The sequence below is a fragment of the Astatotilapia calliptera genome, chromosome 6 (assembly GCF_900246225.1).
Source record: "Astatotilapia calliptera chromosome 6, fAstCal1.2, whole genome shotgun sequence".
NCBI classification, from domain to species: Eukaryota; Metazoa; Chordata; class Actinopteri; order Cichliformes; family Cichlidae; genus Astatotilapia; species Astatotilapia calliptera.
This window is the reverse complement of record NC_039307.1, coordinates 35,556,055-35,822,485: the sequence shown is the minus strand read 5'-3', so window position 1 is coordinate 35,822,485 and position 266,431 is coordinate 35,556,055. Positions and strand designations below refer to the sequence as shown.

Here is a 266,431-nt window from a genome sequence, read left to right as displayed (position 1 = left end):
TAGCAATACAGCGCTTGGCTTCCAAAAGTCCAATCGTTAACAGAGCTCTATTGTTTGCAGCAGGTACAAAATTATTCGGGTATATATTTAAAATACATATTTTAGGATGAAGTGGAATCACATCACCAATGATTTGACTCAACAGATTTATTACCTTTTCCCAAAAGATTTTCACATGTGGACACTCCCATATACAGTGAAATAAAGTGCCCCTGTCCACTCCACACTTAATACAGGTGTCTGGGATGTTTGAGTTAAAATGATGCATTTTTGACGGAGTAATATGTTGTCTTGTTAACCATTTATATTGAAGTAGCACATTAATTGTTTGACTCTGGGCCAAGGAGCATGATTTATACCACTCATCATCAGATATGTTCATTTGCAAATCATTCCTCCATTCCTCTAAAATAGACTGTGTTGATTCTTTGGAATTTTCCATAAATAATTTGTACAATGCAGAAGCTTGGCCTCTCCCATTTAGATGCTTTATAACTGTGTTCTCTAGAGAGGAGTAGGTGGGGATTTCTAAGCTGTTACCTTGTGTGGTTAAGATAAAATTTCTTAATTGAAGAAATTAAAAAAAATGTTTGACAGGAATAGAAAAAGTACTTCTAAGTTGTTCGAAAGACATAAGAGTATTATTCCTAAATATATCAGACACTTTTCTTATACCTTGATCGAACCAAAATTTAAAACCTGCATCGGCCCTACCAGGAAGAAAGTTGTTATTTCCAAATATCGGAGTAAACCTATCATTACATTTCTGGATCTGTAAGACTTGTAGAAATATGAGCAAGAACAAAATTGCGACTTTGCTTAGACATCACTGTGTATCACACCCTCCCTGTAGCTGCAGGTAAGTCTACTCATAGAACTATAATAAAAATATGTGATTTTACTGAATACTATAAAAGCTAAATGACTGGTAGAAGGCGTCATGTGGATCAAACTATATGAAACATCCAATTTTGACTAAATGAAAACATGTCAGTAAACCATTTGATATGATTCTTATTTCTCAGTGTGACCCTTTGGAAAATGAATTCGGCACCCCTGCACTCAGGAAAGCTGACAACTTGTGCATCTCTTTTGCACCATTTTGATGTGTAAACATGGACAATTTGAACAAAATAAAGTTTATTTAAACTTCATTTACCTTACCTTTACCTTTAAACTAACTTAGCGCATCGTGTAATCTGTTCTAGACAAGACTGACACAACTCTCTAACCCATACGTCTCAGATTTGAATAATAAAGCCATCAACTGGAATATGAAAGAATAGTTTCAAATGCAAGTGAGTCATTTTTCCTCTGTAGGCTCTGTGTTTAAAAAAATGCATACAGCTGTGATAAATTTCCTGACTCATGAAATCTGATTTTCTGATAAACTTTGAGGTTTACGCCCCCCCCCCCCCCCCCCCCCCCCCCACCCCAGTCAATCCTGCTTTGTAACACAAGACTCAATTTGGGCAGAGATCCCTTAATGAAGGATGGGTGCTTGAGTCACTTCTACTGTTGCAGACACAAAGTCTGAGTCATTATTTGAGAGAGCCAGAGAAATCGGGGGGGGGGGGCTCATCTTTGCCCCAGGACTCTGGGGCAGCTGTTATACAAGCTTGAGCAGTAGCGACAATGCAGCAATAGCAGCAGTGGTAATTTTATTCACTGCATCACTACTACACTGTAGTAGGAGTAGCAGGCACAGTAACTGTAATAATATTACTGTACACAGCGAGCTTATAGCTGCACTCCTGAGTACCTGAGTAGACCTATAAGCTTAAATGTTCATGTGGCCTGTCTGGGCCTGTCAGTGCTCGGCGCTGCAGCCTGAGCGGTCTGCTAATGGGAGGAGTGTTGCTCTTTGATGACCAATAGTAAGAGCTGTATGAGTGGAAGCAGCAGCCCAGCATGGACAGCAGCCTCTACAACAACATGTGGGTGTTGTGACAGAAACAGAGAGCACGCCAAGAAGTACTCCCCAAACTGATAATGGCACAGCCATGAATGATCTCATAGAAAATGTTTTCATATATTGTGTGTCGCCTTTAGCAACATGTATTTTTTCTAGAAGGGAGAGCATAAATTTCTCCTTCTCTCTCTCTCTAAACTTTATACAGCAATTAAACAAAAGGGTGAAAGCATTTCCACAATAGGGCACATCTACATCTACTGCACAGCAGTTTATCTACTGGGGTTATAAAAATGTTGGGGGTGGGGGCTCTAATTATCCCATGCTCTTTCATAGATTTCTTTATATCAGCGTGACAGATGAACTCATGTTTTGTTTTATTCCCACAGAGACTAGCTTAGACACGTTTAAGACCAGCTCCCAAAATCTGAAACTTGTATAAAATGAGCAGCTTTAGAGGAAGCCGCAGCTTTGTGTCACACTGTCAGCTTACTTGTAGTGCAAAATCCTGTTAATGTGACACAAACATCACTTTGCACACTCCTGCAATGCACTGCATGCCCACAGGATGGAGAGATATGAAGTAAAGGGACAGGTGAAATAAATGCCTCATATTTGAGCTGCTTTTCTAGAACTCAGTAAAAGACAACAAAACAAAGAGGACAAATGAAGGTATAGTTTTCTTGAGGTTCTAGTGATACTTTAAAAACCCTTTTGTTCATGATGAAGCAGACTTGTTTCTCTTCAGAGTGCAGATTCCAAATGTTGATACTCATAAAGTTGTTGGTAATGATTCACCACTGTCTCGAGTGTGGATTTACTCCCACAGAGTGTCAGCATGTCTGAGTATATCTTTAGGGCACGCAAAAGATGTTTAATCTTCAGTTCGTGTTTGGCCAGTGTCCTTAGTAGAGCTGTAAAACCAATTATACCTTATTGTAACTGCTGTGAGAGGTTAGATTAAAGCATTAAATCAAGTCATGCAGACGTATCGTTGTTATTTAGGTTTGAAAGTTCTCCAAACTCAGACCTTGGCAGAAAAAAAATAACTCAGAGAGACTCTACAAATCAGAGTTGAAAAATCAAACATATTAACACATGCAGGGTGTGTTGCAAACACACTGATGACTGGTGTGTTTGCTCAGCCAGAGTCAGAGCAGCTGCAGCTAACTGTGTGCTGTAAACAAATCAGTAAGCAAATATATGGGCCAAATTAAAAAGAAAACTGTGACACAAGTGTGTGTGTGTGTGTGTGTGTGTGTGTGTGTGTGTGTGTGTGTGTGTGTGTGTGTGTGTGTGTGTGTGTGTGTGTGTGTGTGTGTGTGTGTGTGTGTGTTGAAATGGCTCATTTTACTGTCAGTTACCACCACTGATGCATTAGAAGCTGAAAAAATCGGTTCACATTGGTACAGCTAAAAATAGCTCCTGGATACTGCAGCGTATTATCATTATTAGCGGTAAAATTTGATTAAATTTACAAGCCACTAAAATGTTTTAGTGATAAGTAGTTTTTTATCTGGGAGATTACAATTTTATAAACCATATTTTTATTATGTAAAGCATTTTATATTTTTATACATTAAACTGTCCAGCAGTGTACAGCAGTTCAGCTTAGCTACAACAACACAGCTCCTACAGTTAATTAGTAATCCAACACTGTGTGTAATAACGATGCTAAAACTATTACTTTTATACTTTTATATATTTTTTTAATTTGTAATACAGCCAAAACTTTTCTAAAGAAAAAAATTAATGTGGAAGTTTTATGTTAGTTTATGTTACAGAAAGGTTTTATTTATGTATTTTTTACCGTAATATTACTATATTAATTTGAGGTAAGGCGCCAATATTTAATGGGCACTATGTAGCCAGATTTGTTTTTTGTTTTTTTTATTTAGCAATTACAAATATGTCTACAGATATGTAGACACGGATATGTCTAAGTCATTATTGAAAGCGTAGCGCTTTACTGAAAAAATGTGACAAATAGCTGCTATTGGCAGATACATAACTGTGTTCAATTAAATTCTGCTGAAGTGGAACCAAAACAACAAGAATAAAACAAACCGTTTCGGTACCAATACTTTCAATAATAAAAACATCGAGTCTTAAAATTTGATTTTGTAGTTTGTAACATTAGATCGACTCTTAAGTGAGAAACCAGAATGCGCATTGGTTTGTCAGGCCCAGGGTAAGACCTGGAACACTTAGTTAACGCAGTAGTATGAAATAACCTTAGTTAACCAGTTGTACTACCAGACATACTACTTTCTATTTTCATATAAAAATATTTCTATAATAGACAAATAACGGAAATGTTTTCGTTTTATTTTATTCTATTAATAGTTAAAGCTGAATAAATGAATGTTTTTAAGATTTTTATCATTTGAGTGCTCTTATTTATTCTGTTGTGTTTTCCCCCAAGTTATTATTATTATTATTATTATTATTATTATTATTATTATTATTATTATTACTGTTGTTGTTGTTGTTGTTTATTCACTTCCTCGTGACCTTGCAGATAGTTGTGTTTACCTGCTAGACGCCTCTCTGTCTCCCTTTTATTTGCCTCCATCAGTCTCTGTCCTGCGGGCCGGCAGCACTTCAGGGCGCAGAGCTTATCAGCTTTCTGTGTTTACCTCTCAATTAATCCCCATTAGTATGGGAGAAGGCATTAAGGCCGCTCTGGTGGCCTCTAATGTTGTTTTGTCCCAAACAGGAGATGGGCTGGTTAACAGCTTAGACGGACAGATCTCAATCTGAGCACAAAGCCGGACAGTCTAGCAGGGAAGAAGCGTGAGAGACGCACCGATCACCAACAACGATAATTATACTGATATTGGCTGTGTCTGTTCTTATTAACGCAGCAGTTACTTTAGGACAGTTATACAGATTTTAATTAAATTCAGTGACGCAGTGTGTGTGTGTGTGTGTGTGTGTGTGTGTGTGTGTGTGTGTGTGTGTGTGTGTGTGTGTGTGTGTGTGTGTGTGTGTGTCCGCGCGCGGACATAAAGTACGCTCAACTTATTTCGAAATTTAGATATTACTGACTCACTGAACCCGTGCCCCAGGGCAGCTGTGGCTACAACTGTAGCTTGCCTCCACCAGTGTATGAATGTGAGAGTGAATGAATAGTGGTATTGTAAAGCGCTTTGGGTGCCTTGAAAAGCGCTATATAAATCCAATCCATTATTATTATTATTTCACACAGTAACGCACAAGTGAGGTTTCGATGTGAGACGCTCTAGTAAACGTAGCTCCCGGTGTTTGCTCTCAATGTTGGCTACGGTCTCCCATTAGGACACGAGTGTGTGGGTGTAATTACACAAGAATGGGTTTGGGAAACAATTGTTCTCAGGCCGGAGGAACAATTACTCGCAGGGGAAAAACAGCAATTGATGCTTTCCCTCCCTAATTTTCTCATAACTTCCCTCATCATTTATCTTCTTAAGAATTATTTTAGCAAATAGCTGGACAGATTTTTCGTCCCATAAACGACAAAACACAGGTTTGAGACGAGCTTGGTCCTCAAATTATGCCCAGTGCCTGTTTTTGGTCCTCACTTGTGCGTAACGCTCGATTAAGAGCCAGCGAAAAGGAATTCTTCTCACCAAATCACCAACCAGCCAAACTGTCAATGTTGTTATTTTGGTACACCTCTGAATATCAGCTTATAGTTGTTCTTATAAAATATCAGAAATTGGTGAACTGAAATGAATCTACAAAACTTTTCGGAATCTTAGGGGGCATCTTCGCTATTTGAGTATTTTCCGCTTTATTTGTATTGTGTTTTAGAATTTTTACATTTACTACGTAGGAAGAAACAACTGATTATCAAATATGAGAAATTTGGGTTGGAAAATATTCCCAAACTGCTGTCCATTCATTTTAAGTCAGTAACCTTTTTTGACACTGGACTAAACTCTGACCAATCGAAAATAAAACAATAAAACAATAAAATAAAATAAAAAATACTTTTGTAGCTTTATTTCATAGTTGAATCAACAACGGACCATTCCAGGGAAATATTCTGATTTTGTACCCTTCGAAATAAGAACCTTGGATCCTTGGCCTGCGCGAAAAATATTAAAATATCCATGTGTCAACTTTTCTTTCACTAATGCGCAAAGGTCTTCTGAAATCTATTGAATGTGATTTATTTCTGTGATATTGTATAATTACTTGTGTTAATAGATCCATAAATATATGTATTCAGAAGATTTTTCTTTCTGAGTTTGGACTGTTACCTGTGAGAATGAGCTGAAATAACACCCTCATACTGAAATAATAGGCTGCACTGCAGCCTCACCGGGCTCACCCCCTTAAAATTCTCCAGTCCATTTTCCTCCTCGGGATAAATGGTGAAACTTGTAGCAATAATACCCTCTTCTTTCACACAAACGCCTCCCCGCTGCCATCACCTCGAGCCCGGCTGCCCCCGAAGCCTCACGGCTGGGGATCTCGGAGAGCCTTTCTCCACGAACAAAAAAAGCCTCCTGAAGGGGAACAAAAGTGACCACATTTTTCCTCCATGTCCCCTTCTCCGCGCAGAATAACCCGCTGCCTGTCGCTCAAATGGGAATATTAGGACGTCAATCTCACGGCCCCTGTGCGCTTTTGTCTTTGCTGAGTGCCAAGCTCTGCCTACCACACACCTTTTGTCCGACAATCCAATAAGAGCCATTATTCTCGCTCCCTAGCCCGGCTGCAGCTCGCTCTTCGGGTATTTTAGGTGCTTAATCGCGTCCTTTTAAGGACCTCAAATGGAGAATAACTTCCTCCTTTCACGTCGCCTTGCACCGGGACAAAGAGTTCCTGTGTCCTAGCTTCTACCAGGACCTGTGTTTATGAGCAAAATCTGCCACCACGAATCAGATTCACTAATATTCACCATCTGATTCACTGTTACACCGTATGGAGGCAAATATATACAATCAACAATATTTCTTTGCAAATTTAGGGGAAGATAGGATTTCATTTTCTTCTCTGTGATGTATTTTGGTATTATAATAATCGTTCTTTCTCAAATTTAGCACATACAATAAGATTATTATGCTTCTGTGCGGATACAGAATCAAAACGCACTTTCTTTAATCTCTTGGGTTTATTTGTATAGATGTGAAATAGACTAAAACAATTCTCTGTTGAACAAAAAAAACATTTTAAAGCAGTTCAGTCTCTCCATAACCTAAAAATATAAACGACAAAAACAATCGTTAAAAAACAGTCTTTTTCAGTTCAATTAAGGAGAAATGCGCAAACTTGTGCGTAACTTCCCCTCTGTGCTTCAGTGCCGAACTAGAGCACCAACAAATATTGGACCACAGAAAAAAAATTCACCCAAGCCAGTTCTGTTCAGAAATTCGACAACCAGCAAATTACGGAAACTAATTTTCTCTATAATTCTCCAAATATCCGGAAAAGTGAATCCAAACGCGCATCCGTTATAAGCAATACTGTATTCTGGCTGTATTTTGACCAGGTTAATACACACTTCTAAAGGAAAGAATGTGGGTTGAAAAACTCCGTTTAAAAAAAAAGATACTGGTTCTGTTATGGTGAGGCTACCAGGCCCTGATCCCCTGCAGCGAGCCCTGACAAGATGTGACCGCTGTCCCTTGGTGTGTTTGAGCCTGTGGGGAGCTGCCGAGGCCGCTCACGTTTCCCAAGTTCATGTTCATGAAGGCGTTGGGGGTGCCGGAGGGAGGAAGGGCGGGGATACTGGTGTAGGTGCAGCTGTAGTTGGTGTTATACGCCGGGCTGTTGTACGTGTAGGCCGGGTATCCGTTATAGCCGTACGGATTGGATCCGTACGGAGCAGTAGCCGCGGCGGCATAGCTCTGCGCTCCTCCCAGACATGGCTTCCCATCCCGAACCAGCACCGGCACGGCCACGCGCCTCGGCGGCGGAGGATGATGCTGTCCCGTCGCTTCCAGAGACTTGTCTTGCCGCTGCCGTTTGCACTTGTAGCGGCGGTTCTGAAACCAGATCTTCACCTGGTTAGAAGTGAGTTTGAGGGTGGTCGCCAGGTGCTCTCGCTCCGGGGCGGACAGGTAGCGCTGCTGCTTGAAGCGCCTCTCCAGCTCGAAGACCTGCGCCTGGGAGAAAAGCACTCTGGGTCTCCGCCGGCTCCTCTGTTTCTGCACCGGCCTCTCCGTGTCGCCCTGTCCGCCCTCGGCTGCTTCCTCCCGGGACACCAGCCCGCAGTTTTCTGGGCAGGTTGGGAAATTCACAGAAGTATGAAGTTAATATCTCTTTAAGAAAACACGGTAATCATGTCTCCCAATTGTGGCATTTGTTTTAATCCTCACTCAATAAAGTATTGAACTGAAGCCACAGGCCCGTCAGTACCTGTCAGCTTCACGAGAACCTGTCACCGCAGAGACAACACTCCACTGCAGCTCAAGCTTTTAGCCAGGGCGCACAATTCAAAGATAAAACACGCAACGCCGGAATGGACTAATTATAGTTGGTTTATTTATTCATTTATTTTTAACACTTCTGAACTTAGAAGGATGCAAGTCACCTACCTGCTAATTCTGTCAACAGTTTATGTCTGATGAATAATTGTGTGAACTCTGTAGAGAGGAGCCGAAGTCGCCGTGTCCGCCTGTGTTTATTAGCGCTACTTGTCGGTGTCACTTCTTTTACAAGCCTCTTTAAACTAATTGTCGGTTTATGGTCCAGACAGCATAACAGACTCCAAATAACAGGCAAGCGACTGAACCACTAGAAAGTGTTTGACATCTCCAGACTTTACTGGATTCGTCTCAGGGCTTCTGACTTCCACCATTTGGAAGCTCTTTATTGGAATAATGCCCGGCGTGTGTGCAGACGGAAGAGCCGGGCAGAGACAAGAGGCCCCAGAAAGCCGCGTAACCCAAATTATGTTCCACGTATTTTATTAAGTATTTTTTGCACGTATTATCTTTTGATTTTTCCGCCGGGTGTCATCTTTAAGGTCACGCGTATATTATTTAGAACATTTCACAAACTATGTTATGTTTTCTCACGTGGCTCACATTAAATTTAAAGTCTCTTGGTATTAAATTTGATAATGAGCCATACAACTGTGACCAGATCAGTTACAAAGAAAGTGCTGTGTGAAAGTTGATGTTAACATTAGAGGCATTTTTACTATTTGCTGTTTGGTTGGGTTACAGGTCACTGAGTTTGTGGTAAACATGTAAAGCATTCTGCGGGCACTGAAAATTTGACATATTAAAGGTTTAATCCGCTTTGCTCTTTCGTCCTTTATACTGTGAATATTTCTGTTTTTTTTTAAAAGGCCTGTTGAAATTTTTTAAAATACTTTTACGCGCGTCTTTTGCCTTTTCGTGCAGTTTTTACAACAGCAGCTCGAGTTTGTACTCACTGCTTTCCTGCTCCTCCAGCTCGGCGGCCTCCAACTTGGCTCCCTGCAAGCCGGGATGCACGTACATGTCCGGAGATAGGCTGGTGTCCCCCCGTTCTTCCTCCCGCACTGCAAGCGCGCTGAGGTAAGCCAGGTTGTCTTCTCCGTCCGAGAAGGAAGGGCTGTCCCGGGCTCCGGCAAGCATGCAGGACGGCGCGGTTTGGAAATGCTGCTGCTGCTGGGGAGGAGAGCGGGACAAGTGCTGCTGGGTATGGATTCGGTGCGTGAGCTCCAGGGTTCCGGACTGCTGCTGTTGCTGTTGTTGTTGCTGCTGCTCCAGCTTCAGGATATCCTTGACAGAAAACGGCGTGGAGGTGAGCGGGCTCTGCAGCATCATGTCATCCAGCTCCTGCTCTGCAGCATCGAGGAAATGAAGCCCTCCGAGTAACATGCACTCCCCTTCGCCTTTTCCCACTTTTTTCTCTAGCAAATAATTGAGCGTAAAAGCCCCTTGTTTGGCAATCGGAGGTGCGTTAAGCCTCTGAAATCCCTCATCGCCATAAATCGCACGAAAACACGGGTATTAGTCCGGGGTTTGTCCATGCAAATGTCTTGCCTGACAGATATAATATCGGGCTTTGTGAGTGAAGTTTGGACCGGGGAGGGGAAGGAGCACCTCTGCCTCTTCTGGTATCAGGGGGAGGGGTGTGTGTGAAATGGAAAGTCCGTGAAAGCTGGAAGAGAAACGTTTGGGAATTAGAGAGAGAGGAGGGAGGGGCATAGGTGACGCGTTTGCACGGACCGGTTATGTATTTTGAACGCGGTGAACTAAGAATTGTACTGACAATACTCGTCCACTGCCCGGTTCCTTCATGTTTCTGTACATCTTGGGGACAGTCCCAACAGGACTTAAAATCTGGTACTTTCCACCAATTGCTCTATAGAGCTGAAGAGGCTTCTCGGATGAGAGATGAAACGTAGTCAAGAAACTTAAAGAAGTCCAGACGCTTTGTTTTTCCAAGCTCCTTAGATTGTACTTAAATTAGTTTCCCCACTTTTTACGCACTCATTTAGCTCCAAGAAGCACAGAAACAGCCCTGCAAATAGCTGGCCCTATACGTTTATTATTATATTTGAATCTAATGTACAGAGTTATTTTTAAATTATTATTGTTATTTTACACTGGTTATAACCCCGGGGTCCTTGTAGTTTTGTGTGGCCCTTGGTTTTTGTGCCAATCCGTGTGCTCTTTTCAGAGGCTAACAGTTCGTGTCGGCGGTGATACGTCAAGGTCAGGTTAAGAGTTCCTGCCTTGTAGATGAAGTGTAACTGAGTTGACTAATAGTAGAAGTTTCTCTGAAAATCATTACCCAAAATAATAAACGACAATTTTTAGCGCCAGGAGACATTTTCACAGCCAAAATGTGGAACAAAGGTGGCTTTAAAATTGGCTTTTTTTTTGGCTTAAAAGTGGTCAAAAACAGCAGCCAGAAATAAAATATATATATGATGGAACACATAATGGTCAATATGTACAAACGTGTACTGTTTTTATTCTTTGAGACATTGACTGCGTTCAGTAAAGGCCGCTCGCTTCCGTCTCACAAAGCTCCAGATTTTCAAACCTTTACTCTGTTTTTTTTAGAGAAGCTGGACTGCACATCAGGGACGTGCGTAAAATACTCCAGAAAACTTCCCCGTTTCATGTAACAGCAGAGCAATAAAAGTGTCTGATGGCGCTTTAAACCTGCCACTCACTGCAGCTCCACTGAGGCGCAGATCCCCGCTGTTTACTGCACAACAAGGAGCTGCTATCATTTCTGTTCACTCTCAGAACTCTCAGCAGACTGTTGTGATGCCCGGTCTCTCTGCGCCTCTGCAGCCTCGTCTTCCAGCAGCTCTGCTCGGTGTCCCTCTGTCCTCTTTATCGCTGCTGTTGTATTAATAACCGCTCTGGGCCGATAAGCAGCCTCCCCGGGGCAATTAAAATTCCTCCAAGAAAACTGACTGACGTTTTTAGCCCGGCCTAATCTGCTCCTATCAGCTCCCCTTTCCGTTTTGCAGTGGGACCCCTCGCCTCATTCACCCCTCTCCCTCTGGTCCTCCTGCGAGTTTTTCCTCTCTGGACACATGGCAGGTGGACGGCGCCTGGTAGCTGGACTCTTCACAAACAGCTGCGATATTAGAATTACTAAATCAGTGGCAATGCTTCTTTATTGAACCTGCCAACGTGCAGCATCAAAAATTATAGTTTCAAAGGATTCAAAATATCTACGTGACTCATTTTATTCAAGTAACTTTTTAAGACAGTTTTCAGCTGCATGTGTTGTTTCATGCACACACACAGTGGTATTCACTGTGGTATTCACAGTGAATACCACAGAAAAAGGTTGTTTGTAGTTCATTCTAATGGGAAAGCTTATTCTTCTTTGGAATCAGTAACGTGGAAGTTTGGAGTATGCCTGGGACAATCTGTCGGTCCAAAATGTAATCACACAGTTGAACACTGTGTCCTGGTGAAGTGGAGCTTTCACTGTTGGTTCTTACAATCTGGGAAATAAAATTAATTTGGTGAAGACAATAATATATGTCCTTTTACTGGACTATTACGATACATCATAAGGACAAAGTCTAAACTCAGACATCACAAATTGATGACTAAACACAAAAATAAAAAAAATAAAAAAAAATAATTTCGGGCTCACATATCTGTGTGTTTGTGTTGTGTGGACACTTCTGATCATCCATGTACACAAAAAGTGGGCAATTAATTTTCCCAAAGGGCCACATGAGTGACTGGGACTGCTGCAGAGGGTTGAACTCACTTTTATTTTTGACCTTACCTCTAGTGTGGCCCTCTTGGGGAAAATGAATGGTTCACTCCTGTAGACATACAGTAATTTTTGTCTATGTATTAACTTGCTTTATATGTGAAATGGGATTTAAATTTGGTAAACTATATGAAAAGAAGTTGCACATGCCAACACAACCACTCCGATATTTCCGATAAGTGTTGCAATCAAGAGCAAATTTATTAGAAAAGCTTTTTTCTAAACTCTAACATTTATCTCTCAGTTTTTTATTATCCCGTGTGGGCAAAACACACTGAGAGAAAGGGACATAAACAAATGTCCCAGGAGCAAAGTTTCCCTTCAGTTTCTGTTGTCTTCCTTCTGCAAAGACACTGAATAACACAATCCTGTTTTTCATATGTACTTTACAACAATTCAGAATGCATTTGTAGACTTTTATTAAGCTTTCTATGAGTCTTTACAGAACAAAGTGTAACATATCAAAAACTGCACAATCAAGATCTGAGAGGACTCCATCGATGAGCCTTATGGTCCCCGCAGGGGCCCCAAACATATGTTTTCACTATTTCTCTCTTACAGCAATGTAAGTATTTATTTATTTAAGTATTAGGATCAAAATTTGCAAATTTGTCTGAGATGTAAAAAAAAGAAAAACGTTGCTGTATTGCAGTTTATTTTATTATGTGAAATATACCTGCTGCTGTGCACATTGTCATAATTTCATAAGGTGAATAAGGTAAATGTAACACCAAACTAAACTAAACTAACAATGATCTTGTTTATGGCCACACACAGACCTGTGCTGCCTGTGTGTAACCCAGCAGATAGTAAATATCCTGCGGTGCAGCTCTATCTATGGAGCTAGAAACAGACAGATGTATGTGTGAATGTCCGTGTAGACACATCGGCAACTTTCTCTATTTCACTCTATGTCATCATCGAGCGCGTCCTCATAAAAAAGGGCCAAACAAAGCAGGATGGTGTTTAGACTGGCACGCGGCCGCCTCCATTTACTTTAAATAAGCATTAAATCCAAAGACGCCAGGCTGAGCACTCGGTTTCAGTGTAGCCAGAGCTCTAAAGTAGCTATTGGAAAGAAAATAAAACTTGTTCAAGTTAAGCGACTCGGGACATTTGGTTTTGGTTGGGAGGGCAAGCATTTTGAGAATGTGGTGCTCTTGGTGTTCTCAAAGGGTCTTCAGAGTGAGGAATTCTTTAACCGTGAACTATGCATGATCTCATTTTAGATTTAAAACTTGAAGCTGACTCTGTGGAACCACACTAAAGAAAGAAGAATCTAATGAAGCAAACAGGCTACATATTCAATCGCTCATAATCCAAATATCCATCACATTCAGTGTATAGTGCCACAGTTTCATGGCTGTTACCAGTTCCCACCCAACATAAAATGAATATCCTTTACTTTTTAAAAACAATTTCATGCCCCTGAGCATAAAAACAGTCTGATTGAAATGTTGCTCTTATTCAAATGAATCTACATCTGCACCGTGGAGATCACAGAGAGGCATGAGCTTTTTCGACTCTTTGAGCTTGTTGGTTTTGCCAAGTAGCTGTTTTTAGGATACTAGCTGCTGCACACCATCTGCCCACTTAAACACGTTAAACGTTCTTGTCAGAAGCTGTGCAAGTGTTGGGAATTCTTCACTGTGCGTGTGGGTGTGTGTGAATTTTAGGGATCCTACATGTCCTCTGAGGTTTTGCAGTAAAGCTGGAGGAACGCCGCGAGTTCAGCTCTACAAACAGCAGCAACTCATTTTACTGTATCATGTCCATCTGGAGGGAGGAGGCTGTTGTGTTTGTGGTGCTGACAGACGTGGAAGGGAGACTGTGACCTTTCCGGGAGCTTCTGATTGGACTTTTATCTTTCACACAAACAGAGATAAGTCAGTTAGAATGTGGGTGAGTGAAGCTTATCAGAAGTTTGATGGGTTAAATTACTCGAATGTATCACTTTGCCTCCGTTTACTGAAAAAAACAAAATCATGTTTTCTTTGAAGATACTGATGGACTACTTGGTCATTTTGTTACTAGATCCTTCTCGATCTCTGCTCCAAGAGCTCATGCACTTGGTCACAGTCTTTTACGCTACTTGTACAAATTATACTTATAAGGCAATTTGTGTCTCCTTTCTTTTAAAATACCCTGTCAGCTATCACCACTTACAAAGCTACTAACAACATATTTTGCTTTGCGTTTCCTTGAAAATTGTAACTTGTTACGTCCCTGTTCTCCTGCAATTATGTTCTAAGTATGATTAGATACTAGAAACTAAATACTTAAATTTGAACATTTTCAGGGTGACATTTTGGAAAACAAACAGCAGAATATCCACAAAATCTGATGATGATCATGATTTTTTTAAATTGTTTTTATCATTCTAGCACCAAGGTCAAAGTTTAACTTATATTTTTCAGTTATAAGCCTATATTATTTAATATTGTTACAGAACTCATAGTCACTTCAGGGAATTTGGGTTTGTTTGTTTTTTTTTCTTTCCTTTTTTGTTTGAAGCCATAACTTTACAACTGGGACGTTAGTGAATTTAGTGAAATTTCTTCCCCCCCCCCCCCAACCCCACCCCTCTGTATTATGAATGTAACAATAGGAAATGCTACACCTCTTGTCTTCTGTCTGTTTGCGGCCCTGCAGAGGCGCCAGGCGGCTCTGGATGGTTGGATGGAGAGAGAGAGAAGTGAGGGAGATAATCACCGCTTCAGAGCCATGCATTTGTGTGCTGTGTGTATGTGCGTGATAGAGAGCGAGCGCGTGTGTGCGTGCAATGTGTGTTTGGATGTAAAGGACAGCTCAGATAGTTGTCAGAAGGTTAAATGTGATGAAGGAGGGTCAGTCAGCTCCAGAAACAAACTTTATTAGGCAGTTAAAGGGCAATAACTGACACACACACACACACACACACACACACACACACACACACACACACACACACACACACACACACACACACACACACACACAGCTGTATACTATAAACACGACTCTGAAGTCGTATCATTTCTTCGATTCAGTGTTATGCGGACTAGATCGTGGCTCAAAGAGTTGGCAGCTCGTCTTGTAACCGGAAGGTTGCCGGTTCGGACAGTCTCGGTCGTTGAGTCCTTGGGAAAGACACTTCACCTGCCGCCTACCGGTGTTGGCCAGAGGGGCGCGATATGGCAGCCTCGTTACCTTTGTTTTGGAGGTAACGTGCGCCTCAGACTGAGAGTGCGTAGAAATTTACAGAGATGAAATAGAACTGAATAGAACAGAGTACAAATTTCTACAGTTTTCAAGTGCAAAAAGATTTAAACCGAAAATCACAATTGCACAATCAGTTCAAATAAATAATAACTTGACAAACGAACCGAGTAATAATAAACATGTTCTTAAAAATTTTATTGTTATTTTTTTGTTTACAAGATATTTACCAGCGAATCTTTTGGCTTTGCTGTGTTTTATTCGTTTCCAGTTTCGGAAATGGGTCTTGGTTTAAAACCGTTTTTTCTTTGTTTTCTTTCTTTTCGTGAAATGACGCAGTAAGAATACATTCAGCTAAAAAAATGCATTTCTCGTCCGCATCACATGTTTTGTTCAGTTTGGCAGCGTGAAGAAAAGTCGTCCTTTATTTGGGTGGATCAACAAAATCAGCGAAAATGACGAAACTTAATGAAATATGTGTAAAAACAGAAAAATCATAATTGTGATACTTTTTAATGCTTTATGGTCTTACAGAAATTTGAATATTAGATCTTAATAAATCTCGATTGTCCTCACCTGTTAAAATGTCACCTTTACATTGTTTCTTACATTATAAGATCACTCTGTAAACGTCATTAAACTTTTGGGGATGTCCTATCCAGACAGCTCGATTAGGGGCTAAAACAACAGGAACAGGATCTTCATTTTGTTATAAGCTCGTACAAAAGTAATCAAAAGTAAACAGACAGAAACAAGTGTAAATCTTTGCAGACTGGACGTCGTGCGTAAAAGTTCGCGCGTCTTGGAGCCTGTAGCTTAAAAGCTGAGAGTGCATGCGCGTGCTCGCGTGTGCGTGCGTGTGTTTAGATAACAGAGGCCTGCAGCCAGTAATAGCTCCATTAGGCAGAGTTGGAAGACGCTATCTCAGTGATCCGTAACGTCTACCTCCGCCCTGCAGGACAGGACCAGCGGCCACACACACACACACACACACACACACACACACACACACACACACACACACACACACACACACACACACACACACACACACAATTTGATTTCCAAAACAACGCCGGGATTTAGCAGAAAGACGTAGAAACATGGCGGCTTAAAAGTTCGGGCTTTTCAGGACTTTTTCTCCTGAGGGCTGTCCGACGTTTGCGGGTAACCCATAAAACAAAAACAAATAATAATAATAAACAGAAGTAATGATAAAGAAAAGCGCACACTTTTTTCCTCACATGATTGTATCTTCAGATGTCAGGCCTCCTCTCTGCTGATGTGTTTGGCCCTGATTCGGAGTCGTTAAAAGTGCGGGACAGACCTCTATATCTCTCATACACAACCGCAAACACGCAGCATGACGCAACCGGCTGTGTTTATGAACCCGCCCGGCCTGCTGTATAAATTGCGGCGTTGAATGGTTTACCTAATGGGACTTCTGTTTCTCGTTTTCTGTCACCCAGCACGCCAGACCCGGCTGACAAACGACCGACTTTTACCGGCAGAGGAATTCCTGATTTATGTGGGAAATGAAACAACAGCGAAGCGTTTTTTCTCTCGTCTTTAACCATGCAAATAAAGTAAATTATCTCCACCCTGCAAACATTAATAGCGGGGGATTTGTATATAAACGCGACAGCAGAGAGGAGGCGATGTCTTCCATAGTGATAGATGTATGTTTTGTTATTTTGTTTCTCATATTGTGGCGCGATGGAGGAGGAATAAACTTGAGCTGGATGCAGGGAGGGAGACCCGCCGCCCAGTATATCGACTCCTAAGCCTCCACTTCCATTGTTATTACTGCAGAGGAAACAAGTCGTTACAGCCACGGTGCTCTGATTTATTGCCGTGTTGTTTCGTTGCTTAAGTAGAAATTTCCAGCGGGGCTTGTTGGTCTAATTTAATGAGAAAACCACGCAGAGGTACGCCTGCCGAAGAACGAACGAGCGTTTAGAGCCTCTTTAGTGTTATCACACAGCGGGGATTCATTTTGTCTGAGCTTTCGAGGAGAGAAGCATTTTTATGATGAATAATTTGTCCAGATAAACGCGGGCAATGTGATGAGTCTTCCCGTCTCCCGTGAGAAGTCTGTGTGTCTGTGTATAAACTGGAGGACATTAGTGCCTCCAGGAGAGAGACAGACCACTCCATCACGGCGCAGACAGTCCGGATTCCCCCATTAGAGCCCTTCACCCTTTTTCTCTCGCTGAGCGTCTTCTTTATCTGCTCTCTATCTCCTAAACAGCATCCAACCTGGCTGCTTTACAACCTGCCGAGGGTCTCGGCCATCAATCACCGCCCGGCTGAGCTCTGTCAGGCCGATCCGAGCCCCTGTATCCAAGTGTCAGAGTGATGCTTCTATGGACACCAGAAACCGAAACATTGAGACTTATATGGCTTTTTTCTGGATGTAAAAATCGGTATTTGCATTCTTTTTAGCGAAATAAAACAGAAGTAAATTTCAAATAGGCAAAACATAAAGAAGGAGGCAAAGGATACTTTTAAAATGTCACTTTTTAAGCACAAACAAATTAAGTGTTTCAAGTATTTCCCGATTCACCAAATTGGCCGCATTCAGTGAATTGAAGCTCCTTTGAAACATGATTTTTTTTCTTGTTTTGACCGAGACTTACTATGTTTTCTGAAAATGTTTGAATCAGCATAATTTTATCTGGGAGCATTTTTATGAAACATGAGCTCGTCTCAAGAGAAGAGATTTTGTTTTTAAATGTCCAACGGGGATGTTAGACACTAAAAGGTTCTTTCTTTGTTTCTCCTGTAAAAAAAAAAATCTAAACACGTGCTGCTGAAGCTTAACTGTGACGCACTGGAACGAAACCCTTTAAACTTATCAAAGTGGCATCAGCTGTTCTGCTTTCCCCTTTTCCAGCTTCAAAGACATGGACAGGAGTCTTCTCCCTGCTCAAGCTTTTAATATTATGCCGACGATTTGCCATCCAAAAGAAGTAGAAGGAGTGTTTTCTGTGGTATTGAGAGGGGGCCTGCACCGGTTTCAGGGCCCCTCCAAAACTACTCGGCTGCCCTGCAGGGACTCACTTCTTCCGACCACGCAGAGAAAGTTCCCACTCACACGACCTCTGTCATCCCTGATGAATTAACTCTGAACGAAGACAGAAAGATTCCCTGCAACTTCTCAACTAGGCTGAAGTGAAGCGTCTGTGGAGGACGTTTGATTTGTACATTTAAGATAAACACGAGACCCGGTTCTCAAATGTTGTCTTTGTGACATGAAGTCTAAAGTAAAAGTGTTAAAAAAATCATTGTTCTTTGACCCTTTTTGTTAAATATCTAGAATACAAATAACATCTGTCATGAGTCTGATTTAAAAAAATTATTTCGTTTTTACGCACGGGTTTGGATTACGCGCGCTCAGGGCAGAGCAGAGCGTGCGCATGTCTCGCGCGTCCTCGTTGACCTGCCAGTTACCCCACCTCCGCTGGAAGACGGGGAGCCTCGTTCCCCACAGCGTCCCGTTGATGGTCCCCAAGCGTCCCTCCCTGTTTAGGCGGAGGAAGGGCCTGTTTCCTGGACCAGGCTAAACACGGGCCTCCGGAGCGTTGCACTCCGACAGGACTACCCGCTTCTGGCCGGACGGACACCGGCAATAGATCACTTCGATCACCGTGGGCTCCGGGGCCAGGCGAACAGCTGGGAAGGGTCCGAACCAAATAGGGGGGGTCAAGGGCCTCCTGTACCGCTACTGCTAGGAAGTTTGTCATCCTTACTCCCCCAGCATGACAGCAGGGTGGAGGGGAGGAGGATGTTTACCACTGTTTCCCAGCGAAGCTTCCTGCCTGACTTTCACTTTCACTTCCACAGGACTGCAGAAACATCAGCAGGGTCTTTATTTACATTCATCTACACACATATACAGCAACTCTTCTAGCAAACAAAACTCCTGTAAGTCACAAAAAATAGAAAATAAAGGCCCGCTAAAAATGATGAAACATACCGTCTTAAAAAGGAATTGATTGATCAAGAGTGATGTTTCATATATAAAGCTGAATTTTTAAAATATATTTGAAAATGTGCTGCTGATTAAGCTCAGCGCAAGGTTTAAGGATACTTGTTTAACCTTACTAAACAATGAATTAAGAACAAAGAATTATTAAAAAATAATTCACCAGAAAGTGAGTTAATATTTTGAAGGAGTGCAATATTTGATCCCGATATTCTCATTGGGTTTCTCTGCTGTGGTCAATTTTCCCAGTTTCACTTCCGTTTTTGTTTTTTGATCTGTGGCTTCCTTCATCCTCAGGTTTGCCGCTGCAAATTTTCCCATATTGTCTAAAACAGAAACAGCTGTCGTTCAGCGCAGTTATACTGAGATTATGAGTGCATGTCAGAACCTTTGGAAAATATCCGAACATGTCTAAATAATCAAACAAGAACGAAAATGAGCTCTTTTCCCCTTAAAACACCTGTAACCATGGTGATAGGAAGTGAATGAACAGGTTCAGCCAGAACTCTTCACTCTGCATCTTTCCTGCATCTCTCACGATGAAAGTTATGCGTGTGCGTGTGTGTGTGTGTGTGTGTGTGTGTGTATTATATCTGCATTCAAACTGCATGTGTGTCACTTGTGTGTGTATCAGATGTTGTGGGTTTGTGTTTCGCCTGAAGTGAACTTGATGCTGTAACCCAGTCCAGTGAATCAGCTAATGAGTTTGCTGGACATGTCATTAGCTGTATAGATGTGTAATGATGTCATTCATGTGACACTTCATCAGTGTGTGTGTGTGTGTGTGTGTGTGTGTGTTTCAGGTTGACTGTGAGCGATTAACACTATAGTTTCTTTTAAACAACTGGGTCCAATTATCGGTTACGTGTCACCTAAGTATTCTTAAGCGAGTTAAAGGTTACAGTTCAGCCTCCACTTAAAGACTTTCCATGTAGCTCATTCATGCAATAACTCTTAACAATAACATAATATAAGATAATGGAATAGCATTAACTCCACATACAATCATTAGAATTAAAATTATGATAATATTCCACTTTTGAGCCTCTGAAAATGAGATACTGAGGATACAAATGACTGTAATTCCTAAATGCTTATTGTAATACTTGTTAAACCCCCTGAATCAAAGCTGAAAACTTCAGTCACACCATGATCACATTTAAAATCCAGTGTTGGTGTACAAATTTAAAATGGCAAAAAAGTGTAATTGTCCACATAGTCATGGGCGTATATCATTTACAAAGGAAGTCAGAATAAAGTAATAAATTATAACATTAATAACAATGACATCTTGACCTATTATGGAATTGCTTGTTAAAGATAAGATAACTATGAATTTACAGTTTATTAATATTAATTATTATAAAGGGTTACTCACATATCTTCTTTTATTTATGTGTTAAAGACAGAGGACTCCATTGCACTGCATACAAATACACACATACAGATCACCAAATTGGCACGCATGACATTCTGTGCACATAAAGAGCCGTAATAAATATTTTGAACATTGGTTCAGTATGTAATATAGAAGCTTCGTTACACACTGATTCGTAGCATGGTACTGATAGTGGTATTATTTTTAATATAATAACACTTAGCACGACATAGATCAAGTTTAAATTTGCATATTTATTGACTGTTATTGTTAAGTGATTATATTACACCTGAAAGTACAGTTTGCATATAGATTTAGAGATAATTTTATTAAATAAAATTTCAAATGGTGATGTTTAGCTGTTCAAATATAACTATAATATCTGATCTACCCACATGAATTCCAGTTATGCTACAAACAACTCAAATGTATTTCATGTTTATTTACATTCACAGCCACCAGATCTGAACCAAGTTGAGCTCTTACAGGTGATTTTAGCCCAACAGCAGTCCTCCATCACCACAATCAGACCACCAAATGAGGAAAAAGTGGTGTTCAATCCTGTGTTAGTGCTCAGAGAGTTTTTGCCAAGGAGCACTGGAGCATCCTGGTTGCACATGGCTTCCCCAGCATCTTAATACAACACCTCATCATGTTTTTTACTTCGTCTCACATCTCTATGCTGTGCTTCGTGTGTGCAAGTATTTACACACTGTGTTGTATATGTGTGCACACGCCTTCATCTAGCACCGGGTTGTGTCTGACCTCGTTGACCTGCGCTGGATTAAGCGGCTAATATATCTGTGGAATGATTGTGCAGGTCTAATCATAGCAGAGATAAAGTGTCTGCTACTGTACACACACTTCCCGTGTTTCTGCCTTTGTGAGGCCCTTCAGGTTGTGTTGTGTTGAAGTTGTGTTTTTATCACTTCTGAGGTTATCACACTGATTTACATTAATTTCCTGAAGTTAGCTTCTACTGTGAGACCTTGAGATAACCTCAAGTCAGGTCTTTGTCATATATCTGTACTGAGTGATCTACATGAGGAAAACCTGCTTTTTGCCGCCCAAAAGGAAGGCGGTCCCCATAATGTCACTGTGTGAACACCTACATCGCACAATGTGTGAAATACAAGAACCCATTTTCCAATTCAAGTTCTTTGTCCACACCCTGAAATAGTCCTTGGCCAGACAGAGAAAGAATGACACACTCACACACACCTCAGCAATGCAGCGGTGCTTGCATCATGTACAGACCTGTCCTCTCTGCTCGTGTGTGTTGGACAACAGACGCTAGAAACATGACAGGGTTCTTTCTCGCTGCATCTGAGCTGCGGCAGGAATGTCAGGAAGTGTCGGCCATGTTCAGATGCTCTGATCTGACGGTATGTAGTGCCCGGAGTTACATGTCTTTCTCTCTGCCACTTCACCATGCACAACAGCAGCAGTCCTGGTCTGTGTCATAGACCTGCAGTGTGAAAGCAGTCAAATATGTAACAGACTGATATCCCTGCTTGAGATCGGCTGAAGCACTTTCTGATGTCTTTTTAAACTACACTGCTGGCACAGAGAGGATTCCCTGCTGACCTTGCAGCAATAACAACAAAACTAGTTTAATTACTTAAAATTGCACAAATGTCAAACATTTGTTTATGTGCAGAAAAGCCTTCGGTCAGCATAGCAACTGAATTAGTGAGTACTGAGTCTGTGCACCAAGTCTACTCAAGTAACATTTTGACTGCTCAAAAGAATCAGTCACTTACCCATTAATTATATTTTATTGGCATTTCCAAAAGTAATTATGGACTTGCATGGTCGCCATGACATCAACCATTTGTCATGATTTACTCTTTTTAAGCCTTGTGTTATTTGCTTGTTTTATTTGTATGGGTGTATTACACAGACACACACACCTGGCTGTACTGTAGTTTCCTGAATGGACCGTATTGCATAAAGACACAATGTCAGTGCAGCTTCCTTTTCTTTTGTAATTCGGGAAATTAAACAATCGGGGTTTGATCATCCTTATCACCTTTAAAAAAGAACCCAACACCAATCATTAGGGTGTAAGAGCATTTGTGTGCCTATCCATCCACCCCGACCTCCTCCACAGGATTTACTGCCTTTTAACTTGTTCTGTTGCCTCAGCTGGTCCAAACTGTTTGCAGGTAAACAGCAAATTTAAACGTTTCTGTGAAGACATATAAAACATCAATGTTTTTTTTTAAGGTATATTGTAAGAAATTTTAGAAAAAAACACCTTAAATTCAAATAATTTTAAAGCAAGCCAAGAAATATTTAGTCATTCCTGCAGAAACTTTTAAGAAACAATGGACCCATTGTATCGGGATAATATCTTGCTTCCAGTGAATGAGGATGTTTTTGGTTCTGTGCATCTTTTCAGTGAGGCTGTGTATATTTCCCCCCATGCATTGTTTGTCTGCTTAGACTGCCTGCAATCATGCATTCACGGCAGATGCAGTGCAAAGCACAGCAATTACAGCAAAATTGCTGAAACAACTTTTTTTGTGTGTATTTAATTAATTAATTAGAGGAAAACCATCCACCTATAAGTCAGAATCCCCAGCTTCCTGTCTGACACTGCGCAGCCGGAGACTGTCCTTCAGCTGCTTGAGGCCTCCACCCTGCTGTAGTGTCCTTGACCAAAATACCGAACCCCTCACAGTTCCTACACCCTGCTGCTGCCGACTCTCTGAGCGAGTAGATACCAAACAACATTATATATGAACTCACCTCTATCAGGGAATCCTACAGCGCAAAATGAAATGAGTCAGACACTCTCGGGGATTCCTTCTGATCATTTCTTTACTGAGTCTGCAGAAAAAAAAAAGAAATCACTGAGAAAAACACAGCGACACTTAAGTGCTCTCCTGGACAGAGCTTAAGTACCTGAGAGCTCAGCTGTCGCAGGATGTGGGAAACCGCAAGTCTCCCACAGGACCAACCAGACACCCACAGCCAGCAGGTGTTTTGAAGCAGGAAGGCTGTAGTGTTGATGGTAGTCGCTATGTTTGCTCTGCTGCTCTTGAGATCAAGAACGGAATTTTATTTCTTCCTCCACGTTGAGTTTCACACACTTTATGAGGTGCAAGGTCACGACCATCAAAACTGCAAGCAGCACATGTTTTCTTCATTTTTTTCAATTTGCTTTTGTTCAATTTTCATTGAGAAATTTTACAAAGGCATCAAAGTATTAATAGCTTTAATAAATGTTTTATTTTTATTCAACGTTCATGCTGCAGTGTGAGTTTCGTTATTATTAAGACGTGTATAAATAATATGATCATTCATAATTCTGATATGTTTAAGCTGCATTTGGAATTTTTGCCAGTTTGTTGTATCTTAATGTGGCCTTGCACCAGTTTCTGTACCTTTGTTGTGGGTAACAGTGATGGAAATAGGTAACTTTTCTTTTTTTCCCCAGAAATTTTAATTAAAAAAGGTTATTGTCTTTGTACAGAATTATACATAAAGCATATTGCATTTTGGTTAAAAAAAAAAATCGGTCTGTCATGTGAAGCTGTTTTAACTCCTTTGACAAGACTGTAGCCTTGGAGCCAGCATTTAAAAGAATCATGTTTGCTATGTTTTAGGGTTTTGACTACCATTTAGTATATGAATGGTAATGATTAATATCATAAAGAACAGGGGCTTACCTCTTAAAATAATTTTACAAAAGTGCTCATTTTTCCTCTTCCTCTGATCCTTTTCCAAAGCTTCTGAAAAATTAAGACCTGTCATTGGCTCTCTTCCTCACGATTACACTCACTGTGAATGAAATCTGACTAACAATGATTTAATTAAACAACAATAATGCCTTCTAATATGAGGCATCACAGCTAAAGAGTACACTAGGCAAATATGCAATAAATGCATGAATTATTCAGACTTCACGTTGGCTCTCCGACAAATACAACCTAATTAAGGGATTGATGTTATTTGAATACTCCCCATGAGCATCATTATTTGTTGAGTAAACATGCGGCTAATTAACCTGTTTGAAAAGGCTCAAAATATAACAGCATATATGATTATAGCCTTTTGCTATGAGATGCACAAATGGTTTAATTTCATAGTGATAGTGGCAAATTAGGGTTAATTACAGTATGTATCATAGAAAGGTGACTCAGAGTGTATTTTGTGCACATTATGAATTTGAAATGATGAATTTGTTTATGCACACACAAGTCATGCGAGCCGTACTGAAGCAGGGGAAGAAGAGGAGAACCCTGGATGAAGGAGATTCACTGATATAATTAAAGTGCAGACGGGGTGATTTCCACTTGTGGTTTCAGATTAGGCTGTTTGTGGTGAATCCAGCTTCCCTTCCCAAGTTGTACCAAGCTTTGGATATACTAATTATTCCACACAGGCATTTATCTGTGTTACTTTAGTCTTTAATCCCGGATTCACCCTCTTCTGTCAGAGGAGATTTGAATGGAGAATCCACATTAGATATACAGAAACAAACCGAGCTCCACATTCTACTTACCGACTTATTCTCATAAGCAGCAAAGCAGCTACAAAATCTGGGCCTTCTCTCGGCTGTTTTGGGACATGAAACCATAAACACCAGTGATTTGTGGCATGCTCCAGAATGTCTGTTATTATTTGGTGTCCTGGAGCCATTTAGCTTGACACTCATGTATGATTTCATAATTGAGCTATGTGCGTGCTTCCTTTTCTCATCGTGATGAATGTAAGCCTACAATGTGCTGACAGTATGAAAGTATTTAGACATTCATTTGATTATGAGGTAACACTATCTAAAGCTAACACAGCCTAACACAGCATTCATGCAACGATCCCAGCCATCACAAAGGTCAAACTGTCTGATTTTTGGAGGATGTAGTTTGCGGTAACTTGGACTTTATTGCATTCACCCATTAATATGAATTGGGCGCATGAAATAATATGCCTCTGAGCATATATGGAGCGTGTTTATTTAACACAAGAAATGGCTTTGAGCTAAATTTGGTACAACTTATCAGTGGCAACAACCTTTTAATACTTTTAACAATAAAAACACACAAATCAGAAAGCAAGGAATGGCTTATGGTGGCACCAAATGATTTGCATAGTACTCTTTTTTAAGCTGTGCTGCCAGTGTTACTGGTGTGGAGCCAGTTCTGCTTTAGTGTCTTCATTAGAGAGACTAGAGTTTTCAGGCCCCTCTTCGGTGGAACCAGTTTCCAGTTTGGATTTGGGAGACAGACATTATCTCTACTTTTAAGATTAGTCTTAAAACTTTCCTTTTTGCTAAAGCATATAGTTAGGGCTGGACCAGGTGACCCTGAATCCTCCCTTAGTTATGCTTCAATAGGCATAGGCTGCTGGGGGATTCCCAGGAAAGGGAAAAGACTCCCAGTTTTTCCTTTTCAATCACCTTTCTCACTCACTGTGTATTAACAGACCTCTCTGCATTGAATCATACCTGTTATTAATCTCTGTCTCTCTTCCACAGCATGTCTTTATCCTGTCTTCCTTCTCTCACTCCAACTGGTCACAGCAGATGGCCCCGCCCCTCCCTGAGCCTGGTTGTTCCTGTTAAAAGGGAGTTTTTCCTTCCCACTGTCACCAAGTGCTTGCTCATAGGGGGTCATCTGATTGTTGGGCTTTTCTCTGTATGTATTGTTGTAGGGTCTACCTTACAATAGAGAGCGCCTTGAGGCGACTGTTGTTGTGATTTGGCGCTGTATAAATAAAACTGAATTGAATTGAATCACATCGCTGCAAACGAGGCATGAGTGGACCATTTTAGAACAAAATAATTCTTCTGGTGTTGATTTACAGAGCCGTAAGCTCCTTCTGTGACCAGTATCTTCAGAGTATAAAACCAGTTATTGGTGTTAATAATAATGTGTTAAACACGTGTTTCCCTCCCGTGTCGGACTCTGTCTACGTGGAAACTTTTTTGCGCACATTGAAAAAACAAAAAAGAGAAAAGAATTATATCATGTCAGTATAAGGCCGTACTTGTATATCCATTGCACCAGCATCTTTCCAGTGTTAACATGTTTCTCCGGATTGGTCAGACATAAATCACTCTCTCTCCTCAGCTTCTCAAACAGGTGGCGCCCTGCAACATCAGCCCTGGACAAACACCGTCTGCTCCGGTTTTAAACCTTCTTAGAGCTGTCTATTCACTGCCTCAATGGTATGAATGAAACCAGAAGTTTGTGGTGCATCCCCCCGCCGCCGCCCCCCAACCAGAACTGAAAGGTCAGTGAGGGGTCACCGTTGTCACCAGTGCAGAGATGGGAAACTATTATTGGAGCTATTGTGGAGTGACTATAATTCATGTGAGAGGAAGTTGTCTTGTTGTGTATAAGTGTACATCTGCATGTTCTAATGACTGCACGTTTACACAAATCTATCTTTAGACCCCACGAGGTTTATGATTCATCATCCTGCAGTGGCACTTTAAAAAGTTCCATGTATCCTCACTGCTGAACGCTGAAATACACAGAATAATGAGCTGAGACACCCAGTGATGATAGATAACTGACATTTCCTTTTCAGGCTATTTTACAAACCTGCTTAATAACATTAGGAGCTTTGGCTCTTTATTATTTAAAGAGATAAATGAGCATTTGACTCAAACACTGTGATGAATATTCATATAGAAAATGTAAAGATTTCCCATGACCGTCTTCATAAGTGTGCACATGTCCTAGCGCTCTGATGTGGCCTTGTGACCTTCCAGGAAGTAAACAGTATTTCAGTGGGATGAATTCAGGCTGTTGCGTTCTGTCCGTGTGGCGTCGCCATCAAAATGACAATCTGTTATTGGGATAGACGGCGTGGCTCCTCCATCACACGCCAACGCTGTAAATAAAATGTTTCCAGAGTCAAGCTTTTGGACCTGAGCGCCGGGGTTTTGGTAAAGAAATGCTTTTCCCAATATTGTTTAGGAACACTGAGCTACGCATTAAAATGCGTAAAGGAATTCTGGGCCATAAACACAAAAACACAAACATAGCGGACATATCAGCGAGCGCTGCACAGAGGATATTCACGATTCCTGTGGTAAGCTGACACCAGCAGGGCATTTTCAAGAAAATACTAGATATCAGATAAAGTCTTCCTCTTTCATCCTCACAACTTGTTTTTCAAGTTTGAAGATTTCCGTTGATCTCACCAAGTCTAACAGCATCACAGATCATACACGGTTCTTCAGTTTCTTACAGCACGTCATTCATATTCACATTCACGGTGTTCATACACTTTTATATTCTCAAATATTTAATCACATTTGATCCTTTTAAAATGAAAAAAAAAAGCAAAAAGAACTGGACAAGTTATGTTAAAGTAGACTAAAAATACAACCAATCCAAAAACTTGCCACTAAATTTTAAAACCAGAAAAACACAGAAACAAAAAAGCTTGCACTGTGACAAATTCACATTCAAAATGACCAAAATGTGATATGTCATCCAAAGAATCAGCTCATGCAAAAAAGGAGACTGAAGATCTTGAAACAAGACCTGAAAGAAAAGACACAAAACTCGATTTGACACATTTGCATTTTGTTTTTTAATCTTGGTGCTTTTTGTAATTTATTTAGTGGCTAAATTTCATCACATTTTATTTTTGTTGTTTCTTTCTTTTCCCATTAGAAAGTATAATAATATATTTTTATTTCTAAAGACTTGTTGAATTGTATTTTTGAAGTGTTGGAGTGGAGGAGAAGAGGACCTATAACACTAACATGAGAAGTAAGATGGTTTTCCTAAGCTGTGCTAATAAAGATAACGACTAGTGGAAATAATGTAATAGTTCATGTCTATAAACATCCTCATTTTCATACTTTTTTTGCTGCAGAATCCTGCTGCACTACAAAGAGGTGGAGATGACTGGTGCTTTTACTGAAGTTTAAAAGCACACACACACACACACACACACACACACACACACACACACACACACACACACACACACACACACACACACTTTATCCATTTCCCACACACACACACACACACACACACACTTTATCCATTTCCCATCAGCTGCTATGCAAGGCCTTGCCTCTAAGAAAGTGGCCCTGAAGACCCCAAAATAGGAGCTGACTGTTCCCAGACTTCAGCCATCTTGCAGCTCAGTAACCTTGACAGCAGCCGGCCGGCAAAGCAACAATGAGGCCGTCAGTCAGCCGAGGCCCGACACCGACCGCCGGACAGTTCAGGGATACGCGCCTGCATCTGCATACCAGGACTTTATGTTCAGCGAACAACTGGCATTTTGTTTGGTCGCACACACACAGATAAGATGACTGAACCGTCAGCACTTTGCTGTTGATGTAAAGCTAAAACCACTGAAACCTGCTGCCAGAAAAAGTCTGAGTAAGAGGAGTCTTAACCATGAAGCCAAATGAGGAACTGATGTGGTGAAGCTGTTAAACTCGCAATGTCTTTTTCCTCATTTGTTCCATTCGGTGATGTTTGAGTCTGTAAACATGATAGCTGGATTTTTTTTTTCCTGATAAAACTTTGTAGGGGTGTAGAGTGCAGTCATTGGAGTAATTATCCATTAAAATCTGGCTGACATCCAAGGTCAGCTTCATGATTTATTGGTCAGAAACGGACAAAAAGTTTTATAACTTAAAAACTGCGGTACTTACAAGTGTGGTGTGTATATTATCAACATATAAAAGTACTGTATAAAAATGCAGAATATAAATGTTAAATTATGTCAGAGGTCACATCTGACCTCTGACCTCTCCTTCAACATCAACAGACTGATCTAAAGGTCAAAGTGATAATAATGGTATACAGAGATATTGAAACTGTGTTTCTTATTGCTATTCTTTGTACTGACATTATATAGGGATAAAGGCAATGATTCTAAATATCACATAATTGTAGTATGACTTTGTTACATGCATTACAGAAACAGGTTCTAAATGTTTAAATACAAAACAATTTGAACAAATGATCCAAAAACCTTCATATTTCTTACAAAACATTTAAACAGATTGTTTTTTTAATGGATACTACACATGTGGCCTTTGCACTTAGTTTAACTGCACTACAAATTGATTAAAGTATGTTTAAAAATAAGAAAACAAAATGACTACAGAGGAAAAAATACAACGCTATTGCGTTAAAATTAATAAAGTGGGAGTGCACTGCCTTGACAGAGGTTTGGAGCACTTCTTGTTAAATTACTGTATTTTTCCATTTGTTTGTAACTTTAAAGTTGCAGTGCTAGAAAAATGGAGACGTAGAGAGAGACTCAGGGAAAAAGCAGCAGGTCATCATTTTAGGAAATGAGAATAGGAGAAGGTTCCTCTCTGATAAAAACTAAAAAGAAAGGAAAAACCTACAAAGAAGACATTTCTCTGACCAAAGTGTCCTTGCCTGACTGAAGTTTCAAGCTGTCAGCCAATCACTGAACAAGACCCCCCACCCCCTTTAAAAAAAAACTTAAGCAGGATCACCCCCTCCTCCATCCACCCAAAAACCCATCTCTGTCTTGTCTCCTCTTCACTATCAGCCTGAAGCCTGATGACAGGACCGGCCTCTAGTCAAACAAACAGCAGACATGCTCCAAGTAAAGGCCGTCAGTCAACAGTCTCCTCCCACTTTGACCCCTGACTTTGTCCACCACCTCCAACACCACCTTCTCCTCCTTCTTCTCCTTGCAGACCCAGGTCCTGTTTGTTGATGTGTACACAGACACGGATCACTTCCTGTCAGAGATCAGCCAGACTCAACACAGACACGAAAGCAGGGAGTGAGTACTGGCCTTGGTGTTCTTGTACTCAGACATACAGTACACACACACACACACACACACACACACACACACACACACACACACACACACACACACACACACACACAGTGTAAATTACTGTGTTGACAAGTTGTTGTGCGCACAAGTTTGACAGAGGAGGAAATGAGACCTATAGTTCACCGACAAACCACACTCCATTAACAGTCAATGGCAAACCACAGACACACAGAAACAGTACAGGAGGTGACGACCAAAGACGCTTCCAGCAACACACGAGGCCCCCGGAGAGGCTGACAGGGTATCCTCAGAAACAGGAGCGGCAATGTTTCCTACACGTGTCAGAAAGGTGCTGTTTGTTGTGCACCTTCAGCAGGACTTGTTGTAGAATTTTCGACACGTTGCTGATGCTTCTGGTTTGTGCTCTTAGTGCAGTGAAGAAATGAAAAAGCTTGCATGAAATTAAGACTGAGAGAAAAGGGATGTGTAATAAAGAGTCTCAGCTGGACAAAGTGAAACTTCTGATTATAACTTGAGTTAAACTGAGGTAAAAGTGAGCTCACATGGGTTTATTTCTGTTTACTGAACTGAACTAAAGTAAACTTAACTGCAAATATGAAGTCGAGTGAATCATTACCTTTTAATTTAATGCAATGCACTCGATTGCAAACATTTGTTTTTGTCTCATAAAGAAATATTATAACAACATTAAATTAGCTTTATATATTATTTTTATATATTTTACATATTATTAGGTTTATTATGGCAACTTTTTTGAAACTCTGTTAACATAAGTCACAGAAAAGTGCTGCGCAGTACTCATGAGCTTGAACTTTGATTGATGTTTTTTCTGCAAAGCAGACAAAGTGGACCGAGGGTTCTTATAGCTCTTGCACTAAAGCAATAAACAAAAACAAAAAAATGCCAGTTGCAGATTCACTTGTTACAGTTTTTTACAGACGCTAGGACACATTTCTCAATACTTAGGTCACGTTTGCAAAACTCCTCACACAGTGAGCACAACAGAAGTCTATGTGGGCTAAACTGAGGACCAGTTATCATTGTTTTGGCACAAAATGCATTCAATGACTACATCTCTCAAATTTCATGAATTATCTTCTCACTCAGACACAACAACTGCCAAAAATCTTTGTACGGACAGGACATTTTGCATGTGCTTACATACTGTTTTCAAAACTGTTAAACTTATGGCCAAAACAACAACACAATGCAAAACTTGAAAAGACAGCAAAATCCAACAGCAATATTTTATTGAAACATATTTTAAATCTAAAAATGCAGTTTAACCAGCCACAGCTTATTCTCATTGTAGATGAACATCTACACAGGTGTTACTCCTTCAATTTTTCAACTCCTTCAATTCTGGCAGCCAGAAGATTCTTTCCTAGGTGTGTTGCCCTAGATGACATAAGATGTGATGTGGATGAGAACCTGTGGCCAAATGGAGAAGACCGAGTAGATTAGCATTACTATTGTATGTGTATCAGTGGATGGTGTGTATACAAATTCTTGTATTTTGGGATTACTTAGTGCAAAAAAATAAAAATACATAAACAAATATTAACGAATTCTGCATGATGTCTGATTCATTCCAGTAACATATATTGAAATTATAAACAGAGATGTGTCCTTGTTTTACACAAGAAAACACTGCGTAATGCTACATGTTGTTAGTGTTTTTTAGGTCATTGTTTTGTGGGTGACAAAGTGTGTTTGTCGGCTGTCAACCTTTGCTAGTGTTCTGGAAGAATGAGTTTATTTGAGACCTGAATGAAGTGTTTTGGTAGTTGTAGTGCATTTTGAATGTGAAATGAACTGCTTTGCCAAGCTGACGGTCAGTTAGGAGGATTGTGTGAAGAGTTTTGCAAAAGTGACCTAAGTATTGAGAAATGTGTCCTAGCGTCTGTAAAAAACTGTAAATATCAGTAGGCTCATCTTCAGAGTGATTTCTTTAACAATGCATGGAAAGTCCTGGAAACTCCAGGCAAGGGCTATAGCAAAGGGTGGATTTTGTCTTTAAAACCAGGCCAGCTATTTGCTTTGCTCCCTGTTGCTTCTGATGGCCTTCAAGTACCCGCGGCACAATCTGGCAAACGACATGAGGGAAAGACGACAGAGTGCTAGCAAACACAGTGTGCTCTGAATCCTTTGTGCATCGTTACCTATGGATTCTGCTCACGTAAAGTTCATTAGTTAATCATATACCCACATGTGTAAATGCTTTCCTGTGCATTGTGTGTGTGTGTGTGTGTGTGTGTGTGTGTGTGTGTGTGTGTGTGTGTGTGTGTGTGTGTGTGTGTGTGTGTGCGTCTTTGTGTCAGAGTTGGGTTGAGTGTGTGTTTCCGAACATGAGCAGGCAGAACTTAACACTAAGCAGCTGTCAGAGAAGCGCTGGCTATCGTCTTCCCCGGGGGGTCGACCTATCAGCTTCTCCCACTGATGGCTCTCCTCTCTCAGCCTCGCCTGGGCTGGCCCGGGGGTGGTGTAGGTGTGTGTGTGTGCAAGTCCTGCTTCTGCTGGGGCCTCAGCAAATCTGATAATTACTAACCTGACAATGATCTACCTCCCACCCACTGTCTCCCTTCTCCCAGACCTCCCTGATGAACAACTCTAAAAAAGTTGTACAGTGGTTGAACACATGAAAGGTTACATTAGAAATCTCTTTAACATTATCACACACACACACACACACACACACACACACACACACACACACACACACACACACAGAGAGAGAGAGAGAGAGAAAGAGAGTGGAGGGATTTTCCCCATTCCCCACATGAAACACACATGAATGAGAACATCTGAGGCTGATGGTGTGTGTTGGAGAGCTACAGCCTGACAGTGACTGTACAGGTGCTTTGCCCAGGCTGTTAAATACACACACAGCACAGTCCAGTGCTGTTATGTTGGCCTTGATACGATTTACAGCTTTTTACAGCCGCTAGGACACATTTCCCAATACTTAGGTCACTTTTGCAAAACTCTTCACACAATCCTCCTAACTGACCGTCAGCTTGGCAAAGCAGTTCATTTCACATTCAAAATGCACTACAACTACCAAAACACTTCATTCAGGTCTCAAATAAACTCATTCTTCCAGAACACTAGCAAAGGTTGACAGCCGACAAACACACTTTGTCACCCACAAAACAATGACCTAAAAAACACTAACAACATGTAGCATTACACAGTGTTTTCTTGTGTAAAACAAGGACACATCTCTGTTTATAATTTCAATATATGTTACTGGAATGAATCAGACATCATGCAGAATTCGTTAATATTTGTTTATGTATTTTTATTTTTTTGCACTAAGTAATCCCAAAATACAAGAATTTGTATACACACCATCCACTGATACACATACAATAGTAATGCTAATCTACTCGGTCTTCTCCATTTGGCCACAGGTTCTCATCCACATCACATCTTATGTCATCTAGGGCAACACACCTAGGAAAGAATCTTCTGGCTGCCAGAATTGAAGGAGTTGAAAAATTGAAGGAGTAACACCTGTGTAGATGTTCATCTACAATGAGAATAAGCTGTGGCTGGTTAAACTGCATTTTTAGATTTAAAATATGTTTCAATAAAATATTGTTGTTGAATTTTGCTGTCTTTTCAAGTTTTGCATTGTGTTATTGTTTTGGCCATAAGTTTAACAGTTTTGAAAACAGTATGTAAGCACATGCAAAATGTCCTGTACGTACAAAGATTTTTGGCAGTTGTTGTGTCTGAGTGAGAAGATAATTCATGAAATTTGAGAGATGTAGTCATTGAATGCATTTTGTGCCAAAACAATGATAACTGGTCCTCAGTTTAGCCCACATAGACTTCTGTTGTGCTCACTGTGTGAGGAGTTTTGCAAACGTGACCTAAGTATTGAGAAATGTGTCCTAGCGTCTGTAAAAAACTGTAACAGGTACTGAGTGAGAAAATCCAAATGTAGCAGCTGGGAAAATCACATAATCTAACAGGTCTCGTTTGGCTGAATTTTATTATTACCTTTTCCTGGTTAGTATGGATCTAGGTTTTAAGCTGTTTGCAGTTTTAGAATGTAGTTTTAAAACATGATTTATCATCATCACATATCCACTGTAACAAATATCCGAGCTCCCACCAAAGTAGCTATAAAAACTGCTATTCACACATACACAGTATTTCCAAAAGTATTCAGTCAGCATCCCAAATCATTCAGGTGTTCCAATCACTTCCATGGCGACAGGTGTATAAAATAAAGCGCCAAGGTCAGCAAGCATTTATGAAAGAATTAGTTGAACTCAGGAGATCAGAGAATTCCGGCGTCTTACTGTGATGCCAGCTGTGCAACCATTCCAAACATGAAATTTCCCCGCTACTAAATATTCCACAGTCAGCTGTTAGTGGTATTATAATAAAGTGGAAGCAATTGGGAATGACAGAAACTCAACCGTGAAGTGGTAGGCCACAGAAAATCACAGTGTAGGGTCAGCGGATGCAGAGCAGTGTGCAGAGCCAATAGCTACAGAGCTCCAAACTTCATGTAGCCTTCAGATAATCTTACATGTGTACAATGAGAATTCACAGGATGAGTTTCGATGGCCAAGCAGTATCCACGCCTTATATCACCAAGCACGATACATAGTGTCGGATGCAGTGATGTAAAGCATGCTGTAACTGGACTCCAGAACACACTGGACACAGGAAGCCTGCTCTCTGACAAATATCTGGCAATCTGATGGATGAGTCTGGGTTTGGTGGTTGCCAGGAGAATGGTACTGGTCTGACTGCACTGTGCCAAGTGTAAAGTTTGGTGCAGCAGCAATTATGGTGTGAGGTTGTTACTCAGGAGTTGGGCTCCAGATCCACTGGAAGGAACGTTTAAGGCTTCAACATACCAAAACCATTTTGGATGATTTCAGGCTCTCAGCTTTTTGGGAACAGTTTGGAGAGGGCCCCTTTTTGTTCCAACATGGTGGGGAACCGGTGCACCAAGCAAGGTCCATAAAGACATGGATGAACGAGTTTGGTGTGGAAGAATTTGATTAGCCTACACAGAGTCCAGACCTCAACCTGACAGAATTCAGACTGTGAGCCAGGTCTTCCTGTCCATCAGCGTCTGACCTCACATATGTGATCCAAAATTCCCATAAACGCACCAACACTAACCCTAAACCTCGTGCAAAGCTTTCCCAGAAAAGCTGAAGCTGTGGGCTCATCATATTAATGTGTGTGTGTGTGTGTGTGTGTGTGTGTGTGTGTGTGTGTGTGTGTGTGTGTGTCCAAGCTACCTTGATAAGTGAGTTCTTGTGAGTTTTTCTTTTGTCTTTCCCAGGATGTCCTTGTAAATATAATGATAATGTTCAGTGCAGCTGCCATGTTGTTCTCCTAATGCATGTTTATGGATGCGAGTGCTCTGCCCACAATTAAAATCAGTTCAATGTTTAATCAATAATTTAAAATGATTTAAAAGTGATTTTTCTTGTCATTTCTGAGACACCAGGCCTCCACCCTCTAACTGTTTCTTTCCTCTCATGTAAAAGTAGTACTTGATAGTTAGAGAAATTTGTATTCATTGTTTAATTGATGATAGATAGAAGGATCGCGCAGTTTGACTTAGTTCCAGTAAAGGCGATCAAGCTGATCTTACAGAGGGTTTTTTTGCCATTTCAACCCTTATTCAGAGTTGATTGTTTATTTTCATGACATATCTGAAATATATAGTTTTCATTTTCATGACCACAATTCACTAAGCATAAAAAAACTACTCTAGTACTGCTTGGCATTCCCCTTCCCATCAGATTCAATAGTAATTACTTGACGCTCAACTTTCCACACAGGGTCCTCATCGGGTGAAAATGACTAATAAATAAAAATTGCAAGCAAACAACAAAGACCAAATGCTGAGTTGTGAGGGTGTTAGCATGCTGCTAATGTTTCTGTAGCCTGTTTGATTTCAGTGGAATTTAAAATGCTAAACTTTTGCACTTTTTCTTTTACTGAAATAGCATTTTTTTATTTTATTTTGCTGACCAGTTGTTGAAGATTGAAAGGGAAAGATACATCAAAGTTGTAAATTATAAATAGCTATGGGTTGTTAATCAATGTGCAAAATGGCTTTAGATTGACTCTAACAACCAAGTGTGTGTGTACATTTAGCTATTGTGAACCTGCTTCACATTCTGACTTGTCAAATTAAGGTTTCATCCAGTGGGTTGTCCCCTCTGCCTCTCAGTAAGACATCTTACTCTTTCTTTTTTTCCTTCCTTTTTAAACCTACCTAAAAAGCCTCTGTGGGCCCTGCAGCCAAGCAGGAAAGCAGGAGCTGAGGCCACAAAACGTCCATCATGTCGACAAATTGACTCAGTCAGCTTCATCCAGGAGCATTAGCCCCTCGGCCCTTTGAAATTTTACCCCGTTGATGGTTCGGTGGAGTGCTTTATGGAGAAGCAGAGAGAAAAAGAAAAAAATGGAGGAGAGGAGGAGGCCTCATCATGTCTGGTAATGACAGGACGAGAGAGGAGCAGCAGTGTCTGTGTGTGTGTGCATGTGTGTGCAAACATGTGATGTGACCCGATGTCCATCTAAAAGAAAAAGAAAAAAAAAAAGAAAAATCGATTTTAAGTTTTTGACCTGCAAGTGGAGGCTATACAGGAGTGAAACCGAGGCTATTCATCAGACACTTCAGACCTAACAGGAGAGACTGAGAGAAGAAACACGAGAGAGTGAAGGGAAGAGGTAGGAAGAAGAGAAAAGAAAAACACACCTGGATGTTTACAAAAAGTTTATGAGGAGAGGCCGTGTCTCTGTGTGTAATGATCTATGCTTTAAGTGTGTTGTGATGGACACTTACTACGCAAGTCGGAAGTAAAAATTTTGAAGTGAGACTTGAACATTTTCAATGCATGATTTTTTTTTAACCTAATACTTTTTATTATAATTTACAAGCAGATGTTACACTTTTTAATGACAGCTAAAGTAACTTGAGACTTCCTATACCTGAAGACACATCAGTGTATGATATTTGAAACAGTGATATAGATTAAACTACACAACAGTATATAAAGGTGGTAAAAGTTGCTCCCACTAGACCATCTCTATCACTCTATAAGAGACTAACAATTATGTTATCAGTTAATTAAAAAGGATATGAATTCATCATTCTAATTATTTATCTAAACAAATTTAAAGAGTGAAAAATAAATTCAAACACTTATCAGTTAAGTTATTCTATATTGATAAGAGTGTAACAAAAACTTAAAAATATTCTGTATATTTTTGCAGGACTACTTGTACTGCTAAATAGTCCAGTACAAACTCCATAAAAGTGAGATGGACAAATTATTTATTTACTTTAAGAAAACTGCCAAAAAGATACTTAATGCTCTATGACGTAAGACAAGTAAAGTGGAAAAATAAATGCAATAAAGGATTTTATTTGCTACCATTAATTAAAATCCTAACTGTTGTAATTTGACAGATTTTACATTTTAATTTGTACTCATTTACTCTTGACAAATGACTGGAGGTTCCCTTAATAATCAAAAAAAGCTACAGACTCAAAAAAGGGGTAAAAAAAGAAGAAGAAGGAAACATGCTTTGGCCAAACCATTCCAGTGTTGTGTGTTGGTATAGTTTTTACTGCTGTGAAATCACAGGTCCAAACTGATGTTTTAGCCCAAGTTTAACTTAAACTACAACAACAATGAGACGCCGCTAACTCTGCCTATTTCTCTGCAGAGCAACACTGACCCCTTGTGGTAGATTGCAGATCCTACATCAACGCACTATCAGACTTCAATTTCGAAGATGGTTTGATAAGAAAGTCTGATTATCTGAAGCACTTACTCTTATCACGAATTGTTTATGAAAAACATACATGAGTTTATATAGGTTGGATGTAACTACGGAAGAAGAATAGTTATAATATTCTCAATAATGTCATTCACGACAGCTAAAAATGTGCATATAAGGCACACAGCATTGACCCTAAAGATAAGCTAAGTTCATTCTGGTGGTCTGAATTAATGCAGCAAGACTGCACAGCGTCCAGTTGTCGGCAACTATGCGTATGAATTATGTCACATCATTTATCTATTTATAGATTACTTTTAAAATGGGACAAATCCCTGTGGCACGAATATGTCCAGTGAGATGGTCTTATTTAGACTACAAAGACTATAGACTTATTATCACTCGTCACAGGTTTATTATCTTCTTTCTTATGGTATAATTGTAGTTTTTTCTACAAGATATTTCTCCGCTCTCATTGGCTACTTGACAGGCTGCGTCAGTTTTCTGCCCCTTCCTATTGGTAGCTGATCTGATGCCTATTTCTTGCGTCCTGGTCCAGTTTGAGTGAAGGTGAACCTGTGAACCCGGTTAGTCTCTAGAAACACCCATTCCTCATTTGCTCCTCTTGCACAACACCGGGATCATCGTCTATTTCATCCCGAGCCATGTCCCTGTTTAGCGACGTCCCCCAGGCTCCCCCGGTAGCCGTGTTCAAACTGACCGCTGACTTCAGAGAGGACACCCATCCACAGAAGGTGAATCTGGGCGTCGGAGGTAAGAGATGCTAGATGTCAGCTAATGCTAAAGCTAGGTTGGCTTGCTCTCTCTTGTAGTGGCACTGTAAAGCATAAACACATCGCATCAGCTGTGTTTCCTGTCTTTTTGTAGCTTACATTGTTTGGTACATTCGGGCTATGGCGGTGATATCATGTTCGCACGCGTAAGCAGCGTTTGATATATGACCTTCGCTGCAAGCTGCTAGCGGCAAAGCTAGCATTAGCTTCTTCTCATGTTGACAAGTAAATTGCTCGGATTTTTTCATTGTTAGTGCAAATGTTACACCTCTCACTGAAAGAATTGACAATTCCAGGAAGTAGGGCTTCATGTCGTACCACAAAACACTTCTCATTTAAAGACTTTAAAATCATGATGTTAAAACGCATAGCATGGCTGGGACTTGTTTTACTTGTCCATCTGTCCTTGAACTCATCAATCTCCACTTACACACTGACATCCTGTCAAAGCAGGAACTTACAGGCTGAAGTTTTCTTACGTAGTACCATCAAAGTAGTTTACTGTTTTTTAATAGGTAATCTTACGAGTCGTGTTTGTTGCGACGTTGTCAATCATTATGTGATACATAATTGGTAAGTCCTTGAAACTGTCATTAGTTTGCTTGGTTGGTTAGGAAAGTTTTGTAAGAAAATGTTTTCAGTTTTTAGAATGAATGCTAAAGCCGTGTGTCATTTGGAAGGTTTTGTGCTAGTTTGGTTTGTGTCCCTTACTTAACGTGCACTGTAGAATATCTCTTTAATGTTATTTTATCCTCATTTTGACTATTTATGCTAAACTGTAATAAACTAGCAGGAAATCTTTAGTCATCTGTAATAGGTTAACAGGTTGACACTTGTATCCCAACAGTTTCAACATTAACCCCAATGTGCCAGATGTGTCATCTCGTATGAGCCTAGTCTATCCTCCTCCTAGCCCAATGCTTCTGGCTAAAGTGAACTAATACTTAGTTACTTCAGGTCAGCCAGAATAAGGCAAACCTCTGATGTAGCTGCTGTTAAATCTATTAACATATTCTGCCTTTAGGATGTAATGTAGAGCTAGCAGTTTGTCACCTTTTCATGTGCACAACCTGCATGTACACTTTATGGCAAGAGTCAGAATGCAAAATATGAATAAAAGCTAATGGGCAGAATATGCTTTAACGATCAAAGTGGTCCCTACAGGATTATTAAGATTCACTTTCTCTGATGATTCATCGTGGACTGAGACAGTAGTTGCACTTTTTCCGGTCGTTGCCAAAACAAACCTGAGCGCATAAAACCAGTTTGGCCTGGAGAAACCATTCCAGTAGTTTTATATTAACTCTATAATTTAGTGTCTCTCTCTGTGTGAAAATGGATCAGTTAATAATAATGGATTGGATTTATATAGCGCTTTTCAAGGCACCCAAAGCGCTTTACAATGCCACTATTCATTCACTCTCACATTCACACACTGGTGGAGGCAAGCTACGGTTGTAGCTACAGCTGCCCTGGGGCAGACTGACAGAAGCGAGGCTGCCATATCGCGCCATCGGCCCCTCTGGCCAACACCAGAAGGCGGTAGGGTACAGTGTCTTGCCCAAGGACACAACGACCAGGATCGAACCCTAATATGTTAAATTATGTTGAAAGCGAGTCCACAAAAGCAACAGGAAGAGTTTTCTGGGTTCCAGATTTCTCCAGGCCTGTTTGCCACTTGATCTGCGTCTCAGGTAAAGTGATGTCAGATTGGGCTCTATTCAGATTTTGTACTGGCCACACACAGAATTATTTTGCATACCCCAAAGCCACCATAAGCATGTTTGACCTTTTAAGTGTGCTCGCCTTTGGACCCTGAGTGACTGTGTACCGCCGCTGCCAAACCCTGATATGTGATCCTGCTCTGCTCATGCTCCAGACCAGTATGAGGGAGCACAAGTTCCTAAGGAGTCAGATATGTGCTACACACGTTTGCCGGTGACCTTCAAAGTTTATATGGCATCATATGAAGTTAAATGGCAGTTTATTCTTTCCTGTGCGCATTTTCTTCTATTCACTTTACTATTTGCAGACTGCAGTGCTGTGTTATTACCATTTTTATCTTTGAAGTATTATCTAGAATTTTGTAATACTCGGTGATATGGCGCTATACACAGTGACACAAGCAGCAGAAACAAAGTGTTTGTATTTAGTTATGTAGTATATCAGCTGTAAATATCTATCAACGTCATACTAAGCATAAAAAAGCTTTTTTGTGAAGTGCAGGCACGAGTAATAGTCTACACAACCTGTCCCTAAGAAGCAATACCTGTGCCTTCTGGATTAACATTTGCTTTGCTTTGTGTCCCCTCCAGCTTACCGTACTGATGACTGCCAGCCCTGGGTGCTGCCGGTGGTGAAAAAGGTGGAGCGGCTCATCGTGGAGGACGAGAGCCTGAACCACGAGTACCTGCCCATCCTCGGTCTGCCAGAGTTCCGCTCCGCTGCCTCAAAGGTCGCCCTGGGAGACGATAGCCCTGCCATCAAGGAGAACAGGGTGGGACATGCACATTGACACATGGAGGTTTTTGATCAGTTGGAGCAAATGTAATAAATGTTGTTTATTTTTGCAGTGAAATAAAAAGGAAATAAAAGCACATTTTACATTGATTAAAAGTTCTTTCAATTTTAATCTGTACCTCAGCTTTCCATTGATTAATGGACATAACTGGATGAGTATCAGCTGATCAGGTTTGCCTGCGTCTTTAATCTCTTTTAAACATCCTTAGAAACCCTAATTTAAAGCTCCATGTTTTTATTTCTCAGACTCCAGTAGTGGTGGTGTATTAGTTCTGAATACACTGAACCCCTCAGTTTATCGTCTTTCACACCCAAGCACCTTTATTTCCCCTCCTTTTAAGGCAGATTTCTTCTGATTGGCTGCCCCTTGCAAAGTTTGAACAGTAGGTGGGTGGAGCTGTTGTGCTTACGACCATAGCTGTGTGAAGGAGATGGCCTCTCATCTACATGAGGTCAAGGAAGAGTTGAACAAGCAATCTGAAGCCTGAGATTTTGACTCACAGGGAATTCTTGTGCGCACACGTCCCTGCAACCTCATTATTTAAAACTTAATTTATATTAAATATGAGCATTTACCACTGCAACAGTTTAGGTAGAACAGGGAAAAAAGTGAAAAACAAGACAATAAGGGCAGGAAAACCTGTGAAGGCAAGGTCTGAAAGACCAACAAGTCTTGGTGTATTAAGTTGGTGCATATTAACAGCAGTGTTCAGAAGCAGGCGTGACCCGCAGCCTTATCACAAAATTCTCTGGCCGAACTGTGAAAAGCAACATGTATTTAATATCATACGTATATTTCTCTGATTGCGTTTCCCACTGCCCGCTTCCTGTCACAGGTTGGAGGAGTCCAGGCTCTGGGTGGGACAGGTGCACTGAGGATTGGGGCAGAGTTCCTGCGGCGGTGGTACAACGGCGTCAACAACGCAGCCACGCCCGTCTACGTCTCGGCACCCACCTGGGGTTAGTGAAAAGTTTTAGGATGCAGGAAATTGTAGTTGAGAAAGTTTGACTGTTTTTCGATAATGAAGTGAACGTCTCAGTGGGTATCAGAGCAGATTTAAGTGGTAAATACCTGCTGAACGTTTCTTCTTCCAGAGAACCACAACGGTGTATTTGCTGATGCTGGCTTCAAAGATATCCGCCCCTACCACTACTGGGATGCTGCCCAGAGGGGCCTGGACCTCACTGGGTTCCTGGATGATTTAGAGGTGAGATTGGAACGATGACTCCTGTTTAGTTACAAGAACCCAACAGACAGTGATATGAAAACAAGAAGACTCTTTGGGAGCATTTTTATTCATTTATTTTGAATATTTTTACTCATTATTTGTCTTCTCTGAGCAGAAAGCTCCAGAGTACTCCATCTTTGTCCTCCATGCCTGCGCACACAACCCCACTGGCACCGACCCGACCCAGGAGGAATGGAAGCAGATTGCAGAAGTGATGAAGGTACAAAGACATTATTTTACCATCATCTGATGGCCTTGGTGGTGTCTAACTCACCATGAATATCTTCTTCTTTTGTAAAATTGCTTTAATGTGTAATTAAAAAAAGAAATGAACTGAATTTTAATGTATGTATTTCGTCTTTTCCTTCTCCAGAGGAGGAAACTGTATGTGTTCTTTGACTCCGCCTACCAGGGCTTCGCCTCAGGCTCTCTGGAAAAAGACGCCTGGGCCATCCGCTTCTTTGTCTCCGAGGGCTTTGAGCTTTTTATAGCTCAGTCCTTCTCCAAAAACTTTGGCCTGTACAGTGAGTACTCATGGTCCACGTACATTCATGCATACAGTCTTGTGTGTTTTAGCCAAAAATAAGTTTATACTGTTTATACCTCTACTTACCCTCGATTAGTTTTATGTGAAGCCATATTTTGTCTGTCTCTACTTACAGATGAGAGAGTGGGGAACCTGACTGTGGTTTCCAAGGACAACGAGAACCTAACCCGCGTTCTGTCCCAGATGGAGAAGATTGTCAGGACGACCTGGTCCAACCCACCTTCTCAGGGAGCACGCATTGTCAGCAAGACCCTCAACAGCCCTGAGCTGTTTGAAGAATGGTACGCTCCATCAGTCAGCGCTTTAATATTAGCATACTAGCTCCTGCTAACCCTTCATCTTTTACCTGATTATTCAATTAATATTAATAACTTACCTTCCTCGTCGGTGCATGCACATGGATGCTTGTTACCAAATGTGCATGCTAGCATGGTTTTGAAATTTTGGAAACACTTGGCCTTTCTCTCATGTGCTATTACTTTTAGAGGTTCATAGTCTTTGTCAGCTGACTTTTACTCTCATTTCCTGTCTTATGTCCTTTTTTAAATATCCCCACTTGTCTCCATCCCGCCTCCCCACTTTAGGAAGGGTAATGTGAAGACCATGGCAGACAGAGTTCTGTTGATGAGGGATCAGCTGAAGGCCAAGCTGCAAGCTCTGGGCACCCCGGGGACCTGGGACCACATCACTCAGCAGATTGGCATGTTCAGCTTCACCGGCCTAACTCGTGAGTGAAAACACACATACACGCACTAATGTAGAAGCACATCCTGCTTTTAACATACTGGGATTATCAGAGATAAGTGTCACAGTGGTGGAGGGACCTGCAAGATACCCAACACATGCTTAAAGGAGACGTATTAAACTTGATATTTCTGTTCTTGGACTCTGCTCTTCACAGTTAAAGTATCTTTATATGTCTTATACTTGGCTTCTGTGCAGCCCCTCAGTTCATATTCTGTTTGAAACAAGCGGTCTTGGCTCACTTTATCTTCACATCATTTATGAAGTTCACTCACTCTGTTGCAATTTGTGCTACAGCCAAACAGGTGGAGTACATGATCAAAGAGAAGCACGTGTACCTGATGGCTAGCGGCCGCATCAACATGTGCGGCCTGACCAGCAAGAATATCGACTACGTCGCTCAGTCCATCCACGAGGCCGTCACCAAAGTCCAGTAAAGGCCATTTGTGCTCGTCCACTTCCTGCCTCCTGTACGCCACAGGACGTTTCATCGAGTCTGTGCCCCTCTCTTTGCTTATCCTCTCCTCCTATTGGTCAAACTGCGTCCTCACAATTTGCAGTTGAACCAACGGGAGGAAGGATGTGTTTTTGTTCTCACATGACGGCGTCATTTTATGGGAGGTACAGTGGTTTTTGGAAGAGCCAGGTATGATCGAACACGCAGACGTGACAACCCCATCATATGTTTGAATTGTTGCCGCAAGCTTCTGTGCAGTCCAAATCATTCCACTCAAACTGGACACCAGAATGTGGACTGGGAAGATTTGCGATGAAATTATGCTTCCTACACAACAGTAGTACTGAACAAACTGCAGCACAGGAAAAGTCGTGTAAATAGATGTAATTACTGTTAGTCCTGCCATTTCATTTATAAGCACTGAGACCACAACAAATCACTTTCCTGTTTTTAGCCATTAGAATATAAAAGCTGGTACTGTAATCTTGATTTTATTTTGTTGTGTTAAAGTTCAACGGTCATCATCATCTCAAAGGTAAAGCACATGCCTGATGCTGTGTTGCCTTGCTTTAGACATACGGCAGAAGATAATTTGTTTAGCCACTAAGTCAACAAAATCGCCTTCTGTGCCATCATTGAACAAAAGTCACCTTTTTCCTCTCTCTGTTACTTTGTTTCCACCCTGCAGTGCCCTTATGTTGTTACACAAAGCCGCTGTAAGAAGCCACTGATCACACCTCAGAACCTGTTCTATGCCGCAATCACATGTTAACTGGTGTTTGTAATGGCGTTCACACTAAATTAAATTATGAACTCTGTGTATGTGTTTTGTTTTTTCCCATATCTATCATCTTGTGAGACAGTGGATTTAAAATATCTTCATATTTAAAGGCAAAAACAGACATCCAAATATGATATAATCAGCAGTTTAACACCGTACATTGTGTAGAAAGTGTGGAGATGTTGGCGGTAGTGATGTGGGATACCAAGGGTGGTGTCAACGATATTGATCTGATACCGATACAAAAACTTAATGTTTCATTGTATTTCATAATACAATATATAATTGCATTATGTAATTGTAACTGTAATAATAATATAGCTTCATCATAATAATAATAATAATAATAATAATAATAATAATAATAATAATGCACCAACGACACTTGTCAATAAGATCATGTTGGTTGGTTTGGTCTTGTGGGAAATGTTTAAAGCAAGAAAAATAAACCATAATATATCATCACCAGATTTGTCTTTAATATAAAATAAACACATCAGACTGTTAAAATTCAGTATTTTGTGGAACTCTGTATTTTTGTATATTCTGATACAAAAAACATCACATAGTTGCTTTTCTATTTTACAAGTACTAAACTCTCATATTTCCAAGGAAATGCTGTCTGTACATGTCTGCAGCTCGGCTCCTTCTGTTAGAAAGTACAGTGAAAACAGCTGAAAACAAGTTTGCACTCATCAGCTGACATTACCTTGTCTCATAGCAGAAATAGTGAATATACAGAACTGATCTCAGACATGTTATGAGCGCATCCTGATCTCCGAAGCTCAAATAGATGTACAGCAGGAAGCATGAACCGACCTAACAAATCAACAACGTCCTGCAGCAGAATCTGTTATTGTCTGGATTTGACCTCAAAGGATGCTGCTGATTGGCTGAGGCTGGTGCCCCAATGCAGCAAAATGATTCAGCAGGTTTCATGTATTGTACTCAGGAGGGATGTTTCTCTCTGCCTGGCCTCCTGTTACATTAACCAATGAGCAGAGTTAAAAAGCACCCCTCCCACTAGTTCCTAAATATGTGTTTGTACTGCTGGGCGAGGCTGTTTGATGCTAATGCTTCTCACTAATTTGTTGACTGTCTTTCAAAATTCACTTTAAACAAATCAAGGTCTTTAATCCTCCCCTCCAACCAATTATGCAAGTAGAGTTTTTAAGTGCAGATGACGCAGCACGATAACATTTTACAAAGTAATGCAGCAAAGTGGCTTCAGTCAGGAAACAAAACTGTATCGGCGAGTCAAATTTTAGGCCTTTAAGTGCATTTTCCTTCTTTTCACATTTCTTCCTCCTCCTTCTGCTCCTCCTCCTCCTGCTCCAGGTCTATGCTGCAGTGGCACAAATCTGATCCTGAACCTCAGTGACAGTGCCACACCCTCCCATCCCATCCCTGCTGTACCATGCAGACAAACAGAAAGCGCAGGTTCAGAGGCAGCTCTTCACAGATCACCAAAAACCTGAATGATTTGGGCCTTCAGACATTATTACTGAATCTTTTTCCTACACAATAAGAGTGGCAGGATATTATACTTCACAAAAGTGATCAAAAAAGCGACATGTCTCAACAATCAAAACCGAGAAGGAGCATGATTTCAAGCGATGATGTCATCCACAAACTGGCACTGGGAGTTTTCAGCACTGCTGTCGTATGAACTGTAGGTGGATACATGAAGGAAAAAGAAAAACAAACAGAGCCTTTTAAAGACCGCACCACCACCTCCGCTAACAACGTTTAAGGAGAGTTATATAATCATTACATCCTCTTTGGCTCTGTGGCTCAGCAGCCACAGTTTCTCATACACTCAGCACTGCCTGCAGCACATGTAGCAAATATCAGAGCAGAACAATATTTCAATGCTGGATTATTTCCAAAATAACACTTTCCTGATGTTCTGAGCCATGAGTTTAAAACATGGCATCCATGAAACCCGCATAACCCCCAACAATGAGACTTCTCTAACAAATAGATGACATCATGGTGGCCATTTTTTGGCCGTAGTGTCTACCAACTAAATGCTCACTAGCCCTTTGCTAACACCTCTGCATGGGATGTTTTATTGTTACCACAACAAAACGCTGATTTTAGCCGCTTAAAGCAAATTGCGCCAGACTCCAGGATTTAGGCCAAGCTAAGCTAATCGCTTTCAGCAAGACAGGGAATGACTTTGTGTTCGACATTCAACAGGAGATTTGTCTCCAGCCCACGTTTTACTGACACTTAAATGATTCTCAGACTCAGTGATGAATAAAATGAACAGGAGGTTTAGAGCTCCAATCGTAATACCCACATGCAGTTGAAAAATATATTATCATAACCATATATTTGTCTTCATCTACTGAATCGATTCACCGCATGGGTAGAAACACGTGGGCACATCGAAAGGTTTACATTATATTCGTACATGGCATTCATCCCTATGGATGTGAATTCACTGCTGTAATAGCCTACACCACACAAGCATCAGCAATGCTGGGCACTGATGTTTTCATTTCTTTCTTTCTTTCTTTCTGTTGGCACTTCTAGGCCTCCATACCATCAGGAATCGCTGTATGCTATTTCACTATTTCTCAGTGTGACCACATTTTGTGAGCAACTGGTGGAAAATGCGTGCATATTTCATATGCAGTATATAAAATGCAGGTGTTAACAAATAGAATGCAAATAGATAGTATTTCTGCACTGTAGGCTGAAACTCTAATTATTATTTAAAGGGTGCTAATCAGGCTGCCTCTAAAAGAACCTTTACTATAATTTCACTTGTGCATTTGGAGCAGTACGTACAAAACAGCAACATCTTTGGTGTCTTCCCTCTGTTTCCCGAGCAACATCAGTGTCTTTAGCTCCATTGAAGAAGTGGTCTTACGTGAGTAAAAAAAAACCCTATTTTTCTATAAATCTTTTACATTCACAGTCTTTTCTTTACACATGTGCATCCACACAAGAACCTGGAGATGAGAAGCCATGGCATAGAGCTGAAGCTTGTGTTCTTTGATACAGTGAATCAAAGAGCGAAGGGTTTGGTGCATGTTGCTAAAGCTGCACCCCCGCTTTTTGTTAGGATGGTGTCTTCCACCCACAGGTTCTGTGCATTCTTGGAAACTGGCCCACTTTACGGTCTCCAACAGTGCGGGCTTTTGGAGTGTGTTTTCAGATAAAACTCTGAGAGCTGTAATTCAGCAGCCACATTTGTCTTTACAAACAGCTTAAAGAACCATCACATGATGGAGTGTATTCTGGGCTGTTTCACACACACTCTGCTAGGTTTTCACCAGCGGCTGCTCTGAAATGTCCTCTGGTGTTTTTTCCCCTTCACGAGATTTTTTCCTCTTCTTGTGGCCTGAGGAAACAAAACACATTAACAGTTAAATGCAGAAGGACCGGTGTACCTGTCATACACCTACTAGAAACTACCATACTGTTGTTAGATTTAAATTTATAGACAGCATTTATTTTGGCTTCTAACTAAGGTCACATATTATTGCCAGTTACTAGCATTGTAAGGCTTTGGATCTTAATTTAATGTGTAATTTTTACTAGAAACACATTGAAATGTTTCTGTTTATCAATCGCCTGTCTATGTCCAGACTTTCTGATAAATCAACATGGCTGAGGCTTTTGTTGTTGTTGTTTAAAATAAAATTCTTTTCTTTTCTTTTGGGTTTTTAAAATTGTTTTTAGTTTCTCGTAAAAAGATAAAAACACATCATTGCGCTTGAGGATGAAGTATCATAAAGTAACAGGTTTCTATGAACCAAAAAGTAATTTTCTCAACAAAAAGAAGGAAACACTTTGATCTAAACAATCAGTGGAAACCAAAAGCATCAATTCTTTGCAAACTGGAATAAAAATCAGTCAAATTTGTTTTATACACCAGATGGAGATTGTAGTTTTCACTCATATTAAGCATACATATGTGGAGCATTACATTTAGTTCTATTTTACTCAATCAATCAATCTTTCAGTTTCACTCAGTTTCACTTTAAACGTCCTTTACAGGCTTCTGTAAGCATTTGTTAAGCTGTATCCACACAGGCAGCAATCTGCTCATGGTGTATTGCTTTGAATGGTGAGTTCCAGGCTCCAGTTACTTAGGTAACAATCTAATGTATTTACTGCCCTGTGTCATGTCAATTACCCGTATCCTGTGATCTCATTGGAAATCGCCTCAATCGGTTGCCTTGAAGTTGAGAAAGGTTTATCTCAGGACTGATTCACTTCTCATTAACAGTGATTTTTCACCTGTATTCACTTTAAATATTCACCTAAAGTTGTTGATTATCTTTGACTTTCTATTGTCTCTAATTTCTGCAACGCTTTTAATCCTGCGTGCACAAAGCTTTATTTCTTTGAGGTTTTCATTTCAGTTTGAAATGAAGAGAAGTAAACGATTTGCATAGAAATACCCAAATCAACAAAACTCAAATGTCATATGTCGTTGTTTGTGTATAGTTTTACTTTCATGAAGATTTGTTTTTCAAATTCAGCAGCAGCAGCAGCAGCCTCCTACACATCGATCTGACACAAAGCGCTGGAATCATCGTCCAGAAACAGCACAAGAATACAGAGCAGGCAAGTCCAAAACACTAATGTATGTTTAAGTGTGTGTGTGTGTGTGTGTGTGTGTGTGTGTGTGTGTGTGTGAGCGCGCGCGTGTGTGTGTGTGTGTGTGTGTGTGTGTGTGTTTGAGTTTGCATGTGAATCAAATCCAAGTAGGAAGTGAGTGAAATGAATAGAAAGGGTTGGTGAATAGGTGGCTTGTGTGTGACTGACTTAGTTTGAGCAGCAGTTTCTTGCCCAGTGTGTCCTCTGAACCACTCAGCGACAGGCTGCTGATGAAAGGGGATGTGTCCGTTTCTATGGGAACAGAGGCCATGTCTGAGAGGGAGAGACAGAGAGAAAGAGAGAGAGAGATTATGACCTGTCAGTGATAAATAGCTTTGGTCTCTGCTAGAGGACAGACTAAAGTCCTGTGTGACTCTGTGCTAAGTTTGAGAGCCATGTGCTAAAACTATCTGTTATATTATGTTTGTGTTTGGAGATTTCAAGCTTTTTTCAAGGATTCAAGCTGGTGGTAAACCTGCCTTACATGCATTAATGCAGAAAAAGATTTTCCGTGATGATGTGTAGTGTGACGAGTGTGTTCTTTTGGAATATTTTAGTGTTGTATAGGTTTCATGTCTGCTGTCACCGTTAAAGACATGGACGTGACTTCCTCTCTGTACCCGTGTCTATATTTTGTGTGGAAGCGTTTATTTTTTAACATAAACCGTTAGACTAACCAGGCTCACATCTGTCCTCTCTGATGTAGGGGATCTCATCCATCCTCAGAAACACCGAATCACTCGGACTCTTCTGGCCATCAGACTTGCTACCTGCAGCAGACACATCCACAGAAACATGTACATCAAAAAACACATGATGTAGTTTGTTTTACTGGATTTTTTTACTGGATTTACTGGACATTTAAAAGATGTGAAATCTTTTACTGATTAGTGAATAAAACTGTTTTTAGCAGAAATAGCATGTTTTTCTTGGTTTTGGGTTTTGAAATGTTTGAATCCCATGTTAGACTCTGAGGAAATCGCATTTTTAAAAAAACTGGATAACTTTACAGAGTAGATAATTTAATATACCAAATGTTGAACAATAAACTATACAACATAATTGTTTAGTATAATAATTATGAATGAAAATAAAATAGCAACCACTCACTGAAACTCTAGATTAGATAGTAGGTGACAATGGCTCTAACCTTTCAGTTTCCTGGTACAAAGTCTCTCCAATTTCCTGTTTGCTATATGCTAGTAGAGTTGATAAAGGTCACCAGTTAGCAAGTGAGTGAATCCTACAGACTTTAGGATTCACTGATCCTAAAGCTTTTTGAAGTATTTGAAGTAGTTTCCAGGGAAATACTTCAGCCAAACTGAATATTTCCAGCAATGACAGCAGGTCTGCAGTGGGTTAACTTTGTCCTACATGTGGAACAATGTCCTGACCCTCCAATGGACTCCATTGACTAGAGTCCATTGGCGGCTCTATCACTACAGGTAGGTACCATCTACTCCTTGGGCAAGATACTAACACCATGTCTCTGATGCATCCATCGGACTATGAGTGTATGTGAAAGCACTTATGTAGAAAAGGCAGAGAAAAAGCACGTGTATGAATGGGTGAACGAGCCAAGATGTATAAAGTGCTTTGAGTGCTCAGGTAAAGTAGAAAAGCACTATATATTACCAATTCTAAAAAAAGCTTATGTTAACTATCCTAATATTGGTTTTAACATGACTTCTTAATGGCTCAGTCACACTAGAGGAAAAAAATCAGTGGCTGATGTTTGCATTGAATGTTTTCACATTTGGAGCAAATTTAAAGTAGATGCAGTCACAACTTCAGTGCCCAGAAGTTCAGCGTGCAACGCCACAAACTGCTGTGGTCTGAGCTGCACTGACAGCAATCGGCCTCAGGCAATTTGGCAAAGGTAGGCTAATTTATAAATGCAGACAGATTTCCAACAGGCTTCAATCTGTCTAAGTCAGCATGCACCAAGGCATCTGTTTGCAGTAGGACACTCAACTCAGTTGGTTGTGATGTGGTTATATTCCTGTAAACCACTGCAGAGCACCTGTGTCATTTTGCAGTTAAATTGTTGTCTTGCAGCAACAGAATTTCTGTTGCTGACCTACCAGGTGGGTAGCCTCTGAACGTAAGTACGGTAGTTAGTTTAATGTTCAAGTCGTTTAATATGAATTTCTGTGATTGAAGAATGCAGCACATCGGTACTTTTCACCAATTTATCTCAGTTATACTATCACTATACTAGCTTACATGTAACTGTCAACCCATTCAATCTCAAACTGATAGCAGACTGATGACGTCCTATTGTTGTTTTATTGCTGTCTCGATGCACTAAAATCACTTTGAAGATGGCAACTGACTGTGAGTGACTGCAGATCTGGTCCCAGCCTTCAAACTGACCATTTCAAAGGCAGAAAGTTCATTTTGGTCGAGCTGCAGTCTTCTGTGTCAAAAGCATTTGTCGCGACATGTCAACATACATTAAATAATAAGTCAAAAGAAGCGTTTACTTGAATAATAATGACATTAAAAATTAGAAATGGAATAGTAAATGTTGTCAGTACATGTTTACCTTAATGTTTTACCTCATCTAACCAGAAATCCTTTAAACTTTGATTTGCCATCTAATGTTTAATTTTAATCCAAAAACCAGAAATTAATTACTTAAGGAAATTAATACTTACACAGCTCTCAGGGCCGACCCTACACTTAAACTTTTTCTCAAGTAGAAAAAACGAAGAAACCCACACAGCTCATGTCATTAATATTGTCTCTATCATTTCACTCTGTGGTTTTATCTCTCACTCACTCGTTTTTAAACATGCTGTTTTAGGGAGCTCAGGGTATTCAATTCCAGTCATACTGAATATTACACCCTTATCGATTTAGGAAAAAACTCATTTGCAGGAGTGGCATGGCTTTCTACCTCTGATGGCTCAAATAATCTCTTACTGACATCACTGTGACATGAAACCTGCTTCAAGTCATCCCTGTTGTCACGGTATGACTCCATGTCTCTGGAGTCGAGGATACTTACGGACAATGCGGTTCTTCTCATTCAGCAGGGAGGTGCTGTGCGGCACACTGGACTGCTGTCCCCGGGTTCGGGCTGAACTGGGCCGACTTGGCTCCCTGGGTGGGGGCATAAGGGTGGCAGTAGTGTGGTCTGGGGGCATCAGTGTGGTGGTGGTGGGCTCTGGTGCTGGAGGCCCGGGGGTCGGGGAGTTGCTTTCTGTCAGACGGGTGTCAGCATCAGGGGTCTGAGGGGAGCTGTCCATCCGGGTAGCTGTTACTGCATTCTGGTAGTGACTCCGGGTGATCTGATACATAGAAGCAGAGGATTATGGGTATTATTAAGAGTTGAACGTGAACCTATTCTTTTCTAAAAGTTTTTGTGTAATTCGATTTTATTACACCCTGTTATATCTAATAATTAATAGTGTAAAAATCTCTTATTTTTGTCCATTTTTGACTAAATGTTTTTTCCTTATTCAGTGTGATGTAACGCCCATCATATCAGACTTGTCTTTACTTGTCATGGTCAACTTTCTTTTTGTCTTTTGCTACAAGTGAGATGAAATCAAGGACAATGTTAATGAGGACGGTAACGTGTGCTGCTTAGTTTGAGAGATCTCATTAAATATTCATTGTCTCAAGATCATTTGTGTCATCGTTAATGATCCTCAGGCCTTTTGTGTTGCACCATTGTCACAGTATAGCTTTCTTTCAACACTGCGAGAAGTCGTCTGAGAAAACTGAATTTCATCACTAGTACCTCGTCCACTCAGACACCGATGCCCTCTAACCACTGCCAGGAAAGGCAATCATTAAGTTACTGTTTAAAAAAACTGAAGCTTTAAGGACAAGCTCGCTTTAGCACTCAGTGGTGATGTTAAATTTAGGAGTAAGTGATTTGGTTATACAATAATGTCAGTGAATGTTCTGCATCTGATATTTGATATCCAAACAAATATGGCTGTGAGTGTGTGTGTACACTGTAATAGCACTGTACTGCCAAGGTTGAAGGCGACTGGATGATTGTGATGATTGAGATATGTAAAGAACAAAAAGATGGAAATGAAGAGAATTCTCCCGTCATTAGTTACACTGTGACTGTGCATGGTCCTCTGAAGGACTGATCCTAATATTTTTCCTGAAACTTAGTTTCTTCATATTGATCAGAACTGAGTTTGTAGTTTACCATAACAGGGATTTTAATATATCTGAGTCTATCCCAGTAACATTTGTTGTATACTGTGGGGGTGGATTTAATTTTGGGTTTTTTTTCAATTCAATTCAATTTTATTTATAAAGCGCCAAATCACAAAAACAGACGCCTCAAGGCGCTTTATATTGTAAGGTAGACCCTACAATAATAACACAAGATTGTGGGCAATCTTGTGTTACACTTTCCCCCGTCTGTCTTTTATCTGATTTCATTTTGTTCTGATAGCTGACGCCTAAGTGACCAGAGGTTTTTCAGTCCGAATTTCAGTCAGGGAAATATTTCTTCCAAGGAGCTATGAGCAAAAGATTTTGGGAATGTCAGACTTCCTCCAAACATGCTCTTCATTAATACAGTTCTTCAGCAAACTCAGAGCAGTCACATAAGCCTAAGAACAAACCAGAAAACTAAATATTTGTTCCTTGACCAATGTGATGTAAGAGCCCATCATACCAGAATGTATTAATCTAATGTTATATTATGAATGAGATGGAACACAGATGCTGGCAGCACAGTTTTTATTTACTTATGTATTATGGTAGATCTACAATAAGCATTCAGACATTTCAGTAATTCTGTAATTTTATAAAATAATCCCGTTATGAAGTTCAGTCTCTGGTTTGGTGCCGATAATGGTCCTTCAACAAAATCCCCAAATTAAATGAAGTAAGAAAATTCCAACATGTAGTCTCATATTTAGTCTCAGCAAAAAGTTAATAAATGTAATAAACTTTTTTCAGTCATGGTTATACCGTCTCCCTCTCCATTCAAGTCAGAGTACATGTGCATTGTAAAGCATGTCGTCTTTCCAAATGAAAAGAACGCTTTCAGACACCATGTGAGTTTCAGGTTTTACCTTGATGAGCTGAAGGTGAGTGAGCTGCCTTACAGAGTAGTCTGGCAGGTAGACATTCCCCCCTCCATTCAGCTGGCTCATACTTCCCCCATAGAGCATCGACTCAGAGCGGTCCAAACCGCTGCTACGAGAGGGCGATCTGTGGACTGCAAAGGAGGATATGATATCAAACATGTATCTTTTAACAAGGACAGAAAAATGGTAGAGGAGTGTCAGTCAAATCACGAAAGATCTCAGGGATGTCGCTGCAGCTGCATGGCAGTTAAAAGACTCAGAAGTGTTCACATTACGCCCTGTTATATCTAATATTTAATACTGTTAGACTCCTTACCACACAAATCTTACAATAATATTTAAATATTTAAATGCTGCCACTCAGAGCATTTAAATGCTACAACTGAAGATTTTTGAAGAGTTTCAGAGCATTTTCACAAATACACTATGTGTTTGCACAATTTCACTCAAGCAGTATATTATGCATGTTTAGGGAACTAGTGTTCATTCACTACACAGTGTTTGCTTCATGGTGGAGTCACTAAGGGACACATGCAAATGGCAGATCTCACATTTTACATTTAACCTAATATTTAAATACATCGCGTTCCAAATTATTATGCAAATTATATCTTTCTCTAATTTTTCTAAATAGTTGGTCAAGTGACAGTCAGCATAATTTTCGAGTCATCAACCATTAGAGTATAATTCAAATGTTACTCAACAAAACTGCCAATAAAAACAGTATGTTTTTCAAAAATAAAAAAGTTAAAATGCACTGTTCCAAATTATTACGCACACAGAGTTTCAAAACATTTTATAGGTTGTAGAGAAGTGAAAATGGTCATTTGTTGAATTTGCAGCATTAGTAGATCAATTTTACTGAAATCAAAAGCTATTTCAATCAAAAACATCAGGTCAAGTTACATATTAACATTGGAGCCCTTATTTGATAGCAGTTTTACAATTCTTGCATCCATGGAACTTGTGAATTTTCAGAAAGTTTCTACTTTGTCTTTGCAGGATGTCAAAATAGCCTCGCAGAGCTGCTGTTTGGATCTGAACTGCCTTCCACCCTCATATTTTTTTTTGCTTGAGGATGCTTCAAAGGTTCTCAATAGGATTGAGGTCAGGGGAGGGTGGAGGTCACACCATGAGTTTCTCTCCTTTTATGCCGATAGCAGCCAATGATGCCGAGGTATTCCTTGCAGGAGATGGTTCATTGTCTTGCATGAAAATGGTTTTGTTGCAGAAGGCACAGTTCTTCTCTTTTTACCATGGAAGGAAGTGGTCAGTCAGAAACTCCACATACTTTGCAGGGATCATTTTCACACCTTCAAGGACTCTAAAGAGGCCAACCAGCTCTCTCCCCGTGATTCCGGCTCAAAACATGACTCCACCACCTTCTTGCTGACGTTGCAGCCTTGTTGAGACATGGTGGCTGTCCACCAACCATCCACCACTGCATCCATCTGGACCATCCAGGGTTGCAATGCACTCATCAGGGAACATGACTATTTGAAAATTAGTCTTCTTGTAGTTCTGGGCCCACTGCAGGCATTTCTGCTTGTCAGAATTGGTTAGGGGTGGCCGAATAGAAAGTTTATGCACAACTGCGAGTCTCTGGAGGATCCTACACCTTGATGTTCGCAGGGCTCCAGAGGCACCAGCACCGTTTGCTGCTTTGCTTTGGCCTTTTAGCAGCTGCTCACTTAATCTCATGTATTTGTCTGGCAGAAACCTTCATCATTGTGCCTTTATCTGCACGAACCTGTGTGTGCTGTGAGTCAGCCATACATCTCTTAAAATTATGGTGATCACACTTAAGTTTTCGTGAAATATCAAAGGTTTTCATTACGTGTCCAAGGCATTCAACTATTGCACACGTTTCAGCAGCAGAGAGATCATTTTTCCTTCCTATATTGCTTGAAAATGATGGTCTGCTTAATAATGTGGAACATCCTTCTTTAGTAGTTTTTCCTTTAATTGGGCTCACCTGGCAAACTAATGATCACAGGTGTCCGAGACTGATTTCAGTCATCCAAAGAGCCCTGAGACACAATTCCATCCATGGGTTTAATTGAAAAACAACTTATTTAATCTTTATGACACAATTTGCATAATAATTTGGAACACGGTGTATGTTTTTATTCAATTACAATGAAACAAAAATCTGTGCCTTTAACTTTATGTGCCTAACAAGCATATATAACTGCACAACTGAAAGCATTCTATCATAATCTTTAATGAATAAACTGTGAATTATCACTATACTCTTCAAAGCAGACAAATACAATAAAATACAAATTTTCTTATTATCAGTCTTCTTGTTGCTTTAAAAAAACATTCATCAGCAAACTACTTAAAAACATGCCGAGATTTTTAGAGTTTCAACTAGAACTAAATCTTTCAAATTTGCTTTGATTTTAAAATCCTCTCACTGATCAAGGAAAGGTTTGATATCTGGCAACTCATTTGTTTATATCTGATAGAAAGTGCGTTACAGTCTAGGGTGGAGGTTTTACATCTTCTGTATACTCTTTTTTGGTGTGTCATGATGAATTTGCAGTATTTATATTTATAAATGGTGAAGCTGTTTCAGAGTATGTGGAGTTCTGGCTTCATGCTCGTTGGTTTATAAACTCATTTTTAGTTTTTCTGTGAATTTGTGTTGATTTTTGCTTCTATCATTTTGACAGCAGATACTAAAGGTTAATAATCAGGCCACACACAGTGCTTAACAAGTTTATTAAATCACCTGTGATACAAAAAACAAACCAAACAAGACAAATGTTTTAGAAACTTAAAAATGAAAAATGATTAAATTGATTTGACTGAATTCATATTTTATACCCACGATTTTATGTTATTATGAGGGTAAGTAAGTCCAATTTGGCATGATAATAAAAAAGTGCTTTACTATTTTATTTCTGCTTTTTCTAAAATAGTAAGTTTAATAGACAATAACTATGTTTTAGCATTAAAGAGCGTGGGCATACTAGCGTATTAACCATTATAGAAACATAAAAAAACGATGTTGCAAATTAACAATAATGTTAATCTAAGACTGCTGTGGTATAAACCTTACATTCGGTGGTGGTCTAATATATTTGTAAGTTCAATGATGTTTGGGAAAGTCTTTTGTACCTGCTGGCATGATGGCCGGGACCCCGAAATAAGAGAACGCTCCATTCTCGAACTTCAGTGCCTCCTTACCAAACTCTACTTCAACTCGACCCTGCAAAATAATATTGGAGAAATATAACGTGATCTGACTGACTGGCACACAGGATATCATAGCCATAGCTAATTACTGCCATGGCGGAAGGTCAAATTCTTACAGGTACCTGTAGCACTAGGATGAAATAGTCCACTGGTTTGTTGCGCTGGAACAGGAAATGCTGAGAGGCTCGTTTGTTCTTCTCATCAAACTTGAGTTCTTGAACCACACTGGGGTGTTTGATGAGCCTCAATAAGATCTTCTCTGAGATGTGTGTTGGTTTGAAGGGCTCCACTTCTGAAAAAAAGCAAAAAGATACAGGATTGGGTGAAGACAAACGCTGCAAATATTCTTGTTACAGTTGCTAAAACACTGATGTTCTTGTTGCATATTATGCAGAAATGTAAGCGCTCTGACAGACAGAGAGGCGATTTGATTGGCTGCTACCTGTGGAGAGGAAACGATGTGTTGCCAGGAGAAGCTGGGGGGAAATCTTCACTTTCATCTCATTTTCTGACAGTTTGAAGATGGAGAAGTCCTGCTGCTTTCGCTCATGATGAGAAACACGACGCTTTGTGCGATTATCAGCTTAGACACATAAAAACAGCCTGATTAACTCTTACATTTCCATGTATTTTGACCACGTACGTACATTTGAGCTTATGCACGTGTGTTTGCACACATACTGTAGAGATCTGTCTCATCCAAGATCTCTGACTTGATGATTTCCTCAATGACATCCTCCAGGGTCACGATGCCCATCACCTCGTAGAAAGGGTCACCCTCACCCTCGTTGTTAACACGCTGCACGATGGCGAGGTGGGACTTCCCTGCATGCACAGTGAGTCTCGAATCAGTGTCACTTTTCACTCAAAGCCATTTGCAGTATGTATAAATACAAGGAAATCCATTCAGATTACCCAGCTGTAAATATAACCTTTTTTAATATTTAAAACAATATGCAATATGGTCCTGTTTAACTTTTACACAGCTTCACAAATATCACTAATGGAAAAGAAATTTCAACAGCAGCGTGCAAAGTCATTACCTTTGACTGAACTATTATTTAACAACCTTGTATGAAGATGAGTATCAAAGTGATAGTAGCTTCTATCCCCAGTGTTTCATTTTTTATATGGATGTTCTCCAGTAAGATCCATGACTGGTTGTCACAGTAAACTGTGTGGAGTGTGATGATTGTTAGTGGACCCACATGCAGAACACAGGTGGAATTTAACATATGCATTTAATGCTGGAGCAGTCAAAAAAAGCACAGTCTAAAAACAAAAAATAAAATCCAAGAGTTATGAGGAATTACTACACTGGGGTACACACAGCAATGTGGGACAACTCGACAAAGGCAAGGGGAGACTGAGACAATAAATACCAAAGGTACTGAGGCTTGAAAAAGCAGGTGGGAAACACAGCAGAAACAAATCATGAACAACAAGACAAGGGAAGTAGAACTCAATGTAAAGCACCGGTGACAAAAGACTACCAAAGTAAAAGAGGAAATACACAATCAGTTGACAACAGACTCAAACATATAAACTTTACACAGCAGGGCACAAGGGAAAGAAAATAACAATAGAATATAACAAAATAAACCTAAGGCAGAAAGTTCATGAAAATAACTAGAAAAAAAGGGAAACACAGAACTAGAAGTCAGTGAAGTCAAATGTGACAAACAAGAATACACAATAATGAACAAACAGAGAACCAACAGAACATTAAAGAGCACTTCCCCCTCAAGGGCAACAACTTACAACTTTGCTTTGTTTTTATTACATTTTCTTTTTATTGCAACATGCTGACGTCAGTCTTTTTAAAAAATTACGATACGATGATGTCACAAACAAACAAACACAACTTCGTAATATGGTCATCTCATTCACACTTCTCTGGCTCTAAGCACAGAAGCCTCGCCCACCTGCCAATTAACTCTGTAATGTTTACGAGGAACAGGCAATCAGAACAAAGTAAAGTCAGAAGGAGAGGGGAAGCTCCTAAAAACCCACCTCTTAAGGGAATTATGGGCTGCACAAAGACTCAGTATAAGATAAACAAGGATTATTTTGAAGTATAAGTCATGCAAAGCTACCCTAGTACAGACCCTTAAAATTGAGGCAATCGATTGCTGGAAACAATTTTATAAAATGATGATTGAATTTGTTTAACTTGACTTACTAACAGTAGACCTTTTGATTCTTGAGATGTGAGACTTGGAATACAGTTATCCTGTAAAGTGTTGGTGTGTCAAATAAGATGATTAGATTTCATATTTAGCCTCTGGATTAGATTTAAGTAATGCTCCTTCCCTTTCCACTGCACAGTATGAGGCATAATGACTGAGTGGAGCTGTGCTGTCTGATGTTCAGTAAGTGGAGCGCCAGCGGGAGCTGAATGGAGTGGGTGTAACAGCAGATGGGATTTAATACAAAGGGCGCTCTGGATGCAAAAACACAATCCATCATATGAAAGTCTGCATGCTCCTGCTGTGTTTACTTCCAGGTTGATGAGTGTGCGCTTTTGGAGGTAGCATCTTGTGGCGTTCCCAAAGATAAATGGCATAATTAATAATCCATGCACTGCTGGATGAAAATCTTGTTTGGGAGCATATTTTACAAAGGAGAAAAACAAAACAAAATGATGAAGTGCTTAGTCAGGCTGACAGGATTGTCTTTTGATCTTATTTTGTTTGAGATGTGTAGGAAACATAATGGAAGAGCGAGTTCACCGAGTAAAGAGTGAGCCCTTGTTTGTAGCCCCTCCTATTCTCAGCAGCCTGGCTTCAAATGAACTTCCTCGCTCTCTGTTCTTACACTCTTTGCCTGCCAAATACTACCTCGCACACACTGATGCACAAACACAGACTAACACAAATGCACACGATTCTGGATTCTGGCAGTGTTTCTTGTAGATAAATAGGTCAGGCGTACATCCAAAGTGGACTGAGAGAGGCTCATGTGCAGTGCGTTCTCTCACAGTATTCTGTTTTTTAAAGACGGCAACTATGTCTCAGTGTCTTTCCTTGCACAATTACATCTTTCATTTATTCAAAGCAAGTGTTTTGGAATTTAACATTTTTATTCTTGACTTTTAACAGCTATATTGTAAAGGCATCAATCATATCATTAAAAACGAGCAAAGTGTTATTTCAGGCCAGCCTCAAAACAAAGCTCAACTGCCATCCTGGTGAATAAAAAAAAGAACGAAAGAAAATGGCTGCCTTCATTTCACTTGGGGAGATGGCGTTGGGTTAGCTTCCTCCGTAAGGTCTCAGGGCAAACTAAAGTAGCTTTAACTGGTCTACATAAGTCAAAATATAGACATATAAAGCATCTTTATACCATATAAAGCATCATAAAAGATAAAACAATAATTTATTGACAATAGAACAGAAACACAGTTGACCTGCGATTATTGTGTTCTTCTTTTGTCTTTCCTTTTCTTCCTCCTATTATTATTGTTATTGTTATTATTATTATTAGTTGTTGGGTTTTAGTTGTAATAGTAGTGGTAGAAGTGTATGTGATAATTAAGTACATTTTAAACAAAACATTTTTTAAACATACTTTACTAATTTATTTATTATTTATTTATTTATTTATTGTCTATAGCCTTGCAACTTTTTTTAGACAAACTAATCTTATCAAAAGTTTAGGATTCCTTTAAACCTTCAACTCCTGGAAACAATGTCTCCTTGCACCAGCTGTTTTAAACTATGTCTTCTTATGGCAGCTGACATGTCTGAACTGAGCTCATCCTACAGGTTTCATTCCTGTAAAGAGGGACTGACTACAGCAAAACCAAGACACAAGAAACGATGCATAGCATTCATAAGGTTCAATTCTTCAGATCTGAAGAAGCCTCATGGATGACAGGTGAAATGTCCTCATGTAACTTGCCTTTCTTCCCAAGCCACTTATGGGGAAGTTCAACATAAGGTCAAAATTACAAGTTTTACATCTGGCTCCTAGTGTTATTTATGTTAGATTTCCCCCGTTTGGAGATATTGGCTGTAGAGATGTCTGCCTAACAAAAAGGCACTCCCCTTGAGAGGATCAAATTGCCAAAAATATGCATTTATTAAACATCTAAGGCTCTTTCCTGAAACCATTACTCTGTTATTTTTTTTAAATCCACAAATGTGGCTGAACAGATTTATGTAGGCACTATTTTCTTTCTGTTTAACTACATTTTCAATCCGAAAAAACAAAACAGAAACCCTGTGCTGCTAGCTAATGTTACAGTTCAGCCATATCAATAACATGAGCCTCTCTTCACAGAAAGATGTGCTCGTCTCTCTGCACAGTTTATGGTTGGAGCATTACAGCGCTGTGAATAAATATTTATCCTCTTCCTGATTTTGTAGCTGTTTTTGGATCTTTGTCACCATCAAATCTTTCAAATCACCAAAGAAATGTCCAGTTTTATTATGCTGTTTTTAAATATAGCTTACTTTAAAAAAAACATAGCAAAAAGCAGAGAAAGGAAAGAATTATATAGCTGGACCTTGCTATTGTGTTTCACATGATCGTCCTGCCACATAACTCAAGACCTCTTGAGCTTCAACTCACTAACTGATGTCCGGACATTTTCCATTAGGACAGCAGAATTCATGATTCCATCAATTACAGCAAGTCATCCAGCAACAAAGTCCCAGGCTACCTACCACCGCCATGCTTGACCTTTGGTATGAAGTTCTTTTTATGAAGCACTGAACTAGTTTTATAATCGATGTAACAGGATGTAAGCCTTTCACCAAGTTCTGCTTTTGTCTCGTCAGTCCATAAAATATTCTCCCAAAAGACTTAGAGGGCGTCAAGATGTTTTTTTAGCCAATCTAAGATGAGCCTCTGTTTTCTTTTGGTCGACAGTGGTTTTCTCTCCCACGGATGCCATTTTTGTTCACTCACGTTCTCACCTATTTAATCGTAAGCACTGATCTTAACTGAGGCGAGTGTTCTTTTGAGTTCTCTGAGTTCTCGATGTGCTCTTAGAGTAGTGTTGGTAGGCCAGCCACTGTTCCAGATTTTCTCCATTTATGCATAGTTCACTGTAGTCCCACAGCTTTAGAAACTTCTCTGTAACCCTTTCCAGATACAGTTGGCAATTACTTTTCACATAGGGCCAGGTAGCTTTGAATAACTTCTTCCCTTGATATATGAAATGATAATTTAAAAATGACATTTTGTATTTACTAAAATATTACAATTTGTTTGATGATCTGAAAACAGGCAAGTATGACAAATATGCAAAACTAAGAAATCATATAAAGAAAATAGTTCCTATTTGAAAATGCGTCATTCTAAAATGTCTCTTAAACAGATTATGGACTGAAATGTAAGAAGTGGACATGAGAAAGAACAGATGGCGGAGAGACAAACTAGAAATACAGCACACTGAATATTTTATACTCTCCCTCCTTGGAGACTGCATACTGAGGGGAACTGAGAGAAGGGAGAGGATTCAGAAAAAGAAAAAATAGTGTAAAGGGATGAAGAATTTACACTAGAAGGACAGCATAACTTGATGCCTGTCATTAGATAAAGCTGACCTAAACTAACATTCACTTCTTCTTTTTTTTCACTGCATGTCCATCAGTGAAAACTCATACTGTAGTGTTTTTGGTGGTAGTAATGAAATCTGACTTTCACTGACAAAACCCCTTTCCTAGTTTCAGTTCTCTGTTAAACCCACTTTGATCAAGCTTTCTGTGCAGGGCTCTTATTCAGCTTCCCACCTGTTTAAAGAACCCTATGCCTGGCAAACTAAAGGTCCCCTGTACTGGTGCTGCCGTTGTACACAACAGGAAATGTGTTACTTGGCTGCTTTCATTTGTGCCAGACACACTGCTTAGCATTCCGGCCAAAGAATCCCTGTGCAGTCTCACCAGACCAGCAGACTCTCTGCTGCAGCTCTGACCTGCCTTCAGATGCAGTCACATCAATGTTTTACTTACTTTCAATCAATTATCACCTCTGCTAACCAGCCCTCCTGTTCTGCACTGCAGCTAATGTGCTGCAGTTCTGCACTGCAGCTAATGCGCTCTCTCTCATTAAACACTGGTTAACTATTTTCCCTGTTATAGCCAGAATTTAGGTCTGAAGTGTAATTTTAGCAATAATTACAATGTTTTAAATGCACTCGAAAGAAAAGGTTGGATGTAAACTGACCTTTCAGCCAGAGCTGAGGTTTAATGTCAACATCTTTTGCGACCAGGCTCTAGCTCCGCTCATATTCATCTTTGGTAACTTCAGTACTTCTACTACTCCTCACAACTGAAAACACAAAAGTAACCGTGAGTGTGTATCTAGAGCTTTACGAGGGATGGCATCTCCTGCTAAAACATTAGAATTACCCAATGATATAATGTATATACCTCTGAAAATGGTCACTGCAAGCATATTAGATACTTTAAGTATATTTTGGTACTAAAACTACTAAAACTGTGCCTTTTACTTCTTTTTTAAAAGAATACATAATACTCAAAAAAGCCAACATAAATCTGGCTCTTATGAAATCCTGCTCTACATATGATACCATCTGCATGACGACAAGGCGGCACATAAGCAAGAAAATTGTACAAAAGGTTTTCTACACCAGATTTCAACACTGTCCTTATTGCTTTGTGCTTATTGCTGAACAAATATGCCTGTGGCCTGCAGACTGCTCTGTTTAATCATCTAAATGCTATGCAAATAAATATGGTATGATCATGCTTTAAGGCTAAAGTGCAAAACTGTGTTTGCATAAAAGATAATCAGCCCTTTATTTGTAGTTATTCCTTAGAATTTCATTTCTTTAGTTTTATGTTCCTTTTTCTTGATGATTGAAAGAGCTCTGGCTCAAATCAGCCCACAAAGCCAGCAGGCATATGTCGAGCAACCACTGATGCATTATACAGTACTGTGCAAAAAGACTTGAGGCACTGCTTATTTCTTAGTATTTTGCTTCCAAGCAGTCAGACTTTCTTGTCATTTTTAAAGCGATAATTCTTCAGGCTTTCTAAAAGATCTTTTAAAGTTTTTATTTGGGATTTTTTCCACTCATTTCCAGTTCAGTCTTTGTACCTAACCGTTTTCAGAGGGATGTTTTTGTTTTTTCCAAGGATGAACCAGGGTGGTGTCTATACAGAACAAATCAATTAATAAAGAACCAGTTTTGAGTTGTACCTTTAGACACTTTGTTACTACCAACCTGCCACAAAAACACATCATTTTCATGTTTTAATGGGATCAATAAAAATGCCAAAAATAGCACAGTTTAACAGGCATAAAATAGTATATTTAAATCAACAAGTTGATTCCCAAAGAGTTATTAGCCAAACACGTCATATCTCATCTCCTCACATATTGTGCAGTGTGTCCTTAAAGAATCCGAGGAAACCTACAAAAGAAGAAGAAGGCCTAGAAATCTATCGACAGTTGATGAACAGTATATGAGAGTCATGTCTATAAGAATTTTTTTTGGAAAGATTTAACAGGAGAGATCTAACAAATCACACGAGAACTGAAAATGAGCAGAAATCTGGTCTTCTGGAGTGATGAATCCAAATGTGAACCATCATCAATATGCAAGAAGGAAGACAGGAGAGAGGTGCAACAATGCGTGTCTACAGCCATCGGTAAAACATGTTTTGCAGTTGCTTTTCAGCCAATGGTGTTTGCAATTCACAACTGATGGAATTATGAATAAAGACAAAGCACATGATGATTTTTACCCGCTGTGAAATACCATCTGGAAAGTGTCTGAATCCCAACAGCTTCGTATTTCAGCACAAAAATGATCCCAAACACACCGCCAATGCAGTATAAGCATGCCTGGATAGTAAAACCTCAATATTATTGAAGCAGTTTGGGATCATTTTAACAGAGGACAGAGCAAAAGGCAGACCCTGAAGACTACTTAAAGAAATGAGAAGAACATCTGCCTAAGAGAGTTCAGGCTGTGTTAAAGAATAAAGGTGATCATTGACTATTGCTTTTATTACTATTATTTGTTCCCATTTCCTAGAAAGTTTTAAAGAAATGAAGGGTGCCTTAAGACTTTTACACGGTGCCATAGATCACCCTGCAGCTGTGTGTTTCCTGCAGCTCTCTTTGTGAGCACCAGCTACTGCAGGAGTCTCACTGAAATGAATAAAAGGGCCTGAGTTTTTCTGCTGCAGTGCCTACACAGAGACAAGGAGGCACAGGGAGACACACACACACACACACACACCAAGGACAGACCTTGTTTATAATCCTCTGACTGTGTAGATTATCTCATCCAGATCCCTTTGTTGCAGAGCGACACAAGAACTATATTTGTGTTCATCCTGCAGCTCTGATGGCATCTGGCTTCATACAGTACAAGCTACTACATAATCCAAATATATGCAGCTCATTTTAAATCCACACACAGGTCTTCCTTGTCTGTTACAGGATGTGTAAGACAAGACAAACTTTTTGTGCTTAAAGCTAAAGAGTCAAACAGCTTACATTTCTGGAAAATTCTACCATTACCAAGTTTATAAAATGTTTCCAAAAGCATTTCACTACAACACGCTTAAAAAGATGTTCAGAATAAATAGAAACCCCTCTGTGACATTTGGCAGTGAAAGCTTTTCGCTGTTTTGTGCCAAAACAGACAGAAATACAAACGTCTCCGCAAACAGAGTCTGCCTGGGCCAAGGTGTCCTCTATTTATCTTCCTCTCCTCACCACAAACACAGCAGAAAAAAGTGCTGACTTTGCAGGGTCCCTGAGAATGCAGGAAGGCGGTGATAAGCAGCAAGGTCTGTGATTGGCCAATTCGAACCCCACCCATTTAAAACTAGAGTAAGATGGAACAGCCTGCTGCCTGCATGCAGGGTGGAAGACTGCTTCGAATCTGCAGGGGAAGCTGTGCACACTGCAAAAACACAAAAAGGGGGAAAAGAACAGCTCCTTTTCAGCTTCAGATTGCAACAGTGCATATTTGCATTCCATCTGGAGATGAAAGAGGTTTAAGCACTGCTGCTAAAAGATAGGTCAGCTGTCTCAGCTGCAACTTCCAGGGCCCATATCATTCTCGAATTTAAAGGTGGCAGAAAACAAATTATGTGTCAGTACACAAGTTGCCGTCTCAAGTTCATACATTAAATACTAGTTTATTAGAGGGTTTGATTTCCCTGTGTGAATGCCACAAGTGAGACATTGAGTCCTTCCTGCTCCCTTTCTCAACTGTAGCACTTCAAAGCGCCGGAAAACATCTGCAAAGCATCACAAGTATGATGAACTGCAGAAAAAACTTTCTTGTTAAAAACAGGACTCATGAGTGCAAAGATAAATCAAGTTCAAGTACACAACAGGAATGTTTCGGGGTTGTTGGGTTTTTTTTTGTTGTTTGTTTGTTTGTTTGTTTGTTTGTTTGTTTGTTTTTGCCACCTCTCACCTGCTTTTCTCACCCAGGTTACTTACAGAGTCTGTTACAGCTTAAGTTATAAACTTGAAGCACCAGCAACCTGCTAACATGCCACACCCACTCCCTTCTAACACCCTTCTCACCTTTCTTGAACTCCTCCAGCATGGCGTCCAGTTTAGTGTCGTTAAAGACGCAGTGCAACGGGTGTTTGTAGAACTGGGTGATGGTCTTCAGGGGGGTGCAGTCGTCCGGGTCCACAAACGCCAGGTCCTTCACAAACAGAATGTCCACGATATTGGATCTCTCGTTCTCAAATACCGGAATCCTCGTGTATCCGCTCTGCATGATCTCGGACATGGTGTTGAAGTCAAGCACCGCGTCCGAGGCCAGCATGTAGCAGTCGGTCAGCGGAGTCAGGACGTCCTCAACAGTTTTGGTGCGCAGTTCTAGTGCTCCCTGTATGATGTTGAGCTCTTCTTTTACCAAGTCGTGGTACGGGTCGGTGACTCGCAACATTTCCAAGAGTTTCTCTCTGGTGTAGAAGTTGGAGATCTCCTGGTTTAAGATGAGGTCCAGCAGCTTGCTGATGGGGTATGAGATGGGGAAGGAGAGAACCATGAGCAGCCGTGTCACCCAGATGGTTTTGGATGCGATGGCCAGGCCGTGGCGCGATGCGACCGAGTGTGGAAGAATCTCCCCGATGAAGAAGATCCCGAAGGCGCAAATGACCGTGGAGAGCCAGGTCATGCCCAGGATCTGGCACATCCACACGGCGAGCGAGGCGTTGATGATCGCGTTCCCCAGCAGTAGAGTGCACAGGACATAGTTACCATGCCGACGCACAGACTCGATTTTCCGCGCGTAGTTCTGTTCGGTGTCGGTGCCGCTGTTCTGGAGGACCTGTAGCTCCACTGGATCGAGCGCCAGCAGGCTCAAGTTCAGCCCGCTGAACAGAGCTGACAGCCCGAGCAGGAGGACGGAGACCAGCACTTGCAGCCAGAGCTCCGGCACTGCTGAGCGCTCCTTCACGGCCACCCAAAAATCTTTAGTCCGGTAGTGTTCCCATTTGGATCCGTCAAAGGCGCACATGGAATAATATTTAATCTTCTCCCCTCTCCGCAGGTCTTTGGCCAGCAGCTCCACCAGCACCGAGTTCTGACTGGAAGCAGACTTGAAAGAGCCCAAAACCTCGATGTCGGAGGTGCTGGCGTTCTTGTCCATGCACATGTTTCGCTTCGGGTGAACTTGCCCCTCTCTACCGGGAGTTGGCTCTTCGATGAAGGCGATCCAGGGCGCGGCATTGTTGGCACGAGCACGATTGAGCTTCTGCGAGGAGGTGGAATAGTAGACCCGAAGTATGAAGCGAGTCCCCTCGGTGGCTTTCAGCACCCCGTCCTCCACGGACAGCTCCGTCCCGGTCTCCTCTGGTCGAAAGCCGAGCAACCCGAGCGCCGGGGCTGGCAGCAGCGAGCAGGCGCAGAGGAGCAGAAGCAGCCGGCTCAGGGAGAGCGGAGCCCCGTAGCAGAGCAGGGAGACGGCTCGGTATCGCGCGGCCGCATTGGATGCAGCCATGATGCGGTGTGAGAAGCTCTCTCAGTCCACGGTCTCCGGGTCACGTGCCGCGCGGTTCCGGTCCATGTGGAAGAAGGAGGGACCACCAGCGCTCCGCTGACTGCGGTGCTGACAATGATGTTCGCCAGCACACACACACATACAGAGGGGCGGGGGGGGGGGGGGGGGGGGGGGGGAGGGCTCGCCACCTTGCCCTGACGCAACTTTCTAATAATAGCCTCGTGGATTTCACTGTGGAGTTTACATTACATATGTTGCGCTCAGCAAGTCCAAGCATCCTTTTCAACCTTCATCGAGGTTTAAATAATGACTTTATCCTCAGCAACATCACTGGGTATAAAACGAGCATCTCAGACAGGAAGAGTTTCTCAGAAGTCAAAATGGGTCGAGATTCACCAATAAGTAAAAGAACAACAAAAAAGAAGAAGGAAAAAACACATTAACAAATCGTGGAACAATTCAAAAACAATATTCATGTAAAAATGTGTAAAACTGCAAACACTTTGAATATCTCATATTACCAGAAGATTCAGAGAAATCTCAAGAGATCTCTGTGCAAAGGAAAAGACTGAAAATCAGTATTAATTGGCTGTGATCTCCAGGTCATAAGACAGCACTGCTTTAAAAATGGACATGGTTCTGTCATGGAAGTCACCGCATCAGGAAAATATCCAGAAATGACTCTCTGTGGACACAGTTCGTTGTGCTATTCACAAATGCCACCCAAAGCTCCAAGAAGCCAGAAACCCAGTGATTCCAAAAAGACTGAGCTAAATTGTAAAACTGTTCTGTGGTCTGACACATTGAAATTTAAAATTCCTTTTGTTTGGAAAACATGGATACTCTGCAAGCAGAGAGGGACCATCTCTGATACTATGGGAATGCATTCATGTCTGGAAATGACTGGAATTCACAGCATACACACCTGGAGATGAATGCTAAAAGACTTAAACAAGTTGTAGAGCAAGATTTTCTCCAATCCGGATGATGTCATTTGCAGGTGAGGCCTTACATATTTCAGCAAGACAATATTGAACCTTCTGTAATGAAATGAAAAATATAAAGAATACTCAGGACTGTTGAGCAAGCAGAAGCCCATATCATGCACCTCGACTCTGTGTTAGCTAGTTCCCTGATTCCTGAAATAATAACGATTACTCCCTAAACTGCTGCCTTAAAACAAGCCCATTGTCTGCACTATCACTATGTGCTTTTCAGTGAAAATAATGGGATCAAACAGCAAAACAGAACATCACAGCAAAAGAACAACAACACACCCAAGTTTCAGTGTTTAGTCTATTACAAAACAAACAACCTTTTTAGTTTGTTTGTTTTGGGTGAGCGTTAGAGTAATGATCAGCAGTGATGATGACAGACCTCACGGGCTAAAAGGTGCTAACAAAAGTTGGTTCAATAGCTTTCAGCGTGGGCCGATTTTGAAACACTGCTATTATTGCTTATTATTTTATTAATTGTAGTTTCTACATGGAAATAAAAACAACAATGGATGACAAAAAATACCAAAAGTAATCAGACTTTATCAGTCTGTCACATTACTGTGGGGGAATTAAGGCCCCTCGAGGTTTGGACTTTGACTCGTCCATTGCAACAGCTTTATTCGTTCCTTTTTTTGCCTGTTCTGTTGATTTGCTGCTGTGCTTGAGATCATTGTCCTGTTGTAGACCAGGCCTTAGCTTTTGGTGTCATGTTGAGCTGTGTGGCAGGCAGGGGTTGGATCCAAACACAGGACTCCAAGACAAAAACTTGACTGAAAGCAGCAGCTTTTTTTTGAAAAACAAACTAACAACGAAGTACACAAACATAAGAAGAAACAAACAAAAGAACAAACAGACGAAGACTGAAGACTTAAATACACAAGCAGGACAAGCAGGGGATGGGAAACAGGCGGGGACTAATTAGACATAACAAGACAGTGAGGATGCAAAACTGAATACCCTGAATACAGGACAAATGACTATCAAAATAAAACAGGAAACAAGAGACATGACAGGGAAACAGATGAAAGGACACGTGAGGTTGAAGGCAAACAGAAACACACTAAACATGATGAAAGAATGACTAAGAAGCTAACAGAAAACTAAATGATCAAACGAGAACACAAAAGTACAAGAAAATCAAACATAAACCACTCAGAGAGTATAACCCAACTTAGAATATAATCCCACCTGATAAAAACAGTCCATAACATAAACCCTGAGTCAGTTGGACAGATGGCCTCACATATGACTCTAGAATACTTTGACACAAGTTCATAGTCAACTCAGTGACTGCAAGGTCCCCACGTCCTGTGGCTTCAAAACAAGCCAAATCATCAACCTTCCTCCATTGTGCTTGACTGTAGATGTGTTGTGTGTTTGTGCCTTACAATGAAAAATCTCTATTTTAGTCTCAGTGGTCCGAAAGGACATTGTTCCACTAGTCTAGTGGTTTGTTCAAACCTAAACTGAGTGATTTTCTATTTAGAGAGACGAGACCTCTCTTTCAAACAAGCCAAACTAATTCAGTCTCTTTACCTGTAATGTCATGAACTTTAATATTAAACATGATAACTGAGAAATACAGAGTAAATAATGCAGCTATTTTGTTGTTGTTGTAATTTCTCTGACCACTGCATGGTCTGACACTGGGGCCAGTTTGCAGGCACATCCCATCCTGTTTTTAGTGTTTGAATAACCTCTCTCACTAGAATGATGGACTTCAAATTGGTTGGATGACCTTCTGAGATTGAATGGCGGCAACAACTGGTTGTCTAATCATTGCTAATGTCTTTCCTCCCAGACATCATGTTAACACATAGCTGAATGAACCTTCTGCACCTGGCTGATACTTATTGTCCTTCTTTCCATGGAAGCAGTAAGGGCAGACACAGATTTTCTCACACTGTGTCTGCATTTTGGCTTCATTTTTTTTCTTTTTCATTTTAAAGGGGGTCTTTTTTGTCCACTCCAAGATTCACTCTGTAGTTTCAGTTAACTGGGAGCATCTAGACAGCATGTTTATACCATCTGGTATAAATCAAAGGTAATTAATGGAAAGAACCGCAGAGAATGTTATGATTTGGTCAATTTTGTAAATTGAACGTAATAAGTTGTTTTTTCCACAAGGTGGCAGAAGTGTAAAGGCTATCAGAATCTGGGGGTATTCGTCACATCCACCAGCACAGACAGTAACGTGTCGGATCTGCGTCGCTCAAAGCTGAATCAGATCACTTTGAGTGGCATCTCATATAAGCTTTGCTATAGCGATTAATATACAGTCCATAAAAATGCCCCAATGGTTCCTCTTGTTACTTTTTATTTGTCTGTTGTGTGACGTTTGCTGACTGGAAATGTTCAACAATAGAAGAGCGAATGTCAGGATCAGTCTTATTACAGTTTTGTATTTTCCGCTTCTCTTTATTATTTCATTTCGACTTTTTGTTTTTAATTCTGTTTAGTTTCAGTTGGTTTCCAGAGTGGATTTTCCTTTATGTTTTCACGTGTTTCATTTTCATTTTAGTTCGTTTTTTTTTATTACATACATCGGTGGCAATAATTGTGAAAATCAGTACAGGTATTACAATAAAAACAAATAACTTTCTGAAGGCAGCTGACTCACAGAGTCTCGTAGAAACTCAATAAGCACGTCCACCAAAGCGTATTGAGGCAAGTTCTAATTAAAATAAACCAAATATAACTGTATTTTGATTTTATTTTAGTTAGTTTTCCTTTCAATTGTTTTTAGGAGTTTTTTAAATGATTTTTTTAATTGTAATTAACTAACGTGTTTTTTTCCACTTCCAGTTTTAGTTTTGAATTTAGTTTTAGTGAACTATAATGACCTCTGTTGAGATGTGCTTATTTTTATGATTGCTTAATTAATACATCAAGCAGTGATTTTGGAGAGAGGAGAAACTGGATTTGAGTCTATTGTGCTTTTTTTTGTTCATTTATGGTTATTAACCCTTGTATGGTGTTCGGGTCCGTGAGACCCGTTTTCAGTTTTTCTCAAGAGAAAAATTAAACAATGAATTATTTTTTCAACCTGAAATTCATTGGCTTTGGCTTATTTTCGGTGAAGAACATAAATCCGAACTAATTTTCAATGACCTCATACTGTACCTCCCCCCACGCATTTACATTACATACAAGGTGTTCGGGTCCACTGGACCCAGGTCTAGTAAAAGTGTTGAAAGTGTAGGTCCTGTGTTCCCACACTCTGTCTTCCTCCTTTCTGGTGCTGCTGATAGTGTTTTCTTCCCCTCCTGCTCCCGCACAAAGTTGCAACATTGTTGAAAATTCAACTATCGACACGTCTGCTCTTACATTCCTGCACATTTTACCCTCTTTCTTGAGGGATCCAAATTTTATTTTCTCATACCCTGTCCCACCTGCAAATTAGGGGCATAATACTATAAATAAGACTTTGCCAATGTGGTTCTTTATGACAACTGATCAAGATGGCAAAAGATTATCTGCTGCGAGGGCCATGCAATGGATTTTGGAAGAGAGAGGGGCTTCGGATGATGATGTTGACAAAGAGGTTTCAGAATATTTCACATTTCTGAAAATTCAGAGTCTGACCGTGACTTTGAAGAAGAGGATGAGGTTGAGCACCATTTAGTAACAAAACGAAGACGAATACCCCATCTGCAGCCAGCTCCAGGACCAGAACAAGCCCACCAGACAGCAAGTGAAGAAATATGGATGTCAGTAACTGGTGACATTGAATGGTCTTCTTGCCCAATGAGCCACCCTGCAGAGCTGTTACTGTGATCAGCCAGGGCCAACACGGCTGACAGTTACTCATGTGCAGGACATCAAGTCTTCATTTGAGCTTTTCATCCCAGATTCCATCCAGAAATTTTTTCTGCATTGCAGTAATCTAGAAGGAAGGTGTGTTTTTGGAGAGAGGTGGAAGGAGATGGACCAAATTCATCTAAGAACCCCAAAGGCCTACTTTGGGGTTCTTATCCTTGCAGGAGTTTTCAGGTCCGAAGGGGAATCCACAGAATCCCTGTGGGATGCAGAAACCGGCAAGAACCTTTCCGTGCATCAATGTCTCTGGAAAACTTCCACAAAATTTCCAGGATTATTCCTTTTTGATAACCGAGACGACAGACCAGCTCGACGGCAGAGAGACGAGCTAGCTGCCATCAGGACAGTGTGGGATAAGTGGGTGCACCACCTCTCCCTGTTTTACAACCCTGGGCCTAATGTCACCATTGATGAGCAGCTGATCCCATTTAGTTGTGAAACATATTGCTTCACGTGTAAATGTGTTGTGTCTTTCCACTCACTCCACTTGATTATAACTGATTAATTTTTTTATAACATTTTATAAAAAAAAAAAAAAAACGAGAAGTCAAGTCAAGTTTATTTATAGAGCACATTTAAAAACAACCAAGGCTGACCAAAGTGCTGTACAGTAAATACAGATAAAAATACAATAGAACACAATTTCGTAATAACACCTCGCTGATAAAAATAAAATAAAAATATATAAAACAAATAAATTAAACCTTTCTAAAAGCCAATGAAAAGAGGTGAGTTTTAAGAGCGGTTTTAAAAGTTTCTAGGCTTTTGGAGAGTCTGACGTGAGGAGGTAAACTGTTCCACAGTCTGGGTGCAGCCACAGCAAACGCCCTCTCTCCCTTTGTCTTTAATTTATACCTGGGAACATCTAAAAGCATCAGGTCGGCTGACCTCAAAGATCTCCTGGGGCGATAAGTTCTAAGGAGTTCTGACAGGTAAGAAGGTGCAGTGCCATTTAAAACCTTAAAAGCCAGCAATAAGATTTTAAAATCAATCCTAAAGGCAACTGGGAGCCAGTGGAGAGAGCAGAGAACCGGAGTGATGTGGTCTCTTTTTTTTGAACCGGTCAACAGGCGAGCGGCAGCGTTCTGCACCAGTTGAAGGCGATGTAGACAGGAACGATCTAGGCCAGCATAGAGGGAATTGCAGTAGTCTAGCCGTGAAGTAATAAAAGCATGGACCACTCTTTCTAGATCGTTCCTGCAAAGGTAAGACTTGACTTTGGCTAAAATCCGCAAATGATAAAAAGATCCCTTAACTACAGAGCTGATTTGTTTATCAAGTTTAAAAGCATTGTCAAAAATAACACCAAGACTCTTAATGGAAGAAGTGCAATCGGAGGTTAGGGGTCCCAAAAAGTCAAGAGAGAAGTTGGGATCTTTAGGAAGCCCAAACACAATGACTTCAGTTTTGCTTTCATTAAGGTGTAAGAAGTTAAGAGTCATCCAAGTCTTAATGTCAGACAAGCAGGAGAGTAGCGGCTGCAAAGAAACATTGCAGTTCAACCTCAGAGGGAGGTAGATCTGAATATCATCGGCAAAGATGTGGAAGGACACATTATGTTTACGGAGCACATTGCCCAGAGGGAGCAAGTACAGAATAAACAACAGGGGGCCTAGTATGGACCCCTGAGGTACGCCACAGGTTAAAGGAGCTCTGGGAGATGACAGTTCACCAAGGTGAACAGAAAAACTCCTATTATTCAAATAGGACTGGAAAAACTTTAAGACAGTGCCCTTTAAACCGACACAATGTTGAAGGCGGCATAGCAGTATGTTGTGATCAACAGTGTCGAAGGCTGCTGTCAGGTCCAGGGTTACTAAGACAGCAACACAACCAGAGTCAACAGTTAAAAGCAAATCATTAAAAACTCTCAGAAGGGCGGTTTCTGTGCTATGCCGAGCTCTAAAACCAGACTGGAACTTCTCATAGAGATTGTTATTGTCAAGAAATAGCTGGAGCTGCGTGAGGGCGGCTCGTTCCAGTACTTTAGACAGAAAAGGGAGGTTGGAAATGGGCCTATAGTTAGAGAGTAGGGATGGATCTAGATTAGGCTTTTTAAGGAGAGGTTGAACAACAGCGTGCTTGAAGGGTGTTGGAAAACAACCAGAACTGAGGCAGGCATTGATCAGGACCAGAAGGAAAGGTCCGACTGAGTCCAGAACCTGCTTCAGAAGCCGAGAGGGGATAGCATCGGTGGAACAGTTGGTAGTCTTAACCTTGCAGACTATTTCATGCAGCTGAGAGAGAGAGATTGGTTCGAACTGATTAAAGGCAGAATGGCACAAAGACAAAACACAGGGATTGGAAGGTGAAGATGGAATGACAGACTGCAGGGAGGAAATCTTGTTTACAAAGAACTTTAGAAAGTCATTACAGAGGGTGGCAGAAGGTGTGAGGCTGGTGGATGTGTAAGGATTTACAATGGAATTTAAAACACGAAACAGAGTCTGAGGTTTATGGACACTACTGCTAACCAGGTTTGATATGTAGGAGGACTTGGCCTCTTTAACGGCTTTCTGATAGGTTGAAAGAGAGTCTCTGAGGATATTAAAAGAAATGTGCAGCTTGTCCTTTTTCCATTTTCTCTCAGCACACCTACAGGTGCGCCTGAGAGCACGAACAGAGTCTGTAATCCAGGGTTCAGCGTGAGCTTTGGGACAGAGTGTTTTTAGGGGAGCGATGAGGTCCAAAATAGAAGTACATGTTGAGTTGAAAAGAGCAGTTAAATCTTCTGCACACAAGGAATCAATCCAGTCCACCGTGGAGAGCTCAGAGTTGCTAAAAGCAGCAGAAAACTGAGATGGTACATGGGTATTGATGATCCGGTGACGGCGTGAAGGAGGTTTAACTGCAGCATCAGAACAATGTGCAGTGGCAGAAAATAGAACAGGAAAATGATCGGAGATACACGCACTCTCACAAATTTCAGAGATGTGGATACCCAAGCCGTGAGACATGACAAGGTCCAAAGTGTGACCCTTCTCATGTGTGGAGCCAGACACACACTGAGTAAGGTTGAAGGAATCCAACAGTGAAACAAAGTCTCTAACCAGGGGTTTAGATGGACAGCACACATGAATATTCAGGTCACCAACAATAAGAAAATGATCGAAATCTACTGAAAGCCCTGAAAGGAATTCCCCAAACTCACTGATAAAGTCCTTGTTAAATTTGGGAGGACGATATACCACTGCAATCAGTAACGGAGTGGATGAGTTTAGTTTAAAAAGCTGTAGTTCAAAGCTGGAAAAAGAGGAAAAAGAAATCTGATGGCAGTCATAAACAGATTTAAAAACACAGGCGAGGCCTCCGCCTTTGCCAGAGGACCTGGGAGTGTTTAAAAAACAACAGCCTGGAGGAAGAAGCTCAGAGAAAGCCACAGTCTCACCAGCGCGTAACCAGGTCTCCGTCAGGAACATAAAATCCAAGTCGTAAGAAGAGAAAAAATCCTTGAGCAGAAACGTCTTATTGGAGAGGGATCGAGTGTTGATCAAAGCCATAGATAAGGTGAGATCAGTAGCTGTCATCGGGGTTGATATGCGGGTGAGTGGGCGTAGGTTAGAGTTTATAGCACCAAATCTGCGGATCCGTGGCTGTAGGAGAGCCGATGACCGAGGACCCGGAACGGAAACAGCGAGCGACGGACCCGGAGAGTCACGCAGGAAGGGAGCAAACACCAGGCGTGGGCCGGAGATGGCAGAGAGTCGCCTACCAGAGGAGAACGCCGCCGCCGGCATGGCGAGGAGTGAGCCAGATGACCGAGGGAGGCGCGGGCCAAGAAGCGGGCCTACCGGTAAAGCCGGAGCAACAGCAGGCGGAGTTTGAGAGACGGTTTTCACCCAGGGTCCTCTGGGCTGGAGTGAGCCCCTCACCGTAGCAGAAACCCATCTGAGCGAGGGGAGGATCAGCCAGGCAGGAGAGTGATAGAAATGCCTTTGTGCGAGCCAGGAGACCACTTCGCTTCCCTCGTCTTCTCCAACGTTTTTTCCGGTGTAGCTTGGGAGGGAGGAACCAGGTGCGACGTAGGTAAGGTGGAATACCATCGAACAGTGGAGGCACACCGCTTGTTTGTCCATCAAAGACAGAGGACAAAGGTGCTGACACTGCTGAGTCTCGAATAATAAAGAGAGTTTGCCGGTCATAAGTCCGGAGCGAGTTGATTTCCACAGTTAAGGCAAAGAACAGCAAACAAAAAACAGGAGGAGGAGTGACGGCGAGCCGAACATACTGGCGCCATCTTGGGGGTGATTCTGACTCTGCAAAATCTGCCGGTCTCGACCAATGAGACCGGCACATTCATTCATAAATGTGATCTAACAAAGGTAAAGGGAAAAAAATTAATCATGTTTGCTGTTCATATGGCTTGTAATTGGGATGAAGTAAACATCTGTTGAGTAATTTAACATAAAATTGTTTGATAGTGTTAATTTGGAAAGCCAAAACTCTAGCGGGTCCACCAGACCCATGAACACTGGCTGAGTAACAAAAATACGACCACCACACAAGGGTTAAACGATTGTCAGTTTTAACCAGTTAATGTTTGACAAAAACATCTAAATCCCAGTTTCGGTAAAAGTATCAAATAAGCATCTTTCTGTAAGCATGTTTATGTTTCCCCTCTTATGCATCATACTAAAGGGATTACACAGGCCACAACTGTCAGCCTTCCACAAGAAATATTGAAATAAAAGTTTAAAAGACTATTATTTTTTTCTTTTCTTTTTTTAATTTACTTTAATTTATTTGTTTATTTATTTTCTTGGCCACAACATGATCGGTCGTAATTACCCTTTTGCGTTTATTTCAAAACTTGCTTGTGGTTGATGATCCCTTATTGATCCTGGGCTGAGCTGTGGATCAGTGGCTGTGTATTGAACTTCCGCGAGAGTCCATGTAAATCGTGTTACCGTTCTTTTAAAACTGATTCTAAAGTAGTTAATGGTTTCAGTCATGTGGACGTTGTTGTAAAATTATCACAAAACCGTTTTACGCAATTTAGGTGTCCCACTGTTGTGAGATAGAGGTGTTTAGGGTTGAGATTGGGGATTTAGAAATTACTTATTTGTGGTCAATATTTGAAGAAGCAGGTTAGTGATTAACTGTTCTCGGTTGCAGCAGCTGCACAGAGTCCCAGCACACCGCCAGCGAGCACCCCAGTCACTCTGTGTCCGAATTACAAATGCAGTGCGTCCGGGCTTGGAGAAGTCTGAACTACCTGTGCAGGGTAGCTCACCACAGAGCATGGAAACGAACCCAGAGCCACACAACAGCTGCCAGGCTGGACCTCAGCGGGATTTATCCGCCTATTGCCACCCCGTTCACCGCCAAGGAGGATGTAGACTATCAGAAACTGGAGGAAAACCTGCAGAAATACGCCAAGATCCCATTTAAAGGTCAGGCCCGAGGCACGCAAAAGTCAAAGTTATCAAAAACAGTTGTGTGAATAACAAAGAGGTCATTGATGCGCATAAGGTCGATTTTATTTACACAGCTCAGAACATTATGAAGCCATAGTTGAGCTTGGAGCGTAAAACACCAGCTGCATACTGTTTGCACTGCTGCATGCGCCGCAGTCTGACATCCATGGATAATGTCTGTATTTGCTTAGGGACGAGACACACAGGACAAAGTTCAGCACTGAGGCAAAAACGTAAAGGGCCTGATTTGGATTTGTCGCCCCCTGGTGCTCGTTACCTGCTCCTGAGTTTTACTTTCCGTCCACAGCAGGAAATATTTGCACTTCTGCTTCCACAACATGTTACTGTTGTTCACTAAATGATCGTTCTACATGATTATTCTTCATTGACCAGAACATTTATTTTATCAATAATTAAATGATAATTAATTATAATGAAATTGGCAAATAGCAAACCTACACATAATACTGATATTGTTTTTTATATAATATTATATATATAATACTGATATTATGTTTTTTATATAATATTATATATTATAATATATAATATATAATATAATACTGATATTATGTCTGACAGACAGAAGCCGAGAGCTTCTCTATCTGCCCTACATGTCAGTTATTACTTGGGCAATAAGACAAGAGGCTGCTCGCTCTAATGTTGGCACAGAGGAAAGAGAGGATACAACCCCAATTCCAGAAAAAAGTTGGATTAGTTTGTAAAATGTAAATAATAGCTGGATGATTTTCTTAATAAAATAAATAAACGTATATTTTATTCACATACAACACAGAAAACAAAGTGTTTAAACTGAGAAAATATACCAGTTTAAGAAAAATATGAACTCATCTTGAATTTGATGGCTGCAACACATCTAAAAAAAAGTGGGCACGTGGCCCTGTTTACCGCTGCGTAGCATCCACTCTGCTTTTAACTACCGTCTGTAGATGTCGGCCAGCTGAGGAGAGCAGCTGCTCAAATTTTGCAGGTGAATGTTGTCACATTCTTGGCTGATAGAAGATTCTGGCAGAACCACAATCTGGGGTCTTCTTTGTCATATTTTTCATTTCATGCCAAATGTTTTCAATCGGTGGAAAGTGTGGACTGCAGGCAGGGCACGTCAGCACCCAGCCGTGCTGTGGTGCTGCAGTATGCTGTTTAGCATTGTATTGCTGAAATATGCAAGGCCTTCTTCATGTGGATGGGAGCATGTGTTGCTCTAAAACCTGTACATGCCTTTCAGCAGGGATGGCGTCTTTTCAGAAGTGCAAGCTGTGAATTCCATAAGCGCTGATGCATTCCCAAACCTTCAGAGATTCAGGCTTTTGAACTGAGCACAGATAATAAGCCTCATGGTCCCGCTCTTCTTTAGTGCAGAGGATGTGGCATCCGTGTTTTCCAAAAAGAATTTTGATTCGTGTGACCACCGAATACTTTGTTGTTTTAACCTTGCCTCAGTCCTTTTTAAATTAGCTCTGACTCAGAGAGAATACGGCTGTGTTTCTGGATCATGCTCACATGTGGGTTCTTCTTTGCATGATTGAGCTTTAATCTCCATTTGTGGATGGAACAGCAAACTGTGCACGCGTGATTTCTGGAAGTGTTCCTGGGCCCGTGCAGTGACTTCCATGACAGAATGTTTTTAATGAGGCCCCAGAGATCACGGGGTCGAGTATTCATTTTCAGTGTTGTCCCAGACATTTCTCAACATTCCCGAAGTGTTTTTATAATAATATGTTTGGAGATGACGAGGTACTCAAAATTGTCCCAGTTTTACATCAGGGAACATAATTCTGAAACTGTTTTATAGACACAGTTCTGTGTGGATTAGTGAACTTAGGAGAAAAGAGGAACTTTTCTGTTATTTAAAGGAATATTAACAACAGTTTATTTTTTTACTTTGTTGAAGTATGCAGGATTTCAAATGTCTTTGTAAATGAGAAGGGTGTAAAGTCTGACAAACACAGTTAAAAGTCTGACATTTTTAGGGTTTTTTAGGGAGCTGTGGGTCATCTAGAAATGGCTGATACATTTTGAGATCATATAAGCTTCTTTACAGAGCTAACCCCTTCCCCCAAAAAACACCTCAAGTATAAAAAACCATGTGTTTTCTTGTTACAGGCCTGGTGGTTCAGGGCTCCAATGGTGAGTATCCTTATCTGACGGTGGAGGAGCGGGTGGAGGTGGTGAGGACGGTCAAACAATCACTGCCGGCGGGAAGGCTGCTGATAGCCGGATCAGGCTGTGAATGTAAGTCTCTCAGCTTCTTTGAGCTCAGGCTTTAACTTTACAGTGGAGGGTTCAGTGATAAACAATATTAAGTAAACACAATAATTAGCCAGCTTCATGTTTTGTTAAAATAATTCACAATTCAGTTAAAAGAAGTTTCATTTTTAGAAAACAATTAGTGACACTGAACTGAAGCTCATTACAGAGAATGATCGCACTGTGTGGTTATCTTCTCCAAACTTTGCTTATACAGTGAACAAAGCCCCTCAAATGCATCGCGACCACTGAAATGGAAAATTGTAGCATTTATAATGGAAAACATTAAAAAAATTGTTAAACTAGTTAAACTCTGACCTCTTCTAAGTGAATAGAGTTAATTATTTTTGCAGAAAACGCTCTTTGTGAAAGGCACAAAATGATAAAAAAAAACATGTAGAAATTTTTTTTTGTTAATCGAGTGTAATTTCATTCTGATCTGCGCACGTTCAGGGAGAAGAAACGGTACAAGTGAAATATTTTGTGAATAATACAGAGTTTTGTACGACGAGTGCTAAAAGTTTAAATTGACTCATTATGTTTTCCATTCTGGATTTTAATGACTGCGATTCGAAGCTTATTATAGAGGCAGCAGTGTCACCGGTCTTGATGGACTGATAATTGGAGTCAAATGGAGTCTGTAAGAGTTTGATAGGCTGTTCATTCTGTAACGTATAATAAACACTCAGAGAGACGAGAGTCTGCATTAACTTCTACTTCCATAGCCTTCCTACGTTCCTTGTGTAAAAACTTCCTGGTTTCTTTTTTCCATCACTTACTTCACATATGATCAGCCACAACATTAAACAATGTAACATACAAACATAACAACATTAAAGCTGGGGTTACTGTACGATGGGCTGGGACAGTTTGCTCAGGAGTGACTCAAGGAACCCTGCAACCCACAGGACCCAAAGCATGCGCAGGATCCAAGTGCCTCAGGACATCCTCAGAGATCTCACGTTCATACCTTCACTGGTTTGGTGCCAAGAGGGGTAAACTAAACGATATTTGGCAGGTGGTTTGTCAGCTGTGGCTAATCAGTGTTTACATCAGATGTTACAGTTACACTCTGCAGGCACATTTACTACGTGAACTGTCCCAGTCAAGCTTCTATAAAATACTGCAAGCAAAGACAAAACGGGTTATTCCAGTGCTCCCCGAGCTTTTTGTGTCATGGACCAGTTTCGTGCCAGACAATTATTCTGTGGACTGAGGGGTGGGGTAATATAATGTAAATGTAACTATTGCAGAGCACAGTTCATGAATCTAGCGATTCTGCTTGATTAAATTAGTCAAAAGTGAAAGTCTGTGTTGAAGTTGTTTCCTTTCCTCCTTTTCCTGTTCAGCCACCAGAGCCACGATCCAGCTCACGCAGAAGATGGCAGCAGCCGGAGCCGACGCTGTGCTTGTGGTAACACCCTGCTTCTACAAGGGGAAGATGGACAGCCGGGCACTGATCCATCACTTCACAAAGGTCAGCGCAAACACACGAAAACAGAGTGCCACGCAAATTTGGGGTTAGGCCTTGATTTGGTGTTTTTAAAAAAAAAAGGCTGAACAATCAGTGCTTCCCAAAGCGAGGTGCCGCAGCACTCTCAGAGGAGGGTAAAAGATGCAACAGAGATGAATACAAAAACAAAAATTCATTATATTTCCATGTGATCATGTGTGTCAAAACAACTATATAAATGTGTGTGCTTATTAATTCTGAAAATTATGCAGATTTCAGAGTTACTCTAAGAATTCTCTATGAGGAGCTTCTGTGTTTAAAAAAATCTATTAGAATAATATTTCTCCACTTCTCAAGTAAAGCATGTCTGTTTATTACAACAAAGCAGTACGGCCCTTTGGGTTTAAATATTGCATTATATATATATATTATCTACGCTTTGCTGAGCTCGACGTCAGTTAGATTTACGAGTACAAAAAGGGTTTTTAGAAGATAATGAAAGAAGAAGATTAAATGAGCACCACGTGGGAGGAAGTTTTAGTGTGAGTGTTCTTTCATTTTGCTGCTAGTCCAACCGGAGTTTGATAACAAGGAATAAAGTGTCTTTGTTTTTCACCCTCAGACTTGTGATCGGACCTGTGCTGATTATCACAGAATAATTAGAGCCAGCTGTTTTCATTTTCAGGAATCTTTCCATGCATGCAAACATGGCAGAAGCTGTATCAACACTGCACTCTAGACAATGTTTAATTGATTATGTGTGGTGGTCTGCAGTTCTGACTGCAGTACCTGCTCACTGTTGCTTCCACGATTCGCGATCATTATTTGCCCATCGCAGTTTTAATAGTTGCACATAGTTGAATGTCAGCCAGCCAGGCCACCAGGATTTGTCTTCTTATAGTCTGAGCCTGATCCGAGTCACTGTAAATGAAGAAAAGACAGGGAAAGTTTGGGAACCTTCAACAGGTGTTTTATTTGAGGTCTCACCTCTGTTTTTTCTCTATTGCAGCTGGCGGACAGCAGCCCGGTGCCGGTGGTTCTCTACAGCGTGCCGGCAAACACGGGGCTGGAGCTGCCACTGGACGCTGTGGTGGAGCTTTCTCAGCACCCAAACATCCTAGGTGTTAAAGACAGTGGGGGAGATGTAAGAAACACTTAAACTTAAGCTTTTCTTCTTTTTTTCTCTCAGTGTAGTCTGTGAGTCATGAAGAAATCGATCAGCGCAATGCAAGTGAAACAGTATCTCTGCGTATGTCAAGCAGCCACTCCAACGCTGCTTGATCTAGCAGAGCCACAGATCTCCATGTAATTTGATTTGAATTCCTTTTACAAGATTATACTTGATAATAAACTGACGGAACCAGACAACATCTCATGAGATGAGACTCTGAAAAGTCGGGAATAAAATTGATTTAGCCAGGCCACATTTTACCTGGCCAGGAAAGTGAGTGAAACTGGCGAGGAGAAAAGCTTCTTTCAAGAACTAGTGTCGTGATTTCCAGTCGAAAAGGATGTAAGCCACACCACCTAAACCCCAGTGACCTCACCAGCACTAATCTGACTTTTGTTTTTCTTTTCCATCCTCTGCATTTTATCTGGACAGAAAAATCAAACAAAGTGGAAAAAAGTTTGCATTTTGTGCAACTATGCAATCAGACAGCGCACGGTGTTCCTGTTGTTTTTCAGTAATCTAACTGCTGCAAAGAGAAGAGAAAAGAGTGGAGACTCCTGAAGAACCTAAAACTAAAGCGTGTGTAGTTTTATCCCGCAGGGTTGATTGCAGGGTTACGCGTCTGGGAAAAAAAAGGACAGTTTGCTCTTGTCGAGCTCTTAATACCGTTTTGTCTGTGTGGGAAGTGTTTGCAAGAAGTTGCAAATGGATTTCTGATTTGGGAAATAACATGTTTGTCCACTCGCTGGGAGACTGGAGTGTGGGTGTAGTTCAAGTACAGAGCAGCCCTGCTCAGTTGTAGGCGTGATGAGGACAAACACAGAAAACAAGGGGTGATGGGTCAGATTCAGGGAAGCAGACAAGTTGGAGAAAGATTTTTTAGAACTTGAGAGACAAACACATTTGCTGAGCATGCATGAGCCAGCTCTTGTTATTTGGCACAGATTGTTTCAGCTCATTAAACCTCTGTATTTTGTGTTCAAAGAGAATTTGACCAGGGTTTACAGGGAGGGGACAGTTTCTCCCAACCCCCCCCCCCCCCCCCCCCCCCCCCCCCCAAAGGTGTGTCCACTTGACTGATGTGGAGGGATTTATAATGGAAATTTGAGTCACTGCACAATCATCTCTGATGGGTCTAAAATTGCCCGTATATAATTCTGTCATTACCTACCTTAAAACGTATGCAGGACAATGTCTGGCTGAAACATTTTTACCCACCTAAACGTTAAGTTGTGTGCAATCTAACTTTATCATTGCATAAGACGCCTGCAAGTAAATTGCAACATTTACGGCGTAGCTGCACTGAAAAAGGTCAAGTCAACATCCAAGATGAGATGCTGCTATAAATAAATTATTAAATTTTTATTTAATAATTTATAATGTGTTTATAATGTGGCTTTTTAGACATATATACTAAAAAGTATATATGTCTAAAAAGCCACAGTAAGTGTCATAAGTCAGTTTTCAGAAGCTACATCTGACAAATTTGTTTGATATAAAGTGAAATACACAGAGGTCTCTTGGTTGTTCCTTGAAAATGAACAATGGCTGAAACTGCATAAACTAACAGGTGTGAAGTGTGTATATCACAAATCTGTGAATGAAAACCAGGCTGAGCCTGACTGATAAAGCATTTCTAACATCACTGCCTGACATTTGCCTATTTAAAAATCTCATATTCTGATATAATGTCCAGTACTCCTTTTTCTTTCAGACACATAAAAGTTAAACAAATGTATAAGAAATTTTAGGTTTAGTTATTTAATGCTTTGGTTGATTCTGCTAACCTCAGCTGACTGTTATGTTTGTTATGTTTTCAAACACGTGTCTAGCTAACAAGAATGTTGCAGAGTGCCCTCTTGTGGGCAAAATATGCAGTATCGGCATCTCTGAAAGTGTGTTTCTCATGTCTGTTCTTTAGTTTTTCAATTTAAATGCATGAGGCATTTAAAAGATTTATACTGATATTAGCTGATACTAGCTTGGCAGATGGCTAATATGAGCCATGCCAATGCATCATACTGACTTTATGGTATGTTTCACATCAACAATTTTAACCTGCAAACTAAATGGTAACTAAAGCGACCAGCTTAAAGGAACCTCATTGCATTTTTTTTATAGAAAATCAAAATTATGCTATTTCTATTCTCAGCCAAGAGAAGAAGAAGTATCCAAACCCCTTTTTACCACTCCATCTTTTTATTACAGCTTTATTTCCCTGCAGTCTTCTCTTCCCACATTGCTGTGTATCATTTGATGTAGTGACCACCTGCAGATTAGAAGATGACTGTGAAACCGTTGGCAAGAATGTTTATTGTGTGTGTGTGTGTGTGTGTGTGTGTGTGTGTGTGTGTGTGTGTGTGTGTGTGTGTGTGTGTGTGTGTGTGTGTGTGTGTGTGTGTGTGTGTGTGTGTGTGTGTGTGTGTGTGTGTGAGTGAGTGACAGACAAACACTGTCCTCCTGGGTATAAACAAGATTAACAGGAATGCACTCATCACAGCAAAACACATACATCATGTAGCTGAGTGAAATATACAATATTTTGCTTTGAAATATAACAGAACTTGTTCAGTTAGATCCCTTTTATTTCTATAGCACCACTTCACAAAAACAATTAACTCTGCAAATGGTGCAAACTAGAGGAGAAAGTACACATAAGTTGATGGCATGCAGTAGTGGTACATTTACACATGGGGAGTAAATAGAGGAGAGGGGAGGAGAGGTGCTCAGGGCATAATCCCAGCAGTCTGAGCCTATAGCAGGATAACTACAGAGTGGTTCAGGGTACAGTTCAGTACCATACCATAGCACTTTATTTATAAGGCACTTTTAAAACAATAACAGGGCTGACCAATGTGCTGTACAATAACACAAAATATAAAAGACAAACACATGACAGAAGGTAAAAGATGTAGAAAAACAAAAGAGCTGTTGAAGTTAAACAAGAAACGAGTACATAAATGTAACATAGACATCTCACACTGGGTCGAAGGCCAGGGAGTAAAAGTGTGTATTTAAATGAGATTTCAAAAACGGTGAGCGAAGGAGCATGCTTCACATGCAGTGGAAAATCATTCCACAATTTTGGAGCCACAACTGCAAAAACCCTGTCATCTCTGAGTTTACGTTCCGTCTTTGGAATAAGCAAAAGCATCTGGTCTGCTGACCTGAGAGAACGAGGCGGGACGTAAAGGTGCTCCAGCTCGGACTGATCTAATGGGGCACAACCATTAAGAGACTTAAAGACAAATAAAAGGATTTTAAACTGAATTCATAAACAAATTGGAATCTAGTGAAGGGACGCTAAAATTGGAGTGATGTGCTCTCACTTGCTTGTGCCAGATAAAAAAATTAGCAGTGATGTTTTTTGCACTAGCTGATTACGATGAAAGGTGCATGATAGTAATCGAGACGAGAAGCTATAAACTCATGTATTAATGTTTCAAGGTTGAGTTTGGCTAGAAGAGACTTGACCTTTGACAGTTGCCTCAGTTGGAAAAAGCAGGATTTTAACACTGCATTCACATGAGGATTGAGAAGTAATAAATGCATGAACTAGTTTTTCAGTGTCACTCTGAGACAGGATAGACAGAATTTCAGAGATATTGCACAAATGGAAGAAAGCAGTCCTGTATATTTGTTATAACAATAGTGTATGCTAGTGTAAGTAGCAGAAACTCGAAACTATGTAAACTAATAAATAAAGCACAAGTATCCAAGATTTCTACATAAACATACTGGCAGTAAGTGTTTCGTAACACAAACAAACCTTTAGAGTGAAGTATTACTTCAAAGGCGCTCTTAGACTTGGCCTGGAGATGTCATTAGTGAATAAAATCATTGCTCTTTAATTACTTTCTTTCAGTTCTATTTTAGAAGCAGCTTGATTGCAGCAATTGCATTTTCAAGCAGATGTAGTGATGCTGATGACTGACAGCAGATCTGAGAAGGATGGAAGAAAATAAATACAATATGTTGAAGGTAAAACCCGAGGTTTCAGTACATCTAGTAGTTTAGTAGCTTGTTTGTTCAGTCACAGATGCCCAATTCAATCCTGCTTAAGACATTTCACAGTCTTTCCTGATTGCCAATCTGAAATCTGATTTAAATGTTTGAAAAGGCACTCGACTCTTTCGAAGAGTTTCTGTTATTCTTGTCATGTACTTAAGTTATTTACTGCTTTCACATATCCCCTCACTGGCATTATTAAGGTTTCATTTCATCTTACTTCATCTTCTTTAATCTGATTCCTTCTGCCTACACAGTGGGTGTTTTACTAAGAGTCTGTGTGTCTCCTGTGCACGCAAAATGTGTGAATCTACTGAGCAGTATGATGTCATTGCTATCTTGGCACGACAAACCTGTCTGCGCAGTCCAAACAATTATCTCCTCTAAGTGGAGTAATTAAAACAACAATATTATTATTTATCCCAGTAAGAGAGAGTTGGAGGCAATTAAAGTCACGTCTTAAGAAGCCATGGACACTCAAATAAGACATAATGAGACGTAACAAATCTTTTCATCTGTAGTTATAAAAACGTTTAATGGATTGAAATGGAATCTTGCCATGCTGTCACTGAAATTCAAACTATGTACTGTCAGAAAAGTAACAACTGGATGTGATGAGGGTTTAATGGTTTTTTTTAATACATTTAAGATAGAACCGTCAACAGCTTTAACTTTAAAGCTGATGATAGTCACAAAGTTTCTACATTAAAATTCAATCAAAGTTGCTTGAGTCCTTGTGACCATGTGATTGCTGATAAATCAAAGGGGGTGCACTTCGGGATAGGAAGTAGCTTCTTAGCTTGAGATGAATCTGATACCGTTAAAGAAAGAAAAAAAGAGTAAAAATTTAAATTTTAAAAAAAGCTCTTCTTTGTTTAAATGTATATAACTGACGCAGATAAGCGATAACTTCAACTTTATGTTACGCCCCAGTCTAGGGGTACAGGAACGCAACACAAGTTTGAAAGAATTGCCCCGCCCTGGTCCCCAAAACCATACACAAAGGGAAACCAATTTCTTAGTGAATCGTGATTTATTTTTCTGCACTGCAAAAATGAAGCTCCGGGGTGAACAAAGGCCAAAATAACAAACAAAACAAGCTAAGTCAGGAGGAGGTGTTATCTACAACCCTATGTGAAATCAAATATCAAACAAAAGACAAGCGCTACACCTAACTCCCTAACTGAAATAAACAGGAGAAAACAGTGCAAGGAAAAACAATAAGGCAGCTCACCCCTTCTGTTGCAGTGCTATTTACAAGGCTATTTACAATGAAAACTAATGTACACACTATATACAAAACTCCAAAAAAGTCGCACAAAAGTCTCAGGTTTTGGAGGCCAGGGTCAGGTCTGCTGCTGCTGTCAGTGGCTGCCCCGGGACAACTGCTGGTGAGGGATTTGAATGAAGAGCACATGGCCAGGGGACCAATCAGCAGCCGTCAGCTCATCCACTCCGGGACCTGCAAAGACTTAAAGGCACAGACAACAACAGCCACCAAAACAGATTATGGACAGGGCCATAACACCCCCCTTCCCAAGACCAAACATCTCCCCTAAAGATGTTTGGCGCTTAGGGGTTCCGAAAACCACGAGACAGCGCATCTGCCAGTACATTCTCTGTCCCTTTTTTGTGATGGATCTCCAGATTGAAATCTTGTACTAAGAGGGACCATCTCATGAGCCTTTGGTTAGAATTTTGCATTCGGGTCAAAAACACGAGGGGGTTGTGGTCTGTGTAAACAATGACAGGTGCTGAACTGGAACCGACATAGACCTCGAAATGCTGTAGAGCAAGCAATAGAGAGAGAGAGGGCTTCTTTTTCAATTGGTCTAGGCGTATGATTCTCGCTTGGGGTGCGAGAGGTCCCGGGATTGCCTTCGCTGGGGGGTCCGGGGACTGCCCCAGCCTTTGTCGTCTGCTGGAGGGTCCGAAGAAGGGACAGCTTCGGCCTTCTGTCTTCGCTGGAGGGCCCGGGGACCGCTCCAGCCTTCATCCGCCTTCGTTGGAGGGTCCGTGGGACCACTCCAGCCTTCGTGGTCTGCTGGAGGGTCAGGGGGACCGCTCCAGCCTCCATCAGTTTCATCTGCCTCCGCTGGAGGGTCCGTGGGACCGCTTCAGTCTTCATTTGCCTTCGCTGGGGGGTCCGAGGGACCGCCTCAGCCTTCGTCGTCTGCTTGAGGGTCCGTGGGACCGCTCCAGCCTTCATCCGCCTTCGCTGGAGGGTCCGTGGGACCGCTCCAGCCTTCGTCGTCTGCTGGAGGGTCAGTGGGACCGCTCCAGCCTTCATCAGCTTCGTCTGCCTTCGCTTCAGCCTTCGTTTGTCTGAATCAAACTTTTCACTTGGGGTTACATGTTTGATTTTTGGGTGGGGGGGAAATGTTACGTTTCGGTGTTGTCAGTTTTTTGTTTTTTTGCGTGACTGTCATGTATTTCCTGCTTTACTTTGAAAGTCTGTGTTATCTTAGTGTGTTCAGTTTACGTTTCCTTGTCTCGTCAGGTCTAATTTGCCCCAGCTGTGTTTCCCTCCTGTGGTCCATTCCCTGATTGCTCCTTCTATGTATTTAAGCCTTGTGTTTCAGTATGTCATGGTCGCGATCTCCCCCGTGTTGTAAATAGTTTGGTGTTTTTGTTGTAAATAAATAGTCTGTTGTAAATAGTTGTGAATGGGTTTGTTAATACTTTCGTTTGAGACACCTTCGTTTTGGGATTTTGGTGGAGAGCCTTCGTGGTTTTATTTTCCTTATCTTTGTTTTTCTACGTTGCACCCCGGTTGCCTAGGCCGGGGTGTAACAATATAACTGACGCAGATAAGTGATAACTTCAACTTGACATGAATTGTGCTTTAGTGGCAAATCTACGTTGTAACGATGGACACAGAACACACAGCTATGTTTACCACCTATAGGTATTATTAAAATTCAATCTTTCGATGCCTTAATCTTTCTGTACATATTACGTTCTTACAGTCCTTATTTTACAAAGATGGGGTTTGAAAGAAGTACAGTGGAACCCCATTTAACGAAAAGTTCAAGTTACGAAGGGACTTAACGGCAATATTTCTGCCCGTGTTACGGCAAAATGCCCGTGTAACAAAATCCTCTGGCTCTGATTGGCTGAGCCCAGAATGCCTACAATGCCCAGAATGCCTTCCGAATCATGTGACAACCCCCTTGGCTTTCGTACTTGCGCTTCGCTGTTCCACTTGAACGACGTATTGTTGTTGCAGTTAGAAATTAGCCTATAGCCTATCGTTCACTCAAAAGGCACGATGGATGCTTCAGCTTACGAAAATTTTCAATTTACGAATTAATTTCGTATGTCGGGGTTCTACTGTATCCATGATTGTGTTCTCCGTTTACATGAGTATTTTCAGTATTTTCTATTCGTTCTACATCCCTCTTGCTGCACATGGGCGCATCCACTTGGTGTGCTTAACTTTTATACTCTTCTTTTTCTTTTGGAAACAAAATTTAGACATCAGTATTTGATTGTGGCTGTTTCTTCTTTAGTTTGTTAGACCACAAATTATTTTCAGGCTTTGACAAGTACCTATCAATAGTTAGCAACATGGCTAATGCTAGCAGTATTTTCTCTCACCCCAACTGGTCCCAGCAGATGGCCCCGCCCCTCCCTGAGCCTGGTTCTGCCTGAGGTTTCTTCCTGTTAAAAGGGAGTTTTTCCTTCCCACTGTCGCCAAAGTGCTTGCTCATAGGGGGTCATTTGATTGTTGGGTTTCTCCCTGTATGTATTATTGTAGGGTCTACCTTACGATATAAAGTGCCTTGAGGTGACTGTTGTTGTGATTTGGTGCTGTATAAAAAAAAAAAAGAAGATAGAATTGAATTGAATTTCTATTTTATAAGCCAATGCAAAATTGAAAGAACCTCAGAGATGTATTCCTGTGGTATGCTGTGGCTGTATGATGATGCTAAGTTGGTTAACAAGCAGATAAGTCTTACTGATGGAGTAAACATAAAGCTAGCTTTCTGTTATGAAGCCCCTTTAAGCCTAAAGATCTCTTCACTGAGTATTTCATAGGTGTCAAACTCTGGCCCGCAGCCTAATTACATTTGGTCCGCGAAGCCATACCAAATTACTATTAGAGCTGGCCTACTGGTATTATACAGCTAATATATATATATTTTTAGTATTAAGCTTTGCTTGTTCCATATTCAGTTTTTCAGCAAAACATGTTTAAGTCCATAAGAAAAGATTCATTCTGATATCTAGAGAAATAAATATATTTCAATAAATATTAACGTTAGCCCGCGACTTTGTTCCAGTTTTGAATTTTGGCCCACTGTGTATTTGAGTTTGACACCCCTGGAGTATGTACTTGTACCAGATTAACCCTTGATCTGTCCTAACTCCTATTACTCTCTTTTCTTTCTTTTTCTCTTTCCTCTGATAAAGCGGCTTTTTGCATCTGCCATGCCAGGTAATCAAAGATATCAATCAGGGTCTCTGACATTAAAACTACACATATATATAGGCTATATCTATACATAGTTTTTTTACACCCATTATAAAGAAGAAACATAATTAATTTCATAATAAAAGGTTAAATCAAAAAATGCTATAAAATGAGCTGTAAAGTAGTCCAATGTTTGCAATATATATATATCAAAATAAATTGAAAACATTTTTATACATAAAGTACATAAGTACATCCTAGTACATTAGTTTATTTGATTTTTTTACATAACTGACCAAGAACATATTTGATTGTGTTTAAAAAAAAAAATGTCTTCATATAAAGCTGATATACAATATATGACCTCATATTTCATAGTCATTTCCATGTTGATAAAAAAACAGAAAAAGGGCGCTTTTATAACACCTGTAAATCCATTCAGTGAGAATCACAGGTACGAGATTAAGAGCCAAGTGTTAATCGGCACAGGGTATGGGGTGAGCTGCTTCATTCAAAGATCTGACATGTATGATCTTGACTTTGTTATTGAAAGCTGTTCTGTCATCATGTTCAGATCTTATGAGAGCTCGAAGGCCTTCAGAATAAAAGGCTATGGATATTTTTTAGTCTGATCCAGGTTTAAAAGATTTCTGAATGATCTGAAATAAAGCATAAAATTATCTACAATTGACATAATTTTCAGATGAAATTAGCGGCAAAGTCAGCCCAAGAGTAGAGTGTTTGATGCAAAAAAAAAAAAAATCTCCAGAAACCTTCAAATTGTGTTAAGGCGTCTGCAGGCAACGACTGGAAGAGATGTCAAAGTTCATATATCTGCAATCAGAAAGAGACTGCACAAGTTTGACCTGCGTGTGAAGCATACCAGAAAAAGTCTTTGCTATCCAAAAAGAACATCAGAGCAAAGCTCTGCTAGTCTGAGGCTTTTTCAAGCAATATGCTTTGAATGGACTGTTAAAGATAGAACTGTTTAATCGACAGGAACAGATTTTATGAGGATGAGAAGAAACTCATGCCAGCTTGTAGCCACTGATTTAAGCATATATTATGCATTCTGTCAAAGACGCTTACTAAAATGTGAAGTTATCTGTGTGAAAGTTGAAGTCGAACCAGAAGTCACTCTTTCAACCACATAACGATCCTGAGCACAATAGAAACACCACCAAGGAATGGCTCAAAGCAAGTAAATTGAGGGTTATGGAATGGCTGATTCGAAGCCCAGATTCAAAGCAGATTGAAACATTGAAGAAAGCAGTGTGTGCATGAAAACTCTCAAACATTTTGCAAGTGAAAGTATTTGCCCTTTTGAACAGCTAAAAGAAGCCATCTATGCTGTCGGCATGACTAATAGCTTGTGAACACAGTTTTTTTTTTCTTTTTCCTCAGAAGAACGTCTGAAAATCTCTACATGTTGATATTTCTATCAAATAAAATATAGAAAAAGCATGACTATTTTGACTATATTAAAGAGACTTTTTTCTGTTATTTTCAATCAGATTCATGGATATGAACCCAAACAACATTGAGCTCTGCACCACATTTAATAAGTTCCCCAGCAAAATGAGCTGAATAAACAATGAGCAGTTGTTAAGCTAGGGGAAAACAAACAAAGTGACAGGCATAGAGATTTCTGACATTAATAAGGTAAGACCTGAACCTTTAACAAAAGCTCCAGCAGATCAGCCACCTGTACAGCTCATACTGCAGAGGGTTAAATCTCCCCATGCCCTCGTGTTAGATCATAGGCTAATGACAATAATAAGAAGGGTTAAAAGAAAAGAAAAGAAAATGACTGTGTTTTAGGGCAGACTGCAGCCTTGCAGCAATTTTGCTTTTCCATTGAGGACCTGCCTCTAAATAGCCAGAGTGCCCGAGCCTTCAGGAGGCCAGCAGGGGCTCCTGCAGCCTGCCTGACTGACTGATCAACTGCAGTCCTCTTGTTTGAAATTAATAATATGGAGAAACTGATTGGCAGTCTCTGGTTAAAAATAGAAGCTCCTTGGTAACACGGATGGAGGGTGTGGGTTTTCCCTGTGGAGCGTTCAGCTTCATGCACAGAGCAACCACAGAGTTGTCTAATGCTCCCTTTGAACACTTCAGGTTATTTGGATTCTGCACTTCATATCTGGATTGACAAAAGAGAATTAAAAGAGGCGAAACAAAATGGGGAGCTCAGCAGTTATTCATGAGCTTCTCCCATCCTCCGCCTCCTTCTGCTTCCCATCTTTTGAAGTTCATTCCTCTTTTTTAATTCTCACTTGGAACTTGTCTGTTTCCCTCTCTCTCCTTCTCCTCCCCCTTCTGTTTTGGATCTTCAGCGATCCCCTCCTCTAAAAACCTCGACCATGTGTAGAGACTGTGCTTCTCTCAATTCAAGCGATTTGTTTACCCCTGTGAGATGTTGGGTTTGTCGTCTCTTGTGACAGCCTCCCCTGGGATTAAGAAACTATAACCGATATTAGTCCTGCTGCAAAAAGAGGAGTGATAACAATGAAACCATTCTGATTTTTACTTCCTCTTCCCCTTCTGTTTATTTTTTTTTTAACTTGTTCTGCAGATCACACGGATCGGCCTGATTGTCCATAAAACCAAGGCGCAGGATTTCCAGGTTTTAGCGGGCTCGGCTGGGTTTTTAATGGCAGCCTATTGTGTGGGTAAGAAATCTAATACAAGGACTGCTGTTCCTCACAGAGATGCACTGGCACCATTTACTTGTTAAAGTGAAAATATAGGAAAAAAGTGGATTTTAGGTTCCTTTTTCCACAAGAACAAGTGTAAAAACACTAATAATAATAATCATTTATGAATATTTGTTTCTGATAAAAGATCATCTCTGCTTTCTGGCAGGATTTGACTACATCTCAGGCCACTTAGACTTACTCTATATGTGTTTTTTTTCTTTTTAGGACTGTTGCTATATCAGATTATTGGTATGTCGGTAAAAGTATCCATTTCTGAGATTTTGTTACAGCATATGAAATAATATTGTGTTACATAGGATGGTAGCATGTGTTAAGAAAGTGGTAGGAAAGATTTTTAGAAAATGAATTAAAAATGATTGAAGAGATGTGCGAAAAAGAACATTTCTCATCGTTTTCTGTGTTTTTAACACATTTCATGTTTTTTTTTAAACCAGAATTATCTTCTCTACGACATCGTGACTCTTCTGTGGATGAAATTTGCCCATTGTGTTTTTCAGGGAAGAAAGTAATTTATATTTGTGAGAGACATATAAACCTGTCTCAGTCAGTTTTCTAGGTTTGTAGAGGCGTAACCTCAAAAACACCGATAGATAGAACTTTATTAATCCCACAAGGGAAATTGTGCAGCAATTAGACCACACGCTAATACAACAGGAGACAAATACAAAACAGTTAACCTATCCTTTTTAATAAGAATGAGCCAACACAAACAGACACTGAAAATACACAGAAGCTGCAACAATACAAAATCACTTGTGCATATTTTAGCTAGTACTTCAGTATTTAGCAGTAGCTCTGTTTCCTTTTGTCTCTCGCATCCATCTTCCCTTTGACCGTGCATTACTCCAGGGACTTGTCTAACATATTGTGCAGAGAGGCAGGTAAGTACTGGATGCCTTGCAGAGTGAGCGGGAGAGAGGGCTATCAGCAGCATGCTGTGCAAGTGTCTTTGAGGTGCACACTCACCCGCTACAGATGAGAGCATGAAGTCTACTGCATCATCAGATTAATGACTGATGTGTGGATCCTCAGAGGTCCTTCCACTCATTCCTGCTTTTTAGAAATATGCTGCTCAAATTCAAGACAGATCAAAGGGAGCTCGCCCTGTCTCCCTGATTGTCCTGGAATTACAGTGCTGACGCCATACGTCCTAAACATGCTCATACAATAAATTCCTAAATCACACAGTAATGGCTTAAAATGGGATGTCCTTGTTATTTGTCCTTATTTAACACTTGTTATTGATTTCTAATTGATTTATTCTACTTTCCAGCTAGTACAGCTGCACTTTTCTGCCCTCCCTCAGCATACAGCTGCACAGCCACATAGAATTTGAATAGTTTGTGTCGATTACAACACAGGAAGACGTTTAAAACTGTTGTAAAGGACCATAAATAAGTAGTCAATAATGATTACGGAAAATCACAAAAATAAGATGAGATGCCATATGTGGAGCAACTTCCTGATAAGCAGGTCTGAGGCACACAAGCTCCTTACTACCACAGACCTGGAAAGAGGACGGGCAAACACAAATACACAACCATTCAAGCCCACAGAGAAAAGGAGGCTATCGCACAAAGGAAAGGGAGAGGAATGAGAGGCGAAGCTAGGTCTCTTAGAGCATCTGGATGCAACACATCTGACAGGCAGGGGAGAAAGGCTGCATGATTCATTATACGTGGCTTGCAAAAGTATTCGCCCCCCTTGAATTTTCCCACATTTTGTCACATTACAGCCACAAACATGAATCAATTTTATTGGAATTCCACGTGAAAGACCAACACAAAGTGGTGCACATGTGAGAAGTGGAACGAACATCAAACATGATTCCAAACATTTTTTACAAATAAATAACTGCAAAGTGGGGTGTGCGTAATTATTCAGCCCCCCGAGTCAATACTGTAGAACCACCTTTTGCTGCAATTACAGCTGCCAGTCTTTTAGGGTCTGTCTCTACCAGCTTTGCACACCTAGAGACTAAAATCTTTGCCCATTCTTCTTTGCAAAACAGCTCCAGCTCAGTCAGATTAGATGGACAGCGTTTGTGAACAGCAGTTTTCAGATCTTGCCACAGATTCTCGATTGGATTTAGATCTGGACTTTGACTGGGCCATTCTAACACATGGATATGTTTTGTTTTAAACCACTCCATTGTTGCCCTGGCTTTATGTTCAGGGTCGTTGTCCTGCTGGAGAGAAGCACCTCCAGAGCACGATGCTGCCACCACCACTTTTTCAAATCACTTTCAAATCACTTTTTTTTTTTTATTGTCACATCACATGTGCAGGCACACTGGCACAGCACATGCGAGTGAAATTCTTGTGTGCGAGCCCCACAAGCAACAGAGATGTGCAAACACAACAACACAAACGAGCAAAATACAAGAATGGCCAACCTGAAACTAATAAATATATGTACAATATATAATAGTGTATGCATTTCTGGATGTGTATACTAAATATTTTCCTACGTGTGTGTGTGTGTGTGTGTGTGTGTGTGTGTGTGTGTGTATACACATTTTTACAAATTAAATAGTAAAAAAAAAAAAAATAAATAATAATAATAATAAAATATATAAAATATACAGATATACAGAATACACCATATTTGACAGTGGGGATGGTGTGTTCAGAGTGATGTGCAGTGTTAGTTTTCCGCCACATATAGACAAAAAGTTCCATGTTGGTCTCATCTGACCAGAGCACCTTCTTCCACATGTTTGCTGTGTCCCCCACATGGCTTGTGGCAAACTGCAAACGGGACTTCTTATGGTTTTCTGTTAACAATGGCTTTCTTCTTGCCAGTCTTCCATAAAGGCCAACTTTGTGCAGTGCACGACTAATAGTTGTCCTATGGACAGATTCCCCCACCTGAGCTGTAGATCTCTGCAGCTCGTCCAGAGTCACCATGGGCCTCTTGGCTGCATTTCTGATCAGCGCTCTCCTTGTTCGGCCTGTGAGTTTAGGTGGACGGCCTTGTCTTGGTAGGTTTACAGTTGTGCCATACTCCTTCCATTTCTGAATGATCGCTTGAACAGTGCTCCGTGGGATGTTCAAGGCTTGGGAAATCTTTGTGTAGCCTAAGCCTACTTTAAATGTCTCAATAACTTTATCCCTTCATGGTGTTGTTGCTCCCAATATTCTCTTAGACAACCTTTGAGGCTGTCACAGAGCAGCTGTATTTGTACTGACATTAGATTACACACAAGTGCACTCTATTTAGTCATTAGCACTCATCAGGCAATGTCTATGGGCAACTGACTGCACTCAGACCAAAGGGGGCTGAATAATTATGCACACCCCACTTTGCAGTTATTTATTTGTAAAAAAATGTTTGGAATCATGTAGGATTTTTGTTCCACTTCTCACGTGTACACCACTTTGTATTAAGATAAGATAAGATAACTCTTTATTGTCATTGCACAGTCATACATAGTACAATAGTACAATGAGATTGAAAAACTGCCCTACGTCGGCACTACATATAACACAACACGACACGATATGACACATCACAACGCAACACAAACAACAGTATATTAACTTAGTAATAAAAAAAGAAGAAGTGTATGTGTATTGCACACTGTTATTATTGCACATTATTGGTCTTTAATGTGGAATTCCAATAAAATTGATTAATGTTTATGGCTGTAATGTGACAAAATGTGGGAAAGTTCAAGGGGGCTGAATACTTTTGCAAGCCACTGTATATGTAACAGTTAACCCAGCTGCAAATTACAGATAGTTAATATAATCAATAATATTGTATTGTAACACTTTGGCTTAAAGCAGATGGTAGCAATGAAGTAAAACACTGAATTCATACAGAAACACAAAACAACTGTGAGAAATGTTGCTTGTCAGTGTTGCTTTTCTAACCGATCTCACCAAATGATGGATGTAACAGCTGCTTTGTGTGTAGTACGTACACAGTAAAATGCCCACCATTTTATTGTGTGTCCAGATTCTAAGTGTTCCAAATCTACTTTCACAAACATTCGACAATGTGCCCCAGAGGCATTCGCTACCTTCTGCTTAATAGCCCACAGTATGCTTTAGAGCTGTGAAAATTACAGTTGTTTCACTAATAACACAAAATGACAAATTGCCCCTAGAAAACAGTAAAAGGCACAGGCTTGTGTATTTGACTCGTAAGCTGCGTTTCACATGAACCAACCAATCAGGACTCGAGTAACTGTGCCATTGTTAGCAAGAGTAGGAACAAATCAGCTGGAATCTGATTGGATCATCAGAGGCAGAAGGCAGAAAAGATTTCAGATATTTAAAAACTGAAATAATTGAAATTGAAAATGTCCTATTGTTACACTGTCCAGTAGGGGACACAGTGTTTCTATGTAAAGCCACATTGAGATGAGTTTTTATTTTATGCTTCAGCTTTCACGTTAAACTTTATATCTGACTTTCATGACTCTCACCTTTCCCTCCGTGTAAGGTTGCTCAAAGCCAGTTTCTGAAAAATAACCCTGGACAGCACAGCAAGCAAACACAGGAAACTCAAGGAACCATGCAATCATGTCTATATTTTTCACAAGTTGTTGAGCCTAAATCCATATTTCTTCAGGATCAAAGAGCCTGGAAGTACAGAAGGGTTATCTGCATCCAACATTCAAGACACCAGCCCTGTGGTATCTTCTTATTTATATCTTAGCTGTGTGCAAAACACCTACAAACAACAACAACGTTACTAGTTACTCTCTGCCCCATCAGTTTTTTCACACAACTATTTAAAATAAATCAATTTGGTGTTTTCTCACCCAGTGGAGAGGCACATAAGCTTCACTAAATTGTAAAGCAGCAGCAATATCAAGTAAAGTACCTTCTACCTTTTTCATATGCTGGCCACGTACAGTGTACTGTAAACTCGGATTAGATGACACACCTGGGAATGGACATCAGTATGATGCTCAAGAACCTAATGAGTCATGTTCTCCCACCACCAGCCCCGTCAAACACACTAATACACAGACACACACACTCCCTCTCTCCGACGGTTCTCTGATCTTTGGTCCTTGACATGTTGTCATATATACAGAATTTGTCTTGTGAGTAAACGTGTGCGTGAAAGTGATGAAGGCAACACAGAACGAGTTATATGAGAAAGTCTCCGCACAATTTATTTTTTTTGTCCAAATGAATTCTGTCAGTAACCCTAACAAAGAAGCATGTCGGTCCGTTTTAAACTTTAAAGAGACAGGACTGCTCACATCTAAATCCTCCATGCATGGGTTGCATGCAAACATATTATATGCTCTGCTGGCCATAGTTTCTAATTCTGCTGACTTTTAGCTATAGAGACATAAAGTGAAACCATTACATTGTTCAACTGAGTTTGAATCCTCATTAAAAATATTACCTTAGCACAAGTAATAAAAAAAAAGGATCCAGCTCCAATTGTGAAGATTTAACCTTCTTTTTTAGCTTCAGCAAACACTTTTCCCACCATCTAGCCTTGATTGCTGAACCCTCTCTAGCTTGATAGAGCGCCGCGCTAAAGAATGGAGAGCACTAAGGTGGAAGAGTTTAGATTTACAGGTCAAAAATCATTAAAGGATAATCTGCATGAATAAGAAAAACACTACTTACAATTTTTAATTGAACATTAATAAAGTCACCATTAATTGAAATGGTGACTTTATTATAGTAAATTTTAATTAGTGTGAAACACACATTTCATTGTGGATCGTTTTCACTGTGACTTAGTCTGCATCAGTTTAGCCTTCAGTCCTTCGGTGGAGAAGCTTCCCCTCGCAGGCCTGCTTGTCTGTCTGTCAGCAGCCAACAGCAACACTAGACACACAGTTGTTGCCTGGGTTATCTATGTGGAAAAAAAAAAACAACTAATGAAAACAGAAAAGTCAGACAACCATCTCTAAAGTGATCATTGCCTTGTACTGACATACAATTGGAATGGAAAATCAGGACAGCTATACAATCAGGACAGTGATATATTAAAGTTGATATACTGAATGTTGGGTTTGTTCATTTCCATTTCTTTGAACACTAAATTCTACCCACAGATGCTATATTTAATATTTAAAACCCTCTGAAGGGGAAACAGAAAGAGACACGCGGCGATGTGGTGATGGAGAACACTGGCTCACAACTGATTGGGTGCTAAATATTTATTAGAGCTTTACCTTCACAGTCAGAGCCCAGACTGTCCACTAGCCATCAATCTTCAACCGTCAGCAACACGGAGACGAGCAAATTGCTTTATATGCGGACTAAACGCTGCACCGAGTGACTCCACACACAAAACGTGTCAAACCTCTGCCTTAAACATAGTTTAACAACAAGCTGTCAGCATACCATCTCACTCCTACATCAGGTTAGTTTGCAGAAATCTGAAGTGCCTATTGTTGACAACCTTTAAGGATTATGCTTGCAGCTAAAGACATCATTATGGCCTTAGTGTTTTCTGAGGTCTGAACTAGCGCCCCCCAAAAAGAAGGTTGCTTCTAGACTATTCTAGACTAAATGGTTGCAGTGAAAGTATCAAGTAGTCAAAGAGAAAAAGAGAGAAATATCTAAAAAATATCAATTTCGTGTTGGAGATTATTTTTTCTCCCTTCTAATAATCCTGTCACACTTCAGACTTTACTCTGTAACTACTGCAAAAAAAAAAGGGTCTGATATGATAAAACTTGTGGAAGTTGGCAGATCTGCTTTTCTTTGATTTTTGTCATAATTGCAAACAGGAAGTTATATCTGGCAAAAACTATTCTGGTTTCTTCCCTCTTTATAGATGAGGATTTTACAAACTAAGAGTATTTAAACTCAGAGGGTTAAAAAGATATCTCCTTGCATAACAGTTCCTAAAAAAAGAGATGAATGGAAAAGGGAAGAAGAAAAACTAATATATATATATATATATATATATATATATATATATATATATATATATATATATATATATATATATATATATATATATTAGGGGTGCAACGATACACAAAATTCACGGTTCGGTTCGGTTCGATACTTTGGTGTCACGGTTCGATATTTTTTCGATACAAAAAAATGTTCATGCATTTTTAATTTGTCATTTATTAAAATTATAAATATATATTTTAACTCAAAAGTACAGTTTTTAAATTTAACCCTAACCCTTGTGCATGTTTTTTATTTTGACTGCGGACCACTTATGTGCAGCCCTGGTTATTTAGCTCGTCATATTGCAGCCACAGAAATTCTTTTGTCCATGAAACCATAAAGCTGCTCTTTCGTTTTGCCTTATAGTCTGATTTGTCATAACTTCTCCGTTTTGTGGTAAGCTTTTCTTTGGCTGTCACTTCTTCACCCTGACCTGTCTTATTTGGCTCAGCAGAACTGAAATGCTTTTACACACGCACTCACATAAGCTCAGCGATTCTCTACGCGATCAACCTCTCACATGTTTAAGCTGCGGGAGATTTCACTTGTCATGTTTGCATAGTAAGCTAACGATTAATAAGACGATGTCAGAGGAATTGGTGCACAAATTTTCATCACTCACAGATCAGTGCTGTCGCTCTCTATACACAGTTCGCACGATTGCAAAGTGAAAGCAAAAAAACAAGCGCAAATTCAAACGCGACTTCAATATGTCACATATTGACAGTGGCTCACCGATGCCAATGACATAATTACCCAGCTACATTTCTGAAAGAATGCAAAAGCATTGACATATATTTTTCCTACAATAGCCCGACGGGCAGGGAAGAGATAGATTTTGGTAGCCCGACTGAAAAAATCGCTAGCTCCGGGACGTCGGGCTAGCGATATTGCAAGCCCTGTATCTGATTGAGGAATCACTCATCTTTGGAAAAGAGAGTTTATTACAGAGAAATGGCTCTTTCCAAAATAAAAGCTATACTATCCGCTTCTTCTGGGCTATATTCTCAGCAGCATAAGGAGAATCATGTGCTAACAGCTGTCTAAATGACTCGGCTATGACCCTGAAGGTAAGCGAGTCATGGACTAAAGTAAAACAGTATGTTGGATGTGCCATGCAATGCTCAATTACATGGGTGGGAGCTAGTGTGTTAGCGCAGTTAGCTCGTTAACGTGTTGGCCGTCTAGCCCCATGCACGGAGCGATCGGCGGTAGCTCGTTAAGGAGATTTGCCGTGTTGTGGCGTTAAGGTCATTTCAACGAGATTAACCTGAAAGCACTAGTGGGAACACAACGAATATGACTGCACATTTACGCCGACATCATCCTAGTGCAAAGACAAAAACAACAAGCATGCTACTAACTTTAGCCGAGTCATTTAGACAGCTGTTAGCACATGATTCTCCTTATGCTGCTGAGAATATAGCCCAGAAGAAGCGGATAGTATAGCTTTTATTTTGGAAAGAGCCATTTCTCTGTAATAAACTCTCTTTTCCAAAGATGAGTGATTCCTCAATCAGATACAGGGCTTGCAATATCGCTAGCCCGACGTCCCGGAGCTAGCGATTTTTTCAGTCGGGCTACCAAAATCTATCTCTTCCCTGCCCGTCGGGCTATTGTAGGAAAAATATATGTCAATGCTTTTGCATTCTTTCGGAAATGTAGCTGGGTAATTATGTCATTGGCATCGGTGAGCCACTGTCAATATGTGACATATTGAAATCGCGTTTGAATTTGCGCTTTGCAATCACGCGAACTGTGTATAGAGAGCGACAGCACTGATCTGTGAGTGATGATAATTTGTGCACCAATTCCTCTGACATCGTCTTATTAATCGTTAGCTTACTATGCAAACATGACAAGTGAAATCTCCCGCAGCTTAAACATGTGAGAGGTTGATCGCGCAGAGAATCGCTGAGCTTATGTGAGTGAGCGTGTAAAAGCATTTCAGTTCTGCTGAGCCAAATAAGACAGGTCAGGGTGAAGAAGTGACAGCCAAAGAAAAGCTTACCACAAAACGGAGAAGTTATGACAAATCAGACTATAAGGCAAAAAGAAAGTGCAGCTTTATGGTTTCATGGACAAAAGAATTTCTGTGGCTGCAATATGACGAGCTAAATAACCAGGGCTGCACATAAGTGGTCCGCAGGTGCGCATTCGCTGTCAAAATAAAAAACACGCACAAGGGTGAGGGTTACATTTAAAAACTGTACTTTTGAGTTAAAATATATATTTATAATTTTAATAAATGACAAATTAAAAAGGCATGAACATTTTTAAAAAAAATGTGACACCAAAGTATCGAACCGAACCGAACCGTGAATTTTGTGTATCGTTGCACCCCTAATATATATATATATATATATATATATATATATATGTATCGTTGCACCCCTAATATATATATTAGGGGTGCAACGATACACAAAATTCACGGTTCGGTTCGGTTCGATACTTTGGTGTCACGGTTCGATATTTTTTCGATACAAAAAAAATGTTCATGCCTTTTTAATTTGTCATTTATTAAAATTATAAATATATATTTTAACACAAAAGTACAGTTTTTAAATTTAACCCTAACCCTTGTGCGTGTTGTTTTTTAGCTCGTCATATTGCAGCCACAGAAATTATTTTGTCCATGAAACCATAAAGCTGCACTTTCTTTTTGCCTTATAGTCTGATTTGTCATAACTTCTCCGTTTTGTGGTAAGCTTTTCTTTGGCTGTCACTTCTTCACCCTGACCTGTCTTATTTGGCTCAGCAGAACTAAAATATATATCTGTCTGTGAAGGTTCTCAGTCATCCAGGTCATCGTAGTGAAATATATATCCTGCCGCACTCACATAAGCTCAGCGATTCTCTGCGCGATCAACCTCTCACATGTTTAAGCTGCGGGAGATTTCACTTGTCATGTTTGCATAGTAAGCTAACAATTAATAAGACGATGTCAGAGGAATTGGTGCGCAAATTATCATCACTCACAGATCAGTGCTGTCGCTCTCTATACACAGTTCGCGCGATTGCAAAGTGAAAGCAAAAAAACAAGCGCAAATTCAAACACGATTTCAATATGTCACATATTGACAGTGGCTCACCCAATGACATAATTACCCAGCTACATTTCTGAAAGAATGCAAAAGCATTGACATATATTTTTCCTTCCTACAATAGCCCGACAGGCAGGGCAGAGATAGCCCCGGGACATCGGGCTAGCGATATTGCGAGCCCTGTATCTGATTGAGGAATTACTCATCTTTGGAAAAGAGAGTTTATTACAGAGAAATGTCTCTTTCCAAAATAAAAGCTATACTATCCGCTTCTTCTGGGCTATATTCTCAGCAGCATATTAAACATATCAGGTCTCCATAAGGAGAATCCTGTGCTAACAGCTGTCTAAATGACTCGGCTAAAGTTTGTAGCATGCATGCTTGTTGTTTTTGTCTTTGCACTAGGATGATGTCGGCGTAAATGTGCAGTCATATTCGTTGTGTTCCCACTAGTGCTTTCAGGTTAATCTCGTTGAAATAACCTTAACGCCACAACACGGCAAATCTCCGTTAACGAGCTACCCTATACAGAGGGGCTAGACGGCCAACACGTTAACGAGCTAACTGCGCTAACACACTAGCTCCCACCCATGTAATTGAGCATTGCATGGCACATCCAACATACTGTTTTACTTTAGTCCATGACTCGCTTACCTTCAGGGTCATACGTCACATGAAAACCAAAATAATTCCAAACGCCAGATCTGAATGAGGGTGGGGAGGTCCACTTCTGTCTCGCTAGCTTGCCCTGCGCTCTTCCTTCTGACCATCCTGTCTGTGTTGAGTGCTCAGTGAATCTGCGTTCGACTACTCCGCCTAGGCTGCACTCTCGAGCCTAGGCGGAGTAGTCAAATGCAGATTCACTGAGCGCTCAACACAGACAGCATCGTCAGAAGGAAAGTTGATAAAATAAATTACAAATTTTGTATTGTTCTTTTTTTTTTCTCCCCTTTGGTTTTCTTTCTTTCTCTCCCCCTCTTTCTTTCATTCTTTCCCCCTGTCCTATCCCACAGTCATGTCTGTCCCGTTTGCAACTGAAAATAAAATAAATTCATAATTATAATAAAGGTCAATCAAATGGACCAATATGATGATCCACTTAAAATAAATCCTCTTGGCATCTTTCTTGGCCTCAAGACAACAATTCTGATGGCTATAGATCCAAACGGGACACAAAAAAAAAAAAAAAAAAATTAAAAAAAAAACATTGTATTGTTCGATACATATGCGTACCGAACCGAAAGCACTGTATTGAACGGTTAAATATATATATATATATATATATATATATATATATATATATATATATATATATATATATATATATATATATATATATATATATGTATTATGCCTTTACCAGTGAAACTTGAACTCTCATCGGTCTTTGATTTGTGTCTCTAGGTGCTATCGGTGGAGTGTGTGCGCTGGCTAATGTGCTGGGCCAGGAGCTATGTGAGTTGGAGCGTCTGTGTGTGTCCGGGCGTTGGGAGGAAGCCAGAGTCCTGCAGCAGCGCCTTATCGAGCCCAATGCCGCTGTGAGTACCATCTGCTGCTCATTGCACGCTTTTATCCACCACAGACATGAACTCCCACAAATGGTGCCAGACTGGAGGTTTAGTCACATTTCTTAAAGGTAAAACTGTTCTGCCTGAAATACTCTTACTGATTGCACTCTGGGCCAAGAAGACAAACCTGATTTTTTTTTCTCTGCTGTATTTATAGATAATCTGATGTTAAACTCAAAACAAATGTTACTTCCTCTATGAACTATTCATGCAAAGTCCAGTGCACTCAGAAAAAAGCCCGCTCATTCTCAGACACAAATGATTCTTTTGTTTTTTTTAGGTTTTTTTTATAAACAACAGACACTGACGGCATAAGCTGCTTAAAGTTAACCTTAGCCTTACCTTTGGTTCGTCTTACGCCTGTTAGCACACAGGGCAGCTTATGATCGCCAACAAATACGGTCATTCAAAGCCAGCTGATGCCAACAATGTTCAGATCGTCAGTGAACATCCACCTCAAATGAGCTTTTGGTTGGCCTTTCTTATGTCTACCCATTTATGGAGTCCAGGTCATGGTGGTCTTTGCAAATTGTTCAGGAGATGCAGTGGCTTGGAAAAGTATTCGGCCCCCTTGAACTTTCCCACATTTTGTCACATTACAGACACTTCACCCGTTGCCTACTGGTGGTGGTCAGAGGGCCTGGTGGCGCCAGTGTTCGGCAGCCTCGCCTCTGTCAGTGCGCCCCAGGGCAGGTGTGGCTACAATGTAGCTTGCCATCACCAGTGTGTGAATGTGTGTGTGTGAATGGGTGGAAGACTGGATGTGTAAAGCGCTATACAAATACAGGCCATTTACCATTTTACCATTACAAACATGAATCAATGTTATTGGAATTCCACGTGAAAGACCAACACAACGTGGTGTACACGTGAGAAGTGGAACGAAAATCATACATGATTCCAAACATTTTTTACAAATAAATAACTGCAAAGTGGGGTGTGCGTAATTATTCAGCCCCCTGAGTCAATACTTTGTAGAACCACCTTTTGCTGCAATTACAGCTGCCAGTCTTTTAGGGTTTGTCTCTACCAGCTTTGCACATCTAGAGACTAAAATCTTTGCCCATTCTTCTTTGCAAAACAGCTCCAGCTCAGTCAGATTAGATGGACAGTGTTTGTGAACAGTAGTTTTCAGGTCTTGCCACAGATTCTCCATTGGATTTAGATCTGGACTTTGGACCATTCTAACACATGGATATGTTTTGTTTTAAACCACTCCATTGTTGCCCTGGCTTTATGTTCAGGGTCGTTGTCCTGCTGGAAGGTGAACCTCTGCTCCAGTCTCAAGTCTTTTGCAGACTCCAAGAGGTTTTCTTCCAAGATTGTCGTGTATTTGGCTCCATCCATCTTCCCATCAACTCTGACCAGCTTCCCTGTCCCTGCTGAAGAGGAGCACCCCCAGAGCATGATGCTGCCACCACCATATTTGACAGTGGGGATGGTGTGTTCAGAGTGATGTGCAGTGTTAGTTTTCCGCCACACATAGCGTTTTGCATTTTGGCCAAAAAGTTCCATTTTGGTCTCATCTGACCAGAGCACCTTTTTCCACATGTTTGCTGTGTCCCCCACATGGCTTGTGGCAAACTGCAAACGGCACTTCTTATGGTTTTCTGTTAACAATGGCTTTCTTCTTGCCACTCTTCCATAAAGGCCAACTTTGTGCAGTGCACGACTAATAGTTGTCCTATGGACAGATTCCCCCACCTGAGCTGTAGATCTCTGCAGCTCGTCCAGAGTCACCATGGGCTTCTTGGCTGCATTTCTGATCAGCGCTGTCCTTGTTCGGCCTGTGAGTTTAGGTGGACGGCCTTGTCTTGGTAGGTTTACAGTTGTGCCATACTCCTTCCATTTCTGAATGATCGCTTGAACAGTGCTCCGTGGGATGTTCAAGGCTTGGGAAATCTTTGTGTAGCCTAAGCCTACTTTAAATTTCTCAGTAACTTTATCCCTGACCTGTCTGGTTTGTTCTTTGGACTTCATGGTGTTGTTGCTCCCAATATTCTCTTAGACAACCTCTGAGGCTGTCACAGAGTAGCTGTATTTGTACTGACATTAGATTACACACAAGTGCACTCTATTTAGTCATTAGCACTCATCAGGCAATGTCTATGGGCAACTGACTGCACTCAGACCAAAGGGGGCTGAATAATTATGCACACCCCACTTTGTAGTTATTTATTTGTAAAAAAATATTTGGAATCATGTAGGATTTTTGTTCCACTTCTCACGTGTACACCACTTTGTGTTGGTCTTTCACGTGGAATTCCAATAAAATTGATTCATGTTTGTGGCTGTAATGTGACAAAATATGGGAAGATTCAAGGGGGGCGAATACTTTTGCAAGCCACTGTAGGTGAAGGATGTGTCCTTCTAATTGAAATCACTAAGTAATGGTGTCAGTGTGGTAACTCAGTCCGAGTAAGAGATCTTAAAAATCCTTTGCAGGCTGTGTTGTTGCAGTTTGTTGAGGTTTTGGGAAATGTTTTCCATTGCTCTCCATGTTTCTCATGCATACAGGACAGTGGGCACAGCTACTGAATTGATAAGACATATTTTTGTAGCTGAGTTTAGAGAGGCAGATGCACAGATCAGTTCCAGTCATTATAGTATACTTAAGGCTTTGTCCACTTAGCCGATGACAGTCCAGTCAACCATACTATCAGCAGTGAATAGATTCCAGAGTACTAGAACTTGTTCACCTCTTCTACCTGCCTTTGGTTGATATGAATGAGAATCTGTATATGCACTACCCAGTCTGTAGTCCTCTGATCTGGTTGAGGTCTACAACATGTTTAGCTTCTCTACAAAGCAATCCAACAGTTGACTCACCTCCTTATAACAAAATCAGTAGTGAAGAGGAATAGAAAAGGTGAGAAACACAACCCTGTGGTATTCCAGTTTCAATCTTGTGGAAATCTGTTGTGGCATTTTCCGTGCAGATGCAGCAGCAAGAGCAATGGTAAAGACAGCCTTGTGCTCTTGTAATTCAAGGTTTTATTTGATGATCATTCGCAGGGTAAAGATCTGTTTAGTGCATTAACTGCTTCTGAGAAAGCCAGCTTGTACCTCTTGTAATCGCTGTTATAAATGGACATGATGGAGTAAAAAAATGCTGAGGATTTTTCCAGGGACACAAATGGTACAGCTAACTTAACTAGCTGGCTAACCTTAGCTTGCTACTCTTCTTGCCAGAAAAATGATATCTGAACAAAAACACTGGCTGGCTTACATAAGTCATGAAAGTATCTCAGTCAGTAAAGTAGCAAATGATTTTGTGCAAGAATAAGTGATGTAATTGCCACAAAACACAGGAATGATTAACCATCGTGTTTTGTAATAATCTGCTAGCTGTGACTCCAGGCAGGTACGTTTAGCTTTAACTTGGCTTTGCGCCATGTATATTTATATACATATACAGTGGGGCAAAAAAGTATTTAGTCAGCCACCGATTGTGCAAGTTCCCCCACCTAAAATGATGACAGAGGTCAGTAATTTGCACCAGAGGTACACTTCAACTGTGAGAGACAGAATGTGAAAAAAAAATCCATGAATCCACATGGTAGGATTTGTAAAGAATTTATTCGTAAATCAGGGTGGAAAATAAGTATTTGGTCAATAACAAAAATACAACTCAATACTTTGTAACATAACCTTTGTTGGCAATAACAGAGGTCAAACGTTTACTATAGGTCTTTACCAGGTTTGCACACACAGTAGCTGGTATTTTGGCCCATTCCTCCATGCAGATCTTCTCGAGAGCAGTGATGTTTTGGAGCTGTCGCCGAGCAACATGGACTTTCAACTCCCGCCACAGATTTTCTATGGGGTTGAGGTCTGGAGACTGGCTAGGCCTCTCCAGGACTTTCAAATGCTTCTTACGGAGCCACTCCTTTGTTGCCCGGGCAGTGTGTTTTGGATCATTGTCATGTTGGAAGACCCAGCCTCGTCTCATCTTCAAAGTTCTCACTGATGGAAGGAGGTTTTGGCTCAAAATCTCACGATACATGGCTCCATTCATTCTGTCCTTAACACGGATCAGTCGTCCTGTCCCCTTGGCAGAAAAACAGCCCCATAGCATGAGGCTCTCTTCCCAGTCTGGTGCAGGTCTACAATACTTTTCCTGGTGTCCTTCGAAAGCTCTTTGGTCTTGGCCATGGCGGAGTTTGGAGTCTGACTGTTTGAGGCTGTGGACAGGTGCCTTTTACAGAGGTGTGGACTCGAGTCACATGACTTGGACTCGAGTCAGACTCGAGTCATTAATTTTATGACTTTAGACTTGACTTGAAAAAATGTTCTAAGACTTGTGACTTGACTTGGACTTTTACACCAATGACTTGGGACTTGAATTGGACTTGAACCGGTTTACTTGAAAAGACTTGATATTTTACCCCAAATATAAAATTTAACATGCATATTATATAGAGATTGAAAATGTGACGTCATTCACGGGTAGAACCGCAAAGGATTCTGGGAACTCGTGGCAAGCGGTACTAGCGCACGCAGGCTTTCAATTAAAATCAGTTATACAGCGATAAAAAGAAACACAAAAATGTCAAGAAGCCGTTGTATTATTAACTGCAATAGCCGGTCGCATGACAGCCACGGGAAGCCGACGGGTAAAGAGATCGGTTGTTATCGGATTACGTCGTTGAAGAGAAATTGTTCGAGCCATGTTTCCGAAGTAACAAAGATGCGACGGATGGCCTGGATTGCAGCCATTCAAAGATCAAATATAACGTCCCAGAACCCTCCAGCTCACAGGTTAGTCTGCTCCAAGCATTTACACGAAGGTCAGTGTTTTTTAGTAGTTAATACGTCATTTTCATAACATAATTAGTGACATAGGTTACAAGCAAGTCTGGCGCTGAACAGAAATTGTCGCGCTATGCTCCTTTATTTATTGTGCATAAATAGTGAATTGTCCTGACACAATATTGCGTTTCGCTTCTGTTATTATGGTACATTGACAAAAACATATACTTTTATTCACAGGATAAAACAGGTTTTTTGTATCACTAATTGCCCAGTACGATTACAGCATACAGTATTATTGTCACTGCTACATTTCTGTGATGCTACCAGAAATTATTTCCACTACTAATTAATTACCGTTGAGCTCAAAGGTCCTATTAATAAACGGTTAAGGAATGTGTATTTATGACGACGATTTGTGAGACTGGTAAACTTATGATATGTACGATGGTCTTTCGTTCTACACGGTGCATTTCAAGGTCCTGTACCCATCCGTCGGTAAACTGTACCTGGGCTTGTTGCAGTGACCTGAAGTTACTAAACTTCATGAGTGTATGCACTCACTCCAAGAACCGTATGATTATAAATATGCATATAAATATGCTAAGATGAGATAGCTGACTTCATCTAACTAGCAAATGTTGTCCAGGCTACGTTGGTGATACAGTTTTTTTTAATGTGTATGATATTTTTGTCATGCGATTTTAAAGCCGGTCCTACAACCGCATCCAAGAATAACATGCAGCTTATCTCAGAACCGTTGGTGAAAATTATTCTTGGAGCTAGGTTTAATTGAGCTGCATTTTAAAGAGGTGCAATTTCACAATTTGTGTATATTTTCCAAGTTCACTATTTTGTCATGTGTTGAGAAAAACACAGATTTTAAAATTACATGGTCTAATATTTACATTTAGCATATAACTGCAACATTATTTTTTCGTTGTTTTTTTTTAAAGACTCGAAAGGACTTGAAATTCAAAGTTTCAGACTTGTGACTTGACTCGGACTTTTACACCAGTGACTTGAGACTCGACTCTGACTTGCCTGACATTACTTGAGACTTGACTTGAGACTTGAGGATAAAGACTTGAGACTTACTTGAGACTTGCAAAACAATGACTTGGTCCCACCTCTGGTCTTTTATACAGATGATGAGTTCAAACAGGTGCCATTCATACAGGTAACGAGTGGGGGACAGAAAAGCTTCTTACAGAAGACGTTACAGGTCTGTGAGAGCCAGAGATTTTCCTTGTTTGAGGTGACCAAATACTTATTTTCCACCCTAATTTACGAATAAATTCTTTACAAATCCTACCATGTGAATTCATGGATTTTTTTTTCACATTCTGTCTCTCACAGTTGAAGTGTACCTCTGGTGCAAGTTACTGACCTCTGTCATCATTTTAAGTGGGGGAACTTGCACAATCGGTGGCTGACTAAATACTTTTTTGCCCCACTGTATATCTTTGTAGCATCAGGTTAAATGTCAGTTTTGCACTGTATGTCACTCTGATTTGTTCTGAATTGAAGGCAGGTGCTGTTGAGCATGTCTCAGGCTCTGTAAGTGTGCATTAAGGTAAATGTGGTGGTAAATGTCACTGCTCTACAGTCTAAATCATAAAATCATCTTCACTACAGTATGAAGTGGCATGTGGTACAGGTGGATTTCAGCCGTCAAATATAAATCACGAATAGGGAAAATGTCTAAGTTTAAAGCTTTGCAAAGCACAACATCATCCATATGGGATATGCAGTCAGGTCCATACATATTGGGACATCAACACAATTCTAACATTTTTGGCTCCATACACCACCACAATGGATTCCAAATGAAACGAACGAGATGTGCTTTAACTGCAGACTGTCATCTTTTATTTGAGGGTATTTACATCCAAATCAGGTGAACGGTGTAGGAGTTACAACAGTTTGCATATGTGCCTCCCATTTCTTAAGGGACCAAAAGTAATGGGACAGAATAAGAACCATAAATCAAACTTTCATTTTTTAATACTTGGTTGCAAATCCTTTGCAGTCAATCACAGCCTGAAGTCTGGAACACATAGACATCACCAGATGCTGGGTTTCATCCCTGGTGATACTCTGCCAGACCTCTACTGCAACTGTCTCCAGTTCCTTCTTATTCTTGGGGCATTTTCCCTTCAGTTTTGTCTTCAGCAAGTGAAATGCTTGCTCAATCGGATTCAGATCAGGTGATTGACTTGGCCATTGCAAAACAGTCCACTTCTTTCCCTTCAAAAACTCTTTGGTTGCTTTTGCAGTATGCTTTGGGTAGTTGTCCATCTGCACTGTGAAGCGGCGTCCAATGAGTTTTGAAGCATTTGGCTGAATATGAGCAGATAATATTGCCCGAAACACTTCAGAATTCGTCGTACTGCTTTTGTCAGCAGTCACATCATCAGTAAATACAAGAGAACCAGTTCCACTGGCAGCCATACGTGCCCAGGCCATGACACTTCCAGCATGGCGCTGGAAGTGTCATGGCGGTTCACTGATGAGGTGGTATGCTTAGGATCATGAGCACTTCCTTTCCTTCTCCATACTCTTCTCTTCCCATCACTCTGGTACGTTGATCTTGGTCTCGTCTGTCCATAGGATGTTGTTCCAGAACTGTGACGGCTTTTTTAGATGTCGTTTGGCAAACTCTAATCTGGCCTTCCTTGTGGTGAACCCTCTGTATTCACACTGGTGGAGTCTTCTCTTGATTGTTGACTTTGACACACATACACCAACCTCCTGGAGAGTGTTCTTGATCTGGCCAACTATTGTGAAGGGTGTTTTCTTCACCAGGGAACGGATTCTTCGTTCATCCACCACAGTTGTTTTCCATGGTCTTCTGGGTCTTTTGGTGTTGCTGAGCTCACCGGTACGTTCCTTCTTTTTGAAAATGTTCCAAACAGTTGTTTTGGCCACGCCTAATGTTTTTGCTATCTCTCTGATGGGTTTGTTTTGTTTTCTCAGCCTAATGATGGCTTGCTTCACTGATACTGACAGCTCTTTGGATTTCATCTTAGCAGTAGACGGCAACAGGTTCCAAATGCAAACAGCACACTTGAAATTAACTCTGGACCTTTTTTCTGCTCATTGTAATTGGGGTAATGAGGGAATAACACACACCTGGCCATGGAACAGCTGAGAAGCCAATTGTCCCATTACTTTTGGTCCCTTAAGAAGTGGGAGGCGCATTTGCAAACTGTTGTAATTGTCACTGTCCACCGTTCACCTGATTTGGATGTAAATACCCTCAAATAAAAGCTGACAGTCTACAGTTAAAGCAAATCTCGTTCGTTTCATTTGGAATCCATTGTGGTGGTGTATAGAGCCAAAAATGTTAGAATTGTGTCAATGTCCCAATATTTAGGGACCTGACTGTATATGAAGACTGATTAAAGCTCTGTGTTGCTAGGTGACTAGGAAGCTGGGAGTTCCCGCTCTGAAGCAGGCGATGGAGTGGTTTGGTTTCCACGGTGGCTCCTGTCGATCACCTCTTCAGCCGCTCACAGAGGCCGAGAGTCAGCAACTGAGGCGGGACTTCTCCTCCAATGGGTGGCTGTAAAGGGACCTAGGCAGAGCGAGAGTGCATGTGTGAGCGAGGTCACTATGTGTGGACCTATTAGCTGTTGGTGTAATTATATCATAAAGGGAAAACACAGCTGCCCATGAAAATAAATAAATAAATAAATAAATATTCAGTTCTGTCCACTGTTGATATTTATTGAGCCAAATCCAAAAACCTGCAAAAAACTCCCTTTTCACATTCTGTCTCTCACAGTTGAAGTGTACCTCTGGTGCAAGTTACTGACCTCTGTCATCATTTTAAGTGGGGGAACTTGCACAATCGGTGGCTGACTAAATACTTTTTTGCCCCACTGTATATCTTTGTAGCATCAGGTTAAATGTCAGTTTTGCACTGTATGTCACTCTGATTTGTTCTGAATTGAAGGCAGGTGCTGTTGAGCATGTCTCAGGCTCTGTAAGTGTGCATTAAGGTAAATGTGGTGGTAAATGTCACTGCTCTACAGTCTAAATCATAAAATCATCTTCACTACAGTATGAAGTGGCATGTGGTACAGGTGGATTTCAGCCGTCAAATATAAATCACGAATAGGGAAAATGTCTAAGTTTAAAGCTTTGCAAAGCACAACATCATCCATATGGGATATGCAGTCAGGTCCATACATATTGGGACATCAACACAATTCTAACATTTTTGGCTCCATACACCACCACAATGGATTCCAAATGAAACGAACGAGATGTGCTTTAACTGCAGACTGTCATCTTTTATTTGAGGGTATTTACATCCAAATCAGGTGAACGGTGTAGGAGTTACAACAGTTTGCATATGTGCCTCCCATTTCTTAAGGGACCAAAAGTAATGGGACAGAATAAGAACCATAAATCAAACTTTCATTTTTTAATACTTGGTTGCAAATCCTTTGCAGTCAATCACAGCCTGAAGTCTGGAACACATAGACATCACCAGATGCTGGGTTTCATCCCTGGTGATACTCTGCCAGACCTCTACTGCAACTGTCTCCAGTTCCTTCTTATTCTTGGGGCATTTTCCCTTCAGTTTTGTCTTCAGCAAGTGAAATGCTTGCTCAATCGGATTCAGATCAGGTGATTGACTTGGCCATTGCAAAACAGTCCACTTCTTTCCCTTCAAAAACTCTTTGGTTGCTTTTGCAGTATGCTTTGGGTAGTTGTCCATCTGCACTGTGAAGCGGCGTCCAATGAGTTTTGAAGCATTTGGCTGAATATGAGCAGATAATATTGCCCGAAACACTTCAGAATTCGTCGTACTGCTTTTGTCAGCAGTCACATCATCAGTAAATACAAGAGAACCAGTTCCACTGGCAGCCATACGTGCCCAGGCCATGACACTTCCAGCATGGCGCTGGAAGTGTCATGGCGGTTCACTGATGAGGTGGTATGCTTAGGATCATGAGCACTTCCTTTCCTTCTCCATACTCTTCTCTTCCCATCACTCTGGTACGTTGATCTTGGTCTCGTCTGTCCATAGGATGTTGTTCCAGAACTGTGACGGCTTTTTTAGATGTCGTTTGGCAAACTCTAATCTGGCCTTCCTTGTGGTGAACCCTCTGTATTCACACTGGTGGAGTCTTCTCTTGATTGTTGACTTTGACACACATACACCAACCTCCTGGAGAGTGTTCTTGATCTGGCCAACTATTGTGAAGGGTGTTTTCTTCACCAGGGAACGGATTCTTCGTTCATCCACCACAGTTGTTTTCCATGGTCTTCTGGGTCTTTTGGTGTTGCTGAGCTCACCGGTACGTTCCTTCTTTTTGAAAATGTTCCAAACAGTTGTTTTGGCCACGCCTAATGTTTTTGCTATCTCTCTGATGGGTTTGTTTTGTTTTCTCAGCCTAATGATGGCTTGCTTCACTGATACTGACAGCTCTTTGGATTTCATCTTAGCAGTAGACGGCAACAGGTTCCAAATGCAAACAGCACACTTGAAATTAACTCTGGACCTTTTTTCTGCTCATTGTAATTGGGGTAATGAGGGAATAACACACACCTGGCCATGGAACAGCTGAGAAGCCAATTGTCCCATTACTTTTGGTCCCTTAAGAAGTGGGAGGCGCATTTGCAAACTGTTGTAATTGTCACTGTCCACCGTTCACCTGATTTGGATGTAAATACCCTCAAATAAAAGCTGACAGTCTACAGTTAAAGCAAATCTCGTTCGTTTCATTTGGAATCCATTGTGGTGGTGTATAGAGCCAAAAATGTTAGAATTGTGTCAATGTCCCAATATTTAGGGACCTGACTGTATATGAAGACTGATTAAAGCTCTGTGTTGCTAGGTGACTAGGAAGCTGGGAGTTCCCGCTCTGAAGCAGGCGATGGAGTGGTTTGGTTTCCACGGTGGCTCCTGTCGATCACCTCTTCAGCCGCTCACAGAGGCCGAGAGTCAGCAACTGAGGCGGGACTTCTCCTCCAATGGGTGGCTGTAAAGGGACCTAGGCAGAGCGAGAGTGCATGTGTGAGCGAGGTCACTATGTGTGGACCTATTAGCTGTTGGTGTAATTATATCATAAAGGGAAAACACAGCTGCCCATGAAAATAAATAAATAAATAAATAAATATTCAGTTCTGTCCACTGTTGATATTTATTGAGCCAAATCCAAAAACCTGCAAAAAACTCCCTTACATTAAAATAAATGTATAAATCAATTAATCCAACTTCAAAGTTCTATTTGGTTTTTGTTCTTCTTTTTCTTTGACCTGGACTGACAGAAATTTTCTTGGCCAATTCCAATTTTTCTCCAAGTGCTCTGCGACCAGTACTGCGACTGATTAACTGAAAACGAGTTGCTGTACACCCGCGTGTCCCTGATATATTTTAACTTTCCACGTAATAGCAGGTGCAGAATATATTGTATAACAAAACAATTTTTCAATTATTTTGACTATTTTGAGCCATTACTAATACCGAGGCTGCTAGCTTCTGGCTGATACTGAGCTTTGTTAGCTTCTGTAAAAAGTTCAACTGGCTGAGGTTGATTTAAGTGTCTGCTTAGGTTTGTTGTAACAAACATTGTCGTGGTGGTCCCCCCGTGGTTTACTTTACCAGACTTTGTGTACATATATATGTACACAATGTTATATAGTCTATAAAATCTACACCATAAAACATGTAGCAGCTGACATTACAGGTAATGGATCAAGCCAGCAGAAGCCAAGCAGACTCAGGAAGAAAAGTGCCTCTGGCAGTGCAAGCCACCACTTTAAGGTGTTTATACATTAAAACACTACAAGTATGACAATGTACACAAACCAGAATAAGAAGCCAGTGACAGGCAATTAGCTGCTGATCTTTCCTGTTGTTTTTATCATGTGATCAGTTATTTATTTTCATATTTTGCTCCACTAAAGCAAGAGGACAAGTGGACGTAATAAGAGATTCCAAACTAAACCTCAGCCTTACACAGGGAAAAATAATACCCTCATATTTTAGCCTGTAACTGTTATTTTTCTTCTTTCAAGGAGGTTTTGTGATTACTCTGTCTGATTTGTTTTTTTGTCCATTTGTTAGAGTTGTTGCACAAAAATTATTTCCATGAAAATCCTGCCAGGGGTCGCTCGATGCAACTTATGGATCCCTTCAAATCTTTACGTATTAAATTGAAATAGGAAATATGTCAGCCATTGTCTTAATGTTCCCAAGATACCAATAACTAACCTGGATTGGTTCATAGCGAGGAGTGGCTTTTCAGCCTAGTGTAAAAAGTAGATGTATAATTGTGTATAATTGGCGTGTAATGCATTTGGCAGATCATGACCTGTTTGACTTAAGCTTTGAAATGTGGGACTTGGACCTGGAACTCTTTAGTCAAGACTCATGTGTAACTTAGGAAACAATTACTTTGTCTAATCGTTAGTGGATGCGTAAAAATACAGAATTTGTGGTCTCACAGCAGTAGACAGTAAATGGAAATCACCTGACAGTGGAGTAAATATGAGTTATTTAATCACAGTATTGTCTGTTTTGTCATTAGAAATACGGTGGTCTCACAGGGCATGCATTTTATACTTTGGACATTTGCACCTACTGCAATGGCAGAAAGTCATTTGTATGCATCAGCCTCATTAGTTTAAGATGCCCTGTAACCTAAAGGTAATTGTCATGTAATTACAGCACAGCTTTGGCATGCTTTGACCTCAGGAGATGTCTTATTATTCAGAATACCTCTGTAGAGCTATTGTATGGAAACTAAAAGTACAGCCAGGCCACTTGTAACCTCAGGCTGAATAACACTGAAGCCTCCCAAGGTCTTTGAAAAATAAAAAATTTGGAAGAAAAATACTATCACATCATTTGCTCTTATTTAAATCAGTCATGTATGTTCAGTGTGTTTGTGTGTGTGTGTATAAAATATCTCACTGGGGAATGATGCCCATACTGTTTTTTCACTCATTTCCTGTGCTGATATTTATCTAATATTAGAAAAACAAACAGGCGTTCTAGAGCAAATGTGCCCCGTGCCCTTCCTTGGCCAGACAGCACTGAATGATGTGTTCATGCATGTCTGAGATTAGGTCTGGCCACCAAAAAGCCAAAGAAAAGTTCCTCATCTCAAATATAGATTTGATAAATGTTTTCAGAAAGACCTGAGATCAGCTAGAGTTCAGTGGGAGGCAGAGCTGCAGGTCATGGTCACAGTTTGCTGCAGAATACCAGAGCGCTCTTTGATGTGAAAAAGTTAAAAACCATAATTACTGTAATTAAAGCCGTGTAGCAGGTAGCCATGGCAATGAGAGCCTTTGGCTTTGTCACATAGCACTTTTTTGCTTTTATCATACCATGAGTCCAATTAGCACCTTTCTTAGCAGGAGATATTTTCAGAAATACTTACAGGACCATAAAAAAAGGAGGAGATGTTGTGTTTTCTTCTGTTCCTGTGCGACAAGGACACAGTACAGATGGAAAGCTCTGAGTATAAACAGTTTTGATTAAATCACCTGCCACTCAGTTTTAAGGACATCTGTCTTACAAGCACAGTTGTAGTTTATAAGTAATGTTTAACCCTTGGTCTGAAATTTTTCACTGTTTGAGAAACTTTGAAAAAGAAATTTGAAAATACACTGCTTCACTGTGACAGACCTTTGTTACTGTGATTATTTGGCTTTGTCAAATATTGGAAGCATTCAGAGCTATTGAAGACACCGTGTCCTTTATTTGGGAGAATGTCTCCGCATAATGACATGTGACATTTTTTTGTGTAATACGAGAATGTTCAGTGACTACGTGTGCCTTGTCTGTAAGACTGCAGAAAGTAATTTCCTTTAGAGTACATGGCCTTATAACAAATTCTTTCTTCGTGGCAGGAGTGAAAGATAACAATCCAGATTTTGTGAATAAAAGTGTACTTTAGTGTCACCTTGGTTTTCAGGGGCCTGCTTTCTTTGCTGCAATACACACTTTTTTGTGTCAATTTTACATTCAATTATAAGACCTTTAGTCACTGTTAAACAAAGTATTCAAGGACTGGTGTAAAAAGTGAGTTACTGAGCACCGCGTCTCTAAAAAGTCACTGTGACTTGAAGCTGTGAGGGATAGTTGGCCTCTGCCTAAACTTTTCCTCACCTGCTTGTTTGATCCGGAGGATGAAGGAGAAATATAATATAAGCCAGTGCAACTACATACTTTTGGAGACAAAGCTTCTGCAATCTGATACCCAGACATGCATCCCCCACCCTTGATATTGCTCTGCTAGGTACCAAGATAAGTGCAGTTTTATATGAGGTCACATTTCCTTGAAAAACAAGTTTATAAGTTTATCTTCGGTACCGAAGACAGAAGAGGAGTTTGATATATAATACAAAGAACCCCAAGTTTCTCCCAATGACAAGCCAGCACCTTGCCATACATATGAGGGTGTATGAGTTTTTGTGAGTCAGTGGGTGAATAACAAATACATTATAAAACTCTTTAAGAACTGCCAAAGTTTAAAGAAATGATTTCCTCTGTAAGTGCACATCATTTCCCCTTCACCAGAGACAGCGCTGCAATCAAAGCCCAGCATTATCACAGTAGCAGGAAATAAGTTATCCTTTTAAAAGTGTCATGATGATAACGATAACTGATATTTTGAAATGAATAAAGATGAAGCAAAGCTACAGCGTCAGCAGCGATAATATTATGCAACCGTTCTTTTTTGTGTGCTTCTTTTTGCAGCCATGGTTACCTCCAGGTTCTTGTATTTTGACTCTAATTACCCAAAACCAAGACACACACACAATTATGAATTTGACTGATACTGTCATTGCTTTTATTTTTCTCTCATTTTCTTTTTGCGAAGTAAAAATCAGATGTTATATCACGTGAATACTAATTAATTAGCACTCATATCCAGAAACTGCTTAAATGATTAATAACCATAATAGATGGTATTAGAGAAAATAACATGGGAATACACTGTTAGTGCAAGTTTTACAAATGTGCTGTCAACATGTTGCGCTGTGCCAATTACTAAGTGTTTCCTTATTAGTTTATCGCAGCTTTTAAGCTGAACTCTGCTGCCCAGTGCTGCAGTCAAAGTTGACGAGAGCACAGCGAAGCCTGAACCGCGCTCCACAGAAACAACAGTGTGAGCTAAAAGAGGCAAAAACGTCAGCAGAGCTACAGAGTTGATAATAATCTTTTGTTTTTGCTACTATGAGTGACCTCTTTTCATCCAGCTAATGGAACCAGCCTGAAACACAAAAATTGCAGTAATAATAATAATAATAATAATAATACAGTAGTTAGTGGGGCTTTTACATGGTAAGTTAATAGTGGCCTTCTATAAAATAAGGTCTATTCAAAACACAAGTCAACAGTTTTTTTGTGTGTATTTTTAAGTTCATGAAAGCGATTTAAGGCTCTGATCCTGCAGAGTTTGAAAAACATTCAACTAATGAGTTCATATTAATAAACCTGCTCAAGGATTTCTGATAATATGAGGTTTCTTCTTTTTATTTCATCTGTGTTTAACCTCTTTCCAAGGGCGGTCTTGTTACTAAAGATTTTTGCCAAAGAACTAAATAACGGAAAATCTTCAATAGGATCCTTAAATACTTATTCCTGTATGTCTCTTGTTGCTGTGGTACCTTTCAGTCCTTTCAGACACCAGAGGAAAAGTGTCCTAATGTTTGATCAGCTGTGTTCTTAACTGTTGACCCCTGAGGTCTGAAGCCTCGGTATAATTTAAGCATTCACGCTAAGTGTCATCATAACATTTTGAAGTGTTGTCTTCACTTATTTCAAAAACCTTTTGGTAATTGGTTTCCTTTATCATTCTGTGAGGTGCAGTGGCTCTAAGTGACCACATGGAGGCGACACGCCCCACCGCTGCTTCTGCACTGTCAAGGGCATCCCTTTGATATGGTTTGGTTGATGTCTGTGCTCCCAGTGGGCAAACAGTAGGAGGGGGGACTGGCCTGTATCTCACTCCTGCTCCTGGGGTGAGCAAGTGGCGAGTCAGCAAAAGAGGCACAGCATCACCCGGAGGAGCGTGACGATGACACGGCGAGGTCATTGCAATGAAATCTCCCAACAAATACGCTCTCTCTCCCCCCGCTGCCTTCTCTGCACATCATCATCCCTCCACACCTGACGATCTGTCATCTGTCTCCCCCTCCTTTCCTCTCTCGACCCTGCCCTCACTTTTCTTTCTCTTCCCTCTCTCCTCTCTGCATCCCAGTCCCCCCCCAGGCAGTGTGGTGACCTCTCTGCGTAGTGTTGCATGTACAGCCCAATCCCTCTCTCCTTCTGTGCTCCTTTCCTTCTCCATTATCCCCCATCCTGGTCATGCCACAGATTAAAACCAAACTTAAAAGATTCCCCGATCCCTCCCATCCCCTTTTTTTTCCTTTCCCATCTTTCTCTCCTCCCCCATCCTCTCTTCTTCCTTCCCCTGTGATTAGCTACTGCCTGACTCACGCAGCTCTCCCTCCTTCTCCCTCTTCCCGAGAGCGTGGCACAGTTAAGATGGCTAAATATGAAATATCTTTTGCTCTTAATTTTGGCCTTCCACACCGTTTTGTGAGCTTCGTTGTGTAAGAGGAAAGACTCAGTTACAGCCTACCACCATGGTTAATTACAGTGGCTTGCAAAAGTATTCAACCCCCTTGAACTTTTCCACATTTTGTCACATTACAGCCACAAACATGAATCAATTTTATTGGAATTCCACGTGAAAGACCAAAACAAAGTGGTGTACACGTGAGAAGTGGAACGAAAATCATACATGATTCCAAACATTTTTTACAAATAAATAACTGCAAAGTGGGGTGTGCGTAATTATTCAGCCCCCTTTGGTCTGAGTGCAGTCAGTTGCCCATAGACATTGCCTGATGAGTGCCAATGACTAAATAGAGAGCACCTGTGTGTAATCTAATGTCAGTACAAATACAGCTGCTCTGTGACGGCCTCAGAGGTTGTCTAAGAGAATATTGGGAGCAACAACACCATGAAGTCGAACGACACACCAGAGAGGTCAGGGATAATATGGCTGGGTATCGTCACTGATTTCTAGAATCGATTCGATTCCGATTCACAAGGTCCCGAATCGATTTGATCCACGATTTGATTCAATTCGATTCAATTCGATTTGAATCTGGGAAATTTTGCCTCAGACAGTCAGAAATATTATAATTCAGATAATTTACATATTTTTGTATCTATAAAAAGTAAGCTGACACTCGCAAGTCTTTATCAAAGGTGTGAGCATCACAGCAGATGCCTTTGTGTCAAAGTAGCTGAAGATAAAACACAGAAAAACATGATGGTGATTTTCCTGGCCTGGGATTTTATAAAAATATTCTGCAGTACATCAAAAACGAAAGAAAACCATTAATCAACTTTAGCACATTACCTCTGAAGTTACAACGGTTTTATTAGAGACACGGCTGCATTTTGCACAATTTTAAAAAGTTTAAATTTGTTCAGTAGCCTATTGAACAGCAGAAATTAGGTTTTCTTTTCGGAAGTAAGTAAAAGGAAAAAAAAACAGCGGCCAACGGCGCTGTAAACAACGGTAGACTTGTGCATAACAAGCAAGCGAATAATGTAGAAAACAGATTTTTAGATGGGAAAACTGGTGTTGAAGTACAGAGAGAGAGAGAGAGAAAGAGAGCTGTGCATGAAGTGTGATTTCATCGTGTTGGAAGCAAAACAGAGTGAATTCATGACGATGTTTCTGTGAAGCTTAGTTTGGATCTTCTTTTGCTGCTGGTTCGGTCAATATTGTTTGGAGAGAGATAAAACTAACAGCTTTAGAATCAGCGCAAAAAGGGCGTAAACACAAAGCGCGGACCCACCGAAACATCGGAATCAGGAGCCCCGACCGTGTAGGGTGAGAAAGGCGACATCTCACTCATTCTGATCCGTCGGCAGGTCCGAGCTTTGTTTTTACGTCTTTGTGCAGAATCCGTGTTACTGCTCTCATTTACTGTTTTAGCTGTTTGGTGGTTGTTGAAATTTTGTGAGGTTTAACCAGAGATTCTGGCGTTTTGGGCAAAATACATTTATATTAAAAAATCGATTCATGATTTTAATGAATCCATATCACGTTATACAAGCCAGAATCGATTTTAATCGATAAATCGCTTATCAAAACCCACCCCTAAGGGAAAAGGTTATTGAGAAATTTAAAGCAGGTTTAGGCTACAAAAAGATTTCCCAAGCCTTGAACATCCCACGGAGCACTGTTCAAGCGATCATTCAGAAATGGTGAATGAAGCTGGTCAGAGTTGATGGGACGATGGATGGAGCCAAATACAGGGCAATCTTGGAAGAAAACCTCTTGGAGTCTGCAAAAGACTTGAGACTGGGGCGGAGGTTCACCTTCCAGCAGGACAACGACCCTGAACATAAAGCCAGGGCAACAATGGAGTGGTTTAAAACAAAACATATCCACGTGTTAGAATGGCCCAGTCAAAGTCCAGATCTAAATCCAATGGAGAATCTGTGGCAAGATCTGAAAACTGCTGTTCACAAACGCTGTCCATCTAATCTGACTGAGCTGGAGCTGTTTTGTAAAGAAGAATGGGCAAAGATTTCAGTCTCTAGATGTGCAAAGCTGGTAGAGACAAACCCTAAAAGACTGGCAGCTGTAATTGCAGCAAAAGGTGGTTATTTATTTATAAAATATGTTTGGAATCCTGTATGGTTTTCATTCCACTTCTCACGTGTGCACCACTTTGTGTTGGTCTTTCACGTGGAATTCCAATAAAATTGATTCACATTTTGTCACATTACAGCCACAAACGGCTGTAATGTGACAAAATGTGGGACAGTTCAAGGGGGCCGAATATTTGTGCAAGCCACTGTATATCAGCGCACAATATGTAGGCAAAGCAGCTCAACATGTATTTGTCTGGTTAACAAGTAGCGTTTATGTAGTCACAGTTTTTCTGCCCCATGAAATTTCTGATCTTACTATTGTTCATACTCTCTGGATAACCACAGAGCTTCATTCATGTACAGAGGCTTTTAAAAAAACACCAGTGAGCCGGTTTCTTCACTGTAGTAGTTGATTTTCATTCATGCAGCATTCTGCAACTGTAATATTCTTGACAGGGCCCAGTGCTGATTGATCCTGCCACTAAATCCCATCCCCAACAATTGCTTTATTTGATCCTGTTTGAATCATTTTTGTCAGCTCATCGAGGAATATAAAGAACTTTTGTATTTTATCTTCATTTTGAAGAGTCTCACAGAGCAGGTAGCATTAAAAGAATAATGAATTTTTACTTTTGAAGAGAGCTTTTTGACAAATAAAGAACGGCTGTTTAAACCAGCAGAGACTCTGCAGGGTGGCATTACAGTGTGCCTCGCTTCTAACCAGAATAAAAATAAAACGCTGGTCTGTCGTGAACTTTGCAGGAATTATCAATTAAATGTGTGAGACATTAATTGCTACATGCAATGTTCTAAAATTTGTGTCTAAATTGGACAAAAGTAAACGTGGCTCTTCTTGTGTTACTTAAGATTAAGAAGTGACTTTGTATTAATTGTAGTCTACCTTACTAATTATAAGGTGTCTGACATCAATGTGAGAGTTTTAGATCAAACCAAAGTTACAAATGGGGCCCCTAGAGCTCATTTAAGGGTTTTTTTATGCTCAGTATCTTTTAGAATTGGAACATGAAGCACACAGTCAGGAATTATCTAAAGACTAAGTTGAAGTATAAATCTCTGAACATTTTTATAATGAGGTCCCAGCTCACCACTCTTTGACTCCCTGTTTCTGAGCCACATCACTACTACACAAAAAAAGGACGAAAGGAAGGGCAACATGAGGGGGAAGATGAGAGAAAGAGACAGAGAAGTGGGGGGGAATTTGTGAACCAGATGGATGGAGCTCAAAGATTACGAGCATGTGAAAGTCCAGACAAAAGGTACAGAGTGGAATAAATGGAAAGGTAATGGTTGACATGCCTGGTAATAAGTAGAAATAGTATTTAAAGTCACAAAGATTTAAAAACAAAAAAATAAGTTTGATTAGTCTGACAAAGATATACATAGCTGGTTTCACAGTGAGATTTCAGTCCTAATTGGGATTGGCAGCTGGAGGTTGGTACAATAAGGGAGCTTCAGAGAGTGACAAAGGTAGCGACAACCTGATTAATAACTAGTTAAACTGGGCGTTGTAGATCTAAAATTAAGCATAATTGAGCAGCTGCATGACCTATTTCTTTGCCTCAAATGGAGACCGTCCTCAGCAGAGGAACAAAAAAGCAGCACTGATTGCTCGAAAGCTTTGAACAGCCAGCATTTTTGTGGCAAGATTATGAATTAACCTCATTAAAAAGCAAAACTGGAACTTTTTTTTGATGTGCTATAAAAAAAATAAAATAAAAGTTAAAACTTCTGCTTACCTGTAAACTTAACTAATGAAGTTTTATTTTATGGACAATGTTGTACAGCTTTGATTCACACATACATTCATGCATACATTTTGGAACAAAATGTGATGAACACTGTTATCTGTACAGTGGGCTCTAGAAGCCTGATCTATGCTGCCTGCTCTCCAGCAGGCTTTGTAAACACGGTGGAAGTAACTGTTTGGCAAGTACAGGGGCAATATTCCTTCAGGAGTTAGTACAGACCATAAACTCTATATAAAAGTAAGACTGTCCTTAGTTTCTAGGCTATCGTACTACCATTTGGTTTTGGGGGCTTTCTGGATTACCGGGCACGAGCTATCGGCTAACGCTTGCCTGGCTTGCTAGCTTCATTACCAACTAACATCCGCAATTCACTGCTATATAAAATGGGATGCTAACATTTCCAGTGAAAATCAGGCTTCAAAGAAAATGTACTCACTGGAACAGTCTCTTTAAGCCCCCCAGTCACAAAACCATAGAGATGGTTGGCAACCATGTTGTAACCACCAGTCACTATGGCTATGTTCACACTGCAGGTCTTAATGCTCAATTCGGATTTTTTGATCAAATCCAATTTTTTTGTCTGTTCGCTCACACTACAAATAAAATGCAACAGCAAACGCGCTCTAGTGTGAACCCTCAAAGTGGCCTGTATGCGCAAAAGAAGACGTCACACACAACGTGCTTTGTTTAGACACAGACCGAACAGTATTGTTCGACTGAACAGTATTGTTTCCCAATTTTTGCTTTAAGTTATTTTGATATCTACATAATAATGTAGATAACCTAATAATGATCCTTATTGCTGTTTTAGAGGAGCGGTGCTTCAAAGGATAGTTGCAGATTTCTGTCAGAATCTGCAGATTATGCAGTACAAATAAAATGTTAACGTTTCTCCAACGTTGTCTTCCCAGCAGTTTCACCGGATGGCCAGGAAGCGTTTGCGATGTCTTATCGGGTGCTTCTCCAGTGCTGAAATTGGCGACTGTCTTGTGTCAGTGACATAAAAGACGGATTTAATGCGACTTGACCATTCACACAGCAGTCGCTTTCTGAAACATCGGATATGTATCGGATTCAGTACCACATACGAAAGTGACCTAGATCGGATTTGAAAATATCGGATTTGTGCCGTTCACACTGTCATACCATGATCGGATATGGGTCGCATAGGGTCAAAAAAATCGGATTTGATGCGCTTTCGCCTGCAGTGTGAACGTAGCCTTTGTCAAAATGAATATTCCCCAACCAGCTGGCGAGGTTGGTTGCTGGAGGTTGCTGGCAGAGACTGTGGAATAAATTGCTAATGACCCATTCACTTAGGCTTAAAGACTGGTCAGTGACCTCCTGGCAACCATCGGTCGCTGACAGTCGGTCCTGGCTTTAGTCACTATCAGGATTCTGTGAGCAGTAGTTTGCATGGAACCTGTTGATTTGTTTGCAAACAAACTACTCTCTAAGCAATAGTGTGAAAAACTGCGAAAAGGGTACCACATCTGCCTTCGAACTAAAAGTGATGCCTTTTGAAGCATGTTGGTTTCACAGGTAATGGTACAACTTCGACTTAGATGAGCATTCTCTGTTTCCTGCTTCTATCGCACTTTTTCGAGCTTCACAAACCCCTGGGTGGTTGGTCAGTGTTTCCAGACAAGTTGGTGTCTTTCATGCAGATTACTAGAGACTGTAGCAATCTGCTCATAACCAAAGCAATCACAAGGAGGTTTCTGGTGCAGCCAGCAATATCCATCAATCACATGCCAGCCAGTCAGTGAATGCACATTTTTCCAAACTCATTTGAACTTGCCAGGAGATTGCCAGCAGGTCTGTAATGATGTGTAACTGGGTTCTTAGTCCAATCAAAAAGGGAAAAGGATAAATCAGCACCTTCTTGTCTATTTGACCATGTCCTTAACATTGCTTTAAGCTTTGAAACAGTATAAACCAGTAGGTTAATTGATTTAAATGAGCACTGACCAAATCACAATTCTGTTTGTCCCCAGCTAAGAGGATGCCACTTGGTAGAGATGGAAAACAAGCAAGTGGACAGTATATTTGCTGGGCTGACATTTACCAGGTAGTCTTAAATCCAACTTTTTAAATATACATAAATTAATAATCCATCCGTCCTCCTCATCCGCTTTATCCGAGGCCGGGTCGCGGGGGCAGCAGCCTAAGCAAAGAGGCCCAGACCTCCCTCTCCCCAGCCACCTCCTCCAGCTTATCCGGGGGAACACCAAGGCGTTCCCAGGCCAGCCGAGAGATATAATCTCTCCAGGAGGCCCTCACCCGATGAAGCCAACAGAACCACATCATCTGCAAAAATCAGAGATGAGATTCTGAGGCCACCAAAGCGAAAGCCCTTCGCCACTTGGCCTGAAATCCTGTCCATAAAAATTATGAACAGAACCGGAGACAAAGGGCAGCCCTGGCGGAACCCATCATCCACCGGTAACGAGTCCGACTTATTGCCGGCAATGCGAACCAAGCTCTTGCAACGGTTGTATAGGGATCGAATGGCCCGTAGCAACGGGCCAGACACCCCATACTCCCGCAACACCTCCCACAGGACACCCCAAGGGACACGGTCGAATGCCTTCTCCAAGTCCACAAAACACATGTAGACTGGTTGGGCAAACTCCCATGCACCCTCAAGTATCCTTGAGAGGATAAAGAGCTGGTTCAGTGTTCCACGACCAGGACAAAAGCCGCATTGTTCCTCCTGTATCCGAGGTTCGACTAGCGGACGAACTCTCCTTTCCAGCACCCTGGCATAGACTTTCCCAGGGAAGCTGAGGAGTGTGATCCCTCTGTAGTTGGAACACACCCTCCGGTCCCCCTTCTTAAAGATGGGAACCACCACCCCGTTCTGCAGTCCATGGGTACTGCCCCTGATCTCCACGCAGCATTGCAGAGGCGTGTCAACCAGGACAGCCCTACAACGTCCAGAGCCTTCAGGAACTCGGGGCGGACCTCATCAACATCAGGGGCTCTGCCACCAAGGAGTTGTTTAACTGCCTCAGTGACCTCGCCCCCGGAAATTGGCGGGTCATTCCCCTCATCCCCAGACTCTGCTTCCTCCTCGGAAGACGTGTCAATGGGATTAAGGAGGTCCTCGAAGTATTCCTTCCACCGCCTGACAATTTTCTCAGTCGACGTCAGCAGCGCTCCGCCAGCACTATACACAGTGCAGGTAGAGCACCGCTTTCCCCTCCTGAGACGCCTGACGGTTTGCCAGAATCTCTTTGAGGCAGTCCGAAAGTCTTTTTCCATGGCCTCTCCGAACTCCTCCCACACCCGAGTTTTTGCTTCAGCCACTGCCCGAGCCGCATTCCGCTTGGCCTGTCGATACCTGTCGGCTGCCTCTGGAGTCCCACAGGCTAACCAAGCCCAATAGGACTCCTTCTTCAGCCTGGTGGCTCCCTTCACCTCTGGTGTCCACCATTTGGTTCGGGGATTACCACCACGGCAGGCACCAACCACCTTGCGGCTGCAGCTCAATGCAGCAGCTTCGGCAATGGATAATGGATAAATTGAATAATCAATTTATATTATGTAAAAAAAGATTGTTTGATCATAAGAGCTCTGGCCCTCCCTATTATTGAATTTGATACATATTGTAGGCTACCGGAACTATATGAACAGTTGGTTCATATTAGCAATTAACATTGTGTTGCAATTGTTTGATTAGAAAGCAACTTCTTTAAGTGAATATGCAACCTGATCATTACCAGAATTAATGTGCATTGATGTGATTTCAGCCTGACTCGGTAACTTTTACTAGGCAACAGTGGTGATAACAACATGATCCTAGTTTTATCTTAAAGTATGCTTTTACTGTTGGTTTGAATGAGGAACCTCTAGCAGCAGAAATCTTATTCTGCACAGTTCGTTTTTAAGTGCGGAGTCAAAAATGACTTCACCAGGACATTCTACTATTGAACCATGTTTTTATATTGATTTATGCTGCTTTAAGACTTAACCTACTTCAGTGATTATATTCATGTGAAATGCATATTTCAGCATTTGTGGAGTTTAAAACAAGCTTTAAGTTAACCATTGGCGGCTAAAAATAGCATGTAATCTGTAGAAAGTAGATTGGAGTGGGACCAGTGGCATACAGGATAGCATCATGAGCGTAAAAAAAGAAATTCCAGAAATCAGAATTCAAAGCAGCAATAGTGTGTGTTGGAATTTTAATTCATTGGAACAGCACTCACCTTCTGGAGAGGATAGGCTCTGCTGTCTCTCCCTATCAATCTCCACCTACACTGTGCATTTAGTCTGAATGTCCAAGTTCAAGCACCTTCTTCAGGACTGAAAAAAACAAAAACAAAAAGGCTATTTGTCGCAGATTACTGCTAGAACCTACTAGAGATGGATTACATCTATCTGACCATCAGTGTATGGATTTTTTTCCTTGATGGATGTTGAATATGTATATCATGTCTTCATTTCCCTTGGTACTCCCACCCCCTACATCCTCTCCTCTCCTCTGGTGTTTTAGCTAAGCCCAAGTGTTATTCCTCCTCTCCAGCATTTACACATGCAACTCCATACCTCTCACCCTACTGCAATCTGCTCCACTCCGGTTTTTCTTGTTTCTTGTGCCTGAAGCACCTGCAGGGAGAAGGCGGCGGCATGTTGAATGTGAAAATATCACCATAAAATTAATGTGTCCTGGTCTTAAAATCAAGACGTGCTGTGATGACTAGCCTGAGGAGGAACTGTAATAAAGACTTGATTTCATCATGTAGAGAATGAAATGAATATGAGGCTCAGACTCTTTGAATTTGGGGGAATTTTAATGTATAGTACTTGTAGAATACTTCTGCACAAAAGCCCAGTATGTGTGTTTCTTTGCACATTTTGTAATGTTAATGTCAAAAATCTTACATCTTGTTGCCCTTTGCATAAAGTATGCTCATCATCAGCGTTAAGGCACGTACTACTTTTTACACCATACTGGAAAATAAAAATACAGAAGGTCCATTTGTTGTCAGTAGACATCTATGCAACACTCACAGACTGTATATAAAACATCAGCATAGCTTCTGGATGTGAAAAAGGAAGCCAAGGCTTATACTACAGTCAGACCAGGGAAAGCAGTTGGTAGAAACTGCAGAACGAATAAAAGTCTTGCAACCACCTGCAATGAAGTTGTGATCTTGTTGCCTTTCAAATGGTTATTTCAAAGACCCGTACCAGGTTTGCAAACACTTTTCCATCTTCAAAGTGACCTTGTTGTGTCAACACAGTGATAAAACTGAATGACGAAGACATTTTGCCATTAGTTTGTGATTGAATGGGTCCAACTGGGTTTCTAGTTACAAGTTGTCTTATTTTTCCTTCTGTGTCATTGACCCACAAAATCATGCATTTTTTCTACTGCACAGTAGAGCAGGGGTCTCAAACTCAAATGAGCTGCAGGCCACTTCTGGCACCGTCATCTCATTGGAGGCCACTTTAGTGTCCAAGTAGTACAAAAAAACAAACACGAAAACACCCACTAATATTTCCTAAAATGTAGTGTTTTGTTTGTTTTATTTAATTCCAAATATTGTGTAACAAGACAAAATTGCAAACATGAACGGAATTTTTTTCTCACTCTCAGCTATCTGAAGCCTTTCAGTTTCAGTTTCATTTGTCAACATTACAATGAAATGTATTTGATGAGCAGAAAAAAACAGTATAGTACAGTAGTTTCATTCAACTACCAAATAAACAGCTCTTTCTGGCCAGACACGTGGCAGCACTTTTGCTACAATTTTGTTTGTATTTAACAAAATAAAAATGCAGGCATAAGCGTACACTTTAGCTTTTGACTGTACGTGAAAACTGTTTTCTTTCCAAATAAATCTCTCACTGAACTAACACAGCCAATCCCTCAACATGTTTGCATTCTCTTGTTACCTCGGGCAGGTCCGCGGCTCCGAACCGTGGTAAGGAGACCTCTGGCTAATACTTTGGGTTCCATGTCGGGCTCGTAGCCGGGAACTAGCTTTACTGTCTGGGTCAACTTTGCTAGCGACAGACAGAAAGAGGCATTGAAAGGCTGCTCCAGCAGATCTTTGTTTCGGAGGAAAAAACACAGTGTACAGTCGAATCTTAATTTCTTTTTAATTTCTACTCAGTAGCACCTCGTACTTTTCTCCTTTTTCTCCCTCCCTCACGCTCACACACACACAGCGGGAGGGTTGGTCCCACATGTTCTCCCTGCAGCAAGGACTACACCGCCCATGAGGCTACAGTCTTAAAGGGCCATGCCTGTAACACTCTGCCGTCGTATTAAATCATTTTTCATATAATAATAATTAAAAAAATATTTCTTCACATCAATATGCGGGCCGCAAGTAGAGGTGACATGGGCCGCAAATGGCCCGCGGGCCGTGAGTTTGAGACCCCTGCAGTAGAGGGTGACTCTTGCATCTAATTGTATAGTTTGATAAAAATGACTTGTTGGTTCACCTGATCTGTGACCTCACAACCCTTTTCTGAAGAGTTCATGATCTGTGTCCCTAGTTTGAAATCTTACTGAGTAAAACACGACGCTGGTTTTGTAGGTTATGGTTGCTGTTAAGGTGAAAAAGGAGGCTAAACCAGGAGATGCTACCATGCGGCTGACAAGTCATTAGCCTGTGAGCATACAGCATTACCACTCACAACAGGACAGTAATAGCAAAGATGATAAGCCCGAGGCTTCACAGTGGGTTTTCCGGTGGCTTGGTCCATCGTTTATATACAGGCTATAGCAACACTATGAACGTTAATAGACTCAAACTGATTCTCACAGACTCTAAGTGTATTTGAAAAGCATGGGCATGCAGGTTGATGCGGTGACTTTTAATAAAAGCTCCTGGAACCAACATTCTCGCAGTCAGTGACTTAATTTACCATGTGTGGTAAAGCAAAGTATCCAGAGAATAAAGTGATATTTTGAATATTATTCAACTTTTTTTTTGTTTTTTGGGATTAAACATAGTCGAGTTGAATGATTACGGGGTTTTGTGTTTTTCGCAAGGAAGTTTTATTTTGACATCAAATGCTGTTCGTGAACGTGATGACAAATGGGAAACAGCCCCAGAGGCCCCCCTGATAAATATATACCCTCAGTGTATTTAAGAGTTTCCTGCCCTATCTATTTCATTTGAATACCCTGCGGTTGCTTTTGCAATGACAAGATCACACTGGACTCTCTCCTGGTAAAGCTCTAATGTAAGCCTTCCCCCAACAATACATTTAGTATCTTCAGGTTTCATCATTTAATTCCAAAAATGGACAAATGTCTGTGTGAATTCGGTTCCTCTCAGACTCGTGTTTTCTCTCCTGGCTGGCAGGTCTTAGAATCAGCTGATTTGAATAAGAAGCAGCCAGTATCGGGGTGATGTTTATGTCTAACCTTTCTGCCTATATCGTCTCATCCTTGAGCTGCAGCTTATAGCGGAAGAGTGATGGCTGCTGAAATTTTTATTTAGCAGATGAATATACCTATTATATAACTCCCCCAGCGCACTCAGGCATCCATGCATTGACTCAAACACACATACACAAACTCCCAAAAGTGCCATTGTAGAGCAATTAAAACAGGCAAAATCCACGCTTTGTGTATCTGTGCCCCCCTCTTTCTTCATACACCATTTTTTTTTTAATTTCTCACAGCTATACGTGCAGTGACAGGCCTCTCTTATCAGTATGCTGCGTGCACTTCCTCTCTAAACATGGCCAAAGCTTTTGGGAGCCGTGAAGCTTCACTGATAAGATAAGAGACAAAGCCCCCTCTCTTTAAGGAAAGCATGAAATAGAAAACAGGAGATCCCTCCCTGTGGAATTAGAGGGATAGAATGGAAGAAGAGAAGCGATGATGTTTGGAAAATGAAATTTAAAAACCACGTCAGATGTGATCCACGAGGTTGGGGGGGGGGTCACTTTTAGGAACAAAAGAAATGCACACAAACACGCATGTACATCTTCCACTGGTGGTGTGTTACATGAATATGATCTGCAGAGCATATTTAAATACTTTGCCATGGAAACAGGCTCCATGATTAGGGGCAAATAGGCAAAACTGCTGCAGCACTTGGGATTGAGATGATACAAATTAAGGGAACTCTGGACGGTTGCCAAGGAGACGAAACAGGCGGAGGGGTTAAAGTCCAACCTAAACACACCTTAAAGCTATTTTAGTGACAGCAGAGCAGAGAGTGGGTGGGGGGAGGGGAGGATGAAGCAGGGGGAGGGGTGGTGGAGGTGGGCTTCTGACAGCCGAGCTCCACGAATAATCGTTAAACCTGCTGAGATGTGTGATCAGAGTTCAGAATCCTTCCATATGTCTCCGCATGTGTATGCGTGTTGACTTGTGGTTGTGTGCACCTTTCGTTGTGCCGTTCCAGTGTTTCATGTCTCCCGGGGGCCATCGCACCACAAACACAAAAGGCTCACAATCTGGTTCGGTTTCATGCATTTTCTTTATTGTTTTGTCTGTGGATTCACTTCCATCTAAAATACCAAACACTATTCATCTTTTGTTTCCATGACATCATCATCTTAACAACAAATTCATCAGAAACAACAACACAATGTGACTTTATGGCTTCGTGACATCAGCGAGTCTCAGTTTCCAAATGTTTTTGCAGTGTTTAAAGGTGCTAAAACGGGGACGTGGCCCCACGTGAGACGACATAAAACATGCATCTGTGAAACTTCTGAAAAAGAAAAAAAAGCCCAGTTACTGAGTTTTTATTTACAGAGATAAGTTTTGGTTATCAGTTGTTAAATTTGTCTGCAAGTTTATTTTTAGTCAACAATAGCTCTTGTTTATTTTTCATCAAAATTAATATTTGAGCTCACGACTGAACTTGGACAAATGATTAAATGCCTAAAACGTTAAATTTTTCTCCTTCAGTTTTCATAAAAGACTGAAATGCTGCTCATGTGTAGCATGTGTAAATGTGTAAAGTATGGCACCTGAAAAGAGACATGATTAAAGCCTCTGAGAAGCCACAAGTTGACCTTTGATCTGTTTTGAAAACGTAGTTTCACAACAAAAAACGCTCTGTAATAGGAAAACTAAATTCAGTTATGATACAAGAAAAATAAATGCATTATGCAGACTTGTATCTCCTGATAAAGATCACGGGGAGTGTTTACAATTAGAAAAACCATTGAATGGACCTAAAAGGGGACCAATTTTAACCTCTGCATTGTGATTGGACTCTGGATTATTAGCCTGAGCTTTTGGCTCACAAGAATTTTGTGCACAGACTTAATAAAGTGAAACTTTAAACAGCATAATAGTTGACGGGGATACATGGGGAACAACATGCTAGGTCACCTTAGAGATTGTATTTTTGCTTAGAAAGGAAAGGAACCCTGACTATGAAAACATGTATAGATTAAACACTGCAGATTAGTCTGACTTTCAGTTTTACTTCCAGAAAATACTTCAATTAGTCATATTGGTCAGAGACCAATGTGCAAGGTTTACTGGCGCCTTCAGTCATCCTTTAATAACCAGTAATATTTCTGAACACTTTTTGCTTCAAGTGCAAAAAGAGATGGGTTCCTATAACCTAATTGCAGGTCTTTTGCAGAGTGTCTTTTTCCTACCACCTTCCTCCTCTCCAACAGGAAAGCTGTTTTTTTTTTAACTGGAAATTGCAAACAAAAGCAGCACACTGTGACAATTTTTAAACCTCTGGTTTGTTAGAAATTTGGACCGACTCAGTTTTTAAATCAATAAAAGCAAACTATGTGTTTTGACAGCGTGCTTTAGAAACAGCAGCCACAAGCTGAACTAGTCAGGGTTCTTTTTAACAAGGCTGGTAATCATATTTTAGTGCAACTATTTTCAGTTGACAAATAACTTTTTTTTTTTTACCTTAAACAGTAAATGTCATTTACTTTGTGTTGATTGGCTTCTTTGACCAAACAGTCCTGAAAAAATTCTAATCTGCCTCTAATCTGTGGAGCTTTCCTTTGGCTGAATTAGCAGAAGTGCTCTCATCAGGCTGTCAGCACACAGAACTGAGAGACGTTCAGTCTTTTTAATGGCTCAACAATTATTCCCTCTAAAGGGGTACTGCAGCAATTTCATATTCCACTTAAATGGGTGAAATTCAGTCAGCAGAGGCTGACATATCCTAACTTTAAACTATGTCAACACAGGAGGCATAACATAAGCAGCACAATAGCTGCTCTAGGATTCTCTGTTTCTACACAGTATGGAGGTGCTGGCTTCACCTCATTCACAATGATTTTATTTATGTGCGTGAAATGGAAGAAAATACACTCAAAGTACAAACACACCTTTCTGGCCACCAAATGTGCAATACAAATGAAACACAAACTGCCTTCTAAGCAGAAAGCTGAACTGATTAAAACAGAAGCATATCTGTTCCATCGGAGATCAGATAGACGACTGAAAACCATGCATGAAATATTTCTCTGCAGAACAGCCATGCATCCCTAGTCTGGATCATGCCCCAGTGCCGAATCCTAAATTTCCCATTATGCAGCTTGATAGGCTTTTCTATAACGTAAAGCAAGTTCTGCTTATTTCAAACAAAGTTGCCAGAGAGCCCCTTAAAGACACCAGTTTTACTCCAACAAAAGCTATTGTTGTATATTTTCATGGCGTATTTCAGGATAAAATCTCGACAGCAAGATAATGTAAAACCTGAGCCATTTTTTCCCTTTGTTGCTGAAAACTTTAAAAAAAAGTCCAAAAAATCTCTAAAATCCAGATATTTGGAAAAACCTTGTGTAATGTTTCAGTTTCCATCTCTCAGGTATTTAAAATACCCAAAACAAATATGAAGGCATACTGTGAGTGAAGGCAGTGAGTTGGTTGTTACTCATCAGGCAATCATCTCACCAGTGTGATAAACTGGTAAACTGCTGCCCTTCAACCCCACACTCATGTTTTCCCTTTATTAAGCACAAACACAAAAACACACAAAAAGACAAAAAGATTTAAGACAAAGTAATAAGAGTAAGTAAAACAGTCAGCCGGTACTCAAAGCACAGTAGAAGAAGGTTTTTGTTCAGGCACTCGATTAAGTAACTGTGTCTCATTTTTCATAAGCAGTGTTGATTCTCTCACTTGTTGAACAACTGTTAAAGAGCCCTGGATTGCTCTCGCCCTATTTTCTCATTACAGTGGTGATTATGGTAATGGGCTTGTTTTTGTTTGTGCCGTACATAAGGACAGTCTAAGCACAAGTGTGTGCGTGTTTGTGTGAAAGAGTGTGAGAAGTAAATACTGTGGAACTAATGAAATTATAGACACTGATTATGTCTCCATTCCTCACACATGTGTGTGAATTAAGTGTCCGTTTCTCTCTATACAGACTCAGGCAATGCCTCTTGAAAGAGAGAGAAAATATTAAAATGTACATGCAGCTCAAGACACCAAGAATAACAACAACAATGGATTCCTGGTGTAAATGAAACAGTCAGAGAGCCTCAGTAAAAAAGAAAGAAAGAAAACTGTCCTCAAAAATGGCATTTCACTGTTAAAATAACCCATTTAAAAGGCATCGAGTCCTCAGACTGTTAGAAATCCCACCTAAAACGGTATTCACTTTATTTCATTCCATCCTTTTGCATAAAAAATTAACTGTTCTTTGTCTTTATGTTTACATTTTGATGAATGATCCTTTTAAGAATATAATAAACCACAGCACTCCCAATTTATAGCTACCACTTGAAGTGAGACTCATGGTGGATTGATGTATGTGACGTAACTACTAATAGATTATAATTAAAGGTTAATCATAGGCTATTAATTTTAATATTCAGTAATTATTTTATTTAATTGATCATAATTTGGGGTTTAATAAGAGAAAGTGCTGCTGAAGCTGTGGAAGGAAAAGAATTAACCATTAAAGACACAATAGTCTCTGACAAAAATAACTGAAGAAAATGAATAAATGTGACTTTGGACATTTTGATATGGATCCTGCTGCTCTTTGATGCTGCTGTGTTTGCAAACAAGCCTAAAGGAAAGACTTCTTAAACAGCTGGAAGCAACTTATATATCAGCTGCAGTTCAAGGTGACTCTTGTTCATTTAACCTGTTACAGTGTTTTTTAAATGCAGTCAGTTTTCAGTTTCTACCTAATAATTTTAAGATTAATCAATGCGGAAAAGCCTAACATGCAAGAAAAAAAAGGAGAACCTTGTTTGAAATGATGCTGAAATGTGCAGAAAGTCATATTTCTAGCCTCTCTCCTGTGTACAGAATGTGTGCACAAAATATTTATTTTTAGGGTTTGAATTATTTCAATCACTATTTTAAACTGAAGAAGAGTCAAATTTGATTAGTAAGACTAATTTCCTAGTGTTAGCGTATCTTTGCACAAAGTTGGGGAATAACATGAAAGAGCAGAATAGCTTTGTCTATAAAATATCACACTTTCAGTTAAATAAAATTTATACGGTAATCATAAAGAATTATATGAGAACTTAAGAATCACTCACTGCCCACTGCCTAGGAGAAGACTGAACAATGTTAAGTCAATTAAGCTACTTAGCTTAATCTGGCTTTAGCATCATACTTGGCACAGATGTGGACATGGCACCAAAACGTAAAACTATTTCTTAGCGTATTATTATTTATTTTAGTGATCTTAGATAATCTAGTGAGAATTAAGAGTTGAAATGCTTTGTTTTTAAATCAAACAAATAAAAAAAAACCCAAAGAAAACAGTTCAATGTTCCTGTGACTATCAATTTTAATTCAAGACCTCACATTCTCCTTTTATAATGTTCCAACCAGCTCTAAAAGCTATGGCAGATAGCATGTAACCTAATTCTCTCTTTAAGTCCATAAACTGTCTCAAAGCTACATTCTTAGAGATCGTTTGACTTTTTCTGAAATATGTGAATTCTGTTTTAGGGTGGATTTAGATGGCACCCTCATTAATAATTAATACTCATCACAGTGAACCAATGATTTCAGTCATACCCACATTAGAAAGCGTAACTTTGCTAATGCTGAGAGACAGTCATCCGTGTTAATATCACATGGCAACTTTTAAAGTTGAGGTTTTAAGGTGCATTTTAAAGGGTTTCATTATCCTCTTTGTTTTCTAAGACTGTGAAGGAACATGGGATCATTCAGTTAAATACAATACAGGACAAAGTTAAAAGATTCTCTATGAACATAGTCACAACATTTTTGTCTGAAATAATACAGTGAATAAGACTAAAGATTATTCCAGTGGAAACCCAGCCCACGTCATCCCCTAATAACCGCATATGTTTGACAGTTTCTGTTTGGATCCCAAAGCCAATTAAAAGGTGTAAGATGCCTCCATCACTTCAGCTCTTTTAGATGTCGCTGTCAAACTGGTCAGCAGGGAAGACATCGGCCCCCAAACCACATCCCAAATTAATTGCACACTGGAACATTCACGTAACTGACACTTAACTCCATTACACGTTGAATACCCCAACCCCCACCCACAACAGTACGACTACATTCACACACACATATATATATAGCACATCTACACCACCAGTCTCATTACATAGATGGCCACTGATTCCCAGCAGGTATGATACACATAAAGTATGTGCTACTTACTTTTTTCGTTTGTTTGGGGGGGGGTAGGATACACAAACTGTAAACATCAGATGAGACTCCAAAGTGACATAATTAAGGGTTGTGAAGAGTAAAAAAGAAAAGTGCATAGAGCACATTACAATATGTTTTACCTTGCTGGAAAACCTTGGCCTATGTGAAGATTTGCACTGCAAAAATACACAATGTTTTTGGTTCATGGATTTTGACATAAATTGAGGTTACATTTTGACATTTAAAAAAAGAGGCATAATCTTAATGCTGTTTCTTAGAAAATGGCTCAAATTTCACGCAGAAAAAGGTGCACATAGTTCTCCCACGAAACCCTTCAAGTCATTTGAGCCTGTCCTTCATCAGATGGCCCTCCCTTTCACCTACAAAGCCTTTCTTTCCTGACAGAGCAGGAAGCTCCTCAACTGCCGGTGGAAGGAAAATCTTGCTTTCAAACATAAATTGCATGCTATTATCAAATTGCACCTCCAAAACAGAAATTGTACTCATTATTGCAGCCTGTGACAATGCAGGCACTCCCATTCTCCTCACTATTAATCCCCATCCTCCCCCCTCCCAGCTTCCTCTCTGATAATAAGCCACTGATTCGGGATCAGCTGCAGCCGCTTGGCACTGTGTGTTTGGCACTGAGGAAGATGTTCCTGCTGTTCTGTAATCAGACTGAGCTGTAACGGCACTGAGTGAAAAGGACCACCAAACGCTGCTCACATCGTCTCTAACCAAGGCCCTCCTGACATCTCTCTGACTCAAACTGAACAATCTGTATTCTCCTTAGAGCACCAATAAGAGGTCAGAAAAAAAACACGCATTTTAAAGGGAAGGTAGGAAACCCAGAAAGTACTGATCTGGTGAGCTGATGTTCAAAACAAGTGCTGATATGAAAATAAACATTCCTTTCATTGATTTATTTCAGATTTAGTGGTAAGTAAGAATGAAGCCTGTTGACACCTTTTTGAATAGTTTTCCCTTATATTTAATTTGACTAAAAACAGGCAATCCATTGTTGTGTAAGTTTCCTTAGAGCTGACCTATGTGGACAGTTCTCAAGCAGTAACTCATTTCTCTTTGTAATTGTAAATTTCATTTATACAAACAGTACCTGAAACTGTAAGCTTTGTTTATATATTTGCAGTGTCAGCTGACTTCTGCTACACTGTCTCAAGCAATGAAGTAAATAACAGCGTTCCACTTATTCATGGTCTGTATTTTGACTCTAATTAGAATCACATGGCAGAATTCTTTGAAATCGCTCATTAAAATCTGAGACCTATAAAATAAAGTTTTTAGACATTTTGTTCTAAACGTATATGAATGACTTCATTTCCATGTGAAAGCATGTCAGTGCTGCTGAAACACTAATTCAAGTGACTAGAATTGAGTACTGAATCTACTGTTGCTTTTGTTCCTAAATGAATAATCTCTTATTAAATCAAATACGTTTGTATTTTTTATGTTAGTAATGAAAATGTGCCTGTCCCCTGTTTGTTGGTTGTCTGCTGTGTAATGCAATAAAGTTACTTTTTACCACATTTACGTCCTTTGTTATAGCCATGGTCTGTAGCGCTCTGCTGAATATTTGAAGACAAAACAGCTCTAACACAAGTTTTACATCAATAAATTTGAATAAAACTGTGATTAAAAATTAAAAATGTAATCTTTGGTTTTAAACCAGTTATGACTTTTATATTTGTTAGGCTTGAGAATTCACCAGTAAAAATAAACATTAAATCAAATCAGAATAATTTGTTTTACTTTTGTTTATCTACCATTTGTTAATAGTTAATTTATTCAGAAATATAAAGTCTCACTATTTTTTTGTGCACTTTCACTTTGAAACATAAATATTGTCTTCTTTTTTAAAATAAATTTAGGTCACTTTAAACTCACATGTCAGATATTCTTTTGACATGAAACTCACCAAATCAGTGTTTACTGGAAAACGTCCACATGCACTTCTGTGTTTTGTCAGATTACCTGACCCTGAAACAGATTTAGCACCAGTGTGTGAACTGAACATTAAATCTGCGTTTGGCTCAGCAGATCCTGATTCAGTGGCTGTGTTGACAAAACTTAAGGGAGCCATTCATTTCTTCTCTGCGCATACTGCATGTTACATGAATGAGAGATAGAACAGACGTATAAGAATAAAATCCTAAAAACTAACTTACCAGTCCAACAAAAAGTGGATGAGAAGGAACCAAAGAGTAATAAAATTAAAGGAAAAATTAAACACCTCAAACCAAGGGGGTAGTGTTGGGAGGATGATTCTGGTACTGGGGCACTGTGGGTGATGTAGTCCACGTCACATGGCCAGAGCTCGGGCCTTGGCAGCTGCCGCCTGCGCCCGCTGCACAGCTCCCTGGCTGTTCTCTCTCTTCATCAGCTGGCTGGTCTCAAACAGACCCTCGTGGGTGCCTCCTCCGGGGCCTCCGTCCACAAACGCCAGCACTCCTGCACCACACAAAATTCTCATCATGCATTTTATCAAAGCAAACAGGTACGGAGGAAACTGACTAACAGCCATACTCGAGACACAACTCACTTCATCAAACAAGTGACACATGGCCAGAAGTGTCAGATCTGGCTGCCTTTATGGACTGTTTTGAATTTTCTGTCTCTGAAAATAACTGTCTGCTTTAGCAGGAAATGTAATTGCTGCCTGGATTAATGTTCACTGGCAGTGTGTCATGTTCTTATGCTTCACAGAAGTCAGAAGGAGGGGGTTCAAAGGGTGGATGGTCCATGTACACAGCACAGACTTTGACTCTGAAGGCTGCTTTCGCATCTTTGGGACAAGTTGCCTGGCAACTACTGGGGAGTCCAGCAGGTTATTTGTAGCCTGTCACATAACAGCCCCTAAAATGACAGACTGTCATCTTTACTCTTGAGCTTTGTACAGATGTAACAAACAAGAAACAAAGTGTTAGCTTTGGCTTGAAATAATGTGGTAGAAAGTTGTTTTTTGCTACCTTTGCACGAGGCCAGGAGAGCAGTGTTTATGCTAAGCTAAGCTAACCAACTACTGGCTTCATCCAACAAGCAAGAGATTAAATCAGTTTAGTTCCCAACATGTTAAAATATTGCCTCAGTGTTTAGGAGATCACATGACAAAAACAACGAAAGTGGATACAATACCAAAAAATTGCTAACAAAATTTAAAGCAGCAAAGAAAACGTATTAAAAGCCTTCATCAAATGAATTTATACAAGAAATGTCCGCTTTCCCTCCTTCTTCATATTTTAAATGTTCTTCCCTACATTACTTGTGCCTGACTAAAATAAAACAATCACACCGACACAATAATTCTGAACAAAAAAATGAAAACTTGTATATCATTTGTATTGTAGTTCATTCATTCAAAAGTCTTTAAATTTGCTTAGTAAGCATGTTCCTTTAACTGTTATACAACCTTACGTCTGTTCAGCTTCTCGTTAACGCAAACATCTAATCAGCCTATCACTGAGCATCAGACACCGAGCGACAGAATGGGGAAGAAATGTGATTAAAGTGACTTTGAATGTGGCACAGTTGTTGATGACACAAAGAATTAAAGGAGTTCTGAAGGCAAAAAGGGTTCCAATTGGCAAGGTGTACCTAATAACATATCCATTGAATGTATATCATGTAGTCAAAATATCTCAACTTTATTCTCAACCCCTTTTTTTGCCAGTGTTGGGGGGGTGGGGGGTGTTCAGGGTAGCTGAACACCTTTTGTATTGTGGCAGAGCACCCCACCCAAGTATCTGATGTATCATGTTAAGCTGTTAGAACTCAGCAGTGTAGCCAGGAGTTTGAGCAGTCACATGACCTTTGCTCTTTGAATTGGTTCAAGGCTGGTTAGGAACAGGAAAATATGTGACACTGATGTTTGGTGTGCTACTTACACCAAACACAGTATAGAACTGCTACTCAGACTCACAACAACTAAATTCTGGTCCTAAATGTGGCTATAAGAAACCATGGCAATAACTTCAAGTTAATTTTACATTAACTTTTAAATTTTAAGTTAATTTCTTCATTTGAAATACATCATCGCCTCAGCTGAGAGTTGGGAACTTGGGATAATAACAATCAACAAAAAATTACATTTAAACCACCGCTCGAACCAGCTCTGATTTCTGGTCTTCAACTGTCAGGAAACTGGAGGAATCTTTATGTTCCATCTCTTTTTTTTACAAGCACAAACAAATCAACACTTGTCACACTGACACACTGATCCGCCCTCTCCACACAACAGCCTTCAAATAAAAAATGTGTTGATTACCTACAGAGACTCTGTGCCCAGACACACGGTAGCTTCAGACCAGACAATTAGCACCTTTCACTGTTTAATATAATTAAAAACACTTAAAGTAGTTGGAACCACAGACAGATAAACCACTGAGACTGGAGGGTTAGTTGAAAACATACATCTGAATTACTACCTTAATTTAATAACTTAAACAATCAAAAAAAAGCATAAACATTAAAGTCCAGCAAGCAACACAAGCCAGAGGTTTCCAAATTTAGATACTTTTAAGCTTTTCAAAATGTTTTTTCATAGACAGCATTGCAATAAAGCAGGCTTCCCTTTTAACTCACATAATACTGAAGAATTCCTCCAAATGAAATCCAAATGACCTGATACATCATATTTAAAGGTAGTAATAGAGTATGCAAAAACTAAGATGCTAGCAATGTCAATCTCATCCAAAATCTCTAAATAATCTAATAGTGAGTATCAGAATATAAGGTCTTACCATAGCCATCCACACAGCCACTTTTAAATTCGCCCTCAAACTTCATGCCATCAAAGCGAGTGAAGACGCCGACACCTTGAAACTTCCCCTGCACAAATTCTCCTTCATACCTAAAAAACATTCACATAAAAATGCATTTACATGAAAGACAGGGGCAAATTCCAGGACTGCAGAAGAGAAAAGGAACAAGTAGGTGAGTAAAGAAGGACATTTTTTTTAAAGTATGATTTTAAACTTACAAAAAATACAAAAGCTTTATTGACTCACTAATTCTGTCCTTGAGCATTTAAATTATGAGCGGTACAGAAGCACAAAAAGCTTTTGGACTAAAATGTAAAGCTGCACTAAAGTACCAAAGCTTTCCGTAAGCGTGTCATCTAAAGTTCATAGAGGCAGTGGAAAAATGTAGTTTTTCAGGGTTTCTTTTAAGAATTTAAAATATGAAATGGTTTTTTTTTGTGGTTTTTAAAAAGCCAAATGTTGGAATCTCAACATTTCTTCCTATGGCAAAAAGAATGTTTTGATTAGAAATTACAACCAAAATAACTTCAGAGAAAAGAAATGTGTGAAGGAACACAACAAAATCATGTAGGAAGCAATATGGATCTGTCACTATTGCCTGATGGTGTTGGGCGTAAGGCATTGGAAAGTGATTAGGGATAAGGAGACAGCATTAAATACTTTTTAAAAAATAAAAAACTATAATATGTAACATAAAGGATTAGTTTTACATTTCAGGTAATCAGTTATTCATGCAGTAACCTTTTTCCAATAGGCAGCTTGTTACTTCATTTCTCTTTGCCATTTGCTGTTATGAAAAAATAAATAAATAAATACAAAGATAAATCAAGACTTTTGCTTTTGTCTCTGTTTATCTCCTTGTTACACAGCTAGCTAGCAAGAGCAGAAAGTACAGCTAAAAAGAAAGCTAGTTTATTTTTCCCTATAGATTGAAGTAAATTCAATAATGTACAGTAATCTACACACTCATTTCTCTCTATGGGAAATAGAACTAACACGAACAAGCCAAATGCAGTTGCTACATAATGTAATCTGAAGACATGTGAAAGACTTCAAAATTAATGGTTGAATATACGACACCCCGAGGCAGCTGCTGTTGTCATTTGGCGCTATATAAATAGAAATGAACTGATTTCAATGACAAATTATACCATAACACAGACACAACCACCAAAATGTGAAAATATATATATATTAGTGCTGTCGAAATTAACGCGTTAACGCAAATTAATCCGACATCAAGGTCAGCACAATTAAAATTTTTAATACAATTAACGCATCTGGAGTGTAGAATGACTCAGAATCCCCGAAAAGTTTCTGTCAACGCATTTCGGGCAGTTTGTCCAAGTAAAGTTGCCTTCACACATGTGCAAATGGGCAGTTGATCTGGTAGTGACCAGAACCAATGAACCAATATGGAAGATGATAAAGGCACATTTGCCCTCTCGATGGGAAATTTGAGTATTAAAAAAGTAACAAGATGGAACAGTCGACCCACATAAAGTATTACGCACATTGTGCAAGAAGGAATTTTGTTTTCCCTGAGGCACTTCCAGGTTAAAATATCACATTGACACAAAGCTTACGTTAGTCGCGAATGCTGCTAGGACTTTGGCTAATACGTCGCCCAGCTTGCGACAAACCACTCACGGAGCATCGGGGACTCAATAAATTAAGTTTTTTGTTTTTTAGCCTCATAAACAGACCATGCGAAGTGTGATGTGGAGGACCCAAATGAGACAGATTAATCTTAATAAAAGGTGATTCATTTATTGAGCTAATAATCCACCACCATAAAAGCTAAACATGAAAAAAAAAAAAAACTAAAAACATCGAATTACATGAACTAATCCTGGAATGACAATAGGAGGTACAAGAAACTGGGAAATACACACAGAAAGGTGATGAGGGAGTGGAAACAGCTGGGAAACACAGCAGGGAAAAATCAGACATAACAGGACAGGGAAGGCAATGCTGAACATGAAGCACAGGAGACACGGGATTATCAAAGGAAACGAGGAAGCACAAACACTGAGAGACTAAGTCACATGAGCTTGACACAGACAAAACATAAACTAAAATGGAGACACGACAGACTTGACATGGAAGATACTAAAAGACAAAATAGTAAGTAGACAGGAGGGGGACGATAAAGGGAACTAATAACCTTGAAAACAATATAGTTTTTATGTTAGATGTCAGATATTTTTCATCTTTTTTTAAAAACTGATTGCAAACCTTTTTACGACATATAGTCTATTACTACTAACCCACCCTGTTTAACTAAACCAGACAGTATTTCAGTGAAGGAGCCAGAATCAGATCCATGGCGTATTGTAGTCACTGCTGTACAATAAGCTTAGCATGAATCTAAGTGTAGAGTGTCAGCCTTTTTAACACACAGCATGAACACAATTACTTCAGTGTCAAACAGGCACAAATTAACAAAAGGCTGAACTGCAAGAGAGCAAAGTAGGGTTAAAAAAATCAACAGGATAAGAGGGATGACAATAAAAAGCTGCATGTGAAATCCGTCTCTAACAGTCTCTTGAGCGTTTTTCCTCTGCATTGTTTCTTTAAAGTAATTGCAACGTAGTGCGCAAAACACCGGCAGTGCAACAGGAGATTTGCTCCTTTTTCAAACAACACTGGGCTTCTAATTAAACTTATTGTAACTTCTGTGAATTCAAGCTGAGTACAAAGTTCATCTAAACTAAAAGGCTTCTCAGAACTCGACAGGCAGTAACTGAAAAGATATATGTTCTCTTTATTATTCACGTAACCTTTAAATATTATTCACTTAGCCTGAAATACATGTTTTAGTGTTTCCAAAGAACTTTGAAGGATTAATCAGTTGTTTTTTGTGCAAACAAAAATACAACAGATGGCATTGAACAGGCAATACGTTGCTTCTTTATCCTATGCCGTGCTCTACTTGAACACTTCACCTTCTCTTGAATTAACTGAATCTTTATTGGGCTGACATCTTTTTTTATAAATATCTTGGGTGACAAAGCCAACAGAGAGATACAGATAAAATTCATGTATGAGGAATAAATAAAAGGAAGCAGCCAACAATAAAATACTCAACATATTGAGGCCATGAAAGCACTCAAAGTATTCTGAGGTTAAAAACTTTTTTCTTTCTGGTTTTTCTTTTTCAACTGCACAGGTCATTGTGCTACAATCTGCTTTGTATTTTTTTTCTCTGCTTATTTCTCTTTTTTTCGAGACTGGGAAACTAAATATTCAAATTGTGCATTGACTTATTCATTGTATGTAAGGACACAAAAAAGACTGACCCCTTCAGCCACCTTCCTGCCGTTAATTTTAGTGTCTGAATTTTACAATTTGGTGATAAAAGGTATGTGAAGGATAATTTGCAAACAGTCAACAGATCCTTATTAATAAAAAAACACCTCCTTACATACTCTAATTTTAGATGAATTGTTATTCAATCTGCAATAATTTATATTATTCAGTATTGCTCTATTTGGACCTCTCCATGGAAATTCTAAGAGGCAACACGAATAACATGACATAACATATATATATATATATATATATATATATAAAAAAACACCCAGCACGCCCCTGCGGGCGGTCTATCCTTCCAGCTCGGGTCCTCTACCAGAGGCCTGGGAGCTTGAGGGTCCTGCGCAGTATCTTAGCTGTTCCCAGGACTGCGCTCTTCTGGACAGAGATCTCCGATGTTGTTCCCGGGATCTGCTGGAGCCACTCGCCTAGCTTGGGAGTCACCGCACCTAGTGCTCCGATTACCACGGGGACCACCGTTACCTTCACCCTCCACATCCTCTCGCGCTCTTCTCTGAGCCCTTGGTATTTCTCCAGCTTCTCGTGTTCCTTCTTCCTGATATTGCTGTCATTCGGAACCGCTACATCGATCACTACGGCCGTCTTCTTCTGTTTGTCTACCACCACTATGTCCGGTTGGTTAGCCACCACCATTTTGTCCGTCTGTATCTGGAAGTCCCACAGGATCTTAGCTCGGTCATTCTCCACCACCCTTGGGGGCATCTCCCATTTTGACCTCGGGACTTCCAGGTTATACTCGGCACAGATGTTCCTGTACACTATGCCGGCCACTTGGTTATGGCGTTCCATGTATGCCTTGCCTGCTAGCATCTTGCACCCTGCTGTTATGTGCTGGATTGTCTCTGGGGCATCTTTACACAGCCTGCACCTGGGGTCTTGCCTGGTGTGATAGACCCCAGCCTCTATGGATCTTGTGCTCAGAGCTTGTTCTTGTGCTGCCATGATTAGTGCCTCTGTGCTGTCTTTCAGTCCAGCTTTGTCCAGCCACTGGTAGGATTTCTGGATATCAGCCACCTCCTCTATCTGCCGGTGGTACATACCGTGCAGGGGCCTGTCCTTCCATGATGGTTCCTTGTCTCCCTCCTCTTTCTTGGGTTTCTGCTGCCTGAGGTATTCACTGAGCACTCGGTCAGTTGGGGCCATCTTCCCAATGTATTCTTGGATGTTCGTTGTCTCATCCTGGACTGTGGTGCTGACACTCGCCAGTCCCCGGCCCCCTTCCTTCCGCTTAGCGTACAGCCTCAGGGTGCTGGACTTGGGGTGAAACCCTCCATGCATGGTCAGGAGCTTTCTTGTCTTTATGTCAGTGGCTTCTATCTCCTCCTTTGGCCAGCTTATTACCCCAGCAGGGTACCTGATCACGGGTAGGGCGTATGTGTTGATGGCCCGGATCTTGTTCTTACCATTCAGCTGACTCCTCAGGACTTGCCTGACCCTCTGCAGGTACTTGGTGGTTGCAGCCTTTCTAGCGGCCTCTTCATGGTTCCCATTTGCCTGCGGGATCCCCAGGTACTTGTAACTGTCCTCTATGTCTGCAATGTTGCCTTCTGGTAGTTCAATCCCCTCAGTTCTGACTACCTTCCCTCTCTTTGTTACCATCCGACTACACTTCTCCAGTCCGAACGACATTCCAATGTCATTGCTGTATAGCCTGGTAGTGTGGATCAGTGAATCGATGTCTCGTTCACTCTTGGCATACAGCTTGATGTCATCCATGTACAGGAGGTGGCTGACAACTGCTCCGTTCCGTAGTCGGTATCCGTAGCCAGTCTTGTTAATGATCTCACTGAGGGGGTTCAGGCCTATGCAGAACAGCAGTGGGGACAGAGCATCTCCTTGGTAGATCCCGCACTTGATGGTAACTTGTGCTATGGGCTTGGAGTTGGCCTCTAGTGTTGTACGCCACATCCCCATTGAGTTCCTGATGAAGGCTCTTAGGGTCCCATTGATCTTGTACAATTCTAGGCATTCCAGTATCCAGCTGTGGGGCATTGAGTCATAGGCCTTCTTGTAATCAATCCAGGCAGTGCACAGGTTGGTCAGTCTGGTCTTGCAGTCTCGGCTGATTGTTCTGTCTACCAGTAGCTGGTGTTTTGCACCTCTGGTATTCTTGCCAATTCCTTTCTGTGTCCCGCTCATGTATTGACCCATGTGCCTGTTCATCTTAGCCGATATGATGCCTGACAGGAGCTTCCATGTAGTACTGAGGCAGGTTATTGGTCGGTAGTTGGAGGGGACCGGTCCCTTCTTGGGGTCCTTGGGGATCAGGACCGTCCGGCCTTCAGTTAGCCATTCCGGGTGTCTTTCGTTAACTAGCAGCTGGTTCATTTGTGCTGCCAGACGCTCGTGGAGTGCAGTCAGCTTCTTCAGCCAGTAGGCGTGAACCATGTCGGGCCCTGGTGCTGTCCAACTCTTCATACTGGAGACCCTTTCTTGGATATCTGCCACTGTGATGGTTACTGGACCCTGTTCAGGGAGGTCGCTGTGGTCTGCCCTCAGATCCTCTAGCCACTGAGCATTGCCGTTATGGGTTGCATCCTTCTCCCATATGCTCTTCCAGTATTGCTCCGTCTCCAGCCTTGGTGGTGCTGTTCTCTTATTGTTCCCTTGCCACTGAGAGTACACCTTTGCTGGTTCGGTGGAGAACAGCTGGTTTATTCTCCTGCCTTCTATCTCTCTGGTGTACCTCCTCAAGCGGCTGGCCAAGGCTGTGAGTCTTTGCTTGGCAGTTTCCAAGGCCTCAGGTATGGACAGCTTGCTGTATTTCTTAGGCACCTTATTTGTCGCACCTTTCTGCAACTCCGTTAGTTGGCTAACCTCCCTCCGTGCTACTTTGATCTTGCCCTCTAGCCTCCTTCTCCATGGAGGGTACTGCCCCTTGTGGCTGTTCAATTTGTAGCCAAGCATCTCACTGATCACTGCTGCCGTATTGTAGATCAGCTTGTTAGTGTCGGTAATCGTGGTTGTAGGTATTGCCCGTAGTGCTGCATTAACATCATCTAGCAGACCTTCTGAGGGTACTTCACGTAATCTTGGTAACCGGCTACGGGGGATCCAGGTTTCAAGCTTGGCCATGATCCTATTTTTCAGGTCAGTTCCTCTCGCACTCAACGATCCTTCTCCTATCGCACTTGGGGCTATGTACCCAATCTCGGGTGGGGGTGATGATATCTCCCCCCTGACCTGGCGTCCTGACTCCTCCGTGCCGTAGCATTTGTGTTGTACCTCGTCAATCTCTAGCTGTGAGAGCAGTCCCTTCTTTCGAATGTTGGAACACTGAGCTACTAGTTGTTTCACCGTCATTGTGGATGTTGGGTATCGAAGAATCCATAGGTCCCTCATCCTATTCATGTAGCCCCTTCCGCCGGGGTTACTTGCGTAGTAGCATTCCAACAACGCCCTGTTTTCGTCCCTTGCCCACCGATGCCTTCTTGTTCCAGTAGCCCACTTTTCGTCAGGGTGCCCTGGTTCCTCAACACCTGACGCGGACCTTGTTGATCCGGGCGACGTCCGAGCCGGCATGCCTTCATATTTATCTGTCTCGCTCATGTCTGCGGTAGGCTTGCTTAGCATAGGGGGTCTAGCCTTAGGACCCTTACTGGATACAGACGCCCCAGGCAGGAATCGAACTTGCGATCCTCTGTTCCAAAGGCGTGTAGTCTAACCACTACGCTATCCAGCTGCTATATATGCTATATATATATATATATAGAGAGAGATAGAAGGCAGGAGAATATATATATTTATATATATATATATGTATATATATTATACATATATATATATATATATATATATATATATATATATATATATATATATATATATATTATACATATATCTGCAGACAGTTGCTGACGCACACAACCCGCCGCCACCCCAGCTCCTCTATGTCATGTTATTCGTGTTGCCTCTTAGAATTTCCATGGAGAGGTAACATAGTACAGAGTAGGTCTGCACTAGAATATCTTCTCATTGATTTTTCACCTCAGCTTTTGTGTGTGACAGTCCTTTCCTCACAGCAGTGCTCATCATGCTTCATTTAGCTGCATTGTTCTCGATGTCTTTATGATTGGATATTTTTAATCAACAGAAGCAGAGAAAGAAACAAAATCTATCCTTCTTTCAGCTCTGTGCAGAAGCTTTTTCAGTCACATGTACCACCAAAGTTAGACTGTTGAGATACTGTTGTACTCTTCTACTGTTGTATAAATTTCTCACATTGATTATTTCGTATGGAAATAAAGCTGAAAACCAGCACAAGCATTATGTACATTATTTACATGACAGAAGTAATGAAGGAACAAATCAGACAGGTTTCATTCAGGAGGAGGCTGGGGTTGTATCTTCTGTACGACATACTTATTTGCAGGTTTTAAATTTTCAGGTGCAGAGTTTCAAGGTTTAACAACCAGAGTGTGCAAAAAGTGACTGACAAACCTGGAGCCGTCAGGAAAGACCAGCACCCCACAACCATTGAAGAGGCCATTTTCAAACTGTCCAGTGTAGCACGTCCCATCGCTGAAGGTCAACTGACCCAGGCCATGACGAAGACCTGCAAGAGGATAAAAATCACTTCACCAATCACTTCCAGCAAAATAAAAATCTAAGACACGAGCAGAGAGGGGTTTTTTTGGTTTTTTTTTACAAAATCACATAAACCACACAAAAAACCCCCAAACAAAAAAACCCCAAAAAACAGCTAGAAGTATTTGAAATGCCCACTGATTACTACACACTTTTGCACACATTTCGCCCCTTACATCTCCTACTTGAAGTTAAATATACTAATAAGACTCTCTCGGGATTAACTCTTTGCACCACCAGGAGGCTCATGGTCATGAGCTATGGTATTAGCTTTGTTAAAAAAGAACCAAACAGGGCTCATGGATGCCCTCTTCCAACCTCACAACTAAAATGCATTTAGGAAGGCTTAACTAAGCGTCTATGAATTAAAACAGAATGGAAAACTGAAAGCTTTTTCATAAATGAGTGAGTTTGTTGGTCTTCTAAGAGCTTCCAATTTGTTTATGAATGAATGCTACAATGTATGAAATGGCACACAAACCTTCAGGCCATGCTTCCTTCCTCAAGGATAGAAAACAAAATCAGTGTGAAAGGATGTTACTAAGAGGTCACAGACACAGATATTGAAAGGTCCTTTTATCCCTGAAAACAGGACAATTAAGGGCTCATACCACCTACATGAGATGATTGTATCGCGTGTGTTTATATCATCCTGTATTCTCTCTTATAAATGAGAGAAGATGACATTTCTTTAACTAAAGAAATGAATAAGTGGAACCATGACAGACAGGATTAAAGGAAAAGCATGACCATGAACTTCCACCGTGGAACAAAAACAGCATAGTTTCACTCATATCTTCACAGTTCTGGCTGTTAAACATAGTGGCCTTAACAGGATATTGGTTCATTTGTAAAACACTGGTTTGACTTCTGCACATGAAGACCCAGGTCAAGACGAATGTTTTGTTTCCTCTAAAGAAAGACCTAAATTAAATTTCATATTTTCAAATGAGTAGACATAGATATTTAACATTTTCTATCACACATTCCACAATAATCTCTTCTTGAATGAAAATAAGCGGTGATGGGAAATGGGGGACCTCATGACCTGGCACATGGATGCTGTTCTGATACCTGTAGCTAGAATTTCTCAGTGTTGTGTTTGTCTGTTCAAATATTGTTCAAATATTGTTGCAAAAAATCCACATCAAACTTCAAAAGTTGCTGCCCTAATGTAATATGGTTTTATGCATATCCTTATGTATCAATTTTAAATATAAGATTTATATAAGATTTTTACATTTACACCTGCTTCAAATTTCTTTAATAAAATGCAAAAACATTTTGTGGTGATCGTGGCTCAAGAGTTGGGAGTTCGTCTTGGAATCGGAAGGTTGCCGGTTTGAGCCCCGGCTCCGACAGTCTCGGTCGTTGTGTCCTTGGGCAAGACACTTTACCCGTTGCCTACTGGTGGTGGTCAGAGGGCCCGGTGGCGCCAGTGTTCAGCAGCCTCGCCTCTGTCAGTGCGCCCCAGGGTGGCTGTGGCTACAATGTAGCTTGCCATCACCAATGGGTGGATGACTGGATGTGTAAAGCACTTTGGGGTCCTTAGGGACTAGTAAAGCGCTATACAAATACAGGCCATTTACCATTTACTGATTTTCTCTGCTGTGTGTAAAAAGAGGAAGATTTTGGAAGGTTAAACATCATTGCCTTGTTGCACATAGTTAATCTCATCCAAATATGGTCACTTCTCAAAGAAAAAAAAGAAAAAAAATGCCCGGAATGCACTGAACCTTGAAAAGAGAGTGCAGAAACCAAATGGTAATCTCATAGTGGCTGTGCCCATCTTTTAGATCTATGGCATTTACTTTAAATCCAAAAGTTAATGAAAGAAATTAGATTGATAGAACTGTCATGTCTATACACTAATCAAAACACTATGTATCCAATTTGTTTAAATAAATGCAACAACAAAAATGTAGTTCATTTTTTTTCCTAAATTAAAATGCTGAGGCAGCATCTCAGCAAATAGTACTGCATTTGTTCACAACTACTGTTTTAAAACTGTTTATAGAACAACATGAAACTCCTCTGATTTTTTGGCACAGTCGCTGCTTTATATTCACTGTTTTCTTTAAGTATTTATGCACTTGGTCTGAATTATCTTGCACAAAACAAAAATATGTATTAAAAGCATTCAGACCCTTTGCACTATGCAACACTGAGGACTCAAAACCTGACTGGTACCTGTATAGTTTTCAGTAGAAGTCACTGAGTGAAGAAAAGAGAGAGCGCGCGAGAGAGATGGCAGATGTGTTATTATACTTTAATTAGATTTTGGAGTTAGCAGATTGGGAGATTCATAATTGGTGCGAGCAGACAAAAAGGTGAGCTGCTAGCTTTCATTTTTCACCTCTTAAAATGTTCCCTGAGAGGTGAGACCCAATTTTCCCTCTAATTCTCAGACTAATTTCCAGCATCAGGAGGATGGCAGTCGATGAAGAAATGGAGGGAAAAGGAGTGAGCATTTCTCCCTGCCAACCTCTATTAGCAAGCACAGCGGGAATTAGCAGAATAACTGGATGCGAGGCACAGTTGGACACGGGCAGAGGAGGTCCCGGTATGCTCATGGCAGAGGAAGAGGATTTAATGGGAGCTCAAGTGGTAAGAAACTGGTGGAGTGGAGAGAAGAGTGGAAGATTGGGGGCTTCATATATTGAAGGGGAAACGAACTGTTGGCAGGGGTGGGGCTAGTGAGTGTTGTCCCTTATTCACAGCTCATGGGTAAATTGGGCAGTCCATCTGTCAGGCCTGCTTAAAGTGCTGCTCTCTGCCTAATCTTAGCAGGGTTTTCATGGGAGATTTGGATGAAACTAAATCTGGAGCTCTGCATTCGATTTTCAAAAACATCCAGAAAGATCCAGAATCCATATATATATGTTGGTGTGTGTGTGCGTGTATTAGCTGGAGATCATAAAGCAAACAGTATGAATACAGAAGACGGCCAGCAGTAGTTTAAATCCAACTCTTCAGCCTCCATGAACCTTGACAAGCGAGTGAGACCCTGAGGCAGAAATTTCACAGACTAGCCGCTGAAATATAACAATCTGTTAGGTGTCAAAGAGGCTGCGGTGTGCCAACAGCAGCATCTCCCACCAAGAATTTCAACAGCTGTGTTATAGAATGAAATTGAGTGGTAGCAGTGTCAGTGTTTTGCTGACCACTATGAAGGTTTCTTTTCTTTCTTTCTTTTTAAATGAAGGTACAGATTATCAGCTGCGGCAAGGGACAGTAATTTCCTCTGTCTCCTCCAATTTGATCCCTCCAGACTCTAATCTGCTGTTCAGCTTCTTTGTAACGCCTTTCTCCAATCTTATGTTGGGTCATGGTCTCCAGCTAATTACGGTTTAGCTGAATTTGTCCGGCTTTTATGTCAATCAATAGCGGTAATGCATAGATGTTAAATGACCACATGGTCAAAGTACAGTAGTAAATGGCTTCTGGCTGTGCCTTGGCTGTTGTGTTGTGGATGCACCCAACCTACTTCCTGTAACCTGATAGCTCCCGGGCCTATGTTCAACCAGCGCACCGCTGAATTATTCATGTGACACCGTAGACCTCTGTCTGACACACGCCTACATGTTTGTGTGCAAACAGTGACTTTGCATGCATGGACGCAGAGACAGGATGCGCAACGTGCATCAGTCTGTGTTTATGACAACACGGCGATCAAAACCCAATTGCATCCTATTGCATCAATTCAGCAGGGTTAATAGAAATTTTCGAGTTAAAATAAATAGAATGCGCAAAGTGTATATGAAGTCTGTTTATGTAACATTGGTAAAGGTACTATCTTCATCTGGCTTATGCTGAAGATAAGAACGAGATGCTTTGGGTATAGTAGAAATATCAATAAAAACAAGGTGCAAGGTAATATTTTACTACAGATAAGGGGTCGAAAGGTCAAGGGTGACCATTCCTCTTATATTTTGCAATATGTTTTTGAATCTGAAGCTAAAAAAGAATGTGGACCTTGTGACCATGACTACATGATTTTCATCACAATCTGTGTTGTAAATATTAACTTTAATATTAACTATATTTTTAAAAGTGACCAGAAACTGAAGTGATTTAACACTCGAGAAGTTCTAAGAAGAACAAACTAGCTTGGGCAAAAATTAAATATTTTTTCAATTCTTGCCTTCCAGTAGAGTAGATTTTCAGGATTTACAGCTCAGATAATCCTTATTTATCCTATACTGGGCCTTGGTGCAGCCCTACATTTCATTCACTGTCTATTTATCTAAACTGTTTTAGCTCCTCCCATTTAGACAACTTTATTCGCATTGGCTGGCACTCACAGATAGAAAGTTTCAACAGCAGCTAGATGGCCCTCCTGTGCTTACAGTTTTAGCTGAGTTGACCATATTAGGAATATCCTCTCTGTGACATCATATATATTAAATAGTAGAAAAAAAATGTCTGAAATTGTAGTGTTTTGAGTTGTCTGGAGCCTGAGCTTTGGGCTCACACATTAATTATGGATGCAACTTTCTATAATGCAGTAATGTAACATATTGCTATACTAAATTCAGTAATTACATTACTACTTGCATTATAATGGTTCTTCAATTATCTGCACATTAGGCAAATAGAAAAAAGTCATAACACATGCCTTTTTTTTCCTGCATGCTGGCGCTACAATCAACTAAATTTAGTTTCTGCGGTGGAAGAAGGAAAATTCATCTACAATGTATATAATCTCAAAAATGGACACCTGAATTTGTGTTACATGAAAAGACAAATGAAATGTGATAATAAACAGCAAACTGCGCCCAGGACAGCTGCTAATAACAGGTCAGTTGCATAGACTGTGTGCCAAACCAGTGATTTTAAAGCTGAGTGGATGCTGACACCGGCCAAGGAGCCAGAGCCTGATTTTCAACAGGTAACCAAAGCAGAGCTGGCTTGTAGAATTGTAATCCTACAAACCTGTTTCCACAGTAGAAACAGCGATCTCTATGCTGATCGCTGCGGAGTGCTCTTTTGGGCTGGTTTTCAGCTTTGCTTTCAACTTTGTGTTTGTACTTAAACATTAAAAGGAAGATCTCATTGATGTGTTATTCACTAGGATAGGGACATTTCTTCAAAGAAAGGAAAAATAATGTGTAATACATTAACTTATTTTGGTAACAAACCCCAAACCGTATATAACACATACGAGGTCCCTGCTCCAAAGGAGTAGAACTTTTTTGGTTTTTTTTACAGAATCAGCTGCTGCTGCCCTCTTTTTGAAGATTCATATTGAATATATACTTAGATATACATGTAAATAAAATGTCTGGAAGAAATCCGAGCAGTTCTTGCCAACGCAGCACTCCGTCTATTAGTGAACTAATTTTTTCTCACTTTGAAATGTCTGAGCTAAAAAAAATTTTTTAATCCACCCCTGCTGTTTACTAAAACCCGAGCATATCAGTGCATCACAGCCAAAACCAGTTTAACAGTTTATTGCTAATCATACGGAGAACATATGTTTCCTCCCGCAGCCTCATGCACACTTCAGTGCCAAACTTTTGTTCTTTGTTTAACCTTGCCCTAAAGGTTGTCTGACTGTTTTTGTTATAGTACAAGTGCTGGTTTAGGTAGTGTGATATCCTGTCTCTGCAGGCTCACTGGCACCAGATGGTCCATATGTGCATATGTGTGTAGATTACTTACTGACTTTAGCTTGACACCTTTTTCTGTGTTTTTCCCCTATTAGATACAATCTGTTTGGGTGAGAGTGCAGGTTCATTTCAAAAGTACTTTTGCTGTTGTGACTCACTTACAGTACACCCACTTCTTTCCAGACTCTCCATTCTGACATGAAATCCCACATTAATTAAAAGCTGCTGGAGTTAACTTTCTTTTATCATATTTTACTGACATCCCTATTATCCATTTAAGCTAATAGGTATTCTCAGGGGGGGATTCAAACTGAAAACAACAATGCATTAGAACAGCACATGGGGCTGTGGTGGTGGCGGTGGGGTGTTGTTTAAGAAGCCAGTGAGACGATAAAATGCAATGCAGGAAATCCAGAAGGAGTATAGGAGATTAATGCATTTATGAGCTTATTGAACACCCAAACTCAATGAACACCTGCTCTGTAGCTACACGTTTCATTTGTTCATCCATTACTGTAATGACTGTAAGGTAGTAGTACCCATTTTAGCGGGGCGATCGTGGCTCAAGAGTTAGCAGCTCATCTTGTAATCGGAAGGTTGCCGATTCGAGCCCCGGCTCCAACAGTCTTGGTCGTTGTGTCCTTGGGCAAGACACTTCACCCGTTGCCTACTGGTGGTGGTCAGAGGGCCCGGTGGCGCCGGTAATCGGCTCTGTCAGTGTGCCTCAGGGCAGCTGTGGCTACCGTAGCTTGCTGTCACCAGTGTGTGAATGGGTGGATGACTGAATGTAGTGTAAAGTGCTTTGGGGTCCTTAGGGACTAAGTAAATACAAATACAGGCCATTTACCATTCTGTCTTTATGTCACACTGGGAACTTTTTAGATGGACAGCTAGGGTGGTAGCCCAGATCAGCGACAAGCAGAGTCTTATTTAGGATACAAGCCTGGAAAGGGAGTTTTTCTTTAAATAAGATACTCATGGGGCCTAGGTATGACTAAACTCAAATATGTGAGGAAAGGCATAAACAATTATGACACCTGAACTTGAAGCAGTTTCAGAACAATCGGGGGTTGGATATTGTCTACTTTGTTCTTTTTCCCATATAGCACACAGCATGAGATGGTTCACTTCCCCAAAAGGAACCGGCCCAATGAGCTGAATGACTTCCGACCGGTGGCACTGACGTCACATCTTATGAAGACTCTTCCTCAACCTCCTCCGACCACAGGTACAACATGCCCAGGACCCACTACAGTTCGCATACAAGGCGGATGTCGGAGTGGAGGATGCCATCCTGTACCTCCTACACAGAGCCCACTCACACCTGGATGGGGGAAAAGGCACGGTCAGGATCCTGTTTCTTGACTTTCCAGTGCCTTTAATACCATCCGGCCCTGTCTGCTTCAGGAAAAACTGAACAGGATGGAGGTGGACCCCTGCCTGGTCGCTTGGATCTCCGACTACCTCACCGACAGGCCACAGTACGTCAGGCTGAAGGACATCACGTCTGACACTGTGGTCAGCAGCACAGGAGCACCACAGGGAACTGTGCTGTCCCCTCTTCTCTTCACCCTGTACACCTCTGACTTCTGCTACAACTCTGAATTATTCCACATTCAGAAGTTTGCAGATGACACAGCCATCATGGGGTATATCTGGGATGATCAGGAAGAGGAGTACAGAAGTCTGGTGAGGAACTTTGTCGCATGGAGTCACACAAACCACCTGCAACTCAACACCTCAAAGACTAAGGAACTGGTTGGGGTCCAGAGAAGGTCCACTGCCGGTTCAGATAGAGGGGGAGGAGGTGGAGGTGGTCAACAAGTACAAGTACCTTGGGCTGTGGGTGGACAATAAACTGGACTGGTCATGCAACACAGAGCACCTGTATAAAAAAGCCCAAAGCTGACTGTACTTCCTCAGGAGGCTGAGGTCTTTTAACATCTGCAGGAAGCTCCTGAGGATGTTTTACCAGTCAGTGGTTGCTGGAGTACTTTTCTATGCTGTGGTGTGCTGGGGGAGCAGCACAGCAAAGAAGGACTCATGCAGGCTGGAAAAACTGATCAGGAAGGCTGGCTCTGTGGTCGGCATGAAGCTGGACACTCTGGTGACAGTGGCAGAGAAAAGGACACTAAAGAAACTGCTGGACATTATGGACAATGCTGGGCATCCTCTGCACACGGCTATAAACAACCAGAAGAGTCTGTTCAGTGACAGGTTGTTTCTCCCAAAGACAAGAACTAACAGACTTAAAAACTCCTTTGTCCCACACGCCATCAGACTGTTTAACTCCTCTCTGGAGGGGAGAGGGAGGGGAAACAGGAGGACAAAGGAGGGGGGAACAACTAAGCTGTAGTGCCTCTTCAACTCACTGTGCAATACCTTTTGTGCAATACTTTTGTTAATAGTCAACGGTGCAATAGACTTCCATACTTGAAATGTGCAATTTCACTTGTATATTTATTTTATTTTTATTCCTATTTATTCTATTTATCCCCTTCGTATATTTTATTTATATATGTCTCTTTATTTATATATGTGTGTATATATATATATAATATTCTGTAACTCTGTAACTTCTGTCGGTGCTGTGCTTTTTTGGAAACCGAATTTCCCAGAGGAACCCACCCGAGGGATTAATAAAGTTTTATCTTATCTTATCTTACTTCAATCGTGTTCTTGCTACTGAAAATACTGTTTTGACCAGGGGCGTGCGAGAGGCCTGACATGTGATGCCCACTCAGAGGCTAAGAATTTACCTGAAAGCTATCTGGGCTTACTGTCACATGGCTATAAATCATGTGGACTTTGTATTTGGAGCATTCCAGGTACAAGTTTTGGGCTGCAGTTCATATGTAAACACACTTATACAGTACTGTAACTACGAAGGTAACACTATAAGGTTCAAAGTGCTGTAAGATTTTTAAACAAAAATTCAAAACTGAATATTTGGTGTGATTTAATTTACCTTTAACATAACAACACTAACTATAGATAAAACTTTGCACAGTTTATAATGTAAGTTGTTTAAAGCATCTTTTAAAAACTTGCCACATTTGTAGATGCTGAAATATCACTGCAGATACTTAGCATGCTTGTAAACCATCAAAGTTGTGTTAACAGCATAATGCATTTCTTTCAGTTCTGGGTGCAGTTTTCACTTTACCATCAAGCTCTCGTACTTTTGTGCAATAAAAATAAAAAATTATGTTCATATAGGTGGTGTAGACTGCAACACCTTTTTCCTCCTCTGGCACACGAACTAAAATCAGCTAATTGTAGAGCAAGTGCAAGTGGAACCGATAAACGAGATCGATAGGCAAGCAGACCAACAATTCCAAAGGAACTGAACTGGTTCTTTACAAGAACCAGTACTCATTCCCCATTCCTACCAGCATGGTGGTGGAGAGATGATGATTTGAGTTTGTTTTGCAGCTACACGACTTTTCAGTCATTGACTCAAAATCCACACAATGATGTGACAGCCTCATAAAGTTATACAGAAAATGATTACCTCAAGTTATTGGAGGTAAGGGGAGTTCTATAAGCTACTGAATCATGGAGCGTACCTAAGGTTTCCATACACTGCTTCTGCATTGTGGCTTAGTTTTTTACAGAAATGGTGTCACAGTAAAATATGGTATGTTTTGTAGTTCATTCACCGAAGAACCAGATGACTTTCATTATGTCCTGATATGTAAAATCTTAGAAATGAAAGAGGGTGTACTTTCTTTTTACCATGACTATAAATATCTAAAGAGGCTTAAACCTTTGTGCAGCACTGTGCCTCCACAGGACATCACTTAGACAGTAAAATGCTTCACAGTGGTAAGGCACAGGGGTTGGAAAGTTACCCTGAACTGCTGAAGGCTCTGGTTATTGTTGGGTTGTCATGGTTTCTTTGATGGTGCAGTGCTTTACAGTTTAAAAAGTGAACTGGAGGGAGTGCTCGATTATGTCACACTGTTCAGCCTTTCTACAAGCACATGAATGCTGGAGTGGAGGCTCCAACTGATTATCAAACTAGAGACACATTTTCTTTCTTTCTTTCTGTTTTTTCTGTTTCCTTACCACCACAAGATTTTCACTTTTAAGTCGTGTGCTACTTTTTTTCAACACGCTAGTTCTATAATTTACTTTTTTTTTTAATTACTATATTTTGAATTCTGTTCTTGTATTCTAATTAGATTAGATTAGATAGAACTTTATTAATCCCTCGGGTGGGTTCCTCTGGGAAATTCGATTTCCAAAAAAGCACAGCACCGACAGAAGTTACAGAGTTACAGAATATTATATATATATATATATATATATATATATATATATATATATATATACACACACACACACACACACACATATATATAAATACAGAGACAATATAAATAAAATATACGAAGGGGATAAATAGAATAAATAGGAATAAAAATAAAAATACAAGTGAATTGCACATTTCAAGTATTGAGTCTATTGCACCGTTGACTATTTACAAAAGTATTGCACAAAAGGTATTGCACAGTGAGGTGAAGAGGCACTACAGCTTAGTTGTTCCCCCCTCCTTTGTCCTCCTGTTTCCCCTCCCTCTCCCCTCCAGAGAGGAGTTAAACAGTCTGATGGCGTGTGGGACAAAGGAGTTTTTAAGTCTGTTAGTTCTTGTCTTTGGGAGAAGCAACCTGTCACTGAACAGACTCTTCTGATTGTTTATGGCCGTGTGCAGAGGATGCCTGGCATTGTCCATAATGTCCATCAGTTTCTTTAATGTCCTTTTCTCTGCCACTGTCACCAGAGTGTCCAGCTTCATGCCGACCACAGAGCCAGCCTTCCTGATCAGTTTTTCCAGCCTGCATGAGTCCTTCTTTGCTGTGCTGCTCCCCCAGCACACCACAGCATAGAAAAGTACTCCAGCAACCACCGACTGGTAAAACATCCTCAGGAGCTTCCTGCAGATGTTAAAAGACCTCAGCCTCCTGAGGAAGTACAGTCGGCTTTGGGCTTTTTTATACAGGTGCTCTGTGTTGCATGACCAGTCCAGTTTATTGTCCACCCACAGCCCGAGGTACTTGTACTTGTTGACCACCTCCACCTCCTCCCCCTCTATCTGAACCGGCAGTGGACCTGCTCTAGACCTCCCGAAGTCCACAACCAGTTCCTTAGTCTTTGAGGTGTTGAGTTGCAGGTGGTTTGTGTGACTCCATGCGACAAAGTTCCTCACCAGACTTCTGTACTCCTCTTCCTGATCATCCCAGATATACCCCATGATGGCTGTGTCGTCTGCAAACTTCTGAATGTGGAATAATTCAGAGTTGTAGCAGAAGTCAGAGGTGTACAGGGTGAAGAGAAGAGGGGACAGCACAGTTCCCTGTGGTGCTCCTGTGCTGCTGACCACTGTGTCAGACGTGATGTCCTTCAGCCTGACGTACTGTGGTCTGTCGGTGAGGTAGTCGGAGATCCAAGCCACCAGGCAGGGGTCCACCTCCATCCTGTTCAGTTTTTCTTGAAGCATACAGGGCCGGATGGTATTAAAGGCACTGGAAAAGTCAAGAAACAGGATCCTGACTGTGCCTTTTCCCCCATCCAGGTGTGAGTGGGCTCTGTGTAGGAGGTATTTTGTTTTTTCTACCAACAAAATAAAGTTTCTATACATCCCACGGAAGTACTTTTGATGCTATTGTATATAAATATAATGTGATTTAACAAATAACACATGCATTTTAAGTTATTACCATAATTTTGATTTAGAAAATAGCATATCATTCACATTGAGATGCATAACATTTGCATCAGGCAATGTTAACAACCTCTTTAGGGACAGACAAGTGAAACCTGTGTAATTTAAACTTCTTGCATCTTCAGCCTGCTGTTCCTTTGACATTCAGAAAAAGGGTGTGAATGCATTTTTTAAAAAACTGCTCTAAATTAAATAAATTCCGCTGTAAGAAAAATATGCTGTGGATCCTATCGAAATGGTGTGTGTGTGTGGGGGGGGGGGGGGGGGGGGGGGGTGAAACAGGCAGTGCATGCAATAAAAGCCTCAAGCATCTTCCAACTGAAGGAATTTTACGCTGAGGAATGGTCAAATATTTCAGCAAGCTGATGTCAGAGACTGATGTACTATTATGCAAAACGCCTACAAGAAGTTATTTCTGCTAAAGGGAGCCAGATAAGCTTCTGAGGCTAAAGGTGTACTTACTTTCCCCACGGAAGCATGTAACATCTGTTAATATTTTTATTGATTAAATGATTGAAAAAGGTAATGTTCCTCCTTTACCTGACAGCAGTGTTTCACTTAGAAACAAAAGCTAGCAATTTCCAAGGGATGTTTTCAAGATATCCACACGTGGGAAAATTGGTCCCCTTGATTTTGGACTCTCTTAAAATTGATGGTAGCGATATCACTGTACAACTGTACAGTGTGTAGAATCAAGAAATGTCCCTGTGCTGGTAAGATGTCAGAATAGATGTCTGTTATTCTGAATAGGGCATAAGTCAAGCACGCCACATATGTTACTGCAGATTATGTATATAATTATTACGAGCATTATCATATTATTATTTGGTTCTTCCCCTGCCTGAGCATCAGTCTTAATCACATTATAACAACACTTGTGCTGTTCATGAAATGTAGTCAGTGGTGGAGGATGGGTGGGTGACTGAGCAGGTGGGTCTTGCCTTCTTTCCATTCCCCGTGGTACTCCTCGCCGTTGGAGTAAGTAAAGGATCCTCGTGTCAGGGTCATGGGTCCTGCTGCCACACATGACACAAGGAAACATTATCAGGAGCTTTGCAACTGTAGTTTTGGCATTCTGATACACACTGAGCTGGGAGTTTATTAAATAATACTACCACCTCTCAGTCTACCATGGGTTAATTGCTAGCATTTGAATACTGCAGCCAGCCTGCAGGGTAATCAAACTCAGATTATGCAGGCAGGAAAACTACACATGCACAACTGCCCCCACTATTAGAAACCTGCTCAATGCTCAATCACTGCTGGCTAAAAATCTGTGGAAACCTTAACTTTACACTCTTATGTAAATAATGAACATCTGATTTCAACCCCCCCCCCCCCCCCCCCCTCCCGTATTAATCTGCTACCATAAGAGCCTTTGTTATTCTGGCATCATGTTTTCCATCAGACTTTGGAATTTGATTACAGGATTTACAGAAGTTAATTAGTTTTACTAAAATCTCACATTCTTTGAATGTCACGTATATCTCATATAGTTTCTAAAGTTGAGGCTGGGGTAAACCAGACCATCTTTTCTACACCATGTTTCTCTTTTTGGGACACACAGCTGTTTGAAAGCAGACAGTTTCTGCATGTTTTTCTTCAATCTATAACAACAAAAAATCTTTATTGCACTTACCTGCCTTAAGGTTTTATAAGAAACAATGGTTGCAACTGGTTTCACAAGATCATACATGCCACAAGTGTTTTTCTCTCTATACATTCTAAATACTTGGGGGTCAGGTGGTCACCATGTGGAAAGAGGTGTCCACTGTCTTCATCTCAAACAACTTGGTACAGGATGTTTCCTTAAATATGAGATTTCCATGCGAGATGACAAAAGTGTTATTTTTGCTAAACATGTTTGATACATTAACTCACACTGCACATTTTGTGGCTTCTCTGCTTACACTGTGTGGGTTAACTGATGGTTACCGCTTAGAGATCTAAAGTAAATGTAAGTTCCGAAATCCTGAACAAGACTATAGTTGTACAATAGGCTAATTTGCTGTTAAAAGTGACCGGTTATATCAGCTGTTATACTCTGTTACCTGTTATATACCTGTTATATTTTTGGATTTCTTTGCTGTGATAAGAGGTATTATTTGTCTACTGGTAGTGTTTAATGTAGCTATATTATTATAACTCTAATTTTACTCAAACACTACTACACGGCTGTGTTTATTGTGGTTCTCAGTGGCATGCTATTTTCTTTTTGCTGCTTCAAAATGAGTATGTAGACAAACGGCCGCTGAAAGGAGCATCAAAGAAACATTTGGGCGACTCCATAAAAGAGAAAACACCCAAGGTCCGTTTATTAAGCAAAACAGGCTAATTGTTCAATGCCAACAGGCAGCTGTCAGCAGGCGGGAGGAGGTGTGCGTATCCCTCCATCTAATGTTGCCACAGTAACGGCGCCCTAATCCCTTTCATCCTGCCGGCATGACGCTGTCAGCCTCCAAAACACACACGCATTCACACGGGGAGCGGGCCTGGAGACAAAAAAAATAAAATGTTTACCTGTTTTATTTAAGAGTAGCTCAGCCTCTTTTCTCTACATCGCTGAAAACAAGAGAGCAGTAGGAGGATAGCGACTATTTAGCCTTTTTTTCGTAGCTGTTTGTTTCCTGGTAGAGCTGCCTCAGCGTCGCTCTAAAGCACCGCTGTACGATTGGCTACCTTTGTGTCACCTCGACTCAACGTGTCCTTTTATTGGTTGCTCTTCTGCTCCGGCCAGCCCTCAGCAGGAGACATCTTTGTCAAGGGCAACGGGTTCAACGACTTAATTAGCCGGAGTGCTGCTCCGTTAAAGCATTTGCCCTTGTCGGTTTTTTATGTGCTGCCCGGCGTCTCTGTAGGATTATAAAACGGCAGCGGGGTTCTCCTTAATGATACCCTGTCATTTCATGTTTCAATTTGGTTATTAGACCCGCGTTTTGGCAAGTTTTATGGGACTTGATTTATTGTTTTCTTTATGCCTTAAAACAGCTGCGCTAGGTGACGAGGGTTTGCTAAATGAGGTGATGTAGATTCAAAGCTAATAATAAGAAGAAAAGAAAAACAATCAAGGTGACCCAAATGAAGCAAAACTCCGCTAACCTCATTTTCGATTCCCTGAGGGGAAACCGGGGCTAGGATTAACCCGCTATTGAATATTAATTAGTCATGGCCAACAATGAAGCACGTGTGATTAGAAACTGATTATCATTTATCAATATTAGCCTAATAGAATAAAGAATACAATTATCAAGCCTTCAAACTCTAGACAAATAATGTAGAGCCAAACATGTGTTTTGGGTATATGAAGCTGTTATGGCTATAGAAGGGAAATGGAAGAGCCCAATTTATATTCTGCACAAAGTGTGAGATGAAATTTGTTCTGAAATTTTGGTCAATTTCTGCACAATTTAGACAAGTTAGAGAGACAGGGCAATAGACTTGCCTTAATCTCAGAAGCATGAAGTACACAGTGCCTGTTAAGATACAGACTAATTCAAACTGTGCATAAACAAGGTGCACACGTATATCTTATTTGCATTAATAGGATACCGTGTATTTAATGTAGTAAACCTGACTGTGAATTTTTTTAATTCCCTTCACTGACCACTTACTGGTTTTCTGACATTATAAATTAATACATTACATTCTTTTTTTCTTCAGAGTGACACAAAAAGTGGTGGACAAGATTTTTGAATCTTCTGCTATTTCTATCAGCTTTTGTTTTGGAGATGAAGACAGGCGTTAAGTGTCTAAGTTAGAGAAATAAATGATGTGAGTGAAAAATGAATGCATTTGTCATAAGGACAACAAGATAGAAAGCGTAATGAGCCTGTGGAAAATTACATAAATGCTTGAATCAAATTGTGCCTTGAAAAAAAAGATCATATTAACTTTGGATCATTGACTCAGCTCTTACAAATTCAGCAAGAAAGACTGAGCATGGCCAAGTGTTTGGCAGTATGTGTATGGTTTGTATTTTGTGTGTTTTTTTCCCCTGTCATACAGCATCGGTCCAAAATGCAGCTAACAAAGCGATATTTTGACTCATTTTTGCCTCTGAGCTCGGGTGTTTTGGTGGGAAATAAGCTTTCATTTAAATGAGATTAGTCAGATTTTCAAAATAGTACTGATATCAACATTTTAATACATGTAACTTTCTAATATCCCACAGTTCTTTGCATAATTTACTGCAGTCTGGTAGTTGTCAATTAATTAATTAATTAATATTTATATCTTGAAACAATTATGATACATTTTTTGGGGCCCAGGGAACTTTTAGACTCATTAGTAGATCTGAAGTCTTTGCTCCATCTTACAGAGAACATGAAAAATGCGCTCAAGTTGCAGTAGATGGGTAGGAATAGGCTAATGGTTGAGCCTTTATTAATTTAAGACCACTTAGTAGACTAACAAAAGGCAATACTATCCTTTAAAAGAGAAGTTATAGTAATGAATTTATTAGCTGTATCCTATGAACGTTTAATGTGTAACCTCAATGTTTGACTTGGCGCTGGATGGCCTGAAAGTTCCTTACAGGCACCTTACGGTGTCGTCCCACCAATGCGCTTATAGATGCCTTCAAAAAATAATACTGTATAAGTTTGTTTTTTCCTAAATAACTTCTCTTCTTACCCGTGATAACCCCGTTCCCCGTGTACCGGGGCAGCTGTACGTGTCTCACATCTGTTGATTGAAACAATGCGCATTTTGAAACCCTTTGACACACGTCGCTGTAAGCTATGGCAAATTTGGAGCGCAGGCGCCATGTGCTATGGGCTACTCCACACATTTCATTAAACGGCCAGTGCCAGCAGCACACCCTCGCGCAGAGAGATGCTGGGAGGGATGGGAGGGGGCGCTTTTGGTGGGTGGGACATATGAGCGCTATAGAAAGGGGGATGCTGCAGCCCCGTCCCCCTCATATCGCTCTCCACCCAGCCCTAGAATAAAAACCACCGGTGACGTGCGCGCAGGGAAGCACCCAGCAGTATGTGCGCGCCCACGGGAGGGGCCGATAGAAAATGGCGAGTCTGTGCAAAAGGCAGCAATGCACGATAGAGAGGCGCGGCTTTCGGCAGGAACTTGACTCTTGGAGGCACAAACTCATTCACTGTGTAGGTAAGCTCGCTTGGCATTGTGTGTGTGCGTGTGTGTGCCGCGGTCCGGACGCCCGGCGGGTGCCGGGAACTGTATGTTTTCGTTTTGGCTGAAGTGTGAGGAGCAAAGTGCCGGGTATGTAGGGCCTAATGTCCACTAGTAAGCCTATAGGGTCTCCATGAAGCTGTCATTTTTTTCTTTGCGCACGGCTGTTGCCTGGCGCTGCCCGCCTCCCACCGGACATATCCAAAAACGATTCAGCTCCAACTTTGAGCCGTGTTGTGGGGCCCTCTGTTCCACCTGCAAACTTGTGTGTGCGGATACTTTGCCTGTTATGAGTCTCTTTAACCGGGCTGTGAGCGCTCCGGGGCCATTTGGAGTCGTTTGAAGTATTATTCTATAGCTGTTTATTTATTGTAAGCAGAAGAAGTCACGTGCGCAGATGGAGCTGCTCTTCGGCCAATCGGCTGCCCCGCTATAGGTTGGCCCGTGCCCGAGTGCGCGGCGCCGGATGAGCTTTTTAATAGGGGAGGGTGGCGCGCGCCCTCAGCCTTCAAACATGACACCCCCCACCCCCACCCCCTCAACTGCCCTGGAAATCGGCTTTTGGGAGCGCGCTTTGCTGCATTGAGGGAAATGTCAGTGGGCATAATTTTGTTTTTAGGGGGGAGGAAATCTATAGGCGCGGGGGGGGGGGGGGGGGGGGTCGACAGGGACAAACGCCTTAGTGTCCGCCTGTAAATCGGGTTTGAGACTTGTTGAAACGGCGCTCCTGGATGTGGTGGTGGTGGAGAAAGCTCTGTGCTTCAGGTTCGCTGTTTACATTAATAGTTACATTAACATTTTTTTTAAATCGTATGATCGCATGTTGTCGCTCCTGCTGGGACAGCGGCAAAATTTAGATCTTATCTTATTGAAGAGCCGATAAAAATCAGTTTGAACCTATTCCCTTCTTTGACTTCGTTTCTTCTTTTATTTTGGATTTCATCGTCTATACATCTCTCCCACCCACCATCCCCTCTCCTGCCCCAGTCGTCCATTTGTGGTGTATTTCATTAGCTCCGTTTAATCCGGTTACATCAACCTTTCCCGATGTTACGGCAAGATTATCATCCCCCTCTTCGCCTCTGATCTTCTAACCTCCGCGGGTTTCCTCGAGTCTCTCTGGTTCCCAATCCGGCTTTTATTGGCGATTTATTAAAAAAAAAGAAGAAGAAGAAGAATAAGCATCACGCACAGCGGCAGCGGAGGAGTCGGGGTGTTGCTGCTCCAGTTGTTTTTGGATGCGTTTCGGTGTCCAGATGTTGAGCGTTGACCTGTCACCTACTTACCCGTTCGAGCGCTTTTTAATAGCCTGGCCTGATTCCGAACAGGCTCTTGGTGCCTTTTAGTGAGAAAAGGTCAAACCGAAGGAGTGCAGCTAGCGGTAAATTAAAAGGCTGGCTAATCTCTGACCTTCAGCTGATGTGTTCGGCGTAAAGCCATAAAGTATCACAGTAAACAGCAGGAAAGAAAAAGCAGAAACAAGACTTGGTTTGCTTTCCATTTGAACTTGGATTTCTCACTGACTTCATGTGTAGCTTTTACTCACAAACTGACTTTCAAAGTTCACACAGTAGGACTGGATTTTATTTATTTGGTTTTGGTGGCCCTTTTACTTTGTATAATGTATAACATTACTGGTTCTGTGGGTTTGGGGATGGTTTTGTCCCCACCCCACTAAGTGTAACACAGTTTGGGGGGGGGGGGGGGGGGGTGCTTGCAGTTACTTATAATGAAAAGATTTGTGTAACCTATAAAAAACTGGAAAAAAGGCAGTGCAGATAATTCAGTAAGGATTATATAAGGCGCTGTAGGAATTCTGTAATGATACTACATTTGATAGGGATACCTTAAGTATGATAAACACCCTGCAAGCTCCTGTGCATCTAGAATCTGTGTAGTAATATCACAGTGATACCACAGGGGACACAGATACCACAAAGCTCAATAATGAACTCACAGCTGGATATTACAGCATGCTTTAGCTCTGTATGGGGTGCTGTATGTGTGTGTATGTAAGTTCCATATTTCTTCATTTCTGCTTGTTGACATTCACTGGTTTGCAGTGCGTGGTGAGTCGTAGGGCTGGGCCAAGAGGCAGCAGCGGCTTCTCAGCGCTCACATTGAAATCTGCCATGTTCTTATCCATTTTTGAACTATGGGAGGCTGAGAATTAGTTTCAGAAAAATGTGTAAAAGAAAAAAATTAAATCGGGCTACTTTAAATTTATAGCTCGTTAACATTTGGGAGTTGGCACTGTTATTATATTGTGTTTGGATATTAAAATGTTACAGAAAGTGTGAGGTTTTCACACTTTCTGTTTGTCTTAGCAACAGTAAAACTGAAAGGTGCCAAACACTAAATGAAAAGCAGTGACTTTAGTGACTTACGGCAGGGTTTTCCAGCACAGAGGAATGTGCTGCTAGAAAAAGAAGAAAAAAAATCAGTAGTGTTGTAATAAAAATCGTTAAACTTGAGTTTCATGTACCCAAGCGTAATCATCAGAAACAACAAGACAAATGCCCAGATTCATAATGTAACACACACTCACTGACTTTACTGTACAACGAACTGCCATGCTTATTGTCATTAAGCCTCTAAGGTGTCATTCTGAACCTGAAAACAAAATCCCAGCTTAAAGGAAACTCAGAACTCTCAACTTGACACCTGAGAAGCCTCCAGGCGTCAGCCTTGTTATAAGGAACGTTTGCCGGCCTGAGAATTTGTACCTTTACGAGGCAGCCTTATTATTAACATATTGTTAACGGTGGCGGGGACATTTGGTTGAAGAGGGTCAGCCAAGAAAGATGGACACCTTACAGTTTATTACATTGCACTGCGACGTGCATGGATGCAACTTGTCGACACAACGAGCCTCATCTTTTTACCCTGTGCTGCACTGATAATAAATTAGGGCCTATATGCCACAGAAAGGTTAACATTATGAGTTGGGAGCAAATATAGCCCAACTGCTGATTCCTTTGACACATATTCTGGGGAAGGGAGTGTAGCTAATTTGATTGCTGAAAGGTTGTGCCAGTGCTGGAGAGAGACAGACTGTGTCGGAGATAGAGAGAGAGGTGTGAGTGTGAGTGGCAGATTGCTTTTTCCCCCCTTAAATCTTCCAACATTTCTAAGCGCGGTACTGATGGCAGCAGAGCAGTTAGTCAGCATAGTTGGTAGTGGTGTACCGATTGTGTCGTTCTGAGCCATTACTGAGGTTCCAAATAACAATTTGGCCAGCACTATTTTTTTGTGGTCATTTTTGATGTAATGTTTTTTCTATATCCTCCTTTCTAATCTACCGATATTGATAATTGATTGCTTTCTTAATTGCTCATACTGATATCAGTCATCAGGGCCAATATTTGTGCATCACTAATATCTAGTTTTTAAACAGTGGCCATTAAAGTAAAAAAAGAATGAGTGATTTCAGACAGGCTTACAACAGGCTTACAGATATACTGTATAAGGAGCACACTTCAGTGAGAGAGTTTGCCTCCTAATATGAACTTTATCAATGCAAAATGTAAGAAAAACTCAAAAAGAGTAAGAGACAACCCAAGGGTGATGTCTGAGTAACCTTTATTTAACCAAGTAAAACCCAATCAAGAGAGGATTGCAGTATAAAACACAAGGCAATCCAAAAGAAACAAGACCAAAAATATTGGTAAAGTATGGAGTAATGTTTGGCAATTTTAAGCTCAAAACAGAAATATTGACAATATTAAGGAAACAAAAAGTTACAGTTCAGCTTTTCCTTTAGGTGAAACCATTGCTGGTTAACATTCTGTGGGTATCTCAGTAGTTCACAGGTCTTTTCCACCTTTAAGTGCTCATCTCTGTCACATGATTCGTAGTCCTTTGAGCTGAGTGTTTCCGGGTAATTTCCTTTTGTTTACTGCTGATTAATGAATGAGTTTGAGGCGAATCGTGCTGATTTTGCAAGAGGATTTGGCAGCATGTGCTATAAAGACAGCAAATGTCTCCTGCAATTACAGTTAAATTGTGATGGGCAAGTTTATCCGTTTTGGTTTAGTGTGTCAATACATGAATAAATCCCAGTGATTTCTATTTATCTATCGTTCTATCACTCTATCTCTCTGCCTTTCCCTTGATTACCCACTGCGCTCCGTCCTTGTCTTATCAAGTCAACAAAATCCCTCCATCCCTCAATCACGCCTCCTTCTTCGAGTGGACAGCTTTTATTTCAGTAATGGACAGATGGACGCCCCAAGAGATCTGCCTGCTACTTTCTCATCTTGCTAATTCTTTTCATGGGCTTCCTGAAAAGGAAAACAAAACATGGCACATTTATCCAGAGCTGTTGGGGGAGAGTGGCAGCGGTCCACACGTTTGACCGGACCGGATGCCAACACTGTAAATCTCTACATGCACTCTTCATTATACATGCGTGCGCTCACACACACACACAAACACACACACACACACACACCCTCTGCCACTGTAGTATATATGTGGAGCTGCCTTAGGGGCTGATCCATGCCAATCAGGAGTCCCGTGGGAGGAGGGCTGCTCTCTTTGGTGGGGGGTTACCATCGGTGGAAAAACAAAATGCTCCACTGGCACTAAAGAGAGTGTCGACAGAAGGTGCGTATGTGCGTGAGAACCTTTATTTATCCAGAAAACGGTTCAGCGAGCGACGCGCTCTTTTTACAGCGGCGTCCTGCCTCTCGTTCATACACGCCGAACTACCTGAAAGATCCCAGCCACCATCCTTTCTCTTACACGCCTGCGTCTTTTATCCCAGTTTGAGTTTGTTTCCAAGCACCAAAAGTATTTCATCTTGTTGTTGCGGTCTGTTGGAAAGTATGGCAGCTTTCAAGGACAAATTCATTTCACTTCTCAAGAGAGGAGGATGCCAGGTGACTTCCTAAAAAAAAGCCATTTTGCATGGCTGTTGTTGTTGTTGTTATTCTGTTTTGTTTTTTTTTAGTCACTTCTTTGTTGTTTTCCTCCCCTGGGATCTTTGGCACAGAAACATAAAGCGATGGGGAGAGACTAATTATTATCTGTGAGTACTGGACCATCTTCAGCAGAAGTGTTGGTTACTTTGAAAACCACATAAGAGACTGGAATGCTTGTTACTGTAGTCTGTAAGCAGGGCTGGACACTCTGAGCAATTAGATAAAGCTACTGAGGCCATCATATGAACTTTATTTTATTCAGAGCGGTCCTGGTTACATTTAGAGGTTAAACAGTCAATTAATACATGAAGTGAATTTAGCTAATAGTTTAAGCAATGTTTCAATTAAGAAAACAAAACAGATTACCTGCTTTATGCATCTAAACTGTTGTTATGCTAGTTGTTACATCTAGTTCAAGCTGTTTCTTCTTGGTCATGTTAGCCTTCATCCATGGGTGATTAAATGTAGATACTTTTTTCTTTTGTTGTTTCATTATGGAAAAACTGAGCCTGCTGCGGGTTCGGGAGGTTTACACTTATGAACCTCTCTGGAGTTCTGTATATGCTTGAGTTATATCTGAAGCCTCTCAAAAGCACGTTTTCTTTTATTGTCTGCCCTTAATTATATATTGTTTTACTTTCTTAATTTCTTCAAGCTTGCAGATGAAGGTCAGTGTGACAATCCTAAGCTGGAGAGAAAGGAAGCAGCAATTTTGTTCTCTGTCTTTCTCTCTCTTTGTTTTTTCTTCCCTTTCCATCTTAGCAGAGGCCAAAGTCCTCTGCTTCCTTAAACTTTGTACACGGCGTTCGTTACTCAATCCAAAAATTTATGTAAGTGTTCCATTGTGTGTGTTAATGCATGTGAGTTTGTCTTATGTGAACTACCTGACCTCCCTGGTACAGTTCTTTGGATCTCCATGTGGGCTCATGCACTGTTTGGAGCATGTGTTTGGAATACACACGCACACACACACACGCACACACACAGAGCGCTGGCGAGAGGTGCTGAGGCTTTAAAGCAGCAGGAATGTTTACTCGGACCCGCCTTTAGTGAATTCCTTCTGGTGCTTCAATAGTGGCTGCTTTTGTGCGGAAGGTCATATTTGAGCAATGTGTTTTTCAGAGTATTTGATTAATGGTGCGGAGTAGCTTAGGTGTGTGTGCTGTACTTCTGCCTTTGTAAAGGCAACTAAAGACCTTAAAATTGAGGCTATATTTGGGAATTGAGGACATTCTGTTTGTTTCTCACCTCTAAGAAGTGTGTGAGAGTTAAAACCTGCGCTAAATCATACAACTGTGATGATTAACCTTAAGAAATACTTTAATTGTTTTAAATCTCCTCTTCTTTGTAGGAATTCAGCATTAATGGAATGGAAGTGTGTGCCATTCAGACTGTCATTAACAATTAATTAATACAAAGTAGCACCTTGGTATTCCGGAACAAGAGGAACCAGCTAATGAGCTAATAAGTGGGGTGAACAGTCGGTTAAGCAGTAGTAAGCTGCCATGGTTCACAGTTAAAGGGACAGTGCACAGGCAACTGCATGTGCAAGAAAAATCTGCACTTTTTGTCATTTCATTCACAGACTAATATGAAAGAAGATCTTTGTCAAAAACCCTGCAGCAGCAGGATGTCATGTTTATATAATCAACAGTAGAATGTATTTACGGTAAAAAGAAGTGTTAACTCACTTTATGAAGGTTTTTTTAAGTACAGGAAGTTTACGTTTGTTATGGCCCATTAATAAAGGTGACACCACAATCTACAAACCTTAGAGATTATCGCTTATTTTATTTGTCAGTGACATTGAAATGTACAGCACCTAATGATCAAGTATATTAATCAGTAACCGTGGTAAAGTGATAACATATAACGTGGTCTTTTTTTTGCCACATACATTTTTATTGTTAAAAAATGATTTACCTGCCGTACTAACTGAAATACTGCAAAATGAAAGCAAAAGGAGTCCTCCACCTTTACATTTGTGCAGTCACCGCTAAGAACTATAATCAGCTGCTGTCTACCATGTACCACTATGTACTTTGTGTCAGTTTCAGTGTGACGAAGCCAACGTTTTCTGCAGAAGTGGATAAAATGGTGGAGGCAACAGTCAGTCGTCAAACGGCCCTGTTTCAGAATTGTTGAATATATAAATAAAAGCCCTAATGTCTATGATTTGGGACTCAAATTAGCACAGAGACGAAACGTCCGACGCGGGGAGGTACGGCAGTTTAGCATGCAAACTATTTTACAAACATGGCGTTTTGTTTTTTATTGTATAGTTTTGCATTTTCTTCGAGGAAAAAAACAAGATAGTTTTCCATTTGCTTCTGTTTATCTTAAACAAGGTCATACACAGGCAAGGTGGCTGACAAAACAACCAAGAATACATTTTAGTATTTAGTAGAGGTTAGCTGTAGCCCCTCTATAAATTATCTGCTACATGAAATAGTCGGCTACAGCAATGTTTTCTTTTTAAAAGACATTGTTAAAAGTATATATCTTTCTTTCTTTTTCTTTTTTTGTTTGTTTTTGGAATTTAATTTAATTTTAGAATGAACTTTAATTTAGAATGTAATTGCAAAGCCAGTATTGTCAATATGTATTTATTTATTTTCCTTTACCTTGTAATTTTAGTTCTTAAAATTTTTATTTTTATTTTTGCTGGTTTAATACCTTCTGCTCTTAAATGTTTTTGAGATTTAAATTCTTTGCCTTTTTTCATTTTTTTTTAAAGCACAAGTCTATACCTGTATTTATGTAATGTCCTATATAAATATTGCCTCATACAACATCCAACTGTAGCCTATTAGACAGTGATACTGTTATTGCAACTTCTAGTACTGCTAACAATATGAAGATAATAATGGTAGCATGATCGAACAAATTCTGATTTAAGGAAACATTGTAACATTTTTCTGTATGATAATGTAAAGTAATTGTTATAATAAATAATAGTTATTAAATATTACATTACATTATATTATATTATATTATATTATATTGTTGGCTTAAGTGAGCAATAATACATTTTATAACTTAAAAAGTTTTAATTAGGAAAAAGTTGGAACGGGTACAGAAAGATTTAATCACTGCAAACTGAAAAGATGATCATTTGAACTGAACTGCTTCTTGTATGTTTGCTTTCTATACATTGCTTTTAGTACATTGAAGTCAGCACACTGTGTGTGTGGTGTGTGTTTGTTGGGTTTAATCTTGCATGTTTGTTTAAAGACTCTTTACCCACCAGGCATGGCAGCATGCCCAGTGAGGAGAGTGTGCCACTGCCGTGCACGGTTGCATCCTGGGAAATGTAGTTCTTGGTAGAGAGAACAAATGGGAGAGTACGAGAGACACTGAGGGAGAAGGTATGCAGAGGGAGTGTTGCTATGCTATGTCGCTTTTATACAACAAATCCTAGCAGGAGACATGATGGATGAGGTTTGCACAGCAAATGACACAGAAACAATGAGCAGTTATTTGCAATTCAAAGACTGAAAAGGACTTCATTATGATTTTGCGTTGGACATGAGATTGGTCATGGAGACAGACACAGGAAAATCTTCCACTCCTGAAAAGAAAGTGTTGAAGCACAGGGTTTCTTTTCAGGACATCCTCATGAATATGAATCAAAGTGATGTAATCATTCTTAACTTAAACATAAATTTATGCTTAGGATGAGCACTGTTTGGCATTTGGTAGTACTGATATAATAAATAACCTTAGATTTTCACAAAAAAGGCACTCTTTTTATTCTTTTTCAACTTTGACAAAAAAACCAAGTCAAATTTAATCAAAATTAAATTTTAAAAAAGTTTGATTTGGACAGTTTAAACAAAAACAGCTGAATTTCTACACTTGTGTGCATTCCTCGACCAAAACTAACATGCTGGACAACAAAACTGCTTCATTAATATTAGTTGCTTTGTGTTAGATACAAATGATTAACACACAGTCTCTCACCTCAGAACAAAGAAACATTTACAAAGAAAGTCAAGCTACACCATTTAAAAATATATGGATTGAATTCAACATGCAACAATTAGTGAGCAGGGACTGAAATAAGCCAGTTTCCAACGCTATATGCAGATATGTGCTGGTTTGTTTCATGCATGTTCAACACGTGCATGGTTGTGCATGGAAATAGTGGCACGCACTCGAACACAGACACACACGCCAACATGTCATTAGCGTGGAAGCTTTTTGATTTTAGATTGAAAGAAAAAAAATTCACTCAGTGGAGAAATAAGAACTAAAAGTGAAACAAAATAGCATTATTGTAACTTAATGGACACACGCATGCTTCTGTAACACACAAGTCACATGCTGGACCCTGAGAAGGTGCGTTTGTGTGCTAGTGAGCTCAGTTCCTGCTCAGTGTCTGTGAGCAACAGACAATGTCTCAGAGTCTCAACATAACTGCTTCCATGTGCTTTTGTTACTGTAATACTTTTGTGGGAGTGTGTTTTTGTCAAGACAAACACGGGGGACAAAGGCTGGAGAAAAAGTGACTAAACCAACCTGAAGCCACGGTGCCACTCTTATTTTTGAACTCTTTTTTTGTCTGCATAGCTCACCATTTTTATTCTTACTTAATTGCCGATGCTAATAGGCTTAACCTTTGTGCCGTAATCAAGTGATGACACAGTCCCTGTGTCCTCATCTTCAGAGCTGTCATTGACCACTTTCATCAACCGTGGATGGAGTCTTGGCAATGTCATCGTCATTAAAAGTACATACCAGTCATTGTATGTAAAGCTGAACAGAGGGTCATCCCCTGCAATGGCATCTGAAGCCAGGGGTTTTAGGGTCTGACTCACATTGCTCAAGAAAGTCTGACCTCACTGTCATTCTGTCACACAAAGTGGTAATAGCTGAAGCTTCTCGTACAGGTGACCTTCTGTTTGGAACAAGGCATTTGGTGTTCTTGTCTGTTGAGCTAACGATGCCGAAGATGAAATGAGATTGTTCTTTGTCCTAAGGGGATTCATTCCGTTTTTTAAAGTTTTTTTTAAATGTATTTTTATTTTTATTTTTATTTTTTTTTGGGGGGGGGGGGGGGGGGGGGTAGATCTTTCTTATCCATAATGTGAAAACTTAAATTTATAAAGAAGATGTCAGATTTCGAGCCATATTAAATGTTAAATGGCTTAGCCCACTTCCATGTGTTCTCACTTCATTGTAGTACTCAGCACAACCCACGACCCTGTAAACAGCTCAAACTTTTCTTAAAGTTTAATTTAAAATAAAAATATTTGTAGGAAATTACTTACTCACTAATATCACTATTAATACTAATATTCTTTGGCTTCAAAATCTCTAAGCAGCAACAACACTAAAGTACACAATAGCATTATAACTACCTAACTCTTTCCTTTATTTAGTGTCTATAACAATAGGAATGAGCTCTGTGTAGTTTAGATTTATGCATGTTTGTTAAATGTATTGTTTGAGCCGTTAGACCTACGTGATAATTTTGTGAGGATTTTATTGGATAATAAGATTACTTTATAAGCACATTCATAATGTTTAGGGCTGTAGAGCAATTTGAAATAAAAAAAACAAAAAACATGACCTTTCACATACTTAAAGAAACTTGAGATATTTAGTCCATTTTTAGCCTGTTACTAAGGAAAGTTAAAGTATTTTCTTTGTTCTGTCAATAGTCTCTGTGCTGTCAGTTGTAATGAGCATTTCAGCCTCTCTCTACTTGTGGGACCATAATTATTATTTTTAATTTTATTTATTTATTTTTTAATTTGAAGCTCACAGTTTTGATGATCATGGTCAGACATGTCTGGGAATCTGAAGGTTCAGAGATTCATTGGGAAACAAACAAAATACTGATAAAGCTATGTTAAAGCTTTATTGCGATAGTTAAGAAAAAACAAAAATATTAGTTGGAAAAAGAAGAAGACACAACAACAAAACACATCAATTTAAAAAAAAAACCACACACACAAAAAGCAAAACAGTGTCTCCACAGCCTGAAGGAATTTGTCAGCATCATATAAAATAATGTAAATCTACCAGGAATACAGATGTGGGAGTAATGTTATGTACATGTGGAAGCTTGTCAGCAGTTTCTGGCAGGATGACAAAATTTACATTTTTGTGGCCCAGATGCGAGTTATGAAGAAACAACAAAGCAATGTTATTATTCAAAGGTCAGACTGGTGCTAGTCTATTTTTTATCCAATACTTTGAATAGTAAATCACTGTTAAATCACCAGAACCAACAACACATTAACTGTCTTTCAGTACAGTCTGTCTCCCTGATGCTCCAAGACCATTGGTTCCCAATTTTTAATCTTAAACAATGCAAAAACATTTTTTAAGACTCAGTAATCCCACGAAAACATTTGGACATTAGATTTTTCTGGGATTATTTCAGTGGTGGATTAATCCACATTTGGTGCTTTAGTAAGTCTTTTTACAAGCAGCATCTTGTATGTTGGTGTTGTTTATGGAAAGAAAAATAATGTAACCCAATGCAACAGTGTGGAACAATAGTGTGCATAATACTATTGTATATATTCGATATTTGATTTACAGTACCTGTTTTGTAGCTTAAGGTATCTTTAAAAAAACTAATCAGATTTGTTGTTGTTGTTGCTTAAAGCTCGGTCTAGGAATGTATTTGCTCTGTAAATTCTTAACCTGTTCCTAAACTACTCAGATCACTTATTATCTTTCTGGTTAATTATTGATTACGTGGACTCTACAAAATCTGCGAGTTGTAAAAGTACGTTTTAAAGCTTCACTGCAGGGAGCAGGTAATCTTTCCTGTGAATTGATGAACCACTACGCTGATTTTCTGAGACTTGAGTCATTTCTTCAGCAATGCCTTAACTCTCACTTTTATTTGTCTATAGTTTACAGTAACTCGCCCAGTTTTCCCTCCTCTGTTCTCACATGGAGGTGTGCTCTCATGTATGTTTCTCGTTGTTTTTCAGACATGGTTACGTATAGGATGTATTGAGTTATTCATTTCTTTGTGATATTTTCTGGTCAACTGAAAAAAACATGTAGGGTTGGGGAACTGAATATCTTGGCTAAAACAGTTACAATAACACCTTGGACAGTAGCCACTAACAGATTTTTTTAATGTTTATTTTGTTGTTCTTCTATGCCAGCGACACAATAGAATCAACAGAAAGAAGAAGACTTTGCTTTTTTGCCTTTTTGCTGTAAAAAGCAGGAAGAATAGAAAGAGAAATGAATTAAGTGCTGTGTATATGGTATTATAAATGGCACTGCTTAATTTAGCTTTATTTGAGTTCTATGTAGCATGTCTAGTGGTTAAGTCGAGGACACAGATTATTCTCAGGAACTGCTAATGGCTGTTTTGGGGGGACTGGGGTTCAGCAGAAGAGCATAAGTATAAGCAGTGTTAGTTAATGGCCTGGAAGTGGGAAATGTATTATAAAAGTGTTACTGCTTCAGCCACCAATGTGTGAAAAGCATGAATGCATGCAGTCTGTGTTTTAAGCTGTGTAAAAACACAGAAAAATATGAGTTCAAAAGGCTTAATTAGCATTAGCAGGTTAATGTAAAAGCAGATGAAAAATACAGAGATGCGTTTTGTTTTTCTAAAATCAAGTTGTTTTCAAGAATATTAAGTTCTGGCTCTAAAAAGGTTTATTATGTCTTCCCATCACTTTTTCCATTTTTCATATCGAGTTCCACAAAGATAGAAATGGTCGATTATTAGATTTAGATTATTATCGCCTCCAAAAATAGCATCTTGCTGGTTTAAGTAAAAATATGTAATTTTTTCATGAAAAAAACTTGTGTTTTGTATTTGCTCTCTGATACTATTTGTCACATAACGCCCATTCATTCATGCATTAATTGCATCCGTTTGGTTGTCTTTACTAAACAAGTAATCCTATAATATATTAATTTAGAATTACAATAAAAGTTGCAGTGAATTATTATTGTACGCCAGTCTACCTGCTTAGGTAGTCTAACTAACAACCTATTCAGATAACACTCAGTTGGAAAGCTTTCATATGAATCCATGAATTGAGTGCTCATAATTTATGAAATGATATTAAACCACAGTCCATGTTGCAAGTTCTGATGCTTTGCATAATGATCAGTGTTAAAGCTGCCATCTCAGCTAAAAGTTTAAAAAGATGTCACAGCTTCCCTTCTTGCTTGAACTCCAGCAGCAGCCAGCCTAGTAACCCTGGCTGAAAATGTACAGACACTGTTTCTTTATGGTTGCAGATTACAGGGGGAGAGCAAAAAACCATTTTGTGCACCTTAAAGCGCACAAGCTTTTGCATCTGGCTTTTACTCAGCACTGTACCGGACACACTGACACACAGCCACAGTGTTACTGTACACGTGAACTTGGAGCCTGGCAGGATAAGTGAAAGTGACAGAGCCAGCTGTGCCGTGCGACGACCGGGCAGGCTTGGAGAACTGGGGGCTGTAAGCTCCCCTCTGTGTGACCGTGTCACCCTCAGTTAGGCGTCGAGCCCACCAGGCTGCATAAACACACACACACACACACACACACACACACACACACACACACACACACACACACACACACACACACACACACACACACACACACTCCAATAAAGCTGAAGGTCAGGCAGAGAACACCACCGCCGTCGCTCCCGTCACCGTCAAGAGAAATGTCACTTGTATTTTTATCTGCTGCTCTCTCTGCATCATCAGCATCATCTCCTCTTTCTCACCACTCAGTACATTTTTGCTTTTGCTCCTTAACTCACATGGTTACTTTGTTTTCTTCTGCTTTGTTCATAGATGTCTTTTCCTCTGCTTCTCTTCAGGCATCATAGCGTACCAGCTTCTCTCTCCTTGCTTTATCTGTCTTTTCAGCTCCTTCCTTCTCTGCATCAGTCTCATTTTCTTTCTCACAATCACTCCTTTGCATTTTCAAACATGTTTTCCCAAGTCTAGCCTGATTTTTATTCTGCCTTCAGTATTTTGACATTTTATCAAGATTATGTCACAAACTGTTGCTACAGGCTGCGCTTTTTCAGAGGTGGGAATAAAGAAATCAGTCATCCATCTGTGCGTCTGCAGCTAGCTGAAGGAGCTCTCATATTCTTTTTTTTTTTTTTCATTTCTGCCAAGAGGCACTTATATTCAGCAACTTTTTATTCTGGTAGATTTTCTGACACCCACCCTCAGAATGAGTGCGTGTCTAGACAAACAGTATTAATTGAGGCGTAGGCAGGTGGGTTTTTTTTTCCCTGCATATTTCTTCTTTGTTGGTGTATCTTTTAATGTATCGACGTTATTTTTTCTAATGATGTTTTACTTCTTATTACACGTACACACGGATATCATGGCACTGTGGTCCGTTCATGTAAATGTTTAGATCTCTGTAATATAAATGGGACTGAAGGCTACGCGCTGTTATAAATGTGCACAGAGACGCTCCACAAACATGTGGTTTCATTAGCTAGATGTAAAGTTGCACAATAGAGACAAAAAAAAGTGCAATTTCTTTGCATTTTATATTCTGCTTGGGAGATAAATTGTCATCCGTGTGGAAAAAGTATTTCCAAAGTAATCGCATTTTCATCGCTTAAAAAAAGATACAGAATCTGTTGTGATCAGATTTGAAGCACATGAATGAAGTAAATCTATTTTTTTTTCACCGTGACTCTAATTTGTGGTTATTTTGCATGCTTTACTCAAATGACTGCATAAAACATATTTCGCTCTGGTTAATTAACTGTGCAGGCTCATTAGATTTCAGCTGCCAGTGTCGCAGTTTTTGACACAACAATAAAAGCGCTGTGACGTGCATCGCTGAGAAACCCAAAGTAATATAGTAATGAATGTAAGGGTCAAAACCAGAAGGACACATTCCTTTCAAAGTTCATCTAAGAGAAAAATGGGATAGGGGAAGGTGGGATTGTCACAGCCTTTTGCGGCGTAGGCTACGGTTTATCTGAGAACTGTGTTCCCCAATAAGAAACTGAGGCCTGTATAGTTGGTGTAAGAGATCAAAACCACAAGGACAAACTCAGGTGAATCATATGAAAAGAAAAATGTTTATAAAAAGAGGATGCGATTAGTACCTAAGGACTAGTTCTTGTCTGTGACTTTGTGAAGTCTTGAATTTCACTATCTTTTCCTTGGAGAATTAAACTATCAGCAACAAAAGAAAATACGTGTATTTAATTAAATTACTCTGTTAGCTATTAAGTGGAATAGATAAGCCAATAAAACTTAGGTTATGCAAGAATATGAAAGAATGATGTGATTTCTGATATTTATAAAATCCATTTGGGTGAAATTACTTCTGCAAGTTTAGAAGATACAACAAATTCTGCTGCAAATATCTTGAGACTGTTTTAACAGAAAAGCTTTGTGTGAGAAGAAAAAAAGAAATGAAGGCAAGTTAAAAGAAATTGTAATAGTTTTCTGGTGCTTTTCAGTTTGTGCTGGTTGGGGGGAGAAAAACAGCCTGTTCAGATAAGTGAACTTTATCTCGGTCACATTGTTTTGCAATGTGCCAGTTTTGGATACGGTTAATGAGTCGTGAACATTTTTAAACTAAGGTGTGTCGCAGCGTATCAGCAGCTCTTTGGACTGTCCACGTTTAGACTGCGAGTGTAAATTGGGCAAAAAGCTCTTTAAGGAACAGTTCAAGGATAGATATGGCTATAAAACCGTGACAAGGATAACTTCCTGTGTGTCTGTGTGTATGACTTTGTGTGTGTTGATATTCCTCATGTTATTAGGATCTGAATTGATTCACACAGTCAAGATATGGAGACCTGTCCTTTCTTTAAAGGGATAAAAAACAAAACAAAGGTCTTTATTATGTCGGTCAGGACAGATAAGGGTAAGGGGTAACCGTGGTTATGATTACAGGACGTTACAACAAATTATATGTAAGTCAGTGTTATATTCTCTGAAGTCATGAAAACATGAAATCGAGAGTAAGTGTGTGTGTGTGTGTGCTGTATGTAGAGCAAAAGAAGACAACATTCCTCCATATTAGAGATAATATCATCTAATATTAATGTGAGGAGGCTCCATTGCTGCTGTGTCAATATTGAACTGCTGCTCCCCTCTCCTCTCCCTCTTTTCTCTGACTGTGTCACTTACAATCTTACACACACACACACACACACACACACACACACACACACACACACACACACACACACACACACACACACACACACAGGCAAACTAACAGAGTCCACCAGACCTTTGATTTGCAAAAAGGGAAATATTTATGGCCAGTTGTTAAAGCCCTCCTGAGTACAGCGATGTGTGTGTGTGTGTGTGTGTGTGTGTGTGTGTGTGTGTGTGTGTGTGCGCTCAATGTGCGCCAGCAGTGACATACGCATATTTCCATATGCGTCTGTCACTTCGGCGCACTCACAAATGGTAAAATCTCTGTATCTCTGTGCGACAAGTCGACTTAAAAGCAGACATATGGTCATATCGGTGTATGTGTGCATTGAAAAGTCGGTACGTATGTGTGTCAGCAATTATGTGTGTGCGCGTCACGTGGTCGCCCCCTATTAAACTCACTATAGCACTTAGCATCGGCTCCAAATGGCTGCAGTTATCAAGCTCTCAACACGGGGTGCTCCTGTAATGATGGTGTGTGTGTGTGTGTGTGTGTGTGTGTGTGTGTGTGTGTGTGTGTGTGTGTGTGTGTGTGTGTGTGTGTGTGTGTGTGTATGTAGGCAGTGCAGGTGAGGAGTTTTAGCTCTTGCTGTCTGTCTCTCGCTCTGTCTTTCAGAGGAAATAATGTTTTTGCTTGGCTGCTCTCTCAGGTCTGTTGTGCTTTCAGCTTGCAAAGCCTCGATGAGAGCAAATTAAAACTGTTGTACTCACAGCAGTGCTCCATGTATGTTATGGAAAAATGGACCTTCCTTTTTATCGGCAAAGGGCGAGTGATTTTGCTAAATGACAATATTTTGAAAAACGCTTTTTTTTTCACACATTGAAACTTACTGCATATCACACTTTTGACTTGTGCAAATGTCAAATTCTTAATACATGCTTCTCAGGTGGAAACAAATAGGAGGAAAAAAACATGCAATCTCAACCACTCTGAAGTGAAATTGAAGATGAGAATTTAGGCTTTAACATAATGCGTCACTTTCAAAACTAGAAGTTTACGGTTGACCTGTTTGCGTGCCTGCTGATGTTGACTGGATCATGTGAAGCACTGAGGTACTAAAAATGTGATTTCATGCCCCAGGCTTGACCTGTGTATACAGCCAAACATGCATTAGTAGTTTTGAGCCTGCCAAAAAGGGTTCAGCTTTCCTATTGTTACAATTTACATAAATGAAAACTCCAACTGTAGCAGTGATCTTTTTTCATTTAAAGTGTAATGTAATACGACGCTGAGCAGCTGGGTGTGGTCCAAAGCATTTCTGTTGCACCTGTAGCCACACCCAGCAGTGATATCACAGTGCGCTGAGACAGGTATGCTTTGGGGAGACTTCTGACTTTGAAAACATGCTGTTCAAACAGAAACCCCTCTAAACTTACAAACCAAGTTGCTCCTTTGTTTGCATGTTTTTTGATACTCAAGCAGATGGTTGATCTTTGGTATTTTAGAAAGGCTAATTATGACAGCAGACAACTGTCTTTGTGCGTGGTGTGTGTGTGTGCATTTAGGGGAATTTCCTCTAATAAATGCAGACATTTGCCTTTATTTGTCCTCCTGTCTGTGAATTCTTTCCTTTATCTGTAAAACTGTAAGCATCTCAATGTCATGTGAAAATATAACAAGAAGCCCACACACAACATAGACCACAGACACACAGTTAGCTGTAACAGTTTCTTTTAGTTCCATCAGTTTAATCAGATTTCAGTCACATCTGGCCAAAGTTGAAGTCTTTATTTTTGTGTGTGGGTGTGTGTTTGCAGGCAGCCGAATGCTTGTTCGTGAGCAAACAGCTGTTGTTTGCTATAAATCCATTGATTTTTGCATTGCTGAAATTGAATGCTTGAAGGTGTTACTCGACCGTGCACCTGAGCACATCTGTGTTTTGCTGTAGGTTTAGTAGTTGCGTGCTTCAGCTCAACTTTGAAGCTTAATGATGTTCAGATGAACTGATACATTAAACTCCAGATTATTATCAAGGTGGTGCTTTTCTGTCAAATTAGCAAATTTCAACATGTCTCAGAAATAATTTTCGTTCCGCTTTCATGAAATTTCCCTCAGCATCATTTTTTTTTAATGAGAAAATAGCAATTTCTTTGTAACACATGGATAGTAACACATTTGTTCCTGCTTTATTTTGTCCCGGTGTTACTTCCAGTTGTGTCTTGTTATTTTCCCAGTTTTAAGATGTTCAGTATTAAAATAATTATACCTTTGATAAAGAAAGGAATAAGCAGTTTCACAATAATTTAATGTACCCCCCAAAACGTGTGTGCTAATTCTAGACATTTCTAATGCCCTGGGTAAGATTAGGATGTAGTGACCCCTCCACTGTCTGCAGCTGGGGGCGGTTTTAGTTATTTAGTTTAATTGGACGTTAAACATTAGAGAAGGTAACATATTGCAAATCATTTACACAGTTCTGCAACCAAAAAACCTGCATAGGATTTTTTGACTGTTTCTAATAGATTTTACTCACTGAAACCAGGAAAGATATCAAAAAATTCCATCTCGTCAGGTTTTCTTGCAAAACCCATGTTTTTAGCTTAATGAAGCGTACAATTACCCTTTTTAATCTGAAATCTGGTATCCTATACTTGAGTCAAAAAGCCATATCCAATAATGAATTCTTACATGAAGTTAATATTTCTACGAGCAAGAAAATGCGAATAATTGAGGGGGGTCAGAATTATACATAGTTATTTGTAATAAAATATAGATTTTTATTATCGCTGTTATTCCTTTTTTAATGTAAACTTCTCATGTTTTACGTGATGGAGGGAAATGGAGATCATTTTTGGATTCAGCACCCTAAAAAACATCAAATTAACCAAAAATATCCCATGCAGCTGAAAAATCTTTTCTTTGCAGACCTGTGTAATTATTATCCCAGTAGTATCATCAATGTTGCTCACAAAATCCTTTCATTGGGTTGTTTAAAGTTTCAGAAACGCTTCAGAATCATTCTGTTTGGTGACCAGTTATTTAACAAGAGGAACAATAAAACAATATGTTGCCTGTATTTCACTGTATTTCAGTACAGTGACCATTGCTTTCAAACACTGACACTGAATTTAAGCAGAAAACTGAAGAAAATGAAATCACATTTACTATCCTAGTTCCAGACTGGGGCTCATTTTTCATTTTTAGTTAATCTGTCCTCTTCCTCTTTTGATTTTCTTCTGATGGTCTATTTCAGTGGCTCATTTGACTAATTGTTAACTGGAGAGAAGCTGGTGGATGGTGCACTCCTTGAAGAGACGGGCATATGTGCTCACCATGTACTCGTGCACTGGGGACACTGCTGATGTGTGGAACCTGTCAGCCCATTTCTGTTTGCTATATTACTCTTTTCATCGTGGGTGCTCCCGACGGGCAGTCTGCCACTTCTGACAATACAATAAAAATGTCCTGACAGTTGTGATTGACTTCCTGACTTTTATTGCAAACCTGTAACTGTGTTTGATAATTCAGTGCAGAGAAAGAGACACAGTTATATAAGAATACAACCAGTATCGTGTCTTAATGCGGAGAGTTATTGACAGTGCTGCCACACAGCTCTGTTATGCTGGACGTGACGCGACAGGTGTTTGATAAACTCTGCACACAAGCAGCAAACAAAACTTTATGTCCCTGCACAGTTTATCGAGGCCCAGATTACAGTAATTACATATAACAGTGTGTTGCATTAACAGATTATCAGATAGGTCTTTGCCTTCTCTGCACCGACGTCTCGTGTGCCGGGGTTGCTATTTCTGAGTATTCCTGAAAAACTGCTGGGTGGGGCTTGATGCAAATTTGTGAAACCCGATAAGTTCCAGCAATAAAAATTATTATACGCAAGACCGATAGCAGCCGCTCAAAGAGAAGGAGCAGTCAAGATACGCGCACACACACACTCATCAGCTCCTTCCTGTTGACTGATCGTAAAGTACAATTCATATTCAGCCTTCTCCTCTACTGTGAAATGCTGTTGATAAAAGGCTCAGATAAAGGTGTAATTGAAGCCATTAGAATCTTTTTCTTGTATCCATAAAAGAGCTCACACAGTGTCATGGGATCAGTTCTTGGGGCTGACAGGGCCGCTGCTTTCCAGTTGAGTCAAGCTGCTGTAAAGTGTTTGGGTCTGACCTCAGCGCTGCGTTAAAGTCAAGGACGATTTCCGTACAAATGAGGAGCTCTTTGTTAGATCTGTGCGCAGCGTAGTGGTTTTATTTCCTCCTAGTGTTTATGTGTTCATGCACAAGTCCAGTTTTTGGCTTTTAAAAAGCTAAACAGTAACTGTGAACATGAAACAGCAGCTACATGATGTTGTTCCGACCAACACCAAACAGGGCCGGGGGCAGAATTTGTATCAATGAGATGATGATGTCGTTTTCAATATGAAACCTTACTATAAAAATGTTTTTTTGTTTTCCTTTAATGTTTCATGTTCTCTTCACCTGCACATTCTTGTTCAGGCAAGCTTAGCATCGCTACTTAAATACATAAAGACCTTAAATAAGATTTAGAGTTGCGCAGAGTGTACATAAAGCCAGAGTCGGAGATCTGATTCTGTCTATTGAATCAGTGCGGCCTGTGGGCTGTAACGACTCAGTAATAAACTACTGTTTCATATGTGATTATCTCAGACTTTCTAATCTGATTAATTTATTTCCACTTAAGTTATGAAACCTTTATGTGCAAAAAAACATTACTGCATATAGAGTTACATCCAAGAACTCCAGTTTATTTTCTTTTCATGGGAGAGACTCAGTCACCGTCAGAAAATCAACAGATAACTGCAGAACTCCATGTTTTGTTTCTTCTCTTTTTGGCATTAAAAAATATATACAAGGGATTATATAATGACATTTATTTTAAGATTTCATTATTTAAGATTGTAATACTAGATTAGGTTAGGTTAAAAAAGGTCAAATAAAATGAAAAAAAGGATAATTTCAACAAAATTGGGGGGGGCAGAAAGAGGGTTTTCTAAATGTAAATGTTAAGCTGGGGAACTGTGGTGTATTTTTAATGTATCAATCTTTTAAAATTATAGAATACACAAAAACGCAAGTACAAAAATGTTAGAAATTATTTAAAGCCAGCAAAGTTATTTTTTTTTTTTTAGGTCCAAGATATAATATGTGAGTCTGGATTACAGAATCTCACAAAATGATTAATTTAAGTGGATCTGAATTCTGTTAAGGACTTTGCTCTGTTTTATACAATTAGAGCAATTATGCTCTAATTAATATTAAATTCATGTGAATCACTGGTTATTTTACCTTCGTCTGATAAAAAGGGTTTTTGCTCGTAGCATGTGCAACAGCTTTATTCTGTGTGGCACAGCTTCAAGTTTTGTTTTCTCTTTAAAACATGAAATGATTTTAATGCTTAAACTGCTCAATTTTTGCTAATTTTTAAATACATAAAAATAGGGCTTTTTCCCCCCTCCATCTACAATTATACACAATTATAGTCATGTAGCTGATCATGTGGCTGTTTATGTTAGAAATATTAATCTAATCTCTTGTTCAGGTGGGTTTTTTTATAAAGAGAAATACCTGGTTTGTTTTTATTTTGAAATCAAAGTCAAGGGCATGTGCTGCTTAGACTTGTAGCTGGCAAATGTCTGAACACATCTTTTCAGCTTTTTGGGTGGAAGGGCATCTTTTACGTAGCGTTAGCTTAGTGGGACATGGATGACTGCATTAATCAGCCTCTTTGTAGGTTGGGCAAGTTTTTAAGATTTAACTCCATAATGGCTTCAGTGAGTTCCGCTCTTATCCCGGTCCGTCAATAGAGGCACATAAAAATAGAGATAGTCAATCAGCCAGTCAGCATGAGCCCCCAGTAAAAGGCTCCACTGTGTGTTTATGGCGAGCGGGGGAGGAGACCTCGCAGCGGGCAGCTTTTCTCTCTGTGTCTCGCTCCCTCTAGGCTCATGGAGGATCGCTGCTGCTCCGCCAGATCCTTTGTGTCTTATTAAAGAAAGAAGGCTTCTTTTCCCAAATATGTAATGAAATAATTGAATTCGCACTTACCTTATTAAACTGTGAATGTGAAACATGCAGCCGATTGTGCGACTAGAAGCTCGGACTCCATGGACTCTGAGCTCATAGACTATTACGGCATAGGTTTCCACCATAAGTAGCCGTTCCACGTTGGTATTTCAGCAGCAGTTTATTCTGTCACCCAACGGAGACGAGCAAGCCTGAAGAAAATATCCTGACATTTATGTTGTGACAGTGTTGGTATAAAGAGTGGCTTTTAACAGAATTTTCACAAGGTCATCTTTACTCTACCTGAGCTTCCTCTATCTCTTCACCACAAATTAATGCCTTTGTTAAGAATTAATTATGTTTACAAATGTTCTTATATTACTTTGAGCTGTGTTATCATTCTTTGTTAACATTATTTTTTTTAGAGCTTAAGCAATTACACAGTTCATTATTATTGTTGCTATTATTATTGGTAGTAAAAGTAGTAATATTAATTATTGCCATACATGGCTCCCATCTGTGCAGGTTTTTGAAATTACCATCTTATACTTTAACAATAGAAATTGTAATATGAAACAGAATGAAGTGAAATATAAACCACAACTTTAAGAATGTATTTTAAGAAAACTTAACAAAGGAAAAAAAAAACATCCAGTAGAGCGATTCGTCCACACTGTCAGAGACAACAAAGACACGATCACATCTTATCTTTGGTCAGCTAACAGGAACAAGAGGCCTCAGCCAGACGATCTCGTGGTGCTCATAAAACATAGAGCCTCTTTCTCTGTCTTTGGGAATCCCCACGAGGCGCTTTATAAGTAATCAATAACATTATCACTCTACAAAATTTCAGTCAGCGTTTTTTTAGTTTTCAAACATTTTATGGCCTAAATTTGTCATTCATTGTTTTCGCGCAAAGAAAATGTTAAACACCTACATTGAGAGCTTGAGATGAGCTGTTCTGTTATAAAAAACATTATTTTTAATTTGATTAAAAAATATGTAGAGGAGAATAAAAGTCTAAAGCATAGCAGAGAAAGAAGGCAAAAGTTAAAGAACTTCAAATAAATGACGAATATTAAAGCTAAAAGCAGAGTCTGGGAGAAAAATGCACATTCCTACTTCTTACTTTTAGTTTGTCAGTTTTGTGGATTTTGTACTGAACTGAATTTTGGATCACTGGTTCAGACATTTTATTGAGCAAATATGAATTATGATTACATTAAGGATGAAAAGAAATTGTTATCAGTCTCATTTATTTATTTTTTGTTACTTAAAGAAGCTCTGCGCCCTGCTCATCCCTCTCAGCTCTCAGATTCTCACCCCCTGTGTGTGCGTGGCCTTTGTGTGAGCTAAGTAGGTGTATTGTTGGAGGCAGAATGTCTTGTCTAGTCTCTCATGGCAGATAGAAGAACCAGGGACTCTACAACATGAATAATGAAGGACAGGAGAAACACGACTGTTTTATTGGAGAGAACAAAGAAATAATGAGGGAATAAAATGAGTAAAACCTTTAAGTGAGGGATTAAAACTATAGCACGTTAAAGGAGTTAACAAACGGCAAAAGGTGTGGACGTCTGAAGTGAGGGCTAAAAATGAATAAAGGTTTATTTAGGTTTTAGGTTGTCAAGAAACTGAACAGGAAGCAGGAGGGATGCAACGAAAGAAAATAAATAAATTGAAATAAAGATGAAATTGTGCAAGAGAAGATGAATTTATTTTTTTTTAAATGAAGCGAGATTAAACCAGCCTGGAAATAGAAAATGAGAACAAAACCAGCTTAAAAAATGTAATGGAATGAATTGGAATAAAAAGGTGAGGGACACAGACACAGACAGTAAGCTAATTATAAAGAAGAATAGAAAATATGAGTAAATCGAAGGAAAAAAAAACGAGAACGTGTTTTTCTCCACTTGAGTTATTGCCCATGTTTTGGGGCCTTTGCTGTCTCCAGCTGAAGGTCGCGTTCAATCCATCCCCCTCAGTGTGTTATTGTCTGTGTAAGACTCACACATAGTCAACAAAAATGGCACTACAGTGATCACATAAGCCCCGTGTTAGAGCGTGTGTATGTGTGGCCCTCTCGATTTCTTTTCTCTCATTCAATCTTTAAATCTCATAAGGAATTTACCCACGTGCCCCAGTGGGTCAAGAGGAGAGGGCAGGGGTTGGGGCTGCCTAAAGAAATTTAGTCAAACCCAGCAGAAAGTGGGGCAAAATGTTTTAAAGCCATGGGAAATTTGAAAAAAAAAAAGGTTTCTTGGGTTGTGGATTTTTTTCAATTTTTAAATAAAGAAAGAGTAGACAAAACAGAAACGAGGCATCCCGATGGCTCAGCAGGCAAACGCTGGCCACACACTACACAGCAAGACAATACAATAGGCGATGGGGCACTGTAGTAGTGTTAAACAATGACGCACACACAGGAAGGGTCGGTTCACTCATTAAGATCCACCGCTCTGTTTGGCTTTTAGGACTGTTGATACCCCGCTGTGTTACCAAAACAAACTGTAAGGACTTTTTGTTTCCCTAGCTTTTATTTTGGCGAGTTTCCTTCACTATAAGAAATTAAATGAAAATGGTGATTGCAAAAGCAAGCAGAGGCTAAAGAAATAAGAAGATCTCAAATTCTACGGCTTTAAGTCCTTTCAAAAGTTCATGTGTTAAATATTATCCTTTTATTTAAATCTAAGTGCATAGATAAAGATAAGATTTAAAAAACGTAAAATGATTTGGCTCTATAGGACACCCAATATGTTCTTTTTCAGCTCTGAGTTTTTAGATTTGGATTCTGCTAGAGTTGTTTTGCATAACACAAAGTTCAAAATAATCCTCTTTTCATACAGGGCCTTGGAACTTAGTGCTCACAGCTGGAGCTATGTGCCTGAGATGACCATATTAGGAACATCCTCTCTCCAGCATCATACGGTTCACAAAACTGTCTGAAAATGAGCATTTGGACTACTTGCTTATATACTCATACTTATATATATATATTTATACACTTATACTGAATTCATTATTTGAAACTTTGGTCATGTTTTAGACCAGTGTGCACAATTGCAATATGAGAAAACATGAGAAAAGTCTTCTTTAATGCATGAACTAGTAAAGGTACGACTAAATTAAATGCATTAAAATTAAATTATATGGTGCCAATACTGCCAGGGATCAATAAAGTTTAATTGTAGCCACTGATAATACACCATCATTTATTTGTGTTAGTAATCCAAAGCTGGAAAATAATTGGTATGTTACTCCCTTGTATTGTAGTTAAATAAGTGGATCTTGTTACACTTCACTACGTTTAGCAGCAGTGTGCGCATACAAGTCTAGGCATGCATTGTACAGTAGATCTTGTCATGCTGTCTGTACTGTTAAAAGACTAGATGAACAAAAGCACCACACATCAGCAGCAACGACAGATACTTCTATTTTTGATTGCACCCTTGTCTTGTTTCTTTTGAGTTTTGAGAGGACAAAAGCCAGAAGAATGTAATTGTGTATAATGAAAAAAAAAACGTGTATAGGGAGAAAAAAAAGCTTTGGCTTTACTAAAACACAGAAGCTGGTACAAAAGAAGATTTTGTATAATAAACACTGCTGGGGGAAAAAACAGTTATTGGAAAGAATGAGTAATTATTGCTGCGGGTACCTGACCTGGTGCAGGGGAATGATAAACGCATATTTTGTTTTTCATTGGCAGAAAGCATGTCAGTTTAAGCTTTCCGTCAGTGTAGCCTAGGGCACAGTTTTCAGACACCTTCTGGTCTCAGCAGTCAGACAGGTCCGAGCATTCCCTGGAAGGAGTGAACGCTCCAAAGATGCTTTGTCCAATTGTGAGTGAATAATTCAAGCCGCCCATTAATATGAGGTATAAACAGGTTTGTGCTGTTTACACTGCGCTTTACCACTATAGTTTCTTTTGTTTGTTTTTAATAGAACCCAACCAGTATAAGAACAGAGACACATTTCTATGATGTTTGTTATGTGTCGTTTTTTATTTACTCGTTTCTAATCTACCCAACTCATCCCAGATCAGCTGGTAGTTGTGCTTGTGACGTTCCAACTCCTCAGTTCCTCCCGTCTCTTCTCTTCTCTACACTTTTTAAATTTTCATCCATCATCCGTTATTAATGCTGATACCAATCAATAGCTGACATCAGCTAAAAATATCAGCCCGCTGATAACTTGTGCAGATGCTCTTTAGCACCACTGTTCAATAATCACACCATTTAAAGTGCAGTAACAATAATACCCTTACCCATTCTGATGTACCTGCAGAAGCACAAAAATAAATAAGTGGAGTAACTTATTTGATTAAAAGACCCCACAGGGGCTCCACACTGTGTTAGTTTTCTACCAGATCTCAATGAAACTTTCCGGGCAGCAAGAGCAGCTTGAAGTCAAGCTGAGTGTTCAGGATCTGTGAAACCAAAGTGGGTTTGATGCTGCCTTTTCTGGGGGCTTTGTTTCATCCTCAACAATGTATGACGTAGAACAAATGTTATATAAAATTATTCGACATGTTTAGGAGGACGCCAGCACTAAGTTGCATTCAGCAGAGATTAAACGTGATGACAGCTGCTCCCGGCATCTGTCCCCTCATCTACGCTCTGCCTTAAAAAGAAAAATCCACACATTGATTTGGTGCTTAGTAAGGAACCTCAAACCTTGCCTCTGGCTTTAATCACTTGTATTAACAGCTTTTAAAATAAATAAATATATCTAACCCGCCCCTCTACTGCTGTGTTTGGATAAGGAAGGTGGAGAAGGGGGAGGGTCAAAGCACGGCGGCAGTCGTTGGAGCTGAAAAGCCCCCTCGGTGTGTTCGCTGGCTGAGGTGCTGCCTGCACAAATGGGATTTTCTGCTCTCCAGTAGCTCAGCTGTTTGCTAAGCATGATGTCACTCCAAATCTGCCCGTCTTTCTCCCTTTCTCTCTTTCACCCCCCCACCTCCACCCGATCGTCCTGCCTCAGGTCAGAATGAGTTTTAATTCAAGTGAAATGCGGGTCAAGTGGGAACCAGATGAGATTATTTAACATCCTTTTGCTGCACAAAAAAAGAGAGAAATGAAAACAAATAGTATTTAACGCAGCTTGTGTACCCATTTGAGCGCGTGTGTGCTCGTGTGTGGCATGCTTGTGCGTTGAAGTGGAGCTTCTTTACTCTGTTGCCTGCCATGGTACAGTGAGTCACCGAATCTCATTAGAGATCTCCGCGTGAGTGAGTCTGTGTCACAGTTACAGTACAGTGAACATTGGTTAAAATTATGAGGTTTTCATGAATGTTTTAAAACGAAACTCAAATTTTTTCTCTGATTTTTTAAAGTATTTACTGAAAAATGAGATCAGTTGTTTAACCTGTGCACTGCCCAGCATTAAAGGAGAATGACCCTTTCCGTCTATTACTGGTTCTGAAACCACTGGATCGTTGTGTAATGAGAAAAAGGTGTGTAGGCTTTAGAGCTTAGTGCAACCTGTTCATATGACATGGTACATGTTGCCTTTTATTTGGCTTTGTAGAAACCTGCTCTGTGTTTGTTTTGTTTTCACCAGTGGAGGAGACTTTATGTTACTTTGGGAACATAAAAATCCATGACAACATATCCTGGGACTGTAGCATGTGGTGAAAATGAATTTGCCTGTGTCCATTCTGGGTATTGGATTAGTTACTGGCGTATAGCGTGAGCGTGGAAGACTTGTGACCAGAATATGTTCTGGTCTGCATTGCTAATTTGAAATTCAGAGGAAAATCTGAGTGGGAAGACTCAAAAAGATGAACTTTTCCAGCTCCCTCAGAAGAATGTTTATGAGGAAGAAAAGGTGAGTGATGCATGTACTGAAAAATCTTGTGGAACACTAAACTCAATATTTCTGGGTTCTGGAATGTTTTCAAACATTGATGGCATTTACTAAATTTCGAGAAAAATCTGATTTTCTTTTTTTTTCTCCCCAAATGATGGTTTTTATGAGGAGTTTTAAGATTTAAGATTCGTGGAACAACAACATCTTTACATTTCTATCCTTGTCCAGCACCTCTAGCATGGCTACTGCTTTTAGATCCAGAAAGTGGGTGAAGTTGCAGGCAAATCTGACAGGATGGGTGGGAAGCTAAGAAAGATGGGGTTGGTGTAGCCTAAAAAGCTCCTGCCTTTTCAGTGCTCTGTGAGCAGCTCACAGTGGCAAGCGTCACAAATATTTCCCCTCAGACACGGCAGGATCTTACAGTGGAACTTGCCACTGCCAGGCCAACCCTGGGGGAGGACTTCCCAGTGCAAAAAAATGGGGCACGGGCTCTTGGTTCTGTTTCTTCACTGCTGACTATTTCAGGATAAAAACTGCTGTTAACTCTCAGGGTCATAGCTAAAGATGATGCTCTTAAGAGTCAGCTCAGTTTGACACAACAATGAACAGATGAGAAGATTGTCCAGATTTAAGTAAGCTTGTTTTTGGTGCTTTCTCTTCTAATTTATCTGTTTCCACTTTCATTACTGGTAGCTTTGAACAAAAGCACTCCTGAGAAGCTCAGACCAGTGAACCTGCAGGTGATTATGTTTGTTCTGCTGGTCCTGCTAGCCCCAAAAAGTGTCTCATCTGTGAGAAGCTGGTGACAGATGTCATAATGAGGCTGAAGTTATGAATGCTGCAGGACACAGCAGCACACATGGCCAACTACAGCACAGCTAACAAGATTAGATGTCACCCTTGTTTGCTTTCCATTTGAGGCCGGATGTTTCTCATTTGGTAGAACAACTCATTTGTGCTGTTTCTTTTTTTAAAAATTATTATTATTTTTTGTTACACAGCTGAGCTATTACGCTTTTCTCTCTGGAAGAAAAAAACCCATCAAATCACCACCTCCCTTTGCAAAGAACTTGATAGTAATTACCAGTGGAAGATTGGGCTCAGAGGCTTCGTACAAGGAGATAATGAAGCAGACAAAGACCTCAGTTTCACAGCTCTTTGATGCTAACGAGGAGGCACAGCATGTGATTGTTGACTCGTGTGCCACAGCGACAGAACTTTCCCACAGTGCCGCTTTCAGTGCTGAAACTTTGCCACGTGCCAGAACAAACACTTCTCAAACAAAGCTTACGGACCGTCTGCCAAGCTGCCTGAAACCATCGTCTCATCTGCTCTTAGGCTAAAAACCCTTCTGTGACCTACTCTCAGAGCATTAGTGCCAGCATATCTCTTTGAAAGTGATGCATACCATTATATGGTATAAGACATTAAAACATGTGCTTGTTAGAAGCACCAGCGATATTTGCTTTCATACTTAGTTTTAGATTAAATTTTAGTTTTGTTTGTTCCAAAGATTTGAGTTGAGGGTAATCCAACCTGATCCAAAGCATGAACAGTAAGCATGAATAGCGACAGCAACTTGGTGCTTCGCCAATTAACAGGATGGTGCAAAAAGAAAAGTAGGAACACATCATTTTTCCTGCTCTTTAAAGGCCACATAGTGATAATAAAGCACCATTTTATCAGAGCTGTCAGCTGCTTGCTCGCATCCTTTCATTTATAGACAAACTGACACACATGTAAAGCACGTCATATCAAATCTCTGCAAATCACATTTGCAAGGAAATTCCCTTTGCATCTTTTTTAATAGGTTAAAAGAAGAAAAATCACAAAGAAGATGAAATTAAATCTTGCATGGTTGGCATTAATTATAAAGTAAGCAAGTATGTTGTCCTTTGGTTGGACCAATCAGGTTTTAAAAAACAGTAAATCAAATAAAAATAGAGGAAATGTCCCTGTCTTGAAAAGGTTTTAGCTAATAGGTCCTCTCTACATCACTGTTCACTGGACTGCGCTGACCCATATAAAAAATTATACACCAAGCAGTAAATGTCATCAATTAAGCCAAATTACCAAAGGTATAATTATTTTCTGTTGTTGTTGGTTGAGGCTGGTCTCCAGCTCATGGGGGGAAATAATTAGTCAACTTTATTTCTTTGTACAAGTTCTTGTTTTTTGTTGGTTTTTTGTTCTTTGCGATGGAAAAAAAAGTCCAGCTCAAGACAGTTACTGAATACCAACTTATATCTTCAAAATGGGGCTCAACTCATAAATAGGCTGGTTTTAGTTTTATACATTTCTTATGGCCCATAAATGAAAATGAACAAAGTAACGAAGAAACGGCCAATTTACGTCTAGTATTGGAGGGTTTGTCCATCAGAGGGCAATTTCCCAACCCAATGAAAACAACTAGACTGATCCAAGCAGTCGGCCAAAGCCTAAACAAGCAGCCCCTCTCAAACAAATGTCGAGGAATTTTTAAATCACAAAATGTTGATCTTAAAAATGAAGTTATAAAAGTAGGTCTTCACAGTGTACACTTTTATACATGTAAATACGAAGAAACACTTAGTCTTTTATTCCTGCGTAAACACTTTTATACACGCATATTGGAGAAAGAAAAGGCCGCAGATACCGGGCAAAAACTAACCTTTAGAAATACTGGTCCTGCTCTATTTCAGAGAGGTGATAGAATATAGAAATAGACCAATATAAAGGGTCTTTGGGAGGAATTGGGCCCCTACTTGCAGCCTTAGTAGCTTCAGTGCCTCTTAGCATTGATTTTTCAAGTCTCTGTTTCTCATTTGGTTGAATGACTCATTTGTGCTGTTGTTGTTGTTTTTTTTGTTTTCAGCTGTTATGCTTTGCTGTCCTGGAAGGGGAAAATGTCATTTAGATCATCAAATCCCAGAAACACCAAACTTCCAAAAAATGCCATTCAGATTTTTTCATTTGCTCCTTGTATGTTGAGAGTGAAGAGCGAACTAACGGGGTCCCAAAATCTCCCAGTAGGTTGGATTCAGATCTGGTGACAGTAAAGGTCGTATCATATGAAACTAGTTGAACTTCACACTCACCAAACCATTCAGTCAGCATTGGTGTCCTTGTACTCGGTGAGACCACTCTGAAAAGTTTTGCATAGATATATAATAGTGGTGTTAATTGTTCAAATTCTAAAATGTAAATGATCAGAAATATTAAAAAGTCACACCTTCCTGTTTGGCATCAGTCGACTCTGTTTTTCCTGAGTCCACTCATCTTCTGCTCCTTCACACCCTCCACAGCATGCGAAACACTCACTGAGCTGTCTTATTTAGCTTTGCGGTCTTCTTTTCCGTGCCGGCGTCTTCCTCTGCTGAGATCTTCGCTTCTGTTCCTGCCTTCCTTCTGGGCCTCGGCACATCACTGATATAGAGGGAGTGATTACTCCAGGCTACAGGTGTGCCACTCATCTCACCTGGGACTAGCCCCCGAGACCATCCAGCCCCACCTCTCCTGTCTGCAGCCGAGGAAAGGTCACATCCCACCACCACCACCGTCGCTCTCTTCTGTTTCCAGCTGATTACTAATAGCTGTCATTTGAAAATTATTTTGAGCACTTGTTTGGGGGCTTTGAGATGACCTTTAAAGGCAAGGTCTCTGTCTCAGTAACAGTTGGAAACATTCTTGTTTCTTCGTCATTCTTTTCCCCACCCAGCTGCAAGCTAACAATTTAGATTCTTTTCATTTCTGCTGTAAATAATTGCTCTGAGAGAGGTTGATAAGCAAGAAAAATGTTACCCATCTCTCCATGCATCACAAAACTAGCTGCATTTCATTTATTTTCATTTTTTTATTGTAGCCACTCTGTGACATTCATTTTCTGTTAGTCCCCCACCTATTCTTTTATGCGACCTTGTACTGTAATGAAAGATACAGTTATAGGAAGAGGAACATGGTATTGGCCATAGAAATGAGAAACTCTTGTCCTTTTCATTGGGAAGGAGAGAAGGATTGCACGTTTGTAGTGTCAGCAGAGTCGATTAAAGGTCTTAAAGTACTTCAGAAATTAATAGGAATTAAATGACTTTCTTTAAAGAAAGCTGAAAGAAGGATCCAGCAGAATGTGGTGAAGGTTTTCATCATTATTTAAGCTTTTGGCTGTATATTGACACAGTTCATGTGTCAGTGTGTTGTTCTTGTGCAGCAGCATTACCAGAGACCACGGTGAAGCGAACTGAGACATTGACCTATTTTACACTTCATCTAGTCACGTCTATAACATTTATTCATTTAGTGCTTTGAGGTGTTTTTTTCTTCACAAAGTGCTTCACATTGCAAGGACATGAGAACATATTAAGAAGACAAAGCAGTGATGAAAAATATGAGCCTCTAAATCCAAAAAGTTGTGAAGAGAAGTTTGTTTAAGATGGCAATAGATTTTTAAATGACTGCACTTCACTGACTTCACAGAATAAAAATACATAAACAAGTTTGAAAATGTTTCTTTTAACCTCCTAGGACCTGGCGTCCACATATGTGGACATCACATTTTGGGTTGTCTAGACCAAAATACTAAATTTTACTCTACAAGAGCCTGATATCCACTTACGAGGACATTATACTGCCTCTGTTTTATCACAATTTAAAACAAATATCCTTATATATGGATCTCATTTTTCTTAGAAACAAAAATTGGGTAAAAAAAAATCTGGTGATTCTTTGTTTTTACATTCATCAGGTCCCAATCAGCCCAAATATCAAAGAGAAATTAAAAATACATGCCGTGGAAGAGTTCGGGTCTTAGGAGGTTAAAGGAGAGTCTGCTAAACGGAGCTGGAGTGGTAAGCTGTTCCAGAGCCTTGTTGTCAAAGACTGTGAAAGGCTGTGTTCCCACTAGGTTTCAATCTTGTACCAGGGACAACTAATAGATTTTGAGCTTGTGAGTAAAAACGGCAGCATTTGATTTAACAAGAAGATGAGGTATATGTACCGGTATTCAATCTGATTCTGTAGTTTTCCATAGAGTCAAACTGGCCAAGTGTGAATGCACTGACTACAATCACGTGGAAAAGAAAACTTTGAAGGATTTTATAAAGTCTTGTGAAAAATTAAGTATCCTCTTACTGCTCATCAAATGATCAGCTGATGGTCTCACCAGAAATGGACACTTCAAATTCACCCCAAGGTCAGTGCAATGAGTCTGCATCTCACAGTCAGGCCTCAGTTAGCATTTAAAAGCTAAAGTTCATAACATTCGAATTACAAAAAGACTGTACAAAGAGCTGGAAGGGCTGCTGTTAGTAAGATGTTTTCTTTGAGAAAGAAGATGGCACTATGTAAAGCGGTTGCAAACAGATAAACTAAAAGACTTCTGGAGCAAAGTCCATGGCTGGAGGTTTCTGTTAAGACTATTTCTTTCCCACTGTTGCCAGGTTCTTGCTCACAGAGTATGTTTCTCTAGGGGTTAAATCTAAGATATATAATAGTGGTGTTAATTGTTCAAATTCTAAAATGTAAATGATCAGAAATATTAAAAACTCACACCTTCCTGTTCGGCATCAGTCGACTCTGTTTTTCCTCAGAGTCCACTCATCTTCTGCTCCTTCACACCCTCCACAGTTTATCACGTTAGCAGACAAAGTAATTGGCAGAAAACAAAAGAAAACACACAGTACCAGTCCCATTCTTTAATACATCAGTAATCACCACTATCTGCTTGCCCCCAAGAGGCCCTGCCTTACATAGTCCATAAATTCCCCATTTCTTCTTTAATTGTTTTCAATTAGCTTCTTGTTAGCACTTTCATATGTGGCATCATACGCCTGCACTTCCCTTTCTTCTCACTTTTTTCGCACTCTCGGGGCACACATGCAAAGCCAGAAGAGCTAAAATTCAAGAAGTGTTGAATGTTTGTGTTGGAGGTCAAGAAAACTGAAGATGACAAAAGTGGCTATAAATACTTGACAGCGTGACTAGAAACCATAGCAGAGGGACTGGGCACAGAGGTAATAGTTTCAGGTGTCATCAGCTGAAGATGAAAGGAAACACAGAGAGACATCTTCATCCTCCTTCCTGCTCACCACCACATAATGAAATAATTAGATAGTTAGAGAAGTAATTGGAATTTTTCTTTCCTCCCACTGAGACGTTCGCTCAGCGGCAGAAATGAGCAAAGAGAACAAAAAAGGGAGCACAGATTTGGAGCAGCCTCACCACACCCATCTGAGCCCAAGCCTGCCCCACTGCATTGTGGGGAGACAGGGAGCCAAATTTGCCTTGACCAATCGTTTGCATGTTCAGAGTCAGCTGTGCATATGCACTCGGCATATTTGTCTGTGCATTAGGGGAGGAGACTAATTTCACTGCTCTTGTTCGGTCGTTTGTTGTTTTGCGGCAGGGGGTGATTTGTCAACCAATCCGAGAGCTCGACCTAGTTTTTGTTCTCCTTTCTTTCCCAAAGCTGTGGGCACATTCAGAGGATACAGTCAAAGCACCGAAGCCAAAGTATGGTTCATGTTGTGGTACAGTGCATTGTTGTGTTGAGTCACCTTCTTATGAGACACCAGCGGACTTAAGTTGCTTTTGTAGCGTTCCTGCTGCGTTAACAAGCGTGTGTACGTGTGTGCAGTAGTTCTGGTGTGTTAGTCACAAAAATAGCTGCCAGCGCACATCAGCCTCCTTTCAGCTCATCACCGGATACTTCAGAGAAATGAGATGAGATGAGATTAGGGATTTAGTTTGCTGAGAAGCCGTCAGATTGAATCGGCACACTATGTTTAGGCTGCGTTCTTCCTTGTTTTCTCTAACAGTTTGTTTGACACTCTGTTTGACCACGCCTTTGGCCAGTCGTTGCTCATATTTGCTTTATTCATACTCGTCTTCAGTCTCCTGCACACACACCCACACATGCGCAAACATGCATGCACACGCTGCATGTATATGCATATACATACAACGTGCCGGCGGTGGTTGTGACTCTTAGTAAACACGCTTTTATATTTCTATTTGTTCTCGCACAGAGAAGCACTAAACGCTTCAATTGTTCCGCTGAAATTAGTTCTCCTGCAGAGAAGAAAGGATTTCATGTTTTTTTCCCCTCTGCTGTGATATTTTGTCTCACAGTTCTTTTTGTCATTAGATTTTCCGTGTTTCAAAAGACTTCTCACTTTGCAAGAATGTTTAATTTGTGAACAGCAATCCAGCGCTGGTCTTTTTTTTTAAAACCATGAGTTTATGATCTAAAATGATTTCTTTTAAAAATCTTCACATTCTTATGACTCGTTGATCTTATATTTTCTTCTCCCTTTGACACCATATTTGTAAAAGATTTTGCCATGCTCACTGACTCTTTTTTTTAAAAACCAGATATTGCAAAATTTGCATACTAATGGTATTTAAATCCTAAAATACAAAAAAGTAAGACTATTTTCGTAAGACTGAGCATATACAGTGAAGCCCCTTCAGTAAGTGAACAGTTGAAAGTCAGCTGACCTGGTTCTAACTACCACTAATCCTACATTAACATTTCTACATCCTCAGGTTTGCTTTCAATTTACAAAACGTCATCCTCTACATATGTAATCAAACACACTAAACAGTCTGAGCATGCTAAAGCAGCTGCACAGCCGTGCAGGTGACAGTGATATTAATCCAAATTTTTTCTTTTTGTTAGAGAGGAAAACTATAATATAGTGCCTCATTAAAGCATCCTTTCTTACTTGTGTGTCATCTGCAGCCTTGAAATCAGATGCTCAGTCTTCATTTAGACTCTGTGGCAAGGTCAAACAGAAATGTATTTCTTTGGAGCAGTCATTCAGGCATCATCCAGTCAAAGTAGATAGCTGATCCTAGGGGTGACATTGCTGTGAAGCTCATATTAAAAAACAAAAGACAGAAAAGCTTTTATTTTCTTTTAAATTTCAATAGCTACCAAGGCCAAAACTGTACATTTTATATGAGCGCACAAAGAAAAACACCAACAGTAGCAAAACGCAGGAAAGTTTTCATACTAATTACTTACAGCTACATCCTAATAGCTCCTATATATTTTAATTATTCTTGTGGCCACCAGTTTAATTTCAAAATAAAATACTTTTATGGTATATTTGACTGCACAGCAGCAACTACACTCTTCTTTTTTTTATTGCTAATTTTTGTTTTGTTTTATTTTTCAGTCTCTCTTTATTTTGTTTTGGCTTATCAAGCTGTAGTATGTTAGAAAACTGTGCGTTCAGTATAGAATAGAACAAGAACAAATCCCTTTCAAGCTGTGGTTGTTACTACCTGATAAATGTAAGTGTAGAATTAGTGCTTTTAGAATTAGACCTTTTTATTTTAGACTGGCTAGTGAACTTATCCTAGTGCCTCTAATCTGAAACAGAAAGCAAATGTGTAAAATCAACTGAAAACTGAAATAATAAATGTCTAAAATCTCGGATTTGATGTTTTGAATCTTTTGGGGTGGTGTGTGAAAAATGGCCACCTGTTGTTCCAGATTTCTCACCTATGTGAGATAGGTGAGAAATCTGGAACAACAGGTTATTCTTGCAGTAAATTCAGAGGTTCTGCTCGTTAACTTATAATGTGATGCTCCTGTGTCATTCCAAATCCGTGCGTCCTCACATTATCGCTGGCAGATGATATGTTTTAATCAGGGTCAAAGTGCAAAGAATGACAGAGAATAATGTCACAGAGAATGATGTTATTTTTACCGTTAAACACCAGTCTCTGTTTAAATTGCTGCTGCTATTTAGAACAGCTATATTCAAGAGGGCAGAGATCATAAACACCAGAGCTCTGCTGCACTGCGCTGATCAGACAAAGCTTTTTTTCTTCATTTTTTCAAGACATTTTTGTAATCATTATTGCAACTTTATTTTTTAACAAAATAATAATATCTAACTTAAATAGGCATGCCAATCACCATCCGCCCAATGTGGACGGTTGCGTTCTGGCTAGCTGTCTTGTCCACTAACTAATACTCAGGTTTTGCTGAACTAAAAAAGATGATTGTAACAGCTCTGTGTAGTAGTTACTGCTTTACTTAAACTTGCTTCTTAGGACCTTGAACAACACTTTAAACTGACAGTTTGTGGCTGTAATGGCCACTGTGGGCCCTGATTTCATAGGTAACCTTCTGTAATGTATTTACCACCTCATGATATTTAAAGTAATTCAGGATTTTCTTTTACTACTAATGGTAGTCACTTCTGTTTCTTGCCTTAGAGGTCTGAAATAATGCTGGCTGCTTATAACAAATAGAGAAAAGTGCCCGGTGTTTGGTGCGTCTCAGAGAGTACTGGGTTAGCCACACTTCATGTTGTTTTTAATAACACTTTGCATTTCCATCAGCTATATGTGGAATAGAAATTGTATTTATATATCACCTTTTATTATCTGTAAAGTAAGACTGATTTACAGTGGAAAACAAAAATTGAAAATATAGGCATAAACAGAAAAAGAAACAAATATGAGGCAACATAAAAATAGGCGTGAGTGAAAAGTAAAATCTGAATTAATAAAGCAGAATACGTCAAACATGTTACACGGCAATAAAAGCCACAAAGAAATGCAGTACGTGTCTGCATACAGCGACGCACACACACGCACGCACGCACGCACGCACACACACACACACACAGCGATTAGCTACAGGTGTGGGAGAATATGGAAGTTTTTGAGCGTAACAGTTGTCATGGACTTTGAATCATCAAGCAGCTTGTTCCAGAGAACAGGATCAGCGTGACTGAAGACGGCCTCGTCAGAATAATTCTCACAGATTGACTTCTGTACGTTTATTTTACAGGTGTCAACAGGTTATCATCAAAGAGTGTTGGATATGTATTTAGAGGCCAAAAATTAAAGCCAAGCATATTTAATACATGCGTTTTTATGAGTTTTTGAGACTTCTCTTTTACCCTCAAAAAACGATATAAATTGCATGATAGATTTTTAATGACTAAATTGTAAATGTGATACAAATTAAAACTCATATATGCAGATTAAAAATAATATATCTTTTATATATTTTGCTTAAAGGTTCAACAAACACTCCATTATCAAATAATTAAAGATTTCTGGCAGTTATTTCATGCTGCAGGTTTTAAAGGGTTAATAAATACTGAAGGTCCAAGTCAAAACAACTGAAATGGTTTAAAATATGTGTCAGTTAGAAAGATTATTTTCCTTGTTCTTGTTCTTGCTAAGATTTAAGGGGGAAAAGGACATATTCTGATTTTATAGGGTTAAGGTTTGGATGTAATGACCTTGCAGGGATAAAAAAAACTGTAAAGAAATTGAAACCCTAGCTTATTAGAGTGTTAGGAGGAGTAAATGATGCTCAGTTATTCCCTCCAGTTTGCACTCCCATGTATTGTCTCATTTTCATGACCCTGGATTTATTCAACTTGGATTAAGGATTTCTACCAGGACCGTTTTTTTGTAACTTTTGTAAATGTCAACCCTACAACACCACAATTAATGTCTCCTGGAAAGATTGCCTGAAACTGTGTGATATTATTCATGTTTCCTTTTTTTATTCAACCATATCCATCTCTCCTCCTCCCTAACCCTCTCTATTACAGCCAGGCTTTCAGCTATAAACAGTTCTAGGAGACCACATACCTGCACTCCTTACTGCTGTTAGGGTTAATTAGGTATTGATTTGATCAGGACCAGGCAAGGGGCCTTATTCTAAAGGCTTTGGTCACAATGAATTATTAATGTTCATACAGAACTATATATAGTGTGCATCCAGTGGTCACAAGAAAGTCAAGCGTTGGTTCCTCTGTGCTGCTTAACCCAATCCCTGTTTGCTCCCCTCTCTGCTTCCTGCTCAGGTTGATTGCACTACTTCCTTCAGGGTCATGTTCATTTTTTTTCCTTTTGGCTGTTGGAAATTTGAGAGATGTTGTTTCTTTACACGTTTGGGTGTGCTTTGATTTGACAAGCACACCCTGAGTGAATTTTTTAGTTGCTTCATTGCTCTTGACAAATACAAAGCAGCGCTGTGAGAGCACCGAGAGGCAGACTTTTACCAATCTGATGTTGATGGTGTTTTCCTAAGAGATATATCCACACAATATTTTTTTTTTAAAAAGGTCCAAATCTGGTTAACGCCAAGCAGAAACATCAGTGAATGAATGCCAAAACTGCAGTTCATCTAATAACCCAAAGTGAGCCTCCTTTCAGCCTTGAGGAAGTCTGTCTGTTACGAACAAAAGCTTTGGTCTCTGCAGAGTTTCCAGCCTTCATAATAACTTGCAGCTAACGAAGCTTGCTAGCATTAGTTGATTAGCATCTTCTAGTCTAAATATGGCAGCTTTTAGCTCCAAGATTCCAAAATGGTGGCAGGCATTATGTGGCTACATCCATCTATTATATAGAGTGTGGGGTTATCATATTTTCTGTCCGCTTTCATTAACTCGTAAACATACCATAAAATGCCAAAGCTTTAATTAAAAAAATAATGGCTCCTAGTGTAAAGTTGCCGAGCATGTATGTCTACATCATCCACTTCTTCTTTATCGTTAAAGTGCTGTGTGTGTTATACCCTGCATGTGCAGCAGCTTCACCGTGATTCACTGCATCGGTCATTTGTTCACATATTTGCCACAATTGCTCGTCATGTGCACCGAAATGCACACCGTTCAGCTTGATGTCTGCTGATTCTGTGCATGTGTGCATTTTTGTGTATGTGCCTCAGTTTTGGTCATGCTCCTCTCAGCTGTGCTGCTGTACAGTGAAGTGAAATGAAGTGGCACAGTGGAGATTTTAAAGATTTGTGTGCGAGAGAAAGAGGAAGAGAGTTTATATTCACATGTATTTTTGCATAACACAATGACACAGTCCCGGATGCCATAGTGTGTGTGTGTGTGTGTGTGTGTGTGTGTGTGTGTGTGTGTGGTCTCTTTCTACTAAGTCATGTGTGACTGCTTTTGGACCAGCAGTGTGTGTGTTCACTAACTGACCTACATTTCTGGAGCTTTTTGCCAGTGGCTCAAGAGACTTTGTCACCGTTATCTCATCTAGCCAATCACAGCCCCTAATCTCATTTTGCCCAATCGCATCCCCAATCTCATGTGTCCAATCATGGCTTTGGCCTTCGGGGGAGTCATCTTCTACTCTACCCGGGCTTCTGTCAGAGAAGCGTTTGCGGCTGACTGTACCTTTTAAACACTCACCATCTTATGGGCCAAATAGAGCAGCAGCTCAGTAATTTTGACTTTCAGCGCTGATTTCTCATGCAGCGCTGCAACCCTAATTATATCCCCCCAGCTTGAAAGGAGAGCTGTGTTTCTGCACACATTGCCAGCTGGAGAGGAAGGAGAAAAAATTGAAGCTTTTGAAAATTCTTTGAAGCTTCTGTTTTTTTGTTATCAAAGCCGTCTTTGTTGGTTGCATGAATTTTGCATGTGCAGGTTTAAGGGAACTGTGATGTGCGGGTGTGTGGTAAGCTGGGTAGGTGGATGTGTTTTCATACAACATGTTTTGCAAAATATAAAAAAGTGCCCATCACAATAGGTTTAATCAATACCATCCATGTGAATAGCAACTATAAAATACTAACTTCATTAAAAATATTAACTTAAAAATTGAACACATTTGGTTTGATGCTACTTGAATTGTTTCTAATCTAGTGCTGTAATCTATATAGATTATATAAAGTAGCTGTGTATTTATCGATAAGGGAGGACCTGTTAAATAGATGATGCTGGAGTTGTTGCAGTAGTTATCATGTTATTTAATTTTAAACTCAACCTGAGCTGGATTTTGCCAGACAAACGTCCTGAGTAATATTTCTGTATGTGTTGTTGTGTCACCACATGGCAGATGTTTCTGGAAATTAAAACATACGCACAAGTTCATTTGTATCTGGCTGTAGGCCAACACAAGCCTGGAGAGTAAGGGACAGATAATGAGGGATTTCTTTCTGTATCTCTTTCACAAACACACACCATTTCACATACTTTTTTCAGTGTTCCTGCACGTCTAAGCGCATAATCAGTAATGTGCTCATTGTTTTAAAACCAAGCGTATAAAGTCAAATTTTCATGGTGAAAATGAAAAAAAAAAGGGACTTGAAAAGCATCTGGAAATAAATACAGTGTTTGATAGATACACCGTCAGATTAAAGCTGACCGCTATTGTTGCGGTCACAGTTTGAAACCAGTGTGCTCAGATAGTCTAGAAGTTGAAAACCAGCTGTCTCGTGTCGTGTATTAATTACGGCAAAACAAAAATAAGAGCAAAATCAAACCAGATCCATTCCAACTGCGTTTCTTCCACATTGGATTGAAACCTATAAAATGCAGCTGCAATCCTTGAATCTTTGACCTCTTTCCTATATTGGTTGCTTATAGTGTTGGTGCTGTGGGAGCTGAAGTGTTGCTGCTGACTGTAATGATTTTATAACAGAAATACATTTCCATGCAGGCTCTGGTTTTTCAGTCTCTGCTATTCCTGCGAGTAAAGAAGCATGGCCTCACACTGTCATCTTCAGCACCGAGCGAAGTGCCCACACTTGAACTATGTTCGTGTGTGAGTGCATGCAGCGTCCTGCACGCACCCCTCCAACCCTTCCATCCCCTGCTCAAAATGCACACACATTTAAACACACATATGTCTTTGTCTCCGTTTCTCTCCGTCTGCCTCTGTTTCCATTTAGTGGAGGATGGGTTGGGGGGAGGAAAGAGAGAAGAAAGGTGGAGGTGGTGGTGGGGGGTGGTCAGGTTGAAAATTACAATACGTATTTATGGGTTTTTTTGTGTGCTGTTGCTTGGCAACACCACATCGGGGGTATTTACAGTTAATAAAAAGTGAGTGACATTAGCTTGGTGTATTAGAGGTAAATCGCTCATTTGCTTTAAGAGCTAGAAAGAAAGTGTGTGTGTTTGAGTGTGTGTGTCTTTTCTTTTTATTGTGTGTGTATATGTAATAAGTGCTCACTGAGCCTTATCTTTGTAGATATTTAACTCTTTGTGTGACCGAAAGGCCTTTGTTTTTGTGCTCTAACATCATTCTGTGTGTGTGCGTATACAAATATATTTTCATATTTGTGTGCACACATAAAATAATATATTGCTAAATCTTTACATTTTCATTTAAATAGTTTTTTTTCCCACATTTATTATTATATCGCTTTTTCTTTCTTTTGTGCATCAGCAGAAATCTATCCCAGGAGAAAAGCACGTTGTCATCACATTTCCTCCTTAAAAGAACGATTGTTTTATTCCACGCAGCTGTATTTTTGGTCGCTGCCATTAGTTGTTTCGATGGGAACTGTGTCAGCTGGCATTAACGTCACATCTTGTCTGTCTTTCACAGGCTTTGAAAGCATCTTGGAAGGCTTGTTTGGGCCGGGACTAGTCAAAGACATCACCCTTTTCCAAGGTAAACATGCAAACCAAACAAATCAGCATTTGCAAATACAACTGTATACAAACGCACCGACCATAGTTAGCAACGCAAATGGCAGTCTGTCCTACCGAGTCTTTGGCAGCTGACGTACCAAGTAACACACACGTGATGAAACTGTGAGGGGAAAAAATGGGAACTTTAATAAAATGAAATAAACAAAACAACAAAATGGATATTTATTGAGAGAAAAATAAAATAAATCTTTTTTATCAGTGACAATGTTGTTTGGAAGGACTAAAGTCATTTTCATCTTGTGCTCTGGAGAGCTTTTATATATTTCTGTTTTTAAAAAAAACAATAGACATGTACATACAGCAGGAGCTCAGCTCTCAATTTAGCTTAGTGTTATTCAGCGTGAGAGACACTGTGGACCTTCAATAAATATATACTGACATGACAATGAGCGACACAGCATCTCCCCATTGATCTGACTTTAAAACATTTATTGCCTACAGAAGTGACGCTGCTGCAGAAAGCATTTAGAATACAAAACAATATGATTAATTCATACAATAGCCTTTAATTTATACAGGCCAGATGTCACTAAACAGAGCTGGAGAAGGACAAAAACTGGCAGCCTGGACCAGCTGAGCTTGATGGTTTCTCTGGTAATGAGGCTCTCACTGCTCTCTAATGGTCTGATGCTAGAAGAGCTGGTAAACGGCTAAATACAGTGCAAAAAAATAGTGACTTAAATGCATCTGCTACGACTGCATTCACGGTGAGAGCACGAGCAGCAGAAACAGGGCTCGGTCTGAATCACACAGCTGATGTCACAGATCAGCACCACCCTGCAGATGTGTCTTCATGCTGACTTGAATGTGGATCTGCACATCTGTATTAAAATATAAAAATAATATTATGGTGTATGCAGTCATTCCTCTTTTTCATAAAATCCAACATGCCAGGTCTTTTGACCTTTACTTGAACCTTTATGAGATTTTTCTTCTGTCATCTTAGATGCTTTTAGTTGTAGAATATTCAAATATTCGCCTCTTCAAATTTTGTTAGAAGATTTAGCTATTGTTTATATCCCTTCGGCACAATCTCTTTTTCCCAAATGAATCCATCAAAAAAAAGGAGAGTAGAAAAACTACAGACACAAGAACAGCCCTCCCTCTTTGCTGTGCTTATTTGGTGAGTGATTAGCAAGGCCTCAGAGAGTTCCAGAGAGCAGCGCAGCATCTTCTGTTGCTTTTTCCCTGAGTGATCACTTTGCATATAAATATAGCCCAAGTTACAGCAGAGCCATTGTCTTTATCTCTTATGTATGTTGATTTTTTTATTCACATGTATTACTACCAGCTGAGCATCATTTAAAGGCCACAGTCTACATGTATTTCTCACCATGTCTGTCCCTTTATGTCCTGATGTCTGCTTATAATAATAAAGCACCATGTCACATAGCTCACATAATCTAAAACCAGTTACTTGAATGATCAGAACTACAGTAGAGCCCCTTTGGGATCTGGTAATATTGGATATTTACATCACGGATGAGCAACCAATAGATCTGCAGATCTGTGTCATGCTGTCAAGTCAAGGTGGACCAAAACATCTGAGGAATCTTTCCGGCACCTTGTCGAATCTATGCCACAAAGAATTAGATGCCATTTTATTAGGTATGCTTTACTAGCACTAGGTTTGACCACCTTTTTCCTTCAGACCTGCCTTGAGTGTACAGGTGTTGAACTCCAGGCCTCGAGGGCCGGTGTCCTGCAGCCTTTAGATGTGTCCTTGATCCATCACAGCTGATTTAAATGGCTAAATTACCTCCTCAACATGTCTTGAAGTTCTCCAGAGGCCTGGTAATGAACTAATCATTTGATTCAGGTCTGTTGACCCAGGGTGATATCTAAAACCTGCAGGCCACCGGCCCTCGAGGCCTGGAGTTTGACACCCCTGCTTTAGTGGAAGAAGCGTTAAACAATCACAGTGTACACATTTTCCAGCGCTCAATCATATGCTGGTTCCCCAGTCTGTCATCCAAACTGGTGAACCCCAGTGCATATGTAAATTTATGAAGTATATTTGTGGTTGCACAGCATTGTCTGTGTGATGACTGCTTTCATTCACATTCTGAAACTCAGGATGCCATAAACACAGGTGGTGTGTTTGCATTCAGGTATTCTATCATCTGTGCCTCTTCCCCCATGCACAACACTCACAGTACTTATAGGAATTACAAAATTAGTTTTTACATCAGCAAAACCCAATTGTTACATGTTCTCATAAATATCACGTGACTAAAGCGAAGGAAGGCTGCCCGGCTCACTCTCTCACATGCACTCTCAGAAAAAACAAGGTCAACATGGCGTTCTGGTGTCATGTGACCCATCCCCCACCAACTTAGAGCATTTTTGGAATATTTCGGGCATGTCATTTTCAATCATGCGTTACACTCGTGCGCAGACATACACACATATATACATTGTCTCCCAAGTAAAGGTGGCACATGAGGCAGCAGTGAAGCCTCCCTCACGTAAAAACACAAACGCCTAGCAAAAGTTAATCTTTGTGACTTGAAGAGGAAAAAAAACCCAAACAAAATGCTGTCTCATGAATTCTTTTCCCTCAAAGGGCCCTCACCCTCCTTTGTGTTTCCCAGACTTTCTGTTTAAAGCTGAAGTCAGCCAGCTCTCAATTTAGAGTTATATATTTACTGATTTGAGTCCTGTGGGCGCAGAAAACTTTCTCAGTCTGCGATCAAAATGTCAGAAATGTTAAAGGTCTGTTTAAGAAAGAAGGCGCTGCTACGTGATTCAGAGCAAGTGAAGCTGAAGTCTGATGATTGCAATAGTTGCCGGTAGCTTCCATGTTTTTTTCCTGTTTTTTGGTCAGTGGTTCGCTGTAATCTTGTCCACAAAACCAAACATATAAACATAATTATGCAGGGTGCTGAGGGGCATACACTAAGATATGCAAAGATATACAAGCTCACGTTAAACAGCATAGATGTACATTACAGAGAAATCACATCTGCGGTAGCTTGGAAACCGTGTATCTCTTAATCTCAAAGAAACCTGCATTTTCTCAGTTGTCACGTTTACGAAAGCAGGCTGCTCAGGCTCAGGTATGCTGAGCTGATTGTGTGCATGTAAACAAGCCGAGAGCTGAGCAGGGCCCCACACACACACACACACACACACACACACACACACACACACACACACACACACACACACACACTGAAAGCTTCCTCTAAACTGTGCCAGTATCGCCTTTGTGTTTACTACTTGCACACACTCACAAATACCTTGAATACTGTTAGGGTGGGGTGGGGGTTAAGCTAGCTGTGGGACTGGAGCTTAATTGGCGCATTCCCAGGGATACTGTAAGTGGCACAACCATGGGGTTCAAGCACAGCTCACCTTTGACCTTATTCATTCCCGTCCCGGAGACAGAGATGCACAAAGAAAACGAGAGAGTAGTAACTGAATCGTCTGCACGTCTCGCAGGAAAATGATGGGAAGCTGGAGATTTCAGGCACATATCTGCACACACACTTTAAAAAAGGGGAAAACTAGCAGACCCTATTTATAGGATTTGAACAGGTTCTTCTTAAAGAAGCATGCTGGTGTTCCTCCTGACCGGATCTTACTTGTGTGTCTTACTCTGCTGTAGGGTGTGATCGCGAGGTGAAGCAGATTAAACTGTTAGCCAGAGGGGACAGAAAAGCAGCGGTTGGGATTTAGTTACTCTTTAACTCCAAATCCTATTGGTTATATTTTCATCTTCAGATATTTCATTTTTGGCAGCCTGTTGTCTTGTTCAGTACAGCGCAGTGTGAAAATCCATTTTTAAACCTTCTTTGTAATCGATTACACCGAGGCATCAAGTGCAAAGGGAGTGCTTTGCGTCGCCTCAAAACAAATAATATAGCTTTTACAAAACTGATTGCAGACTTGATGTTCACTGTAAGGGATTATACAACTCAAACAAATTGGATTATTGATTTTCTAATCTTACAAAGTAATGGAAGGTCATGGTATGGCACAAAGAAACAAACAAAAACTCCTGGAATGTCATCTGCTTGTCACTTGCCATTGCCCGCCTGCCCTCGTGTGCTCTGTTTTGCCCTGCTTTGTTTTTCAGTTATTGTCAAACTATAAATGTGAAAAAAATACAAGTTAATAATATATTCACATTTATAGCTCAAATATTATTGTTTTTCATGTTTGGGATTATTAAATTCCTTGTTCAGAACAAAGGTATCCTGTAAATATCCATATAAATATAAAGATTTTCCTTTCTTTCTTTTATTATTCTTTTCATGCTCATAAATGGCAAACAAGGAAAAAGAAAAAAAAAGATAGAAAGTTAAAGGCATGGATGGACACAGTTGCCGATATTAGCTTGTTGCAGAAACATCTATTCCCAGCACGTATGCCAGCTCACAGTCGACACAAAGAAGGAAATTGAAATAAATACGATTCCTTTAATCAAATTGACCTTACTGTGAATAAAATGTAGATTATCTGTATCAGCAGTGTAAAGAGTGCAAGGATGAGTGGAAATGCATGCAAGCCATAAACCCAACAAATGGAGAAGAGAGATGGATTGTGCAAACCCGGCCCTCTGATAAAGCAGTCACTGGAGCGGTGCCAGGTGTGGCTCCCCTATGGACCCACCTCTGCTACTCTGCCCTCCTCCCACACAGAAACACGAACAAACAGAGTGGGGAGGGGTCATCACAGTAACAAGACGGGACAGGGTAGAATTGCTGAACATGGCTTCAGGTCATGTACAAATGGTTTCTTTATTATGTCAGAGTGGACTGTATATATTTACATTTCTGTATGTGTTAAATGCAGCAGTAAAGATGAGCATCAACATATTTTTTTAATATTCTACTGTTTTTTGATTTGTTTTTGTTTTTAAATGTTGCTCTTCATTTGGACCTAAATAAATCAGGTGGTTCAATCCTGCTATTTTTCTAAAATTGCAAAAGATGAAGGTTTTTTTCTTTCTTTAAGGACAATACTGCACAATAAAGGAAATTACATAAAAACAGAGATTTTACTGCTTTATGTCTTGAAATGACTGGGTAATAGTGACGCGAGAAGAAAAAACCCCAAATGAATCAAGAACAAGAAATATCGAGTTGTTTGATGAGACCGAGGGCATTCCTATACATATGGAAACAAATGCATTAAAGCAAAGCAGTTTGTGCTACAGATATATCACAGCAGAACTGCAGGCATCCCTGTGTGATGTTAAAATGAACATCATACACCTTACATTTATCAGATTTTCACAGTTTAAGGAATAAATTCTCACAGCGTAACACTTTGTGAAGCACTTTCACCTGAGATTCAGCGTGTTTGCTTAGTTGCTGAAAAGGTGTCATTTTGGAGATGGGAAGTTTTGAATTGGCACACACTTCATGTTCACAGGATGTTCTGATATTGTTCTGTCTCTCTGTGGAGCTGACTCGTCCCTCCTTTTCCCTCCTATATATATATATTGTTTTAAATGGAGGTGTAATACCATGGCAACAGCTCAGCTGTAGCCAGTGTCCTCAGCTCAGAAGGTGCTATGTTGGTAAAAATGTATTTCTGCTGCTGACATCATCTAAATCAATCATCATTTAATCATAAGAGGACAATCACAGGATTATTATTGATATGAGAAACCACTGATCAGAGGTTGTTGTTGTTTTTAATTGGATTATATGGAGCTTTTATGGTTTATGTCATACATGTTTAAAATTACAAAACTTGATATTTTGATTTCAGCTTCCACCTCTCCATCAGCCTGAGATGAGATCAGAACCACACACCCAGTAATATCTGCCCATTCTGTGCACAGAACAACAAAACAACAACAACAAAAAGTAAAACTAGTCAAGCCTCCAACAGCAAATAATTAATTATAAATGTTAAGTGAAAAGTAATAGTAACATGCAGCTAATTTGTTCTGTATAAATATAAGAGTGTTTACACACGTCGCCATTTTTGCAACCAGAATTTTCTGTAAACACAAATTTTTGTGCTGACACATTTGCATTTATAGTAGAGAAATGCATTATATTTCTATACAAGTGTAGAAATATATCTTTAGCTGCTCAGATTTGCTTTAAATGTGATTTTGTGGTTCTCTTAATTGCCCACAATGCTCGTGTGTATTTGATCAGTTACATTCTCTTTTGAAATGTGAATTTAGAGCAGAGTAAAACACCTGCAGAGGCAGAGAGTCTGTCAGGATTTTTGGCTTAATGATTGGAAGCTCATAAAACTACAGGGAGACACCAGTGAACTTTGTCATCCAGAAAAACACATTTAAGAGAAATCAGTTTTGGAAATTGGACATTCTTTGTGAAGACGGCTTCAGGGCGTGAATCTCTCAAACTGACCCAGATATATGCACAAAGACGTCCACGCTGCTTTTGGAGGTTTAAGGCAATAATGTGCCTGATACCTGATTGAGCTTATCTGTCAGTCACAGGTGTGGTTCATTTTTACACGGCATGCTTGTGGACTGAATCGCTGGAATTTAGTCAGTCACTGTAATTAAAAGTGAATCACTTTATTGCTGTTGTTGATCTGGGTGGTGGTCCCTGAGCTGTCAGTCTCTCTCGGCTTATCAGTCTGGATTTCTCCCTCGATTCATATACACCTCGCTAATGATCTGCACCTGGATATTCAAACTGAATAATTGTAGTAGCGCCTCGCAAATCAAGTAAAACACACATTAAACCTTCACCACGTTGTTTTGCTCTTTGTTTCTACTGTTACACTAACAGATTCTGCTCCCGGGTAGCACATCAGTCAACTTATGAGATCCTGAGCATTATGGGAGTTTGAGTTAGTCATTAATTGCATACTTTCTGTCATGCAGACTGCGAGCCAGAGGAGGTGTCTGACTGGTCCTTTGATGAAAACTGTCTCTTCTGCTGCTTAAGACGTGAGAAAGTCAAGGTAGGTGCAGTTCAGTCTCCCTTTTAGATAAGACCCTCTCATTCTAATTACATGGCTGTGATTTCACAACTCTTCAGAAGCTGCTGGGTGGTATCACTTTTACCTCACAACACGAAGGTGCCTGATGTAAATGGAGCAGGGTTTTTTTTTATATAATATGGAGTTACATTAGGTTTTGTTTTCACCTGAATAAACTAATGTTAGCTTTTTAGCAGCACACTCGATTGAACAATTTGTTTCAAAGAATAAGCAGACTACAGAATATGGGGGGTGATGGGTGGGGGCTACATTTTATAATGTGTAACTGTGTAATTGTGCTGTGGCATAGCTGGGTTTATTTATTTCATACTTTGAGTGCAAAGGAAAACATTTTTTTAAGTTTTTATTTGTTTTCATAGATGTGGTTACTGGGAATTAACCACATTAATTATTAGTTAGGAGAGCAAGATACAAATAGATAACTTAATACCCACCCTTTCTCTTCCACATATCCAGTTAAGAGTCAAAGGGATGCTGGAGACTATCCCAGCAGTCATAGTGTGAGAGGCAGTATACATCCTGGACAGGTGTTATAGAGCTAGACGGCTACATTTACACATGGGGGTTAGGTCACCAAGTAACCTAACCCCATGCATTTCTTCGGACTGTGGGAGGAAGCCAGAGTACCTGTAGAGAACCCCAACTCACTGGGTTTCAACCCAGGGTCTTCTTGCTGTGAGGCAAACCACACCACCATCCCTGCACCCAACTTAATAATTGCAGCTTTTGTCCAAAGGAAAAAAACGTTTACATTTTTAAACGGCCCTCAATATAAGATGTGTATTAGAACACACTTTTATTATCTAAGGCTTACAAATAAGATGTAAAGGCCTTGAATAATGTATAACAACATGTTCCACTGAATGCGTGCTGTGAGTGTGGAGAAGGGGAATGTTTCACTGCAGTGTTGTACAAATTTAAAAAAAATAAAACATGATGTGCGTTTCAATTAGCTATTTCCTCGCTAACATTGTCGCTAACAGAGGTGAATACTGCTCTCTGCCTGATACAGCACTTATGTTACTTTCATGAAGCAGCTCATTTTCTTTGTCCACGTGTTCTGTATTTTAGTTCACTGCCAGTTTTAAGTTTTCTATTGAAAAATACCACATCTTTGTCTCTCTCCTCCTCCTGGTGCACTACTTGTTATTTGTGTTGTTTAACCATCCGTGGTCTTGACCCCAATTTAGCCTATAAAAGGACTGTGACATAATGATTTGGAGGTGAGTGAGTGAGTGTGTGTGTGTGTGTGGAAGGAGGAGGAGGATGCTGACATGATTGTAAATTAGTTGGTCTCCCACAGTAGCCTAGATGCTGGTACACCCTCACAGTTTCTTAGCCCAACAAAAAGCATCCTGAACAGAATAATAATGAGTTTATTGGACAAGCTTCTATTTAATATATACAAATGCAAGCATGTGTTCATCGTGCTTCTGCTCATTCTGCTGTGCAGAAGGCCTTCGTGTTTTGCGGCCATTCATTGTTACCGCCCTCCGCTGCACTTAAAAATGAGGAACAAAAAGAGCAAGGATGCTACGGGGCCCTCAACAGTCTCTGGATGATTCCAAATGGGCTCCCTTGTTGCATGTGGCCTCCGCTCTCTTATCACCACAGTCGCCATTATAAACACCGTAGGGGGTGATGTGGATGAAAAGAAAAATTCTTTTTTAAATATCAGAAGAAAGTAGAAACGACTTGTTAGTCTGGAGGCTGTAATAAGAGATGAGTCACATATGTTGTGTTAATTAACATATCAATATTATCATATGCTTTTGAATGCATTTCTATGAGGGCAGTTGATTGGGGGAGGGACACTGAAGCCTAAAATATGCACAATAATTTATAAGAAATCATCTTATAGCTTTAATGCCTGTCACAGTGTTCATTAGCAGACTTTTTGTCTTTTCATTTGTTTTTGTTCGTTTTATTTTATTTTTTTTCTTCCTATTTAGCTCAGGGTAAGTACTTTTTGGGATGTTGACCTAATGTATATGTGGACACATGTATGAAAGAAAGGTATGTGAGAATAAACAAGGAAGGGAAGGAAGTTAGGAGGGGGCGTCCTTCTGTCAGACATACATTGTTGCTTGTTTTTCAACTTGACCCTGGTCCGACCCCCAGGGTCGACCATCTGTCTGCTAAAAACATCCCCATTTTTCCACCACTCACTACCATCTCCGAGCCCCCATTGGCCTCTGCCTTTCTCTGCGCATGAAGCCATGTAGCAGTAGCTAACAGTAGCTGCGTTGCCAGAGCTCACTTGTGCATGTAATAGCATAATCACAGATAAGATATGAATAAAAAAACTGAAGCAGTTATCGGAGTAAAATCAATTACACAAAACCTTGCAGGGTTTCCAGAAGGTTTATTTTTTCCACCATATTTTCTAAATACTCAATAACTGTTAGCCGCTCACATAATGCAAACCATGGCACCTCAATTACATTCGTCTTCTACGCTCAAATACAGGTTTTTATTAATATGTTAGGGTTTCAAGTGCTCTCCCTGTCTCGCCATTATTACCCTCTGCTTGTTTGCAAGATGCCAGAGGAGCTTCAGTGGGCGGGAACCATCGATTCATTGATCTGAAGCCATGCAAACCACCAGCAGAAAGAGAGCTGAGGGGTTAAAATAAAGAGAACAGAGACTGGAGAAAGCTTTTCTCATCTAAGTTCCTTTGTTTCCTACCACTCATGCACACAGACGCATACATGCACTCAAATTTCCTCTCTATTGTACTGTAAGGATCTAAAGGCCTCGATATCCTGGAAAAGTTAGTGGTTTGGATTAAAGAGAGCCTCCCTTCAGTCAGACTGGGGAAAACAGTGTTTGTAGATCACATGCAAGATTAGAAATTAGTTTGCTCTCAGTTACAACTAAATGGGGTCAAGCACATGTGATCTGTTTGTGAGAATACACCAATTAACTGATAAATTCTGAAGCAACAGTCACCTCAAGGTGCTTTATATTGTAAGGTAGACCCTACAATAATACATAAAGACAAAAACCCAACAATCATACGACCCCCTATGAGCAAGCACTTTGGCAAGAGTGGGAAGGAAAAACTCCCTTTTAATAGGAAGAAACCTCCAGCAGAACCAGGCTGAGGGAGGGGCGGGGCCATCTGCTGGGACCGGTTGGGGTGAGAGAAGGAAGACAGGATGAAGACATGCTGTGGAAGAGAGACAGAGACTAATAACAAGTATGATTCAAGGGAGAGAGGTCTATTAACACACAGTGAGTGAGAAAGGTGACTGAAGAAGAAATACTCAGTGCGATGTAGATGCTACATGATGGTGATTTAACAGCCACACAGTAACATAGCCACTCTTAAATTAGAGCAAAATTATTTGCAAACATGTTGTAATCTGAGAGTGACGACAGTCACTCCCAAGTCAACCACGGTTGTTTGTTGTTTCGATTGCCTTGGTCACCCAGCATTTAAAGCTACCACACGCTCAACCACTTGCAGTCATTTGTCAAATAAGAAAAATTTGATGCAATCACCCGGCAACCACTGAATTTTTAAATCCTAATTTTACTCCACAGCGGCTGAGCCATTAGTAGTAGTAGTGAGTGAGTGAGTGGGGAAGTGAAGACGTGTCCTGCCACCACTTCTCCCTGTAGTGTTATGTTATTGTCATCTTAATAAAAACGTGTGTGTGTGTGTGTGTGTGTGTGTGTGTATGGCTTGCCCTGCAATATTTTCAGTAGTCAATAAGACTAGGAAAATGCAATATAAATGCATACTATGCTTGCCAAGATAAATAAAAAAGGCCAACGTATGGAGAAGTCTGCTTGTCCCCGCTGTGCAACCCATCTTCTGTTGACACAGAACTGTCGGAGAATTGTCGACATTGAGAGCTGGACATGTTTAAACAATCATAATGAAAAAATGCTAGTGGCATAATGTGGTGGTAGTGTGAGGGTATTAGTTTCTTTCACACCAAACCTTTACTCACTCGTTGGTCTCTGCGTGTTTGTCTGTGTAGGAGCACAGCGTGGAGAACGGTGGAGGCAGCCACGTGCTGTCGGAGTGTGAAGACTTCAAACAGGAGCAGTCTCGGATCAGCCGACTGGAGAGACAGGCTCAAGACTTCCTCAATGCTGTGTTCCACAGAAAAGGTACGACATACATACCCTTCATTAGTCATTTCTTCATCAGTCATTATTCATTTATTAAATTCAGTCTAGACATGGATATCCAGAGTAATTTAACATGGGTCTATTTTAGAATTAATATGATACTTTTCCTATATATTTTTATTTAAATTTTCTTTTTTCTGTCATCAATATATGTTACATTGCTGGTTGTTTGTATTAAACATGTTTCAAATAATGATGTTTTAGCTTATATGAAAGTAGTCCATAAATGCATGCTTTAAAACTCTATTTTAGATCATTTTATTCTACTTTTGAGTCGTCATGATGTAATTGATGCCCTTAGTATTGTCCTCTCAAATTCATAAGTTTTGCTGTGAGAACATAAGCTTTAACTGCATGCTTTTTAAACATATTTCTAAGGGGTAGCCAATCAGAGTAAAGTTGGCTTAAATGACAAACTGAGAGTCTGCATCAAGACCCAGTGTAGTAGAAAAATAAAGAATGTTTGCGTGATGGTTCAAGGCAATGTTAGTCTTTACCCTGTAACACAGAAAGTTGGTCAGTTACCCACTGGTTGCAATACCAAGTTGTATGTAACTCTTTTCCTCAAATGGAAAATAATTTATTCATAAATAGCTAAACTATGTCTTTTGCATTCTGTAGCTCAGCTTTGGGAACTAAAATAAATAGCTCTTGTAGAAATTATCCATCATGCTCAGCATTAGGACTTGAATTGGAGAGGACACAAGTCTATGTTTGGGAGCAATGTGTAATGCCTGAGTGTCATTGATGACATGACAGTACAGCTGGAATAAAAAGGGGCCAGGGATTGATCCCAGAGGGATCCCAGATGTAACTTTGTCAGAGTTTCACATTTGGGACAAAGACATTTCTGCCTTGCAGGTAGACCCTAAACCGGTTGAGAAATGGGCCAGAGAGGCTGACCCACTTTTTCGACCTGTGCTAACAGTGCCATGGTTATTGTGAGAGGCCATGCAGGAAGCTCTGTACAGTGTTACTTTACACATTGGTGTTACAGTGAGAAACTAGTACTGAATTTAGGACGTTGGATACTTTCAAAATAAGATAGGTGAACTCATTAGTGCTGATTGCCACATACATACACCCCTAAGAAAAAGTATCACTATAACAGTCATAACAAAAATGCATGAATTTAGCAATGGACTTTTCACATGGACTTTTGGGGATTCATCTGAATTTGATGTGGTCTTACAATACAGTAGTCCTTCGCTATAACGCGGTTCACCTTTCGCGGCTTCGCTGTTTCTATTAGTTTTTTTGTGCAATTTTACATGCTTTTTTTTGTTTGTTTGGGTTTTTTACATCACATTGTGTTCTGCGTCCTGATTGGCTGTAGACCACTGTCAATCAGTCTCCTTCGTGCCGTGTCTCCTGTACAGTACAGAATGCGTTCAGCTTGTCTAATCGATCACTAGCAGTGTGACTCTGAAGTACTGTACTGTATGTTTGTAAGTTTTCTCCCAACAAACACAACAATGGCCACGAAATGTTTTGCACCGTCAAAGGCACCTGCGGTAGCACCCAAAAGGCAGAGGAAGATGCTAACCATCGCACACAAAAAGTTTTTCTTCTGGACATGCTAAAGGAAGGTAGAAGTTAACATATTTTTCGGATTATAAGGCGCATTAAGCGAAACAAAACAGTCAGATAAATCAAACTTTACTCAACTCATTCTTCTTGCTTCCTCTGCTTCCGTACCATTGATTCATTAATGTTAAATTCTCTGGCAGCTGCTCTATTCCCATGTTCTTGACCCGAAAACAGGGTTTGATCTTTGGTTTCATTCTACAAGAGAAAAGTGTGAAAATGTTCATGCCTGTCTGAGAAAAGTGTATACAGTGTATAGTGAGAGGTTTGACAGCCTTAAAATATCTATACAGTGGTCCCTTGTTTATCATGGTAGCTACGTTCTAAAAGTAACATGCGATAGGTGGAATCTGCAAAGTAGCCAATTTACAATTACAGTGGAACCCTGACTTACGAATCCCCCGTTTCATGAAAAATTCAAGTTACGAAGGCACTGAATGGCAATATTTTTGCCCGTGTTACAGCAAAATGCCCGAGTAACGAAATAAGCTGGCTCTGATTGGCTGAGCCTACAATGCCTTCCAAATCATGTGACAACCCCTTAGCTTCCGTACTTGCGCTTTGCTGTTCCACTTGAACGACGTATTGTTGTTCTAGTTAGCAGCCTATAGCCTATCGTTCAGCATCGCCTCAGTCAAAACGCGCGATGGGTGATTCGACTTACGAAAATTTTCGACTTGCAAAAGACCCTCGGGAACGAATTAATTTCGTAAGTCGGGGTTCCACTGTATTATAGATCCTGAGACTGATTATTCTTTAGACCATTTAGAATTCATCTCTGTCGTCCATGACACTGATTATTAAGCATGGGAGGAGTTCATATAGTCTTTATCACTTTTTTTATTGCACATCTGTTGTATAGTAGCCATATAACAAATGTGAGTAAATTAGTTTTGAATGTAAGTCTGTGTCAAATAAGCTTTTTGAATCACCCAATAATAACAGTAGTTTGCATGATATCAACCATCATAGCCGGTAACACTTGGGATAAAAGTGCAAGATTAAATCCAATTTTTCTTGTGACGTTTAAAATAATTCGTTTCACTCAAAGGGTAATGAAAAGGAAAGAACCCTACGTGTCAAAAAGGTTCAAAAGTAACACTGATGTTTGTTTGGGAGAACTGCTCAGACTGCTGACTTTGCTAAAATGTAAGAATCCACTTGATGACCTTTACACTAAGGCAGATGCAGTGGGATGAAAAACTATCCAAAATGTCGAGGTGCTCGATAGTTGAGGAGTTCAAGCGCTTCGGTTAATCTCAGAAAAGTCACAGCGCAAACTTTCACGTACAAAGAACACAGCTTTATGAGGAGTGAATATGTATTTTTTCTAAAAACAGATCTCAAGTATTTAGCATTTAAAAGGTTAAATATTCTTTGTTCACACTTCAAAGGAGACAGCGCAGATCATATTTTTCACAGATAATAAAATTAATGCAGCCTTTTTGTTGTCAAATCTTTGTCAACACGATGCCAAATATTTGAGGTGTGACACTTGATACTGCAGTGTGAACGCAGAGTTGCTGCTGCTTAAATAGAATATCTGTTAAAATGTTTTGTGCTTTTTGTTACCTTTGAGAGCTTCTATTCTCCATTATCTGACACATGTTAAGCCGGACTCCTCTGTCATTTCCTGTAAAAGGCACTGTTGCAAGAATCCCTGTTTCTTACATTTTCAATTTGACTCTTTCCTCACATCTGATTTAAGTCACTTATTATGCATTAGGGCATATCTGGCATTATGTATGCGCTATTATTCCCCTGTTCCCATTGAGCTAAATGTTCGCCCCAGCACCAGTCTTACAGGTTTAATGTCAAACCAGAAGTGGACATGATTTCATCAATACTTGGACTACCTCCATCAAATTAACTGATCCATATCTGCGGAGCGCTTTGGTCACGCAGTTAGTCTCTCAGTCCAATCAGAGACTTTCTTATTTCTTCACTCTTTCTCTCTCTCTCTACAAAACAGGAATTACTGCTGTAGTGCTGTTGTCTTACACTTTCTTTAAACTCTGTTCACTGCCCGGTGCTATTGTGTCTTCAGTTGTGAATGGAGTCACGCTGAATGATCTGCTAATAATTAACTGAAGCATCGAGCCATTGGATAAACAATTTGGACCCACATCACATGGCCAAAAATTCCTTCAGCACTTCCTAGTTTGACTCCCAGCTGGCCGGCCCTTTGCTCCACGTTTTCCCTCTGCTGCAGCTGTCAGAAATAATAATATCTATATTCAATTGTAACTTAAATTTTTTTTAGTTGACCAAAAATTCTTAAAACAAGTTGAACCAAGCATTGAAGTCGAGCCGTGATTTTACATTTAAGTTGGCTGTTCACCTGTCAGGGACTCCAGATGACCGTTACTATATAGCCGGTATATTTCTATGATGGACTTAAGTGCTCGTTTTAATTAATGTGCATTTCCCCTATAACATAAAAAAACATGAAGAAACTGTAGACAACAAGCTTCAAGCTTGCCTCAAGCTGCTTAGTATTGTAAGGTAAAGACCCTAAAATGATCAGCTTTCAGTCAGTACAATCACCTTCTACTGAATATCTGCATATTTGCTGAATTGCCATAAATCCCCTTTTTATTAAGAAGACATCATGTTCTGTCCTGAGGCAGGTGGATGCTTTGTGACGGAGGTGAACTGAGTCTGGTGGAGACTGTAGCTGTTGTATTTTTAATTTTTTTTCCAGGAGGAAGGAAACAGATGTTTGTCAAGTCAGTGCCCAGCCTCAATCAATCTGGCTTCACTCACACAGGGAGAGATGCCTGTGGAGCTGCTATATTTAGACAGAAAAACAGTCCCACAGGCATAGGCATGATGTGGCGCACACACACACACACACACACACACACACACACATGCATACACACACACACACACACACACACACACAGTCATTCATACAGTAACAGATCCACAAGCACGGTTAGGCACAGAATCACTGATCTGACAGCGCCTGTGGTCATTTTGTATCATGAGAGAAAATGATGTTTAGCAACAACATGCAGCGCTCTGAGAGTGCAAACCTCCACCCGAGTAGCTTGCTCTCAGGGCAGTATGTACCTTTAAGGGATTAGTGTTGTGTTTGTAGATAGTTTCTTCTTTTTAAATGTACTTTAAGGAGTTTGTAGTGCAGGAAGGTTTTTTTTAAGTTTTTTTATTTGCTCTGTTGAAATCAATGTAATACACTTAACCTAATTTTGTCTGTAATTATTGTTGTTATTTATGTGGATTTACTGCATGTGTTGCATTCATTTCATTGTTTGGTGAAATTTGTTTAAGTCTTTAGTCACAAAAATGTATTTTAAAAAAGTAATATAGTGTATACCATATAGTGTATACCTCTGTATACCATTATTATCACTTTGACCTTCAGATCAATCTGTTGATGTTGAAGGAGAGGTCAGAGGTCAGATGTGACATGATGTTTTAAGTCCTTATGCAGTACTTAATCTACGTTGACCATATACACCGCACACTAACTTCTAAAGCTTTTTGTCAACCAATCAAGAAGTTGACCTTGAAGCTCTCGGTGGATGTAAATGTTCACGGATCGTTACCATGAACCCACTCTCATGCCACTCCAACAATGTTTAGCATTTGCACTCCAAACTAGAACTTACACAGCAGAGCTGTATGTAAGAATGAAAATATGTTGAGTTAATTGACCTGGGCATTAGTCACGTTTAGGTAAACAGCTGTACAGTGGCTTCACTTATAAAGCCTTGCAGCTTGTATCAATATAAAAACCTAAGAATTAAAATGTAAGATCAAAGTGTTTACCAGAATGTTTGTTCTGTCAAAAACTGTTTTTAAAAAGCTAATATTGGTGTATCATCCTTTGCACTGAAGTAGTGGAGCCATGTTTGTAGTCTTTAGTGTATCAACAGCTGATAACCTCAGCTCACTGATATCTTTTACCAGAGCCCAACCAAGATGTCAGGGTGCAGCAATTGCTGCTCTTTTATTTGGATCACACAGTGCAGGGAGTTCAAAATCATCTTATACAAATTAGGGTTAGATTTTGAAAAAGCAAATATCTGATGAATGGCTGGCAATGGCTAGCAGCTGTTGTATACTGGTGCCTTTCTCAATAGGCAGGATTAGTAGTTGTGTATCTTGTATGTACGGTGCATGTGATTTCTGGATTATTTCAGCACAGCTTCAGGATTACATTTTTTGGGCTAATGTATTGTTTGAAGGATTTGGGCTCTGACTCAGTGGCATGCGTGAATTTATCTGCATAATAATATATACTTTTTGCTTATAAGGAGTAAGTAGAGCTGACTTATCTGGGACAATGCCAGATTAATGGATTTAATAACAAACGAGTGTTGTCATTGTCACTGCTTTGTTGAGTGTGTATTAACCAGCGAGATCAGTGACCAGTGTTTGATGTGGATTTGTTTGGTCACAGCAGGAGGTCACAGAAAGTTGGATTATGAAATCGTTGGGTTTTTTCCCCCTAATTGCTCTTCTGATAGTTGCTGGACTTTGAAACTGTCATTTTTCTTAATCAGTTTAATTTCATATAAAGTGTCAATTTACAGTGAAACTGCCCTCAAGATGCTTTATATTGAAACATAAAGACCCTGCAATATTAGAAAGAAACCGCTAGGCAATCAAATTAACCCCCTATGAGCAAGCATTGGGCGACAGTAGGGAAGAACTCCCTTTTAACAGAAGTCAGGACTTCTGACATGACCAGGCAGTAGCCGCCTTCCCTGGCTTGGTGTGGGGAAAAGCAAGATAGAAGAGGGCAAAGAGAAACAAGTGCAAAAACAAAACCTATGATAGAAACAAGACAAAATTGAGAGAGTGATCAAGATGGCGCAGAGTATGGCAGCCTCGTCGCGAGCTCCCCCAAGCAACGGCTTTCTTCTGTGTTTAATTTTACTTTTCCTTTATTTTTTCACGAGCAGCACTTGTCTCCTTGTGTACGACCGACAAACCTTACTGGACACAAAAGACGGTCTTTCTTATAACTTTCCGGAGTTCAAGTTTTGCAACACGGACGCTCCGTTTGCAGACCCCCCATTCATCTCACCTGAGACGCCTTTGTTCTCTGGCCCTGGAGGCCGCAAACGCCGACGCAGAGGGAGAAGATCTGGCGTTCTGGTTCGACTGAGACGGCGCACTTACAGACCACCGTTACCCAGTTTATTACTGGCTAATATGCAGTCTCTGGAGAACAAGCTGTGCGAGCTTCGGGCAGGGATCTCATTCCAGCGAGAGATGCGGGACTGCTGCGTGATCTGCCTCACAGAAACCTGGCTATCGGACAAAGTACCGGACTCCGCAATACAACTGCCGGGGTTCTCTGTGCACCGCGCGGACAGGTCACAGGATCTTACTGGGAAAAGCAGAGGCGGTGGTGTGTGTTTCATGATCAACAACAGCTGGTGTGATTATGCGAACGTGCACCCGGTCAAATCCTTCTGCTCACCGGACCTGGAGTACCTGATGATTAAGTGCCGGCCATTCTGGCTACCGAGGGAATTTACAGCAGTGATTATTACGGCTGTTTACATTCCCCCACAAGCCGACACTGACCGTGCACTCAGGGAACTGTACAGCGCGATCAGCAGCGAGGAAACCGCACACCCAGAGGCAGCGTTTATCACAGCCGGAGACTTTAATAAGGGAAACCTGAAGAAAGTCTCACCAAAACTCCATCAACACATCCTTTTCAACACACGTGGAAACCGGCAACTCGACCACTGTTACACCTCTTTCCGGGATGCGTACAAAGCCCTCCCCCGCGCCCCATTCGGCCAATCAGATCACTGCTCCATCCTGCTCCTGCCCGCCTACAGGCAGAAGCTGAAACAGGAAGCTCCAACCCGGAGGGCGGTGCACTGTTGGACGGACCAATCGGAGTCTGCGCTGCGGGACTGTTTTGATCACGCGGACTGGGAAATGTTTCACGTGGCCGCCAGAGACATTGATGAATACACAGACTCAGTCTGTGGATTTATCAGGAAATGCGTGGAAGATGTCGTCCCATCCAGAACAGTCAAATCCTTCCCAAATCAAAAACCCTGGATTAACGGAGATGTTCGTGCGGCACTGGCGGCACGGAACACCGCCTTTGCCTCCGCGAGCACATCGGACTACAAACACGCACATTACCAACTCCGGAAGACGATCAAAGCAGCCAAACGTGAGTACAGGGACAGGGTGGAACAACAGTTTGACAACCCTCGGAGTATGTGGCAGGGACTAAACACGATCACAGACTTTAGAGGGAAAACCAGCACACCGCAGACCACGGCCTCTCTGTGTGAGGATCTAAACGTATTCTACGCTAGATTCGACACAGCGAACACCATGAGACCGGACAGTGTGCGCACCGCGGATGACGTCAGTGTGCACACTGTGTCTGAGGAGGATGTGCGGAAGTGCTTCAGGAAGGTGAACGCACGCAAAGCTACTGGTCCGGACGGGATTCCCGGCCGCGTCCTCAGGTCATGCGCGGCTCAGCTGGCTGGAGTGTTCACGCACATCTTCAACCTTTCCCTCTCTCTGTCTGTAGTCCCAGCCTGCTTCAAAATGGCCACCATCGTCCCTGTACCCAAATCCTCCACCATCTCCTCATTGAACGACTGGCGACCTGTAGCCCTGACCCCCATCGTAAGCAAATGCTTCGAGAAGCTGGTCAGGGACTTCATCTGCTCTGCACTACCCGACTCACTGGACCCTCTACAGTTTGCATACCGCCACAACAGGTCCACTGATGATGCCATAGCCCTGACACTACACACTGCCCTGTCACACCTGGAGAAGAGAGACACGTATGTGAGGATGCTGTTTGTAGATTACAGCTCAGCATTCAATACCATCGTTCCCTCGAAGCTGGACAGGAAACTGCAGGATCTAGGACTGAGCAGCTCCCTCTGCAGCTGGATCCTTAGCTTCCTGTCTGACAGACGCCAGGTGGTCAGACTGGGCAGCATCACCTCATCCCCCATCACACTGAACACTGGTGCTCCACAGGGGTGTGTACTGAGCCCTCTCCTGTACTCACTCTACACCTACGACTGCACAGCCACTAACAGCTCCAACATCATTGTGAAGTTTGCGGACGACACTACAGTGGTGGGTCTTATCACCAACAGTGATGAGACGGCTTACAGGGAGGAGGTCAGCGCCCTGACCCACTGGTGTCAAGACAACCAACTCACCCTCAACGTCGCAAAGACAAAGGAGTTGATAGTGGACTTCCGGAGGTGCAGAGAAGTACACACCCCCATCACCATCAACGGCGCTGCTGTGGAGAGAGTGAGCAGCTTCCAGTTCCTTGGCGTACACCTGGCTGAGGATCTTACGTGGTCAGTACACACAAACAAAACAGTGAAGAAGGCGCAGCAGCGCCTCTTCTTTCTCAGGAGACTGAAAAGATTCGGCATGAGCCCCCGCATCCTCAGGACCTTCTATCGCTGTGCCATTGAGAGCATCCTCACTGGATGCATCACCACCTGGTATGGCAACAGCACCGCCTACAACTGCAAAGCTCTCCAGCGAGTAGTGCGGTGCTCTGAACGGATAATTGGAGGTGAGCTTCCCTCCCTCCAAGACATCTACAGGAAGCGGTGCCTGAGGAAAGCGGGGAGGATCATCAAGGACTCCAGTCACCCCAGCCATAAACTGTTCAGACTACTTCCATCAGGAAGGAGGTTCTGCAGCATCCGGTCCCGTACCAGCAGACTGAGAGACAGCTTTTTCCATCAGGCCATCAGACTGCTGAACACGTCATAGACACCTCAGCTTCACTACTGGAACTTCAACATTATGCACTCCACACTGTACAGTAATGCCACTGTTTTGCACATATTCAACTCTGTATATTTTATATATTTTATTATTATTATTATTATTTTATTTTATTTTTTTACTATTTAATTTGTAAAAATGTGTATACACACACACACACACACACACACGCACACACACACACACACACACACGTAGGAAAATATTTAGTATACACATCCAGAAATGCATACACTATTATATATTGTACATATATTTATTAGTTTCAGGTTGGCCATTCTTGTATTTTGCTCGTTTGTGTTGTTGTGTTTGCACATCTCTGTTGCTTGTGGGGCTCGCACACAAGAATTTCACTCGCATGTGCTGTGCCAGTGTGCCTGCACATGTGATGTGACAATAAAAAGTGATTTGATTTGATTTTGATTTGAAATTTAATAATAAGCAGTACTGACATAAAAGTGGACAAGGAATGCCCAGTGCACCATGGGAAGTCCCCAGCACAACTAAGGGCCAATGAGCATTATCAAAAAGGAAAGTTTGAAGCCTAATCCCAAAAGTATCCAGGCTGCCAGGAGAGGAGGGAGAAGTGCTGTGTTGGGATAATGTGGTACTATTTGTTCTTTAAGATGTGACGGGACTGATCTCTCAGGACATTCAGTTCTAAATTTAACATGGAGCCAATGATGAGAAACTAATATGGTAGAAATATGACTTCTGTTTCTAGTTTCTTTCATTACCTGGATTTTTTTATTTATTTATTTTTTACTCGTGTCTCAAGTATTTTTGTATTTTTAAAAAATGTGGAAGCCAAAATGCCCTTATTTATGAAACAAAAAGAAACTCAAGCAGATGATTTAGTTTGCTTTAGTGTTGCTTAATCTTACAGAAACCAGTAACAGGAGGTGAAACCCAAGCATGTAATAATTTCGACTACCCTTAAGTACAATTTGACTAATTTTTGTCAAACACAGTTGTAAAGTTGTAGATGACAGGAGTTGTTGTCTGGGGGATAAATGTTGCTTCAGATTTTCAGAATATTAAATCATTCCTCCTATTTGACAAACCTGGAACATTTGCAGAATACTTTGTAGTAAGTAAAGTAAAAACTTGTCATGCTGATTGGGATGGGGTCAATTTTTTTTTCATTTTAATAAATGAACTAATAATTTAAACACTGCATTTTGTATTTTCACACATTATGTTTGAAGATTATTATTATGTATAAAGATTGTAGGAGCTCCAACCAATATCTTCAGATTGCTAATTTTATCTAAAATCAGAAAACGCAAAAATATTCAGTTTTGATCTAAAATGGAGAAAAAGAGCAAATGTTAAACGATGCTGAAAATCCAAATCATTCAAAATATGGGTTTGATGAAAAACTACACAAAAAATAAAAACTGCTGATTTTATGTTGTTGTCAAAGTGACAGATCAAATACTTGTTGGTATTGTGAATAGAGAGGCTGTGGTGTCTGCACCATGTGGGCTGTTTGCCTGCGCAAATATATTCAAGTGAACACACTGCTGCAAGATCAAATCCTGGACAAACTGCTCTGAAATACAGTGTTTAGAGATGACATAGTGTGGAGCGTAAGACTGAAAACAAGAAGGAATCCTGGGGAAGGGAATTGTTATGGAAGCCCCAGCTGAATAATGGCAAGCAGTAATCTGTTGCACAAACTGATATCATGGTGTTTCCAACATCGATAGGCAGGTTTAAGCCCTTATTCCAAGTGATTATTTGAGCAAAGCATCAGGATTACATTTTCGGATGAAATGGTATAAATAAGCTGCTGAGAGCAGCATCGGCTGAGCAGACTCCTGGAGGACGGGACGCTAACATGTTTGCTCTCCTGTTTTGTTCCTCTCCAGACCTCCCAAGTTTCTCAGACCCTCACATTCCTCTAGTGGCTCGTGAGATCATGCAGCGAATGATCCGCCAGTTCGCTGCTGAATATACCTCAAAAACTACTCAGGACGACCCGCCCCTGCCCAACGGCACCATGAAGGACCAAAGCCTGCCAAAAGTGGTGTCTCTGGCCCCGGCCCCCAGCTCTCCGCCCGGGCCACTGGCTGCGCCAAACTCTCCTCCATCATCTGCCTCCTCCTCTCCATCCCCGACCCCGGGACAATGCTTCAGCCCCACCTCCGCTGCTGCTGCCTCAGCACTCGCCTGCACCCAGAGCAGCAACAGTACGGGAGCCAGTAATGGTGGGGGGGGAGGAGGAGGAGGTACGGCTGCTGCCTCTGCACAGAATCCCGTCCTCAGTAAGCTTCTCATGGCCGACCAGGACGGCCCGTTGGACCTCACCGTTAAGAAGAACCAGGCTGATCCAGAGCCCAGCCAGCAGGGTGAGAGCAACACACACACACACACACACACACACACACACACACACACACACACACACGTTTCTGACCAACATGTGGGCTTTTTTTTTTTTGCGCCTTTTACCAACCAAAAATATGAAAGCCACAAATTTGGCTCAGTGTTTGTTTTAAACAGGCAGGTCTGCTGTGCAAAAATACTTCCTGCTCCATATTTAATACCAGTGTGCACAGACGACAAAAAGAATCAGACAAGAGTGTTTAAACAAAAATTGTAATTAATGTATAATTCTTTATTAGTGCACTGGTAATTCAAATTTAGAGTTGGCTGCCATTATTAAAATAATTAAAATGTAGATATATATAAAAAAATGAAAATAGAGCGGAAATGTGAAAAAAATAAATGTAAAAACACATTTCAAATTTTAACTAATAAGTATGACACTTTGTGTTTGTTCTAGTCTTTCCCAAAGTATTAACCACACACTGGGTTGATTGCCTGGCTCAGGTCCATGATTAATGTTCTCATTTCTCACACTGACAGCAAACATTTGAAGCAGACTTGCACATCAGATTCGCATCAATTCATTTTTAGTTGTCGTCACTTGCTGCGAATAATTGTTCATCTTCAACTTTAAAAGTGTGCACACGGTTTTCCTGACCGCGATCTCTGAAAAGACATGCTTCGAATCAAGCCTGCACGTGCAGTGCTTTACCAAGTCTGGAATTGTAGCTCAGGGCTCAATCTCTGTTTAATCAAACTGACCCAGCAGGGTGTCTGCAGTTTGATCAGCGAGCAGGCTGCTGGGGTGAACCAACAGCTCACTGCCTCAACCCTCACAGTGTGACCGATGATCCACTTTAATACCAGCTTTTTTAGAATCTGCTTACAGTAAGCTTACTTAATTTTTACAACAGAGAGACGTAGGCATTTAGATCCACCTCATGGTCACGAGCTATCTCTCTCCCACACGCACAAACAAGAAACGCCTTTTAAAGTGATTCTGACTCAATGTGGGCTCAGGAATCGTTTCAGTTACACAGCAAATGTAATTTCCGGAGAAGAAAAAGAGACACATTTTATTTGCTTCACTAATCAGTGTTATGTTACATCTGTGTGATGGCTGATTGTCAGCTGAAGCACACGGCAGGCATAAATTCTACAGAGAAAATCATGTTTTCATTTAAAGGTGCATCACTTTTTTTATCCATTAATATCTGTGCTAGCTAATTGTGCCGCTATTAGAGCATTACATGTCCACAGAACACGTTTTTACCCAATCTGCTGATTACGCACCAAATGTCATCAGCAAAATATCTTAATATTAAAATAGAAAATTGTCTCTAATACTTATCAAGGTATCATTATTGAAGAGCCCATACTACTACTAGTAATAAAGAAAAAAATGTCTTAGAGCAATCTTAACTTAAGCGCAGTCTTTTGGCTCACTTTGATTACTTTTAAATATACTGACAGCATCATTTGAAACTGTGTCCATGTTTATCGTGAGCATGCACATGTGTAATTAGGATTGCCATAATACTAGAATTTCAAACTCGGTGTAGACACCTAGGAAAACGTTGGTCGCTCCCTTCCATTGTTGATGCTTATTTCCTGTGCTTGTGGTGACTTGGCAACGTATGTCATTGCTAATCAAATAGAGTCGGTACATTATGCTGCGCTGTCTCTGTCTACTTGCTGGCAGACTTTTCTCAGTTTCAATCTGACAATCTGGCATAATACTATGTAGACTCAAAGAATTGTGTTATCCTGTTAAATCAAGACTGCCCATCATTGTTTCAGACTGGTAGGACAGCTCCAATGTTAACATCATGGTTTTATCATTGGGTGCAACCCACTACCTTAATCGTATCACCTAATGTGGTGATCAGGTGCTAATAGTTAAACTGCTAACAGGACAATGCACACCTCCCAGGTTAACAATTATGATAGCTGTGTTGTTGAAATGGGAGCTTTACTGCCCCCAGGAAACGTCTCATAAAGATCGCTGTCTCAGTCTTTAGGATGCTTCCGCAAGTTGTGCTGCTTGTCAGCTATTAGTGAGGGCAGGGCCTTTTGTGCCTGTCTGTCACCAGCAGTGCTGTGTGGGGTTGGGTGTCAGCTGAAGGAAGTGAAGACAGCACTGTTGGTATCAGTACTTCTGTGAATGGGTATTTAATTCAACACTAATTTTACTTATCAATAAATATCAGAACTTCTTTTCTTTTTAACAACCCTAAGTGTAATTTAACATTTGCTTAAAGGTTTGTCAGAAATTCATTATTGTACTGAATTTACTAGAAGCTTATGTTTTTGACCAGAGTGTTAATGTAACAATTTAAATAAATGCAATGGCTATTAAATGCATTTAAGGGTGAAACATAGAAGAGAAATCTGAAGGGTTTGTAACCTTAGTCGTTTTAATGTCTTCCTATTTGTCAGCCCCAGCCCTACTCTGTCCATCTGACATTGAAACAAAGTACAGATTCTCAGCAGGATTTTTTGTTTTGATTCCCGACTAATTTAGACAACCTTCTGAGAGTCACTCAAACAAAAAAATCTGCCTGGCATTTGACGCTCGCTGGGTCAACGAGTAACAGTTCGTAATCTGATTAGAACTGCTGCATAAATATTCATGTTGATGAGGTAACTTTTTTTGTCTTATGACAGTTTAATACAGGGACACGGGGGAGCTCGTAATACCACCATCAATGCATCCTGTAAAAACAAGGCATGCTAATGTAGAGGTCGATGATAATTAAAATGTTCATTAGCTTGGAGAAGGACCTCATTAGTGTTACTTGTTATGTGTAATTTATCATGGTTGTTATCCCTGGGCGTTTTCTTACTTCAGTGCATTTTCTTAAAGATTAATTTAGGAGCCAAAATGTGTACACATACAGAGTTTGCTTCCTTGTTAAAAACTTGTCATGCCAATGCTGTATAAAATATGCATATGCAAGAATTACAGTATGTGTGCATGTGTGCATACTGTAATTGTCACAGTCAGTCTGGACTCTTTTTATATATGGGTAGCACGGTGGCACGGTGATTGGGTGGCCGAGGCATTTCTTTTCCAGCTTCCCCACACAGTCCAGAAACATGCAGTTAGTGGGGTTAGGTTAATTGGTAGCTGTAAATTGGCCATAGGTGTGAATGTGAGTGTGAATGTTTGTCTGTCTGTATGTGCTAGCCCTGCGACAGACTGGAGACCTGTCCAGGGTGTACTCTGCTTCTCGCCCTGTGGTAGCTGGGATAGACTCCAGATCCCCCTCGACCCTGACAAGGCTCCCCTGGATGGATGGATATGTTTATAGATAGATAGATAGATAGATAGATAGATAGATAGATAGATAGATAGATAGATAGATAGATAGATAGATAGATAGATAGATAGATAGATAGATAGATAGATAGATAGATAGATAGATAAATCAAATCAAATCAAATTCAAATTTTATTTGTCACGTACACAGTCATACACAGTACGATATGTAGTGAAATGCTTGGACAACTGCTCGTGACCTAAAGAAAACAAAAAAGGAAAAGGCTATGAATAAGATAGGAAATAAATATGAAAAATTAAAAAGGGTAAATTTAACTAGGAAGGAATAGAATATAAATTAAGGTTAAAAATGAAATAACTGTACAACACAAATTAGAATGAAGGGTAAATTTAACTGGGAAGAATAAGATAAAGATAAATATATAAATTAAAGTTGAAAATAAAATAACTGTACAACAAAATACACAATACACAATATAGAACTATATAAGAATGTATGAAGAAATCTAAATATAAATAAATATATACACAATAACAGCAGCTGTACAAGTATTAACCGGAATAGATAGATAGATAGATAGATAGATAGATAGATAGATAGATAGATAGATAGATAGATAGATAGATAGATAGATAGATAGATAGATAGATAGATAGATAGATAGATAGATAGATAGATCATGTAATCAGTCTGTCTTTGTCATTAAAAGGATCAGAATTACATGTTTTTTTTTTTACCATTTTCTGCTTTGAAGATGAACAGATTTTCTTGAAAATAAAATAAAAAAATAACAGAATGTGCCAGCTTACACTTTTTTCTGCTTACTTTATGTCACTACATAGGATGATCAGTTTTTTCTCCACGTGTGTGTCAACTAAACATATTGACAAATAAACTGAGATTTCACACTCAGCATGTAGCCACAGTATTTCCAGGACTTCACTGCGAGTGTCACACAGATTCCACCTGTTCTGATGCACACAGAACATCTTTTTTTTTCTTTTTTTCTTTTTTTGGTATTTAACGAAAAAAATGGGGAAAAATGGGTGGTTTTATATACAGACACAAGCAGATGCCAAAGCTTTTAACATTCATGCCGATCGATCAAACAGTGATGGAATATTTTATGAATGTATAAAATGCAAAACCGTGATATGCAGTGTGAAGAGGCTCATTTATAAGACACATCCAACCTTCCAAATAATGTTGGCTGTTTCATATATACATATATATATGTATATATATATACACACACGCACATAGCATATATACTTAGTGATTTCTCATATTCACTCTGGAATATGGTATGGTCGTCATGGCAACTGCCTTCCTGCTCAGGTTAATCAAATCTTGATTGCAATCCAAAACCTTCTATAGGAGGGCATTAAACATGTCTGATGAAAATCAAACTGGACTGAAGAGGAGAAAATATAAATGCATAGTATACTAAAAGAAAATGGATCGTGCAAGGTCTGAAAATATCACGATTTCATATGCAGGTAACAAATTTGTCCTGCTTTTTACATTTTCAAATGCTCGGTGGTTGTGTATGTGGGAATCCTAATAGATTCAATTTCAGTCACAGGTGGATTCCTTTCTTTGTTTTTACTTTGTGTTTTGCATTACAGACAAATTAATAATCGGAAATAGAGAAAATAATATAAAAAAACACTGTTGTCTCTGAAATAGTTTCTTCGAGGATGTAATTGTAGACATATACAGACATTTACAGTAAGGGTTACATCTCTTTCCAAAGAAAAGCAGTGTATTGAATAGAGCTGGAGGTCAGTTGTGTTTAATCTTTTTTTCTCTCCTCTTTGTTTATTCTCAGATGGCGTCCTAGACCTCTCCACAAAGAAGAACCACAGTGCTGGCAGCCCCAAAGCTTTGCTCAACTTCACCCCCAAACCTGGACTCAAAGGGTAAGAAAGCAAACTAGTCTATTTAACCAAAGCAGCTCAGTTATTTGCCTGAAACAGCACTGGTGAAAGAAATAAAGCAGTGTTGTAATTTTGCACTACACTTCACAGACAAAACTTGGCAATCTCTTTATGGCTGTCAACCATATTGATTACCAAATACTTATTAATTAATGAATATTTGATTTAACTTAAATAACCCTATTAAACTCAATTACAGCTCCATATTTTTTCTTGATCTCTGCTAAAGTGGCTTTAGGCTCCAGTCACACATGCCTAGAGACTGGTTGCCAAACATCTGACAACCTCCAGGTGCTAAGGAAAAGTGCGGATTCTGTGACCGGTTGATGATCTCCAGCGTAGAAATTAGTGCAAATACCCACAAGCTATTCAACCAGCAGTGAAACAGCATCTTTTGAAATGTGTGGGTTGCAGTGATAAAGAAAAACATTACTTTTAAAGCAAATGTTTCTGGTTTCCATCGTGATTTTTCAAGTTTCACTGCAGCTCCGAGGGTAAGTGGCGAGTGTTTCCAGACTGGTCAGTCTCTTCCATACAAACTATGAGCAATCGCAGCAAACGGCTGTCAACCAAAGTAATCACAGGGAAGTTTGTGGTGCAGCACCCTCTCTGTCACAGATATAATGAGCTCTCATTTCACTTTATGTGAGATAAGAAATTTTAGCTCCTCTCCATGATGCCAGCTTTCTTCTGATTGGCTGCTACTGCAAACAGAAGGTTGGAAGATCAAATGCTTGGGAACGCTGCGGTCTCAGCCAAAGCTGTCTGGCTGAGATCAGAATATTAGGGAATTGACATCACACAGAGCCCAAAGACCCCAAACTGTCTGAAATTTAGAGAGACAAACTGAGCTCTTGGATCATAGAGATTATTTGTAAATAAACTGTACTGGCCTCATTATTCAACCTATAGCAATATTTAATATAGACCTTCACCACTATATGAAACACATCTAAATAAAAAGCATAATCTCTCCTCTGTTTTGTACAGTCATTATTTGCACCATCAGTATATACTGCATGCATTCACAATAGATTATTTTCGTGAAAAGGAGCTGCAGAGTAGATCTGTCAGTTTATGAACCTGTATTCACTTTGGGTTGAAAGTGGGGAGCTGTTAACAGGTAAATTATAGGTCATCAGATTTTGTTATGACTGCACTACTCTATCTTGTTATGCATACTCGTTATGGCTGTCATCACTAAATAGTGCCTTTTTTAAATAAATAAAAAGTGACTGAGAAAGAGCTGTGTGATGCTCCCATACTGTTAGTTCAGCTAGGCCACAGAGTCAGGCTCAACCTTAAGCCTGGCAGATTCACTTTTCCTTGGCTGGCACTTAGCTGACACCCTTCCACTCATCAGCTGCCCACAGTTGCTGCACATCTGCAAGCCACTTTTCAACCCACATCCACCCCAAGCCCTCCTCCCTTCTGTGACATAACTGTTGTCATTGATTCCTGGTCTGTGTCTCTGTTGGGGTCTTGCTGCTCCCACCACCATTAAGTGTAATTCATGGAACCACGTATGTGTCAGTTTTGCGTAGGTTTTTTGGCTACGCAGGATTTTTGGGTATGCAACCAACACAGACGTGCTTGCATGCGGTACTTCAAAAAAGCAACGGCGTGTAGGCTGACAGTGATGATGCTCTGTGTAGGAAGAATGCTGACTGGTTGAAAAGTAGGTTTAAACAGGAAGGAGAAAAAGTGTGAAAAAATAATCAGAAATTTAAAGAAGCCCACAGAAGAAGCAAAGCAAATATTTTGCACAGTTTTTAACACTCAGTTTCAGTCCACTGCAAAAATCTCTTTGTCTGTTATGACTGCTGTGTTCTCCGTGGCAGGGGCTAAGCTAAAAGATTAACAGCAGCCCACAAACACTGATCTGTAGGCTACTTCGCAAGAGTAGTCCATAGTTGTTCCACATGTTTTGACACTGCCCCCAGGTGACAGTGCACAGCTACAACATGTAGATGATCAAGAAAGTGTGTTTCTTTCATCGAGAATCTAGTAAATCTTTCTCAGATGTTAAAGATTTTAAATCATGTAGACAATAAAAAGAGTTTGTGTTTATATTCGGTACTATGCTATTCGTTCATCCAGCCAAAGGATTCATAAGGGTATGTTGTGGCGAGGCATAATCTCTCTGTCTACAGTTCACAAAAATCACTCCACCTCCTGGAGTGTTGGTCAGAATTTAACCGAACTTAACCACAATGAAAGCCTAATGGGAAAAAGGTCACATTTGTTAATTTGTGGGCGAGAATTGCGATGGATCTTGAACTGGATGAATTATTACATTGTTCTGATGATAAATGTATTAATTAGTTATTATTAATCTCTGACTCTCTTTTAAACTGTGTTTTTTGTCCCTTGGTCATGGCAGATGTTTGCCACTTCCAGATCCTGGTTCTGTTCAAGCTTTCTTCCTATTAAAAGGGAGTTTTTCCTTCCCACTGTCGCCATTTGATTGTTCAAAGGGGGATGTTTGATTGTTATAATTTTCCTCCGTATATAAAGTGCCTTGAGGTGACTGCAGTTGGGATTTGACGCTATATAAATAAAACTGAATTCAGTTGAATTAAAGTCAGTTAGATTCTTGATTTTACAGAAAATACACTTTCTTTGTAAAGCTGAGCACAGGACTGCAGGTCTTGAAGAGATTGTGTCCATATTCAGTTTCTCCACATTTCTCCACTTTTATTCTTCACTTATTGATTTTACTCTAATGAACTATCATTAGTTTAATGGTAAGTTTATATAGATTTGTTTCATCAACCCAACAGTGTTACAATAGCAATATCAACATGACTTTGTCCTGCAGAAAAGAAGCCTTTGTCAGTGTCTTAGTGAACTTTCTTTGCATTGCATTCTGTTAACTATTGATGAACATAATTTTCCTTGAGGTTGTGTTAAGAATCATGTGTGTACATGTGTGCGTCAGGAGGGAATAAACAATTTATGCTAATTGCGGTGGTCATTTTCATGAAAACCTTTGATCTGTACTGTAGGTCAAATATGGATTGAAACAGGTTCGATTCAGAGAGCATATGCGACTGCAACTGCTGCACTGAGATGTTATGTTAAATTTGGGCATGATGTAGTGGTGTGCAGGTTTTAGTTTAGTTTACGGCTTCCTCATTTTACCCCAAATACTCTGTGATAGTCTTGGTTCCTGTCTGATCACCTGTGTTTGTTGCTAATATGAATGATATTGCGATCAAGGTTACCATAACAGAAAAATATTAGGTGAAAACTGACAGACACTCAGATGCTTTTTTTCTTACCCTAACATAGCAACAGATTTCCTGCTGACAAACAAGGCTATAGCCCAGCAGGTAAACCTTGGTGAAGTATTTGCACAACACGATTAAAACACAGTTAGAAACAGCACCTTAAGCCTATGAGGATAGGTCTTCCTTCTAAGGATTGAAATGTCTCAAAAGTCCTGAGGCACCAGGCCTATGAGCCTCACTACCAGTGGATTGCTGTTATCCTGAAATGTATCTGGACAAATCTTCTATTTGTGAATAGTGCTTCTAATTGATAACGCACTCATATGGACTTTGAAGTTCGATGACAACCAATGATTGTGGCTGATACCTGTAATATTCTTTGGCATCTGTTGGTGTTCTCCTACTCAAAAAGTGCAGTCACAGCCGTATCCTTTATTTGGGCACATCGTCCAGGTACGTTAACAACCAACCTAACATTGGGCAGCTCATTTTGGCATGTTTATTATTTTTAATTATTTCTTCATATATTTGAAACAATTTTGGAGGTCATGTTCAGGCCAGTCAGCCCTTCCTGCCCCGTGTTTATCAGAAGGCTTAGCCTGTTTCTATTGTGACAGTCTTTGATATCATTCAACTTCCCCTCTAGAGAACCTCTTGCCCTGTGGTCCAGACTTACTCCACCTTCACTGCAGCTGGCAGTAATACTTAAATAATAATGATTAGAACAAGGATTTCCATCACAGCAACTATTTACCAACCCTGGCATCTGTTAGTTAACATCTGACTACCGTGTCTCATGCAAGGAGAGACTATGGAAGGCAACTGGTTATTGCTGTAGAAATATAAATACAATTCAGTTCTGTTGGTAACGGCAAAATTAAACCACCTTCATGCAGTGGGTTACATAAAAAAGCAGCAATTGAGATTTATTTAGACCAAAGAAAAAACTATAATGCCATGCATCCTTGTGCTACATTATATTAAATGCAGCTGCAGTAACTGCAAATAGCTAATTGATGCTCAGTAATAATGTGGGAAACAGCAAATGTTCTGCTTAAAAAGAAAATGTGTTGCATAAAAGATGTGAAAGATTTGTTTTATTAGGTTGTCAGTTTTAGCTTTAATTAATCACTCAATACTGTATGTATTAAAGCATCAGTTCATATAAGTGCAAGATACGGTCTGTTGCTCTTTTCTCTTTTTGTAATTACCTCAGTTGTTTCAAATCTACCCCTGTCTTAAAAATAACTTTGATCTTATATGAAGAACTGTGTTCCTGAAGTTCTTTTCTTCGTCTTCTTCTCCATCCAGACTTTCAATCAAAGCAGATCATACCCTGCCAGAGGCGGAAGAGGAGGATGGGCTGCTGCAGAAAAGTTTGCAGGACGCAATGAGGGAGAACTACGTCAACTCTAACTCCTTCAAGCCCCCACTGGCCCGCTCGCTGCGTATTAAGGAAGAGCTTCTCAGCCAGAAGCATCGCCTTCTGAGTCAACCTCCTGCTCTTTCACTGTCTAATCTAGAGTCAGCTGGCTTGCTCAGTCATAGCCAGTCCCATTCCTTGCTTGGCCAAAAGGGTTCTTCTTCATTTTGGGGAAGTAAGGCTCACCTTGAAAGCCTAATGAAGCTGAAGCAGGCCAGTGGAGCTTTGAGCGACCTCAAAGACCTGCCTACATTCCTGGAGCATCAACACCACAACCACCACGGAGCCTTCACCTTTAAGAGTTCCCTTCATCATCACCACCACAATCAGGTTTCCAAGGCCCAACATCATCACATTGAAGGAAAGAGAGACCAAGGCCACTCTCCGCCTGTTGACCTGAAAATCCCCCAGGTTCGGGGCATGGATCTTTCCTGGGATTCCCATTCCTCTGAGCTTTATGGCTACGGTGCAATGGGGGTCGGGGGTGGTGGCCATGGGGACAACACTCTGAGCCGGAAGCTAAGAGCCATTCTGCCAAAGCAGAACCGCCGAGGAGGAAGCCTTGGGAGCCTCTTGGATGGGGCTGCTGAATATTGGAACTCAGACTTGGACCACTCAAGTTCTGGGCCGGCGTACTCCATCTCAGATGTGGAAGGGGACCCAAGCTCCAAGCAGCCAAGGAAGAAGAGAGGCCGATATCGCCAGTACAACAGTGAGATTCTGGAGGAGGCCATAGCTGTAGTGATGAGCGGGAAGATGAGCGTGTCCAAGGCACAGAACATGTATGGGATCCCACACAGCACCCTGGAGTACAAGGTCAAGGAGCGCATGGGGACCCTGAAGAACCCCCCAAAGAAGAAGCTCAAGCTGATGATGAAGATGGAAGCAGGAAGCCAGGAGTTTCCCAACGAGTCAGAGAACACGCCCACTGCAACCCCACGAGGCGACGGTGCATCGCTAGCAGCTGCCGAGCTCAAGGACAATGTAAAAGAAGAAATCGATGATGATTTCAAACCGATCGACTAAACGACTTACACATGTAAACCTCAACTGACTTAAGTAATTTGAAAATGGATGGGGCTTTATTTGTGCCAATTTACTTTGCAGTATCTGGGTGAGCACAAATGCAGGGATTATATGAGGAGGATTCTTAAACTGGAGAGACACAACTAATCGGATGGTTCTTAACTAGTGTCATTTGAGCGATGCTATAGAAGCATTTGTTCAGCTTTTCTATTCAGGGGCTTAACAAATGCAGCTAAAGACATTAGGTAAATGACAATTATTTACGCATGCTGATAATCCCCAACCCCCAAAAATTCTCTCCCGTCTTTTATGAACTTGATACACTGAAGCATTGCTGCTTATAAATGCAGTCTGCTTTGGATTAATATGATAATGATGGGGAAAAATAAGGGGAAGGTTGAAAATTAACTCCTTAGAAGAAGTGACAAATTGGTCCCTTTATCACCCCCCTCTTGCTCATCAAGTACTAGCTCAAAATTGCAACTGTAAGGTTTAATTGTACCATTGATATTCCTCAGTTAGGGTTCGGAATCAAACCCACTCTCTTATTGCCAGGTAGCCATGACGCTTTAACTGAAAATCCTTTTCTTTCCTCCTTCAAATATTCTGCTAATTTCCGTGCGGACGAAAAGCAAGAATAACCCATCCTTTTTATGAACGAGAAGACACAAAAGTCATTCAGGGATGCATGTTTGTGAGTTTCGTGGACACTACTGACTTCTGTAATCGAATTCTTTTCCTCTATCTTTTCGTTTGATTTGTTTTGCTTTCTTTTGCACTACATTTTGAGTCTGGCGCTTACAGACCAGGTTACCTCGGCATTGTTGCCCATGCATCATGCACTTATTATGGTCTGTCTCTGAAGCCCAGTCACAACTTTGCAAAGGGTCAGAGGTGCACATCGCCTGCATACGCTGATTCATATTCAGATGCAGGAGGCGTCTTTAACCCTCTTTTTTGCCAAGGGACAATTTAAGGGGTGATCTGCTTATGGATCAGCGGGGGGGGTTTTAAGGCGGAATGCTACCTCACGGACCTCCATCAGTCTCTCACTGCTGATCCTGGAAAGCCGGAGCCACCCGCAAACGGTGACTAAAGTGAGCTCACCCTCTCATGAAGATCGTTACTGGACAAATGCCTTTTAGGATCAGAATGTGAAACTGTGCTGCTACCCAGTTCATTATCCAGTTCCTATAGAGGCTTTAGTTAACCTAAGCTAATGGATTTTGGCTTCTTAGCTAATGACACCATATTGCTGATGTTGTTTTTTCTTTCCTTTTTCTAATCAAAACCAAGCAGAAGCAACTCACATGAGTTTTAAAAGAAATTCTTCTCCCTAAAACTTCAAAGATGGTTTTAAAGGCAGTTTACTACAACAATGTGCATTTATTGTGGGGTGTTCAGTTTGGGGTGGTGGGTGGGTAATATGCAGTGGGCAGGGGTAGTTGGTAGGTGGGGGAAAGGCAGATTTTAATATATTATAACTTATTATGACTGAATATGTAAAAGCCAATCCATGATTCTGGGTGTTTTTTCTCTCTCCTCATTTTTAACTCAGGGTAACTGAGACAGATGTGGATTACAAATATGGTAATTTCCTGTTGGACCTAATAGTAGATGAAAAGAGGACACGGCAAGCTTCTCACCAGTGCTTTGACTCTGGGAGGGCCATATGGATAATATGGCGGTGCCATAGCAGCAGATAGACCTTTGTGGATTTGTGGATTTATGGCGCTGAACCTCTAAGATAGCACTTTTTAAACACAAGAAGAAAAACAAAGGAGAAAGAAAGTTTAAGGTTATGCATGCAGTGTAGCTCTTTTCTGAGGAATACAACAGAGGAGGCAATGAGGAGGTCAGAGAGATGGCATAAAAAAAGCTTTAGTGTTTCTGAAAGGTGCAGCTTGGATCCAAACCACTTATTTTCCTCTCAATTACCTCCACCATTTAAAAAGAAAAGAAAAAAAGTTTGACAGCTTGAACAAGTTCAGTTTTGTGTAGTGTTGTCTCGTTGTTTTCCCCTCCCCTTCGTCGCTAAATGTCGCTCTTCGCTCCTGACACTGCCTGGTGCTCACCCAGTCTGTGAGATTTTTGACATGAGAATTGTAACTCTCTGCTCAGATGAAATGACGATGATTCACTCCTTTTGAAATGTATTGTACATTTTATTTATTTGATTTGATTTTGTTTATTCTCTTTTAACAAATGGCATGCACCACTATTTTTGGCTGATTTTGGGTTTGGGCCAATTCAGAATATTAATCTTGAGAGTAATAATAATCCAACACAGTTAAGTATTGAATCAATCACAATCTAGTTATGATTAGAATAATTTACTACCTGTTGCAATCTTCTCCCACCCCTGGGGTTACTGGTTGTCCACTTTGTGTGACTGCCAGGCATGCAAAGCTAATTGAAGTAACTAAAAAAAACAACAACAACAACAACAATAAAAAGTAGTAATCCTGGGACAACATAGCCAGGAATCAATATGCATGAAATGCGTCCAACACTTTGCCAATGCTGAGCATTTGAAGTGTCTAAAAGGTTGCCGCGTGCATCAAGTTGGACCCAGCGAAAGACAATGCACTGATCTGATAGTTAAAACAGGATCAAAGCCTGAGTGGTGATAGTAAAGCACTTGTTATGAACCTGCCTTTGATAAAAGGCACCAAAGCTGTGAATGAAAGTAGGAACAAAACACATCTCACATTGTGTTCTCTCACACCAATCTCCCTGGTCATGTAATATGTTTTTTTTTTAAAAAAACAAAACCCATTTATGCATTATGTAATTGGCGTCATGTGTGCATAAATTAACTCAATTGGCACTTTGACTGAAATCCCCTGAGAGAGGCGATTCCTTGAGGGCCAAACAATATCTGCTGTATAATTTATTCAAGTGACTAAATCATCTACAAAACTTTCCTCTCGACCTTTCTTGAACCTGTTATGTTACAGCTGGCTTTGGCTCTGTATTTGTCATTGCTTTCTAAAAGTACAAGTCCCATTTTCAGCCTGAACTTATCTACTGAGGTGCATGCCATTTATATATACACATATATTTATTTTGTTTCTTTTTCTCTTGGGTTTCGTTGATTGTTTATAGTCATGTGGTTAACCGCTCCCCCTGTCCGAAAATGTCCTCCTCCTTGCAACCGAGTCTCACTTACGTGTCTATCTATTTATATTCTGACAGAATAACAAACGAATGTAGTGACATGAATCCGTCGAACAGCAGTCTGCAGATGCTTGATTTTTTTTTTAACAGACTGTTGCTTTCTCTCCTTTTGCTTTCTGCTGCTGTCATTGGAAACACAGTCGTTTTCAGTAGCCTTTAATACCACAAATGTCTCAGGATCGAGCCAGTGGGATGGGCAGCAATATTTGTCAGTCGGAAAATGGCGCATGACTTAACTACCTGTACTGAATTAGTAGACGTGTGTACGCACGCACGCGCTCACAGACAACATGCTAACTTGGTCAGTAGAGACCAAGTGCTATACCTCATTCTCAGAACTCCTTTCCGTGCCTCATACTTTCACGTATCCCTTACCTGGGAGCTTGGCAAAGGTGTAGTTGATACTCTGGGAAATACAGTATCCTCCACTGTTTCTACGCTTTTATAAGCTTTTCTTCTTTGTTTTGCCTTCACATTGCAAAAAAAGACACGTCAAGTGTCTGACTGACCAATACTTGCCACCCACCGCTTTTAAGGTATTTTTTTATTTGCGAAAAAACATTATAGCATAGGGGACTATACAGCTATCCCAGGTTTAGGTTGGTCTTATATGGGGAGAGTGAAACCCTCTTCCTACTAAAATTCTAAACATTTACAGATTCAGTCATCTGGTTTCACCCTGGAGGCAGTGAGTCAGGTTGGTTCCACCCTGGTTTGAGAAGGAATACGTGTTTTTAAATATACATATGTTTGTTTCCAAGTGTAACAGAACTCCAGGATGAAACCTGACCAGGGTACATTTTGTCCTTTTTCTTTCTCAAACCCAGAGAAATCAGAGACCCAGCAGTGGAGATTGGGGGACAGGTGGACAAGTTAACCTTCCTTTATGAGCTGTGATTTTTTTCCTAAACATTTGACACTGTATTCCCAAACAAAACAAAAAAAACGCAGCACGCACAGGAAAATGTCCTTAATGATGTTCAAAATGAAAAAAAGCTATATCTTATGAATATGTATGTATTTATTTTTACTGTTTTTTGCATCTTCATGTGAGCTAATCAGTTTCTCTTTGTTTGTTTTTTTTAGGTCGGTTGTAATTCAATTTGGGTTTTTTTTCTTCTGAGAGAAAGACTGACAAAGATATAAAAAAGAGAAAAAAATGTCAAAAAAACAAACAAAACAACTACTGTAACCTCACTTATTAGACGACACGGGATGCGCCGTTCTGTCACTGGGCGGTGCACGATGTGGTGGGATACCAGGAAGGAAAGAATTGTATACGATTGCCGTGCACCTCTCCGCAGAGAAGTTGCGTCTGTTTCTTATTCTGTCACGCTGCATATCTGGTTGTCATTTATACCTCAGGTCTGACCACTTCAAAGCAGCTGATTGTATATTAGAAACACACAAACCAGAAGAATCAGGATTTTTAGTGCGGCTCGTTTCCAGATTTTTAGATGTAACTGACATACGCAGATTTTGAAATTTTTTTTCTTGTGATTGTTTGTACTGTTGTTCTTCAAATGGCATATTTGTTTGTTAAAGAAAAATGAATTCTTTAAAAGCCAGAAGCCAGGTTTCCATGAATACAGTTCTGTATTCTTGTTAGCACAGAGCGCGCGCACGCACACAAACCAATAGAGACGTGACGCACCCACAGCAACACACATTCTCGCTCCTCATCAGGTAGCCACACTTTGTGTGGGCAGATTATATGTATAATTATGAAGCTGGAGTCTGCCGTGTCTCTTTTAGAAGCAGGTGGGTGTGTTTTGTCCACAGCCTGCAGAACATCAGCCCTGCTGGCTGATTTTGATCTGGCACACTGGGGCACTGCAGGCACTGCCTCTGTGAAAATCACTTTGTTTGTTTCTTGCCTTTCAACAAAGACTCCTTTTCCTTTTTTCTGGTAAAGGAAAAATCCTCCCTACAGTTGTTCTCTTCTAAGTGGCCAGTCTGTGGTGCTTTGTGCATTCCTGCAGTCTTTTTTAGAACATTTCCTTCAAGCTACCTAGTCTATTTTTGCTGCTGTAAGTGACAACCCTCAATTCCCAGGACTTCTTTTCACGGGGCCTGGAGGATGGGGATGAATTTATTGGGTGGTGAGGCAATAGAAATGGAACAATTTAGAGTCGAGGGCTGCATTTGGTTTTGGTTGGATGTGGGGAAATCAATAGCAGAATGTGCTGTTTATTTGATATAGAAAGAACGTAAAGCGTTGTATCTGCTTGCCAAAAAGCACAAACATGAAGGATGACTTCTCGTCAATAAATCATTCAAGTCTTATTTAGAAGGCATGTTCGAAGGAGCATTTTCTTTATCTGTTTTTAAATAAAATCCCACATTTGACCTATAGCGAGACACTTCAAATCATATAAAGGTAAAGTAAGCATTGCTCCTCGACTGTCTCTTGCAGGATTGCACGCTGGTCTCTTGAGACAATTTGAGCTTTAGGCTTGGATTTATCTACTTAAAGACAAAAATGATTCTGGAGTCTAAGAACCAGCTGCAGGAATGCACAGCATATCACCAGTAGTTAAAATGATGGATTAAGTCCCCAGTCCACAATTAATCCCAGTTTTGGACACATGTCTGAGAAAAATATGCCCAGTGTGCTTTGGGGTGGATTTTTCTTTTAACCACATATCCAACTGCATATCCAAGAATCATTTTTGCTCTCTTGCAACAGAATCTACTGCACTCGGAACGCAGTTTTCCAAAGTAAGAATCGGCATCAACTAACAGTTACAGTTCTCCTCGTCCATCGTAAGCTGTGCTGTTTCTTCTCGACACATTTGTACAAGCGCTGCTAAGAGGTCTGTTGAAATGTGCATTTCCTCTGACGTGGAGCGTGATGCCAAGTTTTTTAAATGTCAAAGTGTTTGTGACAAGCAGTCACTCAGGAGCAGGTTGGCTTTGAAAGCAGAGCTGAGTACAGGTCTTAAAGGCCAGACACGCCTCTGGAATGATGCTGATCTGCAGCAATCAACACAACAGACTCCTTCACTCGCTGCTGTTTAACAGCATTAAAGAAATGTGGACGTGCCAGGGTATTTTGGCACAAATCACAAACTAATAATGCCCTCCAAGGATAAAAAGTTATTTGAACATTTTTCCAGTAGGCTTTGATTATTTTTACGGGGCCGAATAAGTGATTACATAAAGTTGTTCAATCAGTGGAATCAAGAGTGCCTTTTTGAAGACTCTAATCTTGAATTTGAAGACACAATCTCAAATCTAGTGCTCAAGGGTTGGTTTCTTAATCAAGTATAATCTAACAACCTGGTTGAAATTACAAAGTAGCTTGAAGAGTGGCATTTTTCCTTCAAAGAAAACGTTGTGAGATTCGGGTCAAATTTGTAGGTTTAAAATTCACAGCCCCACCCTCCTGTTACCTTGCTTGATTAGGTTACACCGTGAGAGGCACACAGGCACACGTTTTTTTATTTTCCTTACCCAGCAGGCCCTCTTTGCTGGTGTGCATCTCAGCCCTCCTTACAGACAGATAGATGCAGTGGTCTGAGGAGGTGGATGGGAGTGCAACGGTGAAATCTAAGTGAAGTGGAGAAGAATAAAGGCCGCCGAAGGTCGCCTTCCCCACCCCCACGATACGGTTAAACATGAGGCTTTTATTGAGATGATGCTGAAATTCACTTCAGAACTCTACATTACTTTACTGCTGATCTGAAGCTTTTAGGTACAATTGGGGGGGGATGAAAATGCAATTTCGGGCTTTGTGAAGGAACTCTGAGGTGCTCTTGTGTGTTGCCATGACAATCTTGCAGCATCGTTCCCGTGTGGAGGTGTGTCTGGCCCTTTACAGCCACTTACATGGACCAGCTGGTCTCTGTTCCTCTGAACTCAGAACCAACTCTGCTGACACCTGTTCACAAAGATTTAGGGTCTAATTTGGATATTTTAGTACAACTTAAGCAGTGCGGCAGATTCATTTGCTTTTGTCTAGTGTACTTTGTGTTGAGGGAAATGCTACTGGACTAAGACACGATGCTACAGACCACAAAGATTGAAATTGTTGCTACCTCAGTCTGTCATGTCTGTAGCAAACTATTCAGATGCAGAGAAGTCTGCTGCACAAGGCTGACTTGAAAACTGAAGCGTATTTCCTCTTAGGTAGTTAAACTCATTTTTCATTCGTTCCCAGGCTGTACATCCATGTGAATCTTCATCAGCCCTTTTCAGGGACCTCTGGTGAAGTTAAATGCTGCATAGAGGATTTTATCAGGCTGTTGGTTTTTTCCTTACAGAAAATGTGTCAGATTTTGACTTTCCTATCTATAAAAAGTTTCCAGTGATGCTCTGTCATGCCGGCGCGTCCCTTTACACACTTCTCAGAAGACTAATCATCAACTTCTTGATACCGTCACTTTTTGTCCCGTGGTTATGTGTCATTCTCACAGCATCTTTGGTCATTGGAGCGTGAGCGGTGCAGGGCTGACTGGGCCTCATTTGTTCCCAGAGAGATGGGGCGTTCCTGGGCCACTGCAGGTCTGTCACCTTTCTTCAGGCCTTTTCATAAACGTCATTTCCTTCTTCTTCTTCTGGTGTTCTGTTTTTATTCTGGTAACTCTTCACAGAAGCTTTTCTTTTCTTGGGTTAACTGTGTACATATTTGTTTTTTAAAGACAGGGCTTGAGGCTCTTTTAGCAACAAGGAGATCACTATCCTCTGGAATACTGAGTCTTTCTAGAAGGAAAGAAAACCCACTGAAATTCTACGTATGGGATTTGGTTAACATTTCAGCTGTAGTGTAAATTTTATGAACTCTCCCCAAAATATACTCCGTGTTTTAAAGGTTTGATCTCTTGTTTTGATGGTTCAGGGTAATGAGCTCGGGCTTGGCTTTTGGTTTCTACGTTTAAAAAAGAGAGAGAGGGAGGGAGCAAGAAAAACAAGAAAAAAAAGTGAGCAGGTGTTGTGTTTTGTTGAAATCGCCCGTGTGTTTTCCGTGATCCTCTTGTAGCTTGTTTTTGCCGTCCTTCACGTTATGACGTTCGCTTAATTTGCCGTCTTTGACAGCCACGTACCTCCTCTGTTACTTTCGAGTTATGAAGTCTACACTTCATGCAGATAACCACTGCATTTTTAGTCAAGCTGAAGAACAACACTGGCTCATGAGATCGATTGTCAGGTCAGACAGACTGGCACTTGCTGAGTGGATATTGGAGGTCAGTCGTCAGACAGGAAGTTTGGTGGGTGAGATACAAATTCCCAAACTGTAAAGAAGATTAAATGTCACGAGACCTCACACTCATCTGGAAGCAAGAACATCACTTGAAAGGGTATTTTATTGTTTTTGATGAATTCTGTACTTTGTTTTTTAGCCAAATACTTTTCCAGTGCTTTATAAACAGCAAGGATTGTAAATCTGAATAACTCATAGCAGGGGAGGCTCATGCAGAGCTCGTTTAACAGCCCAGCTCGTTGGTTCTCTGGAGATCTAACAAGACTCAGGCTGTTGCCTTCCCAAATGTAAAAATTACAGGACGCTGCTCCATTAAAAACAAGAAGAGAAAAAAATAAAACCGAACGAGCGCTTTGAATCCACGTGCGGGAAAAAATAACGCTGTGTTTGTTCTTTCAGTCTTTGATGATGCTCTTTTTTTTCATCTTGGTGTTTTTGGTGAGCAAAAATGTAAAAAAGAAAAAAACTTACAACACAGAATACCTCAGACAAGAAATCCATGTAACCTTGACGACCTCCTTATATTGTCAGACCCTGTCCATCAACACTCATCTCTGGACACTTTCATCTCCATTTTTGTCATTTTTCTTTGTTCCTCCTGCCAAATGTAGTGCGTCGTAGCCGGTAAAGGTTCCACAACTTTGCTTTGTCTATTTTTTTAAACACTAATTTAGCTTCACATTCCCACATGTTCTATTTTCTAATTTGTCGACATTCTTGGTCTTAATCCTTTCACAGCCCACACTGCATTGAGCTGTTGTTTTCAAGACGATTTTAAACACTGCTATTTCCCAGTGGTTCAGAAAGATTCACAGAAGACATTCTTTGAATCCCCGTAAAAGATGGAAGTTTAAAAAAACAGACTCTCCAGTCTTTTGTTTCTCCAAGTGGGTTTGCTGATAGAATGAAGGCCAATGCTGTATGTGAAACACTTGAAACCACACATTCCCCACCTTGTTCCCTTTGCATACCTCTTTATCAACTTTTTATTGTTGTTAAAACTGAATGTAAGAAAAAAAACACAAACACAACAAACCTCTAATTTAACTATACATATTTAAGAATAAAAGAATACTCTATATGTGCACATAGATATACCTATACAAGCCCCACACAGACATAAACACAAATGCATATGTATATAAAAATCTCTAATGTCATATACTTTTATCTTGAAAAGGAAGAGGATGAGCCTTTTCCATTGATGATTCAGGGAAACAATACAGAAGTCCAGTGCAGTATGTTAGGTGAAATCGCTCCCACTCTGTCGCTTTTGGTGTTTGTTTTCTTACTCTGTTCTTGCTTGCTATTTTCCCATGATGTAGCATAGGGCAAAGGGGCAGGGCGGCTCGAGGTTGTTTTTGGTTTTTTTGTTAACAGACAATGTAGTGAAACTAGGATCTTGTGTAGTTGTAGTCTTTTTAGGCCTGATTCTGTGAAATGGGGGGATGGGTGGGTAAGCGGATGGGTCTCTTTTTTCTTTTTTTCCTGAAGCGGACACTGTAAAGACAGTATATGTATGAAGATGACTTAGATATGAAGTCACACTGGGTGGGTTGAAGGGCTGCAGGGAGGGTGATGGCTTATCTTCAGGATGGTCGTGTATATAGATCGGCTTTACCCATCAGTCCTCGCCTGGTTTTTCACAGGTGGGTTGGAATTGTATACTGAAGGCACTGAGAATGAACGCTTTTGCGTGTTTTTATGTCTAGAAAAGAAAAGACTGTTTTAAATGAAGGAAGTGGAGGGGTGATGAACCCTGTTCAGGTTCTCCACAGAAGCCAACAGACAGCGAAGTTGTTAGAAAAAGCGGCTCCCTCGAAACACCGCTTTGCTGGGAGTGACGGATGATTTCGTGGACGTTGACGCTCTTGATATTTTTGCATGCTGGTGTACATACCCCTCAGTCCTTTTGTTTGAAGAGGCTGGTTAATCCAAAAGCTCTCCTTTTCCTTTGGATGTTGTCCGCAGGACAGATTCGGATGTTTTGAATATAAAATATAGCCCCCCGAGGGAAAAAAAAAATCGCCTTTCATAAGAAGGTGCACCTAAGGTGTTTGTTTGTCACTGCAACAGCTTTCGTAGTAGTTTTTGGCTAAAGCTCTTTTGCAATCATTCTGTTTTCCTTGTGTAAAGTAATTTTTTTCAAGTGTATGAGTGTGAATGTGTGTGCCTATGTAAGAAACGATGTGCAAAGCTTGCTTCTTTCGATTTCTTTTTTCCCCCTCAGTTCAACCATGTTTTCGTCTCAGAGTTGTTTTTAAGGAACATTAATCTTTTTGTGCTCTTATGGAAACTCAATGAAACAGTGTGCAAGTTTGAAGAACTGCATCTCTGTCTGTAAAAGATGCTTCTCTCTGGGCACCTTACAGACCTAAATTGCATTACCCAGACACCCTCAGGGACCCTTGACAACACTGCTCTCACTCTTATTCAGGTACTTAATCTATATCGAGGCCTAGCAGTGATCAACTTTAACTATAGTTTATTTCATTAGCCTGTTCCTATGAAAACGAATTACAGCCAAAATTTGATCCGAAACAGTCTGTCTTGCCCTCTACTCATGGAATTACATCTCGTTTTCTAGCCTTACATGTCTCTTTTTGTAACCTCTGGATAGGTTTAGTATGTTCTGAATGTTAGCTGTCTTCTCAGTTCATAACTACTGAGTCTTTGTAAGCACCCTGTTCTCTCTCTGACTTGCGTTAAGTGCCATGGCTTTTGCTCTGTGCAGTAATCAGGAATTGATTATTGTGTTGCTACGAAGCACTAACCTAACAGTGACTTACACCAAGCTAACCTCTTAAAATAAACACGTCAGACAAGTGCACACAACAGTGGTTTGGCTTTAAAATTGTCTTTAAAGCCGTCCACGGTCCTTTACAAATGCTGGTTTAAAAACCAGAGAAGATACAGTAAGCCATCTTCAGGTATCCCTCTGGTTTAAGTGCTAACTTTGTTTTTTTTCTCCACCAACTGTGGAGCCACACACAACAGAGAAATGTGATGGATCTGCCTTCAGTTCTTCTAAAGCTTCAGGGAAAACCTAGTAACCCTCTCTACAAAGCTAAGCTGACTCTTATGTCACCAAACCTGCGGCTGTGTTCAGGAACGAGGCGAGTCTAACTTGGGTACAAATATCTGCTGGGCAGTTTTCAGTGATGTTGTGCACATTTGTTCTGTGATTTTGTTTTTTAATTTCTGGGTTTTTTTTAAGACAGCCACTCATCTCTGCTGTGATTGGTTGATGCCTCTGCTGGATGTTAAGTGTTTGTGTTGCTTCGCACAGCTTGGCAGATTCCAATGTCTGTTTTATGCTAAGAACTAGTCATGCAAAGCAGTTATTTATTGGCCTGGTCTTGATGACAGGAGTGTAGTATACATATTGCCTAAATTTTGTACCTCTTACAACAATCACATCACTGATGTTTGGTGAGAACTATGTAAAGCTGTATTTCATGTTAGAGCTCTTGCAATTACTTTCTACATTCCTAATGTTGGTTTTGGTAGTAACCTGATTTTGTTGTGATAGAAATAAATCTGATTGGTTTGGAAAAAGGCTTGTAATATTTGGTAGATGCAAGAAGTGTTGTCCAGGGGTTTAGACTTTAGTTTGGAGAGAACAAAAAACCTCTTTTCTTGTTCTTGGTTTTTGTCCTGCTGAGGTTTCTAAGATTTCGTAATCTCACCTCGCTTCTTAACGGGTGGCTGGACGCCCCGAGACGGGGTCTGCTGGGCTTCTTTTTTTGTTTTCCTCTTTTCCACTGAGATTTTGTTTTTTGGTTTGACGATATACCTCATTCCTTCAGTCCAGCGGGCCCTCGGGGGGGGGGGCGCTGTGCCGATGCTCAGGACGCTCAAGCCCCCTTTCACGGTTTGGTCCCACCTGGACTGTACCTCTCATAAACACACATACACACATGCATGCACACTTACATACAGGTTCTCCAAATACCCCGATGGACCTCATTTTTCAATATCTACTGTTTACAGTTTGACTAAGAAACTAATTTAAAATATTTTCTCATATTGTAGTTTAATTTATGTACAATGTACAATTTGTTTTTCATTTGTTTTCATTCTATTTTGTACGTTGTGAGTTGGACTTTTATTCTTCTAGATTTCTGTTATTAATGTCCATGTAAATGAGCACTTAACAAGGATCACAATAATCGGTTTTAGTTTGACTGACACTTTTATTTCCCCCCTTTCTTCCTGTTTTGAATTCAAAATCTGATTTTTTGTTTGGGCTAATGAATAAAAAATCATCTCATAATGTCTGTGATTTTTTTTTATATAAAAAGATTAAAGATGATGATTTGAGTTCCTTTGTTTTTTTGTTTGTTTTTTTACTTTATTTTGCATTGAATATCAGGCGACGCTGATTATATCTGTCTTTGTGCATGTGTAAAATATTTTACTGGTTATGTTATATTCAATTTGGTAAAAAAGGAAGAAAAAAAAGAAAAAAGAAAATTGCCATTTTTGCCACACATTTCAGCTGTAATGTTGTGTAAGGTAGTATTCACTGGATGCTAGAACCTTCTTTTCAAAACCACTATTCTTCTAATAAATTTTGTTGTGAAAATACCTCGAGTCTTGTCTGAGTTTGTGTTTTGTTTCATAGGAACACCATAACCTGCCCGTATGCAAAGTACTGATTCGATGCAACAAGTACCAAGGCTGAGCTTTGATCAATGGACTGTCTTTAAAAATTGCATCACTCTTTTTACAGTTTCAGTATCACAAGTCAGCATCATGCAAATACTGGGAACCACCGTAACCTGCTAGTGACAAAATCCAACACAAGGTTTTCAATGTAGCATCTCATTTCTTTGAAATCCAGTTTCACGACTGTCAACAACTTCCAGCGACCACTCACCAACTGGTAGCAGAACACACACTTTTCCCTAGTGATGAGTGATTGCCAGGGGCCCACTGACCAGTCTCTAGCCCTGCACGAATGGGGCTTTAGCATTCGAGAGCAAGCGTTCACCAACCAGTCAGGAAAACACAGTTTTCCCTCATGACCGGTGGTTACCACAGGTAACTGAAAGGTTTGTAGGCCAGATACTTGAAACGAGCAACTGGGGACATAAATACATCAGGAAACTCGAATAAAGACAAAACAATTTTCTCATAGGCTTTTGTACAACCTGGATTACTTTTGCAACCCCAGGGAGGAGAGTCTGACCCCTCATCCCTTCCTGGGTTTCAAAGATATTAAAGGTCAAGCACTGCCCCAATGAGAGGAACGTTGAGGCACTTGAACATTGGGGTGTAGATATTACTATACACCATTCATCAGGATGTAATATCAGGATGTATGGCAATAAAAAAAAAAAGAATAAAGTCATGGAGCCATGCATTTTAAGTTTGTCCAACGAAACAAACGTAGGATTTGCAGATGCAAAATTATATAATGGGGGCTCATCTGGGGCATAATTTGGTCCCGTTGGCACTTCATTTCAATTTGTATTTATACAGTGCCAAATCACAACAACAGTCACCTCAAGGTGCTTTATATTGTAAGGTAGACCCTACAATCACATGACCCCCTATGAGCAAACACTTTGGCAACAGTGGGAAGGAAAAACTCCCTATTAACAGGAAGAAACCTCCAGCAGAACCAGGCTTAGGGAGGGGCACTCTCTCATAATGTACACAGGCAATGTGTCTGTAAGTTATCAAATGTCAACTTTAAACACATCTTACAAAAAAAACAAAAAAAACATAACCTGCATGATATCAAGTAAAACTCCAGCATACTATTAGACATATTTTCTGATTACTCTCACACTTGATATATCTACTTGAGGGTTTTACATCAGTGTTATTTTGTTGTATTAGCCAGCAGCCCTGAAGTAGTGAGATGTTAATTCAACCAATAACATTACTTGTATGAATGGGCTCTCTAGCTGCCTCCAGCAGCTGAACAATTACCACCTCTCCGCTTCACATCTTAATCTGCTCTCTAATTCTTTGGCCATGCCCACCTCTTTCTCCTTTTCTACTTTCATTTCAAATGTGACTATCCCCATCTTTATCTCTGGCCTTCTCTGCTGCAGGGCCTAAGAATAGAGGCCTTAGAGGTGGTGGGAGGCAGGAAAAGACAAATAACTTTTCAGGGCACATGAAGTAGGTCACTCTCCTATCAAATATTTATTTCTCACACTATGCCTAAGGCTCCAAAAAGACTCCCTCTTTAAATACTTTATCTGTGTGTGCAAGTGTGTTTTCCTATTTCACTCATGAACACATATATGCCAGCCCTTTATCTGTGGCTCACTGAATCAATATTGTGAAAATTTGGAGGTTCCACGCACTTTAGGAGGTCTGACCTCGTTTTGTTTTGTTCCAGCCTTTATTAAATAGATATTGAAAAATCTTTTCGCCACAGCACCATGCATTGATCAATTTTGGTGTATTTTGCAGTGCACAGGAACTAGGTGTTCAAAATAGGAATAATGAAATAGAAAATAGGGGTAAAATTTTAATAAAACCCCTAACCTCAAGACCGAGTTTATAGCCCTCTATGGATTATTATTCAGATCTTCCAATAAAAGCATTTTGTGTGACCTTCTATCATGAAAATATATAACACATACTTTCAGCTCAAATTACCGCATGCATTGCCTCCATCAATAAGTCAAGCTGAAATTTACACCCATGGTTTTCAAACAGCAGTGACTTTACAGGTGGGTGCCAAAGATTCATGTCACCAAATCATATGTTCACTTCTTTTCATTGAGCAATGCTGCTGTGTAACGGACAGAAATGTGTTGTTGTATAACATCATGATGTCACAGTTAGTTTATTTTTGATATACTGGCGATGTGGTACTGTGCAAAAGTCTTGTGCGAGCACCCAGACTTACTTGTGATTGTAAAAAAGTGAAAATCTTTCAGAAGGTCTTTTTCTGTAAGATTGGATCCCTTTTCACTCATATTCAGTCCAGTCCTTGTAGCTGACCATTTTTGGTTATTACATTACGTAACACCAAACATTCAGGCAAAAAAAGACAATCAAGGAATGAACTAGTGTGGTGTCTGCACATACCAGACAACGTAGAGGAGAAGACACTTTTCTATGTATATGTAACAGTGACAGTTGTGTGGTGTCTCTTGAAGACAACCTAAGTTAATATTTAGTGATGTCACAAGTATGCGCCACTCAGGCCTCATATCTTTACCTCCTTAATTCAAGGTAACGTTACAGGTTGTATGAACACTGCTCGCTTCATGTATACTAAGACAGCAGCCGTTCAAATGAGCCTGGTAAGGTATTCAAGATATTCAAGAAATATTCCATTAATGAAAATGGGACAGACCGACGGCCAACCTGACAAGAACTGCTGCAGGGAAATATAAAGATCAGCTTGAAGATGTTTTTCCCCTTATAGTAGGCACTGTCATTTGTGTGTATATATATAGTAGAGAGAGAGAGAGAGAGAGAGAGAGGATTTATAGAATGATAGATTTTTGCTTACAGTTGATTAATTTGCGGGAAAGCAGCCTCAGTTTGAAAACTTGTATCATGAACTGAGTGACTAACTTTATTTCACCTATTTTCCTTCATTCAAACCTCAGCAAATTCCCAGACTAAGCTGTTAGCAAATGAAGAAGATGAATACAAAGACAAATGTTCTTATTCAGATTAACACAAAAGTCTGTCTAGAAGAAAAGGTCAGAAAGTTTTCAACCCAAACTAGTTCAGTCTAAAGATATCTATATATCTTAGACACCTCTTAGAATGTGTATGCAAAGGATACGGTTTTGGGTACTAGAAGCTTCCAGATTTCTGATTAGCATCTACGTTGGTACTACATGGGTTAGGGTACTACTGACTGATCACAATAAAGGAGGTTTTACCATCATTACTTAAAACCCCAACTACACGCAGCTAAAGAGTCCATGAGAGGGATGAAATTTGATGAAGTCATTGAGAAGCTTGAAGCCATTAGCAATCATGATGCTTTTTGAATTTATCTGCAGTTGACAACAATGGCCTGCAAATAGACATGGAAGTCTTGACCAGGTTATCTGCCAGCTACACTATAAGGCTTGAAAATAACTGAACAGTTCACTCATTTCATCCCTACATTGTTAGTATTAAGGTTGTCCAAGAGTCCCAAGTTTACGTGTAGTTCACTGCAAAACATTATAAAGTAGGGATTAAAAGAAAAAAATGTGGATAAAAATAAATGTTTCGGTTCCTTTGCACAGCTTGGATGATACTAATGTCTTTTTGACATGAGGAACTAGTCATGCAAAGCAGTTTTTTTTATTATTATGTACTTCTGTTATTGTCAGCTTACTGAAAGAGGGTGAAACTAACCACGGTCCAGTCATTGATGACTTTGTTCAGTGGTGTGAGGAGTCTTATCTCCAGCTGAACATATCTAAAACAAAAGACATGGTTGTTGATTTTAGGAAACAACAAAATGGGCAAGCAGTCACTTTAATTAAAGGTCAGAAAATAGAGCAAGTACAATCATATAAATATCTTGGGACCATAATAAATGAAAAACTGAACTTTGATCAAAATTGCAAATCAGTTTGTAAAAAGGGTCACCAGCACCTTTATTGCCTTAGGAAACTTGTTCATTTCCACATTGACCAAAAAATTTTAACTTTGTTTTATCGTTCTTTTATTGAGTCTGTTTTATCCTTTTGTTTGGTGGCATGGTTTGGTCAGACCTCTGTCACAGAGAAAAACTCTCTAAATCAGATAGTGAGATGGTCCAGTCGTCTGATAGGTGAGCCACAGTCTTGTTTAGCCTCCCTGTACTCTAAGCAGGTACAGAGGATGGCTTTATCAATCCTTAAAAATGGTTCCCATCCTCTAAGGGGTGAATTTCAGCTTCTTCCCTCAGGACGGAGGTTTCTATTTCCGAGATGCAGGACAAAGCGTTATAAAAATAGCTTTGTCCCCGTTGCTGTCACTGAATTAAATAAGAACTGTTTTTGATTCGAAATATTAAAGTATGTGTCACAGTGAGTTTTATATATTTACTAGGTATGTGTGTTTTTAAAGGGATGTCAAATGCTGTCATTTTTCTGTAAAGCAAATTTACCTTGCCTTTAGGTATAAATAAAGTTACCTTACCTTACCTTACCTTCTTACACCAATGAAACCAACCAGATGTTTGGTGAAAACTATGTAAATATATATTTTGTGCCATATAAGTTCTTCAAATTACTTTCTACATTCCGGTTGTTGGTTTTGTTGTGATAAAAATAGATGTGATTGGTTTTCTGCCTCTGGTTAGCATTGTCACGTGCTTGGAGCTTACGTGTTCTCCGCGTACCTGCATGATTTCTCTGCCAGTACTACAGTTTCCTTCCACTGTTCAACGACACGTTTGGTCATTCTAAACTGGCCGTAGCTGTGAGTGTGAGTGGTTGTTCCCCTCTATTGGTTAGTTCACGATAGACTGGTGACCTGGGTGCACCGTTCACCAGTGACAAACTGGAACAGGCTATGGCCAGACTTGGGAAAAAGTGATGTCTTTGTTTTGTTTTTTTGCTTGTTTTCTTGTTTTTAAATTATTGTGTTCTTATAGACTAAAAATAAATAAATCAAGATTTATTTAACTGATTGGATCCTGATGAAATGACAATGTTCCTTGAATGTATTTAGGAAATTGCAAACATTTAGAAATAAAATCACTGATATATCTGTTGATTTATTTATTTTTAATTTAAGACAGTTAAAAATGTTAAGTTGCCCAGCCAGAGTTCTTTGCTTACATGTCTTGAATTTTTCTGGTTTCTCAATGACTCTAAGTTTGAAATGCCAACTATTTCATTTAGACTGATATGGCAAAGCAAATTCTGCAAATGATTACACTTGAGAAGCGAAAACTAAGAAAGCTTCTTTTCCAGCAACAAATTACTCGATTGCTAAGCTTGTCTGTTGATATACATACATGAAAAGAAGCACATATTTTATTTCGTACATTTAAACCAGCTGAACTGCCTGCTGTTGCTGGTCTTCCTATTATAAGATGATGGAGCAAAAGTGCAGCAGCAGCAACCTTGTAATAAAAAGCTTTAATGGTTCCTATTGTGTCCTTCACCTCAGAGCATGGCAGAAATGTTCGCTAAAGAAATGTACAAGTAGAAACATTTGATATAAAATATTCTCCTCATTCCGACCTTTACTCCTGAGACATGAACACATTTCCCTCCTCTCGGTCTGTTTTTCATATACACACTGACTGCTGTGAAAATGTCAGAGCCCCCCATCAGAAGCCCCTCCTGCTGTGGTGTGTGGTGGCTGTGCCCAGCAAGGCTCCCCATTACTGATTAATGGAACCACATCAGCACCGTTCAATTAAGACTCAGCACCAGCCCCATGCGGTCGTCTCCCCAGGCCTGTCTGAGCCGCGTTTAGCTGTGACACACCAAGGATGGCGGCTCCTAACAAGCTCCATACAGAAACTGATGTGCAGCGGAGGGTGAAGAGCCATAACTTACATTACTGTTAACCTACTTTTCAAAATGTTGTTTTATGCCTGTGTGCAGTTCCTTGGCTTGTCTTTGTGTATGAAAGATGATATACAAATAAACTTGCCAGGTTTCCCACAAACCATACATGTGGCATGAATTATCGATATAAATTTCGGCTAGTCGTTGCAAAAACATCTGATCATGTGATCAAATAACTCATGTGACGGAAAATGTTTGTTGGCACCAGATGTAAGAAACTCGTCCTTTTCTGAGTCTTTAATGATAATTTGAATATGTTAGTGATTATTAGATACAATAGATTTAAACAATCATTATGACATCACCACCGGTTCAGGGGGACAGTGAGACAATGGTAATTTTGACTACAGTGACTGAGGGTTGATGCACTTAACTGGGGATAACATTTATTGGATAACCTCAGATCTAATTAATTAATTGTGCAACTGTCACAGCTTTATTCAAAAATTAAAATCTGTGCTGGATTATTTTGTGTTTCACAGACATGGCTTTTAGGTTTTGTTGATCTGCTGCAGCAATGTTTTCTCTGGCCTGCCACTTATGGTTTTGCTCAGTTCTTCAAACCTTTTAAAGACACAATGCACACCTGAGATATGCCAAGTTTTTGTCTAATAGCTCTTTGGGAATCACATTATTGGTGCAGAAATATAATTTGATATCTGTCAAACTGTGGTCTTTTCCTAGATTCAACTAAAGAAATGGAAACAAATTATGTTTTTTAACAAAGTGCTTAAAGGCACAATTTAACATTGGTTTTTTTTTTGCTAAACTGTCTGTTACGTGCTCCTCAGCTGTCTGTAAAAAAGAGGCCAGCCACCCTTTAGCAAAAGCTCATTTTCGCCTCTTGTATCCACGATCTCGTGTTTTTGGTCACTACCCAAAGCTTGTGGCTATAGGTGAGGGTAGAGAGGGTAGAAGTAGAGCTTTGCTTTTATGCTCAGCTCTCTCTTCACTATGATGGACCAGTACAGCATCTGCATGACTGCAGCCACTGCTAACCCTAACCATAGAGATAGCGTGAGGAGTTCAGTCATCTGAGAGAGGTGCAGAGCAGGGCCACTACTAGTTTTAGCATCTGACCAGGATGCCTCCTGGATATCTCCTGGGTGTTCTGGGCATGTCTTACTGGAAAGACCCAGGACCAAGGTCTTTCCTCATCCAGCTCATCTGGAGTTGGCTGGGGAGAGGGAGTCCTGAGCTATTCTGCTCTGGACCCGGAGCATGGATAAGGGCAGAAAATGGATGAATGGATGGTCTGTTATGTGTAGACAAAACACTGGTCCATCCCTTGATATAGGCAGATGTTTTATGCTTGAGTGATTCATAGTTGGTTAACACTGTTGCCTCATAGCAAGAAGGTTCTGGATTTGAATCCTCCATCTGGCCATGGCCTTTCTGTCTGGACTTTGCATGTTCTCCCACAGTCCAAAGACATTCAGTTGGTAGGGTTAGCTTAATTGGTCATTCTAAATTGCACATAGGTGGGAATGTGAGTGCGAAAGGTTGTCTGAATCTCTGTGTTAGACCTGGGGCTTGTCCAGGGTGTACCCCACCTGTTGCCCTATGGCAGCTGGGATAGACTCCAGCCATCCTGAGACTCTAAATTGGATAAGTAGAACAAAATGATAGGATGTGCGATTGATAAGGCAGTTTTAAATGGTTTAACAAACCAACAAAAAAAAGCCTAGAGAACCATTTGTTCTCCAAGACCACTTCA

The 266,431-nt window shown here is 40.3% G+C and overlaps 6 protein-coding genes across 12 annotated transcripts; 3 read left to right on the top strand and 3 right to left on the bottom strand.

Moving 5' to 3' along the window:
- Window positions 1–7,001: 7,001 nt before the first annotated feature.
- LOC113024686 (homeobox protein Nkx-2.3-like) lies at window positions 7,002–10,147 on the bottom strand. Its single transcript, XM_026171953.1, has 2 exons — window positions 9,288–10,147; window positions 7,002–8,123 (listed from the first exon to the last, which is right to left on the bottom strand). Exons 1-2 carry the CDS (start codon window positions 9,715–9,717, stop codon window positions 7,477–7,479), a joined length of 1,077 nt encoding a protein of 358 aa, XP_026027738.1. The 5' UTR covers window positions 9,718–10,147; the 3' UTR covers window positions 7,002–7,476.
- Window positions 10,148–38,735: 28,588 nt separating this feature from the next.
- On the top strand, window positions 38,736–45,326 carry LOC113024685 (aspartate aminotransferase, cytoplasmic-like). Its single transcript, XM_026171952.1, has 9 exons — window positions 38,736–38,991; window positions 41,327–41,508; window positions 42,368–42,491; window positions 42,627–42,739; window positions 42,876–42,980; window positions 43,134–43,284; window positions 43,423–43,588; window positions 43,892–44,034; window positions 44,349–45,326. Exons 1-9 carry the CDS (start codon window positions 38,883–38,885, stop codon window positions 44,486–44,488), a joined length of 1,233 nt encoding a protein of 410 aa, XP_026027737.1. The 5' UTR covers window positions 38,736–38,882; the 3' UTR covers window positions 44,489–45,326.
- A 473-nt stretch (window positions 45,327–45,799) lies between these two features.
- Window positions 45,800–69,284, bottom strand: LOC113024683 (metal transporter CNNM1-like). The gene is made up of 10 exons (XM_026171951.1): window positions 67,714–69,284; window positions 58,867–59,010; window positions 58,628–58,768; window positions 58,308–58,477; window positions 58,108–58,198; window positions 54,967–55,112; window positions 52,923–53,205; window positions 50,587–50,679; window positions 50,078–50,182; window positions 45,800–48,644 (listed from the first exon to the last, which is right to left on the bottom strand). The coding sequence occupies exons 1-10, from the start codon at window positions 69,140–69,142 to the stop codon at window positions 48,565–48,567; spliced, it is 2,682 nt and encodes an 893-aa protein (XP_026027736.1). The 5' UTR covers window positions 69,143–69,284; the 3' UTR covers window positions 45,800–48,564.
- An 8,124-nt stretch (window positions 69,285–77,408) lies between these two features.
- Window positions 77,409–153,400, top strand: hoga1 (4-hydroxy-2-oxoglutarate aldolase 1). 6 transcript variants are annotated; one of them, XM_026171946.1, is made up of 8 exons: window positions 77,409–77,466; window positions 79,075–79,352; window positions 81,501–81,629; window positions 82,994–83,121; window positions 84,107–84,241; window positions 95,269–95,365; window positions 106,758–106,891; window positions 115,098–115,391. In XM_026171946.1, exons 2-8 carry the CDS (start codon window positions 79,139–79,141, stop codon window positions 115,245–115,247), a joined length of 987 nt encoding a protein of 328 aa, XP_026027731.1. In that variant the 5' UTR covers window positions 77,409–77,466; window positions 79,075–79,138; the 3' UTR covers window positions 115,248–115,391. The 6 variants fall into 6 exon arrangements, with proteins under 6 accessions (XP_026027731.1, XP_026027730.1, XP_026027728.1 ...); XM_026171945.1 differs by lacking the exon at window positions 77,409–77,466 and adding an exon at window positions 77,936–77,985; XM_026171943.1 differs by lacking the exon at window positions 77,409–77,466 and adding an exon at window positions 78,218–78,281.
- On the bottom strand, window positions 141,570–167,361 carry LOC113024682 (MORN repeat-containing protein 4-like). 2 transcript variants are annotated; one of them, XM_026171949.1, is made up of 5 exons: window positions 167,237–167,361; window positions 165,658–165,732; window positions 153,230–153,344; window positions 145,433–145,542; window positions 141,570–143,144 (listed from the first exon to the last, which is right to left on the bottom strand). In XM_026171949.1, the coding sequence occupies exons 2-5, from the start codon at window positions 165,722–165,724 to the stop codon at window positions 142,996–142,998; spliced, it is 441 nt and encodes a 146-aa protein (XP_026027734.1). In that variant the 5' UTR covers window positions 165,725–165,732; window positions 167,237–167,361; the 3' UTR covers window positions 141,570–142,995. The 2 variants fall into 2 exon arrangements, with proteins under 2 accessions (XP_026027734.1, XP_026027735.1); XM_026171950.1 differs by having other exon boundaries at window positions 165,658–165,729.
- Window positions 167,362–169,611: 2,250 nt separating this feature from the next.
- On the top strand, window positions 169,612–248,288 carry lcor (ligand dependent nuclear receptor corepressor). Its single transcript, XM_026171941.1, has 7 exons — window positions 169,612–169,834; window positions 212,026–212,091; window positions 218,959–219,038; window positions 223,070–223,202; window positions 234,473–234,952; window positions 240,048–240,138; window positions 244,701–248,288. Exons 1-7 carry the CDS (start codon window positions 169,738–169,740, stop codon window positions 245,836–245,838), a joined length of 2,085 nt encoding a protein of 694 aa, XP_026027726.1. The 5' UTR covers window positions 169,612–169,737; the 3' UTR covers window positions 245,839–248,288.
- Window positions 248,289–266,431: the final 18,143 nt, after the last annotated feature.

Bases quoted from the DNA above. Each gene is read 5' to 3' on its own strand.
- LOC113024686 (XM_026171953.1), bottom strand. From the start codon at position 9,717: ATGTTACTCGGAGGGCTTCATTTCCTCGATGCTGCAGAGCAGGAGCTG. The intron at 8,124-9,287 runs GTGAGTACAAAC...CAACCTGCCCAG, and splicing joins GCTGGAGGAGCAGGAAAGCA to AAAACTGCGGGCTGGTGTCC.
- LOC113024685 (XM_026171952.1), top strand. From the start codon at position 38,883: ATGTCCCTGTTTAGCGACGTCCCCCAGGCTCCCCCGGTAGCCGTGTTC. The intron at 42,492-42,626 runs GTTAGTGAAAAG...TTCTTCTTCCAG, and splicing joins CGTCTCGGCACCCACCTGGG to AGAACCACAACGGTGTATTT. The intron at 43,285-43,422 runs GTGAGTACTCAT...CTCTACTTACAG, and splicing joins CAAAAACTTTGGCCTGTACA to ATGAGAGAGTGGGGAACCTG.
- LOC113024683 (XM_026171951.1), bottom strand. From the start codon at position 69,142: ATGGCTGCATCCAATGCGGCCGCGCGATACCGAGCCGTCTCCCTGCTC. The intron at 50,680-52,922 runs GTAAGTATCCTC...TGTCTGCTGCAG, and splicing joins TGAGAAGAACCGCATTGTCC to GTAGCAAGTCTGATGGCCAG. The intron at 50,183-50,586 runs GTTAGTCTAACG...TCTCCCTCTCAG, and splicing joins AGAGGACAGATGTGAGCCTG to ACATGGCCTCTGTTCCCATA.
- hoga1 (XM_026171946.1), top strand. From the start codon at position 79,139: ATGCAGTGCGTCCGGGCTTGGAGAAGTCTGAACTACCTGTGCAGGGTA. The intron at 79,353-81,500 runs GTCAGGCCCGAG...TTCTTGTTACAG, and splicing joins CGCCAAGATCCCATTTAAAG to GCCTGGTGGTTCAGGGCTCC. The intron at 84,242-95,268 runs GTAAGAAACACT...CTTGTTCTGCAG, and splicing joins TTAAAGACAGTGGGGGAGAT to ATCACACGGATCGGCCTGAT.
- LOC113024682 (XM_026171949.1), bottom strand. From the start codon at position 165,724: ATGACCCTGACACGAGGATCCTTTACTTACTCCAACGGCGAGGAGTAC. The intron at 153,345-165,657 runs GCAAGACCCACC...ATCCTCTTGCAG, and splicing joins CCACGGGGAATGGAAAGAAG to GTCTTCGTCATGGCCTGGGT. The intron at 143,145-145,432 runs GTAAGACCTTAT...TGTGTGGTGCAG, and splicing joins TGGCTGTGTGGATGGCTATG to GAGTGCTGGCGTTTGTGGAC.
- lcor (XM_026171941.1), top strand. From the start codon at position 169,738: ATGGCGAGTCTGTGCAAAAGGCAGCAATGCACGATAGAGAGGCGCGGC. The intron at 219,039-223,069 runs GTAGGTGCAGTT...TTGTCTGTGTAG, and splicing joins TAAGACGTGAGAAAGTCAAG to GAGCACAGCGTGGAGAACGG. The intron at 223,203-234,472 runs GTACGACATACA...GTTCCTCTCCAG, and splicing joins TGCTGTGTTCCACAGAAAAG to ACCTCCCAAGTTTCTCAGAC.